The 288,358-nt window shown below is 39.9% G+C and overlaps 1 protein-coding gene across 2 annotated transcripts; it reads right to left on the bottom strand.

Annotated features, from left to right (window-relative positions):
- Positions 1 to 78,546: 78,546 nt before the first annotated feature.
- On the bottom strand, positions 78,547 to 284,170 carry DRD2 (dopamine receptor D2). 2 transcript variants are annotated; one of them, XM_072155858.1, is made up of 9 exons: positions 283,432 to 284,170; positions 182,742 to 182,786; positions 153,155 to 153,449; positions 131,582 to 131,691; positions 105,759 to 105,895; positions 97,851 to 98,032; positions 95,766 to 95,852; positions 83,171 to 83,504; positions 78,547 to 81,407 (listed from the first exon to the last, which is right to left on the bottom strand). In XM_072155858.1, the coding sequence occupies exons 3-9, from the start codon at positions 153,416 to 153,418 to the stop codon at positions 81,214 to 81,216; spliced, it is 1,308 nt and encodes a 435-aa protein (XP_072011959.1). In that variant the 5' UTR covers positions 153,419 to 153,449; positions 182,742 to 182,786; positions 283,432 to 284,170; the 3' UTR covers positions 78,547 to 81,213. The 2 variants fall into 2 exon arrangements, with proteins under 2 accessions (XP_072011959.1, XP_072011960.1); XM_072155859.1 differs by lacking the exons at positions 182,742 to 182,786; positions 283,432 to 284,170 and adding an exon at positions 169,555 to 169,688.
- Positions 284,171 to 288,358: the final 4,188 nt, after the last annotated feature.

Genomic DNA, 288,358 nt, shown 5'->3' with positions numbered 1-288,358 from the left:
CTTTTAATGCCACATTTTTCCTGGAGTAACCTTTGACTCTTCCTTATCCTTCAAGACCCACATTTAGGGCGACACTGCAACCTGTTGCATTAATCTCAAGAACATATTTTGCCTAAGATCCCACTGCAACCCCGAGCCTACAAAATTTCTAATTTCTAAATTTCCATGCCCTCATTATTCTTAATTGCAACATTCTTCTTTGTGATTTTTTAATGAAATTTGGTTTGTAATTATAGCTACACTTTGAGAACCGAAAAAAATAATATTGCTAAGTGTAGGGATATACTAATGTTTAAAAACATATCCAGTATCTTTCTTTGTTTTGAGGGTCATCATTGGTTTTAACATTTTTTCCATTAATAATGGGGAAATTTTTACTATTTTTGCCTTATCGTTTGAACTTTGAACTCTGCTTTGGATTTCTATTACCACACACTTACTACAGGGGTAGCAGCCATAGCAGCAGCTATTGGTTGTATATATTCTGAATGTGTGTGTGTATATGCTCTATATCTTTGTGAATATGTGATGTGAATCTGATGTATGTCTGTATGGGTGTTTAACCCCTACGGGACTCAGCCTATTTTGGCCTTAAGGACGTGGTCCCATTTTTCAAATCTGCCCTGTGTAACTATAAGTGCTTATAGCTTAGGGATGCTATAAGATATCCAGGGGATTTTGAGATTGTTTTCTTGAGACACATTGTACTTAGATTAATTAATTAGATTACAAATTTGGATGATATCCTTTGTGTTTAGTTATGAAAAATACCTACATTTGGAAAAAATTTAGAAAAATTCTTTATTTTCAAAGTTCTAAATTCTCTACTTTTGATGCAGATAGTCATAGCACCCAAACAAATTCATAAATTACATTTCCCAAAGCATTTTGTTGGCATGTTTGTTTAAGATTCCACATATTTTACTAGAATGTTCTGAGGCTCAGAATTTAGGTGCCATTAGGTGCCATCAGCAAAACCCGTATTTAGATGAACCTGCTCAACTTTTAATTGACTGTGAGAGGCCTAAATAATAGCTAGACTTGTAATTTACCCCATTATGGAAACTACACCCCTCAACATATGAAAAAGCACTTTTAAGAAGTTTGTTAACCCTTTAGATGTTTTATAGGGATTAAAACAAAATGAGGTGCGGTTTACAAATTGAAATATTTTTGACAATACATTCATTTTGTATGGAAAATTAAAAGACTGCAATGGATTAAATGAAAAAAGGCTCCACATAGTTTTATACCCAACTACTCCCGAGTACACTGATACCCCATATGTGGTGGTAACCTGCTGTATGGGCGCTTGGACAGGCACAGAATGTAAGGAGGCGCCATCCAGAGCAGATTTGCATTGTCACATTGTACTTGCTATAATTTTTTTTTTTTTTATGTGGACCAATAAGAGCTTATTTTTTATTTTTTTGCCTCGTGAGATGCAATTTTCTGGTATGTAATTTTGGGGCATCTATAGCTAATTGATGAGATTTTATTAACTCTTTGTTGGTGGAGGAAATGTAAATCATCAATTTTTAGGGAGATTGTTTTTGTGGTTTTTTTTGTCCGTAACCATACCATAAGAATAGTATGTTATTTTTATTCTATGGGTCTCCCCGTTTATGAAAAGACCTCATTTATATAGATTTTTTATTTATTTTTCCCATTTTTACTGAATAAAAAGTTATTTGGCGAAAATGTTAATTTTAGCATCATCGACTTTCATATGCATAACTTTTTTATTTTTTGGCTGACAAATCTGATTAGGGGCTTATTTTTTGTGAGAAGGTCTCATGTTAGAGTGTGTAACATTTTTTTTCACTTTTAGAGCATTTTTTTAAAGGTATTAATTAAAAATGATCTTTTTTCGGAACGTTTTTGCGTTTTTTTTCCCTGGCGTTTCCAGTGACAATTCTGTTTTGTTATACAGATTGTTACAGATGCGGCAATATCAAATATGAGGCAGTTTTTAGTGTGTTTGTGTTTTTTATACTTTATTTATTATGTATTTATTTTTTATTTGTTCTAATGTTTAAACTTTTATGTTTTGAAGTTTTTTTTACTTATACATACTTGAACTTGAACCAGGGATACTCAGATCACTGGTTCAAGTCCAATACACAGCTCTACAATACTTCTTTGCGCATACTCAGACAGTTTACAGTCAGACCTGGAAGGGGTCTGACTGCTGCGAGTCTCGGGCAGTCCCGGAGCACTCGGCAGTCCTCGGGGCTTCCTAGAAGAGGATCGGATCCCCTGGTAAGCGGCACGGAGGAAACGATCCATAGCGGGAAGTCCTTTACACGCCTCAGTCTTGCTTGACCGCGGTGTGTAAGGGGTTAACACTCGCGATCGGAGATGGCTCCGATCGGGGTGTTACAGCATGGTGTCAGCTGTACTAGACAGCTGACAGCCGTTGCTTCTGGTGCCGGGTCCGTTCGTGAGCTGGTGCCAGAAGCGGGACGTTATAGTGCATCCTGGTGCGCTAATACAGCACTCACCAGGATGTACTATAATGTATATGTGCATCTAGGGGTTAAGATAGTGTATGTATTGTGTAAATGCTATGTATGTATGTATATATGGTGTTTATGTACTATATGTATGATTATGCTGTACCTATGTATATGGAATGCATATGCTGTATGCACAGTATATAAGTATATACATTTTAAAATATTTGAGTGTATAAATGTACATATATGTATATGTTTTTAGAGAGAAAAGAGTCAATTTAGAAATCTGCCTCTCCTTATTACACCCTACATACTTAATATACTCCAACATGTCATTGTACAATTTCCTACAATATCACAAAATGCAAAACTCTGAAAAAGAAACCCTGATCAATGTCAATCATCTCACTCAATTTGCCTGGTAATGTACTTAACTGTGTTTATAGTAGCCATTTCATCAACAGAACTGTCCTAAGACAGAATGGAGCCTTATTAGTCAGGCCTAAAACATAACTTTTATTTTACTTGTAAAAGATTCAATCATAAATTTGTGACACACTTAGTTAAAAACCGCAAGTGTGAGGCTGTAGACTGTCCTAGTCTAATAAGTAATGCTGGGTGTGAACTCAGCCTATAAGTATCTATCTCTGGGTCCCTGCAGCGGCCCATTGATTAAACAGCCTCAGTCTGAGGCTGTTTAATCAACGGGCCGCTGCAGGGACCCAGAGATAGATACTTATAGGCTGAGTTGACACCCAGCATTACTTATTAGACTAGGACAGTCTACAGCCTCACACTTGCGGTTTTTAACTAAGTGTGTCACAAATTTATGATTGAATCTTTTACAAGTAAAATAAAAGTTATGTTTTAGGCCTGACTAATAAGGCTCCATTCTGTCTTAGGACAGTTCTGTTGATGAATTGTTATTGCCTTGGCAGTCCTAAAAGGGCTCCCTTTCTGTAAATAGTATAGTAGCCATTTGAGCCATATCATATGGATCATTCACTTTTGAATATAAAAAGGTTGACTATATATTAATTAGTAAAACTTTATATAAACCTCTGGTATCTTACATTCTGAAAATAACTAAGGTCACCTAGTGTTAACAATTCTTTAATAGCATTTAAGGGCTTAGTAAAGTCAAAGGCTACAATCATACAACATCCAACGTTGTTTTCCCAGTCACTGCTTGTGGAACATTTTTTAATGAGACTTGTACTAAAGCCCTTTAGGGAAGAATTATCTGATTTCAACACTCCATCTCTTCCTAGGAAGTCATGGTGTGTTGTTACATGGTAACCTTTTACCACCTTTAGCACCATAGTAGCCCAAAGCTGGAAAATGGTACATTTCTAATCACACACAGAGTGACACATTGGGACTCATTATGAGAATTCACAAGAGTGAAGAGAAGGGGCTACAGAGAAATAACCGATGACCCACTTTAGCCAACGTGCGCATAGAACATGTTCTTTACTGACATGTCCTGAATAGGCGCCAACACATGATAAAATACTGGTAAACATTACATATAAATTTACTGTCTTTGGAATTCTTATAACTATCCAATCTTACTGTTTTGAATGCATCAAATAATTTCTTTCCAATGAGCAGTCAAGGAAAGCAGGAAGCTGGGTCACAATGGGTCAAGTTCGATTCGCAAATAGCAGCAGAAAACCATAACAAAAACCTGAAAACTAGCGTGGCCCATACTTGTGACACTGAAGTCAATGAAGAGATTTTTAACTTCAGGGTACCGACTGAGAAGAGTCAAGCTGACCTGCTAGGTCAATGGCAGCTTGTGGGTGTCCATATCCTTATGACATGTATTCTTCAGGATTAAATAAACTTTAATTCACATAAAATACGTACTTCCTAGAGCAACCATTTTGGCAATATTAGGAATTTTCAGGACCCTCTAGCAAATCAAATACAGTATTACTTGCTGGCTGTTTAGAAAAATGATCATCCATTTTATACATATATCTATAAGGAGTCGCTCTAGCTTATGGAAGTCAATGTCACTTAGATAAAGGGGTCTTCAAAAAGGCCATAATTACTAGGTTACTGTTGGAATGTGACCTATGGGGTCAGTACCTAGCAATAGCAGACAATAGGCAGGTAATTTATACTTCATAGACTAGTGTTTCCTTTACAGTGAGTGTAATGAGGAAGAGAGCACAGCACAACACATGATCAAGTGAAACTCAATGGAGTGACCTAGTTCACCAACGCAATGTTTCAACTGCCTCGCAGTCTTTTTAGAGCAAAACAAGACAGTTCAAATGTTGCGTTGGTGAATAACAACGCTCCAATGTGTTTCGCTTAAAGGGAATCTGTCAGCAGAAATTGACCTAATAAACCATTACCAGTATGTTGTCAGGCAGCTGAATACCTTCTAGATCACGTTTCTTTCATGATCTAGTCTGGTGGCACCATTCATAATATCTTCCAAAAACGTGGAAGTAAGTATAAATTGGTTGTATAAAGTCAAGGAGGCAGAGATTTTAACACTAAATTCAAGCTCTCTCTTCCTCAGTATGCTGCTTTCATTGTAACTGATGGCCATGCACCTAGAGAAATCACAAACCAGATCTCCAGAAGTCCTGTGCATGATGTCAATCACAGGGAGGAGGCGTTCTGAGGCAGGGAGAGCTTGACTTCCATGTTAAACTATCCACCTGCTGGACTTTATACAACCAATTTACATCCCACTTCAAAGTTGATTTTGTGAATGATGGAACCATGGTGGGCCATGAAAGAAACATGATCTGTAAGATGTAAAGCTGCTAGACAACATGCTGGTAATCGTTTATTAGACCAATTTCTGATGACAGGTTCCCTTTAATCCTGTGTTGTGCTGGGGTCTTCTCTACTTTATTGGAACATATTGGGGGCATGTATCATAGTTTTGTCTCTCTGTAGTGAATTTTTGAGACATTTGGCAGCTCTTTTTTGCGCCTTATGTATGATCCTGTATTTTTACTTCTGATTAGAGATGAGCGAGCACTAAAATGCTCTGGTGCTCGTTATTCGAGACAAACTGCATACACCCTGCATACTTAATATACTCCAACATGTCATTGTACAATTTCCTACAATATCACAAAATGCAAAACTCTGAAAAAGAAACCCTGATCAATGTCAATCATCTCACTCAATTTGCCTGGTAAAGTACTTAACTGTGTTTATAGTAGCCATTTGAGCCATATCATATGCATCATTCACTTTTGAATATAAAAAGGTTGATTATATATTAATTAGTAAAACTTTATATAAACCTCTGGTATCTTACATTCTGAAAATGACTAAGGTCACCTAGTGTTAACAATTCTTTAATAGCATTTAAGGGCTTAGTAATGTCAAAGGCTACAATCATACAACATCCAACGTTGTTTTCCCAGTGGGACCTCATCACTGCTTGTGGAACATTTTTAATGAGACTTGTACTAAAGCCCTTTAGGGAAGAATTATCTGATTTCAACGCTCCATCTCTTCCTAGGAAGTCATGGTGTGTTGTTACATGGTAACCTTTTACCACCTTTAGCACCATAGTAGCCCAAAGCCGGAAAATGGTACATTTCTAATCACACACATCTGCAAAGTGAAGAATTGAATTAAAACATTAAAAACAGTGAACACAGGACCATTTAAGTGCAGAACACATTGAAAGAACACTATTCTTCACATTCCAGATGTTCCGAACATCTCCTAACTTAGCGGGAGACACGCGTGAACACCTGCAAAGTGAAGAATAGTGTTAGTTCAATGTGTTCTTACAAGTAAAACATCTGGAAACAAGTGTAATATTTTTTTTTTTTTACAATAAAAATACTTTTATTCAATTTTTTTTATTAATTTACTGCTCAATCTCGAGCCGGCGAGATACTCGTCCGAGTAACGAGCCGGTTCGAGTATGCTAATACTCGACCGAGCAGTATACTCGGACGAGTATACTTACTCATCTCTACTTCTGATACATGTTCAGCTTTTACTATCCTGGCAAGCGCAAATTTTGGCTTCTTTTTGAGACTTTTTGGGGCAGATTTACTTAACCAGCGGAGCGTTCTCTACAGTGGATTCGGGTCTTCCGGCGATTCACTAAGGCAGTTCCTCCAGCGTCCACCAGGTGTCACTGCTGCACTGAAGAGCATCGGAACGCACTGGAGTTCACGATCCTATTCTGGGTGAAGGTAAGCAACACTTTTTTTTTTTTTCAATGCAGCGCTTTCTCAGAATCCGTCGGGTTATCGTTTGGTCACACCCCCCAATTTCCGCCGCGTGCATGCCAGCGCCGTTGCGCCACAATCCGATCGCGTGCACCAAAATCCCGGGGCAATTCAGAAAAAATCAGCGCAAATCGGAAATATTCGGCTAACACGTCGGGAAAACGCGAATTGGGCCCTTAGTAAATGACCCCCTTTGTTGCAAATGTCTCAAATCCGCATGGACACAAGCCACGTGAGGGGGTTATATACAGGAGAAGACACAAGCCACGTGAGGGGGTTATATACAAGAGTGGACACTACTGTTTTGAAGCTGTGTCCTGCATTTTTAAACACTCTAGTCACACCCCGGGAAGATGAGAACATATGAGGTTGCGGTCACACGTGGTGTTAAGGGTGTTGTCACATGTTGCGTTTTGATTGCATTTTTTTAAAACCAATTACAACAGCTGAGGGGAGGTGATTTGCCTAATTACATTACTGTTAATATTTGCATCTACAAAACACATAGTAAACGCGATGTGAACACATGCGTTAATGTCACATTTATATTGCGTATTGTAAACGCAAATGTTAACAGTAATGTAATAAGGCAAATCACCTCTCCTCAGCTGTTGGTTTCAAAATGCAATTAAAGCGCAAGTAAAACACTACATGTGACCTTACCCTCTGAAGTAACAAAAAAAATTTTAAAAAATTTCAGAATTAAAAAAAAATGGTTACTGGGCAAAATTTTAAACATTCAAAGCATGTGAAATAATTCCAATTTACATGTTAAAATGGGGTCCATGAAAAAAATCCTTCCTTTGCACCTGCCCTATACCTAAAAAGTTGCAAAAATAAGCCAAAAAAAGTGATACATAAGTGAAAAGTCGCATGGAACATCTGGGAAACAATGATACATAAGGCGCTGCACAAGGTGCAGCCAAGGTGCACTTGAAAAAGTAAAAAGAGTAAAAAGTTGCAAAAAGTCACAAAAACGACAAAAGTCACAAAAATTAGACAATTTGACTAGCAGAAATAATGATACATGTCCCTCATTGGATGCTGCTTCTATTTATTTTCTTTAAGACTTCTCTAGTCCCTTCTCCATTCTTTGGTGAATATAACTTATTATTTATTTTAGAGCATTCACATATTCGTTTTATTTAAGAAAAAATCACAGACCTGACCAATTAAGAACTGACCAATCAGCAGACTCACTCATTAAAGAAACCTTAAACCTAATTACTGAAAAATATCACTCATCAGTTTGGGTATTTCTTGGTTGCAGTCATTAAGGTTTAAAGTAAATGTAAGGAATTCATCTTCATCTGACATTGTAAACAGGGCCGTGAATATGGATTTAACAATTAAAGAGTAATTGTATTTGCTATTCCGAGTCAGTTGGCAGGATGTTTATAAATGAATGCAAATGTAATGTAAAAAGTAACTTCCAATGAACTTGAGACAAATTAGAGAAACATACTTTGTAAAGTTTGGACATTAAGGATGGTTTGCTTATTAAAGTTGATGATTAAAGTTGACCATTTTGTTAATTTTTGCTTAGTTAAGAAGTCAAGAATAATGCTGAATATTGCACTGAAACAGAAATTCTAATTTGGATTTTATCCAAGAAACTCGAACAAACTGCAAAAGAAATATCTTAGTGGAAATAATTCTACAGATTAAAGGTAAAGTCCATCTAAAAAATACTTTGAACCCTGATGAGACTGATAGTCAAAAGTGAAAATTCGATTTGACTAGTTTTAGTTGATCACTTCTGTGATTGGCAGGAAATTGGTGAACTGAGTATGGATTATTTTTTATTGTATTCTGATGCTATATAAAGAAATAATAACAATAATTATTATAATTGCCTATTTAAAATAACTTTATCAAACAGATATTCATCCAATGGTATATTTGATTATTTGCATAATCCATTGACTGTTTGTATAGATATGTAGGAGGATTTTGTTATGGCTGTAGATATACTTCATATAAAAAAGCATAACAGCAAAATCAAAGTGAATTACAGTATCGGCAGTATCATGTACAGGTTACTTTGGGCTTTTGGTTGATACCAGACTCCACTTTTCAGTTTACATCGATTTTAACATTTTTTTGGACTTTCAACATATGTAATTTGTATGGGTTTTTCCTTACATACACAACTTTGTCTTTGATTTTATAAATATATTAAGTGATTTTTACATTATTACATTTTTGTTTGCGAAACATAAAAAGTAAGGCTCATTATTATTTAGCCCCCAGGTATACTTCCATTAACCTTTTTCATCGCACTGGACCATCAATTATTGGACATTAACTCATTTACCAGGGATACAAACATTAAACGTACCAATATCCTAGATTATCAGAAATATTAAAATTAACCTTTATTGTTTGTTAGATAACTAAAGCATTCATACTTTATGGCCATCAACTTAGGTAAACATGTTTTTTTTTTTTTCGCGAAGGCCCGCGGCGGGTGTTGACGCGATGTGATTTCTGCCCAGTGCTCTGAATGTCAAAGTGAAGAAATTCAATGAAGCGCGGGTAAACGGCGGGAGTAACTATGACTCTCTTAGGTAAACATGTATTGTCTCCAAGAATTCTTGCATTATCCCATTTGTTGCATAGTCTATAAGGAAGACCTGAGTGTCGTTCAACATTATTTACCTAGGGTGATATGTTATTTAGTATTTACGACTACTTCATAGGCAACTGTACATCAACATTTAGTTAATGTAATTCTGTATTGCCTGGCTTAAAAGGAACAACATCTGTGGAAGTTTATTAAGACTGGCATTTTAAATGGCAGTCTTAATTCCCCACTTTCCCTGCCAGCACTCTGCAACCTACATACACTCACCGGCCACTTTATTAGGTACACCTGTCCAACTGCTCGTTAACACTTAATTTCTAATCAGCCAAGCACATGGCGGCAACTCAGTGCATTTAGGCATGTAGACATGGTCAAGACAATCTCCTGCAGTTCACACCGAGCATCAGTATGGGGAAGAAAGGTGATTTGAGTGCCTTTGAACGTGGCATGGTTGTTGGTGCCAGAAGGGCTGGTCTGAGTATTTCAGAAACTGCTGATCTACTGGGATTTTCACGCACAACCATCTCTAGGGTTTACAGAGAATGGTCCGAAAAAGAAAAAACATCCAGTGAGCGGCAGTTCTGTGGGTGGAAATGCCTTGTTGATGCCAGAGGTCAGTGGAGAATGGGCAGACTGGTTCGAGCTGATAGAAAGGCAACAGTGACTCAAATCTCCACCCGTTACAACCAAGGTAGGCAGAAGAGCATCTCTGAAGGCACAGTACGTCGAACTTTGAGGCAGATGGGCTACAGCAGCAGAAGACCACACCGGGTGCCACTCCTTTCAGCTAAGAACAGGAAACTGAGGCTACAATTTGCACAAGCTCATCGAAATTGGACAGTAGAAGATTGGAAAACGTTGCCTGGTCTGATGAGTCTCGATTTCTGCTGCGACATTCGGATGGTAGGGTCAGAATTTGGCGTCAACAACATGAATGCATGGATCCATCCTGCCTTGTATCAACGGTTCAGGCTGGTGGTGGTGGTGTCATGGTGTGGGGAATATTTTCTTGGCACTCTTTGGGCCCCTTGGTACCAATTGAGCATCATTGCAACGCCACAGCCTACCTGAGTATTGTTGCTGACCATGTCCATCCCTTTATGACCAGAATGTACCCAACATCTGATGGCTACTTTCAGCAGGATAATGCGCCATGTCATAAAGCTGGAATCATCTCAGACTGGTTTCTTGAACATGACAATGAGTTCACTATACTCAAATGGCCTCCACAGTCACCAGATCTCAATCCAATAGAGCATCTTTGGGATGTGGTGGAACGGGAGATTCGCATCATGGATGTGCAGCCGACAAATCTGCGGCAACTGTGTGATGCCATCATGTCAATATGGACCAAAATCTCAGAGGAATGCTTCCAGCTCCTTGTTGAATCTATGCCACAAAGAATTGAGGCAGTTCTGAAGGCAAAAGGGGGTCCAACCCGTTACTAGCATGGTGTACCTAATAAAGTGGCTGGTGAGTGTATATTAAGAGGTTCCAGATCTAAAAGATCAGATCTGGTGGACCAATTTTCCAACGGTCAAAATATCAAATGCGATAGGGCTGCTCGCCCTTCCTGCCGACCAGCTTCCCACCCTGTCACATCGAAAGTACCATGCAGGGGAGAATTTTAAGAAAACTGTCGGGTCCACCACTAAATTTCCTCCATAGTGTCCATAACTTCCCTCTTCATATGCTAAAAATCCTTTCAGGGGACATTGCCATTAACTTTTAGAAAAAAAAAAAAAAGTTTCCTGAATATGTAATGTGTTTGTCATTTTCAACTTTGAGTTTTCAACGTAACCATTTTACTAACAGCTTTGGAAATGGAATTCAACACTAAAATTGGCACATGATGGGGTAGGTATTGTGGGTGAAGTATTGTTCAAACAGAAATCAGCAAAGTCTGCTTGTCTTTTGCTAATGGCATTTTTGATAGCCCCCCTGTCCATATATTATGATTAGCCGGCTCCATTGACTAGGAAATAAGTATTGTTTTCCGATAAGTGTGGAACGCATAAAAGTTCAGCCGAGGTAATTCTTCTATTTAACCATGGAAAACTGTCAAGACAATGAATAAGGAAGAATGTTTAGCCTAATTAGCATTTTAGTCATTGATTGTTTTAGAATCAAATCCAATAAAATAATTCATTCTCTTCTTTTGAAAAGAAAGGAACATTAAAATGTCACAGCCTCTTTTCTGCACAAATACAAATCCAATCGAAAGTGAAAAATGAGCGTTGTGCTTGCCAAACACGCACACAGTCCTAATCATCATCAACCTTTATACAATAATTTCAAGGATAATTAGTGGATATCCGCAAAGTAAGAATGTTAAGAGGCAAATATATAATTTTAGTTATAGATAATTTAGCAGATGGTAGCAGATTTGATGTTTAAAGGGTTGGACACCTATAGGAAGGTTTATAAAGGTAAGTGGACTGTAATAGGGTCACCCCCCCCAAAAAAAAAAAAATACAGGGTATATAATTCCCTCTAGCACTCTAAAAAAAACATGGACATTTTAAGAAAATCTAATTTTGTAAAATTTTTAAAGCCTTTTAATTTACCTCCATCATACCCTTTCCCTTTTTGGAGTAACGATCCTCCTCAAATTGGTGATGACCAGAACTCCTGGCATGTTAGTGCTGGTGCTCACAGCCGTGGGTGACTTGGTGGGGGGTCAAAATTTGAACATGGTCTTGAAATGCGGGTTTGGCACCTGGCTGCCAGGCACCCCCTCTTGGCCAGCAGTATTTGGAAGCACTCAGTTATCTTTGCCTCACCTATTGATTCTCACATGCAGTTTTCGTCAGGACCTAACAGGTCATGTGTATCTCACCTGTGGGTTATACAAAACCTAGGACCACCATTTTTCCAGATTTCTTATTAAAAAGGAACACCAGGCAAATACACATATATATAAGGAAAATTTATTTTAATCCAAAAGCAAAGTAGAAAACCTTGGAAATTGTGGACACGGTCGGTAGATTTCCTCAATCTGTATTCAAAGTTTTTGCGTAATAACTCTTTGAAAAAAAAGAAAGACCTTTTGGACCATAAGTTGAACTAAATGTGTCACATTTACAAGCAAAACTGAAGAAAGAATGTACTTTCCCTTAGAAGTGACAACTCTTGATATGCCCTGCAATTATCCAGAAAGGAGAATTTCATTTTTCAGCCGCAATCACGATACCGCAAAAGAACGAAAAGAATTCAGACTTCACTGAATAAAAAAGTTACTTTGCTAACTGTTTTATTTATATTATATATATTGTAAATTAAATGCATTAAAAATACATGTATTTATTCATTTTAAAATGTGTTAGGAACTTTGACATAAAGGTTTAGGGTTTAGTTTATGATCTATTTATATATATATAAAAAAATAAGAATATAAAAAATTGAATCACCACTTTAACATAAGGAAGCACTGCATTTATCTAGTAACATTAAAAAAATATTATCCCAAATTGTGAAGCCATGTTTAAATCAGTAAATGTTATCAATGTGATTTATAAATTCTTATAATACATTTATCTACTTGTGGTTTTGCAAATTTTGTTTCTGCAAAACATAGCAACTGTCTGTGGAGATAATGTGGTCCATATCCATGTATTGTGGGTTCAAACACTCTCTTGTGTTTTTACCCATTAATGCCATGGGTCATATTTTGTCATAGGGTCATGAGGAGAGTATGGATAGTGATCACAGGTGTTAACAATTTAAATGTCCCCATTCTGTCATCTTATATTTAATCGTCACCCACTGTGACATCACTGGGGGTGGTGATCGGTTGCTATGACAACTGAAAGTTTCTAAATAGATTCCGACACGATTTAATAAAGCACAATCTTTAATATTAAAGTTGCCATATTCTGCCATACTACTCTATTGCCGTTTATGGTAGGAATGATCAGACTCTCTAGGGCCAAAGTACCCTAGGAAGTCTAAATAATAGTGAATTTGAATAAAAAAGGTTTATAAAAACTCATAAAAACCTACAAGTCAAAAAGTCAAAAGTTAGTTATCGCCACATCTGTCAATATATAAAAACGTCTGCAGCACCACCTGCAGCAAGATGGGGAGGCGGCATCAGGGGCACAGTTATCTTGTAATTTAAAAATAGTGGGGCTCATTTACTAACGATCCACGGACCGCATTTTCGTAAGGTTTCCCCGATGATTTCTGTGTTGCGCCGCATTTAACAGGGGTTTTTGGCGCACGCAATCGGATATTGGTGCCTAGGCGCTGGCTTTCATGTGACACAAAATGGGGGGCGAGCCGTCGGACGATCCGACGAATTTAGGACAACGCACAGGATTTAACATCGCAAATTGTGTCGCAAGACGTGCACTCACATACACCGGGAAGAAGAAGGTGAACTCCGGCGGACCTCAGCGGGGAAGCAACACATGCAGGATCTCGGGCGCACGATGTTGGTGAATCGCGCCAAAGACTTCATCTTCGTCAGGGATCGCGACAGGACCGGGTAAGTAAATGTGCCCCAGTGTCTCTTCTTGCCCAATATCTGCATAGTGAACCCACTTACAAAAAAATTATCTGACATGTTACTATCGGATACGGCAGAGGGCGCTCCATTCTAGAGCTCGCCTCAGGCAGCAGAGAGTTTGAACATCAACTAAACATCAGGACATCTTAAAAAATGTCCAGGAAAGTGAAGATCTGCAGAAATGTAGAAATGGTCGGAAGAAAGTACGTATATATATATATTTACTAGGCAGAGTTGTTTATTTGTTTAGTGATCAGGGATTCTCATCTATAAATCTATAGTGCACAGGCATTATACATATAGAACATTACCTTTAGTAAAACAACCAAGAAAATGTCCACAAAAAAGATCAAAGACACTCATCATAATTACTACAGTATGTAGAAATTTCTTGGAATTGAAGATAATTTTATTAAAATCTTCTGTTTCTGTAAAATTCAAAATTCATCAAAGCTTCCTGTGTCCTCTGAAGAGATCAAACATTTCTTTGGTTCTCTTCAGCATTTTTTGGTATGTGAACCACATTTTTCTATTTTTTTAAAGTTACATGCAGTTACCTTGTCCTGGTCCAGCAATGTATTATGCTTGAAGAATATAAAAAAGCAAATGAAAAAAAAATGCAGGTAAACTTTACAATACATGTGAAGTAACTTGTACGGAGTGTTATCTGTGTGGCTGGAAAACATAAGATCTGATATAATGTCATGAAAACAGAGAGGTGGTGAAAGCTATACCTACTGAGCAGTGTATCTGCAAATCACTGTTATTTGGGAATGTCTCCTAGGGAAGACTATTAGAAATACTAGAAGATGGAAAATGAGGGAACCATTCCACATTTTACATTTTGTTTCTGAAACTTTACCTCTGAAATGTAATAAACATTGCAATGTCTTAATCAAGAATTTATTATTGATTTGGGACACAAACGATAATGACTCGATATACGGAATGGGCCGATATATCATCAAAATGTTTTATGGGAGTTGAAAAATAATTTTTTAGCAGTCTCGGAGTAACATTAAAAAACTTACCACACCAAACTAGCCAGATCACCCAAGCTCATTTATCAACATAGTATTAGTTAAAGGGGTTTGCCCATGAATGAAAAGTCTCAAATTTCAATAAACTAGTGATGTTTAAATAATAAAGTTCATTTTTAACCCCTTATTTTACAATTTTACTCAGTTTTATTGCTCTTTTAGTGCCTATCACGCCCTAGGCTGGTCGGTGCAAAATTCCAGGGTATGGGCGGGGCCTCTCTAAGCAAAAACTTCAGGAAGTCTCAGAGTGAGGTTGTCTTGAAATGGGGGCTAGAGGTAGAGAGGAGCTCAGTACAGCGTCAGACAGGAGAACAAAATGTTCTGCCTTAGACTACTTATATAGGGTCAGGTCACCAGGCAACCAAAATTGTGTACACCATGACTGATAGAGACAGGTGAAATGCTGTATTTATTTAATAACTGTTAATAAAAGAATGTGTTTTTTTTGTTATCTTGAGTACATTTAGGAATCTTGTCTTCGTAGGAATACCTGTCTAAGAAGCCAACCGGTAGCACCTATTTTTTGATGCTTAGAACGTCTTTATTATACCTTGTATGGTTTCAACAAAAAAATTTTGGCAAATAAATTTGTAATTTGTATTGAATATGCTTCTTTCAAAGAACTGCAGCAAAATTGGTACCGCCATATTTTTTGTGGCAAAACTTAGGACATGCCTGTGTTCTCATAAGCCACACCTTTTCACACAAAGCCACACCTTTAACACTAAGCCACACCTTAAGATAAGCCAGTAGCTAAAACTGGCCAAAACACATGGTAAATGTAGCTCAAGATATTTTGTTGCACATAACACCAAGCTAAAGTAATAATTTTTGATATATTTAATATATGCAGATTTTGATGATTCCGCACATTTGCTTATTCCTTTAGATTAATAACCCATCGGTAAACATATTGTGCTTCTACATCGGCAGCATTTTTCTTACAGATTACAGTACAGAGCAAGATTTGGCAAAATAAATATGAAGCCAGCCAGTGATGGACTGTTACTCATAGTAAATGGTCTTTTAGAGCCAATCTATTTCTGGTGTGGAAGGTCTGATGCTTAAACGTCTAGACAATGTATGCAATATGATAATGAGACCATCTGCAAGAGAACAGACATGTGGTGAGAGAGAATGGAAGTTAAAAAAAAAACGCTGATGAGCGTAATGGAATTATAATTTTTTTTCTAAATGATGTGCATAAAAAGACTGGTGTGATTTCTGTATGGACATGAAATATTTCTAATTCAACCCATTATATTATGTTTAATAGAATAGTGTTACAAATCAGTTAAAAGTAAAAGCAAAATGTTGAATTTGGTAATAAGGCTGCACAACTAATGAGATATGGACAAAAAAGTGTCACCATTATCGTAAGTAACTTGTGATTTAGTTCTCCGGATCTAATGGTAGGTCATCAATGTCGGATTGGTAGGAATAAAAAACCCAGAACCCTCCAACAGATCAGCTGTTCTCAGCATCTGAAAACAGAATGAAACAGGAAAAAAACAGCCTGGTTCTCAGTGTACTGGTGAGATCACATTCCTATATTTTCTTTATTTTCTTTTTCATCTCTAAAAACAAGCATGGTGAGTTGTCTCTGAAGCTGGATGATGCTTTCAGAAGGTGCCTTCCAAGTACAAACAAGAAAGGAATGTCCAAGCCATCATAAAGGACACGGGTTCTGTATCCCTGAAATATAAGTTCTTTGGTCCAAAATGTGCATATCAACCCAAGAATAAAAGCAAAAGACTCTGGCTCAAGCTGGTCATAGTGTGAGATAGTAAGACAAGTTCTGTATGGACATGGGCTGAAAGACCACTCTGCAAGGAAGACGCCAGTCCTTCAAAAGAAACAAGTAGACAGATAAATGTTTATAGATGCACACAGGAACAAAGACGTTAATATTTTGAGACATGTCATGTGGTCTGATGGAACAAAAGTGTAACTGTTTGGCAACAACCTTGTGGTGCTCAAATACCTTCATGCGCATTGTATGCCTGTTACATTACACAAGCACAGGAAGGTGAGAGCCCAACTTGTACTATTTGAATTCTATTTGTCTCATCAAGATTTACTACACTATAGTTTTTTTGTGCTTGTTTGGTTTTCTTTCCACACTTTTTGTCTTCTTCATAATGACTATTGTTACATGTAGAGGAAAAAGGGAGACGCTTGCAAGCTTGAGAAAAACGGGAGGCAGCAAGTTGTGGGATTGTTTTGCTGCAGGTGGGACTTTACAAAATAGATGTTATCATTGGAAAAGAACATTGGGGCACATTCACTGAGAGAACATACTTTATGAATCTTGCGCTCCCTGCACTGCCCCGTCACAGTGCACCACTTTTTTTTGGTGTACCTTTAAAATAGAGCTTGTGACACAATTCTGTTAAACTTTGCGTGTAAAATCTCACGCACTGTCCGACTGTGCACCGGAAAACCCCCTAATTTGTGTTACATGAAGACTAGTGCAGCTGCGCCACAAAAGGTTGCATGCGACACAAAAATGGTGCAGACACTTCTTAAATACCTGTGCAAGCAGTTTGCACCTAAAAGAGTATGTAATGTCTGACAGAAAACTGGTGCAAAGCCCTTAATAAATGTGCCCCATTATGTTGCACTACTGGAGTAACATCTCAAGATATCATTCAGGAATTCAAAGCTTGGGTACAGATGGGACTTCCAAATAGACAATGACCCGAAGCTACTGCCAAACTGGTTACAAAGTCGCTTAAGGACAACAACGTCAATGTTTTGGAGTGGCCATTATAGAGCTCTGACCTCAATCCTACTGAAAAGTATGCTGAAAAAGTAACTGAGCAAGGCGGCTACAAACAACAGTTTTGTCAGGCGGAATGGGCCCAAATTCCTACCAATTATTGTGAGATGCTTGTGGAAGGAGATCCAAAACCTTTGACCCAAGTCAAATCGTTTAAGGGCAATGGTACCAAATACTTTCCCTATCCCAATGTTTTGGCAAATATAAATAATTTTGTTAATCCTAATTAAACTAAAATAGGATTCTGATTTTACATGAGATAGTGAGAAACACAAGCATAAGTGTCTTTTTCTATAGTGTATGTAAACTTCTGTACAGTTGTAAACAACTGTATATTGAGCATTTAATATATAAAAATTATCCCCATGAAATTCTAGATTTCAGATGTTATCAATATGAGCTCACAGTATATCTGCACAATATCAAAACTTAACCACTTGGATTTTGTTCTCTATTTTCCCAGGCATTATTTCATTCTTTTGTAAAATAATGTAAAAGCTGAGAATGATTTTAATTGCAATGATCTAACATAAAACCTTGATAGAGTGGTTGGCTGAGTGGTAGATCGATAGATCGATAGTAGATTTATTAATACAAAAACCTTTAACGAACATATTTCTGCGATGTACTAGGTAGCAAATGTTTGCATTCTTTTAGAAAGTTAATTAAAAAAAAAAATTAACAATTCTTTTCAAACTGATTTCCCGATATTTACTTAAAGAGATATTCCAGAAATAACCAAAAGTAATATTCAAATGAACCATTTAAATATAAAGTAATGAGTAATAAGTTGTTTCCTGTAGCAAAATGCTGTGGAAATAAAATATAATGATGAAGCAAAATATCTACTGTCGCTTTCATTCATCCTGTGCCTTTGTTCTAGTGTTGTCGGAACAGGACAGAAGATGGCTGCCCTCTGAGCTGGTCACATGCTCTGTCCCTGCCTGGTGATCATCACTAGTTTTAGCTGTAGCTGGTTACTCTTACTAGGTTTTATGTCACAGAGGGGGTTTGGCCTCTCATGATTTGTGGGTGGAACTAACAAAAAGTGCAGAGAAGCCGCAGATTTTTCTCTGCAGGTCAATTTATGGAAGAGAGAAACGAAGATGTATGGAGGGACATGTAGTTGAAATTTCCTGGTTGACCTAAAGGACCTGTGATAATGTCCACACCCCATGATCAGCAACAATATCGCGGGTCCTTCAGCCACCAATAAAATCTATCTAAAATAGTATAATGGACATGGCAGGAGGTCATGAACATGTGATCAGACTGTGAAGCAACTCTGCAGGATACCATGTAAATCCAATACAGATGAAATTTTTTTCTAGCTCTCACATTCACAAGCAATTATTTCTATTAGTTCCAGCACATAATGGGGCACATTTACTTACCCGGACCCTCTGAGTTCCCGAAAGTGTATTGTCCGTCCAGAATGCACTCTGTCGCGATTCACTTAGATCATGCGCCCGGTTTCCTGCATCTGTCGCTTCCCTGCCTGAGGTCCGCCGGAGTTCACCATCTAATTTTGAAGTTAAATACCGCAGTTTGCCACGCCCCCTGATTTGTGCTGCATGAAAGCCGGCGTGATTGCGCCAAAATACGATCACGTGCACCAAAAACCCCTTTCAAATCCCTGTCCCAGCGACGCTAAATGGAAAACGTCGTGATGTCCGATAAAAGTTCAGAATGTGGAGCCCCAATAATATGTGAAATCTATGGGCACCTTAGCGCAAGAGAAAATCCTGAAGTAAAATAAGATGCAATTAGCTGTTGTCTTCCACTGAGCTTTCATAAATTATCATTTCCTTCTCCTTTCTTATCTGACTAAGTGATGGCTTTGTGGCAGTGGTCACATGTTATCTACTGTCTGTTTGTGTCTCACATGAACAAGCACAGCTCCTGCTCCGCTCCATTCACACTGCATACATAGAATGCCAGTAGATGCCAGTCTCCTTTGCCTTATTTCTGATATTCAGAGACTTTTATAAGAAATGTTCATTTATCTTTTCACAGACTTGCAAGAGGAAAAACTGGGCAGTGAGTGAGTGTTATACACTGATGGGGGTATTTAAGAGAGGGGGCTTAGCTGAGGAAAGGAGGATTTAGACCTGTGCTCGATCAATGCTGTGAGATTGGAGGCGAATGGGCATGGTTTTAAATACAATTAAAATTGTCAAAGATTCACATGACTTGTATGCTCACTACTGTGAGATGGCTGGTCCTGGGCTGGAGAAGATGGTCCATTACTGCCCTCCTAACAATAAAAAGCCTAATTTGCATTTTATATATACAACAGCACTGGTTTATTGGGAACAATGGTTGCTAGAAAAATATTCCATCTGCAGTTGAAATAAAAGAATAATCCCAGTGATACATTACCTGAAATTTATCTCATGCAGAACTGCAAACTTAACCATCTAGAAGAAATATAAGTAGATAAGACTCTAGACGGGTAAACTAAATTTTTAAAAAAAACATACCGGTCAAAAGAAGTTTAATGGGCCATAAAAAGGTGAAGGCACAAATATTGGTATTGTTTATAAAGATTGAACAGAAGCCTAATCTTTGAAAATTGTTAAAAGGGAATCTTTGACCATACAAAGATTTGAGTATGCTTATACAGGTGTGTGTTGTGCAAAATGGATTTATATTTCAGGATTGTAGCTGAAAGGACAAAAAAAGTGGAAAAAACTGCTGATGACCTATATAGAAATACACAAACAAAAACAATTATGGTATCCCTACCTCAGGCCCGGCGCCAGCACCCGGCCAACCCGGGCAAGTGCCGGGGCCCCGGGGTACTGGAGGGGCCCACTCGGGCCCCCGGATCAATTGTACCAGTGTCGCTATAAGACCCGGGTGTGTCCGCAGGGGGAGGGGACGCAGTGTGGCCACTGGAGGGCGGTCCAAGGAGGGGCCCACTAAAACCTGGAGCCGGCCCTGCCCTACCTCCCAAAAAAGCTGATCTATCAAAACAAAAATAATTATCTTGTACAGTGAAAAAAAACATCCAATTACCCAATTTTTCCCCATTTTCACACTAACAATTGTATAAAATAAAAATCTAAATGGTTATCCAATTTTTAAAATGTTATAAACCAAAAGGTAGTCAAAAGATTTTGTTCTGCAAAGTAGTTTAATGTTTTTTTTAAGACAAAAAACAAAACTATATAAATCTGAAATCTGGAAAAAGAGTTGGCGCTCTGCAATTTTTGTCAGTTCAATAGAGATTAATGGAGCAGAACGGTCATGCATGGCCATCTGCTCCATTAGACTGATGGATCGACAAGGGGTACGACTAGAGATGAGCGAACATGCTCGTCCGAGCTTGATGCTCGGTCGAGCATTAGGGTACTCGAAACTGCTCGTTGCTCGGACGAATACTTCGCCCGCTCGAGAAAATGGCAGCTCCCGCCGTTTTGCTTTTTGGCGGCCAGAAACAGAGCCAATCACAAGCCAGGAGACTCTGCACTCCACCCAGCATGACGTGGTACCCTTACACGTCGATAGCAGTGGTTGGCTGGCCAGATCAGGTGACCCTGGGATAGACTAGCCGCTGCCCGCGCTGCTCGGATCATTCTGTGTCTGGATGCCGCTAGGGAGAGAGCTGCTGCTGGTCAGGGAAAGCGTTAGGGTGTTCTATTAGCTTACTGTTAGGCAGGAGTGATTCTCAAAGAACCCAACAGCCCTTCTTAGGGCTACAATAACGTTCTACTTTTTTTATTTTAATTTGCATCTAGTACCATTTTGTGAGGAATTAGCAGGGGGACTTGCTACCGTTGTGTTTAGCTCTTAGTGGCACACATATCCATAGCAAAGACCGAAGTGGGAAAATTTAGTAGGGGTTGGATTTCAATTAGGCACTAACTCAGTGTCATCTCATCTGGCATAGTAGTGTGCTTTGATACTTGGCTAGAAAATAGCCATAGGAGAATACAAAGAGCTTACTTACGCATACAGTAGCGTTCTATATATTTGATTTCTGGTTGATCTGCTGGTGGCTGTACTTTCTGCAGTGCATGTACTAGCCAATTCTGAGCAATTTGTAGTGAGACTTGCGACCGCTGTGTTCTGCGCTTAGTGACGCACATATCCATAGCAAAGACCGAAGTGGGAAAATTTAGTAGGGGTTGGATTTCAATTAGGCACTAACTCAGTGTCATCTCATCTGGCATAGTAGTGTGCTTTGATACTTGGCTAGAAAATAGCCATAGGAGAATACAAAGAGCTTACTTACGCATACAGTAGCGTTCTATATATTTGATTTCTGGTTGATCTGCTGGTGGCTGTACTTTCTGCAGTGCATGTACTAGCCAATTCTGAGCAATTTGTAGTGAGACTTGCGACCGCTGTGTTCTGCGCTTAGTGACGCACATATCCATAGCAAAGACCGAAGTGGGAAAATTTAGTAGGGGTTGGATTTCAATTAGGCACTAACTCAGTGTCATCTCATCTGGCATAGTAGTGTGCTTTGATACTTGGCTAGAAAATAGCCATAGGAGAATACAAAGAGCTTACTTACGCATACAGTAGCGTTCTATATATTTGATTTCTGGTTGATCTGCTGGTGGCTGTACTTTCTGCAGTGCATGTACTAGCCAATTCTGAGCAATTTGTAGTGAGACTTGCGACCGCTGTGTTCTGCGCTTAGTGACGCACATATCCATAGCAAAGACCGAAGTGGGAAAATTTAGTAGGGGTTGGATTTCAATTAGGCACTAACTCAGTGTCATCTCATCTGGCATAGTAGTGTGCTTTGATACTTGGCTAGAAAATAGCCATAGGAGAATACAAAGAGCTTACTTACGCATACAGTAGCGTTCTATATATTTGATTTCTGGTTGATCTGCTGGTGGCTGTACTTTCTGCAGTGCATGTACTAGCCAATTCTGAGCAATTTGTAGTGAGACTTGCGACCGCTGTGTTCTGCGCTTAGTGACGCACATATCCATAGCAAAGACCGAAGTGGGAAAATTTAGTAGGGGTTGGATTTCAATTAGGCACTAACTCAGTGTCATCTCATCTGGCATAGTAGTGTGCTTTGATACTTGGCTAGAAAATAGCCATAGGAGAATACAAAGAGCTTACTTACGCATACAGTAGCGTTCTATATATTTGATTTCTGGTTGATCTGCTGGTGGCTGTACTTTCTGCAGTGCATGTACTAGCCAATTCTGAGCAATTTGTAGTGAGACTTGCGACCGCTGTGTTCTGCGCTTAGTGACGCACATATCCATAGCAAAGACCGAAGTGGGAAAATTTAGTAGGGGTTGGATTTCAATTAGGCACTAACTCAGTGTCATCTCATCTGGCATAGTAGTGTGCTTTGATACTTGGCTAGAAAATAGCCATAGCAATAGGATAGCATTGTTTGGTTTTAAAAACTCAAAAAAAAACAAAAAACACAAAAAAAAACACAAAAAAAAACAAAAAAAAGTTAAAAAAAAAATAAAGTTATAACTCTCATTTTAAAAATGTTTAACCCGAGGGCTAGGGGTAGAGGACGAGGGCGGGGACGTGGGCGTCCAACTACTGCAGGGGTCAGAGGCCGTGGTCCTGGGCGGGGTGAGACACCACCTGCTGATGAGGGAGCAGGGGAACGCCGCAGAGCTACACTCCCTAGGTTCATGTCTGAAGTTACTGGGACTCGTGGTAGAGCACTGTTGAGGCCAGAACAGTGCGAACAGGTGATGTCGTGGATTGCTGACAATGCTTCGAGCAATTTGTCCACCACCAGTCAGTCTTCCACGCAGTCCACCCATGTCACCGAAATCGCCACTCCTCCAGCTCCTGCACCTCAGCCTCCTCCCCCCCAGTCTGCCCCCTCCCAGGAAAATTTGGCATTTGAACCGGCATACTCTGAGGAACTGTTTTCTGGACCCTTCCCACAGTCACAAACCACTTGTCCGGTTGCTGCTGAGCAATTTTCCGATGCCCAGGTTTTCCACCAGTCACAGTCTGTGGGTGATGATGACCTTCTTGACGTAGTGGAAGTGTGTAAAGAGGTGTCCGACGATGAGGAGACACGGTTGTCAGACAGTGGGGAAGTTGTTGTCAGGGCAGGAAGTCCGAGGGGGGAGCAGACTGAGGGATCGGAGGATGATGAGGTGACAGACCCAAGCTGGGTTGAGAGGCCGGGTGAACACAGTGCTTCTGAGACGGAGGAGAGTCCTCGACCAGAACAGGTTGGAAGAGGCAGTGGTGGGGCCAGACGGAGAGGCAGGGCCAGAGCTGGTGCATCAGCGCCAAATGTGTCAACTAGTGAAGCTCCCGTGGCGAGGGCTCTTGCGGCGAGGGCTAGATCTTCAGAAGTCTGGAGGTTCTTTAAGGAAACACCGGATGACCGACGGACTGTGGTGTGCAACATTTGCCAAACCAGGCTCAGCAGGGGTTCCACCACTACTAGCTTAACTACCACCAGTATGCGCAGGCATATGAATGCTAAACACCCCACTCAGTGGCAACAAGCCCGTTCACCTCCGGCCGTGCACACCACTGCTCCTTCCCCTGTGTCAGCTGATAGTCAGCCCCCTGCCCAGGACCCTGCCACAAAAACCCCATCGTCGCCTCCACGATCCTCCACAGCATCCACCAGCGTTCAGCTCTCCATACCCCAGACGCTGGAGCGGAAACGCAAATATAGTGCAACCCACCCGCACGCCCAAGCCCTTAATGTGCACATTTCCAGATTGCTAAGCCTGGAGATGCTGCCCTATAGGCTAGTAGAGACCGAGGCCTTTCGCAGCCTCATGGCGGCGGCCGCCCCTCGGTATTCGGTCCCCAGCCGCCACTACTTTTCCCGATGTGCCGTCCCAGCCCTGCACCAGCACGTGTCAGACAACATAATCCGTGCCCTGACCAACGCCGTTTCTGACAAGGTCCACCTGACCACGGACACGTGGACGAGTGCTGCCGGGCAGGGCCACTATATATCTCTGACGGCACATTGGGTTAACTTGGTGGAGGCTGGGACCGAGTCTGACCCTGGGGCTGCTCATATACTGCCGACGCCGAGGATTGCGGGGCCTACCTCGGTCCAGGTGTTTCAGGCCTACTATGCCTCCTCCTCCACCTCCTCCTCCGAACTACCATCCGTGGGCACGGCGCCATCAGTCGGTAGCTCTAGGCACAGTAGCAGTGCCGTCGCTAAGCGACAGCAGGCGGTGCTCAAACTGCTGAGCCTAGGCGACAAAAGGCACACCGCCCAAGAGCTATTACAGGGCATCACGGCGCAGACTGATCTGTGGCTGGCACCGCTGAACCTCAAGCCGGGAATGGTTGTGTGTGACAACGGCCGTAACCTGGTGGCGGCTCTGCAACTCGGCAGACTGACACATGTGCCATGCCTGGCCCATGTGTTAAATCTGATAGTTCAGCGTTTCCTCAAGACATACCCCAATCTGTCTGATTTGCTCACGAAGGTGCGCCGCATCTGTGCGCATTTCAGGAAGTCCAGCCCAGATGCTGCCACTCTCAGGGCAGCGCAGCGCCGCCTCCAACTGCCCGCTCACCGACTGTTGTGCGACGTGCCCACGAGGTGGAATTCAACACTGACCATGTTATCCAGAGTTTACCAGCAGCGCAGAGCGATTGTAGACTGCCAGATGTCAACTTCCACCAGAACTGGTAGTCAGGTCAGTCAGCTTCCTCAAGTCTACAATGAGGAGTGGACGTGGATGTCTGATATCTGTCAGGTGCTGAGTAACTTTGAGGAGTCAACACAGATGGTCAGTGGCGATGCCGCCATCATCAGCCTCACCATCCCGCTGCTTGGCCTGTTGAAAAACTCTCTGGTCAGCATGAAGTCGGAAGCTTTGCGCTCGTCACAAGAGACAGGGGAAGAATATTCCCTTGTTGATAGCCAAAGCACCCTCAGGTCTGTTTCTCAGCGCATATCGGAGGAGGTGGAGGTGGAGGAGGATGAGGAGGAAGAGGAGGAGAATGTTGGCGAGACACAAGAGGGGACCATTGTTGAGTCCTTTACTGTTCAGCGTGTATGGGCAGAAGAAGAGGAGTTGGAGGAGTTGGAGGAGGAGGAAATGGACAGTCAGGCCAGTGAGGGGAGTGAATTCTTACGCGTTGGTACTCTGGCGCATATGGCAGATTTCATGCTAGGCTGCCTATCCCGTGACCCTCGCGTTCAAAGAATTTATTCCAGCACCGATTACTGGGTGTTCACTCTCCTGGACCCACGGTACAAGCAAAATCTTTCCACTCTCATCCCTGCAGAGGAAAGGAGTGTGAGAATGCATGAATACCAGCAGGCCCTGGTGCACAAGCTGAAACAGTATTTCCCTTCTGACAGCGCTAGCGGCAGAGTGCGTAGTTCTGCGGGACAAGTAGCGAGGGAGAGTAGGCGAGCAGGCAGCTTGTCCAGCACTGGCAAGGGTACGCTTTACAAGGCTTTTGCCAGCTTTATGTCACCCCAGCAAGACACTGTCACCTGTCCCCAGTCTCGGCAGAGTAGGGCTGATCTTTACAGAAAGATGGTGAGGGAGTACGTAGCTGACCATACCATCGTCCTAAATGATCACACAGCTCCCTACAACTACTGGGTTTCAAAGCTGGACATGTGGCACGAACTGGCGCTGTACGCCTTGGAGGTTCTTGCCTGCCCTGCCGCTAGCGTCTTGTCCGAGCGGGTTTTCAGTGCAGCTGGTGGCATCATCACCGATAAGCGTACACGCCTGTCGACTGACAGCGCTGACAGGCTGACGCTTATTAAAATGAATAAAGGCTGGATTTCTCAGAATTTCCAATCTCCACCAGGTGAAGGAAGCTCAACCTGAATAATTGATCCACTCCTCCTCCTCCTCATTTTCCTCCTTCTCCTCCTCTTTGTACAGTAAAGCAGAGGAAAATGGCTATTTTTTGACAGGGCCCACTGGCTCTTGCTATAGTACTTCATGCATTTAATTTTTCTGGAGGGCCACCTACCCGGTCCTCTGTTTGAAACAATTTTTGTGAGTGCCACATACAGGCACTCAATCTATTCCATTTTACTGCAGGGCCACCTACCTGCTCCTCTGGTTTGAAACATTTTTGGGACTGCCACATACAGGCACTCAATCTATTCCATTTTACTGGAGGGCCACCTACCTGCTCCTCTGGTTTGAAAATTTTTGGGACTGCCACATATAGGCACTCAATCTATTCCATTTTACTGCAGGGCCACCTACCTGCTCCTCTGGTTTGAAACATTTTTGGGACTGCCACATACAGGCACTCAATCTATTCCATTTTACTGGAGGGCCACCTACCTGCTCCTCTGGTTTGAAAAATTTTTGGGACTGCCACATACAGGCACTCAATCTATTCCATTTTACTGCAGGGCCACCTACCTGCTCCTCTGGTTTGAAACATTTTTGGGACTGCCACATACAGGCACTCAATCTATTCCATTTTACTGCAGGGCCACCTACCTGCTCCTCTGGTTTGAAAAATGTTTGGGACTGCCACATACAGGCACTATCCAAATTAAATTGTCTCCATAGCAGCCTCCACACGTTGTCTCCATTGCTACCTCCAAAAGTCGTCCATATAGCTGCCTCCATACATCGTCCCTTTATCAAACGAGGTGTGTCAGGCAGAAATTTGGGTTGTTTTCATGGATTCCACATCAAAGTTGTTAACTTTGTCGCCACCCTGCTGTGTTATCCACAAAATATACTGGCAAACTTTTACCATTTAGGGATATTATTTCAGCGCTTCTTGCGCATCTGTTTACATTCCCCTCACCCGGCATATCCTAAACTTATAAGAACGCTACTACACTTGATCTTATACAAAAGGTTCTTAGAAGTGCTGTTTGGGGAGTAGCCTAGAGACAGGGGCTTGAATTGGCGAAAGCTCGCCTGGCAGCGGAGCGCCAGCTCCATGCGCATCATGCGCTTCTTGCGCATCTGTTTACATTCCCCTCACCCGCCATATCCCAAACTTATAAGAACGCTACTACACTTAACTTGGTGCAGGCTGGGACCGAGTCTGACCCTGGGGCTGGTCATATACTGCCGACGCAGAGAATTGCGGGGCCTACCTCGGTCCAGGTCTCAAAGGCCTACTATACCTCCTCCCACCCCTCCTCCACCTCCTCCTCCTCCGAATTACCATCCGTGGGCATGGCGCCATCAGTCGGTAGCTCTAGGCACAGCAGCAGTGCCGTCGCTAAGCGACAGCAGGCGGTGCTGAAACTGCTGAGCCTAGGCGATAAAAGGCACACCGCCCAAGAGCTATTACAGGGCATTCCACATCAAAGTTGTTAACTTTGTCGCCACCCTGCTGTGTAATCCACAAAATATACTTGCAAACTTTTACCATTTAGGGATATTATTTCAGCGCTTCTTGCGCATCTGTTTACATTCCCCTCACCCGCCATATCCTAAACTTATAAGAACGCTACTACACTTGATCTTATACAAAAGGTTCTTAGAAGTGCTGTTTGGGGAGTAGCCTAGAGACAGGGGCTTGGATTGGCAAAAGCTCGCCTGGCTGCAGAGCGCCAGCTCCATCCCAAGATCCAACTAACATAGTTGCAGCACCTTTAATCTACTACTAGTTCACTGCCTCCATAATAATAATAATAATAATCTTTATTTATATAGCGTCATCATATTCTGTAGCGCTTTACAAATCATAGGAAACAAATACAAATGTAATGTAACAGAGCACAACATTTGTATGGAACAACAGGAGTGAGGTCCCTGCTCGCCAGAGCTTACGGTTTATGAAGATGATGGGGTAACACGAGGTAAAAGAATATTTAATGGTCAAGCCATTCTTCTTAGGGAATAGAAAAAAATATAATAAATGGAATTGCTGTCGCTTGAACCACTCAGCCGTCATCTTATATACCAGGTCCAGGGTGAATGGGACTGCAGAGAAGTCTGGTGCCTGTTGGTTGCTGGATAACAGATGGGAGGACGACACAGGACGGGTTAGTAGAAGAGTTAAAACTTCATGCAGTTAATGAGTGTTATAGGCTTGCCTAAAGAAATGGGTTTTAAGAGCACGTTTGAAACTTTGGAGGTTAGGTATTAGTCTGATAGTCCAGGGCAGAGCATTCCATAGAATTGGTGCAGCTCTAGAGAAGTCTTGGAGACGCGAGTGGGAGGTCCGCACTAGGGTAGAGGTTAATCTAAGATCACTGGCGGATCTAAGAGCACGGGTTGGGCGATAGACTGAGATAAGAGAGGAGAGGTAGGGGGGTGCAGCATTATACAGAGCTTTATGGATGAGGGTTATTATTATTTTAAACTGTATTCGAAAGGAGACTGGCAGCCAGTGCAGCGACTGGCATGAACTGTAAGCATACATGGTCCCCTTATCAAACGAGCTGTGTCAGGCAGAATTTTGGGTTGTTTTCATGGCTTCCATGTTAACTTTGTCGCCACCCTGCTGTGTAATCCACAAAATATACTGGCAAACTTTTATCATGTACCGATATTATTTGAGCGCTTCTTGCTCACCTCCTTTGGTTCCTCTCTGACACCCATTGGTTTGAAGCCTGAGTCCAATTAGGGTATGTCGCCATGCCACTCTCTAGCCTGCTGCCGCTGCCTCTGCCTCTGCATGCCGTCCCCTATAGTGTCAGGGTCAATTATTGGATGTTTTACATGCTATCTAGCTTCATTCTGTCACTCTGTCATGGCCATGCTGTTGCCCATAATTTTGGCATAATGGTGCGATTAAGCAGCCTCAGAGGCATCCATGCATGCTGCCCCTGCTGTTTCCTGTCCATTTCCGTGGTGTTTCCATCCTTTTCTGAGGTTCCCAGGTGTTTGGCCAAGCTTCCCTGTGCAGAGCCTTGGTCCCCTTGAAAAATGCTCGAGTCTCCCATTGACTTCAATGGGGTTCGTTATTCGAGACGAGCACTCGAGCATCGGGAAAAGTTCGTCTCGAATAACGAGTACCCGAGCATTTTAGTGTTCGCTCATCTCTAGGTACGACATGTAGGACCCCATCAGACCCCTTGTTTTTGTGATCTGTGGGGGTCTCATCACTGAGACCCCCACTGATCAGCAAGTTAGGCATAGGGGCTAACTTGCATTCCTGGAAAAACCCCTTTAAGGCAGTACACATATGACTGAATAACATATAAACTACACGGAAACAGGAAAAATCAGGGAACTCAAGGACTCAGAAATGTAAATAAAAGAAACACATATAAAGACAGGGGGGGGGGGGTACTTACCAAGACTTTATCAGCCACGTTTGTGCCGCAGAAGCCCTTTAATAAGCACATGATTATTTTCCCCTTTCCGCCACTACCACACCAGGAGAGTATGGAGGGGTGTAAATGGGTGTGTGTGGTCGTCGGGGGAGTAGGGTGGTGAGGGGTGTTCCTGTCCCCCAGCAAAAGCAATTGCTGCAGCTAGCGACTTCTCAAAAGTGTATCGGTCACCCAATACATCAAGATGACAGTCAGAATTTTTTGTACTTTTCCTGACCTTTTAAATATAAATAAAACTTGTATTTGGGCACAGCAAATAAAATATTTTTTAATAATGCAGATTTCTATTTTGAATGATGTAATCAGATTGAGAGGAGTATGCTAATGGATTCACTGTTCTTTAACACAAGCAAATGGAAAAGTAGATGTTTTGTATTTAGCACTTACCAGGAAAATGTTTGTTTGTCCTAAAAGCAATGATTAGTCATACTTATTTCAAATGGAGTTCACATTGAAATCAAGGCAAGGCAGCTAATAGACATTGTTAGAGAAAGTGCATAATGCTGTGTTCACTATATTAAATACTGTGGATCAAGCTAATTTAAAAAACATTTTTAACTTTTTTAAAGTGATAAAATAAATACAAAACCATCAATGGATGCATCACACTATTTCTATTCACCAGTTTTTTTGAGGCAAATGGTTTTTAATTAATCAGAATAGTTGAGCTGCTACTGTAGGGACCATCCAGCCATTCAAATGATTTAACAAGGGTTACTACAGTTTGTAGACTTACTTCAGAAAGTAGGCCAATAAAATTGTAACCCCTTGCAGATCACTAAAGAAGAGCAGTGCAGTGAGGATGTAGTTTTTTTGTTTTTATCAACACTTTAACTTTATTTGTCTTTTAGTTTCATGTATGCTGTGGACTACTTCAGATTCACTGGGCCACGTCTATGACTAGGATAATTTTATTTTTTTTAAATGTGTGACATGGGTGTGTTAAGGAGAGAGACCATTACTTATCAAACTCCTAGCTCTAGGTGCAGAACAGGTACATCCATCAGAGCATAAGACATTATAATAAAAATGTTATTATTTTTCGATACACTTCAGAAACAATATTATGCAGAACAGTATGTCTACTGGTCATCCTACCAGCAAGTAAGTTAATCAACAATCCAAAGTTGTGTGAGTAACTGGAAAACATATTAATTACTGCAAGCTTAATAAATGGAGGGAGTATTTATTTTTCACCTCCCATGGGCATAAACATGTAGCAAAAGTCAAAATGTTGCCTGAGTTTCCCATCTGCGGATCACTGAGGCAGAAATTATACCCGGTAAGCAGACTCATAATAATGTTCTCTTACTTTCGAGTAAGCTCAGAACAGAATCCGCACAGATGCCTGCAGAGCAATATGAACATTATGTAAAGTTATTTTACCATGAATATTTAGTGATGATTTTAATGGTTTTACAAGGCGCATTTCTTAACTGCAAACAACAGAAAATTTTGTGATTTGTGACCAGACACTGACTCTTTACTTCTTCAACATAAACCAGGAAGAAATAAATGTAGTAGCATCAATAATATTTGTCCATATCTGCTTGGTTCTTAAAGGAAATCTACCATTTGTTTTTATGCAGTGTGAACCAAACATACCTTGAGAATGCTGTAGCTACACCGATGCAGAAACATATCTTGTTTAAGCCCTTTCCGAGTGGTTTTGCTCAAAAAACAATTATAAAATCCTTGGAAAAGCATGGTTGCCGTTCATAAACACATTACATGGAGCTTCCTGAACTGTCCAGACATGACTAATCAACCCTGAGCTGGATGACTTATACACAGCAGCTGGGGAATGGTGCAGTGATTGATTACTTTCTGCCTGTCAGGGACAACACAGTGAATATATCATTCTCTAAAGTAGTGCATAACTAGGATAAGAAGAAAAGTGCTGAGGAACTACAGGAGCATCAGGGCCTCATTATCATAATTTTATAATTGTTTTTTTCAACAAAACCACTCAATTCAGGGATTAAATAAGATATGTTTCTGCATCAGTGTAACTACAGCATTCTCAAGGTATGTTTGGTCCATAATGGATTAAAGTAAATTTCCTTTAAGGGGAATTAATCCAGAAGTTATTGAATCTATGGCCTGGAAACATCAAAATAAAATTAAAAAAACTGAATGGTTCTTATCCAACTGGTAATAAGAATAGGAATTTAAATTGTTTATGTTTAAGGCTCCTGAAAATTAATAGAAAAAACTCAGTCCACTGGGTTCACTGGGATATGTCTACAGTATAAGTAAATAGGAGTTGCCCATAGACATGAAGGACACAAGGTGCCTGAAGGACACAAAATGCATAACAATCTTGTAAGAACATATTGTGAGCTCTTTCAGACATATTGTGTTGCTCTTTCACTATGTCCCCACTTCTGTGAGGTTACAATATTACAATTCTTTGACCAAAGCCATAACTTTAGAGAAAACCACAATTTTGGTCCAACAGCTAACTTTCCTGTTCTCCTTCTCCCCCAAATACATGCAACCTCATTTAGAAAAGACCTTGCAACTTACTTTGGGTTCCATAACCCAAATACTAGTAGATTTTTCTCACTAGCACCAGGGTCTGCATGATAAAAGTTGAGTAAATAGGTAATCAGCTCATGTTATGTTGGCTCTGTCTACTAATTCAATATAAAAAAAAAAATTCCTTAGTGCTACTTGGGGAACAATTTAGATCTATGTGTTAATCTTCTACAAATATGTATAAAGTCCTGGATGTAAGTGAAAAACAAACCTGACCTTTATGCTTCACTTCTTGCTGATAACAGTCAGCTAACTCTGTACCCGACACAGATAAGGCTAAGTATGCGATAAAAATAGAAGTGTGGTAAACAGTCAAACCATGGGGGTCACATTTTTATTAGTAACATTAGGGATCCCAAGGGGCCCCATCTTCCATACTTTCATTACCTAAGTCTACAGCGCTTCATTTCACCACTGGAAGATTTTTTAGAAGACACAAAATGAGTTACAGGGTTTAGAAGAAGACAGTCTCATTTGCAGGGTCAGCTCCAGGTTTCACCAGGCCCCTGGGCAACAGAGCCTCAGTGGGCACCTCTGCAGTGAACTCACATGGCGGCATTAAAAATTGAGAAACTAAAACAACCTTCTGTTCCCTAAAATATTCCCTAGTTTTCATCCCAAACACCCGCCTCATGGTTATTTTATATACAGCCCTCTCATGGTTATTTTGTATACAGCCCTCTCATGGTTATTTTATATACAGCCCTCTCATGGTTATTTTATACACATCCCCCTCATGGTTATTATTAGAGATGAGCGAGCACTAAAATGCTCGGGTACTCGTTATTCGAGACGAACTTTTCCCGATGCTCGAGTGCTCGTTTCGAGTAACGAGCCCCATTGAAGTCAATGGGAGACTCGAGCATTTTTCAAGGGGACCAAGGCTCTGCACAGGGAAGCTTGGCCAAACACCTGGGAACCTCAGAAAAGGATGGAAACACCACGGAAATGGACAGGAAACAGCAGGGGCAGCATGCATGGATGCCTCTGAGGCTGCTTAATCGCACCATTATGCCAAAATTATGGGCAACAGCATGGCCATGACAGAGTGACAGAATGAAGCTAGATAGCATCTAAAACATCCAATAATTGACCCTGACACTATAGGGGACGGCATGCAGAGGCAGCGGCAGCAGCGGCAGGCTAGAGAGTGGCATGGCGACATACCCTAAATGGACTCAGGCTTCCAACCAATGGGTGGCAGAGAGGAACCAAAGGAGGTGAGCAAGAAGCGCTCAAATAATATCGGTACATGATAAAAGTTTGCCAGTATATTTTGTGGATTACACAGCAGGGTGGCGACAAAGTTAACAAGTTTGATGTGGAAGCCATGAAAACAACCCAAAATTCTGCCTGACACAGCTCGTTTGATAAGGGGACCATGTATGGAGGCAGTGAACTAGTAGTAGATTAAAGGTGCTGCAGTTAAAACTATGTTAGTTGGATCTTGGCATGGAGCTGGCGCTCCGCTGCCAGGCGAGCTTTCGCCAATCCAAGCCCCTGTCTCTAGGCTACTCCCCAAACAGCACTTCTAAGAACCTTTTGTATAAGATCAAGTGTAGTAGCGTTCTTATAAGTTTGGGATATGGCGGGTGAGGGGAATGTAAACATCTGCGCAAGAAGCGCTGAAATAATATCCGTAAATGAAAAAAGTTTGCCAGTATATTTTGTGGCTTACACAGCACGGTGGCGACAAAGTTAACAAGTTTGATGTGGAATGCCCTGTAATAGCTTTTGGGCGGTGTGCCTTTTATCAACTAGGCTCAGCAGTTTGAGCACCGCCTGCTGTCGCTTAGCGACGGCATTGCTGCTGTGCCTAGAGCTACCGACTGATGGCGCCATGCCCACGGATGGTAATTCGGAGGAGGAGGAGGTGGAGGAGGGGTGGGAGGAGGAGGAGGCATAGTAGGCCTGAAACACCTGGACCGAGGTAGGCCCCGCAATCCTCTGCGTCGGCAGTATATGACCAGCCCCAGGGTCAGACTCGGTCCCAGCCTGCACCAAGTTAAGTGTAGTAGCGTTCTTATAAGTTTGGAATATGGCGGGTGAGGGGAATGTAAACAGATGCGCAAGAAGCGCTGAAATAATATCCGTAAATGGTAAAAGTTTGCCAGTATATTTTGAGGATTACACAGCAGGGTGGCGACAAAGTTAACATGGAAGCCATGAAAACAATCCAAAATTCTGCCTGACACAGCTCGTTTGATAAGGGGACCATGTATGGAGGCAGTGAACTAGTAGTAGATTAAAGGTGCTGCAGTTAAAACTATGTTAGTTGGATCTTGGCATGGAGCTGGCGCTCCGCTGCCAGGCGAGCTTTCGCCAATCCAAGCCCGTGTCTCTAGGCTACTCCCCAAACAGCACTTCTAAGAACCTTTTGTATAAGATCAAGTGTAGTAGCGTTCTTATAAGTTTAGGATATGGCGGGTGAGGGGAATGTAAACAGATGCGCAAGAAGCGCTGAAATAATATCCGTAAATGGTAAAAGTTTGCCAGTGTATTTTGTGGATAACACAGCAGGGTGGCGACAAAGTTAACAACTTTGATGTGGAATCCATGAAAACAACCCAAATTTCGGCCTGACACACCTCGTTTGATAAAGGGACGATGTATGGAGGCAGCTATATGGACGACTTTTGGAGGTAGCAATGGAGACAACGTGTGGAGGCTGCTATGGAGACAATTCAATTTGGATAGTGCCTGTATGTGGCAGTCCAAAAAAGTTTTCAAACCAGAGGAGCAGGTAGGTGGCCCTCCATAAAAATGGAATAGATTGAGTGCCTGTATGTGGCAGTCCAAAAAAGTTTTCAAACCAGAGGAGCAGGTAGGTGGCCCTCCATAAAAATGGAATAGATTGAGTGCCTGTATGTGGCAGTCCAAAAAAGTTTTCAAACCAGAGGAGCAGGTAGGTGGCCCTCCATAAAAATGGAATAGATTGAGTGCCTGTATGTGGCAGTCCAAAAAAGTTTTCAAACCAGAGGAGCAGGTAGGTGGCCCTCCATAAAAATGGAATAGATTGAGTGCCTGTATGTGGCAGTCCAAAAAAGTTTTCAAACCAGAGGAGCAGGTAGGTGGCCCTCCATAAAAATGGAATAGATTGAGTGCCTGTATGTGGCACTCCCAAAAAAGTTTTCAAACCAGAGGAGCAGGTAGGTGGCCCTCCATAAAAATGGAATAGATTGAGTGCCTGTATGTGGCACTCCCAAAAATTGTTTAGAACAGAGGACCGGGTCGGTGGCCCTCCATAAAAATTAAATGCATAAAGTACTATAGCTAGAGCCAGTGGGCCCTGTCAAAAAATAGCCAGTTTCCTCTGCTTTACTGTACAAAGAGGAGGAGAAGGAGGAAAATGAGGAGGAGGAGGAGTGGATAAATTATTCAGGTTGAGCTTCCTTCACCTGGTGGAGATTGGAAATTAGGAGAAATCCAGGCTTTATTCATCTTGATAAGCATCAGCCTGTCAGCGCTGTCAGTCGACAGGCGTGTACGCTTATCGGTGATGATGCCACCAGCTGCACTGAAAACCCGCTCGGACAAGACGCTAGCGGCAGGGCAGGCAAGAACCTCCAAGGCGTACAGCGCCAGTTCGTGCCACATGTCCAGCTTTGAAACCCAGTAGTTGTAGGGAGCTGTGTGATCATTTAGGACGATGGTATGGTCAGCTACGTACTCCCTCACCATCTTTCTGTAAAGATCAGGCCTACTCTGCCGAGACTGGGGACAGGTGACAGTGTCTTGCTGGGGTGACATAAAGCTGGCAAAAGCCTTGTAAAGCGTACCCTTGCCAGTGCTGGACAAGCTGCCTGCTCACCTACTCTCCCTCGCTACTTGTCCCGCAGAACTACGCACTCTGCCGCTAGCGCTGTCAGAAGGGAAATACTGTTTCAGCTTGTGCACCAGGGCCTGCTGGTATTCATGCATTCTCACACTCCTTTCCTCTCCAGGGATGAGAGTGGAAAGATTTTGCTTGTACCGTGGGTCCAGGAGAGTGAACACCCAGTAATCGGTGCTGGAATAAATTCTTTGAACGCGAGGGTCACGGGATAGGCAGCCTAGCATGAAATCTGCCATATGCGCCAGAGTACCAACGCGTAAGAATTCACTCCCCTCACTGGCCTGACTGTCCATTTCCTCCTCCTCCAACTCCTCCAACTCCTCTTCTTCTGCCCATACACGCTCAACAGTGAAGGACTCAACAATGGTCCCCTCTTGTGTCTCGCCAACATTCTCCTCCTCCTCATCCTCCTCCACCTCCTCCGATATGCGCTGAGAAACAGACCTAAGGGTGCTTTGGCTATCAACAAGGGAATCTTCTTCCCCCGTCTCTTGTGAGGAGCGCAAAGCTTCCGACTTCATGCTGACCAGAGAGTTTTTCAACAGGCCAAGCAGCGGGATGGTGAGGCTGATGATGGCGGCATCGCCACTGACCATCTGTGTTGACTCCTCAAAGTTACTCAGCACCTGACAGATATCAGACATCCACGTCCACTCCTCATTGTAGACTTGAGGAAGCTGACTGACCTGACTACCAGTTCTGGTGGAAGTTGACATCTGGCAATCTACAATCGCTCGGCGCTGCTGGTAAACTCTGGATAACATGGTCAGTGTTTAATTCCACCTTGTGGGCACGTCGCACAACAGTCGGTGAGCGGGCAGTTGGAGGCGGCGCTGCGCTGCCCTGAGAGTGGCAGCATCTGTGCTGGACTTCCTGAAATGCGCACAGATGCGGCGCACCTTCGTGAGCAAATCAGACAGATTGGGGTATGTCTTGAGGAAACGCTGAACTATCAGATTTAACACATGGGCCAGGCATGGCACATGTGTCAGTCTGCCGAGTTGCAGAGCCGCCACCAGGTTACGGCCGTTGTCACACACAACCATGCCTGGCTTCAGGTTCAGCGGTGCCAGCCACAGATCAGGACCATGGCCTCTGACCCCTGCAGTAGTTGGACGCCCACGTCCCCGCCCTCGTCCTCTACCCCTAGCCCTCGGGTTAAACATTTTGAAAATGAGAGTTATAACTTTAATTTTTTTTTTAACTTTTTTTTGTGTTTTTTTTTTTTTGTGTGTTTTTTAGTTTTTAAAACCAAACGATGCTATCCTATTGCTATGGCTATTTTCTAGCCAAGTATGAAAGCACACTACTATGCCAGATGAGATGACGCTGAGTTATGAAAAAAATAAACGTAAAATAAAAAAGGAAATGGCAGACTGTGCCTAATTGAAATCCAACCCTGGGCCCTAATAAATTTTCCCACTTCGGTCTTTGCGATGGATATGTGCGTCACTAAGCGCAAAACACAGTGGTCGCAAGTCTCACTACAAATTGCTCACAATTTGCTAGTAGATGCACTGCAGCAACTACAGCCACCAGCAGATCAACCAGAAATCAAATATATATAACGCTACTGTAGGCGTAAGTAAGACGTTTGGATTCTCCTATGGCTATTTTCTAGCCAAGTATGAAAGCACACTGCTATGCCAGATGAGATGACGCTGAGTTATGAAAAAAATAAACGTAAAATAAAAAAGGAAATGGCAGACTGTGCCTAATTGAAATACAACCCTGGGCCCTAATAAATTTTCCCACTTCGGTCTTTGCGATGGATATGTGCGTCACTAAGCGCAAAACACAGTGGTCGCAAGTCTCACTACAAATTGCTCACAATTTGCTAGTAGATGCACTGCAGCAACTACAGCCACCAGCAGATCAACCAGAAATCAAATATATATAACGCTACTGTAGGCGTAAGTAAGCCGTTTTTATTCTCCTATGGCTATTTTCTAGCCAAGTATTACAGCACACTACTATGCCAGATGAGATGACGCTGAGTTATGAAAAAAATAAATGTAAAATCAAAAAGGAAATGGCAGACTGTGCCTAATTGAAATACAACCCTGGGCCCTAATAAATTTTCCCACTTCGGTCTTTGCGATGGATATGTGCGTCACTAAGCGCAAAACACAGTGGTCGCAAGTCTCACTACAAATTGCTCCCAATTTGCTAGTAGATGCACTGCAGCAACTACAGCCACCAGCAGATCAACCAGAAATCAAATATATATAACGCTACTGTAGGCGTAAGTAAGACGTTTGGATTCTCCTATGGCTATTTTCTAGCCAAGTATTAAAGCACACTGCTATGCCAGATGAGATGACGCTGAGTTATGAAAAAAATAAACGTAAAATAAAAAAGGAAATGGCAGACTGTGCCTAATTGAAATACAACCCCGGGCCCTAATAAATTTTCCCACTTCGGTCTTTGCGATGGATATGTGCGTCACTAAGCGCAAAACACAGTGGTCGCAAGTCTCACTACAAATTGCTCACAATTTCCTAGTAGATGCACTGCAGCAACTACAGCCACCAGCAGATCAACCAGAAATCAAATATATATAACGCTACTGTAGGCGTAAGTAAGACATTTGGATTCTCCTATGGCTATTTTCTAGCCAAGTATGAAAGCACACTACTATGCAAGATGAGATGACACTGAGTTATTAAAAAAATAAACGTAAAATAAAAAGAAACTGGCAGACTGTGCCTAATTGAAATCAAACCCCTAATAAATTGTCCCACTTTGGTGTTTGAGGTGGATATGTGTGTCACTAAGAGCTAAACACAACGGTAGCAAGTCCCCCTGCTAATTCCTCACAATATGGTACTAGCTGCACTACTAGTGCCAGCAAGCCCAGCCACAAGCAAATAAAAAAAAAAAGTATAACGTTATTGTAGCCCTAAGAAGGGCTGTTGGGTTGTTGTAGAATCACTCCTGCCTAACAGTAAGCTAATAGAACACCCTAACGCTTTCCCTGACCAGCAGCAGCTCTCTCCCTAGCGGCATCCAGACAGAGAATGATCCGAGCAGCGCGGGCAGCGGCTAGTCTATCCCAGGGTCACCTGATCTGGCCAGCCAACCACTGCTATCTACGTGTAAGGGTACCACGTCATGCTGGGTGGAGTGCAGAGTCTCCTGGCTTGTGATTGGCTCTGTTTCTGGCCGCCAAAAAGCAAAACGGCGGGAGCTGCCATTTTCTCGAGCGGGCGAAATACTCGTCCGAGCAACGAGTAGTTACGAGTACGCTAATGCTTGATCGAGCATCAAGCTCGGACGAGTATATTCGCTCATCTCTAGTTATTATATATACAGCCCCCATTATAGTTATTTTATATACAGCCCTCTCATGGTTATTTTATATACAGCCCTCTCATGGTTATTTTATATACAGCCCTCTCATGGTTATTTTATATACAGCCCCTCTCATGGTTATTTTTTATACAGCCCTCTCATGGTTATTTTATACACATCCCCCTCATGGTTATTATATATATAGCCCCCATTATAGTTATTTTATATACAGCCCTCTCATGGTTATTTTATATACAGCCCTCTCATGGTTATTTTATATACAGCCCCTCTCATGGTTATTTTATATACAGGCCCCTCATGGTTATTATATATACAGCCCCCATTATAGTTATTTTATATACAGCCCTCTCATGGTTATTTTATATACATCCCCCTCATGGTTATTTTATATACAGCCCTCTCATGGTTATTTTATATACAGCTCCTCTCATGGTTATTTTATATACAGCCCCTCTCATGGTTATTTTATACACTGACCCCTCATGGTTATTATATATACAGCCCCCATTATAGTTTTTTTATATACAGCCCTCTCATGGTTATTTTATTTACAGCTCCTCTCATGGTTATTATATATACAGCCCTCTCATGGTTATTTTATATACAGCCCCCTCATTGTTATTTACAGCCCCACACACACCCTATGGGTTCATTAGACATGCCCCCCACCCCCTTGATTCCTTAAGTACAGGCATATGTGGGCTCCCCAGCAGCCCAGGGCTTTGGCATTTGCCCAGGTATGCCCGATGCTGAGGCTGGCTCTGCATGGGAACCTTAAATATGCCACTCGGGTCTTTGTTCTTGTGTGGTCCTAGATAAATAGCCTATAATACCTGATTATTATATAGCTATTTACAAGATTTTATTTTAAAAAAATGTACATGTGCTTTATAGATGGATAGTTTCTTAAAACAAAAGAGACATTCAGAGATGTGAAAAGAAGAAAAAAATGCCACCATTATCGCTGTAAGTGCTTTTGCAGAAGAACTGCTGTTTCAAAAGATGTCTTCCTGAATAATGTTCACATAAATTAAATAACTAAATATGCAGTTATGCTTGAAAATGCAAGACCCATTCAGTTAGCAATGAGATGGCCAACACATCATAAAATCCTTGAAAGATCCCTAAGAATGTGCATTTTCATTTGTTTTGTATTTCAGAAATAAAAAATGATAAAGATATATGTTTATGCACCCACAGCAAGAGGAGAAAGCTAGGATATGAAGAAAAAATATATTCCATTGTATGGGTAATGTGAAATAGGTAAAAAGTTAGTTTAGACAAACCTGCAAAAGATCAAACCAAGAAACATCAAAGGCACAACTTGTATGGAGCTGACGATACAAATAAGTCCATATACATTCACCATACACATCTGTATGGTCTCAAAACTGAGGACTCACTTGGCCCCAGGGAAAAAGTTAAAGGGGTGAATGTTAGTGTTTATATTACAAAAAGTTATGCAATATTCCAAAACATTTTCTGTATCAATTCCTCACAGTTTTCTAGATCTCTGCTTGCTTTAATTCTACAGTAATGTTTAATTCCAGTGGACAGAAATCTGACCATGGCCACATAGATGCACGGCTCGTTATAACACACAGCTCTGATTACTGTCTGTAATACTAATAAGCCGTGCACCTGTGTGACCATGGTCAGATTTCTGTTCACTGGAATTAAACATTACTGTAGAATTAAAGCAAGCAGAGATCTAGAAAACTGTGAGGAATTGATACTTAAAGTATATTGGAAAAATGTGTAACTTTTTATAATACAGACAATAACATTTGCTTGCTGAAACAGGAATACCCCTTTAACCTTGGGACCCCTGCACAACTTTTTCTTATGCCCAATAGTATCTTTCAGCAGATCCATTGATGCAGAAATTCCTGCCCATTCTTCTATGCCGTTTAACTCAAACATAGATTGGTTGAACTGAATCGGTTGATTTGTTAACAGAAAAATTATAGTTAGACATTTGGGATTTAGGTCTACACTGGGCCATTTTGACAAATAAATATGCTTTGACGTAAACCATCCCAGTGCAACTGTTACTAATTGTTAGAGTTGATGTCATACTGGAAGATGAATCTACACCTTATCCTAGGAGTATGCAACCTCTTACATGTTCACCTCTAGTATTGTTCTGTATTTAGCTCCATCTATCTCCCCATAAAGTTTTTAGAAGCTCCTCAGTCCCTATTGGAACAAGGCATACACACCACAATGCTTTACGATAGGGATGTTGTGTTCAGTGTTGACTTTCTTCCACACATAGCAGTTGGCATTGAGGCAAAAAAAATCTATGCAGGTTTCATCTGACCAAAGCATTTTTAGAAGGCATGTTGTAGATTTGTGGAGTGCATGACTAATAGTATTGGTGGACAGATTTGTAGATCTCTGCACCTCCGCTGGAGTGAGCTAGGCCTCATGGCTGCTTTCCTTGAGTAGTTTATCAGTTTAGATGGATGACCATGTCTAATGGACGTTTAGAAAACCCTTGAAAAATTGGCTGTGTGAATGTAGCCTAAGGTCTAATTCACACGGATATACGTATATATGTCCCCCTTAGGCCATCAATGAGCGCATGATACCGTATGGAGTGGTTCCATGCAGCACATATGCGGCACCGTACCATTCCTTAGCTGGGAGAAAAATAAGACATATCCTATCTTTCCCCGGAATTTGGCAACGTGCCCCATGTTTCTCTATGGAGAAGGGCGGTGTGAGCGCTGTTCATCCACTCCTCCTCTCCCCAGCGCCGACCTTTGTCCGCCGTTCTACGGTACGGAGGGTACACGTTAGTGTGAATTCCGCCTAAGAGTGATGTTAATTTTGTGAAATACATTTATACTTCTTATCTATTAATTGAATAATTACTAAAGATAATAATTCTCTAAACATGACTTAGGGGAAGTTGTTTGTGACTTTTTGTGGTCATTGGGATCTGTTCAATAAGCACATAGAGTTTCTGCTTGCATATTAGTTTGGGAAAATAGAAAAAAAACATGTGCTTCCTTTCCTTCCTTTAATAACTGTGACACTTGATCCATCTTGTCATTTCCAAGTTAAATTTACTAAGTCCTTTTGTTATGAGAAGAGGTGTAAAATATTATACTGAAGACTTTGTGACATGCATTCTTCCTCTTTGTTTTTCCTTCATTCTTTCATGGGATTGGATTCTGTCAGCTGTAAATAAGTATCTGCCATGTATTGTGCTCTTCCTTGTCAAGCGACTAATTAGGGTAATTCATTTCAGGGTCTAGATAGATTATATCTGCTGAGTGACAAGATGGGAAGGATGATATTGTGTAGTCTTGGGTTGTCATATTGATGGCTATGTCTTTACAGATATAGTAGCTAAAACAGCATGTCCAAGAAATTATTCATGATGGATAGAATTTACCAAGTATAATTACGCATCTCCCGGAATGGAGAAACAGCTTTAATGTCATACCAGGTGTTACATATAAGTAAATTTTAGATGACAATGAAAACCATTGTGGTAGCATAGTGTAGTATAGTAGACGTACTCGGAATCCTATTTCTAAATCTTTTTACTGTCTACCTTGGTTTTGCTGCCAACAAGCTTCCTTTAAGGGTGACATCTGTAAAACTTTAGACATGTTTCATGATACAGTCATTCAGGGCCAGATCTATGTTGGTGAAGGTCCCTGGGTAAAATAATCTGGTGGGGAAGCCCACAGGGCTCATCCCAAAAATAAGTTAAAGGCTACAATGGCCTCCCCAATGATCTAGAGTTTGTAGAGGATCTAATCATTAGCACACAAGCTGTAATTTAAGTCACAACTTCTTCTAATTTGGTGATCCAGCAAACAGGACAGTGACACCCATACACTTTTTCAAGTTAAAATTTCTTCTTGTTTTATTTTAGGACCATATCCAAAGTTACAAAATCCACGTAACAGCTTGATAAAAAAACCATATCACAGCAACGCGTTTCAAATGCACAATGCGTCCTTCCTCATGGCTGTATGATTGAAAGTGTTGAGACACACACTATAGGGTCTGTTAGGCGTTAACCTAATCACTACACCTGTTGTCAACTATAACCCTCCTCTCCTAGGTGTGCACGTACAAACTATTTAAAAACAATATCATTCTATACACTAACACTTAAAAACAAATGTATACCACTTGTATCACTAACCCACAGGATATATGTGAATTATCTTCAAATTCATGGTAGCCCATGCATGCCATCATTGTGCCGTCTGCATCATTAGACTATGTTCACATTACCCCCGTATTTAATATGCATGCATGATTTTAAGAGAATTCTATCATTTCACCTGCGTGTGTGTGAACTTTGTCCTATTAACAATGTTACGTGGTTAACATTACCTTAACACGTTACTGATGTTGGAGGATGGAAAACACCACACATGCGCCTGTCCTGCGTCTGCCATGCGTCCCAATCAATGTGTTGCCCGGGGGATAGAGACGCCACATATGCACTTCCTCTTCCCGAATTGAAATACTTTGGGGAAATGACATATTGTGTTCCAGGAGAAAAAAGGAGAAAAAGGAGAGGAAAATCAAGCACCAATCCTATACAATATTACAGGGGAACTTCCCTAAGTGATTGTACATCTATCCACATGTAAATTTCAAATACATTGTTACTCAGCTTTCTCCATAAGTTTGCAGGCTATCGTAATGAGATAAAATAAATGTGTAATAGGTACGAATGTAAATTCTGCTGTAATCCACTGGTGAGTAGAACCCTCAATAATGAAACATAATCTCATTCTTGTAGTTCAATCCCACTGGAAATCTCGTATTGAGATGGAAGATCCAAAAGGCTTCCCAATCTCTTAGTATCTTTTCTCTATCACCACCACTCTTATTCATGCAGATTTGTTCTACAGCATAAACCTGCAATCCCTCCGTGCTGCCCTCATGTTCCTCATAAAAGTGCTTGGCTACATTGGAGATATTTTCTTGCCATTATAGTTTGTGTCTTCCCCGCTATTAGGTCTCTTAAGAAAACCAATTTCATTCAAATGCTCAAGAAATCTCTTTTTAAGTTGTCTTATCGTGCTACATATATAATTTCTGGCATTTTGTACACTTGATAATGTAGATTACAACCATGCTGCTGCAATTAATGTAGCGTTTGATATTGTACGTACGTGTACTTTCAGTATTGCTATATGTTTGAATCTGTTTCACAAATCTACAGGTTTTACATCTTTGACGCCCACATTTGAAAAAACCTTTATGTTTTAACCAGGTGTTTTTTTTTTTTTATTTTTTTTTTTATTAGAGATGTGAAAACATGGGGAGATTTTATTACCTATCGTGGCAGAACGTCGGGACACAATGCGGTATCCAGAGGCCAAAATTTCCCCTATCTTCTCATCCTCCAACAATATAGGAAGAAATCTCTGCACCAAGTTTTTAATTTCCATTAATTGGTTGCTATAATCCAATACCAAAAAAGGACATTCCATTACCCCTCTTCTTATTCCTTTTTCTGACTCTGAGCATATCTTGTCTATTTTTCCTATCTACAATATTTCTGGCCCGATCCAACATCCATTTAGGATAACCCCTAGCAGTTAATCTCTGCATAATTTGCGTGGCTTCCTTCCTGTACTCCTCTACCTGTGAGCAATTTCTTTTTGTTCTAGTTAATTCCCTCACTGGTATAGCCTGTATTGTGTGTTTGGGATGGTAGCTTTTTCGCGTGGAGAATAGTATTGCCAGCTGTGCTTTTCCTGTGTGTTATAGTACTAATTGGCTTTCCCTCCTCTGCTCGCAATACCAGGTCCAAGTAAACAATACTGTCTCTATACACTGCATAAGTAAATTTTAGATTTATGTCGTTATTATTTAGATAGGAGACAAATTCCGGTACAGCAGGCACACCCCCTGACCACATAATTAGTATGTCGTCGATGTACCTGCCGTACCAGAAGATGTCTCCCCTGAATGGATTATCCACAGTGTAGATGGTGAGTTCTTCCCTCCATACCATGACCAAGTTGGACAGGGATGGTGAGAATTTTGCCCCCATCGGTACTCCTGCTATTTGTAGGTAGCATTTGTTTTCGAAAAGGAAGTAATTGTGGTTAAGTAGGTACCACAGAACCTCCTTTATGTACAATTTTCTATTGTTTTCACATCCACTGTATTTATCTAAATGATGACAGATTGCTTCCATAGCTACATGGTGGGGGATGGAAGTATACAAGGAGGTTACATCACATGTCAACCACGAAAAGCCCTCCATCCATGAAATGTTCTCCATATTCCTTAAGACATCACTGGTGTCTTGTAAATAGCCTGGAATGCGTCTTACTAATGGTTGCAGTTGTAAATCAAGCCAATCACATAAGCCTTCATTAAGGGAGGCTATTCCAGAGACTATGGGTTGCGGGGAGGTACAATACATTTGTGTACTTTAGGGAGTGCATGCAGAATTGGTTTGACGGGGTTATGTCTGGTGAGGTACTGTACCTGTTTCTCTGAAAAAATACCTATGGCTTTACCCTCATTAATCAAAATCTCTATTTTCTTTTTAAAGATATCTGTTGGATCACCCAGGAGGAGTCTATATGTGTCTGTGTCATCTAAGAGTGTTTGGAAATGACTGTTGTAAGCTCTCTACCGCTTACGCTTGAACACCCACCCTAGAGTCAATAGGGTAAAAGTCTGGATTATTAAGATTCCACACCAATTGTTCCCCAATAAGCGCAGGACTCTCATCCAAACTCTGTAACATCAAAAGTGTCATTTGATCATTGAAGTGTAAACCCTCAAAATAATTAATCTGTACACAATCGTCAGTATAATCTACTTGGTCTTAAGTTGAAACATGTTCCGCACCAAGGAAATGTCTCTTAACTGTGAGACCTCTCACAAATTTATTAATATGCTTAAAGGGGTTGTGTCATCATAGCAAATGGCTGTAATTGGGTCCAATGCATTGTGACAAGTACTTTCACCATTTATACTTATTACAAAATATGCAGCCTTACTGAGATAACTCCTCTTGTTCTGGTTGCTGGCGCCCCCTGGTGGTAGCTGTGTCCCGTCCTGAGAAACAGCTGATCTGGCCGAGTCTGCACACAGGGAGTCAGCAGCTGCTCTGCACTACAGATCACTCCATGGGCTGACAGCTCCTCTCCACACTGAGAGATCAGCTGACACACTGCAGCCAATAGGAAGTGAGACAGGGGGCAGAGATCTCAGCCGTCTACACCAGTGAATGAGGTGATTTCCACTGCTCCACAGTTGCTTCCAGCAGCAGATACAAGGTAACTGGAGACATACATGACTATCTGCTGCCCAGAGGAGTCCTCCCCTAACATGGATCATAGCAATGTAGCAGCCCTCTCCTCCCTCCACCATTAGTCAGGTCACACAGGAGCCTACAGCAGCAGATACAAGGTAACTGCAGCCAGACATGGCTATCTGCTGCCCAGAGGAGTCCTCCCCTAACATGGATCATAGCAATGTAGCAGCCCTCTCCTCCCTCCACCATTAGTCAGGTCACACAGGTGCCTACAGCAGCAGATACAAGGTAACTGCAGCCAGACATGTCTGCTCAGAGGAGTCCTCCCCTAACATGGATCATAGCAATGTAGCAGCCCTCTCCTCCCTCCACCATTAGTCAGGTCACACAGGAGCCTACAGCAGCAGATACAAGGTAACTGCAGCCAGACATGACTATCTGCTGCCCAGAGGAGTCCTCCCTTAACATGGATCATATCAATGTAGCAGCCCTCTCCTCCCTCCACCATTAGTCAGGTCACACAGGAGCCTACAGCAGCAGATACAAGGTAACTGCAGCCAGACATGGCTATCTGCAGCTCAGAGGAGTCCTCCTCCAACATGGATCATAGCAATGTAGCAGCCCTTTCCTCCCTCCACCATTTGTCAGGTCACACAGGAGGCTGCAGAGATAAGACAAGTAACAGGCTGAGCTCTGACCTCTCCTGATGCAGTCCTCCTCCTGTATTCTCCACCATTCACTGTCCCTCCATGCTACCCTGCTGTCCTGCAGTCCTCCTCCTGTACTCTCCACCATTCACTGTCCCTCCATGCTACATTGCTGTCCTGCAAAGGGTCCCCTGTCCCTGACTAGCAGGGAAGTAGCTAAAGATCAGTAACATGTGAGAAGCTGTCACCTATTTATCTATGCATCCATGCATGTCAGCCTGACCGACCATAATGCTGTGAGAATACATAGTACATGTGTACTATGTGCAGTGTCCTGTGTAGTGTGCAGGGGGTGCCAGATTCAGGATTTCTGGCGCACGTTCTTCATGAATTTGGTGCCCCCTGCACTGCTTTGACAGACTGCACCAACTTTTTTTGGTGCACTTTTAACACGGGGCGTATGACACATTTCTATTGGACTTCTATTGGATCAGTAAATGCAGGGACTATTTGAGCACAGCAGGTGGAAGGAGACTCTGAAGGCTGAGCGCTCTGTAGCGCTGAGGTGTGGAATAACTGCCGCTGTCAGTGCTGTGCATGTGCCTGGCCCCTCCCACATCTGCTTCTATGTGGAGCAGAATAGAGGCTGAACAAGCATCATAATAACAAATAGAAAGGTATCTTTACTTCCAGTTTGAGTTTCCTGTTTGGTGCCCCCTCGTTGTCCGTTTGTCTTACTTTTTCTCCTCCCGCGTCTTGTGCGTTTGCATTGTGGCTGCGGGAGTACACCAATAGAGTACAGCGGAATTTACATTCATACCTATTACACATTTATTTTATCTCATTACGATAGCCTGCATACTTACCTTGTTATGCTTATGGAGAAAACTGAGTAATAATGTATTGGAAACTTACATGTGGATAGATGTACAATCACTTAGGGAAGTTCCCCTGTAATATTGTATAGGATTGGTGCTTACTTGATTTTCTTCTCCTTTTTCTCCTTTTTTCTCCTGGAACACAATGGGGCAGATTTACTTACCCGGTTCGTTCGCGATCCAGCGGCGCGTTCTCTGCGGTGGATTCGGGTCCGGCCGGGATTCACTAAGGTAGTTCCTCCGCCGTCCACCAGGTGGCGCTGCTGCGCTGAAGTTCTCCAGAGGCGCGCTGGAATGCCCTGAAATTCACCGGCCTATACCTGGTGAAGGTAAGTGTAATTTTCGCGACACATTTTTTTTCTTAAATGCGCCGGTTTTTCCAAATCCGTCGGGTTTTCGTTCGGCCATGCCCCCCGATTTCTGTCGCGTGCATGCCAGTGCCGATGCGACAAACAATCCGATCGCGTGCGCCAAAATCCTGGGGCAATTCAGGTACAATCGGCGCAAATCGGAAATATTCGGGTAACACGTCGGGAAAACGCAAATCGGGCCCTTAGTAAATGACCCCCAATATGTCATTTCCCCAAAGTATTTCAATTCGGGAAGAGGAAGCGCATATGTGGCGTCTCTATCCCCCGGGCAACGCATTGATTGGGATGCATGCGCTGTAGTCCATGCAGACGCAGGACAGGCGCATGCGTGGTGTTTTCCATCCTCCAACATTCTCGGGTGAAACACAGTTCAGTGACGTGTTAAGGTAATGTTAACCACGTAACATTGTTAATAGGACAATGTTCACACACATCCAGGTGAAATGATAGAATTCTGTTAAAATCATGTGTGCATATTAAATACGGGGGGTAATGTGAACATAGTCTAATGATGCAGACGAGACAATGATGGCATGCATGGGCTACCATAAATTTGAAGATAATTCACATATATCCTGTGGGTTAGTGATACAAGCGGTATACATTTTTTTTAAGTGTTAGTGTATAGAATGATATTGTTTTTAAATAGTTTGCACGAGAAGAGGGTTATAGTTGACAACAGGTGTAGTGATTAGGTTAACGCCTAACAGACCCTATAGTGTGTGCCTCAACACTTTCAATCATACAGCCATGAGGAAGGATGCATTGTGCGTTTGAAACTCGTTGCTGTGATATGGTTTTTTATCAAGCTGTTACGTGGATTTTGGACCTTGGGATATGGTCCTTAAATAAAACAAGAAGAAATTTTAACTTGAAAAAGTGTATGGGTGTCACTGTCCTGTTTGCTGGATCACCAAATTAGAAGAAGTTGTGCCTCTTTCTCCGGTCCAGGAGAGATCTACAGCACGGACCTCGACCCACCTTGCTGTGAACCGGTGAGCAGATTATCTTTTTACTTTTTGCTTGACGTAATAGTAATTTAAGTCACTTATAGAAAGTATAGAAACATAGCTTAAACATATTACTTTTCTCTTACCCCCTAAGATTACTATTATGCCCCCAAATGTATTGTTTTGAGTATAGGCCTGGGGTGGTAAATGCATTAGTCACAGCCTTCCCCCAGTATAAAGATATCCAGCACACCGTCCCCAATATATATGTATTCAGCACACTTCCCCCATTATATAGGTATCCAACTCACTGCCCCCCCAGTATATAGGTATCCAGCACACTGCCCCAATATATATGTATTCAGCACACTTTCCTCAGTATATAGGTATCCAACGCACTGCCCCTGCCAAGTATATAGGTATACAGCACACTGCCCCCCTAATATATAGGTAGCCAGCACACTGCCGCAACCACTCAGTGTATAGATAGCCCAGAACATTTCCCTCCAGAGCTGCCAATCATGTTGAGAAACAGAGGTGAATCTGAGGGAGATGATGAGAGAGAAGGGAATGATGATGATCCTGATGTAAAAGTCAGACAAGACTGAAGTAAAGTAAACATATTCTCAACAATTAATAAGAGACAAAGGTTTCAGCCAACACTGATATAGATATCAGGGAGATAATTTCCATTAATGAGAGATGCCATGGGGCACATTTTCTTCCCCATCCTGTCGCGATTCCCCCGGTATGTTTTCCGATGTGGATTCGGAGCCGCCGCGGTTCACTAAGATTGTGCGTCCAATTTCCTGCATTTCTTGCTTCCCGCCCAGGTCTGCCGGAATTCACCATCTTCTTCCTGGTGTATGTGAGTTGTAGCAATCATTTTCAGTGACCAAGACAGTAAAATAAAAGAAAAAATATTATAACATCCTGTGACTTATTATTGGTAAACTAAAGTCTGCAAAGAGAACTTGATTGAACTTGAGTAGCAACCAATGATTATGCTGCTGGTAATTTATTAGGGTGTTTCCCAGAGTGAAGTGACTGTCCTTATGGCTATTGCTATTGTCAGCGGAGACCGGGGAAGGGCTGCAATATGTTTCAACTAAAATCCAATGGCCTCTGCCAAATGGATACATTCCTCAATGGGAGAGAGTAGGATAGAAAGGTGCAGCTTGCTGAGTCTTCTTATCCTGTGTTTTCCACAGTATTCGATGTATGCTGTCCAGACAGTGGGAACATGGATGCCTCATATACAGCAGGAGCTTTCCTGGCATGTGAGCTTTGCATATACAAAATTTGTAATGTGAATCTAGCCTAGATGTGATTTGGGTACTCATATCAATCAAGTTTATATTGCAGTGGAGGGAGACAGAGAGAGAAATTAGGTGGGCTGTGGTTCTCTTTCAGGTGCAATCTGTGGGTGGCATTAAGAGAAAGGAATTTCAAAGATGGGCTCGTGGCTAGGTGCGAGATACTGGTTGTCTGCTGTCCGTATGGTAAATGTTGTGTGAAAAATCATCTTCTAGGACTCTGTGAACCCGTCCCAACACACCCCACAATCACTGACCTGTAGAGGAGCTGCCTCTCTAATATTTCTAGGCATATGGGGGGTCTGAATATTTATACCTTCTCCTGCTATATATACTCAGCATTTTAGGAATATATGGACTAAACAAAGAGTAGAACTGCTGTTTTGAAAAGTTAGAGACATTTTGAAAACTTCACAACAATAAAGGGCTGTAGCAGAAAATGGTGTAACATCACATGACACACAAAGACCCACCATATGCATCAAAAAGAAATACTTGGCACATCTTTAGTTAACCAAAAAGTAATCAAAAACGTAATTGAAAATAAATTACCCAAGTATATGGAAAAGAAAGTAAACAGGTATGTAGCTGACTTGTCTGGGTTGTTGCAGCTCAGCTCTCACTTAAGTGAACATACTACATGGTGTATAGAGCTGACGAAGGATCAGTTTTCAACATACTACATGGTGCATAGAGCTGAAGAAGGATCTGTTTTCAACATACTACATGGTGCATAGAGCTGAAGAAGGATCTGTTTTCAACATAATACATGGTGTATGGAGCTGATGAAGGACCTGTGTTAAACATACTGCTCGGAGCTACTGATGGGTTTGTTGTGGAGCATCAGACCAGTACATGTTTCAAAAGCGACCTCTTGAAACATGTTAATACAGAGATCACAATTAATAAATCTAGCATTGACTTCTCTGAGCCTTTGAGTCATGTGCCCTATTTAGGCAGGTTTCTTAACTGTCTATCGTAGACGCAAGACATCTGTACCAGCTCTTTGGTGCCACCTCATTTCTTCTGTCTATTACAACTCACCTATAACTTCTTATACAAACTTCTCAAATGTCCCGATATACACCATTCTATTGTATACAGCCAGAGAATACATTACGGCTCACTTCAGACCGTGCATTTGTTGTTCTGATTAGAATATATTGTTTCTGTGTTGGCTTCAGGAAAAAAGACAATAACTGATTAAATGCTACAAAACTGGATTTCTTTCAGAAGTCAGTAATGTTCTGCTATTCTTCTCTGTCATATTATAATGTTTTTTTATTCTGGTTATGAGGGAGAATACATTTCAAAGGCTTAGCACAGAGCGAACACAGATTCCAGCAATTTACACAATTTATCAGCATAAGCACATCCTATGACTTATTCATTGGCAGCCACTGCAAGGAAACAGCTGGGGATGTCTCTTCATTTTAATTGCGCAGGATTTTATCCTTAGTTTGTTTGTTTTTAATCCCAGAAGTTTCGCTAGAAAAATAATTAACGGCTTTTCATCTAAGTTTCATTAGTGGAAAAAAGATTGACGTACAAGTTACTTACTGTAAGTCCTAATAAACATGACTGTATTGTAGCTAAAATTTGGCAGCAGGACCATAATGTGTCACTCATAAAAGTGCAGTTGTGTTCTTCCTTAACTTTCTTCTCAAATATCAATTTGTGTTACTCTGTTGGTAAATGTTTACGCTAAATAGGGTCGATTTATTAAGTCTGTCAAAAAGCTAGATGGTACAAAATTAGATTAGTTTCATAGTTTCATAGTTTATACGGTTGAAAAAAGACACTTGTCCATCAAGTTCAACCAAGGAAGGGAAGGGATAGGATGAGGAAGGGATTAGAAAGTCTTAAAAGGAACCTGCCAGTAGAGACCTCTTTTTCACTAAAGACAGGTTGCAGAAGCCCACCATACCTGCATTGCAAATACACTTTTCTGCTTTCTCTAAGCATTTGCATTACAATATAATTGTGTTATAACTTACCCTGCACCCTGACAGAATCCCCTATGTAGTCCCAGGGCTAGGGCCTTGGTTTGGATGTATTTCAAAAAACAACATATGACTTGTCTGTGCTACAACTCCTCAGCTCTTGGCCCCCACTTTTGTGCTCCTGTTGAGCTCCTCCCTCCCCCTCTGATGTCATCTGACCAGGCTGTGAGCTCTGTTCCTGTGAAAAAGCACAATGGTGGGGGCTGAGAGCTGAGGAGTGAACCAAGACCAAACTTGGACTTGGAACTGAAGTCCGGGTTCGTGTTCTATGGACCGGAACCCTAATGATTGGTATGAAACTATACATTGCATTTCTTGTCTGGAATAGACATTTCTTATCATGCCTTAGGAGGCATCGGCCAGGTTCAAGATTGTGTGCTATGGCCAGAGGACGCTGATGAACATAACAAGCATTGGGAACAGCAAAAGCAGCAACAGGGCAGTGGCCATGGCAGATGACATGGTATTAGTGTAATACCTCTGGTCATAGTTCACATTAGTTCATTTTGTTTCTAAAACCACAGAAAAATAATGAATAAAATGGAGCCAAAGGTAGACTAGTGTAGCAACTTTTTCTTCACATGAAATTCACATCAACATTTTAAACTTTATAACTATGCAAAGTTATAATTACAATTGTATAACTATTTTCATAGCTCTCAGTCATGATGGCTATCTTTGCCGTAAAGAAATCATAAATAGAATTTTACAGTATTAAATATGGATTGGAACGGTTCTATAAATCTTCTTGGAACTTCATCAACAAATCGTGCAAGCCCTTTATTTTGTTGTCTTTTATTTCAGGGTCTTTAGCTTCGTATCACAGTGCAATTTTGCTGTGTGAATAGAACTACCCAGCAAAATGTCTTTGAAGATTAAATTGTGGAGAAAAAAATTCTAAGTACTATTGTTCACATTTTTTTGTTGTGTACGAATTGCAAAAACAAAGGACACCAGCAGTCATTTACTGTGAAACAAAGGTGTAAAGATGCGCTGGAAGAGAATGGATTTGTGAAGTGGACTGTGAAAAAAGCATTCAATGCAAGCACAGTAAATACGTGGCTGAGCTTGCTAGTAGAGTCAGTATGTGTGTGAATTAATGCTATCTTAGTGCTACAAATTTTATTGTAAGATTATACCAGATTGTACAGCAGGCACTAATACTACCCAAGAGATTATTCATGCTATAGGTAATGTAACAATTATGTATGAGCACTAAAAGGGGAAGTGTCAGATAAAATTGTTATGAATAGGATGAGGTTTCAAACTTCTGTGCTTGAAAACCACACCTTATCTGCCTGTGTGTGGTTGACATCCCCATTTCTGATTTTTCCATGGGAAAGCTGAGTGTTTGTTTGGGCTCGTTTTGTCTGCAGCTGCGGTTTGAGTGATGGACGGCTGAGCCAGTTAGTGCTGGTGGCGATGTCCATTACTCCATTATATTCTGTAAGTTTCTTCAGAGGGAGCTGGTTATTCAGTCTTTTGTGTTTTCTTGTGCTCTTGCTATTGTGTTGTTTGCTATCCTTTGACTTCTGCTTTGCCTACCAACCATTAATTTTGCTACACGATTCTGTACCTTTGGTGCTATCTTGGTTTTAACCCAGTCTGTCCAAATTAGTTTTTCTGTCTGTATCCTTTGTTTGTCCCTCAGTGTCTTGTATCTCCCAGTGTGACCTGCTTTCCCTGTGTCAGACTTGTGTTGGTTTTCTGTGTACCAATATGAACACTGGTCTATATCCAAATTTCTGTTACCTGTCCGCTCCACCATCCAGCAGCTGCCAGACAAAGTAAGTCTTCTCTGTCACCTTGTAGTTAGATTCCTGAAAGTGGGTTAGCCCTTACCAGGGCGGTTTATCTGCTTTAGGCAGGGCCTTAGCCCATAGGGACGTCACAGGGTGAGTTCGCCACCACTTACCTAGTCTGACAGCTAGTGCCAAGCCTGGTTGTGGTTGCATGAATGTTAAAACTGTATGGCTCTCATAAAGCAGATAGGCCAGGTTCTAAGCAGGAATCCATGGCTCCCAAGTTCAACCAGGAGGTGTAGAACCAGAGCTGCAGTTCCCATGGCGGATCTGTCGGATTGCACTCTTCCTAGTAGTCGATTAACTGGAGGACCTAGTTTCCCCAGTAGGATTTGTGCATCTTGTGCATTGTACAGATAAACAAGGCACCTTCAGCTTTCTGTAATTAACTCAGATGTTGCCAATAAATCAGGATCTTTCAAAGACATGACATCATCATATGGAATGTCCAAAATTGTTTATATCTACCAACAAGGTGAAAGATTGTTAACCAAGCACACTTACCTGCTGGTGTATGCCCCCTCTGGCAGGATCCGCTCTTTTAGCTTCTAATGCCCTTGCTTATACAAAAAAAGGCTTTACATTATGTAAAAGACCCTAAGGGGCTCTGGGCTCCATTGATGTTAATTGAGCCTAGATCCCCTCAGCCTTATTTGCATAATTTTTAAAGCTATTTTTTTAAAAAACAAGCGCGTAAGAAGCTAATAAAGCTGATCCTGCCAGTGGGGGCACACACCAGATTGTAAGTGTACTTTGTGTACAATACATCATCCTAGAGGTAGATTTCCTTCAAAGACATAGTCATATTCAGTGTGTGTAAATATTTAACTGTGCAGTCATAAAAATGGCTAAAAATGTTTCTCTCTCATTTTTCTGCCATATGGAAATGATAAATAACTTTGGTGATCCTAATTGACAACAGGAGACATTTATTCTGATGTACCTGTGTCTATTGTGTATGTAAACTTTTGGGTACATACTGTAGCATGTTTTAACACATAGGAAAATTAAATATTTCTACAATGACATACAGTACATGTAATTACATGGGGCTTCCATTCTTATACAGTTTGCATTTAGTGAAATTCAACATTTCTAATGAAACCCACCATATTGTAAGCACGTGATACAACAAAAGAAAACATAGATTTAGATTTAACTAGCCATGTGATAAGTTGAAAGCGACAGTAAAAAGCCCTTGGGAATAATAAAAGGAGAAGATTGAAAGAGCAAATTCTGGAGAAAAATGATGAACGGTGACAATTTCATGTCAGGGTTGTGAAACAAACAGATTACACATTGAGCTATATCTTGTTTTCTCACGTAGCTAAAGGGAAACTTTGCTCTCAAAACATCATTTTTTAGGTCTGTCTAGTGTTTTCATATTATAAAATAATGGGAAGCACTAGAATATATATTGTTATCAAATACAAGTTTTTGAAGAAGGGCTGTAACAGCCTTAGGGCACATTTACACTGATGTATGCACGCCCGGCTACAGCTGGGGGGGGGGGGCATAGGTCCGGCGCCACGGAGAGTGGCTATGGTATCTGCTTTTCCCATCAGTTATTTCTTATTTTATTTATATGAAGAATGCTCAAAAAAAAATTAGACTTGACAATTAGACCTATAGTGACAAAAATCCATGGATACCACCAGACGCTCACAAAACATCCTTTCTCCATAGAGGAGCCAGGTTTGTGCCACCAATTGTAAAAGAATTGGGTATCATTTTGAAGAAGGGTTGTAACAGCCTTAGGGCGCATTTACACTTATGTATTACTTTTATATTACTTTTATATTACTTTCATATTACTTTATGAATAGGAATATGATCGCCAACATGGATGCTTCTATCTACTAACACATTGGGGAACATTTACTTAGCCGTCCTCTTGAGTTCACCGAAAGTGCATTGTCTGACAACAATGCACTGTGCCGCGATTCATTAAGATCGTGCGCTCGATATCCTGCATGTGTCACCTCCCCGCTCAGGTCCGACATAGTTCACCATCTTTAAAGTGGTGCATGTTAGTGCATTGGATTGCGACACAATTTGAAAGTTAAATCCCATACTGAATCAGTTATGACCCTAAATTGTGTCGCATGGAAGCGCAGCTGTGCCAAAAAACGATTGTGTGCGACACAATCCGAGTGCAGGCACCTGTTAAATGCCTGTCCAAGCCTTGCAAGGCTTTAAAAGGATGAAGAGTTTGACAAAAGTTCAATTTGTGACCTTTAGTAAATGATCCCCGTTATGTTATGTTTATGGATTTTTCTTTAAGCAGATTTGTCCTTCTTCTAATGTCAAAAGTATATGGTATCTTGCTGACAAACTATTGATCTTTTGATCCTTCCCTGATCTTCATGTTTCTGTTTTTTTTCTTTTGAACCAATTTTTTCAAGAAAGTTATTGTCTCAGTTTATATTAGTTTCATGTTCCGAAAGTCTTCCATGAACAAATTAATATTGTAATTTGAGCGAGCGCTGTGCCCAAAAACAGATTGCTACTTTCATGGTACAGCAATCCCTCACGATACAATATTAATTCATTCTGGGACTATCACTCGAAGTTAAAAATATTGTAACTTCAGACTATGACTCTGTAGAAATATAGTAATTGGTTCAGAAGTATCTACTCAAGGTAATAAAAAATTCTAATTCATGAACATTACACAACCAAATAATTCAGATAAAGCAAGTCTCTTTTTTAAGAGCAGCTGGAGGCTGTTAACTTCTATCTTCAAATGTGTTCACAATAAAATGATCTCAAGTTTTTGAAGAAAGCTATTTGCCATCTCACAAAATAATAATAATAGCATTTATTTTCCTATGTGACCCCAGTATATAACCTGCCGGCCCATGCCACATTATATAGCCAAACCAATGCCCATCCTGCCACTTTCACCTGCCCATAAAAAAAATTACTACTCACCTTTCTGATGCCCCCCACAAGTCCTTTTGTTTCATCAAGCTGCAAGTCCGTGAGTCGTCTTATACTACGTATATAGTATATAGTAAGTAACATCTTGCATGTGAAATAATACGGTGCATGATTTTGTAAAGGGCAATGTAATTTTTAACTCATTTTCTATAGATTGATACAACTGAACACTAGAATGCTAATGGCCTCCATTTGTCCTGTAGAGTGTGCACTTCATGAATTGTTTTGACAGAATGCACCAACTTATTTTGGTACACCTTTAATATAGAGCAGTGATGGCGAAACTTTTAGAGACAGAGTGCCCAAAATCCACTTATTTACTGTGAAGTGCCAACGTGGCAGTAACTTATTGCTACCTGTCCTTCGACATCTTTCAATTGTATCAGTCGCCTAAGGACATCAGTACAGTTGAAAGAAGGTGGGCAAATTCAGATTATCATTGTAGCTTCTCTTCAGGGCCTCTCTGTACCGGAAGAACGGCGGATCCAGCAGGAGGACCTCCAAAGATAATGGGGCAGATTTACTTACCCGGCACATTCGCGATCCAGCGGCGCGTTCTCTGCAGTGGATTAGAGTCCGGCCGGGATTCACTAAGGTAGTTCCTCCGACGTTCACCAGGTGGCGCTGCTGTGCTGAAGTTCCCCGGAATGCACTGATCTTCACCAAGCCGGACCAAGTGAAGGTAAGCGCGAGTTCCACGTAATTTTTTTTTTTAAAATGCGGCGGTTTTTCCGAATCCGTCGGGTTTTCGTTAAGCCGCGCCCCTCGATTTCCGTCACTTGCATGCCAGCGCCGATGCGCCACAATCCGATCGCGTGCGCCAAAATCCCTGGGCAATTCAAGGAAAATCGGCGCAAATAGGAAATATTCAGGTAACACGTTGGGAAAACGCGAATCGGGACCTTAGTAAATGACCCCCAATGTTCCAAACAGTCAATGAAGTGTCGCTGTAAAATAGCACTGAGAGCAGCATCTAAGTTGCCTGGGACTGCAGGAAGATTTGGTGGATGTGGTCCTGTTTGGTGAACTCTGTCATAGGGCGATGGCAGTGAGTGCCACCTCTGGCACCCGTGCCATAGGTTCGCCACCACTGATATAGAGCATGCAACATAATTCTATCGGACACTGCATGATAAATGTGGGGCACAGTCCAACTGTGCAGCGGAACGGGCATAGCGCATCCGCTACACAAATATGTTACAGGCACTTCCTAAGTACATGTCTAAGTAGTTTATCTAGCCATTGAACAGCTAGCACTTTTTTGAATAAAGATGGAATATAATATAGACCGATGTATTTTGAAAATGTAATCCCATTGTTCTATTCTATTGGCTAGAAGTATCCACATGCCCGTAAAAAGAGCCTTAACCCCTTAAGGACGCAGGGTTTTTGTGCTCATTTCTTGCTCTCCACCTTCAAAAAGCCATAACTTTTTCATTTTTATTTGTACAGACCTGTGTAAGGGCTTATTTTGTGCGTAACAAATTTTACTTTTCCGTAATGTTATTTAGTTTAACATGCCGAGTACTGCGAAGCTGGAAAAAATTCCAAATGTGGAAAAATTGAAAAAAAAAATGCACGTCACGTTCTTGTGGGCTCAGTTTTTACGACTCTGTGCTCTCCAAATAACACTTCAGCTTTATTCTTTGGTTCGTTACGATCACGGTGATACCAAATTTATACAGGTTTTATTGTGTTTTAATACATTTAAAAAAAAAAAAACGAATGTGTACAAAAAAGAAAATTTTTTTTTTGCCATATTCTGACGCTAATAACTTTTTCATACTTTGGGGTACAGAGCTGTGTGATGTGTAATTTTTTTGTAAAATGAGCCATTGCTACCATTTTGAGGTCTGTGCGACATTTTGATAACTTTTTATTCCATTTTTATGTGATGTATAATGGTGTAAAAGTCGCATTTCGCCATTTTCCCTATTGAAAGTCACCGCCGGCCGTAACCATTTTTATATTTTGATAGATCGGGCATTTTGGGATGCGGTGATACCTAATATGTTTGTGATTTTTACTGTTTATTATGTTTTATATCAGTTATAGGGAAAGGGGGGTGATTTGAATTTTTAATATTTTATAAATTTTTTAAATTTTTAAACTTTTTTTTTCTTTTTTTTCACTATTTCTAAAACCATCTAGGGTACATTAACCCTAGATGGTCAGATCGTTCCTACCATATACTGCAATACATCTGTATTGCAATATATGGCATTTTTGCATGTTGTTCGTTACAATGAGCCACTGGCGTCCTTTAAATGCCACCGGTGACTTTGCAGGCTGCAACGGAAGGATTAATAGCTGCGATCAGTGCAAGCACTGACTGCGGTTATTAGCGGTGGGGGTTTGCTGCAATATGCAACAACTCCCACCATTGTATGAAGAGGGCTCAGCCCATGAGCCCTCTTCATACATTTCCTGCACCTCTGCGCCGTAGAGCTACGACGCAGAGCGTTAAGGGGTTAAAGGAAACTTAATTGCATATTCACAGGCTGTTGGACTGTTGGACAGTGGGTGGGGGAAAGTGCTCCTTGCACACTGTAACAGCACATGGAATTTGCAGCATCGAGGGGCTCTGGGAACCACATCAGTAGCCTTTCAGGCTAATTAACATAATTTTAGAAGTTCATTTTAGAGGGCAGAATCTTCTATTTTTTTAGCTCACAAGATTTTTAAAGAAAGTTCTAATAGCTAAATTCTATCAGTAGGATTGAATTCCCGGATTGGTGAACTACAGGTTAGAGAGAAAATCCCTCATTATGGTTCAATCCAGATACTTTTAAATATCATTATTTGACATTTATTGATATTGAGTGTAAAGAGACAAGTGAATAGTTAGTGAAGTGAAGTTAAAGGTTTAGAACTGGACATTGGGGCTCATTTACTTACCTGGTCCAGTCGCGATCCCGCGACGCGTTGTCCGACGAGGATTTGGGTCTGCCGGCATTCACTAATATCGTGCAACCGATATCCAGCAGGTGTCGCTGCTGTAACAAGGTCAGCCGGAGTTCATCTTCTTCTTCCTGGTGCATGTAAGTGCTTGATCTTGCGACACAAATCACTTTTTTAATTCCACGGTTGTCCAACGGCCACGGCCCCCGATTTCTGTCACGTGAAAGTCTGCACCAATGCGCCACAATCCGATCGTGTGCGCCAAAATCCCAGGGCAATTCGGCGCAAATCGGAAATATTCGGGAAACCCAACGAAAGTGCGCGTTCGGACCCTTAGCAAATGAGCCCCATTATGATGTCATCTGCATAAAGATTTATAACCAATTCTTTGGAATTAAATCCAATAACCATGGTTTTGTAATTCATAATAATGATAATTTGCGATAATAAGTGATAATTTGTTTCTTACACATACAAGGGTTTACATATTTTACATGTCTGAAATTGTTTTACATTCCTTTAAATAAAGTTCAGTCCTTTTTGGAATGTAATCATTGTTAGGTTGCACCTAAGTTTGAGGACACATAGTGAGTGTTAATGACTTATTCTTCACTGCTTGTTACTTGTTAATGACTGCACGTTTTAAATAGTTAACAAATAGTGTAGTGGAAGAAGTGTTACAATGACTATGTGGTCATCATGTTTATCTTTTATTGCCATGGGGGAATGACAAAAGCTTCCACATTATAAATCTGCATCTGAGAATCTAATATGCAGAAAAATCTTCATTAATAGCCTTCAGATTACAAAAAAAAAAAAACATTAAAGGGAACCTCAAATCGACCTAAAAACTATTTACCAGTATGTTGTCATCCAGCTGGACACCTTCTTTGTCATGTTGCTTTTATGACCCAGCTTGGTGGCATCATTAAGAAAACCAACTTGGAAGTCAGGTGTTAACTGGCTGTATAAAGTCAGGAAGGCAGAGGTTTCCTACTGAAGTCAAGCTCTCCCCACCTCTGAACACCCCCTCTTCTGTGATTGACATCATGTGCCAAACTTCAGAAGATCTAGTCAATAATGTCCCTGGATGCAAGACCACCAATGACATTGAAGGGGGAAATCTGAGGCAGGGAAAGCTTGACTTCAGTGTTAAACTATCCACCTTCTTCACTAACCACAAGTACTTATTCCTTGGAACCAATGGGTCCAACTGAGACCACTGAAAGTCGCTGTTGTGTGTGAATACACACCAAACGAACCTGCTCAAAACTCCAGGTGCACGGTCCTCTGAGAGTACTTCTCTTCTCCCAAGCAAACATAAACTTCAGAACAGATGAGGTCGGCACTTTTTGTTTCACCGGAAATCTTGAAACCTTTATTCAAACATGGTGACACAGCAAGTTACAGGTATTAACACATAAGTGCAGAAAAAAGCATTAGCACTTATGTGTTAATACCTGTAACTTGCTGTGTCACCATGTTTGAATAAAGGTTTCAAGATTTCCGGTGAAACAAAAAGTGCCGACCTCATCTGTTCTGAAGTTTATGAGACCACTGAAAGGCTACAGCCTAAAGAAGCCATAGGAGAGATGCTGAAGGAACATTTTTATCTCATCTCTGCCCCAGCCACCATGGGGTTTTTCAGAATTCCTAGATGACCCTAGTAACTTTTTAAAAGGGGTATTCTCATCTGGGAATTTACATTTAATTAATATGCTATACATAAACTTTCTTCAATTATTAAGAAGTATGTTCCTATGTGAAGATAATTTCCCATAAATGTAGCCATATTGCCATTAGAAAGGAGAAAGTTGTCTTTGGATATATCCACCTCGACACTCTGGCAGGGGTGGCCATGCATGCACTACTGAGGAGCCCGACCACCTGGATTTATTACTATGGGACAGCTGTGGTACATCCAGAAACTCTTGGCTATTTTATATGTAAAGACAATTAGTTTCTTTGTGCAATCACTCAAGCAGTGGTGGTTGTATCCAATGTCAACTATCTCATTTCTTAGGAACCATATGACTATATATAGTGGAAATTATCTTCACACAGGTTATTTTTTTAAAATATGAAATATGCATATTGGAATACCCCTTTTAGGATCTAAATTGTAGTTATTACAGACTGAATGGTTTCTTTAACGAAAGCTTTTGTAAATTTATGGCATGATACCTTCAAGGTTTTATAATGGGGGCTCACGGCTAATCCCTTTTCAAACAAGTTAGGAGTCTGCTGTATTATATATCAGGTGCATGATATTAACTGCCATGTTCAGTGCAGGTCAAAAAAGTTAATCTGTTGGGTTTAATGGTGGAATTCGAGTGTGGCCTCTAAACAGTGGGGGTTGCAATGACAGCTAGGAAACTTTCAGAATCATACAGCTCTGTACACAGAAAAATACAATACTTATGGGAGAGAAAAACGGAAATGCAAAAACTGTAATGGACCTGTTCCTTAACCAGGTAAAGCAACGGTCTATAATTATCTAAAATTCATATTAAATCTACATTCACATTATCTTTCCCCAGAGATCATACTGTACCCCCAATATCATACATTTTGCAAACGCACCAAGACAGACACAAAAGTTTGTTCGTTCATTGATGTTTATTATCGTACTACACGTGGCTTTTCATCATTTTTGGTGAAGTAATAAAGTAACAACATTCATAAAGGAAATCTTTAAGCTATAAGCTGTTTTTTCCATCCATCATTGTGTTTAGTTTCTGTAGATAGTTCCTGTAAAATGTCTTAAGTGATACACAAAAGTCTGGAAAGTCATCCTTGTCTGTTATTGACAAAAATATCCCAATTATCTTTATGGAATTAACAGGTAGTTAGCTCCATGGTATCATGAATCCATGGGTTATGGTCTACAATGCTTCGGGCATGATGTCCAGCACTCCAGGCTGTTGATTATTCTTGCCTCTCGTGCGACGTTATCTCCAGCTTGGGAGTTGGAGGTATCTATCACGCAGGAGGTATGAGTAATTAACAACCCGGAGCGTCAAAGTTATTCCTTGGAACCAATAAAGTCCTTGGGTCCAAATGTGGCCACTGAAAGGCCACAGCCAAAAGAAGCCATAGGAGAGATGCTGGAAGGACATTTTTATCTCATTTCTGCCCCAGAATTTTTCAGAATTCCTAGATGACCCTGGTACTTCTTAACGGGGTATTCACATCCGGGAATTTAGATTTAATTAATCTGCTATACATAAACTTCTTCAATCGCATGTTATTAAGAAATTTGTTTCTGTGTGAAGATAATTTCCCATAAATGTAGCCATATGGCCCTTAGAAAGGTGAAAGTTGTCCTTGGATATCCTTGAATATCTACCTCAACACTCTGGCAGGGGTAGCCACGCAAACACTATTGAGGAGCCTGACCACCTGGATTTATTACCATGGGATGGCTGTGATACATTAAGTAGCTCATGTAGCATGACTTAGGCACTTTAGGCAGATGACTTCATCTCTCAACATCTTGCTAACCATGAGCAGTATGCTACTCCTGGTTTCTGATAATCACAATCACGCTGCTAAAAAAGGGTCTAGTTACCTTGTACTTACTAGCCCCTTACAGTCATGTGACTTGGATCTTAAACTAAGAATGGAGAAGGAAATATTTACCAATCCCCTTACATTCATGTGTTTTCACCTGGATGGAGAGTGGCTGAAGGCAGAGATGCAGGTCTGACCGAAGACATTGAGAGACAGCCATGTCATGAGCTATCTCTTCAACTACTCAGATGTTTGGCATGGGCAAAAACAGAAATAGGCTTGCTAAATGAGCAGACATAGAATAAATCCTACTCCACACACAACTATGTATCATTACTGCAGGCACCTTGCTTACCATGCCATTCCTAACCCATTTCAGTCATGTGTCTAGATATGGATAAGGAGTGGCAGGAGGCTGTAATGCTTGTCTGACCCAAGGTGGAGAGAGAGATAACGGTGTGGTGAGCAATCTCTCCAACTGCCTGGAATTTGGAAGTGACATCTGGGCTCTCAGTTCTTCTGCTGCACAAATACTGTATATACTGGAGTATAAACTGACCCAAATATAATCCAAAGCTCATAATTTAACCACAAAAAATTGGGAAAAACTATTGACTCGAGTATAAGCTCGGGGAGACGCATTGTTTACAGTCTGCCAGCCCTCTGCCCCTGGTGTATAGCCAGCCAAGCCCTTTACCCCAATACATAGCCAGACAGCCCTCTTGCCTCCAGTATATAGCCAGCCAATCAACCCTCATTATATAGCCAGGCAGCCAGCCCCCAGTATATAGCCAGCCACCCTTTCCCCAGTATATAGCCAGCCTGCCCCTAGTTTATAGCCAGCCCCCAGTTTATAGCCAGCCAGCCCCCAGTATATATCCTGCCTCATAGTATATAGCCTGCAGACCTGAGTATATAGCCAGCCCCATAAAATATAGCATGTCAGCCCCCAGTATATAGCCAGCCAGCCCATGTATTTAGCTTGCCCCTTGCCCTACTATATATCCAGCCAGCCACCACTTTAAAGCCACCCAACCTGCCCCTATTGTACAGCCAGCCTGTCCCAAGTATGTAGCCTGCCAGCTTCTAGTATATAGCTAGCCAGCTCCCTGCAGTTTATAGCCAGCCCCCTGTCCCAGTAAATAGCCAGCACCAGTATGCCCAACAGATAAAAAAAGAAAGTCAATACTCACCTTTCCAATACACCCGCAGGTATTCCCTTTTTCCAACCAGCAGCAGCTGGTCCGTGCAACGTTTTTCCAGCCGACACACACTATGATGTGTCTTATACTAGAGTATATACAGTAGGTCATCTCTGTTCAACCTTACTAAAGAGTCAGATGACTCCTTCAAGCTTTTACACCCCTCCCTCCAATAAGTAACACCCATTTGTCAATTTACAAAGCAAATAGAATTATAAGAAAAAATTTTATTGCTTTACATTATAAATTTCAGTTATTTAGTAAAATAAGTTAATACATGGCTTTTATGTATTTTCTATGAATATTTATTAATCCAGCAGGCTCTATCAATCTCTGAAGATCTTATTAAATGAATAACGGTAGATAAAATCATATAATAATATTCTCTTCTCTGTTGGTAGCAAATAGCAAAAGTCAATAGTTACCAATTTTTTTTTTTGTAACTATCAATTCACCAAATCATGAGAAGCAACTTTTCCAGCAAGGAAGGATTTAATGAAGCTTTGTGAGAACACAGGCTGTCAGTCATTTTCTCCTTCATGATGCCAAGCTGCCAATCTCCAAGCAGCGGTAAAATAATTAACTCTACTACTTGCCGCGACATTCTGCTTCAACCGCTGTTTTTCAGCTACTTAAGTCTTTTCCCATTTTCAATCTGAAATTGCAGCTCCGTCTTTTTTTTTTTTTTTTTTACAATCATCTATACTGAAAGTTTAAACAGCATGTTTGCTTTCTAAACTGGCACGGTGCTGATACGCAATATATTTGGGAAAAGATTGGCCCCATTCTATGCTGCATTAGAACGAATAAAGCAGAGTACACATCCTATAATAGTCTTACACCCAGACTTCAAATAGATAAAGCACTCAGTCAATAATAATATATCATCAAGGTGGCTGAGTCTTACCAGGTACCCTTGTCGGAGTGGCTACAGTTTATAGGTAATACTGTCATTTCCAGCAGATAAAGTGTTAACTAATCTCGGGTTGCTGAATTTAAGCTGCTTTGTGGGAGTGCTAACTAGAACCTTTCTCCTTTGTATTTATAGTACAGGCAGTCCCCAAGTTACATACAGGATAGGTTCTGTAGGTTTGTTCTTAAGTTGAATTTGTATGTAAGTCGAAACTGTATATGTTATAATTGTAGATCCAGACAAATTTTTTTGGTCTCTTTGACAATTGGATTTTAAAAATGTTGGATTGTCATAAGAACCAGTATTAACAATAAATCTTAATTACAGACACCTTTAATAACAAGTATAGCTGTTTAGTGTAGCCTAGGTCTAAAGTACAGGCGGTCCCCTACTTAAGGACACCCGACTTACAGACGACCCATAGTTACAGACGGACCCCTCTGCCCACTGTGACCTCTGGTGAAGCTTTCTGGATGCTTTATTATAGTCCCAGTCTGCAATAATCAGCTGTAAGTTGTCTGTAATGAAGCTTTATTGATAATCCTTGGTCCAATTACAGCAAAAAAATTTGAAACTCCAATTGTCACAGGGGCAAGAAAAAAATTTGTCTGGAACTACAATTATAAAATATACAGTTTCGTCTTACATACAAATTCAACTTAAGAACAAACCTCCAGACCCTATCTTGTACGTAACCCGGGGACTGCCTGTATAGTAAATTACCAATTACCAGAGCTCCCTTTGTAACTAGGGTATCATCTGTAAGTCGGGTGTTCTGTAAGTAGGGGACCGCCTGTATGTGCACAACTTGGGCCAGTGTGAAGTTAGAGGAAATCTACCATCAAAATCCATCATGATAAACCAGGGACACTTACTCATAGATCCAAGCACCATGACTGTGGTAATCTTCTTACATTTATTATTCAAGTGTCTAAAATCATTGATAAATGTGGCTCAGCTAGTTTTTAGTGCACATTTTCAACAGAATTCTATTGTAAACAGCTGAATAAATATGCCTCATAATTTACTACAGAAAAATGTAGGCAACCTGCTGAGTGATTTATTTCCCCTCTAAATAACAAAAGGTCTAAAGGAACCTGATATTCCATACTAATAAAAAGACTACTCTTGGCTGCCATCTTGGTGCCTCATCACAATCTTGGTGCCTCAAGATGGTACAATGTACTACACTTTCACTTTTTCAATGTATGGCTATGTTATTTAGGTCGAGGAGGCTGAAGTGTAGTGTACAGTATCTGGTACTTTTATATAAAAATATTTCAATACAATATGGCACTTTTATTTCTTTTGTACTATAGTCGTATTAGTTAGTAATAAGAATTCATGCAGATTTATGTAGGTTTAGTTGTAAAGTAAGACTTTGCTCAAGAGATTTATTAAGTATAGGGGAGTATATGGAGTACTAATAACAGTATTCTATAAAAAAGTAATAATAATAATAATAATTATCTGCAATCTGTTTGTAGTTGGATTTTATGGCATTCAACTATTTCTTATGTTACTGGATACATTTGTTTTAATACTTTAAAACTTTTTCTATGGAACCCTGTCATCTCTAGTTACATGGAGGCTTGTAAGTTGGATGATTGTCTCACTTGGGATTCTCAACCACATTGAGCTCATTTTCTATCCAAAGATTCAGTATTTAGATGTAGCTCTCCTGTGCTCTTACCTGAAACTAAGCATCTGGTTAGAAAAATAAATGTTTCATAAATTTAAAAATCCATCATACTTAATATGCAAAATGGTCATCACTCAAAAATAATAACCTTAATTTAGATATGTCATTAAAAAGCTAAAAACTTATTCTTTGATACATCTACAGCAATGGACTTGATGGGGCTCATTTACTTACCCAGTCCAGTCGCGATCCCGCGGCGCGTTCTCCTGTGAGGATTTGGGTTCTCCCGGGATTCACTAAGGTCGTGCGCCCGATATCCAGTAGGTGTCACTGCTGCGCTGTGGTCTGCCGGAGTTCACCCTCTTCTTCCCGGTGCACGTAAGTGCTGATCTTGCGACACTTTTTGTTTTTTAAATTTTGCGTTTTTTCCGAAACCGACGGGTTGTCCAACGCCCACACCCCTGATTTGTGTCGCGTGAAAGCCAGCACGATTGCACCGAAATCCAATAGCTTGGGCCAAAATCCCGGGGCAATTAGGTGCAAAACGGAAAACTTCGGGAAAACCCGACTAAAGTGCGGCCGCGGAGCCCTTAGTAAATGAGCCCCGATGTCTTGTCAAGTTCACTATATGAAACTTGGTCCATGTCTCAGCCAGATTAACTAGTCTGAATCTCACTTACCCTAACTAAACGGAAAAGCTTCAATTTGAGTGTTGTTCTGACTTATAAATCCTGACAGCACACGATCAGAGATTCAACAAGACATTGAAACTAAGTGAAATTATATACATGTGCATAGTATAATAGTATATAAGGCCAGAAAAAGACGCAAGTCCAACCTTTAAGAATTAAATAAATGTTTACCCCATAACTCGTGATATTTTTTCTCCAGAAAGTCATCCAGGCCTCTCTTGAACATGTACATAGAGTCCGCCATAACAACCTCCTGCGGCAGAGAGTTCCATAGTCTCATTGCTCTTACATTAAAGAAACTTTGTGTTCTTTTGCATCCGATAGATGGGTGCTTTTTTCTCCTCCAATTCAGAACGCTAAAAAATAGAGCTGGCTTCCTCGTGTTTAAAACTAAAAACGTCTTTGTATTTTTGAATAAACAATCGTGCTACATAAAAAAGGTTTTAAAACAAAACAACGTGTTTTGTGCTTGTGCCAAGCGCTTCATCAGATTGAATCTGATGAAGCGCTTGGCACAACCGCGAAGCGTGTTATTTTGTTTTAAAACCTTTTTTATGGAACCTTTTTTTATGAAGTTTTGTATCACGCAAACACGAGGAAGCCAGCACCATTTTTTAGCGTTCTGAATTGGGGGAGAAAAAACGCACCCAAAAGAACACAAAATTGGATAACTGCTTCTCCATTAAGAAGGGGATATCAGTGGAACGGCAGCGGCACCGAGTCTTCAGAAAAGTTCTACGAGGAGTTGTGCCCTTGTTGCACAACTCCACCAGGTGAGTGTAACATTACACAATCAAAAATGAATATTTCCACCTAGGGTATTACACGATAGGAGCGCTTTCTCTTTCTTTTGTCTTCCATCTATTCTTCATCTCTAGATCTCCAGATTAAAGAAACTTTGTCTATGTTGATGATAGGACCGCCTCTCCTCTAGGCATAGAGGATGCCCCCTTGTCCTGGCCACATGCCTAGGTATAAAAAAAGATTGCTGGATGAATCCTTGTTCCGCCCGTTCAGGTATTTTTACATTGTTATGAGGTCTCCCCTCAGTCATCTTTTTTCTAAACTGAATAATCCCAAATTTTGTAATTTGTCATTGAATTCTAGTCCCCCCATTCCCCTAACAATCATGGTTGCTCTCCTCTGCACCCGTTCCAGATCTACTATGTCCTTTTTATACACTGGTACCCAAAACTGTACACAATATTCCATGTGTGGTCTGACCAGGGATTTGTATAAGGGCAAAACTATGGGGCACATTTACTTACCCGGTCCTGTTGCGATCCAGCGGCGCGTTCTCAGTCGAGGATTCGGGTCTTCCGGCGATTCACTAAGGTCGTGCGCCCGATGTCCACTAGGTGTCGCTGCTGCGCTGAATTCCGCCGGAGTTCACTATCCTATTCCTGGTGCAGGTAAGGGCGTGTCAAGCGACACATTTTTTTAAAAAGAATTCTGCGTTTTTTCCGAATCCGTCGGGTTTTCCAAAGGCCACGCCCCCCCCATCTCTGATGCGCCACAATCCGATAACATGCGCCAGAAACCCGGGGCAATTCAGGGAAAGACGGCGCAAATCGGAAATATTCGGGAAACCTAAGTATTAATTACTTTACACAGCTTAGTATCATATGCAAAAATTGAAACTTGACTGTGTTTCAGGGTCAATACAAGGTCATTAATAAATTATTAAAAAGAAGTGGCCCCAATACTGACCCCAGTGGCACTCCACTGGTAACATTAACCCAATCTGAGAATGTGCCATTAATAATGACCCTCTGTTTTTTATCACTAAGCCAAATACTTACCCAAATACACAGATTTTCCCTAGTCCCAGCAGTCTCATTTTATGTACCAACTAGAGATGAACGAGCACTAAAATGCTCGAGTGCTCGTTACTCGAGTCAAACGTTTCCCGATGCTCGAGTGCTCGTATTGAATAACGAACCCCATTGAAGTCAATGGGAGACTCAAGCATTTTTCAAAGGGACCAAGGCTCTGCAATAAAATGTGTCATTTTATTGAGAAATAAGGAAGTCAGTCCTGTTTGGTTTTTTTTATTCAATGGAATATTTGTGGAACTTCAAAAGGAGAATGGCCCGTGTTAAACTTCACACATATTGTTCTTCACATACTATTGTGAAGAACACCGTTCTGCACTCGTGTCTTTGGATAAGTTAGCAGATGTATGGAAACATCTGCAATGTGTTCTTTACTTTGTTCTTCACTGTGTTCTTTACTTAAATGATCCTGTGTTCACTGTTTTCATTGTATATTTCACTGTTCTTCACTGTGTTTCCTTAAGTGAAAGCTCGTTATCGAGCAGGCGAAATACATGTCCGAGCATTGAGCCGTTTCGAGTACGCTAATACTCGAACGAGCATCAAGCTCGGATGAGTATACTTGCTCATCTCTAGTACCAAACTTTTATGTGGCACTGTGTGAAATGAATTTGAAAAATCCAGATATACAACATTCACAGCGTCCCCCAGATCCAGTCTGGAACTTACTTCCTCGTTGAAGCCAATCTGATTAGTCTGACAGGAACGATCTCTCATGAACCCATGCTGATACTGGGTTATAAGGTCATGAACAGTGAGATACTCCAGGATAGCATCGGTAACAAACCCCTCAAATATTTTTCCCACCACAGAATTTAGACTCACAGTAGTTTCCAGGATCACTTTTTGATCCTTTTTTCGTATATTGGAACCAGATTTGCTATACGCCAGTCCTGTGGAACATAACCAGTCTGCAGGGAATCTGGCCCCGGTGATTTATCTATCTTAGTGGTTGTGAGGCGGCGCAATAACTCTTCATGGGTTAAACTGTTGACATTCCAAAGAAAATTTACATCATTCTTCATCGTGTCTTCCACCAGGGAATCTTCCTGAATAAAGACAGTTGAGGAGGCGACATTCAGTAGATTGTCGCCTCATTTCCTTTCACCATGTACCCCATGTTACTCCTCAGAGGGCCCACACTCCCTGTTTTTAGTTTCTTATCATTTGTATACTTGAAAAATAATTTGGGATTATTTTTGCTCTCCCTGGCAATATTTCTCTCGGTCTCTATTTTTATGACCTTTATCTGCTTTTTACAGGATTTATTTTTCTCTCTTTAATCCTGTAAGGAGTAGTTTTGCTCAAAAAACAATTGTATAATTCAGGACCTTGGGAAGCTGGGTGCAGACATAAAAAAGCTGTCCAGACAGGGCTAACCAACCTGAGCTGGATGACTCATACACAGAAGCTAGGGGATGGTGCAGAGATTGATTAATTTTGATGACGTGTTCTCGCTTATGCTGGGCAGGACAAGGCTGAAGCATTGCATAATTAGGATAAGAGGAGAGCGCCGGGGCAGCCACAGGAACGACAGATCCTCTTTCTGATAATTTTTTAATTTTTTTTCAGCAAAACCATTATTGTAGCTTCAGCATTCTCAAGGTATAAAACTTTCTATAATAGTGTGTTGCACTCTTCACTTTTAAGGAGTTTCAAACAGCCCAGGACTGACAGGCTGGAGACCCATATATGCTTTTATATGCGCATTTTTACAAAGTGTTTGTGAGTAGATTTTATATTATTAAATTCCAATTTAACAGACATAGTATGCGTTTTCTGTGCATATTTTTTCCAGAAGTCCACTATAGATACGCTATAGATATCATATGGGGCCATAATTATTTTATAGTAGGGGGGGGGGTGCTATATATATTATTTGGGCCCGTAATTATTTTATACTAGGGGGAGGGGATGCTATATTTTATTTGGGGATTTGGGGCCATAATTATTTTATACTAGGGGAAGGGGATGCTATATATATTATTTGGGGCCATAATTATTTTATACTAGGGGGAGGGGATGCTATATATATTATTTGGGGCCATAATTATTTTATACCAGGGGGGCGGAATGCTATATATATTATTTGGGTCCATAATTATTTTATACCAGGGGGGGGGATGCTATATATATTATTTGGGGCCATAATTATTTTATACTAGGGGGAGGGGATGCTATATATATTATTTTGGGCCATAATTATTTTATACTAGAGGGAGGGGATGCTATATTTTATTTGGGGATTTGGGGCCATAATTATTTTATACTAGGGGGAGGAGATGCTATATATATTATTTGGGGCCATAATTATTTTATACTAGAAGGAGGGGATGCTATATTTTATTTGGGGATTTGGGGCTACAATTATTTTATACTAGGGGGGGGATGCTATATGTATTATTTGGGGCCATAATTATTTTATACTAGAGGGGGGGATGCTATATGTATTATTTGGGGCCATAATTATTTTAAACTAGGGGGGGGATGCTATATGTATTATTTGGGGCCATAATTATTTTATACTAGGGGGGGGATGATATATGTATTATATGGGGCCATAATTATTTTATACTAGGGGGGGGGGGTGCTATATATATTATTTGGGGCCATAATTATTTTATACGAGGGGGAGGGGATGCTATATTTTATTTGGGGATTTGGGGCTATAATTATTTTATACTAGGGGGAGGGGATGCTATATTTTATTTGGGGATTTGGGGCTATAATTATTTTATACTGGGGTGATGCTATATATATTATATGGGGCCATAATTATTTTATACTGGGGGGGATGCTATATATTATATATCACTAAGCTGGGGGCTGTATATGGGATACAGTATATTACTAAGCTGGGGGGATGTATATGGGATACAGTATATTACTAAGCTGGGGGCTGTATATGGGATACAGTATATTACTAAGCTGGGCGGGGATGTATATGGGATACAGTATATTACTAAGCTGGGGGGCTGTATATGGGGTACAGTATATTACTAAGCTGGGGGGCTGTATATGGGGTACAGTATATTACTAAGCTGGGGGATGTATATGGGATACAGTATATTACTAAGTTGGGGGGATGTATATGGGATACAGTATATTACTAAGCTGGGGGGATGTATATGGGATACAGTATATAACTAAGCTGGGGGGGCTGTATGTGGGATACAGTATATTACTAAGCTGGGGGGCTGTATATGGGGTACAGTATATTACTAAGCTGGGGGGTGTATATGGGATACAGTATATTACTAAGCTGGGGGGATGTATATGGGATACAGTATATTACTAAGCTGGGGGGATGTATATGGGATACAGTATATTACTAAGCTGGGGGGGCTGTATGTGGGATACAGTATATTACTAAGCTGGGGGGTTGTATATGGGATACAGTATATTACTAAGCTGGGGGGATGTATGTGGGATACAGTATATTACTAAGCTGGGGGGGCTGTATGTGGGATACAGTATATTACTAAGCTGGGGGGTTGTATATGGGATACAGTATATTACTAAGCTGGGGGGATGTATGTGGGATACAGTATATTACTAAGCTGGGGGGCTGTATATGGGATACAGTATATTACTAAGCTGGGGGCTGTATATGGGATACAGTATATTACTAAGCTGGGGGGATGTATATGGGATACACTATATTACTAAGCTGGGAGGGGGCTGTATATGGGATACAGTATATTACTAAGCTGTGGGCTGTATATGGGGTACAGTATATTACTAAGCTGGGGGGCTGTATATGGGATACAGTATATTACTAAGCTTGAGGGCTGTATATGGGATACAGTATATTACTAAGCTGGGGATATATATGGGATACAGTATATTAATAAGCTGGGGGATGTATATGGGATACAGTATATTACTAAGCTGGGGGGCTGTATATGGGATACAGTATATTACTAAGCTGGGGGGATGTATATGGGATACAGTATATTACTAAGCTGGGGGATGTATATGGGATACAGTATATTACTAAGCTGGGGATATATATGGGATACAGTATATTACTAAGCTGGGGGATGTATATGGGATACAGTATATTACTAAGCTGGGGGGCTGTATATGGGATACAGTATATTACTAAGCTGGGGCGCTGTATATGTGGGGCAAGATTTTATTTAAGCTGTAGGGGATCTGTATATGGGAGCTGTATATAATTTAATTGGGTGGTGAATAACGAGGCCTTTAAATATATGAGAGCAGGGATAATGAAGGGATGTGTTATATGTGGGGAGAGTGCGGTCAGTTGTGTTGTGAGGGGTATATATTATTTAGGAGCACAATGTTGTTATCCAGGAGACTTTATACTGTAAGTGACTGTGGTATTTTTAGGGACGCCGGGTGGAGATGCTGCACGGAGCTGAAGATATCCGGCCGTGAATTCAGCAGTGATACGTCATGGATTGGAGAACCCGGAATAAAGTCCTCCTGATGGAAGAGATTGTCATCTATAAGGTACTAGATGTCACTAATGCCTCTCAGATCCTGTAGTCAGTCACACAGTGTCAGGGAGCTGTCTGTAGGGTTGTTAATTGTTAGTAAAGTTTAAGGATTTACTTAACAGGGAGCGGGGGGGGGGGCAGCATTTTAATATTCGCCTCAGGCAGCAAATATGCAAGAATTGGCCCTGTGACACCCTGCACCCATTGATCTCCTCAGAAGGGGCTTCTCCTGGACGGGATCCCCCAGTGCTGATCTCCTGCTGCCCCCTGTAATTCTGGCCAGTATCCCCCTCAGACACCTGTGTGGTCATTCTGCTACACGGGGACACTTCTCTGTCCTATCTGCAGCTCCCATACACGTATCTTCTATCCTGCTACACGGGGCACACTTCTCTGTAGTATCTGCAAAATCCTGCAAACTTCTCTCCTCTCCTGCTCTGAGCTGAGGCTTCTGCAGATTGTTTAGTAAATAGAAGGTCATGAACTGTAAATAAAGGCTGCACTAGTACCTGTTATGTCTGTACTAGTATCTGCTGGGGATGAGCTGCTCTGCACAGGGGCTCAGTGCTTACTTCTTAGTTAACGCCACCTTCGGGCTGGAGTGTTTTTCGCACCGGTTTTTGTGCCTGAATGAAAAGTTGCAAATTATGAATATTATTAGGAGCAGCAAAACATCTGGATTGGTAGGATAAATGAGGGAAACATGATTATTTTTGCTGCGTTGCTAGTTTGGTGTTTAGTCGCAAAAATGGTGCAAAAACTGTGCGCCAGTATGAAAAGGCACAAAAACACCTGAAAAAATGAGGGATACATCTGACTCTTTATTTTTTATTCTCAGGGTATGTTTGCTTCATAATGCATAAAAGCAAATGGTAGATTGGTAGATTTCTTTTTAGTACAGGTTTTGGAGCAAATTGATGGCAGTCCCCACCCTGGTCTTTGTTCTGTGACTTTTGATGGTTTTGTGTGACTTTTCATGCCACTATCGCAAGCAACCCACGCAGCATAAGATGCTAGCAGCAGATTTATCGAGGGTGAAAGCCACTTTAATCAATCTGACTGCAGCAGAACTCCAAAGATAGACATAGAACTGTCATAAGGAACCGGTCTAATGATAAATTACCCCCATTGTGTTCAAAAGTGATTAAAAAGCCTTGGGACAGATTTATTGAAAGTGTTATAAGGTAAGACTAAGGTAAGTCTTATGCTGCACAAGATTCATATAAGTGTCTGTTTCTGGATAATAAATCTGGTGCAGTATTATACTTTTTAGTTGTTATTTGCACCTCCTATTAGTTCAAATTCTGTTGGGTTGGCATTATTTTTGGCTCATGGACATTTTGTCGCCAAACTAAACCTCTTTTCAATAGGCGACACCCCTTTTGTCCTACTAGTCATAGAAAGGCCTGAAAACTAAAACTTGTGATAAATGTGGCACAGACAGTGTTTTTTGTGCAAATTACCACAGAATTATGTTGTAGACAGATTAATAAATCTCCCCTATGATCAAAAGTAAAAATAAAAAAATAAAAAGCAGCACGTCTACAATAATGTGGAATTGAAAGATTTCACATGTCTGAAAAAAAAATCCTTGACACTGATTGATAGCCGTCCTGTGTGAATATGTTATGTAAAAAGGTTGCAATAACTTCTATTGTAATGATCTCTTCCATTGTTATCGTGGAACGAAATACAGATAGGCACAGCAAAGAACTTTTCTGCAAACCTTAAACAGGAGCAGAAAAAAAAAAGACTGGACCAATTTCACTCTATAAACAGTACAAATATTGGATTTACAAACTAGGTGTTGCATTACTCCTATAGCCGCAGTATGCACAGTGGCCTCAAACTGATTTAGCAAGGATCCTGGAAAAACTTTTGGTGGCCAGGGCAGAGATCGTAAGACTGGTACAGTGAGGGAATAGAGTAAGTACACTTTTTTGTCATTTGCTGTCCCTACTCCAAGTGATTTTTCAGTATTTAATGCCTTTAATTAACCTTTTGATCAAAATGTGACATCACATTTAAAAGGACAAAGAAAATTGTTCAAGGTTGGCCTTTGGGAAGACAGCTTTCCTTGAACACTGCCTATGAAAGTTAACAAAGGGTAGGAATGATTCAGCTATATTATGTTCTCTGATCTATCCTGTGCTGCATACACCTATTAGACAGAGGCCCAGAGGAAGAATGCCTTGCTAGTACAGATGAGCAGACCTGATGTTCCAGTTGAGGTTCAGCCACGCAAACATCGGATTGGCTTATCTCTACTTGATAGTGTCTTCAGCTGCCACGTGAATTTAAGATTTGATGTTGCATTTTTTGTGTTTGTTCATATTTAGAGATGAGTGAGTATACTCGTCCGAGCTCGATGCTCGTTCGAGTATTAGTGTACTCGAAATGGCTCGTTGCTCGGACGAGTATTTCGCCCGCTCAAGATCGAGCATTTACTTAAGAAAACACAGTGAAGAACAGTGAAGAATACAATGAAAACAGTGAACACAGGATCATTTAAGTGAAGAATACAGTGAAGGACACAGTGAAGAACACATTGCAGATGTTCCGTACATCTGCTAACCTATCCGAAGACATGCGTGCCAAACTGTGTTCTTCACAATAGTATGTGAAGAACAATATGTGTGAAGAACACATTGCTGATGCATGGAAACATCTGCAATGTGTTCTTCACACATATTGTTCTTCACATACTATTGTGAAGAACATCGTTCGGCACGCATGTCTTTCGATAAGTTAGGAGATGTACGGAACATCTGCAATGTGTTCTCCACTGTGTTCTTTCAATGTGTTCTTTCAGTGAAAACATCTGCAAACATCTGCAATGTGTCCTTCAGTGTTCTTTCAATGTGTTCTTTCAGTGAAAAATGCTCGAGTCTCCCATTGACTTCAATGGGGTTTGTTATTCGATACGAGCACTCGAGCATCGGGAAAAGCTTGTCTCGAATAACGAGCAATCGAACATTTTAGTGCTCGCTCATCTCTATTCATACTCCATCCACATCAGTCTGTACCTGTACTCATAAATTTTTTTTTTTTTACTTTGTTTAATTTTATTCAGAGAATTTCCAATATAAATTATTGACCACAATACTGTTGTGTGACATTGACCTTCCCAGGCATTCCTTTACAGGTGTGACCCCTCCTGCTTGTACTTACTGTACCGTTAAAAAAAACCTTCTGTTATGTGGGGTTTTTTTGGGAGTCAAATGAAAAGTAGCAAAATACTATCAAAAGTTGCATCACATAGAACTAGGGTAGGGACTGGCATCAATTTGCTCTGCAACCTGCACTTAAATGAAATGTACAACAGTATTTCTTTTTGGTTGCTATGTCATGAATAGGCTATAAAAATATAGCAAAAATATTCCTTTTCCCAGTGCTGCCCATTGTATGAAGCTCTTTCAGGATATTCTGAAACAAACAAACAGTATAGAACGCCTCTCTCTCATTTACCATAAGTTCTAAATTCGTTATAAATTATCATATAAAGCTACCACTTCTAATGTGTATTGACCTCAAGTGATGTGTCATTGGTGAAAGTGTTTCTTTACTGTATTTTGACTGCAGAAATGTGGATAAGCAGTAATCACTTACCATTCCCCATTTTTCTTGGTAAATTATTTATTATTTCTTAAAGCAGAATATAAATTAACCACCACTTGGCTCATTAAACAATTTGTTTAATGTGTAATACAATCGATCATTTATAGGAGTGCACATGAAGTCATTCTGCAATGGTTTAAGCAATTTATGGCCACCCTGATCACATGAGTTTTCAAAGGGTTGAGTTGTCTGAGAGCTCCACAAAAACTAAAAAAGGCAGAGCATGCACTAAAAAAATAAATAAACAAAATCAGTATTCATCGGTTTGATGCTTTGCCAATCTGAGGCAATCCACTTGCCTTTAATTTCCAACTGTTTCAAGAGGACCTCTACTGAATTGGTGTTGTAAAAGATGTATACATATTTATTTATTTTAGTACATTTGCTGCCTCTTTTTTAAAAATTTGAGAATTCCCAGACAACTAGCTTGAGTTAAGGTTCAACAAACATCATTATCAGATTTCATATGCAGCAATTCCTTAAAAGAGATGAATGATAAAAGAATATTGGTTCAGCTTTTTCCAGTATCAGCACCTCTCTTAATTACAGACTAAGATTGGCATTGCAGTTCTGCCCTTATTGACTTAACATTTAGAGACATTGGGGCTCATTTTCTTAGGATCCTGCGGACCGTGCTTTTGTCGGATATTCCAACGTTTTCGGATTTGCGCCACTGTGACAGGGATCTAGAAAGGGATTTTGGTGCACGAGATCAGATTTTGGCAAAGCAGCGCTGGCTTTCATGCGATACATATCAAGGGACGACCCATCGGATGATCCGACTGACAAACAGCGGGATTTAACTTAAAAATCGTGTCACAAGACATACACTTACATACACCGGGAGGAAGATGGTGAACTCCGGCAGACCTGATCATGGAAACGACACATTCAGAAAATCAGGGCACAGTGCATTGTCATCGGACAATGCACTTTCGGGAACTCCTCCGGACCGTGTAAGTAAATGTGCCCCTTTATTTATTTTTCATCATACTGAAATACTAGTAGAGATGAGCGGACCTTTCAGCTGCGCCCCGCATTACCCGGACATATTGCCGGATTGGCTGCTGAATAGTCAATGGGGCTAAGTAATGCTCCTAGCAACTAACTATGGCTATGATTGGCCAGGGCTGTTTCCTTGGCCAATCACAGCCATGGCTAGCAGCTAGGAGCAAATTTGCCATTCTGGCAATATGTCTGCATCACCCCGAAGCCGAGTGGAAAGTTTGGGTCTTCTCGTCTCTACTTCTAGGTATACGTAAGGTGATATACAGGAATGGAAAATAGTATATCCTTAATGTTGTTAATCCTGGTCCGAGGAAGAAGTCTGAATCAGAATTCAGAAGTCCTCCTCATCGATGTTACCCTACATTAAGACCAAATAATGATTTTCATAAATAGTGGCTATGCAGAGATGTTTTCCCCAAGCCTTTGAACTAATTTATAGCGCTGCTATTTGAGGAAAAGATTCCTTATCTAAGTCTTCTGGGCTCAGTTTTAACTGCACTTTCTCCAACAAACCATGTTACACCCCTGCACATATGTTCTGGTGATGCCACTGGAGAGAGCAATTTAAAGAGAATAAATGTTCATCTCTTCATCGAGAAATCACCCGAATTGCTACCATTTGTTGAGGTTGCAATTCAAAAACAGTATATTAGGGAAGCATTGTATATTTATCAACCTATTGTAGAAATATAACATTAGCTTCATCTCTTTACCATAAAGGACGGCACCACGCTTGATGCAATTCTTCTTTGAAACTCATTAAATTTACAAGGCAATGGAAAAGTAATCCTCAAATTATCTGGATGAAGTGATGCAGTTTCACGATGCATTAGGTTATTCAGCAACTGGCGCACAGAAAGACATTTTAACCAGTTCTACTGGCAACAAGCACAAGCCAAAGGCATAATATTATTTGCACTGATATCTTAGATACTCACAATGTTGTACATTTGTTGTATTTTTTATTACTATGCGGATCTGTGTGAAATTTGTTGGACTTCCAGTATGAGAAGGACCACATACAATTGCTAAATGTCAAGTTCATTGTTTTTCTTTCATTGGGTCATGGTGTGATATAATGTTATACTCTATATGAAACACACACCATGCAAGAAGACAGGTTGTATATTTATATTCTTATTTTTTGGCTTGGGCTTCTTTCAAATGATTCTTTATGTACAGATTTGTTTCCACAATGCAATACTTGCATGTTACATTGATCACCAAATTACCCAGATAGCTGGAAATGGGCACCACAAGAGATAGTCCATAGACCTAACATTCCATTTATAGTCCTTAATGTGTTCCATGTATTGTCTTAGCTTTCTTCTATTGCAAAGATTTAACAAAATAACAATGTCTTTGGTGAGACTGCAATGACATCTGTATATGGCCTGATACTTTGATTCTGTTATCGTTAATGGCTGAATTTGTCACATCTTCTATATCTTGACGGCAGTCATGAAGGCAATGTCTTAAGGCTCATCTTGCCCCTTTCCAGAGCTGATGTCTACAAAGTAATCCATCATTCGCTACCATTGTCAAAAAGCCAGTGCTCTTCTTCAGAAGGAGAACGATTTCCAGGTTTCCATTCAAAAAACTGTTCATATCACAAGGGCTTGTGAGTTGGGTTGTCGACTCCCACCAATGAGAAGCAAGGTCTCCCTAGAGTTCCCACTTCAGGAATTGTTGCCTATGGTAAAATGTCCGACATGTCTTCTAGCAGTGAAGTATTTTTATAAAGGCTTTTCTGAATTCCACATTAAATGTGGTATAAATAATAGGGTTAACCGCACTGTTGACATACCCAAGCCATGTGAATGCACTGTACAAGGCTGGTGGTATTTTGCAGTTGCAATGCATATTTAGGATGTGGGTGATGAAAAAGGGAAACCAACAGACAATGAAGACTCCTGAGGAAACATAACATATTGCATGATTAGGAATTATGCTTATCATGGAAGTCTGACTTTTATACTGGTATCATGGAAGTCTACTTCAATATTGTAGGAAATCTTAATAGTAGTAACATGGTGGAGGGCAGAATATCAGAATATATGATTTCTCAGCATGTGTTTCCTGTTCCTAAGAAATAAATAATTTTGGAGAAAATAACATATACAAATGAATGTATTGGTGCACCAAAAACATGTCCGAACCTGCTTTGAACCCCTTTTAAAAACTATGTTTAAAAAGAATCACCCTTTTCCCAAAATGGTTCCTTTCCATGGCTGCAATGTTACAAAAATCAGTTTGTAAACTTATATGCAACTCACCTGATGTGAGTCATTTACACTTATTGAGTTATGCATGTTAAAATTTACTTGCACTGTTCTGCCTCCTCGTTCCTGATTGACAGAGCTCATTCGGCACCTAAAGTAATGTGATCAGGGTGTCATAATCTTGGGTCTACCTCCGATTTGTATCTGATCACATGAAATCACAGGAGCCTCCATGGAGGAATTTCATGTTGGATAAGGGGAGAGTTGAAGCCCATGTAGGCTACTGTGATTTTATGTGATCAGATATATTAGTTGTGTGCAGTTTGCTAATGTTAGTAGGCTTGATGACCTGTGATGTTGTCAATCCTGGTGGCATGACATACTGAGAAAAGTAGAATAAGCCTTCTTTGTTGGCAAGACGGGCTGAGTCCTCTTCATACAGAGGTGGGGGTTTTTGCATTTTGCACAAAACCCCCACCGCTAATAACCGCGGTCGGTGCTTGCAACGATCGCGGCTATTAACCCTCTAAACGCCGAGCAGCGTTTAAAAGACGGCGGCGCGCGGGCGCCGCCATCTTTTTTCCGATCGCCACGCCCCCGAACGTCATCGGGGGGTGGCGATCGGTTACCATGGTAGCATTGGGTCTTTTTTTGACACGAGGCTACATGGCTTATGCAGGTTCGTTACAATGAGCCAGTGGCTCATTGTAATGTATGACCTGCAAAAATGCCATATATTGCAATACTGTAGTATTGCAGTATATGGTAGGAGCGATCTGACCATCTAGGGTTAATGTACCCTAGATGGTCTAAAAAATAGTGAAAAAAAAAAGAAAAAAAAAAGTTTAAAAAATAAAAAAAATTAATTAAATATTAAAAGTTCAAATCACCCCCCTTTCCCTAGAACGGATATAAAACACGTAAAAATGAAAAAGTTATGGATTTTTGAAGTTGGAGAGCGAGAAATCAGCCGAAAAACCCTGCGTCCTTAAGGGGTTAATGGAGGCTGTCACCAGCTGTATATATAAAAATATGGTGACATGTTCTCTTTAACTACCCTTTAAAATATAGTCTAAAAAGAAGAAAAAGGATTAATCAATAGGCTTGATCATGCCAACGTTGAACCACAAAGCTAATTTGTATATAATTAAAAACAAAATTTGGCGGGAGGGGTCCTCTTTAATAACACCATTTTAGTGCAGTTTTAGTGAGAGGAGGAGTGAAGAGAAAGTGGCACTGTTCCTGATATTTGAGTCATACCATTATTTAAAGAATTACATGAGTAGGACCTTTTTTTTGTATGTACCACCCAACATATGTGGTCATCTCAAAAAACTGCTAATTTCATGTCTAGAAGAAAGAGGAAGAAGCAAATGTATGTACATGTTCAGTATCAAAATGTATTATTCCATTATATTGCCAGCCCCTTACTATTAGAAAGGTGTAATACTCACCGAGAACAATGGCTAACATTTGTGTAGCTTTCTTCTCCTTTTGTTGGGAAATCTTCCTTTTGCTCATGGTTTTAAGTGAGGTCCTTGTTTTGCCATTGGGCATTGTCTGAGTCTCAAAAGCTTTTGTAGGTCTTGCACTGTCTGTATGACCATTCTTTTCAGCCTTACATGGACTATCTGCTGGAGAAGGGACAGTTGTGTTAAACTGGTTTGAGGTTGCTGGCACAGCCAGCTGTTGGTGGTTCGGGGAAGCTGACTTGTGCTTTGTCTTTTCTGGGGGTGAAGTGCTTGACATCATCTCCATCTCCATTTCTTCTGGATGGCTCTCTGCCTCCTACATAATAATGAAATAAACAATAGCGAAAAGTAAACACAAGTAAAAACAAAAAGTATATGAATAATTTAGAAGTCCTTGGGGTTAATAGAAGAGAATTGCATGTGTCTTTAAGTGTTATGTATTGCACCCCTCGCAGATTTCTGAACATCCCATTTTTGGTATTGTTATTCTTACCACTATTTTCTTTCAGTTTATTGATTTTATGGTTTTCTTAAAGTTCTCCGTTTACTAACATCCGATTACCTTACAATTTCTACAGTAATGAGTCTGCAGAAAACTGTATTTGTGTTTACTAAGGTTCCCTTTGCGAAGTAGCAATTCTGTCAGCAGTTTCACCTCTCAAAACCGCTGACAGCCCGAGATAGGTGACAGGGAAAGAAGTTAAAGTAAGTCAAAGTAGTCAAATAAGGAAATACTGGAAGCTTCTATACTGTGTCCCAGACTTGCAGGTGACATGTAGGTGTTTCTTTTGTTTGCACTGCCCCTTTTGCATTGAAGGTTCATTAAGCAAGCATCTCAGAAAACTACATATTTATGGTTTATGTGGCTAGGATGAATATCATCAATATTTTGGGACTAGGAGAAGTCCATACCAATGGAAAATAATTAATTGCATGGAGAATTACAAATCCTGTCTAACTGTTCAAAAGCATTAACATAGACTACAAAGTCAAAATGTGCTCCACATTGATCTCAGTGGTTGATGCTGAAAAATACATTGGTGCTCTTTAAGACCACCTTGTTCAGTGATGGTGCACTTTTGAAAGTCTGAGTGCCCAACCTACAACCTAGAACCCACTTACTTGTAGTAAAGTGGCAAGATGACAACTTTAGCATAAGTTCTTGCTCCAAACACTGACACAGATTTCAATGGTATTGCTGTCCCTCCACACTTTTCCCCCAACAGGAAGAATTCAAATCTTGCTGTAGTCCCAAGCAACCCAGAATGTATCATTTAAAAATAACAATTATCAATTAAATATTAAATTGGATCAAATGGATATATGACAATGGATATTGAATGTAATTGTTTTTACACTTTTCAGGACTTTCCCTGCCCTCTTTGACCTCTAGTGAATCTCTCTGGATACTGGTAGTTTATAGTAATGTAGGCTCCAACAAATCAACAATGTGGGTTGTGATAGTGTAAGACGTAGAACATTGCAGTCACTTCTAGAAAGCTTCACTGGGTGGTTCACATATGTAGAGTAGTGGTGACCAGAGAACTCACATGGTCTGAGTTCTCAAGCAGTAAAAAAAAAAGATTTTACAGGTTTGTCCACAATTGTCCACAAACTACAAAATATAATTGTTGTGAATTTACATAAAAAATGCAAATTAAGAACAAACCTATTTATTATACACTGACTGCTGCCTCCTGATGTATCTGGCAGGCGCTATACCCATTACTCAATTCTATGCAAGCCCTTCAACCCACCCACAGACTTACTTGGATTGGGGATGGCAGAACAAAGGGAATAATAGCAATTCCTGGCGTGGCACCAGGATTGTAATTATTTCAGGGCTTGTATATCAAAACAAATTGTTGTACAAACCCTGGTAAATGACCCCTACAAAACCTATCTTGTTTGTAACCTGGGGACTACCTATACGTTATGTTTATTATATTTTCCTCCTGGTCTTCTTGTTCATAAAGACATTTCTTATTATTGTATTTTTATTAGTTTTTATACTATATGTACTTGAGTATAAACTCACCATAGTAAAAGCCATGGTACCTAATTTTACCACAAAAAGCTGAGGAAACTATTTACTCAAGTATAAGCCTAGGTTGGGAAATGCATTGGTCACAGCTTCCACCCAGTATATAGCTATTTAGCATCCTACCACCCAGTATATAGCTAGAGAACCCTCTACCCCCAGTAAATAGCTAGCCTTTGCCCCAGTTTTTAGCTAGCCCTTGCCCTAGTATATGACCAGCCACAGGACCAGTATATAGCCAGCCAGCTCCTGCTCCATTAAAAAGAATGCCACCAGTATATAGACAGCCAGCCAAAAGTATATAGCCCACCTAGGTATATAACTAGCCAGCCCTCAGTGTAAAGCCAGCCAGAAGCCCCCAGTACATAGCCAACCAGTCTACCCTCAGTATATAGCCAGACAGCTAGACCCCAGTATACAGCCAGACAGCAATACTCCAGTATATAGCCAGCAAGCTCCCAGTATAAAGCGATCCTTCTGCCCCAGTTTACAAAAACTAAACTCAATACTCATCTTTCTGATGTGCCCCTGCAGGTCAGGCAGGTCTGTGCATGCTGGCGGTGCACACTATGACACCAGCTGCTTGCTGACATTACAGTATGTGCGCGACAGTGACATCTCTTGTACTACATACACACACACTGATGTCAATGGGGGCTGACAGACCTGCCACTGCTGAAAGAAAGAAGATGACCTGCAGGGGGCATCAGAAAGGTAAGTAATGGATATAAACGGTATGTACATAAATGTATATGTGCATTTCTAACCAACTCAAAAGTTTTATCTCCACTAGTTTTTGAGTTGAACAGTGAATAATTTTTTCAAAATGGACATTCTTGAACAGATCTCCTCACTGAGCCTCATTGTGACAACCCACATAGTGTGCATTGTTTGTGCTTATTTATTGTGTTTTAAACTTGTATTTGTGATTTCTGAAGTTATGTGTTTTATATTGATATCTAAACTTCTGGGAGGCATATCTTCTAAACAGGTGGATGGATGTTAAAAAAAAAAACATAACATAAGCAAAAAACATCGAACTGATCAGTTGGCCAGTGGCAATGAAATAAGTTATGTACATCAGCATTTAGCTATTGATGACAAGGCTTCAAAATGTTTGCTGCTCCCTAAGTTATTGCACTTTGTACTGTATTAAACTGGAAATTAATAAGACTTTTTTTTCCAAATTTCCACATTTACATGTGTGATTTTTTTTTGTTCCTAGCTGCTCTACCCTTTAGTGTATTTTATATACTGTATATATTCTATATTATGTGAATACACCTTCTCTGATAATACTAGAAGAACTGTGTGTAAAATTCATGAGAATGTGTCAAATTTTATTATTTTGGCAACGTCTTTACAGTTCCTATAATGTATTTCTAATTTTAATTAAAAGACCATTTTATCTTTGAAAATATATATTAACATTGCAAACTAAATTGAGGTTAAGCTGTTATCCATTATGACATAATTAAGTCTCATTTGATGAAGAATTAAACTTTATAGCAAATTGCTAAATTATTTTTGTGTTCATTTGACATAGCATGGAAATTGTCTTTGCTATCAGCTTTACTAAGTCTTTGATTAAATCAGCTTTAATAAAGACCAAAGCTTTAATTGTAAGGGCCTAATAAATATAAATTTCCCATATTATAAAATAAGAAAAGGCTATATGCTTTTAGTTGACCTATAATTCCAAATTTAAATAAGTTGTATAAAGTTATTTATTTATACACAAATTCATGGAAAAAATTAATAATTATAGAGATATCCAAATAAAGGGGAGAACAATCTTTCCCACAAATAAACTAAACAGTTGGCCCTTTTGTCCAGGAATATATATATATATCTAGTAAACTACATTTTTTAACATTATATTAATGATAATTTGCAAATGTAAAATGTATTAACCATGAATGACAATAAAACTGTAAATGTAAGACTATGCTCAAAACTGCTTTCAGCTCTTTCTATTGCTCATTCCACTCTTAATAGCAGGACAAAAATTTGAAGTGGCCTCAGTTTTTTGTATTTTTTTTTTCTTGCAAGAGACAATGAAAGTATAATCGAAGGTAACTTTCTATACCTTAACATCTATGGGGAAAGGAAAGTGAAGATGTTGTGTACATTTTGTACATTAAATTCTCCTAAAAACAGAGTCTGAAGGAAAACTTTACTGAAGCGGTGAACTGTATCGATTGTAAAGCATGTCCTAACTCTTATCCGTCTACCCATAATTCCCTAACTTATTGCCTCCCAAACCCTAGTGGTAAAAACAAGTGGTTGACATTCCCTTACTACACCAAAGTGCAAAACACAAAGACACAGACAAGTGCAAACAGAGTAGTCGCCAGAGCCAGGCCACAACAAAAGTGGGAAAATGCTGTACAAAATCACAAAATAGTAGAATACCGGGGTGCTGTGGTGGTGGTCCTGTATTACTGGTTTTGTAAATTTAGGTATCATGCAACACCCGGGTGGGTAATATGATTGTTTAGAGCCAAAATTGGTTACTTAGATCATTGTTAACTTGTGCATTGTGAAATGCCTATTAAGCATTTAAATACTGGTGACCATCGCCACATCTCTGTTCTTGTGGATTTTATTGTATGTTTTTAACTTGATATTTTTTGATGGCCATATTTTGTGTTTATAAATTTTGTATAATTATTTCATTGAAGTTAGTTGTAATGAGTATGATTTATTGATTATGAATACTTAGGTCCTATATACTTATATTGGTATTTGATGTTTTGATTAATAGGAGTTTAGGAGCTTAGGTAATAGGAGCTTTCACCTAGTATTGGGTTTTCTTTTTTGGTATTTAAAATAGTAGAATAGTCTGACCACAAGCCAACAGTCTAATTACCAGGACATAGAGATCACAAGAGTAGCATAAAACTAAGAACTTCCATAACCAGGACGCTAGCAAAGGTGGGTACAATACAGAAAGCAAGGGATACATTTGAGTTGTGCTAGCAGCTGTCAATCACAGCATATTAATTAACAGTGAAACAGAGCCAAACGGCAGGATGGGTTTGGTATTAGCAATTCAAATATTGTAGCAAACTGAAACCCATGTTCACATTACAGTGTTCAAAAAAGATACAGAGACACGTGTTTCTTATACATCGTGACACATTTACTAAGGGCTTTGCACCAGTTTTCTGTCGGACTTTGCACGTTTTTTCTAGTGTAAACTGCTTGCACAGGTATTTTAAAAATGTCTGCACCAGAAATGTGTCGTAGCCAACTGTTTTGTGGCGCAGCTGATAGAGGCACCATGCGAGACAAATTAGGGGGACCGTGCGCCAGATTTAACATGCAATTTGTGTCACATGCCCTATGTTAAAGGCGAGCCGCAGAAAAGTTGGTGAACTCTGTAGGGCAAGTGCCAAGAAGAGAAAGATTCATGATTTCAGGTGCATGTTCTTAATGAATCTGGCACACCCAGCATTATACACAGCCAGAGCACTTTTTGTGCAGTTTCCCACATTCTTAGTAAATGTGCGCCAGTATATTCCGCTGTTAGCATAGTATAATGAAATGATTAAAGCTTTACACATGGCATATATATTATGGCAATAAACCAACACTGTTACATTCCATATGCACAGAACACAAACCTAAACCTTCATAATGAATTGGTGGCAATTCTGGCGGTGTGACAAATTCCTCCATAATGAGGTTCATGACTGAGAGAGATGAGTGCATGAAATGAATACAGATTAGCCACATAGCTTTGCTCTTGGCACAAAAGTTTCAGTTCATAGAATATGACCCATTTTATTGATGTGTATTCCTACTGAAAGTAATTCGGAGAGAAATATTAGTTGAACAATTTGAATGTAAAAATGCTTATTATTAAGTACTCAGTTTTCTGTTTTCTATTATCTCCAAAAAATGTTTTAACTACTTGTATATTATATGCATATATAACATATATATATATATATATATATATATATATATATATATAGTTTTTAAGATTAGAGATTCTAGAAAGGCCTTCTCAGAAATCCAACGAGGTAATATAAGAGTTAAAAAAACAGTTTAACGTGTATAATGCTACGCACAGCAATTTATTAAGATTGTGAGCCAGAAATCATGAAAGTGTTGCTTCCTCGCTCAGGTCCAACAGATTTCACCATCTTTTAAATTAAGTTAAATACGGCGCTTGATCCAAATCAGTCAGATCGTCCACAAGCACGCCCCCTTATTTCTGTTGCATGGAAGCCAGCGCAGCTAAGCCACAAAAAGGGTCATGTGCGACACAATCCCAGTTCATACACTTCTTAAATACCTGTGCAAGCAGTTTTAGCCATGGAGAATGCGAACAGTCCGACTAAAGTGCATCACAAAGCCCTTAGAAAATGTGCGCTTATGAGTTGAAATGATAGAAGCTAACTCAAAGTACGAATAATCACGTAAAGGAACATCAATGGAACACATCAATGTATTACCAGGGAGTAGACAGATACATCACCTGTACTAAGCGTTTACAACAGTAAAGTATTATGAAACACCACAAACTACTGGCGAAAAAGTTGAACAATTCATGCCAGTAGACAGGGCCTAACTTGCTGATTGGGGATTCTCAGTGGTAAGGCTGCGACAGATCACGAGAATGGGGGGTCTGATGTACCCCAGTTGGACCCCTCGTCGCTCCCTGAGATGACGAAGCAGCAGGAGATGCATGGCTGGGCTGCCCCATTCATTAATATGGAGTTGGCGAAGATTGCCAAGTGCCGTACCCAGCAATCTCTGTCAGCTCCATAGATATGAACAGTGCAGGCCGGCCATGCACGTCCTACTACTCCACTCATCTCGGGGATCGACGAAGGGTCCAACTGGGGTACATTGGACCCAAAGCTCTAGTGATCTTTATTGGACAACTTTAATTAGCCTGAGAATACCCCTATAGAATGTCATTAGAACAGAATGGACAACAATAACACAGTAGAGTTCCACCTTCTGCTCCTGTGAGACCTGACTCATTCCTCCTTCTTTCCATTTTTTTCCCAAAGTCTGTTTCAGCTCATTTCTCTTGTGGAACTAGATGACTATTAGCTATTCCTGACTGAGTTGTTGTGTTCACCCAGCTCTTGCCCTCCTAGACTGTATCCTTATGCTGTGACAGTTCCTCCATCTCTTAGTGCTGTAAACACACACCTTGTTGTGACCACACTCCTGTGCGGTGACCACACTCACGCCTGTGCTATAACAATACTCTTTCCTGTGTTGTTGATTCCAGTTCATGGTCCATTACTGGTGTCTTTGCCATGGTATGTTCATTGATGTGAGGGAGAGCACTTATTCCCCACAAAATAATCGTGTGCAGTACAATGGCACATTAGCACCTTCACACAAGCGCCGCTTTTATTTAAATGCCATTGATTACTTTGCTGCCTGCACTTTCAGCAAATAATTGATATTGCTTGTGAAATTTAAAGTTATACTACTTTCCAAAATACTTTCTTTATCAGTTTTATAGATCTCCTTCCTGTCCTGCTATAGAAAACTTCTATGTTTACTTTAATTGAATAGAAATCTGTCCATGGTCATGTGACACAGGTGCACTAGCTGTTAGTATCACATGGCTCTGATTACTCTCTGTGATAATAATGGCTCATGCACCTGAGTGACATCACATTACCATGGAAGTAAACATAGAAGCTTTCTACAGAAGGACAGCAAGCAGAGATCTAGATAACCATAACCGGAATTGATACAGAAAGTATATTGGAAAATTGTATAACTTTTCCTTTGCTTAAAGGGGACGACCGCTTTAACACCCAGCCCATCAATGCCAGCATCGATCACAGGTTTTTTTGGGGACATGGTCCTGGTCCAGGCTTAGTATCAGAAACAGGATTTTTAAGTTCAGAAACTTAAGTTGGTAATTCCTCCTGTAACCCTTCTGTTCTACAGAATAGATGGAGCAGCTTTCTTCTACTTTGTGTGTGCCTCCGGCTATTATTAGCTAGCGGGGTAGCCAGATGTCATACTCGTATTGATGATCTATGGGAAGGTTGGATCATTAATATGTATGGCCCATAAAAAACACATAAAAATCATTAAAAACAGCAGGAGTCCAGATGAAATCAAAATGATAGCAACTATTATACAGATATGAGATTCTAATTGGGTCTATCAGAGAAGCCACGATGAAGAGAAAATCTTTGGAAAAATCTTGCTTTTCTATGGGGAATTCATTTCTACGCATTAAGAGTTTGCAACAGATTGATCTGTTTTTGCCTCTCGGAGACTCAATGAGTAAGACAACTTTTCAGCATTCGTCCTTCTTATATGCCGTATTTAGCATTCCATGCATGCAGTACAACTTTGTTCACCGGGAAGAAAATTCTGATCACTTATTCAAAATTATAGAAGTAAAATGTCAACGTTGTGATTAAGTCTCCAAACATTTTCCCGAAGGCAGAATTATTCACTGTTGGCTTAAAATATGTTAAATTGATTAAGAAATAGGAGAAAAAGTTGTAGATGAGATAAGGCAGTCTCGCTAAAGAAATTACATGAAATAAGACTTTTCCAAGACAGGAAAATTCATTTTGAACGGGATGATGTAAAATTATTTACACTGCAACAACCGGAAAAGTAATTGAAAGGATTGTTTTTACGTTTGCTAATAAAGGTAACATTAAATATTAAGTAGCTGTGGTTGTGTAGACCTTACCTTATATTTAACAGACATTGCTAAATATGACTTGATTTTTTTTAGAAAAACACTTAATTTAATTTTTGCATGTTCCGTTAAATAAAAGCTGGATAAGTTCACACTTTCCTGTCCCCCCTTCTATTATCTAATAGCAGAAACATGTGCAGAAGTGTACATAATAGGATGTTACAGAAGGTAACTGTCCATGCATTGGAGAATGGAAGGTCAATGGAAGACTTTTTGTTCCCTTTTTTGTTTCCATAAAACTCCTAAAATGTAGTCTAAAGTAGAACCCCGACCAAGACGTGAAACCAACCCCAATAATTGTGCACTAAGCACTAATTTCACTTCCCATAAGGCATAATGCATTGTTTCTTGCAGCCCAGCCAATCACAATAATCTCCTAAGTATTGCTGCTATACAACACAGATGTGACCCAAACCTAAATTTCTAACCCTAAATTCTATGTCGGTTTTTATATCCTCAGATCCATACTTACATGCATTGCAGTTACAGTGACTTATACACATAGGGAGTTATTTATCATTTGGCTAGCTCCTTGCGATAGATGTATGCCTGATTTTGGAGTGGCCTTGGCCCTTCAACCCCTTACCGACATGTGACGTACAACTATGTCACATGCCACTTGCGGGAGTATGTAGAGGGTCATGGGCTCCATACAAGGTGGGCATTATATTACCCACTGGTAACACCAGCGGTCCGTGCTGGCACCGATTGCAGGTGCTAACCCTATAAATGCCTCCGGTAAAATTACTGGAGGCATTTAAATCCTGGCGGTATGTGGACACTGCCATCTTGGATCTTGGATTAGATCACCGCCCCCTGTGATGTCATCTAGGGGGGGGGCAGTGATCGGTTGCAATGACAGCCTCAGGTCTTCCTGCAAGTTCTGCTTTTTGCAAGTCCCAAGTCATGAATCTGTCTTTGTTTTGTGTTGCAAAAGCAGTTGCTGTATGTTTCCACAAGATTAATGAAGAGGTGGAAATAGCCTTGTTAAGACTTTTTAGCAGTGAGACTTTTTAATGCCAAAAATGTCCAGCAAAACCAATGATAAATAACCCCCATAGGCTATTACACACAGTTGCATATACATTTATGCACTGTTACACAGATAGACCTATAATCTATTACATCTTTCTGATGTGCCAACCGTTCAGCAGTTCAGCAGATGCTATCTTAGTTTTGGTTATTCAAGTAATTATCCATTAGTGTTCTATAATGTAAAATTCAGATTTTGCGTATTATCTGTACCAAGAATGCATGCCCTGAGAGGTAGATGTGCTTTGTATTCATATTACACCTCTCAGTACTGAATGTTGTGCAGTTATCCAATATTTTTCCAATATATGTGGATTTTCATGTTGTTTTTTTTTTGCTACAATGAAAAAGTCTCCGCAAAATTTTCTTTTGTTCAGCCTGATTTATGAACCGGATCCAGATATTTGTGTCTGATCTGAGCCATTCGACAATTTAAAAATTCATAATTCTTTGTAGCAAAACAACTTTGCACCCCTGCTAGAGTAGAAACAATCATTTGCAACTCTTTTGTTTTACATTTATTTTTAAATAATACAGACTCATGAGTCTGATTAAACAAGACAAACCCACTACCATAAATCCGATGAGCAGAAAACCACCAGAAAAAAAACAAAAAAAAAAAAAAAACAGGCTGGTGTACAATAATGATCCCCACTATGTACATTTGCTATAAAAATAGTTTATAAAAATAGTTTTAAAAAAGCAAAACAGGCTAAATAATCCCAACACAAACTGAATTTTAGGGGTTAATGGATACAATTTACAAGTTTCTAAATTAGAAATACAGTATGAGGTTGAAAATTCTTCATTATGTATTAAGTCTTCTGTACATTCTTTAGTATAGGTTTTAATAATCGTCGGTTTTCCCAAAAGCTTTTCAATCTTTAAGTAATTTATTTGTCAGAAATAGATTACACTTTTTGATACAGTCTAATACATGTAATGCCACTGAGAGGCCACTGCATGGCTCACAATCACTTTATGAACTATGTTTAGTGGCCAGTGCTGAAAGGGGATCATTATGGTTATTGCTGTGTCCATTATATTTACCATTTTCATGTATTTTCTTTATTTTTGTTTCAGAAAATGAGTGTCTTAATAGCCAAGTGAAGTAAATTACTATGTTCAGCGCTGTAATAATTGTTATAGAATTCAGCGGTTGCTATGATGGTTACTCAGGTTACACAGTACCTTAATCGACTCATACTGCTATAAGCACACCATTACATATAAGGTGCCCTACTTTGTCAAATTAAGCAAAAATACTGTATATATTCCGACCCAAGAATAAGCTGAGGCACCTAATTTTAACACAAAAAACTGGGAAAACCTATTGACTCGAGTATAAGCCTAGAGTGGAAAATGCAATGGTCACAGCCTCCTCAGTATAAAGCCAGCAAGCACATGCCCCCAGTATATAGTCAGCTCCTGCCCCCTATTATATATCCAGCCTGGGCCCCCTAGTATATAGTCAGTGCCTTCCCCCTTGTATATAGACAGCAGCCCCTTTGTATATAGCCAAGAGCCCCTGCACAAAGTATATAGCCAGTGCCTGCCCCCTTGTATATATAGTCAGTGTCTGCCCCAGTATATAGCCAGTGCGTGCCCCCAGTATATAGTCAGTGTTTGTCCCATCGTATATAGCCAGTGCCTGTCCCATGATATATAGCCAGTGCCTGCCCCCCAGTATATAGCCAGTGCATGCCCCCTTAGTATATAGCCAGCAGTCTCAAAAAAGAAAAGTCTGTACTCACCTTTCTGACACCCCCTGCAGGTACTCTTCTGTCTTCAGTTCCGGCTCCATCTTCGGCTCCCTGTGCAGTCCCATCGCATACACCATGATGTCATATCCATCACAGGTTGAGATGAGGTGACTGACTTTCAAGTATATTCCACTTCTTTGCTTTAACAAACTCCTTGGTTTCTTTGGCTTTATGTACATCCCCATAGAAGGCAATAGCGGCACGGCGCAGATACGGTGCCACACATGTGTGGCACCAATCCAGGCCGCACACCGCAAAAAGATAGAGCATGCTCTATCTTTCGGTGTGTGTTCAGCCGTGAGACGCTGTTTTCTATGGGTGTATACAGATGATTTGGTTTGCTGTGAAACATGAGCTGTACCACCCCTTTGCCATACTTTTTTATTTCATCATTCTAGTAGATCTTGTTTTCATCTGTCCAAAGAATGTTCTTCCATAACTGTGGTGGCATTTTTAGATGTTTTTTTAGCGAGTCCAATTTAGTCTTTTTATTCTTGAGGCTTACACCATTAACTTAAACTGAACATTAATACTGAATTCCATATTTTGTTTTGGTCATTTTAATATGATAATATGTATAGTCTCGGCCAAACAGGGCAACTATGGCAATGTTTTTTGTAGTGTTTTTTTATTATTATAATGGGAAATGTGAATGTATTTTTCTGAATGTTTATTTACCTGATACATATTTTCTTATGAAAAAATAAAATATGTAGAATCATAAAGCTACAGAGTTTTACTGTAATTATGGAACCATATCCACCATTCCCCATAATGGAACACTATAACTTTATGAAATTTATAAAATAATATCATTCTTTATTTCAGCCATTGTGTTTCAACAATATCCTCCGATAACATGATAATTTCTTACAATTACTACCTGTGACTTTCCTTCGGATTCAAATACCTCTCTCTTTTACCTCCATTTCTCCATTCTAGAAGCTTGGTGTTGAACTCTCTGTAGTAATACAGCAATTTATGCTTTGAAAGGACTTCATTCTAAACATAGTTCTTTGTTATAATACTTACCACTTTCTTTTTATTAGCCGGGAAGCTCCCGTTGGATTTAACAAAGACAGCACACAGCTTCACATCTTCTGGATGAGTACATTTGTCCTGGAAAACAAAGCACAAGTGCTTAATGGGGAAAGCACTACATGTACTTACCTTGAAAAAGTGTTTCTTTAAGAACATTTGATCAACTAAATAACTGTTATTAATGTAGAGTTTCTTTTTTTCCAATTCTAGTATAGTATGTAAAGAAATGTATACTTAATTATGCTGTGGGTGTATTTACAAAGGTCTTTGTGTACCCAAAAGCACCTCAAAACGATCTAAAAATGTTCTTAAATCAAGTAATTTTTGTTTGCTTTTCTTACACTCTAATTACTCCTACAGTAAGAATTTAAGGTAAAAAGGACACTACTGTGTAGCCTACTGCATATTTTGATGGTCATCAGCAGATGTGGACATCTTGGCTACTCATGCACATGGTTTTCTGGATCTGTGGATGATAGACAGCCAACAAAATATTTGTAAAACTTAACTAGAGATCCATTTTCCAATCTGAAAGTCGACATACCATATATACTTGAGTATAAGCCAACCCAAGTATAAGCCAAGGTTACTAATTATACCACAAAAAACTGGGAAAATCTATTGACTTGAGTATAAGCCTAGGGTGTTAAATGCATAGGTCACAGTCTCCCTCCAGTATATAGCCAGCCCCCTGACCCCCAGTATATAGCTAGCCAGCCCCCTGCCTCCCAGTATGTAGCTTGCCCTCTCCAGTATATAGCCACCCCCCCAGCATACAGTCAGTCCCTACCCTAGTATATAGCCAGTGAATGCCCCAGTATATAGCCAGCCAGCCCATGCCACAATATATATCCAGTCCATAGAATAAAGCCTGCCCCAAGTATATAATAGCCCTTAGTATATAGCCAGCCAGCAGACCACCCCAGTATATATCCAGCCAACCCCAAGTATAAAGCCAGCCGACCCAGTATATAGCTAGCCAGCCCACAGTATACATCTAGCCAACCCTCAATATATAGCTAGACCGCCACAGTATATAGCCACCCAGCCTAAAGTATATAGCCAGCCAGTGCCGGCTGATGTCATAGCGTGTGCTCGGCCAGCACACATTGACCTGGCGCTCTCAGAAGAAAGCAAAGGACCTGCAGGTGTGCATCAGAAAAGTTTTTTTTGTCTCCAATGTAACCGAAGTAAAGGTTTTTCAGCACATTTTTGTGCCTTATATTCATGTGTATTCAGTATTTAAAATGGTCCTAAATTTATAGGTAGATCATCAACTTTCAGAGATGTTGCCTTATCTTGTCTGATTGATGAACTTCTCTCGAACCATTCCAATAATTACTGGCAGTTTGAACATACAATGCTGCAGGCAATCAATTATTAATTGTTATTATATTGTTATCAATTGGACCTGGAGATCTGTTTAACCATATCTATTTTTCTTTATATCTATTTGTCTTTTTTTGGCACAAATGTGAAAAAAATCCATATTTCAGCTTTGTAGAAGGACTTGGTACACTGGGGTACACTACTGTGTGAGATTTCACAACATAGCTCTCTATACTGTGGAACAGTTTGAATGAAGTGTGAGATTTCCTCCAAGTCTTACTACAATTCTTCAACATGAAAGCATATTTCACAGTCCTGTGGGTACTAACAGTACATACAAAGTATAACTGCAAAGATCTCTAGCGACAATACCTAACATTGTCTGCAACATCATATGGTCTAAACTGTCAGTAGACTCCCTTTAAAATAGGAGCATAGGTCAAAGACTACCAAAACTGACAAAGACAGTCAACAGTTGCTAATCTCAAAAATACTTTCTAGTGCAGCACCTCTTGGTTGGACATGTCAAGATATGTGTCCTTTCATTCACTTCAATGCACTTGTGTTTACTGGAAACCCATTTAATCCGGTCAGTCCCTTTAAGAAAAGTATGTGTGGCCACCCTGAGAAATTGCATTAGTTATCTAAGCTGGATATAAGTTATGTGATTTGAGGTCATAGTAGGCATACTCAGAATTAACAAGATGCTCCTCTTTAGAGTATAGTAGAGGTAGAGCTATAACTTACCTTGTGGGCCTCTGCATCCACACCTCGGCTGTTTCGCTTAGTGTTTACCCTTTTCCTCCTCTTTCTTAGAACTATATAAATCTGCACATACACCAGGAGTGTGACAATAAACGGGACATAGAAGGACACAACGGAGGAGTAGATGACAAATGCAGGGTTTTCAATGAGGCACTCATTAGAAGCTGGAATAGAAGAGATTGAAACAGAATAATTCTTCACATTTTACCAAATTTAAAGCCTATTCATTTAATCCAAAGAATAAAATAATTGATATGACTGATGATGTGCACATTACATATCCTTTGCTTATCATTAAAATGTATTCTTTACATTGGTTGATTTTATCTGTGAATAGACATTTTACAGAAAGGGAACGTCTCGGAGGTCGCTTTCACCTGTCTACCGACTACACGAAGTGTATTTAACTGTTAAAAGCAATATGGAGGCTATACTTTTTAATATATTCATTAGGAAACATAGGCAGAATAAAATTGATCTTCTTTAACACCATTTACACAAACTACAAATTTGGTATTTGATTGAAAGTATGGATAAATGAGGCTCTGCCCTTATATACATAATAAAGCCTAAATCACAAGATTGATTTTTAAATCACTACATTGTTTTGAAAGATTTGTTATCATTAGAGATGAGTTAAAGGTTTCATGTGACACTAATTTAGGCCCCAAATTTCCATACATTTGATATTCAGCACAACTGGAACACTCATTATCTGTTGTGGATGAATTAGCAAAGTGGTTGACACCATGTAAAGGTTGAGTGAATGGGTTCTTGAGGTGGTGGGCTAGTGGATTTCCCCATTATGCCTTGTAGGTATCTCTCCAGGTTTGATATCAGTTATGGTTCACAGACAGTATAATAGAGATAACACTGAGAAGCCATTTTTGTGGGGGAAAAAATGTGTGCAGCTCATTTTGCTGTTGAGCTCACCTCAGAAGAGTTACTTCTCGTTCCTGTTATGTCACGCAGAAGGCGTACATAATTATGTGCCGCAAGGTACCCAGTAATAGTTATACACGCCTCCTGTGTGATATGACCAGGATCCAGCAGGGAGGAGGAGGTGAGTATTGCACCGGAGCCATGCACAATTATTAGCCTGGAGCACCAGGGTGAGGTACACAGAGCGACCCCAGGCTAATTATCATATTTTTAGAAGTCTTTTTTTCAACAGGCACCCAGCATGATGTATAAAGATGCATCCTGACATTGGGAAAAAAATGCTGACAGGTAAGTATGGTTAGTGTAAATTACTAAATTGGTTTCTGTCAGGCTCAGAGGTTGTGGATCCTCCGAACCACTGCGGACGATGACACAAGCCACTACTTGGGACCGGAGTCTAAGTGGCACCTGGTTTTCACCAGAGCCCGCCACAAAGTGGTTTGGACTTGCTGCGGTGTGGTACCACCAGGCTGTTCCACACGCATGACTTGTCCACAGTGCCAGCCAAGGTTGAGGTACAGAAATGGCAGGCAATCTCGTAATTGGGGACAGGCAAGAGGTCAGGACGGGCAGCACAGGATCGGAGTCAGAGTCATAGCAACAGGTCTTGGCAGGCGGCAAAGAAGCAAAGTCAGAAATGGAACCTGGGTCACAACGGAAATTCTCAGGAACAGCGCAAGGCATCAAAACAGATTTCTCCAGGGCTCAAGGCACAAAAATCTGGCAAGGCAGGAAGGAAGGTGCTGGATTTTTAAAGGTGAAGGTGTTCAGCCAGCTCACCAATCAGCGGTGCGCTGGCCCTTTAAATTTCCTGAAGATGCTGCGCGCGCTAGGAGACGGGCGCGAGCTTGGCTGTGGATCCGGAATGGGGAGAAGTGAGTTGCGCTGGCACCGCGCCTGTGAGCTCTGACGTACGCAGGTGAGCCCACGACCTGCGATATGGGTCGTGGTAATTGATAGAAAGGTAGAATTGATAGAAAGGTAGGTAGATTAATATTGGGGGATGCAACTGTAATTCATTCTGTTCTGTTATTTGGAATGTGAAATGGACTGAAAAATGTAAGCAGATAAATATCAGGAAGAGAAATTAGAATTATCTAAGATGACTTCTTATTAATTTCATGTTTATACCAGCATATATCACACCCTTCCTAGTGTCTTCAACATGTCCCCATTGTTGCCTTACACTAATTAGCTAATATGGTTCTACATAGATAAAATATACATTGGGGGTAACAAATCACCACATTGGGAGTTATTTATCATTGGTTTTGCTGGGCTTTTTTGGCATAACAAAGTCTCTAAAAGCTCACATTGTGATTTTTCACAATTTTTCACTGCTAAAAAGTTGCACTGTGCTATTTCTGCCACACATTAAACATAGATTTGCAAAGCCAGATTCGTGACATCAAAGTCGCATAGTCACTTCAATGTACGAGGACTTCTTAGGATGTATGCAAATGAAGCCCCCTTAACATTAAGCATTTCTTTCAGGAAGCCTAATGATGTGATGTGGAATTCAAGCCAAACCAGTATATCTATACATAAGGAGGAGATTCCCAACTGTAGACAGCACTGTTTCGATGTGGTTGGATCTCCTCATTACAGTGAAGGTAACTGGTTTAGCCGAGTGAGAGGCTTTTCACTAGGGTAGGGAAGTAAGAGTTCTCTTTACGGAGACTTTTTGGTAAAGCTGCATATAAGTTTTCTAGGATGGGACAAGGAAAACCACACCTCTTTTGGTGCCTTGTAGGGAAGTCTCCTTACCATCAAGCATGACTTTAAGGAAGCCCAATGACATGATGTGAAATTAAAGTCAACCAGTATATCTATTCCAGAACTAACAGATTTGGCGCGGTTGTGTTTCTTTATTACAGTGTAGAGAACTGGCTTAGCTGAGTAAGAGGCTTTTGGCCATGGTTAGGGCATAAAAGGTTAAGAAACACACAAGCGGGCCAGCAGTGGACAACTTTGAAAAGAGGCAGCAGAAGTGCAATAAACACTTGTGCCGCATGTCCTTTTTCTTTTACTACTTTTGAGACATATTTGTTCCGGGTTGAGTTGTATTTGTCCCAGTTGAGATGTATTTGCCCCAGTTGAGACTTATTTCTTCCAACCTCTGCTGAGACAGATAGGTCTCAAAAAGTATTAAATTAAACCAGACAAGAGTGTAATTTTAGAGCTAGAGAGCTACAACTGTATCGTACTCCTAATATTTCATACATCACTTCTGGAATATGTCATAACATTATGATTATTGGAGACCCTGCTGATCATGAGATGAATGGACGGGAGTTTTTGGATTACCCCCTGCAGGGCAGCACTTTTTCTACCTGCTGTGCTAGAATATCGACTATTTCATGAAGGCTGGAAGCCTAAGAAATAATTTACCAACCGTCGACATATTCCTATCTTTCTGTGATATGTCCAATCTCTCTTCATTTTAAGACTTTTGAGTCTTCACAAGTAACATTTGATAGTCCACCATTTGATAATTTTCTCCTCAGTACTTTATCCAGATCGCTTCATCAATAAACCTGTCTTGGCATTTTATTTGTAGAGCAAGGATAATAATTTTATAGGAAGAGATAATAAGAACAGCCCTAAGGACTCATATTTATGCTACGCACTCTCCCGTTGTACAGACAAGCCGTTTTGCTAGTAAAAGCTGACATTTGTAAAAGGGAAAGATTTTGAATTTTTTTTAACAGAATTCAACACAAAATTAGAATTTATTAATCTGTCAACAAATAAACATTTGATCTTCTAATACTTTTCATCTGCAGTTTTAGACCAGACTGGAGCAGTCAGTTTCAACAGTCCATGTATTTGAAATATTTTATTTACTTTTTGCAAAAGAGAATTTTCGGATCTGCAGATATTTATGCTGAATACTAAACATCTGTGGCATACCAGTTTTCTTTTGAAGTCAGACTGTCATCTATTTATGATGTCTCAAGGTGCTGGATTTCGTGTTGCTCAGTTAGGTTATGAGCCAATGTACCCAAAACACTACGAAGCAAAACTACTAAAAGTTTGGGACTCTGCTTTCCAAAGCAGAGTTCAAGAAAAGATCGCTTTAGGACAAATCATTAGCTGATAACCTCTGCCATATCTAAAGATTATAAAAAGATTATAAAGAAACGGATGTATCCTCCTTAAAGGAGTTGGATACTTTATGCAGCACAGTGGCTTATTGGTTAGCACTACAGCATTGCAGCGCTGGAGTCCTGGGTTCAAGTCCCATCCAGGTCCACATCTGCAAAGAATTTGTGTTCCTCTGGGTCCTCCGGTTTCCTCCAAAATATACTGGTAGGATGATTAGATTGTGAGTCCCATGGGAACAGGGACTGATTTGGCAAGCTCTGTGTAGCAATGCAGAATGTGTTGGCACTATATATATAAAGGAATCATTATATGTTGTTTCTAAGTGTCTATTAAAAGTTGTGCATCACTTTCTTGATGTGTAAAATGGATCCTCCTGTCTTTTACCTCATCAGCCAGACATTCCTGACCATAAAATGGCAGCAGATGTAGGGTCATGTGATCTTATCTGTTCATGAATAATTGCGCTGCCAGGATCTTATGGTAGTATTCTTGAATTTAAGATGAAGGTCCTGGCAGGGTGATTGTTCATGGACAGATAGAGATCACATGATCCTCCATCTGCAGCCATTTTATGGACAGGAATGTCTGAGGGAAAAGACAAGAGGCTTCACTTTACTTATCAAGGAAACGGTGCAGAACTTCTTCTAGATGTATATAGGTAAATTACCTAATATCCTGCCCCCCATACTTACACACACATTAAAAATACATGAGGTAAAGGGGCCAACCACTTTTATCTTTCTCTCGACTGGACATTTTAGTCCAGTCCACAAACCGCCCATATTTTGTAGTGTCATACTATGTATGTCATATGATTTTATGCCTGGTTGTTATATCAAGCACTTCATGTGAAGAGTCTCCCTAGCATGTTATGATATTGTTTAAATGAATGGCATAAGAAATTGAACAACAATTAAAGGATAAACATATGTTTATGGGATATAGAATATATAATTTGAAGAATATATGACAGTAGAAAGCAAATTAAATCCAGACTGGGCTAACAGAAGAGACAGTAAGAGTCCTGAGACACAGTGATTCCCAGCTTTCCCTGTATTATTGTGTATATGCTCTGGGGCACAGCCATGGGTAATCCATGTGCACCAACTTATGCAAACTTGCTCCTGGGCTGGTGGGAGGCAACAGTAGTGTTTGGGGACAGCATGGCTCTGGCTATAAAAAAAATCTTTGTGATTTGTAAAGGGGGTGAGACTGAATTTGTGGGATTAATCATCAGTGGCTTAGGACTTTACCTATGAGAAAAATGCAGAGTTTCTCCCCTTTCTTGATGGGAGGATACAGAAATCGGAGAGGGGTGAATTGGTAACGGCAACTGGAACTAATTCCCTCTTTAGATTCAGACCAGGAATCAGGATGATAAAACTATACATATGATCACAACATTTGATAAGGGGGCTAAAGAGGACAGGGAGGTCCTTGAAGTTGCACTGTCATATATTGAAATTGGAACTAGATTTAGATGAGGTCCTGGGGTATTATCCCAGATTAAGTTCAGAAAAGGCAGATCATCATGCATCATGGTGGTAACAGAAGATGTGTCAAATTTACAGGAATAGACATGGTTAGCAAACTAGTAAGGGATGGAAATTGGACTAAATCATTAATATAAAGAGAGAGCTACTGGATATTTGTTATGTACACAATTGTTCCCGTGGTCTGAATGAGGAACTAGATTTTAGCTACTTCTTGTAACATTTAGAATTGATGATGGACGAGTCCTCTTTGCTGAATGAGTTCTGACTCAAAAATTTTGACCAACTTACTTTAATTCTAACTTTTAGCATGTCTATTTTTATTCTCATCTTATCTAAAACACCAGCATTATCAATGTTGATGATAGGGGGCAATATAGGTGGTCTTACTCTGGTCATTAGATGAATATTATAAACCTAATTAAATGGTATATTTGGCTTCACATTATGAATTAGTGTCCCCTGTTCAATCTCAGGTTAATGTTGATAATGACTGGGATACATGGTAGATTGGGGGGGGGGGGGTGTCATATAACATAAGACATGTATTTATTTAGAAGTAATCACTCTTAGGTGTGTGCATGAACTGAGACAAGAGTAGCAAAAGTGATGCTGCCAGTAACTTCTACACTGCATCTTTGGGTAGATCACATGACTGGAAGTGATGAGACACATGATCCGGATTGAACCTCCCTCCTCCTGGCATGCAGATGGGAGTACTGCGATACATCATCTGGTTAGAACCTACCCTTGTTTGGTATGAAGATGGGAGGAACCTGATAGGTCTAGTGATACGGGCTGAGGCACACCTACTGAATTGAGCTACGGAGTCCGGAGTTAATGCCCCAGCAACTATGCAATTGTTTGAAGGAGTGGTCTTACAATATAAAACCCAGATTAGTAGCCAAATTTGTGGCCCATGATCTACCCCTCCCCCCTTCTATCTTACATTGGACATGTTTGTTTGTCTCTGCTCCAAATCTTTTTTGTTTCTCCAACCAAGGCACCAAGTCTTTTTTGTTTCTCCAACCCTCTGTATGATATTTTGCCCTCCCTAGATCACCCTAGAAAAACAAATGCAAGAGAAGAGGGCAGGAGATGACTGAAGCTGACATTGCTCCCCAGTTCAGCGCTGAACTGGGTAAGGATTGGTCTGTTGTGATGAAGACAAACATCATTAATTTTGATGTGATGGGAAACATTATGTTGGTCAACCAAATCGGAAAAAGCCAGAATCCAAAGTGTGGGACAAAATCAGTGAAAGGTAGTGGAGGAAGTATCACGATTCGGGGAATGTTTTCTGCAGGAGGTGAACCTTTCATACAGCTGCATGGCTATGCTTTTTTAACAACACATGGACTGCTCATTTCATTCTTCACTCCACCAGTCAGCAATTTACATGCAGGACAATGCCCCCTGTCACACAGCAAAATTTGTAAAGCTGATCCTTAAAAAGGAAAACATAGAAACAGTGAAATGGCCAGCCCAGAGTCCTGATTTAATCCCAATAGAAAACCTCTGGAAAATCCTTAGTGATAAAGTTATTGCCAGGAAACCCACAACAGTCACAGAAGTGTGGAAGAGACTGGAATAAGAGTGGACAAAAATGCCACCAGATGCCACTTCCTACTGATTGGTGACTTTTGTAACCATCAAAAAATGCAATTATAATCTTTTTCTGTGCTAAAGTCATTGCTGTTCCCTGATTATGATCATCAATTTGTTTTTTTGGGTTTTTTTTTTGCAAAATAAGGTTTTTATGTTGATATACTTTGGTAATTTTTCAAAACTCTGTTCTAGTGGCATGGCGTACCCCTTACAAAATATCCATCAAATGTTGATCAATAGACATTACATTATTGATGAAAATGCAAGTGATTTATACATTGTTCTCTAATAATGATCTCCAGTGTTTATCACAAACCTCATCTTATATCCTGCTTTTTGATAGAGATGCAGAAATGAATGAAACAGGTATTTGAGTGATGAAATAGACTTGAATGGAGAGTGGTTGGTATATTCACCAAAATTTGTTGTTCAGCCCAGTCATGTGAAGGGGTTAAGCGGCACATTTTTCATGTATTTATGACATATCATGTGGACCTATCATAAATATAAAAGATCAGAAATCCCTATAATCAGTCCTTAAAGTTTTTTTTGTGTGACTTATAAGGTGGGTACCTAAATTTTCTTCTGGGTAGAACCAATTTTCACAGTGTTGGACAATTCACCATGATGATTTAAAAACAAGTTCTATTTTTGGATGGTGCTTATATTCTTTCAGTGATGCAAGGGGAGGAAATCTATACCATATTTATATCAATAATTTTTATGTTTTTATACTTACCAGTGTTATTTAGTCCAAAGAGAAGCGGACAAGAAATTGCAAAGGATAAGACCCAAACGACTGCAATCATGACAGTCACTCTGCGCTTGGAACTGTAACGCGTGTTGTAGAGCATCGGCATTGCCACTGCTGTGTACCTAAAACAAGTACACATTATAGACATACAGTCCACATACATTAACAACATCAACATCAGTAAAGGCAGTTTCAAGCAATTTTTATGGAGATAAATAAGGCATCACTTTTTCCTAACACATTTTTTTTTTACCTCCTCTGATATTTATGATTGAAACTCATCTTGTGTGAAGTGAATAGTTCGATGATATACAAAAACTGGGGACGGTTGTGACACTGTTTTTTTGTAAAAAAAAGATAAACTTCTGAAAAAATGTTTTGCAGCGCTGGGGACCTGGGTTCATGTCCCAGGGTCAACATCTGCAAAGAGTTTGTATGTTCTCTCCGTGTTTACGTGGGTTTCCTCCGGGTCCTCTGGTTTCCTCTCACACTCCAAAACATACAGGCAACTTGATTAGATTGTGAGCCCCATTGGGGATAGGGACTGATTTGGCAAGCTCTGTGCATTGCTGCGTAATCTGTGTATACTATATAAATGAATGTAATAACAAAATAAATAATAATGTGTATTGAGAGCAGGAACATACATATGTACAAGAATTCCATGGTATACTTTCAAGGTCCTTCTAAGTATAAAATTGCTTGGGTCCTGGGCTACCACCTGAACCTCATATGTTATTATCCACTATTGATTCAAAATTCCTTACAAATTAGATAGATAAGGAGGAGAGACTGAGACAAAATACCTTACACACCTAGAATATATTTTACTTCTAAGTGCAGAGTGTTCTAGCACTGCTGTGGTCTTATTTCTCTGCATATAGGTTCTTCATATTTCATCTGCTCGGAGGGCTGCTGTAGTACTCAACCAGAAGCCCGCTACAGCTATTGCTTAGAGCAAAGGGGAGAGGCTATGGAGCATATAAAAGAACATCTCTGTGAGGATTCTAATAGAAGCTACAATCCTGAAATATAAATTAATTCAACAAAATTACTCCCATAACTGAATGGCCATGATAAATTCACTAAAATCTGAAGCTTGACCTTGTTGTTAAGAATATATTGTACAACAGACTTTTCTTATTTGCCTAGAAACACAGAATATGTAGTATTTGAAGGATATTCACTCCTTTTATAATGCATGCTACACTATATAAATGATGAAAAAGAACTTTCTACAGATACAATGCAGAGATGCTTGTGCTTTTAACGCATTAGGTTCATTTTGATAATGCATTATACACAACCCCCCACCTGTATACCAGGTAACACAAGTTAGGATTTTTAACTTATATATGATAATTCATAAAGCAGCAGGCACAATCCCTTATGTGTGACATTTCCAAGGTATTAGGAGCTCCACTAGGGAAATCACATCCAAGCACCTGCAAGCAGAAAATCAATGTTCTCAAAGAGCATTAACTCATGCCGCACATGACACCAGCGTTATAAATATTTCCAGCCTACAGTAATAAGATGGAATTGTTCCAGACCCATTAACAGTAGCACAAAAGCTGCATTTACAGTAGAAATGGCCATTAGGAAAAAACATGCTGATCCAATTATTTTAGACATTCAAAATATATGTTTAATTGGAATTGTACTTTACCTATGGTAAGGGGACACCAACCTACTTACCTACTCCCCATAACTGATCTCCAAGGCTCATGTTTGTGGCCCTGAATGAGTAGATAATAAAAAATGCCCAGTTGGACTACCTCTAGTCACTAGGCAATGCAGTTTGTGAAGGTTGCAAACAAACAACTGCATATGGGCGAATAAACCCCAGACCAAAAAGAATGTTAATGTTAAATACTATCCCATAGGTGGACATATTACAGAGGAGTTTGGCTGCAGGAGGGATTAGACATTGGTGATATGAAAGGAAAAAAGACCCTGGAAAAGCAGCAAAGTTTGGGGTCTCTCGCACCCATCCTTGGGCTTTAGGTCAGGCCCTATTCCCCCACAGGTAACAACCGCGATCAATGTTGGGTGTGCACCGCCATTATATGGAGGATTGACATTTCCCAATGATATTATAGGGAGAACTACTCCTCTCTAAAAGGGTGACGTGTATTGTGCTAATACTGATGTGTAGCCCCCAAATCAATTAATATGCAGCCGGCAACTTGCTGGCACCATTTAAACAGTTGATACCAGTGATCAGTGCAAGCACCAATTGTGGGTGTTACTGGAGATATTGCCTTGGTCCATGTTTGTTTCCGGAAACTGGGCCCAAAGAGGATTTTTAAGTTTTGGTCTGGCGGAAATATTTGCTTGTTTGGAGGTTAATTTCTTCATAGTTCCCATAGGGGAAGTTGTTACCATCCTATAGGAAGAAGCTTAAATAAGCAGTTTTGGAGATTTGTATGTCCAATAGTTTTGAACATCCTCAGGAGGATGAAGTCAGGAACAGAGGCCATAAGCCTGTGATTAAACCCTAAGGGCTCATTTAGACAGGTGTCTATATTATATTAGTGTTTTGGGGGGGATAGAATACAGACCCATCTATGGGTGTGCTCGCAAATTCTTTTTTTTCACTGATGTGCAGACCATGAGAAAAAAATATTCACATACAGACCTCCGATAGAAGTCAATGGATCCGCAAAAAGAACTATGTCGTCCATACGTGGATTGTTTTTTTAAATATTGCTAGGAAACAAATTGGGCTGGGAATGAAGTAGGTTAGTGACCCATCCATTTTCATATAAAGAAAATGGATGACATGTGGACGTGTAAAATACAATTCCGCTTTTTTTGTGGACACGCAATGGAAATGCCCATTTGAATGAACCCTGAAGCTCAGGCAGCTTATAACGGATCAGTAGATGTTACAGTTGAATAACCTTTGCTTGTATATTCATTCCATGTTGTCTACTGTAAAGAAGTGGTTTACATTCACATCGTGTTGTCCTCTGAACATTTGTAGGGTGCTATTTTGTGTACTAAAACACCTGTGTACTAAAACACCTAAAACACACCTATGATGCACAAAATACCTTCTAAGGAGTGCTAAGCAAAAACCTCTGAGCATCTCATTTTATCTCCGAGAAGCGCCACATACCTTCAGTGAGCCACACACCTATACTTATATTATTCAGAACAGAAGTATCTACTAAATCAGATAAATCAGCAAATAGGGAGATCTGTTATTTGTCATCATGTACCATTATGCATGGCATCTGATCTTGTGGGGTCATGGAGCTTATGAGCTTATTTTCCAGGGTTGCTATAATTTTAAATGTATTTCTAAGTTTAATCACAAAACACTAGAAAAATAAGTGGTGCAAGCTGGGAACAGAAGTAACAAAAAGCCATTATTTTACATGGTAACATCTGGATTCTAAAAATATATATGGTGCACAGTGCCAAATTTTGACCGGCAGATGCAAAAATCTGCAAAAATAAAAATAAGTCATATATTTCCATAAATATCCTACCTTAAACATCATCTGTTATCCTAAAATCTAACTGCAGCTGCCCATATGGTAATGCCTCTATTGTCACTACTGTCCCGAAATGTCAAATGTGAATGGAAGCAACAATCAGCCTTTTAAAAACACTTTAAAGAAGATTATCTGTAGGATAGAATATCAGTATTGGATTAATTGTGGCCATCTTTAAGCTCTTAATTGATCATCTAGGTCAGTGATGGCCAACCTTTTGGAGACAGAGTGCCCAAAGTACACCCAAAACCCACTTGTATATTGCAAAGTGCCAACATGACAGTTTAGGCAGTAACCTATTGATCCCTGCTGTATCACAGGTTTCAATTGTATTAGCATCATGAGTTCACCTATACAATAGAAAGATCATAGAGAAATTTGGATTGTAGCTTCCCTCCAGGGTCTCCTGAAGAGGAAGAATCAGGGTTCCTAGAGCAGGAGATCCAACAATAATCTCTCTCTATCCACACCTTCTCGATCCTCCTGTAGTCCTGGCAGCCAAGGATGTGGCTTTAAAATGGCGCTGAACATGGCAAGTCCTGGGATGTATTGGACCGCAGGAGGAAGCACTGAGTGCTGTCTGGCAGACTCTGTGTTGGGGTGAAGGCCTGGGTGCCCACAGGAAGGGCCCCGAGTGCCACCTCTGGCACCCATGCCATAGGTTTGCCAACACTGATCTAGGTGAATGGAACTAATCTGTGAATAATAGTAGGTAAACATATTTAAAGGAGTTGTCCAAGACCTAAAAAAAAATGTTATTTGACCAGGATGGGGCTGATTAAAACAATAAACATGTACTTACCTCCGTGGCCCCTCCCGGTGTCTCACATCTCTCCAGGCTATGCTTCTGTTTGTTTACAGGGGCACGGAAGCCCAAAGTGGCTGTATACGCACATTGGGAGGGACTGCTGAGATAAGTACATGTTTATTGCTTTAATCTGCCCTATCCCAGCTGCATATTAGTTTTTTATGTCTTGGACAACTCCTTTAAACTAGACAGCTATGTCTGACAAACAATGAAGTGAAAGGAACTCTTCCTACAAATCCTTAGGACAGCTAATACAGGCAGTTAAGTACAAGATAGGTTCTTTAGGTTTGCTCTTGCTCTGAATTTGTATGTAAGTCGGAACTGTATATTTTATAATAATAGCTCCAGATAAAAATATTTTTTTCCCAGTGAAATTGGTTTACCAATAAAGCTTCTTTACAGACACTTTACGGCTCATCATTAAAGCCCGGGACTAAAGCAATAGCAGAGGTCACAGTGGGCAGAGAGGTCCGACTGTCGCTAGGGGTTGTCTCTGAGTCTGGTATTCCTAAGTAGGGGGCCACCTGTAGGTGGCTTTAAATAGATGTCCTAGATAATTATTACATCCCGGATGTTTAAAACAATTGTTAATAAAGTCACTTTCTTAAGACTTGACGGAGGTAGGGAAACCATTGACACTGCTGTCCGAATGTACCAGTTGACATTCAAAACTGCCCCTGGAATACTGCTTGAAATTCTGACTGATGATTTATGGTTGAAATAAAAATGACCCTTTTTGAGATGGAGCTGCTGAAAAAATATTCATATAAACCATCTTTGAAGCTTGTAGATGTACCCTGCAATTATAAAAACCAAAGAGTATCTGTGCTGCCCTCTGGCAAACATGAGTTTTTCAAGTTACAAACAGAAAACAAAATCTGTAAAGAAATCAGTCCTTGAAAACTTTTTGCAATTTTCACTCTGTTCCTGTGACGGGAAATTTGCTGTATTCCTAACAGATCTTGGCGTTAAAAGCAGCTAACAAATAAAAGTCATAGCCTATTACAGCCACCAGAATTTATGCCCAAACTAACTCGTGCTTATTCATCATTCATGATGATGTACAGTTTCTATGTCTTTCAGATGACCACAATACACGTGTCCGTGTCACAGCTTCAGTACTAAGACGTCGTATAATTCAAGCCGAACATAGATCCCTATCAAAACCTTCTTATTTTTTGGTAAAAGTCATAATTTTAAATCACAATTTGAAATAAGTATATATATACTACCTGATATACTATGATATACTACCATAAAACCGCCCTACTTGTCCTAAAATCCTTTGTGCTATATTTATGTATCTCAAAGTTATATTCATTCATATAACAGCACAACTGTAAAATTTGACTTGGTCTTTATGGTGTATTATGGCCTGGTCCTTATGGCATTAATGGGCTATTTAAGGTATGCTCACATTTTGTGTCTGAAATCCACGTTAAAAACTAGGTCAAAATCTGCTGTTGGGCTTATCAAAACCACTTATATTCCAAGTGGTGTTAGACAGGATTCTGCCCAGAATACAGGGCAAATTGAATGGTAAAAACTTGCCAAAATCCTTCTCGAGAACATTTAGCTTTATCCTTTTTCAATGGGTTTTCTGACTAACACTTGGCATACTTTCCTGTTTCCCTTGATATTATCTCCTATCTTATCCTGCTGTTTGCTTATACAGTGAAGCCCAAGGTAAATTCGGTTCATGGTAGTGTATTTTCTTGGTAGACAATAAGTACAATAAGGCCATTCTAGCTCTAGTACCAATGTTGCTTCATTTAAAGTTTTTTTTTTAATTTTTGCCAAATAAGCATTATCAAATCTGTCTTTACACTTAAGATGCATCAGCTAAAAAAAAACTTATCTAATGGTTATAAGTTGATTTAATGAGTTATTTTCCCCATTAGAGGCAGATGTTTTTAACCCAAAATACCCGACCAATGTGTTATCTTTAACCAAGCTTAGGATAATAGAAAGTAGCTCAGGCAGAAATAAAAAAAATCCTCTCATCAAAAAAGAGGGACCACCAAGGAACTTTTCAAAACCTAGTAAAATATTAAAACATATAAAAATGTACAAAATAGTTTAGAATTATCTTTTTTTTTAAAATGCAACATAGGGTCCTCTTGGAGCTTCAGTATAACATATGGCAGAAACCACTAGAGATACAGCCCCCGTACAAGTCTTATCATGTTAGCTGAAAGCTCTAAATTTCTGTTAGGAATCAAATGAATCCTCAAAAATAGCAGGCAGCATTTCCACCAGACACATTTGCCTTCCAATTAAGAGATAATTGCCGTCACCGGGAAGCAATCTATGTACTGATTACCATACAACTCCACATAACACTGTTTATAGCATTTGTAAAAACTTGTACCCACATATTTAATAATTCATGTGCCTGAATTAATCATAATTCACAGCAAGTTACTGGCTGAGCGGCATAACTACAGTACTATAGGTAAGGGAAGGCAAAGTGCATGATTATATAAACATTATCGTCAGGAGTAAAATTGTAATGAAAATTGTATAGCCTGGATGCCGTGTTTGTGATTTATTATATAAATAAAACAGACATCATTTGTAGAATGGAAGGCAAAAAAGTGGTTGTACTGTGGTGATGGTGTATCATGATGTTGACTTCAAGTATTTCTGTTTTATCTAAACATCACACCACCACTCACTTTTACATTATGCTCTAGGAAGAGATGTACAGAAGGTTTCACATTCAGTTTTGTGGTAGTCAAAAGTGAAAAGAGTTGACACTCACTACAGATCTAAAATGTCTTTGTCTTTACTTTTTCTTTAAAATCCAAGCCACGCAGGGAGGGATATGCATAGCAGGACAAAGTGTGAAGGACCATTCGTTTCATGCTACTAGAAGTGCTACATCTTGTCTTCAACACTTAACGTTAGGGCCGCAACTGCCATGAGGTGAAGTGATGTGTCGTTCGCGAACGTTGGCTCACTTAACCCCACCTGTAACTGGCTCACCACGCCCCCTTCAACTCCATACAATCGGGTTAAAAGGGGAGTGGTGTGGGGTGACTGATATTTATTTAATAGGGAGCCGCTCAGGAGCCAGAAGAGCCGGCTGTTCTTATTGAGCTGAGCTTAATGAGCCAGCTCACAAAGCAACGGCAGATGACTGAGCCCTGAAGGGGACAGCAGATTTTCCATTAGTAATGTGGGTGATTCAAGCACCAGCCCAAATCACCCAGCATCAGTACCGACCTACTGCATGAAGGGACACATATTCATGTGTTGAAATGGTGGTGCCAGTGAGCGTTACTACGCAACATATATACACTTATATAATTAAAAACATCTGATTAAGGTTAAGAGCAGGATGTAGGCGAGGCTTGTGTGGCCACGTCTGCTATAGCAAGAATTTTGGTCGGACCTGAGAGTAAAATACATTCCCTTGTTTGTCACATTCAGTTTCCTTTGGGATACGCTGTATGTATGGAATACACTCTAATTGTAATGGAGAAAAATAAGCTACAGAGTGGATGTCTTTATTGTGAATTCCGCAATGGGAGGCAGTTGGTGGAGGTGTGAACTGAGCTTTAGGGTATGGGTGTCATCCTTTGCAATGTTTATAAAGTATGTAAAGCATTACAACTTCCAGTCTGCGTTACAACTTTCAAGCTGCTTTGTTGCCCCTTGTTGCCGGTCAGGTGCAAATTTGCCCTTTACCCCTTTACCCCTTAACGACCTGGCCCTTTTTTGTTTTTTCGTTTCCATTTTTCACTCCCCACATTCAAAAATGTATAACTTTTTTTATTTTTACATTTAAAAAGCTTTGTGATGGCTTGTTTTCTGCTTAACAAATTGCACTTCATATTGATGGTATTTAATATTACATGCCATGTACTGGGAAGCCAGAAAAAAATGTAAATACAGTGAAAATGGTAAAGAAACATTTTTTGCGCCTTTTATGTGGGCTTGGATTTTATGGATTTCACTCTGCACCCCAAATGACATATCTACTTTATGCTGTGGGACAGTCCGATCATGGGGGCAACAAACTTAAATTGGTTTAATAATGTTTTCATAAATTTACAAAAATTAAAACCCCCTGTAGAAAATTTTTGGGGGGATTTTGCCATCTTCTGGTGGTAAAACCTTTTTTATACTTTGGTGTACGGAGCTGTGGGTGGTTTAAATTTTTGTGACTTTTGATTACGTTTTCCATGCTACCATTTTTAGGACTTTACAACCTTTTGATCGCTTTTTATAGAATATTTTATATTTTTTCAAAATGTCAAAAAAGTGGCATTTTCAACTCTGGGCGCTATTTTCCGTAACGGAATTAAAAACAGTGCAAAACAAAATATTATATTTTGATAGATCGGGCATTTTTGGACACGACAATACCTAATTTGTTTATGATTTTTTACTGGGTTTTTTTTATATTTATATGGCTTCTAGGGAAAGGGGCATGATTTGAATTTTTAGATTTTTGTTTATTATAATTGGATAGTGGCAATATATAGGGATTTTCCTCCTCATTATTACAATTTGCAAATCGCACATTGTAATGAAGGGGTTAAAATGAGACAGACTTGAGTCTTCAGAAGACCCAAGGCTGTCATGTAAACTGATCGGTGCCCCCCGATGATGTCAACATGAGCAACGATCTTCACCCAGCTAGCGCATGGGCACCACTATCTTTTTGAAGCCGCCGCTGCCAGCAAAGCTGCAGGATAACACCCGCGAACCCGCTAGCACCGGTCACTGGTGTTACTGGTAAGTCTTTCCTGCAATATGCGACAAAGATTTACCAGCCAGGGAGAAAGCTCAGAGCAGGTAGTAATAAACTCCTTTTTCTTCCATTCAAAGCAGAGGCATTAATTGTGCCGGAAGAAAAACTTTGCTAGGGTCCCCAAAAACATGAAATCTACCCCTGTGATGAGATAATATATCTGGATAGAAGAAATTCTTTATTAATTCTAGGCATACTATTTTTAAAAAAATATGTCCACACCAGTGATGGCAAACCTATGGCATGGTTCCCAGAGATGGCACTCTCTATGGGCACTCAGACTGTCATCCCAACAAAAAGTTTGCCAGACAAGTTGAAAACCTCCAGGTATCCTCCTGAAGTCCGAGGTAACCCATTACGTGCTGCGTTCAGCATTATTTTAAAGAAACACTTCCTGGGATTGCAGGAGAAGCAATGAATTGTGGACAGGGCTGGAATATCATTGGAGATCCAATTCTAACTGTTCCAGAGGAACCCTGGAGAGATTCTACAATAATACGCCAATATGATTGACAGCTGTGCCAGAGCTGGAAGCAATAACTTGCTGATTAAATTGCTGTGTCAGCACTATGTAATGAATAAGTGGTTTTTGGTTGTATTTTGGGAACTAAAAGGTTTACTATCACTGTCCTACACTATGGACTGTTGCTTTCCCCTCTGGTACGTTTTAGTCTAGTCCACTTTCTGTAGGCATTATCTTTATTACTTAGATGATATAGATCCCTAATTTTTGGCTGTGTTTGTACAATGGTGAGAAAACACAACCAGATTCCTATTCTTTCACTGGTTTTGGACAGTGACAAACTGGGCAACTACCTAGCCCCCACATTTACAAAGGGAACCACTGAGGACAGGAAGGGTAGGAGTAAACTGTAAGATAAGATAATTGTGTACTAAATATAATGATGACCTTTTTATTTTGGAACTTATGTTCTTTAAAGTATCATTATTTGATTACTGCATATAATTTCAGCTCTATAGTATAAAGTTATGTCTTATTAGTAGCATTTCTTTCACTGTATGACAATAATTATATATTATGGGACCACTACTAGTACAGTACCTGAGTTGTATGGAAGCATGCAGTCCTTGTAGATTTTCTCTAATTCTTTCCAACATAAACCTCCTGAGGTCTGACTGCAATATCTCACAAAGATAAGCAGAATTTGCTGATTCCAGTATATTTGGGAATTAACGATTGTTCTCCTTTTAGCTAATGGAGCAGTTTTTACAATGTCTGATTCCCCAAATAGAGAAGAGGTAATAGATCGCATAGTAACTCCCATAAGGGTTATCAAAAAACCTCTCATATTTCTACATGACTAGTATGTGGTGTTATTATCCTGAACAAAACTATTGCTTACTTAATGCGCCTGCCCCAAATATATCAGCCATATTCTAGTGTTGAAAATATTTATACCTGCCATAATTGTTCACTGGGAAGAAATGCTACCAAAATTTTAGCTTCCAGTCTATCAATCAATCATGATGAACAAGTTAAAAGACATCTACCAACAGATTGCTGGTGGAAGAGTGTTATAATAGGACCATGTTTCAGATGTATTTCAGCCTCTTTATTGCCGAAATATTAACTTTGTAAAAGTGTAGCTCGGCTCCCACGGATGTTAATATATTTACGCCCCTCCTGAAAGCCTCCTCCTGCCGACGGCCAGGGAACTAGGAGAGAGCAAACTCTAGATGAAACTGTACTTAAGGTAAACTTGGAAAATGGAAAGAAAGGACTTGAGTAATTTGTGGAACATTTTTGAGACACATTTTGTAAAATATGTCTCAAAAAAAGAAATCTGATTGATAAATTACCAAAGTAGCAGATGGAAAAAAAGACAGGCAAAAACTAGTCAAAGGAAGTGTTTGTGTTGGAAAAGTCTCAAATAAACCCAGACACAAGCCGTGTGTGTGTGTTTTTTTTTTTGGGGGGGGGGGGGTTGTTAAATACAGGAGTGGACACTAGTGCAAATTTTGGATTTGAGGTCATGGCCTGCATTTTTAAACACCCCAGGAAGAGGATGAGAAATGAAGGAATGGTCCCACGTGGCATTACGGGATGCAAAATGCATTTAAAAACTTAATGTAAACACCACATGTGAACGCAGCCTTAAAGCATGTCAAGTAATTTCAATTTATATGTTAAAATAAGGTCCAAGAAAACAAGTCGCACATAACATCTGGAAAATAAAGATACATAAGCCACACTGCACAAGGTGCAGACAAAGGTATATTTGAGAAACAACAGCAAAAGTTGTAGTCAAAGTTGCAAAAACACAAAAAGTCACATAAAAAGAAAGATACAAAAGAAAGATACATGTCCACCTTTGTGTTAAGGTGCCTAATTAAAGTAATGATTCATTGGAAATCGCTCCGAAATGGCATTATCAACATAAATATTAAATATATGTTGGAATAACCGTATGTTACTCTAAAACATTCTGCCAGCATATTAAAACACCTTGTAGAGGTGGTAAGAGTCCATTTAAAGAGTGACTGTAAAGTTTTTTCCTTGCTATGGGCCGCAGATTATCTCAGTGCTGCACGAGCTGCTTTCCTGTGCTGACAAGCCCTGGAATCCGTAGTATATACAAATTTACAAAATCAACAAACTCCATGGAAGGGTTGGGCTGCTACTCACTGCTGAGAGAGGAGAAGATCATGTAGCAGAGCTGGATGAGTTCAGAGCTGTGGATTCAGATGTCTACTGCACAGAATAGTGAGGTACAAGATCTCCCCTGTTCCCTGTTGGTCCTTTCATCCCAGTCCCAGATTTTACAGAACTTTCTCTGTCCATCTCTGCACCTCATGCTGCTTCCCTCCACCACCTTGTCATAAGCAGTATTAGGTCTGTGAAGATAGACGATTAACCTTTATTACTCTCTCAGTAAAGGCTATTGACTTTATGTAACTGGTTTACCTATGATTTCTACCACTTAATACATGTTTATGCTCCTCATTGTCACGGAAGCTGCCAGGCTGTCACCATATACACTCACCGGCCACTTTATTAGGTACACCGTGCTAGTAACGGGTTGGACCCCCTTTTGCCTTCAGAACTGCCTCAATTCTTCGTGGCATAGATTCAACAAGGTGCTGGAAGCATTCCTCAGAGATTTTGGTCCATATTGACATGATGGCATCACACAGTTGCCGCAGATTTGTCGGCTGCACATCCATGTTGCGAATCTCCCGTTCCACCACATCCCAAAGATGCTCTATTGGATTGAGATCTGGTGACTGTGGAGGCCATTTGAGTACAGTGAACTCATTGTCATGTTCAAGAAACCAGTCTGAGATGATTCCAGCTTTATGACATGGCGCATTATCCTGCTGAAAGTAGCCATCAGATGTTGGGTACATTGTGGTCATAAAGGGATGGACATGGTCAGCAACAATACTCAGGTAGGCTGTGGCGTTGCAACAATGCTCAATTAGTACCAAGGTTCCCAAAGAGTGCCAAGAAAATATTCTCCACACCATGACACCACCACCACCAGCCTGAACCGTTGATACAAGGCAGGATGGATCCATGCTTTCATGTTGTTGACGCCAAATTCTGACCCTACCATCCAAATGTCGCAGCAGAAATCGAGACTCATCAGACCAGGCAATGTTTTTCCAATCCTCTACTGTCCAATTTCGATGGGCTTATGCAAATTGTAGCCTCAGTTTCCTGTTCTTAGCTGAAAGGAGTGGCACCCGGTGTGCTCTTCTGCTGCTGTATCCCATCTGCCTCAAAGTTCGACGTACTGTGCGTTCAGAGATGCTCTTCTGCCTACCTTAGTTGTAACGGGTGGCGATTTGAGTCACTGTTGCCTTTCTATCAGCTCGAACCAGTCTGCCCATTCTCCTCTGATCTCTGGTAACAACAAGGCATTTCCGCCCACAGAACTGCCGCTCATATACTGTCACCATATACACTCACCGGCCACTTTATTAGGTACACCGTGCTAGTAACAGGTTGGACCACCTTTTGCCTTCAGAACTGCCTCAATTCTTCGTGGCATAGATTCAACAAGGTGCTGGAAGCATTCCTCAGAGATTTTGGTCCATATTGACATGATGGCATCACACAGTTGCTGCAGATTTGTCGGCTGCACATCCATGTTGCGAATCTCCCGTTCCACCACATCCCAAAGATGCTCTATTGGATTGAGATCTGGTGACTGTGGAGGCCATTTGAGTACAGTGAACTCATTGTCATGTTCAAGAAACCAGTCTGAGATGATTCCAGCTTTATGACATGGCGCATTATCCTGCTGAAAGTAGCCATCAGATGTTGGGTACATTGTGGTCATAAAGGGATGGACATGGTCAGCAACAATACTCAGGTAGGCTGTGGCGTTGCAACGATGCTCAATTGGTACCAAGGGTCCCAAAGAGTGCCAAGAAAATATTCTCCACACCATGACACCACCACCACCAGCCTGAACCGTTGATACAAGGCAGGATGGATCCATGCTTTCATGTTGTTGATGCCAAATTCTGTCCCTACCATCCAAATGTCGCAGCAGAAATCGAGACTCATCAGACCAGGCAATGTTTTTCCAATCCTCTACTGTCCAATTTCGATGGGCTTATGCAAATTGTAGCCTCAGTTTCCTGTTCTTAGCTGAAAGGAGTGGCACCCGGTGTGCTCTTCTGCTGCTGTAGCCCATCTGCCTCAAAGTTCGACGTACTGTGCGTTCAGAGATGCTCTTCTGCCTACCTTAGTTGTAACGGGTGGCGATTTGAGTCACTGTTGCCTTTCTATCAGCTCGAACCAGTCTGCCCATTCTCCTCTGATCGCTGGTATCAACAAGGCATTTCCGCCCACAGAACTGCCGCTCACTGGATGTTTTTTTCTTTTTCGGACCATTCTCTGTAAACCCTAGAGATGGTTGTGCGTGAAAATCCCAGTAGATCAGCAGTTTCTGAAATACTCAGACCAGCCCTTCTGGCACCAACAACCATGCCACGTTCAAAGGCACTCAAATCACCTTTCTTCCCCATACTGATGCTCGGTTTGAACTGCAGGAGATTGTGTTGACCATGTCTACATGCCTAAATGCACTGAGTTGCCGCCATGTGATTGGCTGATTAGAAATTAAGTGTTAACGAGCAGTTGGACAGGTGTACCTAATAAAGTGGCCGGTGAGTGTATATCCTGTATGTGCACTGTGTAGAGTTCAGTGGATTAACTTGTTGGAAACTAAATGATTTTAATGCTAAATTACTTTGAGAGAGACCACAAGGCATCATGGGATTTGTGGGAAAGGTAACTGGCCTCAGCTTAAGGGCATAGACAGACAGTAGTGTCCCCCTACTTGACTTCTGGTGAGAAGGATTTTTGTCACACACTTGCAGAACAAAAAATAGCATAACTTTGGAAAGAAAAGGGCGAGGAGCATGAACTAGGTGCAGTTCTGTTTGTTTTTAAAGAGGGAATCACATTTAATAGTTTGGTAAATCACACAGTTACACTTTAAGGTAACGTTGTCTGAGAATACAGTGATTTAGAAGTCTAAGATGCCTCAGGGTTGCATTTCCTTTGTAAATCTTCACTGCGCTGCAGAACACCCGACCATCCAATAACACCCCCCATTCTGAAGTTCGCTGCACAGAGGCAGCACTATATAGGGGGGAAAACTTTTGTCGATGCAGTGTGGGGCAAGTATTTTGGCTCTGTCATTCTCAGGATTGGCAGAAACCCCACCATTTATGTAGTGACTGTCCTAGTGATATGCCATTATCTACATGATACAATGTCAGTACCTATTTACAAATTAAAAAAAAAATATTTATCAGCTTTAATTATAAAATAATGCAATATACACATCAGTGTACCACTATAGGCAGTCCCCAAATTCCAGCGATCCAAGTTACAGATGACCCCTAAATACAAACAGGGTCCTCAGCCATGCATGCAGGGGGATGAAGATGAACAAGTCGCTGGTATCAAATGTCCTTAGTAACCTGCACACTCCGTTAACAGTGGCTTCTACTTCTTCCTGTGCTTCAGGGCACAGGAAGACGTACAAGCAACTGGTATTGTAAGGGAACATCCTAAGTTATCTGCAACCTTTGGTACCTGCAGATTGTACTTTTTCAAGTTATCCAGATGACAATGGCTAATACTGTACAATACCACTTCCTGTGCACAGAAGTACAAGCCAGAGGTTGTAGGTTACTGAAGGAGCAAACTCACCAGTGGGTTCTTCTACTGCACTTCCTGTGCATGAAAGTGCATCTGTTAGCAGGACGGGAATCCAGGGTAGGCAACATCATATTTTGTTAGATCGGACTTACATACAAATTTGACTCAAGTTAAAACCTAGAGCCCCTACAAGTTAAAACCTAGAGCCCCTACAGTACATACATGGTTGGCTCCAGGTTTCAGTAGACCCATCTATGACAGAGCCTCAATAGGACCGTTTGCAGTGAACTTACATGGCAGCATTAAAAAGTCCAAAACTAAAACAGTCTCCTGTTCCCTAAAATAATCCTTAGTTTATCAACCCAAACAGCCCCCTCATTGTTATTTTATATAAAGCCCCCTTCAACTCCAGCCTTATGTGGTCCCTCCCGGCAGCTCAGGGCCCAGTTATGCCCAGTGCTGGCGCCGACCCTTTGTACAAAACCCGGAGATTGCCTATACAGTGGTGTAAAATATGTAAACAAATTGGGATGCATATTGTGAAGTGGCCAACTAGTGACTTGCTTACAAGATGGACTTGGTCCCACCTTAAAAGTAATACATTTAAAGGAAACCTACCATTTAGAATGGGAGGGGTAAGCTGTAAGTACCGAGCACCAGCTCAGGGTGAGCTGGTGCCGGTACTTACTTTCGTTAGTGTTATAAACCACGGTAACGCGGTTTTAACACTTTTTAAACTTTAGAGCAGGAGAGGCTTTGGCCCTGCGCACGACCGTGCGCGCGCAACATCTCCGCTATTTCCTATGTAGGCGCGCGCACGATCGTGCGCACGCAGCGCCGAAGCCTGTTCTGGTCTAGAGTTTAAAAAGTGTTAAAACCGCGATACCGCGGTTTATAGCACTAACGAAAGTAAGTACCGGCACCAGCTCACCCTGAGCTGGTGCTCGGTACTTACAGCTTACCCCTGCCATTCTAAATGGTAGGTTTCCTTTAACACTTGGCGTAGCTAAGTTCCTAAACTATTAGCAATGTGTGTTATGCAGCCTTAATAATTTGAATGTGAATCTGTACTGTATATAATGTTACAAAATGCATTTTACATTTTTCCCAATGACCTATTTTTTGGGTTTTTACTAAGTAAGGAGCTCTCTCTATTACAATATTGCTGTGTATTTCTTTTCTGTATAAGTCTTTAGAAATCTTCCTTCACCAACCGCCCCTACAGTATGTCAGCAGTACTCTATACATGTAGTCTGTTAATACATGTAATTTCTAGGTTACATTGTATATCCAGTTTCACATGGATTTATATGAAATAGCCGAATGCATACAGTACAGCATGAGTCCTGATTTGAATGCCACAAATCACTGGGTATAAATGTGATGCAATCACATTCACCATGAGCCATACAATTACATGTGTTATTTTTATCTACGGGTGTCATTGCCATGTTAGAATAATATTCTAGAAAATATAGAAAATGTTTAGAACAAAATAAATCTTCTGTTGGCGCTTGGCTCTGCAGTGGTAAAAAATGGCTTGTTCCTTATGCATTCTAATCTAAACTTAGGTAAAAAAGTGTTTCCATTACACTGATTATATTTAAAGGAAACCTACCAAGAGGAATCTACTTTTAGAAGAAGAACTGACTGTAGATTCCTCCTGTCTGCCTCTGCCTGGAACCTTTAACTAACCTTATTAACTAACTTTATTTTAGCAATATGTAAAACAACTAAAGTGGCTACCGGGGTGTGTACTAGCCTTAGCTCTCAGTGCCCAGCGGCGCTATTAAACGCCCCAGTAGTCTCTGCAGTTAATTTACATATTGCTAAAATATAGGTATTTTTTAACAAGTTAGGTTAGGTTCCACAATGATTAAGTTACAGGGCAGAGGAAGGCAGGATATCTATTTCTTATTGTATATTCCTTTCTTTTAAAGATATATTAATTACAAAAATTAGATAATTTTCAAAAATTGTTACAGTGTTGATGAGTTATTCCTGTTACTTCCTGTTTCTAGCCATCCATTTTTGCTTTTATCAGACATTGGGACAAATGTACCTTTTTGGCTTTTTCGTATTTTTTTGTGGCTTTTCATGGTGCGTGTGCATTTATGAGACTTCTTTTGCCCCATAGATAACCTCCCTTCAAAGTTTACCATGGGCCCATTTTCTACAGTTTTTCCCAAGTTATCACCCGATTCCAGATATAAAAATTTGGGGAAAAAAGTTCCCAGGCGCAGGAAATTTTTGATCTTTTTGCTACTTTCTGGAGACTTTTTTGTGACTTTTGTTAAAAAAGTTTCATATTCATTTAAGACCTTTATTCGGATTCTTAACAAAGAAAAAGACACATCTGACTAGCAGAAAATTAGAAAAAAAAGGCAGGAGCACAAGGCCAATCTTAAGATACATGTACCCCAGTGTAAAAATGAGGAAAGTAAAAGTTGCATTTTAAATTCCAAAATTTTTTCTGCAATTCTTACTCCTCAATAACAACACAGGATTGACAATCCTTGGGGAAATTCTGGCATTTAAATCACAATAGTGGCTTTGTTGGTATTACGATAGGGTGAGCGTAAGAGTTCGGTTCCCGATAAACCCTGAAAGGATTCACTCCACCTTAATTACCACTTCTGTCGCTACACAGTCATTTTAACTTCCAAACACCCTCAATCTTAAAATTTTGCTATGCGTTTCATTTGTATTGTATCTACTACAGTATTCTCTCATTTGGATGTACCATTTACACTTTTTGTTTATGTTCATACATTGGTATATTTTGTAGTCGTTTTTTAATAGTTTGTTTTATCCTAACTTCAATTAATTTGTATAAATAATTACACATTTTATCACATTACATGCTGTGTACTGTATTTTATTACAATCTTTATGCTGCATTTTATCACTGTTCCGTAAAACATTTGCACCTGCAGACAAGAGCCATCTGCCCCAAAACCGTGTTTTCCATCAATTCAGAAAAGTGTTATCTATATGTCCTGTATGTTCATTTCCAGTGTATCAAGACTCAAAACCTGTGATTTTTCTCCTAAATCGGCTGCCTTTATCTGGTAGAAATTCAATAAAAACAGTATCTGCGAGAATTATGCCATCTGTATACTATAAACTATTGTGAGGATGTAATCTTAGAATGATACAACTACTTAATGAGAAAAAAATGACACATACTGTAACATAAAATCACCTAATAGGAGTCTCTACTACCAAGATGCTTCAGTCTTCTTCTATTATACTACAAGTATCAATGCTGCTATATATTAGGCCCAGGCTTTTCAATCTTATTGTTACATGTGGGTCAGGTTCTTCCATAGTTTGTAGGTTGAGAAGACCCTGAATTCCATCTGTTTTATTTCAGTCGGCAGTTTGAACAGTACTGTAGTGGTTGACTGTTGATTGAAACTATCTCAACCGATTCTTTTCAAACTTTGCTCTGAACAAGCAAGGGTTAAGATTAGAGATGAGCGAACATGCTCGTCCGAGCTTGATGCTCGGTCGAGCATTAGGGTACTCGAAACTGCTCGTTACTCGGACGAATACTTCGCCCGCTCGAGAAAATGGCAGCTCCCGCCGTTTTGCTTTTTGGCGGCCAGAAACAGAGCCAATCACAAGCCAGGAGACTCTGCACTCCACCCAGCATGACGTGGTACCCTTACACGTCGATAGCAGTGGTTGGCTGGCCAGATCAGGTGACCCTGGGATAGACTAGCCGCTGGCCGCGCTGCTCGGATCATTCTGTCTCTGGATGCCGCTAGGGAGAGAGCTGCTGCTGGTCAGGGAAAGCGTTAGGGTGTTCTATTAGCTTACTGTTAGGCAGGAGTGATTCTCAAAGAACCCAACAGCCCTTCTTAGGGCTACAATAACGTTCTACTTTTTTTATTTTAATTTGCATCTTTTACCATTTTGTGAGGAATTAGCAGGGGGACTTGCTACCGTTGTGTTTAGCTCTTAGTGGCACACATATCCATAGCAAAGGCCGAAGTGGCAAAATTCAGTAGGGGTTGGATTTCTATTAGGCAATAACTCAGTGTCATCTCATCTGGCATAGTAGTGTGCTTCCTTTGATACTTGGCTAGAAAATAGCCATAGGAGAATACAAACAGCTTCTTGAAGCCTACAGTAGCGTTCTATATATTTGATTTCTGGTTGATCTGCTGGTGGCTGTAGTTTCTGCAGTGCATGTACTTGCCAATTCTGAGCAATTTGTAGTGAGACTTGCGACCGCTGTGTTCTGCGCTTAGTGGCGCACATATCCATAGCAAAGGCCGAAGTGGCAAAATTCAGTAGGGGTTGGATTTCTATTAGGCAATAACTCAGTGTCATCTCATCTGGCATAGTAGTGTGCTTCCTTTGATACTTGGCTAGAAAATAGCCATAGCAATAGGATAGGATTGTTTGGTTTTAAAAACTCAAAAAAAAACAAAAAACACAAAAAAAAAAAAAAACACAAAAAAACACCAAAAAAAACAAAAAGAAGTAAAAAAAAAAAAAAAGTTATAACTCTCATTTTAAAAATGTTTAACCCGAGGGCTAGGGGTAGAGGACGAGGGCGGGGACGTGGGCGTCCAACTACTGCAGGGGTCAGAGGCCGTGGTCCTGGGCGGGGTGAGACACCACCTGCTGATGAGGGAGCAGGGGAACGCCGCAGAGCTACACTCCCTAGGTTCATGTCTGAAGTTACTGGGACTCGTGGTAGAGCACTGTTGAGGCCAGAACAGTGCGAACAGGTGATGTCGTGGATTGCTGACAATGCTTCGAGCAATTTGTCCACCACCAGTCAGTCTTCCACGCAGTCCACCCATGTCACCGAAATCCCCACTCCTCCAGCTCCTGCACCTCAGCCTCCTCCCCCCCAGTCTGCCCCCTCCCAGGAAAATTTGGCATTTGAACCGGCATACTCTGAGGAACTGTTTTCTGGACCCTTCCCACAGTCACAAACCACTTGTCCGGTTGCTGCTGAGCAATTTTCCGATGCCCAGGTTTTCCACCAGTCACAGTCTGTGGGTGATGATGACCTTCTTGACGTAGTGGAAGTGTGTAAAGAGGTGTCCGACGATGAGGAGACACGGTTGTCAGACAGTGGGGAAGTTGTTGTCAGGGCAGGAAGTCCGAGGGGGGAGCAGACTGAGGGATCGGAGGATGATGAGGTGACAGACCCAAGCTGGGTTGAGAGGCCGGGTGAAGAAGAATATTCCCTTGTTGATAGCCAAAGCACCCTGAGGTCTGTTTCTCAGCGCATATCGGAGGAGGTGGAGGAGGATGAGGAGGAAGAGGAGGAGAATGTTGGCGAGACACAAGAGGGGACCATTGTTGAGTCCTTCACTGTTCAGCGTGTATGGGCAGAAGAAGAGGAGTTGGAGGAGTTGGAGGAGGAGGAAATGGACAGTCAGGCCAGTGAGGGGAGTGAATTCTTACGCGTTGGTACTCTGGCGCATATGGCAGATTTCATGCTAGGCTGCCTATCCCGTGACCCTCGCGTTCAAAGAATTTATTCCAGCACCGATTACTGGGTGTTCACTCTCCTGGACCCACGGTACAAGCAAAATCTTCCCACTCTCATCCCTGGAGAGGAAAGGAGTGTGAGAATGCATGAATACCAGCAGGCCCTGGTGCACAAGCTGAAACAGTATTTCCCTTCTGACAGCGCTAGCGGCAGAGTGCGTAGTTCTGCGGGACAAGTAGCGAGGGAGAGTAGGCGAGCAGGCAGCTTGTCCAGCACTGGCAAGGGTACGCTTTACAAGGCTTTTGCCAGCTTTATGTCACCCCAGCAAGACACTGTCACCTGTCCCCAGTCTCGGCAGAGTAGGGCTGATCTTTACAGAAAGATGGTGAGGGAGTACGTAGCTGACCATACCATCGTCCTAAATGATCACACAGCTCCCTACAACTACTGGGTTTCAAAGCTGGACATGTGGCACGAACTGGCGCTGTACGCCTTGGAGGTTCTTGCCTGCCCTGCCGCTAGCGTCTTGTCCGAGCGGGTTTTCAGTGCAGCTGGTGGCATCATCACCGATAAGCGTACACGCCTGTCGACTGACAGCGCTGACAGGCTGACGCTTATTAAAATGAATAAAGGCTGGATTTCTCAGAATTTCCAATCTCCACCAGGTGAAGGAAGCTCAACCTGAATAATTGATCCACTCCTCCTCCTCATTTTCCTCCTTCTCCTCCTCTTTGTACAGTAAAGCAGAGGAAAATGGCTATTTTTTGACAGGGCCCACTGGCTCTTGCTATAGTACTTCATGCATTTAATTTTTCTGGAGGGCCACCTACCCGGTCCTCTGTTTGAAACAATTTTTGTGAGTGCCACATACAGGCACTCAATCTATTCCATTTTTCTGGAGGGCCACCTACCCGGTCCTCTGTTTTAAAAAATTTTTGGGACTGCCACATACAGGCACTCAATCTATTCCATTTTACTGCAGGGCCACCTACCTGCTCCTCTGGTTTGAACAATTTTTGGGACTGCCACATACAGGCACTCAATCTATTCCATTTTACTGGAGGGCCACCTACCTGCTCCTCTGGTTTGAAACATTTTTGGGACTGCCACATACAGGCACTCAATCTATTCCATTTTACTGCAGGGCCACCTACCTGCTCCTCTGGTTTGAACAATTTTTGGGACTGCCACATACAGGCACTCAATCTATTCCATTTTACTGCAGGGCCACCTACCTGCTCCTCTGGTTTGAACAATTTTTGGGACTGCCACATACAGGCACTCAATGTATTCCATTTTACTGGAGGGCCACCTACCTGCTCCTCTGGTTTGAAACATTTTTGGGACTGCCACATACAGGCACTCAATCTATCCCATTTTACTGGAGGGCCACCTACCTGCTCCTCTGGTTTGAAAAATGTTTGGGACTGCCACATACAGGCACTATCCAAATTAAATTGTCTCCATAGCAGCCTCCACACGTTGTCTCCATTGCTACCTCCAAAAGTCGTCCATATAGCTGCCTCCATACATCGTCCCTTTATCAAACGAGGTGTGTCAGGCAGAAATTTGGGTTGTTTTCATGGATTCCACATCAAAGTTGTTAACTTTGTCGCCACCCTGCTGTGTTATCCACAAAATATACTGGCAAACTTTTACCATTTAGGGATATTATTTCAGCGCTTCTTGCGCATCTGTTTACATTCCCCTCACCCGGCATATCCTAAACTTATAAGAACGCTACTACACTTGATCTTATACAAAAGGTTCTTAGAAGTGCTGTTTGGGGAGTAGCCTAGAGACAGGGGCTTGGATTGGCGAAAGCTCGCCTGGCAGCGGAACGCCAGCTCCATGCGCATCATGCGCTTCTTGCGCATCTGTTTACATTCCCCTCACCCGCCATATCCCAAACTTATAAGAACGCTACTACACTTAACTTGGTGCAGGCTGGGACCGAGTCTGACCCTGGGGCTGGTCATATACTGCCGACGCAGAGAATTGCGGGGCCTACCTCGGTCCAGGTCTCAAAGGCCTACTATACCTCCTCCCACCCCTCCTCCACCTCCTCCTCCTCCGAATTACCATCCGTGGGCATGGCGCCATCAGTCGGTAGCTCTAGGCACAGCAGCAGTGCCGTCGCTAAGCGACAGCAGGCGGTGCTGAAACTGCTGAACCTAGGCGATAAAAGGCACACCGCCCAAGAGCTATTACAGGGCATTCCACATCAAAGTTGTTAACTTTGTCGCCACCCTGCTGTGTAATCCCCAAAATATACTTGCAAACTTTTACCATTTAGGGATATTATTTCAGCGCTTCTTGCGCATCTGTTTACATTCCCCTCACCCGCCATATCCTAAACTTATAAGAACGCTACTACACTTGATCTTATACAAAAGGTTCTTAGAAGTGCTGTTTGGGGAGTAGCCTATAGACAGGGGCTTGGATTGGCGAAAGCTCGCCTGGCAGCGGAGCGCCAGCTCCATGCCAAGATCCAACTAACATAGTTTTAACTGCAGCACCTTTAATCTACTACTAGTTCACTGCCTCCATACATGGTCCCCTTATCAAACGAGCTGTGTCAGGCAGAATTTTGGGTTGTTTTCATGGCTTCCATGTTAACTTTGTCGCCACCCTGCTGTGTAATCCACAAAATATACTGGCAAACTTTTATCATGTACCGATATTATTTGAGCGCTTCTTGCTCACCTCCTTTGGTTCCTCTCTGCCACCCATTGGTTTGAAGCCTGAGTCCATTTAGGGTATGTCGCCATGACACTCTCTAGCCTGCTGCCGCTGCCTCTGCATGCCGTCCCCTATAGTGTCAGGGTCAATTATTGGATGTTTTAGATGCTATCTAGCTTCATTCTGTCACTCTGTCATGGCCATGCTGTTGCCCATAATTTTGGCATAATGGTGCGATTATGCAGCCTCAGAGGCATCCATGCATGCTGCCCCTGCTGTTTCCTGTCCATTTCCGTGGTGTTTCCATCCTTTTCTGAGGTTCCCAGGTGTTTGGCCAAGCTTCCCTGTGCAGAGCCTTGGTCCCCTTGAAAAATGCTCGAGTCTCCCATTGACTTCAATGGGGTTCGTTATTCGAGACGAGCACTCGAGCATCGGGAAAAGTTCGTCTCGAATAACGAGTACCCGAGCATTTTAGTGTTCGCTCATCTCTAGTTAAGATGCTCACACTTTCTGAGCTCTGCCCGTCTCACCTGGAGAATACATCATACTCTGATAAAAGCTCAATGTGTACCATTGGCTTTCTCTCTTTTTTCGGCTTCTGATATTTAGCTTTTGTAGTTGAAATAAAAGGAACTTGCATTGTCAAGGCTAAGGATTACCAAATCATGTTCATTAAAGGTCATGGAAAGTGTACAAATATGTTTTCCAAGGTGTTAAATGGAAAACAATGCCTCCTTTGCTACCTTGTAAGGCAGCCCCCTTAACACCAAGTATGACCTACAAGAAGTCTAATAACATGATGTGGGATTAAGCCAAACCAGTACATCTATTCCACAAGGAACAGACTCCCAACTGTAGACAGCACTGTTTCAACCTGGTTGGGTCTCCTCAGTACTTGTAAGGTCATGTAAGTATAGCAAGGGGCTCAGGTAGCACAAAACAACTCTTTATGTTACATTTGAACAGTAGAAAATTGATTGTCTTACAGTAAGTCTCAATGTTACCATATACATTATTAACTAATAGTGACAGGATACATATAAATATTAGATAGTTGTGTTTTTAAAACTTTAGAATATAGTCAAAGGGTCCTTTTGCTCTGCTCTTTCCACATTTACTATAGACCTCAATGGAGAAGCTACTTCTCTATTGTAGTCTATGGGGAGTGTTGACTTTGTATATTAGAAACAGTCCTAAATGTGTGACCTACACGTACAATGAGGCTCTGGTTTGCAAGTGTAGTAAGATGCCATTAGTAGTCACACTCCTGATGACTTTACCATTTTAATCAATTTTTCTTAAAGTTGGAAGGTTCTCTGTTCAGTAGTATAGTCTTATGAAGTGGCAAGACTATTTATAGAATCACATATGGAATTCTCTGTCAACCAACTTGTAGGTGAACATGTTGGGCTAATTTCTTATGGATTCTCACATCAGGAGGACGTAAAATAGCCTCATTGTGTAACTAATATTTATTTTTTATTATACCCCATACAGTTTCATACATGATTCCATCACATAATATTTGGCCTCCACACTCATCTTTTATAAATATATCCATAATGTTGATTAACTTCAATAATGAAGACTAGGCCTATAAGTAAAACAAAGTAAAACTCTAGATAGGCTTCAGTGGGGGTTCATGGAGGGACCAACTGCCAAATGAATAGTAAGGGCAATTAGTGTTGTGCTATAAATCTAGGGTAATAAACCATAAAAATGATTAGAGATGAGGGAATCGTCCAAAATTCTTTTTGATGAAGCTTTGCAACATTTTTATAAAGATTTCATTTGCGTCCAGATGTATGTGGTCTGAACCAATTGTCATGGAAATTGGTATATTTCCCACTCTAGTCCTTAGATTTGTTGTGATCAGATTCTTGTTTCATTACATTTCTACAATTATTTTTTTTATTTTTCCTCATCTGTTGCTCATCCCCAATCTCCGGGATAAATGAGGACAGCAGCTATCTGCCCTTTTAGAAATTTTTTATGCATTGAAACATAAATTATTATATTTTGGCACCTGAAAAATGTCCCGATTCTGAGAACCATCTCTAAACAGAATGTAATAAAGATAAGGTCTTTGAACCAAATAATAATTCTAATAGTTCTCCGATTTACATCTATATTGCACAGGGGAAAAACCCTGGTTTTGGTACAAACAGACAGAAATAATGAAATTTACTAAAGGATGTAATATAAATGTCAATATACAGTATGTCAATCATTTGGAGACATTTAATTTGCTTCAAGGATTTCTGAGGGTCACAGCTCATTTATATATAAAGCCATATCTGTACTCTAAATATATCTAACATGAAAAAACGCTCTTTATCTGTACCTTGCACGTGTCATGATCATCGTAATAAGTGTTCCTTTTCAATGACCATGCTCGTCATACAGAGTCACCATTGTCAAACCAGAAGAGCAATGTCTCTTACCTGTCAATGCTGATGGCACAGAGATTAAGGATACTTGCTGTACACATCATAACATCAAGGGTGACAAAGATATCACAGTGGATACGACTAAACCTCCACTCGCCAACCACCTAAGCAGTAGAAAGACGAAGAACAGAAAATCAATAGTGCAGATGTTTATCTCATGCTCGAGAATTAAGCTTACAAGACTATGAAAACCTGTAAAAACTGTAAGAGGCTTACACAGAACATTCATACCAGCAGCAGATGTATGTGGAGATAACAAAGAAGATAGCCTGCTATAAATAGACTATTATTATAAGAAATAAAAATAACTTGATATAGGAAAGAGAGTATAAAGGTAAAGGTTACATGTTCTTATGAAATCTTGAGACAAACTGAATTTTTTTCAAATTCACTTTAAAAGATGAGTAGAGCAGAGTTACAGAGTTAGGTTTCTAAAGCAAAGACTTATTTAAGTTAATAGGGTCAACTGTACCAACATTAGGATTACACAATGGGGGATATTTATTAACCTGTCCATTACATTCATTAAGGGTTTTAGATAGTTTTCTGTCTCTCCTAAGACTATCTCAACAAAAGGGGCACGGCCTGTGAAAAGGGGACGTGGCTTTGCGCCAAAAAGGTCAGTGCATCAAAAATACTCCGGACTTGGATGAATGTTGTTCTAACTTTCTGTTGTACAGAAAGCCAACTAATAGGATGTGCAGAGTACGACTGGACAGTTTTATACTGCACCAGCACCAGACATTTATATGAATCTGGTGCAGACTAAGACTATCCAGCCTAATTCTGCACTGAAAATAACAGAACAACACAACAACGATTAACAGTACTAGCAGTAACAGAGGTCACTTAAGACCTAATCATAAAGGTAACTCCACTAGGCCAGAGTGGTCAGAGGTGGCCCTCACAATTATTGAATAAATCCCAAAAACTAGACGAAAAGAGGGAAATCCATGCCAATAATGAACTTGTAAAATAGAGAAACTTTATTGATAACAAATTAATTCTTTAAAATGTACTAAAAAATTCCAGGAGAGACATTGCATGAACAAACCAGGTAAAGGGTACACAGCTGTATATAGAGTATTGCAAAGGGAGCGCTGCTCCTAATGGCAGTAATGTGTACTGCACCACATAACAAAAACTCATGCCCAAACCCTGAAGTTAAGTAGATAAATACTACAAATAAACATGCAGTTATTTGAAAAAATATCAGACCCAAACAAGGATGAAAATCTGTGAAAGGGAGATCCCGTGGACCACAGTACCTGGTGTTCAGCCCCCGATGCGCGTTTCAACCCGCTGATCTTTCTCAGGGGGCATCAAAAATACTCCGGACTTGGATGAATGTTGTCCTAACTTTCTGTTGTACAGAAAGCCAACTAATAGGAGGTGCAGAGTACGACTGGACAGTTTTATACTGCACCAGCACCAGACACTTATATGAATCTGGTGCAGACTAAGACTATCTAGCCTAATTCTGCACTGTCTAACCTAAGGATGCATTTTATAAATCTGCCCCATTGATCCTTAAAAAATCCCCCTCTTTTGAACCACATCAACTTCGATTTTGCATTTATTTTTTTTTACTTGACATCTTCCAAAATCAATATATTTTTCCATTTACAGTATGTATTCTGTGGGAAATATCATTAGTTCTAGAGTCACCATTTAATATGTGCAGTACACTTGTAAGCTGGAAACATTTTTTAAAAGTGGTGAAAATGACAAAAAAAAAATCAAAATGGCAGAATTACCCTTTCTAAAGATATGATGTAACATATTCCAGTGGACACCACTGATGAAAAGTTCAACTTGTCATTCAAAAACAAAACCCCACACAGCTAAAATAGGACAAATAACAGTGGATATTGGCATAGAAAATACTAAATTGGTTAAATATATTAAAAAATGCAACCATACTCTCTTGTGACTGGCTAAAACTGATATTAGTTTTTTTTTTTTTTAATCGGATCATTTTTACTGTCACGGGTGCTCCCGCGATCCATGATGCGGATCACAGGTTCATCCGTGCCTTGCTGTGTCCCCGTTCCCCTATTGGACTTACATATCCTGGTTCCTGGCTGTGCTTTGGGTCCCAGCGTGCAGGCCGCACGCTTCCTGCCTCCCAGGCCACGCACTCCCGCTGCTACGGCGCGCGTACTAACTTCTCTGAACTTAAAGAGCCAGTGTCCTTCCTATTGGCGCTGGTCACTTTGGGGGTTCCCTATATAACCCGGCGGCTCCTTTCACTCCCCGACGGATCTTCAAGTCTTCCCTCTGAAGTGAAAGCCTCCTGTGTGCATCCCGAGGTCCATTCCTGTTTGTATCTCGAGGTCCCGTTCCTGTGTGTATTCTGAGGTTCTGTTCCAGTGTGTATTCCGAGGTCCCAATCCTGTGGTCCATGTCTGGTGGTCCGTATCCTGTGGTCCGTATCCTGTGGTCCGTGTCTGGTGGTCCGTATCCTTTGGTCCGTATCCTGTGGTCTTTATCCCGTGGTCCGTATCCTGTGGTCCATTTCCTGTGGTCCGTATCATGTGGTCCGATCCCGTACGACTGCTCCTGGTGTGCTGTCCAGGGTTCACCAGAGGTGACCTCCTGCCTTCCTGTGTTTCTGCCGTGCCTTCTAGGGTTCCAGCCCAGCGGTGTTTTCACTCCGTACCAGCATTACCGGTGTTCATCTGTATTACTGCTGTCATCTCAGGTTGTGACTGTTTCCTGCACTTGTTACGTTGGCTGCCACCGCGGGTCTCATACCATGCCCGCGGTGGTACAGAGACTCTTCCCAATGAGACTCTCAGATGGTTCGTCTTTTACCCAAAAATAATTTGCCGTTATAAAGTGTACACATAGGAAGATGACTCCTGACAAAAATAATAGAGATACACTAACAGAATAATGAAATAGAAAACAAAGTAATATGAAACACATTAATACAATGCTCTAGAACTCACAACTCCCACTCCCAACACCTCACAGACTACCTCAAACCAGGCTAAGAGAAACTTAGGATCATACAATTACGGTAGGCTCAGCAGTGTCAAAGTCTCACTACTACTAGAACATGAAATCAGGTACAGGCTGTACGAAAGGGACAGGCTTCCATTCAATAGAAGCCTGTTATATTTGAATATTAAAGTATATACTGAGATTCATATAATATGGACACTCACATAGCTTGCCACCAGATGGTCATTGTCTGAAGCCTTGGAGTGGTGCCATAAAAGACTTGGTGATTGATCATGGGTCACCTATGTGCCCTTTCTCAAGGAATATTCTGTGCAATCTCCACGGGAAGGGTTTATCCATTAACTTGGGGCATAGATCAAAGGCATCAATTTCCTGGTGCTCAGGAGAGCTGTTGCAGGCCCAAATCTATTAACTCTGGAGGGCAATAAACAAACTGTTGTGAAAAGGTGATACAAGGACACTTTCCAATGGCAGCCTTATTGCTTCAGGTGGGCAATAAATACCATCCCTGGGAGGTCACCCAAGCCATTTAGGACAAAGGCCTGAGTAAAAGATACCAATTCCAAGTACGAGAGCGCCATCCTGAGGAAGGAGTAAATGACGACACCAAGGAGGCCAATATCCTATTTCCGGAAGCTGATTGGCGACAAGTCATAATGAAGGCCGGAAGATATCCAAGTAGGGGTGGAGTCATGGGCATCTGTGGGTGTGATTGTGATAACAGTTGAGATATATATGTATAGTCAAGGAGTAGTCTAGTGCTAACTTACTAATGATGAACTAATTATATAGTCTTGTGTCTGTTAGTCATGTAGTCTTGAGTGTAGTCAGATACTGTGTGTATCTGTAAATCCCATGATAGGACATTGAGGAGGCATTTTATATTGTATTATTTTTTTTTTTATACTTTGTCATCTATTATACCTTTTTAATTAAACAAGCCTTTCTCCAAGTTTGGACTCTGCATTTCCACGGAACAATTCTTAGTTAGAGCAGGTAGAAGGAAAAACCCACATATTACAAAGCCCCAGAAAGCAAAATGCAAAAAAGCTAAGTATATTTGACAAGATCACTATTCCTCTCTCTCAGATATGCATCTCCTAGCAAGGTTCCAGGAGGAAGCCACTTAGGTGGTATCAAACCGCAACAGATACCATAAAACTTCCATAGTAAGCCTTGTTTTTAATACACCGCCAGTACAACCAGTAAGTGTAAGGAAATATTTAAACCCTGAGACTGGTAGGGGCCCCTAACCTTACACAACTCAAGGTCCATGTACAGTAGCCTTAATCCATACTTTGTACATCATATGCAAAGTCAACCTTAAATCATTCTAAAGAGACTGTAATAATCTTATAAAAATACATTTTAATTCTAAATTGGATAAATCTATGACCTAGTTTTTATATAGTCATGGCTATTTATATATATATTATGCCTCTGCACCATTATTTATCAGTTTCAGTTTATTTGTAGCTTGGTATTGTAAGGGATGTAATCAGTTTGTGTGATCTATAGCGGCACATATTCCTGCCAGATGCCTTATCTGTATTCACTGTTACAGTATGTTTGATCTGATTAAGCATTTATCTATTGATTGTAGCTCGGATCCAGTTATGAGCAGATGAAATGCTTGACTAGGGTCAGTAATGAACACCGGGGCCTTGGCACACTAAGGTATGATGCAGAATGAATTAAAGCCGCTTTCTTATCTTGGTAAAAAAAAAAGGTATAGTTGAGATTACAAACAGCACACACCACAAAAGTTCAGTGGAGCCCCAACCAAGAAAAAAATTATCTAAGAAACACATAGTAAATGTTTAGCTACAAACTGGGGATGAGATTTTATCTTTACAGGCCATCTCTACAAGTATCCAGTCTTAAAGATCTTAAATATTCACTTGGGATTCCAGGAAATGGTTATGAAAATAAGCTTTCCAGGGTTTGCAAAATGAAAAAAATGCTTCATTTCTAAATAAAGACAGTTCCCAATGTTGGGCGGCCTTAATTGCCAAAGTCTCCGTAAGGAGAACTCTTACTTCCCAACCCTAGTCAATAGCCTCTCACTCAGCCAAACCAGTTCCCTACACCTAACTGAATGTTGAAATAGTGCTGTCTATAGCTGGGAATCTGCTCCTTCTGGAATAGATAAAATGGTTTAGTTTTTATCCCATATCATGTCATTAGGCTTGCTGAGAGTCCTGTATGATGTTAAGGGGGCTGCTTTTCAAGGTGGCAAAGAGAGCACCCTGAAAAATGCATTTTCAAATTTCTATATCAATGTGTGATTTTCAAGAAACCTACTGACATAATGTGAGATAATAGCCAAACCAAGAGGACCAAGTCCAGGAAGTTTTTGTCAGTCAGGAGGGGTTAATATAAAACAACAGACAAGCCTATACTCACCTTTCTCTGATCCACTGCTGAATTCTGTTTGCTAGCCGAGGATTCAATGTTTGGGAACAGAGACAGCCGGTGACAGGAGGCACCAAACTAGGGAAAAGCAAAGGATGTTTTTTTTGTTGACTGACAGAAATTTTAGAATTTTGGACAATCTTCCAAAAAGAAAGGGAATCTGTTATCAGGAAGGTCAGTTTAAAAATAATTTTAAAAATACCTTTGATAGCATTCTGACTACAGTCAATTGTTTTTAAAATTTTATTCACATTATCTGACTCTCTGCCAGCAGCATCAAGAGAGTCAAGGAAGAGTGATTTCAGTCCAAAGACCCAAGTCTCCATCCAAGTGTGCACAGTATCCTCTCCTCCTCCACACTCATACCCCTCCCTCAAAATCTCAGCAGAACATGAACCTGAACTTCAGTCAGAAGTCTAGGTTCCTTTCACCCCCCCCCAGGTAACAGCCAAGATCGTTGTTTTCCTATACTTGCTTCAGTCACAGCTGCCCATGGCAGCAACACGATCATTGCCAATTACTTGCAGCTTTGCCTGTAGCCTTTGTAGTACCAAGTGGGCCACAATTGACCCTTTTAAAGGGTGAACAACCGCAATAGGTGATTGAATTCATGTCCGGATTTGGCTCAACCTGCTGGATGCAAATACTGATGAGTCCACTCATCACTACTCAGTAGCCATCCAGTTTTTACTATTCCACTATTTTGGTTTTACAAAAATGACATAATATAACACAAATATGCAAAAGGCAACAAGTATACAAATCTCTGTGTACAGCAAAACGCACTAACCCTATCAATAAAGATGTACTATCTTTTGATAAATACAGACTGTTTTTCTAAAGTGATCCTTGCAGTATAAGACATCAATAATCTATCTCTTCTCCAACAACAGCACCAGACTCAATAATTTAATAATAGTTCTTATAAATGCAGTGTATTGACCATGGTGACTGAAATAGGGGAATCATTTGAAGAATGAGAGTAAAGTAATTTGTAAAAAGTGGAAGACCCAAGATACCAGCACTGTCAACTTCCAAGTGAATAATAAGTGTAATATTCCTCTGAAACTCCCAAAGTACAAGCAGGTGCACAGTACTGTACATCAATCGCAATGTATTGTCACATTACTTTCTTCATTTAAATGTGGGTTTTTGTTAAATTTAGACAAGATAATGATTTGCAAGAAAGTCTCATTCAGTCACTCATCTTACAGTGCTGCTAAGTCTTAGTAAGAAAAATAATATTTCTCCAAGTTGTCTCTCCTTTATTGCTTAGATGGCTTCAACGAAAAAAGACGTTCAACCCTTGAAGAGAGTTAAAACAAAAAGCAGCTTTTTAGTGGGGATGAGCTGATCAGAATGTAAAAAATTCTGAACTTAAGAAATTTATGGTTCCCTTTATGGTTGAGTGTTCGAGTCCCATAACTTTGTAACTGGACTTCAGGAAGAAGTTCCACTTCAACATGCGGGCTCACCCGGAAAAGCTGGGTGATGGGCTGCTGAGCCTGTATGAGACCTGTCAGAACAGAACAGTATCCGGTTCATCATAAACTGCAATACGGTAGTATATGATATAAGCAAACAGACACTACACTAAACTTTTGTTCAAAGTGTGGACAAAATCGACAAATCCCGAAGGAGTCAGCTCAATACTATTTATGAGTCAAACAAGAGTAAGCCATTTGTAGTCAGGGCAGCTTCAGGGTTGTGGGCCCTCAACAGTTAAGAGTACTTACCTTTCCTTTTTGCTTGACATCACAAATGTGTTGTAAGAGATGACCAGCTTTGCAAAACATGATTTAATAATACACCGTTGTGAGATATTCAATCCAAATGTGTCTATAAGAGGTGTTTTTTTTCATTATTACAATTTAAATGCCATAGCTTTTTGTTTATCTTTCGATGTATACTATAACATACTGTATATACTACAGGATAAGTTGAAGTTTTTAATGCTACTTGGGATACTGATAACCTTTTGACAATCTTTTTTGGTAAGATGGGGAAAATACGAATTTTCTTCCATTTTTAATTGCTGCACCCTTTAACATTTTGGTTTTCATATGTTAAAACTATTAAAAAACTAGTTAAAACTAGGCAACATATAGTATTATTACAAATTTATATCGCTTTAAATGTATTACTACCTTTGCATAGTTTTTGAAAATAAAACACATTTTTGAAAATAATTATTTGGTTGAGTCTAGAGATGAGCGAGCACTAAAATGCTCGAGTGCTCGTTATTCGAGACGAACTTTTCCTGATGCTCGAGTGCTCGTCTCGAATAACGAGCCCCATTGAAGTCAATGGGAGACTCGAGCATTTTTCAAAGGGACCATGGTTCGGGAATAAAATGTGTTAATTAATTGAAAAAGAATGTCTTCTGATAAGTTAGCAGATGTATGCAAACATCTGCAATCTATTCTTCACTGTTCCGCGCGTATATTATCTCCCGACAAGTTAGCAGATGTGAAGAACAGTGAAGAATAGAATAAAAACAGTGACCACAGGATCATTTAAGTGAAAAATACAGTGAAGAATAGATTGCAGATGTTCGGCACATCTGCTTACTTGTCGGGAGATACGCTGTCCCGGGATCCGCTGCTCTTCTTCCACTGAAGTCTCCCCGATGTCTCCGTGCCCCTATGTCTCCGTGCCCCTATGTCTCCGTGCCCCGATGTCTCCGTGCCCCGATGTCTCCGTGCCCCGATGTCTCCGTGCCCCGATGTCTCCGTGCCCCGATGTCTCCGTGCCCCTATGTCTCCGTGCCCCTATGTCTCCGTGCCCCTATGTCTCCGTGCCCCGATGTCTCCGTGCCCCGATGTCTCCGTGCCCCGATGTCTCCGTGCCCCGATGTCACCGTGCCCCGATGTCACCGTGCCCCTATGTCTCCGTGCCGCTGCCCGATGTCTCCGTGCCGCTGCCCGATGTCTCTGTGCCGCTCCCCGGTGTCTCTGTGCCGCTCCCCGGTGTCTCTGTCCTGCTCACCGTGTTCTTCAATGTGTTCTTCACACATATATATTGTTCTTCGCATACTATTTTGTTCGCACCATTCCGCGCGTATCTTCCGACAAGTAAGCAGATGTGCCGAACATCTGTAATCTATTCTTCACTGTGTTCTTTACTGTGTTTTTCACTTAAATGATCCTGTGTTCACAGTGTTCACTGTTTTTATTCTATTCTTCATTGTTCTTCACTGTGTTTTTTTAATTAAATGCTCCATCTCGAGCAGGGGAAATACTCGTCCGAGCAACGAGCCGTTTCGAGTACCTTAATACTCGAACGAACATCAAGCTCGGACGAGTATACTCGCTCATCTCTAGTTGAGTCTCATTGTATTTAGAAAACTTTGACATTGTTTTTTTGTTTGCTAAACGATCTTGGTTTTTCTGGGCACTCTTAAGTTTGTATTAGTATTACTTTGAGGTCCATGTTGAGGACCTGTTTTAATTTTTAAAACTTTTGGAGGTGAGATGCCTCCATCTGCCCCCCCCCCCCCCCATTCAAGGGTATGTAAGAGCTTCTTTTTTTAAAATATTTTTTAACTTTAAGACTTTCATTTGGTTTCTGAATGCAATCAAAACCTATCAGATCCCCTAAATGAAGCAAATAAATTGTGAAAATACAGTCTGCTACTCCTGTGGTAGCTACATTTTAATGCAACTACTCCAGGGAGTTAGAGGTCACATATCTAGATACAATGTGAGCCTCTTATTAACAATTTTCTTTAGGGACTTATTGAGATCCTGATTTACTGATTTTCTGTGATTATTAAGTGTCTGTTTAGACTTATAATAAAATATGCCTGAGTTTTTAATTAAAGCTTCTATAAGAGCACTTCAGAATCTGGTTATTCCTCCTGAAGGATGCACTTACATTTACTTGTGAATTTTATCATTGTATTCAAGATCACACTGCAAATAATTCCATCATGTCTGAGGATTAACATTATAACCTTTCTGCGATGAGTCAATCATTTTCATAGGTCTTTCCCGAGGACTTAATAAGAATGAAATAATCCTGCTAAGTTTTTGGTTTTGTTGCTTTTATGGTAGTACCAAGAGATTGGGGCAGATTTATCAAGCTGTCTGAAAGTCAGACTATTTCTAGTTGCCCATGGCAACCAATCACAGCTCAGCTTTCATTTTACCAGTGCTCATGAATATTTTAAAGGGGAGCTGTGATTGGTTGCCATGGGGAACTAGAAATATTCTGACTTTCAGGCAGCTTGATAAATCTGTCCCATTATGTGGGATAAATGGAAACACTTTGATTTATTGATTAAAAAAAATCCACTTGCCACTCGTTGCTCCTAAGTAACATTCAACAATTATAATCATGCTGATAAGTTTAAGCACCAAGTAACTATTCTCAAGTTAATTTCAAAACTGCATTTAGTAGTAACAAAAAGTAGAACTTATCATTGAGTCAGTATATAGAACAGAATACTGGGGCATATTTACAAAAGGTCCGAATCACGTTTTTCCACCGGGTTTCCCAAATTTTGGCGGATTTTGGCGCACGCGACCGGTTTGAGGTGCATCGTGCTGGCTTTCATGTGACAGAAATCAGGGGGGGGGGCGTTGCCGTCGGAAAGCCCGACGGATTCTGAAAAACCACGGAATTTTAAAAAAAATTTGTGTCGCAAAAATAGCACTCACATACACCGAGACGGAGAAGGTGAACTCCAGAGGACTTCAGCGCAGCTGCGACACCTAGTGCACATCGGGCGCACGACCTTAGTGTATCCCGGCAGAACCCGAATCAGTGTTGGAGAACGCGCTGTTGGATCGCGGCTGGACCAGGTTAGTAAATCTGCCCCACTATGTTAATAGGGAAAAGGGAAATACCCAGAGATACAAATAATAAAATAATAAGTTTCTGCAGAAAATATTAAAATGTTGAAACTATTAAAATAAACCTCCCAAATGGCTGCCATTCAAGCAGAGTAGAATCTGGTTCTTATTTACCTCAAGCAATGCTGTCACCTTAGCAGTCATATTGTGGCACTCAGCTGACTGAGTCTTGGTCTTTGTCTTCTAGAACAGCTGTCCCCAACCCCCGGGCTGCGGCCCAAGGCTGGTTCACGCGCCGCGGTCAAAGAACCCTGAAAAAAAACCTGATACTCAACTGCCCGCTCCCTAGAAACTGCAGCAGCCTTCTATGTGTGGTGGATGTACTTTGGGCTGAAACTGGCATGAGAGGTAATGCTTCAGAGCAGAGTACAGCATGCAGAGATAAGGGGAGCAAGGAAATGTGTTAATATATATATATATATATATATATATATATATATATATATATAATTCTAAGGAGGGTTTTTTCCAGGGACTATAGGGGTGTGCACCCAACCGGTCCCTTACAAAATTTTTGGGGACCACTCTTCTAGAGTTTTTGATTGCTGTATTCTAGTGGTGTTTTACTTATTAATTTTATCTCTATTTAAGAAGATTTGCAGATATCAAAGATTATCATCCCAGCACTGCAATTTAAAACGTATTATTCTTTATTGATTCATATCAAAAGTATGTAGATCACACAAAAGTCTCTGAAGTGTTCGGGGCAAAAGTTGGTTGTACCCTACTGGTATACAATAGAGTTAAAGTAGTAGATACCGTGTGGGTATCCTCATGGTTGTGTTGATTATCTAAGGAAAGGGTAGAGCTCACCTTCCAAACACAATGCCATGTGTGATGGAAAAAGGCACAGATCACCTCGCTGCTGAGGCATCAAGCTTCAAAGTGGAAGAAATATTCACGATCCAGCCAGTATCCGATACACACTGCTTTATTGGGTAAATCACCGATACAAAAAGAGTTGAAAAGTCAACAAGTTTCCAGCGGATCAACCGCTCTTAATCATGACTTAATCATGACTGATTATACAACAGTCATGACTAAGAGCGGTTGATCCGCTGGAAACGCGTTGACTTTTCAACTCTTTTTGTATCGGTGATTTACCCAATAAAGCAGTGTGTATCGGATACTGGCTGGATCGTGAATATTTCTTCCACTTTGAAGCTTGATGCCTCAGCAGCGAGGTGATCCGTGCCTTTTTCCATCACACATGGCATTGTGTTTGGAAGGTGAGCTCTACCCTTTCCTTAGATAATCAACACAACCATGAGGATACCCACACGGTATCTGCTACTTTAACTCTATTGTTTGCTCTAAACCCTTTTGTAATATAATAAAGATAATTCCCTTGTTTAGAGGGCCATTGAGCAGAGATCTCTTTTAGATTAGCTTATCTAAAAGAGATCTCCACTTGGTGTTTACATTCCTCCACACAACTTGTGTGTAAATAGGTAATGTAAAAGCTGAATGGAGGTATGTAAAGATTACCATTTACTAGAGAATTTTATGGAGAAGATGTGAACGGAGCACTGATGTGTAGCAACCAATGATTACCACATGCATAATTTGTATATAATACTAATATAATCTTCTTAAAGCTAAGCAATAATTTTAAGCCGGTAAATCCTCCGGCTTAGGTACGGGCATATTTGGTCGATTTAAAATTCTGTAAAAGGCCATGCCAAGGAAATCATAGTGGTCATCTCTCATTTCTCACTAATGCAAATCTAAATGTGAGAGACAGAACCCATTATTTCTTCTTTGGGCAAATTATAGAAATATTATGACAATTTTTTTCAAATAAAAGTGCTAAATTAAAGTTTTACATTACGTTAGTTTTCTATCAAGGAGAAAAATAATAGCTCTCCTTTGATGGAAAGTTATAATCAAGTGAAATATCTTATTATGTTGAGGATTAAGACAATATTAGAATGAAAGAAAATGATTCAAGAGAGAGGACGCCGTGGGCTCTTGTCATGCCTGGAGTGTATGGCCATCTACAGTACTTGAACATGATAATCTCACTGTTGTGTGCAGAAAGCAAACTTTACCCATGATGATTTTTATGGGAGATTAGCTGAATAACCTACACTGAGAGATATGAAAGGGAAGCGCAGCAAGAACTTCAAAGTTTTCTAAGATGTGCTAGAAATGTGAATTTGGCTTGTTATTTATGTCCTCACTTTCTAACAGTTGGATTCTACTGCCCAACGGAGAGTCTAACTGTATCTAATTTGTTATTTAAGGATTAGAGCTAAGATAAAATGCCCCGATAATTGCTCATGGTAACTAGTTGCTGAATTTCAAACCCAGTGGGAGAGGAATCAATAATAATAAAACCCAGTGGTGTTCCTACTTCAGAAAAGATACAAATATGTAATGTAAATGTACTGTACAATTACTGTCAGAAGCTAAAGAGGGTTGGTATGGGAAAATATTCTTTCTATTGGCCCAAGGTGGTGTTATAATATAACACATTTGTAATCAGCTCCGTCTTTGTCTCCATTTCAGTTCTGTTAGCAAACAAAGGCTCAGCGGTGACATCACACCGATATTGCACACCAGCTACAGCCCAATACAAGCCACAACCACAGTCTTTAGCAGGTGCACACCATCAATACAATGTCATTGCTGAACATCTATACAGCGATAGAGAACAGTGGTGATGGAAGGAGCCATGCAGGATCAGAGGCAAGGACCTGTATAAGTAAGTATAACCTTCAAAAAGAAAAAAAAATTCCCATTCCAGACAACCAAGAAACTTTAACGTTTTATATTTCTAATAAAAAGGAAAGAATATTTTGTATGTTTATAAATATATATAGTAAAAAAGTGGCAGCACCCCAAAATATGTGCGAAAAAATGGTACTCTTTTATTCCAACATATGTCAAACAGCTACGTTTCAGCTCCTATGGCCTGGAGCCTTGTTTGAGGAAGGCTCCAAGCCATAGGAGCCGAAACTTAGCTGTTTGGCACATGTTGGAATAAAAGAGTGCCCTTTTTTTCACACATCTTTCAGAGTGCTGCCATTTTTTTAAATTTTGTATCTTGGGGGGAGCTACGTTTTAGCTCCTATGGCGTGGAGCCTTGCTTGAAGAAGGCTCCAGGCCATAGGAGCCGAAAGTAGCTGTTTGGCACATGTTGGAATAAAAGAGTACCCTTTTTTTCACACATCTTTCGGAGTGCTGCCATTCTTTTGAATTTTGTATCTTGGAGGGTCCTATTGTCTGTGTTCTGGGACGTGCACCCGACCTTTCTTATTTATAGCACAAAAACACAGTTGTTAGTGGTGCACAGTTTGCCCCTTAAGGAACTACTCACGGTATAAGACCGGTCCACACAGTCTTTGAAAAAGTCCACAAAAAATAGAGAAAAAATATTTTCACTATGACCGGTGCTCCAAGGATTCTTCTTCTCCCTCTTATTTTATCTTAAAACTTCGATGAATAGCACCAATCTTCAATTTCTCCTGCTGAAAGTATGTCACCATTCAGACTAGCACCATCGCATTCTCATTCTCCTCTTTTAATTGTATTGTAACTGGAAGAAAATATGCAGGCAGATGGTGTGGTACGTTCCAATAAGGTTAAAATTAATTCCAATTCATCATACTCACAAAAATCCATTAAAAATGCGCATATCACAAATTCACATAACGGGACCCAGGGTTTCGCCGGCAAGGCTTCTTCCGGGGCGTCAGCAACAATAATAATTCAGCAATAATTCTGCTGCTGTGAATTACTGAAGTGGTCTAGGCAATTTAAACTCAAGCATTAAAGAAAGATTTAGAATAAATTAAAGATCAAATATTGGAATTTGTTTATTGGTTTAGATTGCAATAAATTCATTTCGGTAACTTTGGTTGTCCAATAATTCTTGATGTTATGCAAATAAATATGGGTTTATGGCTTTTTTTTAAAGTAAATATTGCTGTAGACTAGGTTGAATTCCAATATAAAATAATGAACCTTAACATTTTATTTTCTCCTCATTTATGAAAAATTCACATTCCTTGAATAAATGTCAGTTACTGAAATGCAATGAAAATAGGACTTTTTATGTAATAACTGTTAAAAAATTCCATTGGGTAGAATCCAAAATGAAATAATTTAGAAACGGTATGCTATGATTCTTTGTTAAAGTTACTGGAAATATAAAGATACTGGTTATATAAAGATGAAAGCAGTAATAGACATTGGTTTTGCAGACGAATGGCAAACTAATATTTTCATCAGGCAGGCCTTGGAAAACAGATTTAACTGGCCTTTAAGTGCCTCATTGTTGTCAAATAAATTTTTATGATAGAATGTTAAAGTCTGATGGAATATTATGGCACAAGTTCACATAACTTATAACTATTAATAACTTTTATAACTATCCTTGTTCTTTTCATCAAGTAAAGATCGTGGGGCAGATTTATCAAGCAGTCTGAAAGTCAGAATATTTCCAGTTGCCCATGGCAACCAATCACAGCTCCCCTTTAAAATATTCATGAGCACTGGTGAAATGAAAGCTGAGCTGTGATTGGTTGCCATGGGCAACTGGAAATATTCTGACTTTCAGACTGCTTGATAAATCTGCCCCCATGTGTTCATGATAAGTGAAATATCAGCATATAACATACATTTCTTGACTGTGATATCATACAATACAGTAGATTGTAGACTTCATTATAAGTTAATGTCATACAATGGGGCAGATTTACTTACCCGGTCCAGTCACGATCCAGCGGCGCATTCTCCGACGCTGATTTGGGTTCTGCCTGGATTCACTAAGGTCCACTAGGTGTCGCTGCTGCGCTGAAGTCCACCGGAATTCACCACCTCCGTCTTGGTGTATGTGAGTGCTATTTTTGCAACACCAATTTTTTTCTAAATTCTGCGTTTTTTCCGAATCTGTCAGGTTTTCCGACAGCCACGCCCCTCGATTTCTGTCGCGTGAAAGCCGGTGTGCCACAATCTGATCGCGTCCGCCAAAATCCCATGGCAATTCGGAAAAATTCGGGAAACCCGGTGGAAAAACGCGATTCGGACCCTTAGTAAATGTGCCCCAATAATGTGCAACAGCATGGTATCTAGTGGAAGCCTTTCTGACATTCAGTGAAAATGGTAGAGATCCCCGCATGTAATTAAGGGGACATCCGCTCCTCCTCTACCCCAATATTAGTTAGGTACCATGTATAATATAATGCCTCATCCCATATTACTTCTGGTTACTTCTGATTTCTTACTCTTCTTATAGTGAACAAGAGATCAACCAAGCCAATGCAAGGTAGCTTCATCTACCAACTTATATATGTCCAGCTTGGTTCATCTTCCTCCTAAGGTCTGGAGTTGTAATTTCATCCTACCTCACATTCTCTCTCACAAATATTGATCCGAGGTCAATTATATCCCAGGTATGTTATATAGCGCTGGTTTTAGATTTTAAGCTACAGCAAATAGTTTATTTTACTTAAGGGGAAATTATTTCCAAACTTTATGCCTTATACGTTTTAGTAAATTTATTATAAAAGTATCACTAGTTCTGATCTACAAAACATAACTTTGTTGTACAGTAGCATTATTTAAATTATGAGTGGGATAGGTACATATAGTGAGTATATGGAATAGTGTCTCCACAGACCTACTATAAGTTTTCAACCCAAGATCATAGGTTGTTAGGTGACCCAGAACTACATATGCACTTTTTCTCAGAGTTTCCTCTGTGACACATGAATGATGCATCTAATCAACCAGTTAAGTAGATTCATATGTTATTAACCAGGTTCCTTAGGATGCAATGTAACAGTAGGTAGATAATTCTAACAATTGGGCTGCCCACTGGGGGCACTGAATTTTTTACAGCAACAAGAGAAAATAATTCAGGCGGTAGGTGTTCTGAATGTTAATATACAGTGTGTGTGGCAGATATTTTCTATAAATGCTGTAAATTAATTCTGTGAGCTGGAATATAAAAAGGGAGGTTTGTTTTATTGCATGAGGAGACTAAACTAGTAATTGTCTGATCCCTAAAATATTTCACTGCAACTCTTATCTGACACAGAAATGTGCTGGTTCAGACGGGACAAATAGGGTGGAGGGTATTTAAAAACAACCCCTAATATAATGTGGTCACCTGATACTATGGCATCTTACAGGTCAGTGATGGCGAACCATTTAGGGACCGAGTGCCCAAACTGCAACCCCAAAGCCCCCTCATGTATCGCGAGGTGCCAACCAAAAATAAAGCAGTAACTTATTGCTCTCTGTTCTTCAACAATGCTCAATCATACTGGCCTCCTGAGGACACCAACATAGTAGAAAAAAAAGATGGAAAATTTGTGTCATTTTATTTTTTATTTTTTATTCTAGTGTCCCTCTGTACACAGAGAATCATGGGGCCAGCAGGAGGTCCTCTAAAGATAATTTGGCCTTGTCTACACATTCCCCTCTTCCAACAGTCCCATGTGTGCATCACTTTAAAATATTGCTGAAAGCAGCATCTTTTAAGTTGTTTGGAACTGCAGGAAAATTCTTTGACTCCTGTCTGGGGTGCTTGGGCAATGGCCCGGGTGCCTACAGAAAGAGCTTGGAGTGCTGCCTCTGGCACCCATGCCATAGGTTTGCCACCACTCCAATCCTGTGTGCTACCTCCCTGTACCCTCATGCACGTATAGTGCTGAGCAGAAATATGGGTTGAAGCTCCTATGACCCAATTCAAAATCTTTTATAGCTTCTCTATTAGAGGTACTACTACACTACTGCACTCTTTCACTAGCCCCACATTCCCAAGTAAATTGTGTCATAAGATCGGGGTCTATGCTGTCAGGTGGGAAGAACCAGGCTATTTGCTGTCCTTCCGACAGTAAAAAGACTAATTTCCATTGTTTCATGATAGTTACAGTACCAGTTGTAGTTGTAAGGTCTCACTGATTGGGATTGGGGGTGGGGAGAAAATTCCTACTACACTGAAATCGGCACCTATCAAAAGGCATAAAAAGATGAGCTTGGTGAAAATTTTACTACAACAAGCACAACAAACATATTTTGGTTGCTATTTTTAATTTTTTTTTACAACATTAAGATCTTTTAGGTCAGGGGTAGGGAACCTATGGCTCGGGAGCCAGATGTGGCTCTTTAGTTGGCTGCATCTGGCAGATCTTTAATAAATAGCAATGGCTGCTGTGTGTGTCTTAGAATGATGATTGGACCCAGGCACCATTGCCGCCATCGTCTAAGCCTGGGTCAAAGAGAAGAGCATGAGAGTGATGAGGAGCTGGCTACAGGGAGCGCAGTTTTCCCTATTAATTTTTTTTTCTGTGGCTAGCTATCTACCGGGGGCCTTGTGCTGTGGCTACCTATCTACTGGGGGGCATGTACTGTGTATAGCTATCTACTGGGGGTATGTGCTGGAGCTACCTGTCTACTGGGAGGCATGTGCTGTGGCTACCTATCTACTTGGGGCATGTGTAGGGCTCTTACAGAATAACATTTTAAAATATGTGGCATTCACGGCTCTCTCAGCCAAAAAGGTTCCTGGCCCTTGCTTTAGGTAGATTTCCCTTAAAAGAATTGCTTTATTCCTTAAGATGCTCCTACTCTTGAAGGAAATTCCACATATACTAAACAGATTTACAAATGTCTGGAGGAAAGGAGAATCTCACCACAGCAGAGTTGCATCAGTTAACCTATGTGGCTTTGCTGTACTGGCTTATTACTCTGTATCTCCTCAAATGTCAAACACACAAAGATTAGCCACTTCTATTTTTACTCAACGCCTTTTGCTCTTTGGGTCCAAGTTATTGATTTAAAATAGATCTGAAAATCTAAAAGGTAAAGCGAATTCTGTGTTATCATTTCACACAAGAAAAGTTGGACGATTGGATGATGTATATTATTATTCCTCTATATGTAGTATGTACAACAAGCTGTTACTTTCTGGGATGATCTTATGTACATTATCTTTGTTTTGGGCTTAGAAATCTTAGAATTATCATTTTTAAGTCCTTATGCATACCACCATGTTCTTCCCCAAAGCCAGAAGCAGACGGCTTCCCCTACTGCAAATTGGTCAAACAATAGGACCTGCTCTATATTTCTCTGGCTCAGTCATTTTGTAATGAGACAATGGGCCATATTTATTTAAGTTTTTGGCCTGTTTTATTTTGCGCCATTTATTACTGATGCGCTCAACAATTCTGTCTGGACCGTAATTCTGCTGCATGAACAAAGTGCACCAAAAATAAAAGGTGCACACTTCCCGCCAGATTATTGAAGAATATGCGGTAGTTTTGATTAATTGGACGCACTCTACACACTCATTGACACGTAGGGGGACATTCATTTTTTTGGCTTGTAATTTATGTTATTTGGTGTTTTGCCTTATTAAATGTGTTTTTGAATTTTCCCATAAGCGATTCATTTGCGCCTAATTTTGCGCCAAATTTGTCTCAAGTTATTACCCTACAAAGTAGATCTCATTTGTGACCAATAATGAAACAAGATTGGAAAAAGGTGACAGAACATTCAGGGCTTTATTTTTGCGCAAAAAACTAAGAGACTGAAAGTCACAGATATGTAAAAAAATTCTTCCTCAAATGAGTCTTTGCCTTTTTTATTATAATGTACAGGAAATGGAGACAATAACATTTTCAGATCTGCGCATTAAAATTGACAATAATCCCACTCAAAGAGATGATCCTTTAGAAAATGATGAATGCGTTACTCAAGAAATTTTACATTTTGAGACTGAACTGAAGTATTTTTTCATGTTGCATAGAGTTAATCTTTCATTTGGGAAGTGAAAACCTTTGTTTCCAGTAATGAAAAGGGATTTTTTTTTTCAAGTGCACCTGCTCAGATCAGGTCCATTTTTGCGACAGTTAGGGGCGAAATTGTGATAGATGCCATGTTAACATCTGCAGAACAGCCACTCACTGTGTCAGATAAGGTGCAGACACTCAAAACCAATAAGTGCCGGACTTTTGCTTGCACCCAAAAAAGTAGCAAATTAGAGCCAAATTTAATAACTGCACCAAAAAAATCAATGTGACTATGCAGTAGATAAAAAAGACAAGGGAGCAGAGAGGAACTGTGCTAGTTTATGTGAGATACATGCATACACAAGATATTTGGCCCTTTAAAAAATGTCTCACAGACAAAACTGTGAAAGTAGAAAGAGCTGCAATTTGGAAATGATGATTTATGAATGATAAGAAAAGGTCAAAAGATTCTAAATGCATCTTATCGTCCATAGCCTGTAAACTTAGATTTATTTAATTAACTTTCCTTTTCCTTTATTACTACAAGAAAGGCTAAGTATTAAATAAGTTGTTAGTATTTTTTATTTTGGAACAATTCTAATAATAACTCCAGTTTTCGATAGTTTTCCTGAATTTATCATATGCTAGCTTTAAAAGTCAATATAAATCTTTGATCTCTGCTAAATTCAACCCAAAGAGGATGCAAAGCCTATTGCTTGTCTCATTATGGTTGTTAAGGTTAATTCTGCTGTAATCACCATTCAGGTTGTATTGATGATTGCTTCTTCCCTGCTGCTCTAAATGACCCTCTAAAATGTTATTTTCTTTGATGTAAGTTTGCGCCTCATAGAACTTTCTTCTTATTTTAAAGCTACATATTCTTAACTTTCCAAACATATTTTAACCCCTTACGACCAGAGCCTTTTTTGATTTTGCGTTTTAATTTTTCACTCCAAACATTCCAAAATCTATCATTTTTTTTTATTTTTTCATGCGTAGAACTGTGTGAGGGTTTTCTGCGCACCAAATTTCGCTTTGCAGTGGCAGTATTTAATATTACATGCAGTGTCCTAGGAATCGGGGAAAAAATCCAAATAAAGCGAAATTGGTAAAAGACTTTCTTGTGGGCTTGGTTATTAGAGCTTTCAATGTGCACCCTAATTGAGATGATCAGGAGCATAATAAACTTATTTAGGTTTTAATGTGTTTCATTACACAGAAAAAAAAATTCACTTCACCATTTTCTGACGCTAATAACTTTTTCATTTGGTGTACAGTGCTGCGTTTCACAAAATGAAATTATGTTTTCATTGCTACCATTTTAAGGACTGCACAGGCTTTTGATCACTTTTTATTAATGTTTTTTTTTTTGCACCACTTTCTTGTGGGCTTGGTTTTTAAATCTTTTAGTGTGGCTTTTAATGTGCCTCCCAAGTGAAATGTCTCCTTTATTTTTTGGGTCGGTATGATCACAAGGACAATACATTTATATAGGTTTTAATGTGCTTTAATACATTTAAAAAATTAAAAACTTCTGTACAAAAATAAATGTTTCACTATGACTGGCACTATAACTTTTCATACTTCAGTGAACAGTGCTGTGTGAGGTGTAATTTTTCATACGATGAGACAATTTCATTGCTACCATTTTGAGAAATGAGGACTATACAGCCTTTTGATCACTTTTATTAATTTTTTAATGGCTGTATGGCAGTACTGTAAATGGGGATTTTACTGATCACAAATGGCCACATAACATACATTTACGTCATGGCTTCAGATCATCATGTCCCAATAATGTCACAGAGAGCGAGGATGTGAGCCCTCTTCATACACCTGTAGCCAACGTGTTACATACCAATACGTCACATGTCAATAAGTCACACTTCACTTGACTTAAAATATGAAAATTGAGAGAAAATATAGAATTGCAACATTACTGGCCATTTGTGGACATTCTGTACACACAAAAATGGTTCCAAATTTTTTTGTACATTTTTTCTCTATTTCCCTTTTGACGCACAGTCCTTTCTTAACTAGGGCTCCCCAACTGGATAAAGTGCAGTTTTTAATAATATTTCTACAGTACTTTGGACATTGTAGGACCCTGAAAACCTTGAAATATTATTGCTTTGTACCCAACAATGTGCCATGAATCACTAACCTCGTAGTTTATATTTCTTTAGCTCTTTCCTCTAATTCATCCTAACTATTTAAATGACATAGCAGTGGAAAAGACGTAGGTTTTACAACAACTATCTAAGGACCCTGCCTGGACCTGTGTAGGCTTTGCACCCCTCCTTAACATAGGAGTGTTTTTTCACTGAGCGGACTTGTAACTTTCTATCCATATGTACGTGACATGCTATGGCCAGGCAACCTGTGTTGTTTTGGGACAATTACTCTGCATTTTTAAATACTGTATCTGGATAGGTTTTATGCAAAACTAAAGCACTTATACTTAACAAAATTAACCCCCTAATGACATGTGATATAACAGTAGGTGATTGTGCCTTTAAAAGTGCAATAAAAGACATGAGATGCATTTTAATGACCAATTACATTTTAATAAACCTTCTTACCTCAAGATAAACTACCCAGGGCATCACCAGTGTTGCCACCAAGAGATCAGCCACTGCCAAGCTGACAATTAGGTAATTGGTGGTGGTTTGTAGAGCCTTTTCCCTAGATACTGCCATGCACACCAAGACATTGCCGAACACAATGACAAATATGAGGAGCGTAAGCAGCATGGCATAGTAGTTGTAGTGAGTCTTCTGATCAATGGCTGTGTCATTGGTGCCATTATTGTATTCATTGTACATGGACAGATTCCTTAGATCCATGAAGGTGAGAAGATACCTCTTCAAATTAGCCCTGTGGAATATCAAAGAAAGGTTTATTTATTAATGCTCTTTTTTTTTATTTACACATTTTATGCATAGTATGCTTAACCTGTTATCAATATTAACCACAAAAAAATGCACAAACATAAAATTTTAAGTACTTCTTTCTGTTACCTCCTCTTTTCCTTTGATTATCAATAGTGTCTCATTAGCAAAAGGATATATGAGAGACTGTTAGATTGCTTCATTAAACGTTATGTTCTGTGTATTATACAATTTTCATGAAAGCTAATCAACAATGAATAAATGTAGAATAGAAGAAGGATGCAACAGAGAAACAGGGAATCAGGAACTTCTGGTTGGAGGTAACCAGAAGGAATCCAACAAAGTTTTAGGTAAGACATCAGTGAGTATAGGGTTTTATATTTCAACTCTAGATGACATCCTCTTTAGGCTACAATGTAAGGCTACATTCACACAACCGTGAGGGGGACATATGTATGGCTGCAAGCCATAGACGGCAATAGGCACACGGAATGGCTACACGGAATAGTGTAGTAAAACTAATTGTGGTGGACTATATGTTCATATGTCTCGCAGCAGGTATAACTATTACAGGATTTGGAATCTACTACATTTCAATGCTTCCAGAAAAAAATATGGTTTCCTGTAACAATCTCTTGGGTCATTCCAAACAATAAAGAGCTGTCTTTTTTTGAGTTTCAATAAAACATCCCTTTAAGTTCTGTTTGATGGGGTTATAAAAAAGAAAAATGTAAAAGTGAAACATTACCACTAGAGGGTCTATAAAAGAAGACATTTGATTCACTAAATATAAACTAGAAGTGGATTTGCACCAGAACTATTTTTGACTTGTGAAACTTTTAACTCAATAAACAGATTTAGGAAATGTTTTAATAAGCAGAATGACATGTAATATTGTACATTTTTACTCAAAACCAAGTAAGGAACACAACGGTGTCTGATATGTCAAGCTCAATGTGCCAAATCCTTCAGACCAAGTGAGCAACTCTGATAAAGGTAAGTCATAACCTCCCTCTTCAAAGACATCACCATTGGACTAAATTTTACTGCACTCCATGGGATGGTGGTCCCTCCTAAACATGGATGATTATGCTTTTCTCTTCTTTCTTTTTCTTTGTACATGCCTCATGTTTAATGTAGATGTTTGACAGAACATAGGAGTAGAAGGAAAGTGACATAGTGAAAATAGGACATTGCTATGAAGGAAACCCCAGGAGACATTATCATGTTATATTATACTGTTATAGCAGGAAACTCAGGCCATTTTATATTCCATATCTTAATATACAACACCAACCTAATGTAATACCTTACACTAATTTGTTAGCAGTACAATTCAGTAGCTCAAGTCCTCTCTACTCTACTCTTACCTATGGACCCAATACAGCTAGTGTATGTCTGCCCCCAGCCTTTATATGTGCTAGTGTAACCTTTAGAACTCAATGAGTGGGTTAGACTTGAGTGAGCACTGTATTTCTCTTATGTGTAATGCTTTTAGGATTTACGTACCAAACTTCTAAATACTGGACTGAACTGAGCTTATCCGAGTTTGCATGGAATTTTGCAAACAAACAGAGCAAGTTTCTCGAACCAAAGGTATCCTTGTCAACTGGCCTTAGGCTTCAAAACATGGTTATAGACTGCTACCTCTACACCACCTATGGCTATGCCAGCTATACATTAAAAGGTACTCTTGCCAGCTGGCCTTAGGCTTAAAAACATGGTTATAGACTGCTACCTCTGCACCGCCAATGGTTATGCCAGCTATTCATTGAGAGGTGTCCTTGTCAACCGGCCATAGATTTCAAAACATGGTTATAGACTGCTACCTCTGCACCACCGGTGGCTATGCCACCAATGCCCACACAAATCTACAATGTAAATAATCCATTTCAGTTTGTGTTATATATTTAATTTACCATGAAATGTTTGCATGTGAACACTGTCAGTCATGAATTTCCCCAAAATGACATATTTTTTAAAGAATTTATTTTTTATATTTAAAGACATAACAACCCACAAAGAACATATTTAATAATTGATAATTCCTAGAGAGCAACAATAGGTGTTTCCACCTATTCTAAACAAAATAAAACCATACTTTGTTACATTGATCAAACTCTTAATAATTCCACTCAACATTGATTCTGGAAATGTAATTCACTGTGAATCATTGTGAGAGTTGAAACCTTGGAATCAATTTTACTGTCTCTAATTACGGATCTATTTGCTAGTTCCTTTGATGATGATGACTTTAATTAAAGGGCTTTAATTTAACAGGTTAAATTTCAAAGCAAAGGTATATAATAAAAGCAAAAGGTTGGTTGCAGGCGCCTGTCGAATATTGGTCATTGGAATGATCACTAGAGGACCAAAGGAACGAGTCCTGGACTAGTGTGGAGTTGTGGTACAAGAATGGTTATTAAAGGATTGTTAGATGGTTACTACCTCATGGATGCAGTAAACCCCCCTGTGGTCGACTAAGGAGACCCAAAAGGGATGCGAGTGATTATGATTGGTACAAACAGGGATCACAGTGTGCTTCCAGGTAGATTGGGAATAGACATAAAACCATAGGGTTTGGAATTTATGAATTGTTTTATTATTATAACAACAGACTATGCGTTTCAACGCTGAACTGGCGTCTTTATTAGGTCAAAGAACACTAGAAACAACAAGAATAGACAGTACAAAGAAAATTATTAGTATTTTTAGCTGGATAACTTTTTGTATTACACTGCTGACACCTACCCTTAACTGCCACAGTCTGTGCTGGCACCACACGGGACAGTTAACATTCTAAGCTCTGCTGGTGGGCGCAATCATTTTGGATGGTGGACTAGCGCCCCTGTCGTAATCAGAGAGCGTGGATTGGTTGCCATTATAGGATACAGTCTCATAGAAACTAATAGGCATGTCATGGATACTGATCTCTAAGAGATTAGAGATCAGCAGTAAAATTACAATACACTGCAATACAAATGAAGTCTTTTTTGCTGTAACAGTCAGAGCCCTCCTGTCTATTATATCAGGACAATTTAGACTGTTTACATATTTTAGGGAAGTTCACAATTTTAAAATTCAGATTCATGTGTTTAATATATGATGAGACATGTACATGTATTTAGAGAAAAGCTCCCTGGATCATGAAAATGCCTTTCTACATATATACCCCTTCAATGTCTACTAGACTAATGGAAATAGCTCATATATGACCATTTCTTTACCCAACTCCTACCTGAGCAGATAGCTTTCATAATAATATCCTACTAAGTGTAGGATCTTTAACAGGGGGTTACCAAGAAATCTTATATATAACATTTAATGTGAGCCCTTTAAAGGGAACCTGTCACAGTGAAAGTTCATTGTGAGGTGCATCAAGATGCTGAGCAGCTCATTGCGCAGCCGTAAGTTTGCCTGTGCGGTGAGCCGAGTCAGATAGGGAGGGTTAGTCTCAGAGAGGATGTGGGAAGGAAATTGAATATCAACAAGGGGGCCGGACTGAGTGTTATGTTAATTACCCAGCGAGCCTTGTGTTTTTAATAGCGGCATCTCTCCAGGACTTGAGCAGAGCTTCTTGGCAGGGAACCAGGTCTACTAACCGAAGGGAACTCAGTTGTGAAAGTAAGAGTCAATAATAATTAATAATTCCTTTACATATATATCGCACACAGATTATGCAGTGGTGCACAGAGCTTGCAAAATTGTCCCTGTCCCAATTGGGCTCACAATCTAATCAACCTATTGGCATGTTTTGGGGTGTGGGAGAAAACCGAAGGACCAGAAGAAAACTCATGCAAACATGGAGAAAACAGACAAACTATGGAATGTACTATGCAGTGTCTATTGGGATCTGTTACCAGTGAAATTCAGCCTTCCTTAAGATCCCTTTAAGATCAGAAACTACCTTTCTACAATGGTTATTATTATTGATGGATACAAAAATCACAGCTTTTTGTATCTGTAGTGTCTATTTTAATAGACAGGATGATGTTGGAAGGGTAATTACCCTGTATTCAATGACTGTCCAGCAGGCTATTCTCCAGCTATATCAATAGATATTGCTGAAGCAGCAAGTACTACAAATTTGAGCTCTCTACAATGAAAAGCCAAATTGCTACAGTAATATGCACAATATGTCAGTCAATCTACCGCCACAAAGCATTGGAATAATGTATTGTATAACGTATAATAGATTATGCATTAACTAGAATGGCAGTCGTCTAATGACTTACACAAAGTCTTTGGCTCAGGACCCCAACGGAGTAAAGGTTTAGCGCAGAATCTGGATGGCTGAGGAATGTATTCTTTTTGTTCAGGTCTCGCCCTTCGTATTCTGTTAGAAACAGATTGTTCTATGAACGCTTTGAAGTAGGTTCTGTATTGTGGATAAGAAGTGAATGGCAGTAGGGGTCTGCTGTGCAAAATATCATATGATGCTTCAAGTAAAATAAATTGGATTATGCTTCAGCGAAAAAGGCAAAACAAATTCTTTACAGCGTTGCCAGTAAAAGGAAGTCTAAAACTTGCTTAGGTGTTATAATTGCCATTCATTAAAATATTACATAAACAACAAGAAAACTGACAAACTGACAAACAAAAATCACAAAGTACTGAGACATTCAACAACTGGCCATAGACGTGACATTGCTGTCAGCCAAATTATTTTTTTAGCTAACAGCTATGCCTCGTGATTCCCGAAAATAGATTCATTGTCAGACAACTTTGCACAAGTTTTCATTGGGGAGATGGGGAAAGAGGAACTTTCCACCATCCCAATCAACATCACCTCCTTATATCCTTCAATTGTTTCAACTATCTACTGATCTACTTACTCCTTAACTCCAAATATTTCCAAACTGTTGGTACCGATGGTTTTAGGAACTTGTATTCTATTTAGAATCTTGACAGTCATTGGGGGGGGGGGGGGAAGGGTTGTTATTGGAGTTCTACCTACCTAAGCATAGAAAGCATACAGTAATTGGCAAAACTAATGACACTAATTGGTTTGGAATGGTGAACACCAGAGGAAAAACTCCAACTGAGGTGGAATCTGTGGAGAGAGATCTACAACAGGATACAAAGGGGTCATTTATCTTCATTTTTCTTCCTGCTTTTTCTGTCTTTTTTGAGACATTGTTTGCCGCATTGCAATTTTTGCACCTTTTTGGGGACATTTTGAAATGTCTGCTGAACATTTGTTTTTCATCAGTTTATCTTCTATTCCAGATGTGCTAAATGTCGCAAATGACATTTATCATTTCAAATTGTCTAAAATTTGTGACATTTTTTGGCGCAACAAACTCCAGACCAAACTATACTTAAGGAAAACTTAGAAAATGGAAAGAAATGACTTGACACACTTGTGCGACATTTGTAACAAATGTCTCAAAAAGAGATCTGAAAAAAAACCTCATTCAACACAAGAAAAAAGTAAGATTGATATATTATCAAAGAAGGAAGAGAGACTAGCCAAAACAGAGATAAGATAAATGACCCACATAGAGTTGAAATAGATGGTGGAAGGAGATGAGGAAAGGGCCAATCTACTGAATGTCGCCTTCTCAACTGTCTTTACCCAGGAAAATCCCCTGGTGGAAGACACAATGTGAAATAATGTAAATTCTTTTTGGAATGTCAACAGTTTAACCCAGGAAGAGGTATGGCGCCGCCTCGCAACCACTAAGATAGATAAATCACCGGGGCCACCCCCGGGTTCTGCATAAACTATGTACGGTGATAGACAGACAGTTATTTTTAATATTTGAAGATTCACTGAGGACTGGTTATGTTCCACAGGACTGGCGCATAGCAAATGTGGTACCAATATACAAAAAATGATCAAATAGCAATCCGGGAAACTACAGACCTGTGAGTCTAACTGCTGTGGTGGGGAAAATATTTGAGGGGTTTGTTAGAGATGCTATCCTGGAGTATCTCACTGTGCACAACCTTATAACCCAGCGTCAGCATGGGTTTATGAGAGATCGGTCCTGTCAGTCTAATCTGATTGGTTTCTACGAGGAGGTAAGTTCAAGACTGGATCTGGGGGACGATGTGGATGTTGTATATCTGGACTTTTCAAAGGCATTTGACACCGTGCCACATAAAAGGTTGGTATATAAAATGAGACTGCTGGGAATAGGAGAAAATCTGTGTATTTGGGTAAGTAATTGGCTTAGTGATAGAAAACAGAGGGTCGTCATTAATGGCACATTCTCAGATTGGGTTGACGTTACCAGTGCAGTGCCACAGGGGTCAGTATTGAGGCCACCTCTTTTTAATATTTTTATTAATGACCTTGTAGTGGGTTTACACAGTCAAGTTTCAATATTTGCAGATTATACTAAGCTGTGTAAAGTAATAGATACTGAGTTCGATAGTTTAGCATTACAGAGGGATTTGTGGAAGCTTGAGGAGTGGGCAGAGAAATGGTTGATGAGGTTTAATGTAGTTGATGAGGTTTAATGTAGATAAATGTAAAGTTATGCACTGGGGCCATGGAAACAAAAAGTATAAATATGTTCTAAACGGTCAATTACTTGGTAAAACTGGAGCTGAAAAGGACTTGGGGTTATTGGTGGATGGTAAACTTAATTTTAGTGACCAGAGCCAGGCGGCTGCTGCTAAAGCAAACAAAATTATGGGATGTATCAAGAGAGGAATAGAGTCTCATGATAAAGACATAGTTTTGCCCTTATACAAATCGCTGGTCAGACCACACCTGGAATATTGTGTACAGTTTTGGGCACCAGTGTATAAAAAGGATATAGTAGAGCTGGAACGGGTACAGAGAAGAGCAACCAGGATTATTAGGGGAATGGAGGGATTAGAATACACTGACAGATTACAAAATTTGGGATTATTCAGTTTAGAAAAAAGACGACTGAGGGGAGACCTCATTACAATGTATAAATACCTGAATGGACAGTACAAGGATCTCTCCAAAGATCTTTTTATACCTAGGCCTGTGACCAGGACAAGGGGGCATCCTCTACGCCTAGAGAAGAGGCGATTTTACTATCAACATAGACAAGGGTTCTTTACTGTACGAGCAGGGAGACTATGGAACTCTCTGCCGCAGGAGGTTGTTATGGCGAACTCTATGTACATGTTCAAGAGAGGCCTGGATGCCTTTCTGGAGAGAAAAAATATCACGGGTTATGGGGATAAAACATTTATTTAATTCTTAAAGGTTGGACTTGATGGACTTGCGTCTTTTTCCAGCCTTATATACTATAATACTATGGTGTTGGGTAAAGAGAACCTTTTCTTTAAGTGAGATTGAAGGATTGGATGCTATAGGGCTAACTGTATCCTCTTTTTCTCAACATTTAGAATTGACAAAAAGTCAAAAACACATTCAATGTCTAACCGCTGCAAAAGTCAGTAGGTTCACCCTACGTTTATCGAATGTGCATGGGTATTTTAGGAAAATAGAAATGTATTGCTTAATAAATAACTACCTATAACATTCCCTAAAAGCACAACTCCAATTTTTCCCCCCACAAATTAATAGCTCTTGACATTTAGAATGTCTTTGCCAATTACTTCCATTATCTATATCCAGTAGTTTCTTTGTTATTCTTCACAGTTTAGCAGAAGCCAATGATTCTTATCCCCTCTCTCTGTGCTAAATATCTCTGTAAATCTCTAGAGTATTTACACAAAAGATAAAGGTCAGTTTCACAGAGAGGAGGGACTGGTGATCCCTACTGACTCTGAAGCACTGTGTGTAGCTAGCAGAAAAGCCTGCAGCATTGTTGAGACAATTCTATGGTTCTCCACAACTTTTTGCCTCTTTCTGCACCTCAGACTTTATCATAGACTCCTCTCCCCAGACCCAGCTAATCCTGGCTACTAATCCTTGGTGATCACACAGCAAAGACTACAATTTACTTACTTACAATATCTCTCTTACTGCTCGTTTCAACTACTTATTCCATGCACCATGTTCCTCTATGTGATGAAAGGTACCAGACCTGCCATTACTAGTTTTGCTGATTAGTTATTTTAAAGGGAACAAAAAGCACCATGGGAATGTACCATAAGTCTGGAGCGAAAAATCTGAGCAATGTGGCAATTTGATTAAAACCACAAGAAATTGCAGTTAGGACTCATTCAGATGGGTGCTTTTGAGGTTTGTATGCTATACATATTTTTGTGGATGGCATACTGATTTATAAATTCTTATGTGCGTCTGTCAACACCCAATGTATGCTGTTTTTTCTCTCCAGTAAAGAACACTAAAAAATGGCGCTGGCTTGGTCAAATTGGTGTTGATAAAAGTTTTTTTTATTTGTATAGAACAATCAATCAGAATAAAAAATATATACAAAAAGAATTAAGAATAACGCGTTTGGCGCTTGTGCTAAGCGCTTCATCATATTTATGTGTATTCAAGTGTATTCATGTGTACACAAGTACACATGAATCTGATGAAGCGCTTCGCACAAGTGCGAAACGCGTTAGTCTTAATTCTTTCTTATATATTTTTTTTATTCTGATTGAATGTTCTTTACAAATAAAAAAACTTTTAGCAACACCAATTCGAACAAGCCAGTGCCATTTTATAGCTCTTTACCGGAGAGAAAAAACACCAAACATTGGGTGTTAAAAGATGCCCATTTTGGAAACAGCATATCCGTCACAGGGGAAGAAGCAGTGGAACGCAGGTCTTCATATAAACTCTACGAGGAGTTGTGCCCTTCATGTACAACTCCATCAGATGAGTGTATTAATACACCATCTTATCAATAACCACATAAAAAAGAAACTGTGTTTCTGTCTCTCCTTGTCTCCCCATCCTCTTTTTGCACTATTTCCTCTATTGATTCCTATGGGTCTGTTCACAGGTTTTTTTTCAGACAGTGAGAATAAAATAGCAGAATGTAATATTTTTTTCTCACTTGCAGACCACGGACCTCTATAGAAGTCAAAAGAAACAACAGCATACGGAAGGCATCCATACATGGTACATTTTTTCTCAACTGCTGCTAGACAACCAACTAGGCAGGGCAAAAAGTATATTTGAAACTCATCCTTTTTTTGCAGGGAGAAAAACAGATGACATACGGAAGTAAAAGAAAAAAAAACGCAGATACAATATGGACTGAACATTTGCATTTTTTGCAGATAAACAGCGGATATCTGTATAAGCCTTTAAACTTTAAAGGAAAAACATTAGAGTGTTAGATTTCTACTACTTTTCCCTGTGCTTTGTAATTAAAAAATTAGACAAACTTGCAAATTTTCTAATAAAGTGGTTTTAATGACACATAATGGAGACAAGTTTGTTGGGATGATTAGAGTAACCAGTGATCATTAGAGCAGGAACCCACAAGTGCCCTTTAGAAATAGAGGTCTTTTATGCAGGGGTGGATTTGTTATTTCTTGGGTGTCAAGTAAAGTTATAGAGTATAAGCGGCATTAGCCCTTTAAATGTGAAAGTATTGAACTGTACCTTTAATGTAAGGTTATTGATCACATGGTTGCTCATTACTAAATCTCCTATCAATCATTAGTACCCTGTCTAGGGAACCATTAGTCACCAATGCCTCATATAATCCAAAACAATGAATTTTAAAAAGGCTAATTTCTTGAAAATATGGGCTGCACAACACAATATAGACAGTGATCAGATGCTGTCACATAATGAAACTAACATTAAATAGGAGACATTCAAATCTATACTGGGTCATAATGTATTACTATAGGTTATAAGTATAGATGGAAGTGATTACACCCTGCGTGGCTTACTGCTACAGTAAAAATGGCAATTAATAATAAAAACAGGGCATTCAAAAAATATAAATCTGACGAGTTCCCTGATGCATTCAATAATCACAAAACACTTAGCAAAATCTATATGAAGGAAATTAAATCAGCCAAATTACAAAATGAAAGCTGCCTCTAAAGCCAGCAAGATCTTGTCATGTATCAAAAGTAGTATGGACTCTCGGGGTAGGGATGTAATATTACCAATGTACATGGCATTGGTTTGGCCTCACCTGGAGTATTCTGTCCAGTTCTGGGCACCGGTCCTTAAAAAGGATGCCCTGGGGCTGCAGAGGGTACAACGAAGAACCACAAAAATGATAAAACAACTAGATATATTTAGTCTGGAAAAGAGATGACTATGAGGGGATACAATCAATATATATAAATATATGAATGGTCCATACAAAAAATATGGTGGAAAGATGTTCCAGATTAAATCAAATCAAAAGACAAGGGGGCACTGTCTCCATCTGAAGAAAACAAGGTTTAATCACCAGAGGCAACAGGGCTTTTTTACTATGAGAACTGTCACTTTGTGGAATCTGTGGAATAGGGACAGCGGAGAGCTTCAAGAAGGGACTAGATGCCTTTTTCCACCTAAATAACATTGATGGTTATATTATATAGAATTGTTTCCCCTACATCCCTTCCTTATCCAATCCCTTTCCTTCCTTGGTTGAACTTGATGAACATGTGTCTTTTTTCACCCATATAAACTATGATATAAAGACAGGTGGCCAAAGATAGCAAAAAAAATCCTAAGACATTTTCAAAGTATATCAATACTAAGAAAAAATTGGTCAGAGCAGATTGGAACTCTATATTCTTAAAATGGGGGATTGGTGACCAGAGACCAAGAGAAGAAAGAACTTCTGAGAGAAGTGCCAGTGTGGGTCATGCATCCTGTAATATACTAGACTGACTGAATGTAGACATGATTGAATCTAAGCTTAATAAAATTAAAGGGAACCTGTCACCAGGAGACCCATTTTTAGCACTTCCCTCAGTCCCCACAGAGCATAGTACATACACTGCCAAAGTGTTTTTGTATTAAAACTTGGTTTTACAGAAAAAAAAAGATATGTTATATAGTACCTTTCATTAGCATGTGCTGTGTGACTAGGCAGTTTCCAAATGGGAGGGTCTGGAAAGGAGCAGTTTCCCCCCCACCCTTGGGGAACAGCTACTCCATGTGACCTTTTCAAATACATGAAAACACCCACCACTTGGTTTAGCGATGCACCCTGCTCCTCTACAGCCAATCCCGAGTGTGGGGAGTTGTTCATATATTTGAAAAGATCACATGTTTCCCAAGGGTGGGGGGGAACTTCTCCTTTCCAGACCCTCCCATTAGGCAACTGCCTAGTCACACAGCAGATGCTAATGAAAGGTACAATATAACATATCTTTTTTTCTGTAAAACTAATTTTTTTTATACAAAAACACTTTGGCAGTGTATGTACTATGCTCTGTGGGGACTGGGGGAGTACTAAAAATGGCTCTCCTGGTGACAGGTTCCCTTTAATGTGTACAAGGCTCCTGGACCAGATGGGTTACATCCCAGAGTACTTAAAGAAAAGTTCTGTTATTGCTGTACCGCCGTCTAAAATCTTCAGAGATTCCCTAATAACTGGCGCAGTGTCAAGTGACTGGCACAAGGCGAATATTGTGCCAATATTTAAAAAACGCTCTAGAACTTCTCCAAAGGATTATATACCTGTAAGTATAACTTCTGTTGTGGTGAAAATATTGGAAGGGTGGAGAAAAGAGTACATATTGGAGTATGTGAGATCAAGTAGTAGAAATATTGACAGCCATCATGGGCTTACTAAGAATAGTTGTCAGACCAACCTGATCTGCTTCTATGAAGAGCTGAGCAGATGCCTGGACAGAGGAGCTGCTGTGGATATTGTGTTCTTGTGTTCATACTGTCCCACATAAATGCCTGAAGGGTAATATTTGGTGCAAAGTTGTACCAGGTTAAATCAAACCAAAAGACAAGGGCACTGTCTTCATCTGGAGAAAACAAGGTTTAAGCAACAGAGGCGACAAGGCTTCTTTACTGTAAGAAGGTCAATCTGTGGAATAGCCTGCCTCACGAGCTGGTCACAGTAGGGACAGAAGAGAGCTTCAAGAATGGTCTAGATGCCTTTTTACATCAAAACAACATTGATAGCTATATTATATAGAATTGTTTCTCCTAAATCCCTTCCTCATCCAATCCCTTCCTAGGTTGAACTTGACATGCATCTTTTTCAATCGTATGCAACATTGTAACTATGTAATATAAAATTACACCTTTCTCATAGAAAACAATTACATTTCTTCATGTGATGTACAGACGTGGTATCTCCTTCTGTATCTATATATTTACAATCCATAAACTGACCATTTATAGCGTTGTCATTCATAACCAGCTGAGTAGAAATGGGCATCCTCAGTTATTGGGCCCTAGAGAATCTCCATATGCCTTTCCTGGTACAACCATATGGTTACCACCATACTTCTATAAAATTATCTTTACGTCACTATTACAATAGGTAATTGTAAGGTAAATAACTAAATTAAGGTTTTTTTTAACAAAACTGAAATAGTTTTCAAAAGCGCAACCACCTTGTACAATATAAATGCTGTCTGTAAACAATTGACAGCATCTTCTCTTTTGCGAAACATGGTGTTTTTGTTAGCAAATTGCATATTTGTGACATTATCTACCAGTCAGATATTTTTATATACTACAAATGTCTTGGCTTTTACTTCAATTAACTTGCACCTTTTATGAAAAATTGTGAGAATGTAGTCATGAAGTCATGCGAAGTGTAGAATTTTCACAGCTTACAATGACACAATGAAATCAATAAAACATGATATCACTACACAAAAAGCAGACAATTAAAGAGAACAATAACCTTAAAAGAAAAGGCAAATTGAAAGCGAAGGTCGTAAGTAAAAAAAATAAACCAGAGAAATCATACAAACTACTACTACTGTGTTAAAGAATATTAGGTCAAAGTAGATAGAATAAAAAGGAAAGCATCTGTGGGTGTTTTTGAGCATTATTATAACATCAGAATTGAATCAGAACATTTATACAGGTTCGAAGTGAAAACCAAGATGAGTAAGAAAGAAGGAATGTAGCCCCAATCCCTAATTTTTTCATCTCTTTAAAATCAATACCTGGTGTTAACTTAAAATCTCATCAAAGCTTGAACCTGACCAAGAATGACCACTTAAAGGTGAATACATGGTGGGGCAGATTTACTTACCCGGTCCTGTCGCGATCCAGCGGCGCATTCTGTGTGGAGGATTCGGGTCTTCCGGCAATTCACTAAGGTAGTTCCCCCGATGTCCACCAGGTGTCACTGCTGTGCTGAAGTTCGTCGGAATGCTCTGAAGTTCACCAAGCCAGGCCGAGTGCACTTTTTTTTAAAAATCCATCGGGTTTTCATACGGCCATGCCCCCGATTTCCGTTGCATGCATGCTGGTGCCGATGCACCACAATCCGATCGCCATAGACCCGGGGCAATTCAGGCAAAATCGTCGCAAACCGGAAAAATTCGGGTAACCCGCCGTAAAAACGCGTTTCGGGCCCTTAGTAAATGACCCCCAGTATCTTGCAGCTCAAAATGCTTCAGAAGAAGGCATTTTGTAATACTTTTTGGTTTTAAATAACCATCTTTTTTCATTGTAGGACTGTTTTTATTCTTTAAATACAGAAACTCCAAACAAACAGAAGCCCAGTGAGGGTAGACAATGTGCTGGTCAAGAATTTAGTCAATGGGGTATTTTTTTGCATTGTTGGACTTTGATTTTTTAACTGTTCTGCTATTTTAATAGAGAAGGAAAATGGAAGCCCCGCATTGATATATGAACATACAGTGGTCTTAAAGGAAACCTACCATGAGGAAGTTTTCAGAAGTAGATCTGATTGTAGATTCCTCCTGCCTGCCTCTTCCCTAATTTGTAATTTAATAATCCTGGAATCTAACATAACTTGTTAAAAACTTTATTTTAGTAATATGTAAATTAACTGCAGAGGCTACTGGGGTGTGTACTAGGCTGGCCCGTGCACTGGTAGCTAAGGATACCCCTGCTCTCTCCCTCCTCCCTCTGCCTGTAAAACCTAACAGAAACATAACCTGTGAAAAAGGTATCCAGAGGGCTGTCGAAACACTCCGCAAGAGTCCCAAGACGCATCAGCATTATTTTAAAAGTTTATTTTAGAAGGTAGGTAGCCATGGATAGCAAATATAATATGATTATTACACTCATGGTGCCTGGATCTATGATTAAGGCTGCTTTTACATTGCCATTCTATTTTTTCCCGGTTTTATGCTTACCATACCGTACTGTTTCAGTATGAGTAGCAAACAGCCACATGCATTTCAATGGGCAATATATCCATCCATTTAAATCCCGTACCATACAGGGAAAACGATAGAGCTGCACAAGACTTCTCCCTATTCAGAGGGGAGGAGTGTGAAGCACTTCTCTCTCCAGCCCATGGCTATGGCGAGCATACGTCAGTGTGAAAGTGGCTTCAGTGTCCCTGGTTTATCATGATGCACTTTGATGGTTGATTTTCATTAACTAAATACTTTTGATACGCTTAACCTCTTGCCACTCTGTGCCATACTAATACAGCGCAGAGTCCACCCATTATTGCTCCATGCCGCCATAGTATGATGTAAAACCAATGCCGATTCAGCTCTGCACTGGAGCTGAGCTGGGTTCAAGATCAAGGGGTGTCAGTGGTAATCTACAGCTGAGATCCCTCTGTAAAAGGGTTAACCATTTAAATGCTGTAGTCAGCGCTACAAAGACATTTAAATGGCTGAAGGGAGATTCACTGAAAAATGCATTTCATCTCACAAATAATAAGCCTTCACATGGCAACATTAATGAAAAAAAAAAACATTTTATAGCTCAAAAAAGTTCTACATGAGTCAACTAAAATCTTTAAGGCTAATGCATGGCCCTCATTCCTTTCTGCGCCTTACTGTGCGCACCTTTGACAAGAAAATTCCACATGTGGGGTGTCTCCGCACTCAGGTAATTTGCATAGCAAATTTTAAGATGTGTTTTCTCTTTTTATCTTTTGTGAACATGTAAATATTTGGGCTTAATAAACGTATTACTATTTAAACCATCCTAAATTTCACCTCCATTAATTTAAGTTAACTTCCTAAAAGATGTTTCTGATAATTTGAGGGGTGCAGATTTGAAAATGGATTGATATTTATGGGGATTATATAGGTCAAATTTTATTAAAAACAAAAACGGACCGCTAAAAAGTTAATTCTGATATCTCCTTGAAATTACGGAAAACGGAAATCTCAAAATCGTTTTGATAAGAAAAAGTGTTCAAAAGTTATAACCATTTGAAGCGACACATGTCACTAAAAAAACACAATATTTTTGAGCAAATTACAATAGCCAGTGCAATACGTTTAACTTTTTTATTATATGTGCTGTTCCTCAATTTCCCATCATGCTCTCTTGCCAGTCCTCAGACTAATCTCAGTTTTCAATATCTGCCCACAAGTAAGTGGAGGTGTCTTGGATTACCAGAGCTAAATAAATTCTTGCCTAATTTACCAGGATGATTTATTCAGGCACTTAATTTCTTGATTTTCACTGCCCTTATGCAAATAATCCTCTTCTATGCTGGTTTGACATAACTTCTACCATCTAGATGATGCCACCATGTTCAGAAATGTGTGAGGTAGAGATCTCTTTATACTGAGTATTTTTGTGTATAGTATGTAGTATAGTGTATAGTTATTACACTAGTTATTGGGTCACTCCACTTGCTACTAAAATAACTCTTTTTAGTCATCTTTTGTGTATAGAAATCCACCCTGTTCATCTACACTAAGCACAAGCTAAACAATTTGATGACTTTCATAGACCCAGTTGTCAAAATCTTCATATAGTACTTCATACACTTTCAGACTAGTAAACTGATGTAAAAAATATCCCTTATAAAATTCCCAGCAAATCAACTAACCCTCTGTTACACATCTTGCATAAAAACTCTGGTAGATTTGAACAAGTTTGCAAGTTGGTGTTGGTCGACGGTGTCACCAACCAGCAACTTGCACCTAGGTCTGATATTTGTAGTTGATTTAATTGGATGAAACCGTAAAATAATAATGAAGTCAATAATCAGTGATCAACAAAAGGGAGAAACGAAAGTTATAAAACAACACACACATCTTCAATCTATCGTCTCTGTGACATGTTCATGGTAACAGATATTAAAAACAACACAGTTTTTGAAATGTTTCAGTGCTCAATAAGAACCTACCTTGTCTGGACTTAACAGCATCAGTACATGCAACTCACACAAGAAAACCCACTCAACTACTGCAAAAAAAAACCTCTTCTGTTTTTGAGGACACTAAGCAAACATTCCAAAAGTAAAATATAAGACCTTTCTTTAAAAACAAGTGTAAGGGAATGAAATCCGAGGTATTCTGTGAGGTAGTAGGAACGGAAATAAGCCTGTTTCTACTAATGTTTTGGAGGGTTAATTAGACACAGATATGAGTTTTTTTAAGGATTAGAACAAGGTGGAGTTCAGAAGAAGTTCAAGGTTATTTTTAGAACATCTCATGTGGATCTTTCAGTGTGATGTGAAGGCAATGAAATACAGGTAAAAATTATATGTGACGGTGAAGTGCCGGTGAAGAATGGAAGGGTTCTTCTATATAGCATTGTAAAGTTTATTTCTCTCCAAATATATTATTTAAAGTTATTAGTTGTTTTCAAATAGGATCCTCATCATCTTCATCGTTTTCTGATTGATAGGGGCCTGACAAACTAAATTTGGTCTGGTCACCATAGTCCCATGCAATGCATCTGACCTCCATGGCTTCTAACTTTTGGTTTGTAATGGAAGCTATTAGAGTTAGAAACCCTTCATTTTTGTGGTGTTAATGAAGAGTCTTTGGTGTGCGAAAGTGGGACAAAGGAGTCCATAATATCCTCCATTTTTTAGAAAGAGCACATGGAAATACCAACATGAAAATTATTTCCAGGAAGCAATAAAACAGGTACGATCTAAAGATCTAACTGCAAATCAAATCAAAACTGTGGTAATAAAAGTTTTAAGCCACATGGGGAGAAGTTTCCACTTGAATGCTTCAATTTATTAATTAAATATGAAATCAATGGGGCTATTTACTAAGTGTCCGAATGCCGCACTTTTGCCGGGTTTTGCGATGAATTGCCCCGGGTTTTTGGCGCACGTGATCGGATTGTGGTGCCTCGGCACTGGCTTTCACGCAAAAGAAATCGGGGGGCGGACAACTCAGCGGATTCGGAAAAAAACACAGAATTTAAAAAACCATTTGTGTCGCAAGATCAATATCAGGCGCACGACCTTACTGAATCCCGGCAGACCTGAATCCTCGTCGGACACCGAGCTGTGGGATTGCGACTGGACCGGGTAAGTAAATGTGCCCCAATATTTCAATACGAAACCACAGTAAGTACCTTGCATGTGTGCTGAACATGGCTTTATGAATTGAGACCAGAGCCTGCAGCTGGAAAAATTAACTTATATTCATGGTCCGTTTCCAGTCAGGGGAGTGGGGCCTGGGCACAGCAGTCGCCCGGCCGCATCTTTACATAATCACGCCTCCTTATCTCCTCGTAGGTGCAGCAGGCCCTGCCTTGTGGTATTGTGTCCTCTCCTTGGCCTGCCAGGGTCTCGTCTCAATTCTCACACCTGAGCAATTCATCTTTCTTCCTCTGTGCACATGTAGGGTCAGAGCAGAGATGATTAGGGCATGCACAAGAATTGAGACAAGACAGAGATAACAGCGAGATAAGGAGGAGCGATTATGTAAAGATGCAGCCTGGCGCCTTCTTGATTGCTTTGCCCAGAACCCCTTCCTTATGACTGGAAGCGTGCCATGAACATAAGTTCATTTTTCCGGCTACAGGCATCGGTCTCAATTTATAAAGAGGGGGGCAGCAAGCAGGGTATTTGCCCACCGCCCAATGTTCTAAAGGGGCCCCCTCTATGTGGACTTTTGTTGGCAGAGAATGTATTGCTCCTTTAATGCCCCTTGGTTGAATGCCTGGGGGAAGATGCTTATCATCTATATCCTGTCTATATATCTATCATCTATCTCAGTCCAGTTATCTATCTCCTATGGTTTGTCTATTTTATTGTCCATATATATGTCTATCTAACCATTTATCTATCTAGCTTTATGTCTATTTATCTATATATTATATATATTATATCCTATCTATTATCTATCCATCTCCTCCTATCTAGTATCTATCCTTCTATTAATCAACCGATCTTATATCTCTCTTCTACTCTATCCATCTCTCAAATCTATCTATCTTCTGTCACCTATCTATATATAATCTACGTTATACAGTATTCATGCATCTATGAATCTCTATCATCAATATACCTATTGTCTGTCTATCGCCAATAACATTCTCCTACAGTCCCATATTACAAATTGCCTTACTGTACTACTGTGTGTAACTACAGAGTAATATTATTGTGCAGGCTAAAGGAGCCTTTTACTGATTGTGTTCAAAAAAATAGTTTTATTTTTTTTTATTTTGGGGGCCCTCTTTTAGTTCTGCCTAGAGGGCCCCCAACTGGGTCTAAAAAACAGCCCAGTTTTTAGCTGTAGCATTATGTAGAATTTTTGAACTACAGGACAATTGGCATTCTTTGATGTCCCTGCAACTTTTATGAAATCCTGGAGTTCTAACAGCTTGATAAACTCTGACCTGAAGACTGGTCTGCAAAAACACATGGTTATCCCCATCTCCTCCTCCTGCATCAGAACTTGAAAACAAAGAAACTGTTTAAATGTTCCTGGACTCTCCCCTCATTAATACTTTGTCCAATCATGAGAAACTATTTTAACTAATAAATTAATGGGAGGTTCTAAAACGTTAACCGAATAGAAAATGTATAAAACATTGTGATATGCAGGTAAACAGGGTTCACTCTATGGAGGCTGCCGGAAAAAGCTGGGGTCTCCCAAATTTCTACCACCTCCAGGAAGTCAGCAATCACTTTAATTTGTAAGTTTCTGTTATTTTCCTCCCTTTTTATTTTGTAACTGTTTTGTCGTGTTGTGTGTAATTTTTTTTAACATCTTTTTAAAAGCACTGAACTCCCTTTTGTATTAAAGCTTTTCACTTCAATTTTGGTTCCTGTATGCTCTACAAACTCATAGCCTGGTAAAGTATAATTAGCTGTGTGACTACTAGAGAGCTGTGCGTACATGTCCAGTGGTGTAACAAGGTGTCTACTTGAGAGGCAAGAGCAGATGTAGAGTGGGATACTTATTGGTCCCAGTGTATATGCAATAAGTGGTGGCAGCAAATATTCATTAGTGGAGTGCTGGAACTGTATTAGGTGTGATTTATGCTATTGCAATTTGTGCTCTGAGTGTAAGGTGAGCAAAAGGTTGGGCTAAATAAATTAACCTGTACAGTCGCACCACATGACTTTTGCAGTGCAATAATGTCCTAGCACCACCTCTAATTCACTTTTTATGTTTGAGGCATCAAGAGGCTTTCCTGCATGAAATTACGTCCATGACTTTTAACATGTCACAATTTGCTTATTTTTTCTTGCCAAACATAAAGAGAAGTCTGCAAACAGATCATTCGCAGCCCTTTGAAAGAACTGAGATACTTTCTGCAGATAGGAATTTCTTCTTCTACTCCCACACATTAGGAACAATGGAGCCACATCACTTGTCATAGAGACTCTTTATAGAGAACATTGTAGTGGATAACAATTATGGGTGCGTTATAAATCCCACTATACATTTTATACATGTATAACAGATAAGTAAAGACAGATTGACCTTTATAAGGAGCTGATTCACTTGACCTGAAATTATAGCACTATAAGTTAACACTTCAGTCTTCATGCTGTGCAAACCTTGACTAGTGGATATATTAAACCACGGAATATTGCCTCGGAATTGATTTCCCTAGAGAAGACAGCAAGTTGAATGAAACAGAAGTGATTTAACTCCTTACCTTCTACATTTAACATGTTCTATAAATTCCCACATAAAGGAGTATACATTAAATTTAGTGACTTCATGCGTAACCTATTTTTAAAACTCAAAGAAGGATCAGTCTTATTGAAAAACTGTTGGTGGTTTGCTCCAAAAAATTAAGTAAGATACTGATATTTATAGGCAGCTTAAGATCTATATACTTGAAAGACCTTATGTAAGTGAATGATGTTCCACCCCTGTGTTATATCTGCTCCAGCATCATCCTCTCTCTGTAGGGTATGACTGAGGATGCGCTGATTGTGATATTGTATTTTACACTGACATTCCTGGGGCAAATTTTTATGTTGTTGTTTATGCTTGCTGGCTGTCTTGATTGATTCTGCGCCACACCCAGCAATCTCCTGCAGCTATGTTCTGATTCTTTAGTAGTTAACCGAAAGTAATTGACAGTGTTCTTTTCCATTTGCCTTCCGGACTGGGAAATTAATTCTGTTTTAAGTTCCTCCTGGTTAATACTCTGTGCCTATCATAGAATCTAGGTACAAGTTAATTGTTTCCTCGATATCATGTTTTCTTTCATCTCTGTAATCTGGTCTTCTGACCTTCTGACCAAATTTAAGTTACAATAGAACCTGCTTGTTCTTTTATGTTACTCTTTGTACCCCCTGATGTATCTGTCCCCTGTTATTTCTAAAACCAGAACCTATTCAACTGGGAACTACAGATGCTAATACAAGGAGAGAATATCATTTCAAGAATCCCTTGTGTCTGTATTGTGGTAAAGCGAGCCACGTCCTGCAGAACTGCTCCACCAGATCTGAAAACTCAAGTCCTCGGGTTGGCTAAAGTCATTCAGAGATTTTTTGTCATGTAAAAATTGTCTTGAATTGTGGACAGGGGATTGGTTAAATTAGGTCAAAATGGTTACTTCCACTATATTTCATCGTTTTTTTTTTCTGAGTGTCAAATGGTGGTGGATAACTTTTATGTATATATCTCGGATTTTAAAGATCCGATAATAGACAATATTTTCCCCTTTCTTCTTCCACCTGTGTTATTGATTCTCCCCCAAGATCTAAATACACCAAGAGAGGGGTCTACAGTTGGTTTTATCCAGTGCATGAGGCTATGGGAGAGAATACTCAAGACAGTTCTTAGAGGGGACATATTGTTAGAAGGCACTTCAAATCCGCCTGTGGGACAGATGTCTCCTTAATAGAAAAGAAGGAAGGTGGTGTCAGACTTTATATTAAATATGGTCTTGACAATAAAAGAGTTAATACAGATTCTCATTCTCATTGCCTTTTAACTGCAATATCTGTAAGGGTACTCCAAAAAAATATTTTCCCCTGATCGAAGGATAGTGTTCTTAGAACATGCATTGAGTGCTTGCTAACTTAAATTCTGATCTTCCATTGCTACCACACAGAAACAGTCGTGTGAAAAATTTGTTTGCACCCCTTAATCTTCACCTTTAGGATGGAGATCTACATGGGCATGTGATGACATGATTCTCTAACATCAAAGGTTGGTGAACTTGAATTTGAGGTGAAAAAATTCTGGATGCCCATTTTGTCCAGTACTTTGAGTGGACATGCATCTTTAGAAAGGACAACCATGTAAAAATATGTAAAATATAGATTTTTAAAGAATCATTAATAAAAGTAGAATTTTTTCAAATAAGGTGTTATTTATGTTGGTATTTAAATATGGTTTCAGTTGTTAACCTGCAATGACTGACAGTTTTTCTCTCCATCCACCTTCTGGAGCAGGACCATGCTTTGGTTTAAAGCTCCTCCTGGTTAATACTTTACTTTTGCTAAAGTCTCAAGTATTAGAAAGCTCCTGGTATCTAGATATTGGGGCTCATTTACAAAGGGTCCGTGGAGAGCATTTTCGTCGGGATTCCCGGCGGTTTCCATGGGGATTGTTTCACACGCAATCAGATTTTGGCGCATCAGCGCCGGCTTGCACTCGACAGAAATTGGGGAGCAGGTTGTCGGATTTAACATTTGGAATTGTGTCACAAAACACGCACTTACAAGGGCCAGGAAGAATAAGGTTAACTCCGGCGGACCTCAGCAGGGAAGCGACGGATGCAGGAACTCAGGCGGACGATCTTCATGACTCCTCGTCAGACCGTCCGAATCGGGGATCGCTACTGGACCAGGTAAGTAAATTTGCCCCATTGTGTTTCCGCTGATCCCTGTATTCTGGTTTTCTGACCTTATGTCTCTATTTCCACTACCCTTGCCTTTGGCACAGGAATGAACATTAGACAGTTGTCCCTGACCACTAGGGTTTGCAAGGCAATCAGGTAGGGAAAGCTGGGTTTGAACAGTCAGACCTATTATATGTGTCAACAGTTTGTATCTGTTTCCAGAGGATGCATTATACTCTATTGGAATAAACATAATCAGGTCTCTCGGACCAATATTGTACAAAAATAGTAATTGCTTCAAAAGACCAACTGACCCCTCTTATCAATATTAATGTATTGAATTGAGCTGTGGTAGCAGAATATTGTAGATGGAAAGAAACAGAGCGCTGTGACACAATATATAGAACTTCAGGTCAACCCCCAACACCAGTAACTCTGATTGCAGGCGTAAACTATTTAAATGCTGCGCCTCGCAACCCTCCCCAAAAGCAAGAATGGTATAACTGCCGTGCATGGCCACTGTGATGTGGATGCCACTTGAGACATTGACGGCGGCATTCAAACAGTTAACACCAGTGAAAGGTGCCAAGCACTGATGGTGGGTATTACTGGTGGATATATCCTAACCCAAACTCTGTCCACACACAATAATTTTCAGTGAGACTCTTGATTAACCCACCCACAACGCACACACAGTGATTGGAAATGAGAGTCCTGAATACTCTGCCCACAACCATTGACTTGCAGTGAGTATTATAAAATATTCCATGGAATGCAATTTGAAGCTGATTTTTTCATTAGGAGCTGTACACTTTTTGTTCAAACTATTGTGGGTGGCAAAAAAGAAGAAATTTGGACAATTTAAAGTTTTTCTATTTACTGGGTTCACTGTATAGGAAATTATTTTAAATTAAACAAGCAATGATACTTAACATGTTAATGATTTTTTTTTTTAATATTTATTTTTTTACAGTTTTTTTTAGGCCCTCTAAAATGTTTGGACAAAAAAATGAAATAAAACCTCCTGCATTCAAAATTAAACAGCTGGGATCCCACCTGACAGCTTTTACTGTACCATTGCAACTATGTCCTGATGCAGCTAAAGGTATGAGGATTCTTGTGTACACAAACTGATACAGGGAGAGCTGTCAAGTACTGTGGGGGTGGGTAGGGTTTTCTGGACTCCTAATGTCTCTTCGAGGAGTCCAGGATATACTTTTGGCTTTTTCTGCTATTCTCTTTAAAAAGTGATATAAACCTTTGTATGTTCAGGTACCCTTCAAAGCAATTGAAAAAGCTTGGTTTCTACATGGCTTCGACAGTCAACAAAGCAGCTTGACGCTTTTTACCAAACACAGATCCAGATCCCAAACAACAGCACTAATTCGGTTTCTGCCTCAGTGGGTATGATCTGAACTTTGGGGGTCACAATATAAGATATATAGCATTTCAACTCAACAACTAGCCTGTTTCTCCTAAAATAAGACATCCTCTGAAAATAAGACCTAGTAGAATTTTGCTAAAGCTTAGAAATATAAGGCCTCCCCTGAAAATAAGACCTAGCGGCAGTCATTGCTGCTGCTCCCCCCATGTTGTACATTAGTAATAGTAGATCATTTAGATAGCACAAGAGGTTGTGACATGTGGGAAGGAATCATGGGATAGAATCTCTGACTGTTGTGCTGCAAATGTGATACAAGCATCTACCCGGACAAGAATTGCTGACAAGAAGGGGATCATTTAAGGAAAGTGATATTGCTAAACATGAGAAATTGAGGCCAATGTTTCCAATAGAAATGGAGTCACAAGAAATTCTGCATGAAATAAGTTTGGAGAGTTATAAGGATGTTAGAGAAGTTGTTAGAGAAGTTGATTTTTATGTCCAACAATAAATGTGAATTATTTTTCATGGAAATATAAGACACCCCCTAAAAATAAGAACTAGCGCCTGTTTAGGAGCAAAAATGAATATAAGACACTGTCTAATTTTCAGGGAAACAGGGTAGCATTTTGATGGATTTGCTGTACAAGATAATGTTTGTTGACAGTTCTCTTTGGTGTTACTTAAAAGGAACTCCTGAGTGCACAATCTACCTATCTAGCTCTGCCTTTCCTATACCCTAGTAGAGGGCATAGAAAATACAACTTCATTAAAGAAGACCTATTGTTACCACAAATTTACCCACCCCAAACCAACAAAGCATGCCAGTAAAAGTTTACAAGTCCTCCCCATATCACCTAAATTAGCTGCCAGTGAGGCACGGTACCTTTATAACAGCTGTTTAACTGATATGAAATTTCTGATAGCACACTTGACTCTTTTATTCCAAATACGACTCTTGGTATCTCCAAAGTTGCTAATAAACCACACCCCCTTATTTTGACTGACACTGTTGTGTCTCTTCAAATTTTTGGCACTGCCATTCTTGTTCCTGATTTGCAAGTGTCACTGCTAGGACGTGCTGCTGTATGGAACTAGGGACGCTCTGTCAATATTAAACTATAGACATATAAATCTCTGTGTACTTATAGGAAGTACTGTGTCAATTTTTTTACACTGCGCCCTGCGTTACATTCATGTCATTTGAACAGGTTGATGTTATCTAAAGTCCTTTCCCCCCAAACTTTGCCATATCTACTTCATGAATGTGAATAATCACATAAAATCACAGCATGCTTCCATAGGGGATGGGGAGCACTAGAGGTCTATGGAGGCATGCTGTGATTTCATGTGATCAGATACATATATGGGATAGTTATGTCAAATTTTAGATGATTTTTAGCTTAGATGACATCACCGTGGTCACATGACATGAAGTGCTGTAAAGTGAGGAGCCATAAGGCCCTGGGGTGGAGTAAATGCGAGGGGCCGAGCAGGACACGCCCCTTCTGATGCCATATAATCCCATATAATATAATTACATAAAGTTGATTTTATGTAGTTGTGAGGGAAACAATTTTTAGCTAACATAAGTGTATCATTTAATTAATAGGGCTCTCTGGGAACCGGTCACTGGCTTTATTTGAGAAAATGTGGTGAAAGGCTCCCTTTAAATTAAAATTAGAGTGAAAGTGAATTAGAATATTGTTTACATCTTAATTTGTTAAAGATTTTACAATTAAAAAATTTAATGAACAGCCATCCGTGCTCGCCAGTTATTGTTCATGATGATTATAACCTATTAGGAAGGATCATAAAAATTCCGCAAAATGATGATTCTATTGTTTAAGCCAAGTTTATTAGGCATCTTTAGAGAACTGATAATGAGGGAAGGATGTGTGTTAAATAATGATGCTATAGCAACATTTTAATTGAAAGCTCCCACAGGGAAACAGTTCTGTACGAGAATTGAGCGTAGTGGCCAAAAAACAAATCTTTATGTGTATCAATGGATCCCTGTGAATTGGAGTGTTCAGCATTTGGAGGTAAATTTGTCCATATAATTTAATTTTCCTTCATTATTTAAATCTATGGCATTGTTTGCTAAATAAATAATTGAAATTCCTAACAGAAAGTTATGCTTATAGGTATTTCATTAACTTAAAAAATTAATTTTCTTAAAGGGGCTCTCTCAGACCCTGTGTTACATACAAATAAATGTAAGCAAGCCTTTCTTGAGAAAAACTGTAGCCAGAATGCAGAGATATTTTTATTTGAATTCACATTTAGATTACTATTTTGCTGCACAATGGACAATGTGGTCTTTCTCAGATGACTGCCTTATGCATTCTTGTAATGTAACATATGTGCTAGTGTCATCCTTTCTCCACAGAGTATGGTGAGGATACACTAATTGGGTTGCTATGTTTCCCATATTAGTTTGCTGAATACCTTGATTGATTTGCACCACACCCAGCACTCTCCTGCAGCTCGGCTCTGTTATTTATGATGTCTGCATTCTGTTATTTTGACCTTCTGCCTGTATTATGACTTTCCTTCTGCCTTGCATTTTTGTACTGCATTTGTCCTCTTTCTCGTGATGTGGCTCTTGAAGACTATTCTTCTATTTTTGTTTTGTCTTCATGTTTTGCACTTTGACACAGGGAGGGAACATCTCCTAGTTGGCCCTTACCACCTAATGAAACATGTTGTTCATCTCAGGGCCAACTGTTTCTGTCCTAATCTTTAGTCTAATCTTTGCCAGACCCTGCATTACACCTTGGCTGTAATTCAGAGTGCTCTGCTTCTCCTTTGATGCTGGGATGGAGTAGGTGAAATAGACTTTCTACCTATATCAATTTTGCCCTAAAATACTAATTTGCATATTTGAAGCAAATATGAAGGCTGAGAGAAGGTGATGGGTGGTTGTAATGGAGCATTGTTATTCCTGTGGAAGTGAAGCATTGAAGCCCCCTCATACACCAAAAATCTCTAGCCTCATTTACATATTTCTAAAGTGAAGTCACAGAAAGAGCAGTGAGACAATAAAAATGATGCTATGGGTGAGTAAAGCTCTACTTAACATAGCAGTTAGTTCGGGTACATAAATCATGGTGACTGATTCCCTAATGTGGCTCAGTGTCATTTAAAAAAAAAAAATACAATTCTGTGTAAAACATTTTTAGTAGCTGTTTCTTCCATTTTTGTGTAAAGCTTGTTACCAGTTTCCACTAAAGAACTCAGATGAGCCCAATTTTTATTGATTTTATTTTTATTTTAAAACGTCTGCATGGCAGTCTTTGGTTGTACTACAATTACAGATCAAAGGGCTATTTTTGAGTGCATATGTTGCAACATGTACATAGTGGTGGGCAGAGGCCCTCTACAGTACTGCTATTTTACCCATTTTGAGCAATATCTAAAAAAAAAATCCTTCTCCCTCCCTCAAAAATACCCTTAAAGTGAACATCTCACTAAGTGAATTGCTTAGAAACCACCAAATGTTCCTAATATGGGCTGTTTAATGATATTCACGCCCGACTAGCAGGTACGCAGTGCTGAAGAGGATTGAAAGCAGTGCATGCGCAGTGTGCATGTGCAGTGTGCCGTGTGCATGCGCAGTGTGCAGAACCGGAGCGGAGATGACAGACAAGCTGTGAATGTGCATGATTTGAAAAAAGACAAAATGAAGAAGAGCTAGGAGGCAGAGCAGATAGCACCTCCACTGCGGTAAGGAGGGGGGTGTTACCTGACGAGGTGGCCTTAAGAGTGGCTGCTTGCTTGGCTGTTCTTCCCCAAACCCCACCCCTCCTAACTGGTAGCAGTCTGTGAATATAACTTTATTTTTCTGGATAAAAGAAGGCCCTGTATAAGACATGTGCATATGTCCACAGTCCATATAAGGTACATTTGGTGATTTATAAGCAATTTGCATGGTGACAGTTTCCCTTTAAGTCAAATAAAAGCCACATAACATTTTCATTTTACTTTGAACCATCCAGTGAACAAAGTGTTGCAATTCCATAAAAATAACAAAGACATAAACTTTTAAACTTCCTATACAAATGGACTTGAAAGTGTTGAACTTTTTGAACCCTTCCCTTGAGATTTTACCTTGTGTATAACATAGGTTCCAATTTACATTTAAGTAAAGCAGTAAATCACGACTGCGGCTCAGGAGTCCATAAAGTAATAGAATTCCACTGGGATGAATCCTTATACCAGTGTATTTTTCTCTGACTGTGCATCCAATATGCCAAAAGTACATACTCAGGGGCTTTGGGGATAGCTTTGTTTTATCATGTAATATGCTGACATTGTATCCTTTACCTGAACGCATCTAGTAGCAGCTGTTAGAAACGTCAGCAGTCACAATGATTTACATCAACAGCATGGCTTTTATTTTGTACTGCACAGTTCTCCATCAATGAGTCACAAAACTATTCTGAAAGATTCAGCATGTTGAGGCTAAAATGTATTCATTTCAATAATTTCATACCATGTGGCTTATTTACTGCGCTTGCTATCATGCAACAGAAATCGCGGGGGGGGGGGGGAGAGGGGGAGGTCGTACCGTCGGACGATCTGCCCATCAATAAATGGACTAATAATTACTTGTAAATAGACATAACATAATTGTTATATAGTGTTTGATTTGTAACATAATGTAAGTAAATGTAACAGGGCCTATCCACTAATGGAGATGACAATATCATTTAAAGCTGACCAATGAGCTCTATTTATATTTTGTACCATTTTAATTGGGTTTTTACAAAATTTTAAAAATTGTATTTAATATAAATATATCAACTGGGCTTTTGTGTGGGCATACATTGTAAATAAATATCTACCAACCCCTTCTTTATACACAGAAACAGCAAGCTTTAATGTTTTTTTTAAAGAGGTATCACTGTTATTAACAAAAATACAGCATTTCACAGATATAATTCTAACCTGTCTTTATCAGTCCTGCTGTTTCCAATTTTAGTTGTCCCTGGATCCGACTGTAAATCTTCTGACTTAAATCTTCTGACTACGGTCGGATTCTTCTCAAAAATAGCTTCTCTTTGTCTGCACACTGCTCTATGCCTCCTCTCCCTCTTTCATGCATTACAAAACAAGCTCAGACACAGGCACTTCCTGCCGCCAAGCAGCTGTGTGCAGAGGCTTACTCTACATGCTACAGACAGATAAGGTCTTTATAACAGAACTGACTTTGCTTTTTTTATAAGGTGAGTTAGCAGAGCTGAGAGTGTCATTGTCATCTTTCTTTTTTCTATATGTCACATACTAGTAGAGTGTTGAGAAACTAAATAAAAATGTAGATAAACCCTGGATTCTGATCATCTAAGCACATTGTAAGCACACAGCATCTCATACCAGAGAGGAATCATGAAGTGTCTACTTACAGACACAATGGTATTTTACACTGACCATCACTGAGTTATAGGAGCTAAAACAGCAATAACACTGAGTAAAATTGTAAAGGAAGAGGTTAAAAATGATCTTTGTTGCGTAAACATCCCTAGGGGATTAAAATTTGAGAATTTTCTTTCATAGGCAAACCCATTTAAATGGGAAAGGTGGCGATATTAGTGGTAGTCGCTCATCTAAACTCCTTTAATTACACCTAGACATAGGTCTAAAGTTTAAAAGAACACACAACAAAATACTTGTCGTTATATGTCTATTTATCCCCTAGTTTCCCCTACCTTCGACTAGAGAAAAATGAAAAAAATAAATATAAATGTACTACATTATACAACACATACATGAATAGGCTTACATGGAGCTGCAGGAGATAAAAAAAGGTGTCCGCCCAAAGAATTGGTGGAAATCAAATAAATGACCCCCATTGTTTTAGGACAACTTCTTCCAAATATTACAAAAATTATATTATAGATCATTCAATGTCTTCAGAAATTACTGACCTTGCTACTGTGGAAATTCAAGTCTCTCCATTGTTTTCATGACTCCTGCAAATTAAGAAATAGAAAAAAAAATCTTTAAAATAAAAATCATAATTGCTTTGATTCAGTAAAATTAGAAATTCTGGAACAACTCTTAGAATATACCCTATGGGGGATATTTATCATGATAGGCCCGCCGCCGCATTTTTCACAGTGCGATACATTAAGCTGGTGAAAAGTTGCCGGCAGGATCAAGAGTGCAGATGAGGGCACAGTAACGCCCCATTCCGGCCTACTCTCAGCCAGCCATGCCCTCTGCTCGGCCAGCCACATGCCCCCCTTCCTAGGGATTGGGGCAAATAATCACAATAAGGGCCCTGATAAATATGCCCCTCACAGTGACTGGTACTTATAAATCAGTTTCATATTTTAACTTTCTATTCTATTAGTTAGTTTAGTTTATACAAAATAACGAAAAGATGGCAACATTTTTTTGGATCATTTTTAATCATTAGTTGTACCAGAATTCTGACGCGTTAGCTTTGATGGAGTTTTGAAGGAAGAAGTTGTGTTTTTTAAAGACTGTTTAACATTTTTTTCTTCCTCTTCTTTAACATAGTGTTCTTTAGGTAACAGTTGCACAAATCTCCACCATTGTTTGTGTCATATTTTTACCTACTGCTATGCAGGGATTGAAGATTCCTTCCAGCATAGAAGCTACTGACATTTTGCTACAAGCAACCCTTAGGTATAAACACACTTCTTTAGTTTAATAAAGTTAATAAAGTTCTATGAAACGGCAATGAGTTTGCATTTTGAACCACTACTGTCTTTCATTCTGGTAAATTAACTTGAGACCTAGAAAGTTAGTAAAAAAAGAAATAAAAATGTTCACAAAATCACTTTGTATAGCAGACAGTCCTAGATAAATGCAAGTAACCCAGGGCTGTCTGACCTTATACCCTATAATCTAGCTGACTGTCATATATTTGCACATATCTGGAATAGTTATAGCAGTAAACAGTAGAAAACATATTTCAGAAAATAAAGTTGCAATTCTTTTTTCCTGACAAATAAAATGTGTACAAAAACATTGACATTTGTTTCATGAAATAGCCCCTACCAAGTGTAACGTTTATATTTCAACACATGTTAAAAGGGTTGACCAAGAATTAGTATCGATGGCTTATTAAATTTCCCAATACATTTTTATTTTATATTTAAATTAGTTTAAATATATGAACAATATAAAAAAAATTATTTATGTTCTCAAGACCAAATATGTCTTGGGCATCAAAGAGCTAAGTAACTCTTTATGTTGCAAGAGTTTGGTCTTAGTTTTTTTGTTGACATCGTTCATGTTCATATTATCTAATGTCACAATTTACTGTGGTTAACCGATCATAGCTTCTAGTGCCTAATAGGATTTAGAATGTTTTAATACAATTAAAATGAAACAAAAAAATAAATATTTATTAAAAATGAAAGTCCATTGCTTCACTCGTTTCAGGTCCTCCTATACCACAAGATAATGAATTGCATTTTCCTTGGATTTCCTCTTCCATTAAATACCTAGGTTTTAGCATTTCCTCCACCCAATTATCATGGTATGACCTAAACTATGTCCCAACCATAATTTAATTTCCCTACGCAGTAAAAAAAATGGAGAGTACCATACATTTCCATGAGCTATGCCCATGAACTTCATCTTCAGACTCTCTTACTTGTAAACCTTCTTGCAGGCTTCCGCTCCCTTCTCCACTCCCCAATCCCCTGAGAGATTTAGCATGGTTTGAGAAGTTAATAATAATAATATAATAATAATCTTTATTTATATAGCGTCATCAAATTCCGTAGCGCTTTGCAAATCATAGGGGACATCTACAACTATATTACATTACAAAGAACAAACAGTCATATGGAACAATAGGAGTGAGGGCCCTGCTCACAAGAGCTTACAGTCTATGAGGATGAGGGGGTGACACAAGAGGTTGTATACTGGTTCAGCCATTCTTTATAAGAGAACAATATAAAATAATTTAATAAATAATTTACTAAACAACGATGTTGCTGCTTGAACCAGCCATCAGCTGCCATCTTATTTACAGGGTCCTAGGTGAAAACGACTGCAGAGAAGCTTGTAACTTGGTATATATCTGCTGTTTGGCAGATAGATAACAGATGGGAGATAGGACATAGGATGGATTAGTAAAGGGAGAGTTGACATTTCAAGCAGTTAGCGAGTGTAATAGGCTTGCCTAAAGAGATGGGTTTTAAGAGCACGTTTGAAGCTTTGGAGGGTGGGTATTAGTCTTAGAGCCCGGGGAAGGGCATTCCAGAGAATTGGAGCAACTCGGGAGAAGTCCTGGAGACTTGCATGAGAGGTTCGAAATATGGGAGAGATTAATCTAATATCACTGTCAGATCGAAGAGTACGGGAAGGGTGATAGACTGAGAGGAGAGAAGAGAGATAAGGAGGTGCAGCATTATTCACAGCTTTGTGGATAAGGGTTATTATTTTAAAGTGAATACGGAAGGAGACAGGTAGCCAGTGCAGTGATTAGCACAAACTGGAGGCATCCGTGTAGCGTTTGGCCTGAAAGACGAGCCTGACTGCTGCATTAAGAATAGATTGAAGAGGAGAGAGTTTAGTGAGTAGAAGGCCGATTAATAGGGAGTTACAGTAGTCTAGTCGAGAGTGAATAAGTGCAACAATTAGCATTTTAGAAGTTTCAAATGTCAGAAACGGATGGATTCTGGAGATGTTTCTGAGATGCATACAGCATAAGCAAGCAAGAGATTGAATATATGGTAAAAAGGAGAGGTCAGAGTCCAGCACAACCCCAAGACAGCGGGCCTGCTGCCTTAGTGCTATAGTGATCCCACAGACCGAGATGGAGAAGTCAGGGTTGGGTTGGTTAGTAGATGATGGAAAGACAAGAAGTTCAGTCTTAGAAAGATTAAGTTTCAAGAAGAGAGAGGACATGATGTTAGAGACAGCAGAGAGACATTCACTAGTGTTCTGGATTAAGGCAGGGGTGATGTTACGTGCAGAAGTATATAGCTGGGTGTCATCAGCATAAAGATTATACTGGAAACCAAATCTGCTGATGGTTTGTCCAATGGGGGCAGTATAGAGAGAGAAGAGAAGAGGACCTAGGACTGAGCCCTGAGGAACCCCGACACTGAGAGGAAGATGAGAAGAGAAAGATCCAGAAAAGGAGACACTGAAAGTGCGGTCAGAGAGATAGGAAGAAAATCAAGAGAGTGCAGTGTCCTTTAGGCCAATGGAGTGAAGCATCCTGAGGAGGAGCTGGTGGTCCACAGTAACAAACGCTTCTTATAGATCCAGGAGAATGAGGAGAGAATAGTCACCTTTGGATTTTGCAGTGAGGAGATCATTGGAGACTTTAGAAAGAACAGTTTCAGTGGAATACATAGAGCAGAAACCACCACGTCCAACAGCCACCTCGCACAATGATCTCCAAACTTCACAAATTCTTGATCAATAACACAGCCAACAAACTTCCCAGCTATATTAACACATGGGAGAAATTAACTTCTAAGAAACTAGCTACAAACTGGTTAGTAAGTAGTATATAACTTCAGTAGTACTACACAAATACTGTCCTACCATTCCTGACACCCTTCTGGTGCTGCATTACACCACATGGCACATATGAGCATAAGTGGCTAAGATGCAACAAGATACGCCCCTACTGGCCAAAAGTTGAAAAAGCATGAAGAAGGTTTACCCTGACTCGCCTTAACTAATGGCCAATTTCATATTCCTAAACTTAAATCAAACCCTCCATAAAACTTACTTTAATCGACAGCTCTGGGTATAACTACACCTATCCTAATTTCTCTCCACTGGCCATCAGAACAATCACTCATTTGTTAAATGGAAAAACAAAGCCTTCCAAATCTGCTGACGCAAAGAACTATCATCTCTATATCTACCTAATCATCGTAAGCACATAAAGGTTTGTTCCTTATGGTCTTCTTGTGCCTCCCTCCAGCAAAACCTTAATCTTTATAGTTGTTTTAATCTTTATAGCTGCTTTCTCACTCTACTTTATCCTGTTCTTTCATGCAATTTTGCCCTACCATCCACCGACTAACTTTAGAATACATCTAAAAATAAACTATCCCCCTCTTTCCCCTTCCCCACATCAAGTCATTTGCCTAAACACCTGCTATCCCCTGCCACAAATACACTCTATCCTAAAAGATTTTTGTTCTGCCACATAGTCACGATCTGTAATTTTTAAAGTATATTCACATTGGTGCTATTTTTCAGATTAGTGATTTTTTACTGGACCCATTTTGGCTAATGGACACATACAGATTGGTTATCTCTTCCTTACTTAAGGGATTTTTAATCCAACATTGGATTAGTGGAAAAAAAATTTGAAGTTTGAAATGACTCATTGACTTCTATATTTTGGATTACTTGACCTTTGGTTGTTTTCTGAACATCTGTTTCCATTGTGTACTGCATCCTCTTCTTGGTTCTGACCCGAATTTGTTGACTACTCTTCTATATTTGTGTTCTCCAGTATTTGTCTCTGTCATTGTCCTTGTCTATCCTTCCAGACAATCCAATCCTGTATGTAGTTCCTTGGAACACCTTTACCTCTAAAAGCCATACTTCAAACTCTATAATCATGAAAAGTTTCAAGTAACATACTTTGCAGCTCTTTTTTTAATAACATTGATCCCTCTAAATCTTTATATTTATTAGATACTAATTGAATATATGAATTTAAATTAGTCAAAGATGTTGTCCTCAAAGACATAATGTTACAGGGATTTTACCATAGCAATTCACTATAATTTAAACTGACTGAAATAAATTAAATTAGTAAGCTAATCAATGTTGTGGAGAAGGACAGAGATTTTAGCAGACTTAGAAGTTGCACTCCATGTTCTAGGGGTTGTTTAAGGTCATCTTCTCAACACTTACTCTATAGCATCTGCTAACACTGTAAAGAGTACCAACTTTTACGGTTCAGGTCCTCTGGACCTGACCCGGTGCTTTATCAGAAGGTCGTGTCTGGCTCAACGCAGAGCCAGCAACACCTGTGATTGGCGCTGGGCTGATTTCAGGCATTAAAGGGGTATTCTCATCTGGGCACTCACATTCAGTTTCATTAATCTGCCATATGTAAACATTTCTTTAATTGGATGTTATTAAAAATAAAGTTCCTGTGTAATAATAATTTCTCAGAAATTTAGTGATATGGTCCCTTAGAAACGAGATAGCTTCCTCGGATACGGCCACCTATGATGGATTGAGTGCACAAAGAAACAAAAGGTTATTGTATATAAAATGTCCGGGAGTTACATATCCCACATCCGTCCTGTGGTAATGATTGCTGAAGCCTGGTGGTCCGGCAGGACTCTATAGCGCAAGTCTGGCCACCGCTGCCAGAGTGTGACGGGGTCGTATCCGAGGAAGCAGATCTGGTTTCTAAGGGACAACATAACTACATTTATGAGAAATTATCTTCACACGGGAACATTTTTTTATTTAACATCCAATTGAAGAAATGTTTACATATGGCAAATGAATTTAATTAAATGTAAATGCCTTGATGGGAATACCCCTTTAAGTCTTTAAATGCCACTTGGAAAGCTACAGCGGATTAATGCAAGAATCTAAGTAATCCATTTACTTTTAAGATATTCTTTTCATCAATAAAATCTAATTTCTGCTGTTCACATTTCTTTTTTTTAAGAGGCATCAAAAAGAGGGCTCTAGCAGCCTAGTGGTTCCTCTAAGAATGTCCATACCTGGTTGTGAAAATTAAGTCTAAGGAACAAGCCTACATTAACTTTTTCCTTCTTTTCAGTTTGGATACTTGGCATACCAACGGGAAGCCTTTTTTTCTATTGTCATGGGGTTTTCTTTCCTATAAATATTACATTCTTTAGGTATTTGAAGACTCCTATTTTGCTTGAGACGCTGTATATATAGTATTGTATATAAGCTTAATTGTATTTAATTACCATATTATGTATGGCTATTTCGACACATGCCACTAATAAATTTGCTCATATTTTCCTACTGTTCTTTTCCTGTTAAAAATGTTGCTAATTTATGCAAATTAGGCTGAAGTGCTTTGGGGGGCAATAGCAGAGTTCCTCAGGGTTCCAGCTCCACAGCAGTAACAGTGACCCCTACTACTCTTCCACTGCCCAGAGCTTTCTCTCATTCTCTTCCTTCAGCTATGTCACTCTGAAGTTCAGAAAGATCTGGAATTGGAGCTCTGTGATTCTTTGTCAAAGAACTTTGGCCTATTTTGCATATTTCTATGGTGAAGCTTTGACATGGGAGGAGCATCTGGATAAAACTATGGGTGGCATGTGTGGGTATAGCCCCAGATAAATGTATAAAGTACAAACAAAAACACATATCACATACAAGCAGATAAAAACACTTAAAATGACACCAAACGGTGTAAAACACAGCCCGGGGCTAAAGAGTAAGTAGCCGTAACAGCGGTCTGCTACCAAACATAAATCGGTTGTATCAAAGTGAAATTTCAGGACATATATATACATACATATATATATAGCAATGACCAGTATACAAATATGATAGTATCTAACACACGCCTACATGGTGAAGCCAGATACAATACCCAAATTGTATCCACACAAGAACCAAAGAGATGAAGGCATGAGCCGAACCAGGGGACAGGGGATTCAGACTCAAGATGATGGATTCCCTTTAAGACTGAAATTTATACAAGCAGTTAGTAGATTTGTCCTAAATTTTATTTGCGTATAAATACTCCTAGCAAGGAAGTATCAGTGAGAATTCGTTGTCCACAACTCGAAGTAGTGGAGAAAGGTTAAATGGTTTACAAAGCATTTCAGTTCTGTTCTGGCTGCCTATGTGGTTGTCTTGGATTTCCAGCTAGCGAACATGCAAGCTGTCTTTTATAACTGTAATTTCATGCTGAGAGACTCTTTGCTCTTGATTTTCATGAATTTTTAATCAACAAAACAGGCAGGAAATTCAAGCGGACTTGAAATCTCTGTGTCTCCGCTTTCATTTCTCGGATGTAATGCAGTGTATGACGGAGCGCAAGATAACAGCTTTACCATTGAATTTCTCCTTGACTGCACCTGCATGTCAGTGCTCGGTGGGGTATATTTTCTGCACCATATTTACTATAAAATTATTACTTTCTGTTGTGGCTCCTGCCTCCCCGTTAACAGTATATAATGTTATCATATTATAAAGATGATAAAGAATTTTGAAATTGCTTACATTTAAAGGAAACCTGTCAACACATTTCCACAATTACAGCTAGCAACAGGTTTTCATAGAGCGCTATTAACTAGCTGACACCCTTCTGTTAGCTAAAAATTGCTTCCCTTATGTCCACATAAATCAACTTTATTATATTTTATATTTACTTTATATTTGTTATATTACCTGGCATAAGTGGGGGCATTTCCTGCTAAGCAGGCCCCTCCCATCTGCTCCTCCCCATGTCTCATGCCTCTGCTCGGCATGTCATGTGATCAGAGTGATGTAATCAAACGTCCTTTACCCCGTTACATTTTCAACGTCTACCCCATGTATGTATGTGATCATAGAAATATTTATTTTAGGTGGGTTGCATGGCAGGTTCTCTTTAACACTCCAAAAATGGTATTTGGTAACATATTGGGGAAAATTTATTAAGACTGGTTTTACAATTATCCCACTGGATCAATGGCAGCATTATCTATTAAGAGGCTCTGCCCCCTTATTACATCAGCCCCAAACTCTGCCAGTTTGGACATATTTATAACTAATATCCAAATAAATTTTAAATGAGGAGTATTCGGTAAGGAAGGTTTAACCCACTATGAAAAATACAGAAAGACTACAAATCGTGGTTAAAACTTAGCTTTTACTGAAATCGTTTAAAAATGAACAAACAGTAATCTGGCTTCAAAGGAATTGTGAGGACGCACGGTACCCATCTGAAAAAATTAGAGGAAACAAAGCAAGTGTGAGCCTGGTGGTCTCCTTTTACATTTCAGGAGTATTAATGCAGCTTGTACTGAAAGAAGAAGAAAGCTCACCTCTGTGGGCTACACATCTTGATATGTAACTAATTGTAATTACACAATGCATTTCTCCCTTCTAGACTTCCATATTTATATATGGGTCTTTAGCGCACCCCAGTCTTACTTACCTTATCCGCCGGGTACCTTGTCCCCAGAGACGTCCACTACATGTCCGGTGAGGGCATTTCTTGCCCTTTCCGTCTGACCTCAGTGGACGCCTCTGCGCGTGCGCGAACCGCTTACCCGGAGTTCCTGCGGGCAATGTCTTTATTGACATGCGCGCTGGAGCCTCCGGGCGGGCATTAGCATGAGGGCGCTTTCCCTGCCCTCATCGCTTTTCAGGTGCACGCGCACGCCGCACCCGCTGCCGGTCACACTCCCACAACATAGAGTGTGACGCATTGGTAGGGGCGTGGCGTTGGGGGCGGTACTTTTTGACACGCGGTGCGCTTAAATACGAGTCGCACGCCGGATCTGACAGTACCCACTGGTCACTCACTGCGAACGGGGCCGTGTGCACCTGCACCCCCGCAGCATTGCATCGTGTAACTAGCCTTTTTTCCAGGTAATACTGCTACCTATTTGGGTCATTATACTCACACTCCAGTCCTCCGGATGGATATCATTTTTGAGTCTCACCTACTTACCCCTTTTTTCCCCCACTAGGGAAATCTGCACTATTCCTACACACTATGGCTATAGTGTAAGGGATATCTTTACTACCCTAGCACTATTTACCAATGTAGTGTAAGGTAAGAACATATTTTTTGTTACAGGATTTTTATGTTACAGTATATCAGCAATTCTTTCTTTGTTTAACACCTGAATATACATAAGTTACATTGTTTGTCATATTTTCTCCACTAGGGTTTTCCCAACGCTGACCTAATTATCCCCTGATGAGCCCAAAAGGGTGAAACAGGCCCTGTCGGGATTTGGTTGCGCAATTACCCTTAGGACATACTCTTTGCTTTTTGTCTTTAAAGACCATTCAACATACCACTTGTACAAACGTACAATTGACTGGGACGTTACCTCTAGACTAGGTCCATTTATAGGGCTAGATATCTAGGGTAAGGTTCTGGTCGGGGTTCGTGGTCAATTAGGGCCACAACCCCGAGGTTAGGTTTTTAGGGTGTTCTAGAACTTTGACCTAGGGCATTAACAGGGAGAGTGTTAGTCATGTCTGACGCTTGCCTCCTATGCCTCTAGTCACAGCACCCTATTTTTTCCTCCTTTTTCTTTCTACACTCTCTATGGACATAGGGTGCCCGTATTTACCTTATTGACCATTTGTTTGTGGCACCTCTACGGAGTCACATCCGGAAACCTGAGTGTAGATACGAACCTTCCACATATCAAGATGTGTAGCCCACAGAGGTGAGCTTTCTTCTTCTTTCAGTACAAGCTGCATTAATACTCCTGAAATGTAAAAGGAGACCACCAGGCTCACACTTGCTTTGTTTCCTCTAATTTTTTCAGATGGGTACCGTGCGTCCTCACAATTCCTTTGAAGCCAGATTACTGTTCATTCCATATTTATAACTAGTCTGAACTGGCACTGTTTTCTTCCAATGTACGCTGGTTTTCTGGCAGAGACTATAGTAAAACTAGTAGACAGTCACAATAACTAGAAGAAACTCTGTACACTCTGTGGGTAAAGTTCAGTATTTCTATATCTGTGACCAGTTATAGATAAATCTGAAAAAGCAATTTAATATACAGCAGTTTACGGCTGTAATTGACAGTCTCCCGCTGTGGTTATTTCTACAATATCTATTATTTCACACTTGGAGTTGAACCTTCCCCATGACCCTAAGATCCACAGTGGGATTTAGTCAAATGTTAAGAGAACTGAAGCAGTGAATGTTTGCACAGATGTTGCTAGGGTATTTTATCTATCTGAACACTGGCCTCAAAGCAAATGTCAACCCTATACACAGTCACTAAATAATGTGATGGAATAATACCACAACGCCAAAACTACATAAAGTGCTTAACGGAAATCTACCACCAGGATTAAGTATTGTAAACCGGGTACACTTACATGAATGTGTGTGCCCCCTCTGGCAGGATCTGCTCTTCTTTTAGGTTGTTATGTCCTGGTTTTAAAAAAAAGCCTTTTAAAATTTAACAAATGAGCCTGAAGGGCTCTGGGTTCCATAGGTGTTAATGAGTCTGATAGCCCCTCAGACTCATCTGCTTAGTTTACAATAATATATATATACTGTGGTGGATGTAATTTAACTAGTGATGAGCGAGTATACTCGTCCGAACTTGATGCTCGGTCGAGTATTAGCATACTCGGACCGGCTCGTTGCTCGGACGAGTATTTGCCCTGCTCGATAACGAGCATTTAATTAAAAAAAAAGAAGTGAAGAACAATAAAAAAATACAATTAAAACATTTAATTTAATCGTTTAATTGAAGAAAAGAGTGAAATAACACAGTGCAGAATAGATTGCAGATGTTCGGGAACATCTGCGATCTGTTCCGGAGACACGCGTGCAGAACGGTGTTCTCCGCAATAGTATTTGAAGAACAATATGTGTGAAGAACAGCTTGCAGATGTTTCCAAACATCTGCAAGTTGTTCTCTACACATATTGTTCTTCAAATACTATTGTGGAGAACACCGTTCTGCACGCGTGTCTCCGGAACAGATCGCAGATGTTCCCGAACATCTGCAATCTGTTCTGCACTGTGTTATTTCACTGTGCTCGGTCAGTTTGTAATTTTACTGAAAAATGCTCGGGTCTCCCATTGATTTAAATGGGGCTCGTTACTCGAAACGAGCACTCGAGCATTGGGAAATGTTCGGTTCGAGTAACGAGCACCCGAGCATTTTAGTGCTCGCTCATCTCTAAATTTAACCCTTTCACGACTGCCAAACATCCTCATGCACATACACTGTGCCGATAGGACATGCATAGACCCCATGACAGTGGCGTATTAAAACAGCTATCTTCCACACCGCTGCACCGGGGAACAGTTCTGTGTCACATTAAAGATGTCAAACTCGCCTTTAATACTGCACCAAGACTGTGTTTCGGGTTGCCAGGGGATCAGAGAGATCCATTTTTAAAATTACTGTCAGAAATGCATTTTTTATATTCAGTTCCCAATCCCAAGTGTAACTTGTAGTGGAAGAAAAAACATTTCATTAAATGTTGACATATACCAATAGCCAATCTCTAAAGAAACTAGAGTTCTTCTCGCAAAAAGTCCTTGTATCTATAGAAATATTGTTATAGAAATAAATGTATGTAAAAAAAAGAACTGGATTGTGGTAAAAAAGGACATTTGGTACATGCATCCTACATAGCACCGTATAGGGTATAATTACATGGAGAAAACACTAGTCCGAAAAACCAGATGAATTTCATGGCTTTGGAATGAATTGCAAATAGCCGAGGCTACGCAACGAGGTCATAGCAGTTGGTCGTAAAGCTCAACAGGTCCTCAACGGGTCTTCCAACACCAAAATCATGACAATTAGAATATAAGGATTTTTTTCTACATATACAAGAGGTATCAGTTGATTGACCAGGCAGATTTGAGAAGTATTTCCACAATGATCCTGACAAATTTTCTGTGATAGCACCAGAAATAAAAAGTTTTTAAAAACTTTTAAACTTAAAAAAACTTTTAAAAGTGGATTTTCCTAGTATAGGCCATATTCAGTATTGGGAAAAAAAATGTACATATGAATGTAAAATTATGGACTTCTAGATATAAATGAATGAAATAATATAAAGCAGAACCTGGTACAGATGGTTTCTAATAAAACTGACTCGATTAAGATCACAGCCTGCAGAATCCATCTTTTCTCCTCTCTGTACTTATTTGTTGACTGACAACATTGTAATAAAGAGTGTCAGATGTGGGAAGAACAATAACTTTCTATGTGGGCTGATTTCTCATTTGCTATTGTGTTTTCTTCTATGGAGTTTTTATACTGCAGTTTACAGTTTTCCGTTCTGTTCTTTATTATCTGTGTGATGAATGCTTCGGTTTGATGTGTTAGGATGTTAGTACTAATGGATTGTTTTATCACCTAATGTGCATTTTACACGGTGCTTAGGGCCTTCAGACTCTCCTGGAATTGTACATGAATTATAGAAATTTATCAGTGAGCAAAGTATAGGTAACAAGAGAATCTAAGTACTTTGTGCCCCTGTGATATTTTAGGGTGGTTATATATGTGGCCAAAACGTACAAAATACCATTTTGGTAATTGGCATCTAATGTGAAATTTTATTTTATAGTTCATTAATACTAAGTGTCCTATCTGCAGGTATTTATTTTTATTAAGCAAGAGCAGTGTGCATAATGTTATATCTGCAGGCAGTATGTCATACACCAAGAAAAGATGAGTAGATTGCATATAATTGCCTGCATGCAGGCAACATATTATAGAGCAGGAAGAGCTGAGCAGATTATGCATGGTCTCTTATCCGTCATTATCTAACAGCATGTACATTGTCCTATCTGCAGACAGCGTATCTTAGAGAAGAAAAAGCTATGCAGATTGTGTATAGTGCAATATCTGCAGACAGCATGTTATAGATAGAGCAGAAAGAGCTAAGTAGATCATACATAATGCCCTAAATGCAAACAGCATGTTATAGACCAGGAGGCGTTGAGTAGATTACGCATAGTGTCCTATATGACAGCAATGGGGCAGATTTACTTACCCGCGTTGTCCGATGAGGTTTCTGGTCTGCCGGCATTCACTAAGATCGTGCGCCCGATATCCAGCAGGTGTCGCTGCTGCACCGAGGTCCGCCGGAGTTCACCTTCTTCTTCCCGGTGCATGTGAGTGCTTGATCTTGCGGCACAAATCGTTTTTTAACTTCTGCGGTTTTTCAGAATCCTTCGGGTTGTCCAATTTCTGTTGCGTGAAAGCTGGCACCGATGCACCACAATCCGATCGCGTGCACCAAAATCCCGGAGCCATTCGGCGCAAAATGGAAATATTTGGGAAACCCGACGAAAGTGCGGTGTTCGGACCCTTAGTAAATGAGCCCCAATATGTTATAGAACAGGAGGAGCTGAGCAGAATGTACAGAATGTCCTGTGTGCAGGCAGCATGTTATAGAGCAAGAAGAGCAGATTGTACATAGGGTTCTATCTGCAAAGAGCATGTTATAGAGCAGGAAGGGCTGGGCAGATTGTACAGGAATCGTGCTATACAGCATTAGGAGCTGAACAGAATTGGTTGGTTTTTTTTTACTACACAGGCTTCTTGCTCCAGTTTTTTGAAGATTTTCATGTCAGAATTATTATTGGCTTAGACAGCTTGATAAATGCGGCATATGATGTCTGCATGATGACTTTTTGTTGAAAGCTGCAACAAAGAAAAAGTTGCCATGTTTTGTGTAAATCAAAAGTTAAGAAAATTGTGAGACATTTATACACCAGAAAACTGATGTACCTACAATGATCTATTCCCCCCATGTTGTGTGTTGATGAATGAGTTGGAACTGATCAAATCAATCATGATAGGTAATTGTCAACTACTGTAACTCTACTTATCCTGAAAAGGCTGGCAATCACTGGGTAGTCCCGCCCACTGGACACCTAATCATAGAAAAAGCTGGTGTTTTAAGAAATAAAATAATATTTACTCTGAATATGTTTTACCAAACTGCAGGCAGACCACTGGTGATATACAAGATACATTTTATGTTTGTTCTTAAGTTGAATTAGTATGTAAGTCAGGACAGGTTTGTTTTGTAAGTGTGAATTATGCTTCATTAGAGACACCTTTGATAACTCTAAGGGCTCTTTCAAATTGGCTTTGCTTCTCATGTCTATGGTTCAGTAATTTCTTTGGATGTGTCATAAAGCCATTGATTTCTATTGGTGTTTTCACATTGTCCTGTATTTTCACTGATCCCATGTCCTATTTTTTTTCACGGATGAAAAATTATGAAACTGAGTTTTTTTTTTCATTGCTGAGGCTTACAAAAAAGGTGTGATGTTTTCAAAGCAATGTTAAGCCTTTGGGTCTTTTTGGCAGACACTGAGACAAAACAGAAGAAAAACAGAGACACAATAGAGCCAAAATGAAGACAAAATGGAGACACAACGGAGACACAACACAGACAAAACAGAGCCAAAATGAAGACAAAACGGAGACACAATTGAGACAAAATGGAGACAAAACGAAGACACAACAGAGACAAAATGGAGACAAAATGGAGACCAATTGAAGAAAAAATGGAGACACAACGGAGACAAAACGGAGACAAGGCGGAGACACAACGGAAACACAACGAAAACACAGTGGAGACACAACGGAGACAAAACGGATACACTATGGAGACACAATGGAAATAAAACAGAGACAAAATGAAGACAAAACGAAGACACAACTGAGACAACTCGGAGATAAAATGAAAACAAAGCGGAAGTGAGAACGGAGATAAAACTGATCAGTTGTAAAACACATACACAGCACCAACACCGGTGTGAGAGAGCCCTCATATTTGATCATTGCAGCCTGTGACGAAAATTCTATAATCATCAGAGGTCACAGTGGGCACAGATGTTCGTCTGTAACTAGGGGTCGTCTGTAAGTTTGTATTCTTAAATCGCTGTATACTGTCTGTGTACGTCCATCTGCTGTAATATAACATGATACCAATACAGTACTAACAAAGTTCTAATAAGACAGATAAAACAGGCCTTCTCCGGCTTAACAACATAAGTCAATGGTATTACAAAGGTTTCCATAGTACATCATGAAATTGAAACAAACTTGTCATCCTTATAATTAACCTATTGCCCAGGTGACAAGAGATCCCTCGAAATGGTTACATTGTATCTACAGTGACGAGTCCACAGGACTAGAATAATAGGACCAACTTGTTTATTTATAAATTCATATGTGCCATACGGCTTCACTGCCTCCTCTTCTCTTCAATGAATATTTGCATTGTAAGGGACATTGAAATTCATTACTTATGAGCCCTAATAACAGCTAATTGAAAGCAGCCCTGACAGGCCTGTGAAGTTTAGTTGATTATTCTATGTATTTTTGCTTGCTAGCTGTCAAGGTGTCACAATTTAATTAAATGTTAGGAGCGAATGACTCAAAAGCTGAGATTGTTCGAGGGGGAGGAGGTTTTTTTTTATTTTTTTGCTAAACAAAGAAACATTTTCTCATTTTTTACCTCCTTACTTAATGCAGACAGACATAGAACGACGCATCGAGCTTGTTTATGTCACCACAGGTTGCTGCAAGCGAGAGATGAAATCTAATCTGCTTTTAGATTAAGGATTTGGGATGTGTGCGGGTAATTCTTTTTACGGCGCCTAATCAATGGTGAATGGTTAATGGATAGCGGAAAGATTTTATTAAAATTTTCCATTATCATTCATGGAAAAGGATTTCTATGTTTTGCTTCTTTTTGAGCTTAACGCAACGTTTTTAAAAAATTAAAGTGCCACAAAAATACGAAACTTCAAAAAGAGATGAGTTCTTAAAAAAAAAAATATCCAGAAAAGAATGGCACTGAAATAGTTAATGATTAGTGGTCCCCAATTAGAGGACTTTTATTGGGGAATCCAACTCTTTTCATTCTTTAGTATGTGTTACTCAACTGATTTCTTATAGGATTTTTTTTCTCTCTAGCCCCCACAATTTCCAAAAAAAATGGTGCCATTACTAAGACCTTCTAGATTCTGTTGAATGGTCTAGGGCTGCAGAAGTCAACTTGGGACCATCCATTAAACAGTATAATTACCAAACCTGGATAGAATACTTTGTGCTTCAACTAATGGGATAGGAAATGTTATAATTGCATTATAATTCTTAAAGTGAACCTGTTACAAATGTTTTTCATAAAATCAGGTATTGACAGGTTCCCATAGAGCACTAACAGCACAAGGGCACCCTTCCTTTTCCCTAGAAAAACCTCACCTCAAAATCTGGTAAAATGAACTTTTGTTATCTACCAGGTATCCAGGCAAACAAGCCAGTGAGTCCGATGGGCAATCTTCTCCTCCTGTGAGCACTACAGAGTTTGTGTATCACTCACTGCTTAGCAGTTGTGGGTGATTGGAAAGGGTTCATGGGATGAGCCCTCTCTATAGCCAGGGAACATTTTCTGTATATTGCAGCAAACACCCACTGGTAACACCGGCGATTGGTACTAGCATCGGTCACTGCTGTTAACCCTTCGATCGCCAATGGCAAAGCTTTATCACAAGAGATTTTAATTTTTATAAATCTATGAAACTACTACAAAATCTAAATAAAATCCAAGCTCACAAAAAAATGGGGCAAATGTATTTTCACCAATTTCATTGCATTTGGAATTTTTTTCCAGCTTCCCAGTACATGGCCCTGGAATATGAAGTGCAATTTGTTGCACGGAAAATAAGCCCTCACACAGCTCTTTACATGGAAAAATAAAAAAGGTTATGGATTTTTGAAGGTGGGCAGTAAAAAATAAAAAAATGCAAAAACAAAAAAGAGCCTGGTCGTCAAGGGGCTAAAATTATTCAAATGAGAGTTAGGGGCTCCTGTTTGCATCACAGGAGCCCCTGCTAGCTCCATAGTCTGATAATTATTCACGCCTCAATTCGCCCTTTGTAGAAGGGGAGGGAGGAGGCAGGTAGAAACGTTGAATGGAGGCTCATCTGCATAATATTAAAAGATGTTTTTCTCACAAACTAAGCTATTAGACGTAAAAAGAAGAATGGATCCGGTTTCTGGAGGCACGTGTCAGCTTAGAAGCACTACATCCATGTAGTAGAATTCCTTTAAAGTTCTATTCAAATAGAAGCCTAAACAAAATGGGCTTCAAGCACAAATAAAGAATTTATTGCATTTCATCCAGTTCTGGAATACATCTCTTGGTCTTGTAACAAAAATTCTCAGGTCAAGATATGATTCAGCTTTACAGCTGCAACTGTGACCCCAGAAACTGGTGAGCCGACATTTCGCTAGTTTCAAAAAGAAACATCAAGAGCATCTTATAACCTTATAGTGCTGGCCCAGAGGAAAGCAAAATAGATCAATGATAAAGATGCCATTAGGTCAATAATAGGGAGGAATGTATTCCTTCTTATCTCCAGATGTGGCAATCAGATACCTTTAGATCAATGTAAAATCGAGTTCCCATAACTTGAGTTGTTGATGCCTTATATGAAAGTAAAGAGTCTCATTTGTGCTCTGAATTTATTGATAGTATTTAGAGATGAGCGAGTATACTCGTCCGAGTATACTTCTCGGTCGAGTATTAGCATACTCCGACCGGCTCGTTACTCGGACGAGTATCTCGCCGGCTCCAGATTGAGCATTAAATTAAGTGAAGAACAGTATTTTTATTACATAATAAAAAATTCCAGATGTTTACTGATGTTTGCTTGTAAGAACACATTGAAATAACACTATTCTTCACTTTGCAGGTGTGCGCGCGTGTGTCTCCCGCTAAGTTAGGAGATGTTCGGAACATCTGGAATGTGAAGAATAGTGTTCTTTCAATGTGTTCTGCACTTAAATGGTCCTCTATTCACTGTTTTTAATGTTTTAATTCTATTCTTCACTTTGCAGCTGTGCGCGCGTATCTCCGAACCTATCGGGAGACACGCGTGCACACCTGCAATGTGAAGAATAGAATTAAAACATTAAAAACAGTGAATAAAGGACCATTTAAGTGCAGAACACATTGAAAGAACATCATTCTTCACATTCCAGATGTTCTGAACATCTCCTAACTTAGCGGGAGACACGGGAGAACACCTGCAAAGTGAAGAATAGTGTTATTTCAATGTGTTCTTACAAGCAAAACATCAGTAAACATCTGGAATATTTTATTATGCACTGTTCTTTTAATGTTCTCTTTTACTAAAAAAATGCTCGGGTCTCCCATTGACTTTAATGGGGTTCGTTATTCGATACGAGCACCCGAGCATCGGGAAAAGCTTGTATTGAATAACGAGCACCCAAGCATTTTAGTGCTCGCTCGTGTCTAATAGTATTATATAAAAATGCTCCCTGCGGGTAAGGCAATGTATAGAATTTTATAGAATGTCCTCATGATCTTATGTCATACTGCTGGCATATAGGACATTGTACAACCTGCACAGCTCCTACTTTGTACATAGTGTCCTATCTGAAGGCAACATATTATAATCTGCTCAGCTCCTTCTACTTTATAAAATGTTGCCTGAAGGTAGGACAATATGTACAATCTGCTCAGCTCCTTCTACTTTATAAAATGTTTCCTGCATATAGGACACTGTACAATCTACTCAGCTCCTTCTTCTTTATAATATGCTGCATGCAGATAGGACAATATGTACAATCTGTTCAGCTCCTTCTACTTTATAACATGTTTCCTGCAGATAGGACACTATGTACAATCTGCTCAGCTCCTTCTTCTTTATAACATGTTGCCTGCAGATAGGACACTATATACAATCTGCTCAGCTCCTCCTGCTCTATGAGATGCTGCCTGGAAATAAAGCACTGTGCAGTCTGCTCAGCTCCTCCTGCTGTAACATTCTAACATTCTGTTTGTACATAAGAAAGTATGATCTTATCAAGCCCAAGCTTTTCAAGTCCCACAGAGCTACATTATATTGGTCCTCTCAATTCAAATTCTAACCCCAGCACAATCTTCACATATTTTTCTTGCACCCCTCTCCTGTACTCCTCTAACCAACCAACACAATGGGGGTCATTTACTAAGGGCGATTCGCGTTTTCCCGACGCGTTACCTGAATATTTCTGATTTGCGCCGATTTTCCCTGAATTGGCCCGGGTTTTTGGTGCACACGAATGGATTGTGGTGCATCGGCGTCGGCATGCACGCGACGGAAATGGGGGGGGGGGGGCGTTTTTTTTTTTTTTTTTAAAGTGTCGCTGGACACGCGCTTACCTTCACCAAGTATAGCATTGTGAACTCCAGAAGGCCTCAGCGGACTTCAGCGCAGCAGCAACACCTGGTGAACATCAGAGGAACTACCTTAGTGAATCGCCGGAAGACCTGAATCCACCGCAGAAAACGTGCTGGATCGCGAATGGACCCGGTAAATAAATCTGCCCCTATATCTTAATGTCTTGCAAATATCCCTATTGTTTTGTCCAATCCTATCCCCTACTCTGTTGTGAAATTTTTGGATTCTTTGTCCATTCCCATCCACACTACATGTAAATGTATTATTTCACAGTAGTCTCCCAGATATGGCCATATTAATTGGAACTTGCCATCAAGGAGGTAATTTTTACCTGAAGACATGTTCCAATAGCCTATGGCATGTTAATTTCAAAGATAAATCCAATGCTTTTTAGTTTATTATTTTGCATTATTTTGCTCCCTGCCAGCAGCATCTGGTGAGTCCCGGGAAAGGGGGGGGCATTCAAATTCACAAGTCATCTTCTCCTCAATCCCTTATCACAAAGGAGCAGAGGCAAGGCTGTGGGAGGTCGAGGTAGGGCCATGAGTTAGGAGGAGGGGGACTTAAGGAGAAGTGCTATTTAAAATGATTCCGCCTCCCCTCTGGGATTCACCACACGGTGCTTGAAGGGAGCCAGATAATGTTAATTGTTAATAAGTTAATTGATTAAAATTCACTGGATTTATTCATATTGTTGACAAAAACATGTCATTAGCTATTGTAATCAGTCTTCACGTAAAAATGACATCCTTGATGATAGATTCCCTTTAAAAATGGATTTAACAGAACATTTTACATTGGAAATTAGGAAATATAATGCAGAACAGAAGATACAATTAGATTAAGGCATAATTACATTGAGAAATTACCATTTGTAAATGTTTATGCTTTTAAATGAGCTCAGAAAAGATAAAAGACAATAAATCAGTCAAAGGAAAGCATGATTAATTAAATGCTTCAAAAAAGAGACAAAGCGAGTCGTGTGTTAAGAAAAGATGCACAAAAGAATTAGTAAAAAACAAAAAGTTCATACAGATCTCAGGCAACAAGATTCCCCGTATGTTTGTTTTATTGAAATACAATTAAATTGTGTTGTGATTAAACGTTTTATTAAAAAAGCATAAACCTTGCAGATATCATTTGTCATTACATTTTTTAATGTAAAATTTAAGTTTAAAAAACAGGATAAAGATAGTGTGTTTAATTTACAATCTTTTATTCTGCTGGTAGATGTCTTTAATTGGGTTTGCCCATGAAAGAAAATTCTCAAATTTCAATCTTCTAGTGATGTTTACAAAAGAAAGATATTTTTTAACCCTTACTTTACAGTTTTATTTCTGTTTTAGCTACTATAATTCAGTTATGGTCACTGTAAAATTCCAGAGTGTGGGCGAGAACTCTCTAAGAAGACACTTCATAATTCCTCTAGTTTTGTGTGCTGTGTGCTAACAATGTGTTTAGATTATTAAGGTCCAGGTTTATGTACACTTTCATTTAGCTTCTGAACATGGTACTAGTATCTGACACATAGAAAGAGAGATGAGACAGATCAGAGATGAGGAGATCCATGAGATGTATATAAAATTCTCAGCTACACATACACACTGTCAGAACTGATGTGCCTCCCTCTCCCCTTGATAAAGATCTTATCTGCCTGTAGCTTGTAGCTTGTAGCTTTACTCTCCTCATGATGCTGCTGCTGTTTGCCAGCAGGTAGGCAGTGTGTGTGTGAGCTCATCCTGGTATGCAGGAGTGGGGGCTAGAGGCAGAGATGAGCTCAGTGAACCGTCAGATAGAAGAACAAGATGGCTGCCAACCCTAAACTTAGAAGACACAGGGTCAGTTCGGTAGGGATCCACCAAAATAGTGTACACCAGGACTGATAGAGTCAGGTTGGAATTAAATCAGTGAAATACTATATTTTTTTGTTAATAACAGTGAGTTAAAGACATCAGAGTCCTACTTCTCTTTGCAGTATAACCAATGCTGAAAAAGCTATAGAAATCTATAATTATCTCTAACAGAAGCCTCAAATTTTCCTATCCATGTAACCCAAAATTCAGGGAAGAAATGTGAGCTCTGTACTTCACTGGTCCTCTGGTGGGCACAGGTTCCAACTGAATACTGAAGAACATATACAGCAAAATACAACATATATTGGGGGCTTATAGGTTATATGATGAAGGGAGGGTTCCAGAATAATAGTCACCATGAAAGTGGTGTCTGAAAGGATTTTAAGGTGCCCTACACAATACCTGCTTTAGCCTGCGGGGGATTTAGGAGGTGGAAGACTCCCTTTAAATGACTGCGGATTAAGGATGAACAAACTTACATCTACAACTCCAACTTTTTCAAGTAAAATTGGTAAAGATAAAAGATTATAATATCTTATTTTAAGTTCTAGTGTCTAAAATTGTGTTATGCTCTGGGGCAAAGTGTTTACCTGGTTTGTAATAAGCCAGATGGTTGTGCCTAGAGCACACGGAAAGTGAGTATTTAACTACTACAGTAACGTATTAGTTGTCGTTGTGTATTCTTGTCATACAGTTCATCGTTAGAATCCTCTGAGGGATATTAAGTGAGAGCTGGTTAATCTGACAGCACTAATAGGAATCCACAGACAATATTTATTCTCTACAGATCTTGGCTCAAGCCCCTATATGAGCTTATTAGGATTCCATCGCAGACAGTGCCCGGGCAGTAACTGTCATTGGCATCGCAACACAGCAGTTACATTAACTTTTAATAGAGTCCATGCTGTCACCGTGATGTATGAGTGCACTGTAAGGGAAGCGACACCTGATTTTATGTAGATAATTTTACTAAGGCCATACGCATCCAAAATAGAACTATGTAAAACAGGCATTATTAAATGCAAATGTAAAATAACTTTATAGTTTAAGAGGACATGAAAGCGACAAAAAAGTGATAAAACCTGTTGTTGGGAGATGAGGATAACACCTAAAATTGCTTTGGTAATTGCACCCTGTCAAGAGAAGTTTGTTACAGCAAATTGTTGAAGAGGAAGTAGGGCTCACTACAATGACCATATTTGCCCCATACAGCTGATTTGTTGGGTGTTTGATGCTAGACCCTCGCTCATCTGATATTTCTCCCCTCTCCTAAGAATCAGTTAATAACACTGAAATACCATTTTAAGAATTGAGGCTCAATACCTGATTCTACCATCTAAGGCACACATGATAAACCAGGGGCACTTACTCATATATCCACGCACTGTAACTGTGTTAATCTTCTTATAATGGTTATCCATGGCCTCCTTTCTTCAAAAACTGTGCTATTATTGGGGCTCTGTAAGGCATTGCCAGAGCCCCTTTTTGATGAAGCTTCACTGATTGTTACAGTTTGCAAGGCACACTTCCACCTCCCACTGTGTGAGATCAAATCAGGCTTAGTGAGGGTCAAAGTGAGGGAGTAGGGGGAAGAAAGCGTGAAAACCTGTGAAGCTACAGCAAAAAGGAGCTCTGGTAACATCCCCAAGAGCCCCTCAGGCTCATTAGCATAGTTTTAAATGTTGATTTTATAAGAAAGAAGGCCATGGATAACAAATATAAGAAGATGACAACATACATGGTTGTCTGGGTGTATGAGTAAGTCTATCTGGTTTATAAAGTTTGTTTTTCATGATAGATTTCCTTTAAGTAGTTTTTTTTAGGTATTGAGCCCCAATTCTTAAACTGGTATTTCAGTATTATTAACTGATTCTTAAGAGAGGTGAGCAATATCAGACAAGCAAGGGTCTGGCACCAGACACCCAATGAATGAGCTGTATGGAGCACTGGTTATTACAGTGACCCCTACTTTGTCTTCGACCCATGTTGTCAAGTTGATTCGTCACATAACCTTATTCTATATATAGTATATGGTACTTTGCTCTACATGTAGTGAACAGAATGTACCCTGTGTATTAATGCAGAAGTCTCTTGATCAGTAGGAGTACTTGGTATAGGTTACTCATCAGATTTCGAGCATGTTAAGTAACTATATAGACAAACACACCATTTTTTTCTACTTTTCCATGCTATATTTCAGTTCTAGCACATTGACTGTGGTAATTATCACATTAATCAAAAATGGGGGATACATTTCTGATCATTGCGATGACAAAAGCATGGGTCCAAAAGTGTCATCTAGTGTCCTAAATAAATGGAGCAATACTCTCATAGGTGTGTATCAAGCACTGGTCAGCAATACTTAGCAGTGATCTATTCACATGGAGCACTTCGGACAATGCTATGCCCCTTTCTTGATTGCAATAGGTTCCAGCTGCCAGATCCTCAGTGATCAAACATTTTACTCTCAGTGTCAATAGAGGCATGAGCCCTTTAATTATGGAAAAATATATTCTATACAATAATTTGGCTTCATGGGTAAAATTCCCTTGCTCTGTTCTCTCCCAGACTAGCTTTGACTCATTTTAAGACTAGACCTAGAGAACGAGGAGGCGATGTTATATGGTTGTCATCATATGTAACATACAGAAAGGATCTATGTTAACACAAAGAAATAAGAGTACCAAAGAGTCAGTAATCAGAACTTTTACCATTAATGTCAATAGAGGCATGAGCCCTTTAATTATGGAAAAGTATCTGCTATACATCTGCTATGCAGAATCTGAACCAGTGGAGAACTTCGGGGCAACTCGGCAGTATGTGAAAGCTGGGTTCCTGCAGTAACAGCTAGGATTGCGACTATCAACAATAGTATTTCAACGGTATTGGTGTCCAATATTGTTAAGAAATGTAGGGTGAATTATGGATTATTATTGTATCTCCCCTACAGGAGGTATTGTGGGGCCTACAGCATGAGCTCTCATAGTTGTCATGCCACCACTGGTCTAGGATAGTGCATCCAAGAGAACTGGTGCAGCTCGTTAAAGTTCTTAGAGACAGGAATGAGGGGTTGAAATTATAATGTATGGAAGACCTTTAAAAAATGTAGACAATAGGAAGCAGGAATGAAGAATGAACTATTGAAACATGTAGTCCTGTGGAGAGCTTTGTGGTTGAGAAAGAGAAGGCCAGATAATATTCTACAGTGAACAGGCAACCAATGGAAAGTCAACTAGAGCAAAGTCCTGAGAGTAGCAGGATACAACCTGTAGCTCTATTGAAATCAATCCAATAGGTTTTTCTCCACATTATCATCTTCAAAAACATCTATAGATATCTCCACACAATCCTGAGCTATATGGGTGATTTCTAGTAGCGTGATCTTAAAACTGAAATGTCTCCTCGCCATTACAGCGTCCTAGGAGTTTAATTACACTCGGTGGGTAACTTATGATTGCATTATAATTTGGAGCAGTATGCTACATTTTGCAATCAAGAATACAGCAGGTGGTATGACATAGAGTATAATAATGTCCAGAATTGAAATTCATCAGTATTGATTTTTTGTTATGTGATCATACTATTAGTAATTACCTATGTAGCTCCAGGCTTAAAGGTAAAGTATAGTCATTACATTTTCCCTCCTTGCGCTCTTATTTGTAAGAGAAGACAATCACAGAGCAAATGATATTGCAACAGATGAGCTCTTAGAGAAAAAATTCACATGGCAAAAAATACTGATAATTATCTCTTTAGGAGTAGCAACAATTTATGATAGGTACAAGGGCCCAATTTCTATAATGCTGAAACTGATTTATAGAATTTAGTGGTTCCACCTGGACCCAGACTATATCACATCCATCCCCCTACACCTATCAAGAATCAGTTTTTGTTCAAAATAGCCTTCAATTCAAGTTCTCTACATTTTAGTTGAGTTTAGTTGAGTTGAGACCACTCACTCATATAGAAATTGTGACGCAGTTGTTACACTGAGCATTAGAGATGAGTGGACCCAAACTTGGTCTTTGATGCAAGTATTAATCTCATTTCACCCCATGAAGATCCTTAGTAGAGATGAGCAGAATTGCTTTTTAAGTTTGGGTCTGGAGTTCGGATGCATTCTTTGCAACCCGGACATAGAGTCCGTTTGGTGGCTGGATATTGCCAGATTGCAGCCAATCTGGCAAATTGACTCCCCTAACTACTAGCGATGGGTGCCCCTTCCAATCTGGCAATTCACCCTGGTGGCGGAGAACGCACCAAAACCATGGACCCAAACTTAGAAAAAGCAATTCCGCTCATCTCTTCATGTGGTGAACATCCCCAGTTGGGTCCACTCATCTCTAATCCTCAGTGTAACAACTGCCTCATAATTTCGATATGAGTGAGGAAGACATGACGGTGGTCTGGGTGTTCTCAGAAAAAAATACTTGCATCAAAAAACATATGGAAAATCTGCACAAGACTGTGTGGATTATTAATACGGACCATAAGCAGATTTCAGTGTAGACTTCAAAGTCATTATTGACTAACTGAAAATCGATCTCATTTTTGCTGCAGAAAATTGATTAAAGACAAATAACAAATCCATACCAAATATTAATTTCTGTGTCATTGGCACCATGTTCATGAGATTTTGTAAACCCTATAGAGATTAATGGTTCTTCAGTGTGATGTGTATTGTCTACGTTATCAGCATCATTTGCAGACAGCCAAAGGAAGTGTCTTCACCAGAGACCGCTCACCTCTCCACGGGTGATGTGTTGTCTTGAAGCTCAACTCATTGACAGGTCTAATAATGTTTATTGAAGTCAATTTTTTATCGAGCTGTGATTTCAGGAGTTGGGAATAATTTAGCGTTTTTCTTATTTTTCTTAATTTTGGTCCCAAGAGGTTTTTTTTCCTTATTTTACTTGTGGTTGCTTTAGTTTTGCTCCTCTTTATTTGAACTTGTAAACCGCATTCCAAATGTAACGTTTGGCTAAAGTACAGAAACTTTATGCGCAACCCTTTATCACTGGGATACAATGAAACAGGAAGCTGCAATTGCTGGGAAAATAATAGTAAAAAAACTAAATGTGCAAAAGGAATGTAAACAAATGAACTCTGGATGGCTGTAGCTTCCTTCATATCCATCATCAGTCCATTAGATGCTCTCCTACATACCTCCGCTGCATCCATACATGTGCAGACCATTAATTCATAATGTTCTCAAAACTCATGGGCATTGCTGAATGTAGCAAATAAAAGAAGAGAATACTAAAAAGGTCAAGTTGTGGCCATGTATAATCAAAATTGCTGGAACAAATTGTCCATTAAAGTTGAATATCTAATTTTCCTGACAGATCTGCTAACAAAAATAAGACACGGCATGAAATTAGTCATCTGACCAACACAAACTCTATAACAATTATGGGATAGTGGAAAATTAAATCTCCCTTCCTCTCCCTGACAAGGTTATGATAAATAGTGAATGAGGAATTGATTAAGGAACTGCTAGAATCCTATTTATTTTTAACAACATCATATTTGTATCTATGTGATTTCTATATAGATTTTTAGTTTTTTTGGGGAACAGTATAATTGGTCTATAATTTCTTCAAAAAATTGATTATTTTATTATTGAAATTGTGGACTTTTTAGTTCACAGGTCTAGCAGACTACAAAAGAAAAGGTATATGTGTCAGATTATGGAATTATACCACTATAATATGTCCTTAACCACTTCCTTACCAGGTTCGTTTCCATTTTTCCATTTCCGCTTTTTACTCTCCTGTTTTCACCATATTTGTTTTTTATTTTTCCATTTACAGAGATACATTTAACAGGGCAGACACCTGTTAAATACCTGTCAACACTTCGACGAAAATGCGATCCATTGTACTTTTTAGTTGCACCATTTTAGATTTTGGTCATTGTACAAGGAAGCTGGAAAAAAATTCCAAACATAGTAGAATTGATAAAAGAACACACTTGTGCCATATTCCTATGTGCTTTGTTCTTTATTTTTTTCCAGTGCAGTCCAAATAAAATCTCCTCTTTATTAATCGGATCAGTAAGATCAAGGAGATATCAAATATATATAGGTTTTATTATGTATTCATTTTAAAATATAATTCTGTGTAAGGTGTCATTTTTTGCAGAACAAGCAGATGTTTTTAATTAATACAATTTAGGGGATTCCACCACTTTTTAAACACGTTTAGTTCAAATTTGATGGTTTGCAAAATGGCATAAAAGTGATAATTCAGACGTTTGGGCGCTATTTTATATTTTGAAAGATTGAAAATTATGATTTCTTTTATTTATTTATTTATTTTTGTATGTGTTCTAGGGATAGGGAGATGTGATTTGAATTTTTTTTATTACTGGCATTTAATGATGGTGTTGCCAAGGTAAACCACTGTTAGGTGCTCCTGTCGGGTGCGACTGTGGCACCTAACAGGTTAACTGCCATAATCAGTGCCAGCACGGGCCACATCAGTTACTGACACTCACAGCATATGGAGAGGGATCCATACTTTAGCCAAATACATTTAGCCCTTACTGCTGTACTATGTATATAGTTGTACAGCAGTAAGGAAGTGATTAATTTACCTGCCATATGTATGTTAGAAAGACATTGATTTAATTTCTAGTCTGTTACCATAGAGATCTGCATAGAGGGCATGAATATATATATATATATATATATATATATATATATATACACTCAACAGCCACTTTATTAGGTACACCTGTCCAACAGTAAAAGATTGGAAAAACGTCTGATGAGTCTCGATTTCTGCTGCGACATTTGGATGGTAGGGTCAGAATTTGGCGTCAACAACATGAAAGCATGGATCCATCCTGCCTTGTATCAACGGTTCAGGCTGGTGGTGGTGGTGTCATGGTGTGGGGAATATTTTCTTGGCACTCTTTGGGCCCCTTGGTACCAATTGAGCATCGTTGCAACGCTACAGCCTACCTGAGTATTGTTGCTGACCATGTCCATCCCTTAATGACCACAATGTACCCAACATCTGATGGCTACTTTCAGCAGGATAATGCGCCATGTCATAAAGCTGGAATCATCTCAGACTGGTTTCTTGAACATGACAATGAGGTCCCTGTACTCAAATGGCCTCCACAGTCACCAGATCTCAATCCAATAGAGCATCTTTGGGATGTGGTGGAACGGGAGTTTCGCATCATGGATGTGCAGCCGACAAATCTGCGGCAACTGTGTGATGCCATCATGTCAATATGGACCAAAATCTCTGAGGAATGCTTCCAGCACCTTGTTGAATCTATGCCACGAAGAATTGAGGCAGTTCTGAAGGCAAAAGGGGGTCCAACCCGTTACTAGCATGGTGTACATAATAAAGTGGCCGGTGAGTATATATATATATATATATATATATATATATATATATATATATATATATTTTTTTTTTTTTTTTTAACTTTGACTTATTGGAGATATAATAGAATGTAGTTGCAAATCATTAATTGCATCATTAAAAAAATATAAAATTTAACTATTGCTCCCTGAGAGCTGCTGGTAAATTCTAATCCTCAACTTTCATTCTGTAAGGTTTGCCAAAATTATAGAGGAGCCTAAAGTTGCCCGAATACATTCACTCAGCCTTGACTGAACTTTTAAGCAGCACTACAGCAGGTCACACTCTAGAAACTTAAAAATGTGCCATACAATATGTAACCAATGGTCATCTTATAAATTTTCCATTTACTGAGGGCCCGAATCCCGTTTTTCCGTTTTTGCGACGATTTTCTCTGAATTGGCCTGGGTTTTTGGCGCACGCGATCGGATCGTGGCGCATCGGTGCCGGCGTGCACGCGACGGAAATTGGGGGCGTCGCCGAACAAAAACCTGACGGATTCAGAGAAGCCGCCACATTAAAAAAAAAAGTGTCGCTGGACACGCACTTACCTGCACTCGACCCGACTTGGTGAAGTCCAGTGAACTCCGATGAACTTCAGCGCAGCAGCGACACCAAGTGGACGTCAGAGGAACTGCCTTAGTGAATCGCCGAAAGACCCGAATCCTCCACACAGAACGCGCCGCTGGATCGTGACAGGACCGGGTAAGTAAATCTGCCCCACTATGATGCAAAATGGAAACTGCAAGCTCCATGATAATATATATATATATATATAGATATATATATATATATATATATATATATTCTTCACTTATTTGTTTGCTTCTCCCCTTGCTGTGTATATCCAGGATGCGAGTCTTTTAAAAACATACGTGTCAAAATTTCCATTTCTTAAAATGACTTGAGATGTTTACACCTGCCATTGCAGCCTTGAAGAGAAGGATCTGTCTTTTCAAAGACGACAGGCTTTGCTTCCATCTCTGCACTTCTAAGTTGAAGCATAGACATTGCAAACACAAAATGCTTTCTTCCTGCCAGTAAGGAATGTAAAGCTACCGTGCTGGGGTTGGGGTGAGAGAACTCAGTTGTAGAAAAAAAATTATATGTTAAAATAGTAATTATATGTTTGCAGATATAACACATTGGGGCTTATTTACTAAGGGTCACACTTTCATCAGAATGTTTGCGAGTTTTGGGATTTGAGCAGCTTTGACAGGTATTTAACAGGGGTTTGTTTGCGCTGGGATTGTGTTGCACGCAATCGGACTGTGGAGCAGCTGGGCTGGCTTTCATGTGACAGATATTGGAGGGGGGGGCTACCGCCAAATGATCCAACTGATTCGGACTGAGCGCGGGATTTAGCTTTCAAATTGTGTTGAAAGACAATGCACTTACTTGCACCAGGAGGAGGAAGGTGTCTCTGGTGGACTTGAGTGGGGAAGCGACACATGCAGGATATCGGACAAGTGATCTTAGTGAATTGGCGGACAATGCACTTTAGGTGAAGTCCAAGGAACAGGCAAGTAGATCTCCACCATTGCCTTGAAATTCAAAATCACAGAGTATTTTATTCCAATATATGTGTTTTCGGAATCATAGCTGTGAGGTTCATATGGATACTATAGAAGGCCTCCTCTTCTGGGGCTCTCTACCAGCCAGAGTGAAGAACTACTACCTTAGTGCTGTTCCCACTCCTTCAAATTCAGCCTTTCCATGTAACTTTAGAAAAGGTTCCATGTATTAGTATATGTCAAACTAATAGATGAATAAGTTCCATGCCACCATACAAATCTACCTACATCCAATCAAAATACTGTAAAATCTTGATACAGATGAGTCTTTCTTTACCATCATTCTTGGCTGGACACAAATGTATCACAAGTTAATTGAAGGTTTTCCCAACACAAAGACACAATCTCACAAGACATTAAGACAAATATATACACTAATTGGGAGTGGTTATGGTAAATATAGTAAAGGGCTCCAGTGCCAGTTTACCAGTGCTGGGTGGCACCACCCTTTCCCAGTCCAGTGTGTGGCCTTGTACGGCCAACTCGTGGAGGTGGCATAATGAGGGAAATTGTAGAAGTTCCTATGCCATTACAAAGCTTTTCTGTTGTGTCTATCTTTGACCACCAGGTAGTGGGGGTGGTTATGTATGCATTGACAGCCTTTGAATGTTTTTATAAGCATGTGTTGGTTTTATGGGAAATTGAAGACAAAGTGGAGATCACTATGGATATAAAGCTGTTATTTACTAATTGAAATAACATTTCACTGTTATGAGTCCAGTAGGTTGTCCTGCACAGTCATTGGTGGACATTAAACATGACGTTTCCGCCAGCTTCATGGCGCACTCAACACATGTTTTGCTTTCCAACCTATTTATTAACTGGCGGTGCCAGAAAAAGTTACTTTTTCCACCTGCTCCGACCCGTCTCTGAAAAGGGCCGACACAATTTATATGTGTTGTAGCCATTTTTGGGTGCTGTACACTGGTGGAAAGTAGACCAAAAGAAATTTGGTTTAGCAGGGACATAAAACCTCAGCTTACACTAGTGTACCCAGACTACAGCGAACTTGCTTTTGAAAAGTGGAGTTTAAATCAAATTACGTTGCACTGCAATTGTTATAATAGATTTTGGATTAATTGTACATGAGTCTATAAAATGAAGAGGGCTGTTAAAAACACTCATCCATTAGGATCTCTGCTGCCTGTCTTTCTGGTGTCCAATTCCGACTGGGCAAGCTGTTGGATGAGGTCAGCCACTGATGCATTGCCACAGCAGCCATTGCTTCACTCTAGGGCAGCGCTCTCAGGCGGTTCTCCGACTGCTAGACACATTTCTGGTACTGGGGACAGATTTTTGTAAAAATGGACTTGGCGCCAGAAATATATCTGCACAGCAACACAATATTTAATATGTATCTCCTTTCCAAGAGCAAGTCGTTAGCCAAGCCATTGCAGACACCAACACACTGGGTCAGATTTATCAAGTGTCTGAAAGTCAGAATATTTCTAGTTCACCATGGCAACCAATCACAGCTCAGCTTTCATTTTACCAGTGCTCATGAATATTTTAAAGGGGAGCTGTGATTGGTTGCATGGGCAACTAGAAATATTCTTGATAAATCTGCCCCTTTATGTCCCAGATTGACTATTTCTGTAGGACTACACACTGGTCTCTGTAGCTCATATTAAGTCAGAACTTAAATCTGCAAATTAAAAGTTATATTTAAGGGGGGGGGGCGTGGCTAGCAACCAACATGGCCGGACGTGCTTGAACGAGCTCTGTGCGGACCCCGGATAATCCTGTCAGCATCCTGAGGTACCGGTAACCCAGAGGCGTCACAACCATCCTGTGCACCCCAGAGCCCACCTGCGACTTACCGGTGGAGTCGGCGAGAGATACGGAGCGACGGGAGAGAAATACCCCGACACAGCGGGCTGCGACACGAGGGAAGTCCTTGCCGGAAGTGGCACTCCGGACCCGGCTGCTCCCACGCGCGGACATCTTTGGAAGGTGGGCGGCAAGAGCCCGAAGTGGAGGTCCAGCATCTAGGCGCGGGAGGCCGCGAATACTGACCCCCGGGTAAGCAGAGGAGCGGGGAGCACAGCACCGGCAGGCAGGACCTGCTATCCTGGGGTGCCCGTGAGTTGCGCCAGAGCGGCCACCTCGTGCTGGCAGCAGCAGCTGCAGTGCCTCTGATCCGGCCATTATCCCCCAGGCCTCTGTTAGAAGAGGGAAGACCCCCTGTTAGCCCAGACACCCGCAGGGCAGCATATATCTAGTGACACTCCGGAATCCACAGGGCTGCAACCCTGTGCACCTTCCAGAATGGGCCCCACTAAGGCAAATGCGGCGGAGAGACTGCGGGAATTTGCCCGCACGGAAAAAGGGGAAACGTCCTGCACACCGCAACCACAACGCTCAACCCAGTCCAGGGCAAAGCAAAGTTCCAGTGGCCCTGTAGCGTCTGAGGAGGAAGCAGAAGAACCCACCCTGAAGCAAGTCACCTCTCAGGTACTAGCTGCAATAGATGCATGTAAGAGCTCTCTGACTGGGAAGCTGGATGAAGTCAGGGTGGATGTTAGCCTACTTAGGCAAGATCTCCAGAGCCTGAGGGACAGAGTGCATAATGCAGAGGAGAGGATATCACAAATGGAAGATAGAAATGCCAATATACCCATAAAAGTTACCACCTTGAAATCAGACTCTGAAGCTCTGAAACAAAAGGTGGACGACATGGAGAATCGCCTGAGGCGTAATAACATAACAATCATTGGCCTTCCAGAATGTACTGAAGGTCGTGCGCCAGAGGACTATGTAGAAAGATGGATAAAAGGCTTATTTCCAGACGCGCATTTCTCTGCAGCTTACGCAGTCGAAAGAGCCCACAGGGTACCATCCAGAACTCCACCTCCAGGAGCCACACCAAGACCGCTGTTAGCCAGATTCCTGAACAGCAGGGATCGTGATCTCATCCTGCAACAGGCCCGCAGAAAGGCTGACATCAGAGTAGACAACGCAAAGGTATCGTGGACGGGGACAAAGTCCTATTCTTCGTGACCCCAAGCGAAGCCAACGACTAGTTGGCGCAGCATAGAAGATCTCCTCCTCGCTAGAAAAAAACGGGTCCACATAGGAGGCTTCTGGTATCCTTTTCATAGCTATAATTTACCGCACGGACATACTTGCAGCCCCGGTTGTCCGTTATGTGTTATGCGAGAACTGGGCCTGAATCACGTGGGGACTATAGGGGTGTCCTAATACTTGTGATACTTTTCATCAGATGTGACACCCGGGTACCGGGAATATGGTTAAATGTTAGGGGTTCGTGGAAAGGAGTGCATACTACATGCCTATGTTACATTTTACGAGGCATGAGTATCTCATAACGCTAGACAGTTATGCCCTGATTCACCCTACGTGGAGAGACCAGCTGTTTGGCCTTTGCCAAAACGAGGGGGGATCGGGAGCATTTATGTTACAATGTTATTGTTATTACAGGTATCTTGTTACAGTCTGTAGATGTCGTGGCAGCCCCACACAAGGTCATGGTGTCGAAAAGGTGGAGACATTTTTCTTTCCCCCCGAAACAATTTACTTGCGCATCAGTATGTCAATGAATCGTCATGTCAGAACTTAGATTCCTTACGTGGAACGTTCGAGGCCTTGGTAGTCCTAATAAGCGCCTGATGGTAGCTACTCACTTAAAACAACTGAACCCACACATAATTTGTTTGCAGGAGACACATCTTGTTCCTTCCAAGGTACAGTTCTTGCATAAGCCCTGGGTCCAATGGGGAGTACACTCCTGCTACAACACTTTGTCGAGAGGGGTCTCGATACTGATACATAAAGAGGTGCGCTGGGAGGAGAAATCACAGTTAACCGATCCAGAGGGCAGGTTTGTGTTTGTGCACGCTCACATAAATGGCGTCCCTTATAATGTGATGGCAATATATATACCGCCACCTGCATCCATGCAGGTTTTACGCCAAGCAGCCCTGTTTGCAACGTCACACCCACAGGCGAGGACTATATGTCTGTGGGATTTCAACATGTTTTTAGACCAGTCATTAGACCGATTTCATAATGCTCACACCCCTCCAACAAATGCGCAACAGAGCAGCCTATCATTTTTTTTTGCAGAAATGGGATGGACAGATTTTTGGAGGCAAAGACACCCGTCGGCCAAGACCTTTTCATGCTATAGTGCTTCCCACAAGTCCTTATCCCGCATAGATTACATTGCAGGATCCATAAGCACAATTCCACACATACAAGATATACAATATCACTCCAGAGGCATATGTGACCATTCACCGGTGACCTGTGTCATAGGCAAAGGTTCCACCTCCCCAATGCATAAAGTCATGACCCATCCTTTTTGGTTAGAGTTAATAGGGCCATCAGACAGGATGCCTGAACAATTAAATGCATTCTTCCAGGCCCACAACCCAGAGACTGCCTACACATCCCTCTGGGAGGCAACAAAAGCATACATGCGCACCTGTTTACAGTCCGCAATCTCATTTATTAAACGGGAATCAGTGAAGAAGGAGGTAGAACTGGCGACACAAAGCCAGGCCCTGGAGCAGCAATATATCGCAGACCCCACTGAGGCAAAAAGGGTCAAATGGTTACATGTGGGTCGTCTATATCTTCATGCCCTAAAAGAGAAAGCTGATAATAAGATGTTCTTTTATAAGCAGACGGCCTTTGAACTGGGCAAAAAGTCAGCAAAGTTATTAGCCCACTTAGCAAGACAGCACACCATGTCCCCGTCCATATTAGAGATCAAAGATGAGCATGGATCACTTTTAAAAACTCACTCGGAAATTGTAAATAGATTCACTGAATTCTATACAGACCTATACGATACTAAATTAGAGAAGACAGATAATGACATCAACACATATCTAGAGGAGGTACACTTCCCGACACTAACCCCGGAACAGCGCATCCAATTGGATGGCCCCATAACCTCAGAGGAGATTGAAGATGCGATAGATAGTCTGAACGATAACAAGGCATCAGGTCCTGACGGACTCCCCAAGGAGGTGTACGCCAAGTACAAAGAGCTCCTCGTACCCCGATTGCAAAAAATGTACTCCTCTTCCTTTGAGGCCGGGGCTTTGCCCCCATCCCTTTATGAGGCCACGGTAGTATTAATCCTTTAGCAGGGAAAGGATCCAGCTGATTGCGGGTCTTACCGCCCCATAGCATTACTCAATATTGACTACAAAATCCTTACTAGGATTTTTGCGACTAGACTGAATACCGTGATTCTCTCCCTGGTCCATCCAGACCAATGTGGCTTCATGCCAGGCAAATCCACATCGGATAACATCAGAATGGTACAGGTGGCGGCACAGATGGGGCAGGTGACGGGGGGGGGGGGAGGCAGGCCTTGGCCTCCCTAGACACGGCTAAGGCGTTCGACTCTATTGAGTGGGCCTTCATCAAACAATGCATACAGAAGTTTGGATCTGAGCCAAGATTCTCCACTTGGATAGATATCCTATATGCCTCCCCAATTAGCAAACTTTTGATCAATGGAGAGCTATCAGTCCAGTTTGAACTACACAGGGGAACCCGGCAGGGATGTCCTCTTTCCCCGCTTCTCTTTGCCCTGGCAATTGAGGCTTTGGCTTTGAAACTTAGACAGGATAATCTCTACCACGGCATAAAAGTGGGTGAAAGAGAAGATCGAGTCGGCTTATACGCCGATGACATGGTGCTGTTCATGTCCGATGCAGAGACCACCTTGCCACATGCGATCTCCCTAATTAGTGAGTTTGGGAAATACTCCGGACTACTGGTGAATTGGTCCAAGTCGGTGTTCATGCTGCTAGGTACATCCCCTTGGCAGGGATCTGAGGTGGTAGAGGGGCTGAAAGTGGTCACAGAGTTTGTATATTTGGGGATTACCATCTTTAAGACATACCACAAAACAAGTAAAAGGGTAACGGACCCACTGTTGTCTTTCGCTAGAAACAAAAGCAAGGCGTGGAGAACCCTTCCGCTCTCTACTGTGGGTAGAATAAATTTAGTGAAATTAATTATACTGCCCAAATGCCTATATGTACTACAACATGCAGCGCTGCCGATTCCAAAAAGGTTCTTTAAAACACTACACTCCCTTATAGGAACCTTCATATGGAACACATCCAGAGCTAAGCTAAGTCTAGCAACATTACAACGCCCCAAAGAAGAGGCGGGAATGGCCCTACCAGACTTTTACCTCCATTACATGGCAGGTCAGCTCAAATATCTTAGACACTGGGTCACAGAACAACCATTGCCAAATGCAGAGCATCATCTCATGCATCACTTGGGCGTTCCTAGCCTTTGGCCGGTTTTGGTACCAAATCCGGACTTAGAACTTCCCTTACTCCCCCTACATAGACTTGCTAGACAGGTGTGGCAGGCAACAGTTAAAGTGACAGGGTTCACGGGTACCATAGCAGAGACACCACTTTGGAACAATCCATCACTACCACAGCTACAACAGCTGGAGGGGGCTCCTTATGGGAAAGTAAAGGTATACGCACCCTGGCCGATGTATATAATGCGAATGTCCTCCACTCCTTTCAGGAACTCCAACAAAAGTTTGAATTAGAGAAAAGTTTCTTTTACAGATTCCTACAATTACGACATGCCTCGGAATTCCAGTTTCCTCCCCCCAGGACACCCATTTCCTCCTACCCGTTAATAGGGATATGCAAAACACAAGGGACTGGAGGCATTATCTCGGCACTGTATACCCACCTCACTCAGGGAAAGCTAGCCAGCAACAAACTCCCGATGCTAGACAAGTGGAGGACTCTCATCCCTACATTAGAGGATGAATCGATGGACGAATTACTTGCTGCACATACCAAAGTGTCCCCCTCAATAAACAACAGAATGACTCAATTATATTTCACCCACCAGGCCTACCTAACACCCGTATGCATGGCAAGGATGGGACGAGTTCCGTCGACCGCCTGTCCAAGATGTGGTGAGCTTGGGGCAGATTTCTGGCACATGAGCTGGACCTGTTCCCCGATCCAGAAGTTCTGGAAGGACATCACTAGCTTTTTGTCCTCTCTATTACACGTTCCCATCCCCATGTCCCCTGAGGCATGTCTTTTGGGTCTTCTTTCTGAAGAAGATTGGTCTCATTACCAAATTATTTTCATGAGGGAAACTCTATTCATGGCCCGAAAGAGCATAGCACTCAGATGGTATGATCCTAATACCCCAAATGTAAACATGTGGAAAGCACAAATTAACCAAATTTTACCATACGAAAAACTGATGTATAAACATCGCAAATGTCCTGACAAGTTTGAACGTGTGTGGGGGAGCTGGTGCGAGTCGAGAGACACAAATTATTCAACGTGTAGACTAAGACAGGAATTGAGGGACCTAACTTCGACAGTATAAAGCAGCAGAACACCGGGAAAGACAGATCATACCCTATCATTGGTGGGGACACCCCCCCGGACATGGTGGCGTGTAGACCCTGGGTGGAATGGTGGATGGTGAAAGGTATAGGAGCTGAGGGTGCAACAGGGATATTGAGTGGAGGATTTAGGAATGGAAAAAGGGGCTGACACATCAAGTACCTGTAATGTTTCATAGTTGAGACTAGAAGAGTTGAGTTCAGACTCTAGTCTGTTGCGTATTATGTTATGTTTTTCTTTTTATGTCTATTTTATTATGATTATTATCATATGTCATGGCACAATTGTACAGCCGAACAAAAGAGACACGGTAGAAAAGATTCCTTTTTCTTTAAAAAGTGATATGATTTATTCATTGTCATATATAAGCTTGCTATGCTCTCCATCACTGTATTCACACAACCTTGTATTATTGTGTACAGATGTTAATGTCTCAATGTACTGAACGATTGCTGTGAACATGTTTAATAATAAAAACAGTTTAAAAAAAAAGTTATATTTAATGTTAACCTACAAAACTACAAATAAATCTGTTTAGCAACTCCTTTCTGTAATCTTATGAAAGAAGTTCTCAAATTTTTAATTCTCTAGTGATGTTTACACAATAAAGATAATTTTAACCCCTTACTTTACAATTGTACTCAGTTTTATTGCTGTTTTTAGCTCCTATCACTTAGTGATGGTCAGTATAAGATTCCACGGTGTGAACAGGGATTCTCTAAGCAAATACTTCATGATCCCTCTGTGCTATGAGCTATTGTGTTATGTGCTTCAAGTATCAGAGTACAAGGTTTATCTACACCTTTATTTACCTTTTGAAACTAGCATGAGACAGATAAAAAGAGATCCATGATGATGGATATAAAACACAATGACACTATCACTTCTGCTAACTCACCTATAACACATATACACGGTCAGCTCTGTTATATGTATCCACCACCCTCCCCTGGATAAACACTTTATCTGTCTGTAGCTTGTACAGTAAGTCTCTTCACACTGCTGCTTGCCATCAGGAAGTGCCTGTGTCTTATCTGGTCTTGTATTGCTTGGGGGAGGGGAAGGAGGCAGAGAGCACTGTATCGTGCAGACAGGAGAAGCTATTCATGGGAAGAGTCCTACCATAGAAGACTCATGTTGGATCCAGGGGCAACCAAATTGGAAACAGCAAGACTCAAAGGAACAGGTTGGAATTATATCTGTGAAGTGCTGTATTTTTTATTTAATTGAATTAGAGAATGTGTTATTTTGTCATCCTAAGTATTTTTAACAATATTGTCTTTGAGGAGATAAGACCTTTAAGCCCACTGATAAAAATGTATGCTTGAGGTGTCAGGATCTCGTAATAAAACAAGAAACATATCAATTTACACAGTGTCAGATTGGAATACATTAGACCCCTGAGGAAGCCCGTGGAGGCGTAACGCGTGGGGCACAACCTTCCATCCCCCAACGTTAACACGGTGATATCATTTTTATGCTGTTTGGACTTCATGTGTTTGACTGCTTATGGTATAAGATGCACATTCATCACTTTATAGGCACTTGCCACTTTATTTGTTGGATTGATTTGCATTGTATACATAACTAGTCCCAGCAGATTAGGAATTCTAGAGCCACACCAGTGTTAGTCCATACCGGACCTATTGGGGGTTGTCAGCATATTGCACATATTGTACGCATTCATGCATTGTACTATGGCACATGTGGCCATATGTTTTTAAATATTTTTATGTTAGTGCTATTACATTACAATAAAGTAAGGAGTTTATGGATATATATTTGATATTCATTTTTTTGTGGCCAGTTTTCATGCACATCCCCGCTATTTAGCTCATGTTATACATTGTCCATAGGGATGTGAGGCTAGTTAGTCCATACATCAGTAATTATACCTTGGGCTCATGAGAGATTTTTTTGGGGGCCCACCCTTCAACCAACTAGAAAGAATACTATACTACTAACTGAGCTGTTAAACACACAAATGATGTGTTATATTATACACAATGAACACACGAATTATAATCTTTGTTAGTACACTTAGAAAGTTAGTACACAGTAAGTTAGGAGAGTTGTGCACAGAATTTAATACTGTATTTTGGTGTGGCAGACCAATATGAGAACTTATCTGCCCTACATAAATGCAACACCTGAGCCAGACTCAGTATATAAATGCAGCATCAGAGCCAAGCTTTATGCATATATACAGCACCATAACCAAGCTCACTATATAATAAAGTACCATATCCAAGCTCTCTGTATAATGAGTTTGGATAATAATCCCTGAGTGACCCTACAACAGGACAGGGGACACGTCGTCTGGCAGCTGCTGGATGGTGGAGCGGACAGGTAACGGAAATACAGGTATAGACCAGTGTTCACACTGGTGCACAGAAACCAAACGCAGGACTGAACAGGAAACCGGAATACAGGAAAAAAACAGTGTTCACACAGGAGCACAGAATACAAACACAGGACTGAACAGGAAACCGGAATACAGGAATAGACCAGTGTTCACACTGGCGCACACAGAATACAAACACAGGACTGAGACAGGGACAGATATATACAGGTCTTCAGGCAGATAATCACAGGTCAGATACAGATACAGGCAGGGTATACACAGGTCAGGTCAAGATCAACCGGGTTATATACAGGTCAGGTACAGATCAAGCAGATATACACAGATCAGGAACAGATACAGGCAGACAAATGGAGACAGAAAAACTGAACTAGAAACACAGGGAAGACAAGACTTAAAATAACCAGCAAGCCTGATGGATACAGGTACAGGCGGGATATACACAGGTCAGACTCAAAATAACCAGCAAGCCTGATGGATACAGGTACAGGCGGGATATACACAGGTCAGACTCAAAATAACCAGCAAGCCTGATGGATACAGGTACAGGCGGGATATACACAGGTCAGACTCAAAATAACCAGCAAGCCTGATGGATACAGGTACAGGCGGGATATACACAGGTCTGGTCAAGATCAAGCAAGTTATACACAGGTCAGACTCAAATTAACCAGCAAGCTAAGATGGGAATGGGCAGGTATATAAAGCCGATCCCGGACACGCCTCCAGCAGCACACTGGGGGAACTGTCCATCAGGCTAGTAACCCTTGCTGGGCAGGACAGAAATGCAAGGAGCTGGGTGTGGTTCAGTTAATCCAAACACAAGAATTAAGCCACAGTTCACACACAAATAAACGCCTCTATTCCACCAACTGCGGATAGAGCGACATTCAGGCACGGACGTTACAAAAGCTCTATAAAATACAATAGCATATAAATACAATTCGGAAAAACAAAGGTGACACTGTTGTAATGCATGTCCAGGCTGGGAAACATGGAGTTGGTGTATTCATCAACCTACTAAAATGAGGGAAGGACCCAAGGAAATAAATCTAGAAGGAGCAGTGACTAGTGTCAGATGACAGGTCTACAATTTCTACAAAGTGTCCCAGACTCTATAACACTACAGACTATACATGAGGATGCTGCCCTCATCAGAAATAGTCACAGAGAAAGAATATAGACCAGGAATCATTCCTGATATGTCTGATACTTGTATTCTCTAAGAAGTAACAATTCTAAACCCCTCTTTTCTGCTTATCCTCGTTGGCCTTCTGTTATTCCTCTGTATATTTGAATACATTGACAACTGGTTGTTACTTTTTCACTTGTCTCAGGTTTACACCCAATAAACACTGAGAGTCAGTGTCAACAGTGTGGACACATCATTTGGACATGGAGAATGGTAACCATGGTTGACAATTAGTATTATAATATTGGGCAACATAGAAACTTTTTCTAGCGTCGCTGATATATCATACCTATTTAGTGCCATTGGTCCACAGGATCCTATGGAACTTCATATATGGCTGTGCACTGCCATTGTAGTTCTATAGGTGAAATGAATTACATAGGGGATGTTGCAGAATTGTGAACTCATGGGTAATAACAGCACTTGCTATAAATCTGGTGATTTGCAGATAACATCTTTAATAGGATGGGCCTTTTTCATCTTCTCCATACACCTGGCCACCATGTCAGCTTCTCCAAGACATGATTCATCTGCAGAGTTAGCAAAATAAAACGTTAGGTTCTTCTCTTGTTCTCCTGCTCCTCTAGGAATCCCTATTATGCCCCCACAGCAGCCAATATAAACAAAGGGCCCCCCCCCACAGTAGCATAAATGGTCTTAGGCCCCGTAGCAACCAGTATTGTCCCAGGTTCCACAGCTGCAAATAAAATAATGTCCCCCCAGAAGTAATTGAGCCCCTGCAGTTAACAATAATGTAAAAGTGCCCCTACAGTAGGCCGTATAGTAACAGGTCCCCCACATTAACCAATAAATTAAAAGTCCCCCCCAAGGTTGCCAACATAGTACAGGAACCCCAGAGTTGCCAGAATAGTACAGGGTGCTGCATAGTACAGGACCTTCAGTACAGAATCCCCCAGAATTTTCACAATAGTAAAGGAGCTCCAAGAGTAGCCAAAATAGTACAGGCCCCCAGCATAGCCATAATACTACAACCTTCCCCAAAAGTAGCCAAAATTATAGGGCCTCTCCTAGAGTAGACACAAAAGTACAGCCACGTCCCCCAACAGTAGCCAAGGCCCATCAGAGTAGCCACAATAGTACAGTCCCCACAGAGTAGCCAAAATAGTACAGAGCCTCCCCCAGAATAGCCACAATGGTACAGCCCTTTTCCCCTAATTGTCAAAATTGTACAGGATCCCTCATAATGTAGCTATAATAGTATTGCCCCCCCCCCAAGTAGACACAATTGTACAGACACACCCCAGAGTAGTCAAAATAATACAGGGCCCCCCAGAGTAGCCAACATAGTACAAGGCCTCTACAGAGAAGACACAGTAGTACAGAGCCCCCTCCTAGAATATCCACAATAGTACAGGGTCCCCCAGTTTACCCAAATTAATAAAGGGTTCCCCAGAGTAGCCACAAACATATTGGGGCCTCCCATACCCTAAGGAGAAAAAAAAGAATATTGTACTCACCTCCTGCTAAAGTTTTTGCCATGTGAGGAGTTGCCGATGGAAGTTCAAGTGATTAAATAATTGTTGCCGCCGGTGCTATGTGAGTGTATCCTGGTACAGATGAAAGTGACGTTGCTGCCCCAGAACACAGTCCCAAGACACACGCTGCAACAATGATGTCATCACTTTTTCCCGTACCTGGAACACTGTATTCTCAGGACAGAGACCTAGTCTTTTGTTGTGACTCGGCTGTGTTCTCATGTGGACTGAACTGCCCACGCCAGAATACAGCTGATTCAGGGCACAAGACTGTCTCAGCCTCTGACCCATGTATTGACCAAGTTCTGGGGGCTAGGGCCCACCAGAGGATTCTTCGATCCTTTGGTGGGCAGATCCACTGCTGAGTTTGAATATTCACATAACACTTAAATAATTGAGGAGAGCTCAATTGATTTCAGATATGTAGTTGTGCTTCAACATTTCTTTTTAAAGGGTGTCCTAAAGAGAGTAAGACTTAAGAAGGGATACAATTAATTTTTAATACATAACAAAGTCTTCAGTGACCATGACAGAGAATTGAAACCACAGGCCCCTCCACAGCTAGAATCCTTTGAGCTGCCGATGCTACGGTTTTCAAACTATCTTTACATCTTAAAAAAATAATGCTACAATCAAGATTTTTGCCACTCAGGTTAAGAAACCTAATAACATCAAATAGTTGAAGACAATGTACTGAATATTCTGAAAAACTGCTTGAACTTTAATAAAATAATGACGGAATTCAATATTATCTCTGAAGAGTTTGAATTCCAGTTGTAAGAGTAATTATTCTATAAAAGGTTACATTAACATGAAATGTATAATTTAAGCCTCAGCTACAAGAACCTCTTTCTTAACACGCTAACACATGTTTCTGCAAGATAATCTGACTTGGCAGTTACAAGGATTTAGATAGGAAATGTTTAATGGCATTACAGAAATTTAACATTTTGTATTTTTAATATCTTTAATATCTTTTGTTTGATTGACATTTTGGAGAATGGAAATATTATTCCCCTTTGGTTTCTCAGTCACTTTTTTACTTTCTGTGATGATGTACCTATATGCAATAAATGTGTCTGCCTTCTATCAGAAGGAAACGGAAATCCTGATCACCCCCACAACAAACTTGTCTTCCAAAATACCCTCCAGTGTACAGCGAAGTAGAAGACCACGGTACTCAAGAAATAATTTGAAAAAGGTCTGTGATCATTAGGTTTTTAATTACTAAATATTCACCAGTGGTCAAAAATAAAGTTTTGTTCCATCGACACAAAAGCAACAGTAGAACAGTCTCAACTGAGAAAAAAAGAGTCTCAACTGAGACAAATAAGTCTCACTTGAGACAAATCTGTCTCAAAAAGTTTTAAAATGTTGTAGAAAAAAACATACAAAGTTGTGAAAAATCCCCCCACTATTTCCTATGTTTCCTTACTGTGGCCAAGGTTAAGGCTCCGCTTACACAGGGCCCCAACCGACCATGGCCATTTGAAGAAGAAAAGTAAAAAATCTCACAGTGGAAATAACCTCATTAAGGAAAAAAATCTGTGTAGTGTCGGTGTCCACATCTATCAAGCATGTGGGGCATAGCCTACAGAATAATGAAAGGTGATGTGCGAATACTCAGTTAAGACTGACGTATGAAACAAGGATCTTCATAAATCTGCTCCTTGATTTCGAGACCCATAGCTACATTATATATATTATTAATATGTTCTCACCAGCATATGTCCATTAAAAATATTTTCAATGGACAAAACAGTGTAAGAGCTAGTACAAATAATGAGGAGAACATTGTGCTGAAGGTATATTAAGAACATGCATCATGCCGAGCTGTTCCATACATGAGGCCATTAAATCACATCCACACAGGAATCATTAAATAACACAAATGAGAGCAAAAACACATTTTATTCATGCAAGTAGAAATTAAAAATGCACCATATAGATACTATACCAATTATAATGCATACTGATCTGCATGAAAGACTGCATTGGTGGATGAAAGAGAGCGTAGAAGCATTTACATAACCAATCAGAGAGGTCTATTGGCACTCAAGGCAGAACAGTCAGTGAATCCTCCACCACCCCAGATCTTTAGTTTTTCATTACAGCTGATTTCAACTATCAATAAATTTAGCACCAAATTATATAATACATTTTCAATGTTCGCCCCAAACATGAGTAGTCTGAAGTGTAGTCATATGTGATGGTTATCTCAAATAGGCGAAAGTTTTGCTGTATACATTTTTCTTTTAGATATACGTAGAACTTCTTTGCCCATATATACGCCTTTAACCACACTAGTATTTGTATATGGTAAAACATATATTTGCTCATTCCGGCAAAACAATGGCTTGGAGAATATTTATTTATCTATAGGGGATACAATGGAAACCACAGCTGTCAGCTAAGTGTCGAATTATGTTTCTAATAAGCAGAGAATTAGGAATCTAATGTTATTATAACTGCAAAACCCGATAAGCTTTAAACAACATTTCCTTCATTTTGAGGTTAAAACTACCATGGAAAAATAATATTCCTTCCATGCTTGAATCATAGAAATGTGACCGTGATTGATTTTTATTGTCATGCCAATGTAATACCAGTGTCAGGGATGACACATAGACTCCATATGATTCTTCCAGATCTGCAACTCTGTTATGCAGACAATAAAACACATATCACTACAAGGAGATTAAATAAAGCAATGTAAAAATTGAGAGCTTATGTTGCTATGGTGAATGTAATTTCAAATAACAAATGTTCCGCGACAGCTCACTCTGTCTTACAAGATACAAAGATCAATCACTATTATACAAGTCACATTTCTTGGGTAAACAAAGAGAGATTTCAATTCCCATAAGGCTGTCATTGGGACAATTGGTGTAAATCGTATTAGGTATCTAATGTAGGAGTCGGTAAAGCTATGAAGAATGGTAAGTTTCAAATAGGGTAGAAGACATTGAAGTCACTTGGGTGTTCATAATAAAGGCATTTGGACCTTAAGTAGACAAACAAGATAATGTATTAATCCAGGCATCATGACGCTTGGCTTTCTACTGGTAAAGTATGTGAAAACGGTATAATACACGTTTCACTCAGTGGGGGATGGAGATCTTGTGTTTTATGATGAATGTTAATGAGAAGGTTTCTCAAAAATATGTGAACTGCTTGACCTGACCTTGACTATGCAATTCCCTTGAGAAAGTTGTATAGTACCAATAGGTTTGGAGTACATTAGGAATGCTCATCAAGTACTTGTTTAACTAAATTTAGTACTCACCTATCTTACACTTTCAAAATGTAATCTGAAAAGCAAAGTCACACCATTATCTTTGTCCTTCATCGTCTACCTACTCTAATCTTGGACTTCCAGTTATGAAGATGTACTGTCAAGGTGGCTCTGTTGTAGGTGGCTGCCTGTGCTGTGCCTGTGCCAAGGCTCCACTGGTAGTCAGCACCAGGCTGCCTAAGCGCTGGTACTTGGTAAAAGTGGACCTACAGAAATGGTCACTTCTGTCAAATCAACAGCAGCTCACCACTGTATCACCATATTCATCGTTAGCACCACACTGGCACTTCCACTGTAGTAACCCATGTAGTAACCCATATGCATGTCTGTCTAGCCTGTGTCTATTTGTTATGTAATGTAATGTATGTAATATAATGTGGTCATGTCAACCAGCGTTGTGCTTTATCCCAATGTCCTGTAACTATGATTGTATGCAACAAAGGAACTAGCAATGTGCCTCCTGTAGTGTATGTATGTAACTTTAATGTTAAGCTTATCTCTTATTGTGTGTAACAATTGCTGGCACATTTTATACAAAAGAATTTCCTCCCAGGGGATCATTAAAGACTATTGTATCCTAATGTAGGCACACGTCTAAACTTTGCAGGTAACATGTTAGAAGATGCAACTTCACCAGGCGAAATCCTTGGACAAAAGTTTCCACACACATCAGGATCAGGAAAAGGTAATGACAAGGCACAAAGCATCATACAATTTAAACAAACAAAAATTATTTGTAATTATTGTGGTCTATTAAAATGTCGGTTTTTGAGGTGCTTTATTGTGAAAATAATATTCTGTGGTATTATTTGGTGGTTTACCCCTTGCCATGATCTTCCTATAAATGTTTAAGAATAAATACGAGGTGATCATAAAATTTAAAATAGCTCAAATATGTTACTAGTTAAACTTTAAAGCCTTAAACAACTTAACGGCAGATATCTGTTTGACATACTCTAGGTACATTCTTCTTGACTCCCTTCCAGATCTATCGACATTATTTAACATTCTCTAAGCAGATATGGCACCATTTTGATCCTAAATATTCTGCTTGAAGCCACCACCATTTACAAGAGCCAGTAGAGAGATTTTTTGCAAAATGCACCAATTAAGCTCTGTTTTTGATTATTAGAACCTAAACATTCTTTACACAGAACATCATAACATACCAAACATAACATAACAAACAGGTGAGTTTTTTTCCCAGACTGAGCTTAAATTTTCTAGTACTGTAAATTAAGCAGAATTCTGGTTGGTAAGTTGTAGTTACATCTTTAATGCAATGGATATCAGCACATTGAGGTAATGAAGCAAATCACTGAAGGCAATAGTAAAAGGCATCTTCTCACATGTCAATAAGACATAACATAAGGTCGTAACACTGAAGACTTTCATACTCCCAGCTAGACCAGCCACAGCACCAATTCTCATTAAAGATGAAGTTAAAGATGACTACAAGACACCATCGAAGACCTTCATTCCCAGAGCACAGCTAATTATGGTATAAATGTATAATGTGGATGTTGCTGCCATGTTTAAGGATGATGTATCAGTGTCAACCTTTTACCACTATGGCATTTGTAAGACTAGCATGATGATACGTTTCTGAAAAATTTATTGTGGTTGTTTAGTAGCTCACGTTTTATATTCCCTACCGATGTAGATATTGCATTGAATGATAGAATTCTGAATGCATATAGCCACTATGGAGGAAGGGTAGCTAAGGAGCTTAAAGGAAATTGACCACTACTACATTGGTTCTAAGCACCACTCACTTTTATACTACTGCGATGCTGCCTGTGAAGAATCCATAAAGCTTTAGTCTGGGAATGGTGTGTTTGTAGAAAATAAGAGTTTTAAAATCCATGGACACGCCAGCCTTGGAGCCCCCGATGGAGGCAGAGAGCACTTCGCTATGCATAATTATAGATGCCTCTTGCTGCTCATTCTTGCTTTCCAACTTGGGGAAGGGAGAAGTGAGAAGCATCCTCTTCAGCTGTGAGTGGCGTGCATAAATATGCATATAGGGAGCTCCAGGGTTGCCGTGTCCAAGGATTTTAAAAGTCTTTTCCTCAACAAATGGACCATTCCCAGGCTATAGCTTTACAGATCCTTCGTCGGCAGCACCGCAGCAGTATGTAAGTGAGCGGTGCTCAGAATCACTGTGCAGCAGTGGTTGATTTCCTTAAATGTATGCTGTTGTCTCCAGTGTTGAATAAAGATAATGAAGCACTTATTCTACTACAAGGATTTGTCGTCCTGTATCAGAAAATATAATTCCAACAAAGAATGGGTCTTTACTGAAATTTGTCAGTAGATGTCAATGTCCAGTCTCTGGAACATGAGGTTTTCCACACTGCTAATCCAGTTTCTTGACAAAAATGTAATTGCCCTGTACAAAATAACTACTTAACCCCAAAAATAATAGAGGAACTAATAGAGGGGGTGGGGGGAGATTGACTAAAAATTGAAAAATTAATCTTATGTGGATGAGAACATTATTATCCTTCTTGCAACAGACCTCCTGAGAACATGGACTCTACTCCAAGCAAGTGATGTCATCTCCAAAATTACAACAAAAATTGTACTCATATAAACTCTACTCATAAAAATAACAGTTGTTAAATTTTCTGCAGGGTTAAGAAGTAAGAGAATATGCTCAAAATGATGTAGAACATCCAAAGTAAACTGAATAAATCCATTAAGATTTATACACTGCGCATGCGCGGACCCCATCCACTAGCTGCACAGTTGGCTTAGACTTTTGTGTGCTCCAAGTAGGTATAAAAATCACTGCCATAGGGAACCTTCCTCTAGATGTATTTCAGTAACTAGATTCCAGTTGTTAGATTTCCTTTGCACATTGAGATCTTTCGGGCTATAAAAATAAAAACCATTGCCTTTTTGAGATTACCGATTTTTCATCCAATCAGGTGCCACTTTTACGGTGAACTTCCATTTCTGGCATTTCAACCTTTATCTTTTATCCACCTTATGGTTTTGAAGACATTTTCTTAATTATTCTAATCAACTCAAGTAGAAGTACAGTACTTATATGAAATATTCATAAACCACAGTCCATGCATGTATTATCTTGTAATATCTCATTATTCTTGGTGTAATATTATGTTTTAATGAAGACTGCATAAATACATACTGCATAGCAATATCATTGATATTAATGTACATTGTGCAGCATATGTAACAGGTTAATGTTCAATCTTTTGGGCCAGATATTTCCCTAAGTGTCCTGATCTGTGAGCCAAGCCAACATTATTCATAAACACCTAGGTCTAGGCAACTGACCAAAATGTCATTAGTAGAAATTAGATTTTAGGCTCAGAAGCAGTCAGTTATGCAGAAAGAGCTCTCGTAAGAAACATGCTTAGAAGCTAATTGCTATTGTACCCGCTCTGGATCCTGCTTGTTATTGTGATTCAAGGTCGCTTACCATATGTCAGCGAAATATATGTATCCCCTGATGAGAAAACTAAAGGCAGACTGCTTACCAAAATTACATTCACAACGAATACCTCAAGAATTTCTAACAAGACATTTCATTCCCAAGTCATCATTTATTTATTGTAATAAGACAATTTTAAAATAAGCTTGTAGCAATTTCTTTCAAATAAAATCCTGAAAAATCTGATTTATGAACAGATTTTTTTTTATAAAACAATAAAGAAAGTTAATTAGAATTTTGAGGATTTACCTTCTATTAAACCACAATATTCTACTGTGCAAGCCAATGCCTCTATAGGGGGTACAGCACATCCTGATGTTTCTATTGAACACAATTCAAGTTCTATGCAACTAATAATTAAGTAAAAGGACGGAAATAACCGACACCTTGACCTTACAACTGTCAACAGTTTGTAGCCAACTAAAGGAATTTACACTGAGTCTATGTTCCTGTTGTGACTTCAAGGTCTATCTGCAGCCGTAGCTCCCATTCACTTTTAAAAGGAGTTGCAGCTTCAGGGGTGGCCACAATGGGAAAACAGAGGCCAACTCCTCCAGGCTCCATATTCCTGTTTTTTTTTTTTAAACTGCTTTATTGAACAGAATCATAAAATAAATATACAGCTGCATTATACACAATTATTTGGTACAAAAAAAAATTATAACAGTATTGGAAACACTTTCTTCCAGTAGTTGCTCAATCATTCTACCAGCTGCCTCCCCTACATCATATGTCTCCATAGCTGTGGTTTATTGTGTTACAGTTGTATCATAGGCGTACACCATGTCATAGTACAATGCAGCCAGATAAACATTATTTGCAGGGGATTCTGGTAACTCTGGATCTGTAGGTGCCGTTAAAATATCCTTATCTTATGACTGTTTAGTTAATAAGGTTTGAGCCCCTTCAGTGAGCTGTAGCCTGAGTGCCCCTGATCTATCCCCTAGGGTCCGGGGTGTAGAGGGCCCACACCTTTCACTCCATGCCCAAGTAACTTATCAGTGAAGGGATAGACATTGTCAACATGCAGATTGTTTTTCCGCAAGTATTGCCCTGAGTCTATGCGGTGTATAGTGTGTCTCATCTTAATCACACCAAGTGCCCCAGATTCGTCCAGACTTATCTGGACAATTCCTGTGTTTGTATAAGACTGCCTCATAGGGAATCATTTGATTGATTTGTGCTTTCCACATTCATATTGCTGGCATGTTGGGGTCATATCACCGGAGCGCTATACATTTTCTTGCTATGAATAATGTTTCCCGCAGGAAAATGCGGTGATAATGAGTCCAGTCTTCTTCTGATAAGACATATCCCTGTGTTTACATTGTGCCCAACACCCGATCAGTGCCAAAGTCTTGTGTTGGCCCCCACTTCTTTTTTTTTTTTTAACAAGTAAATTTTTATTAAACATTTTGAATACAATAACAAAGGATATGTACGGTCAATCATACAAATATCAGTATAATACAAGACTTATGGTAGGATGTTTATACAAAGGGTAATCATCATGTTTTATCTCACATCTGTAGATGATCTATAACCTGAATGATTTCCAGCAACTCTGACTGTTCATTAAAGGATCATGGCTAGACTTAAACTCTACTTTTTGCTTATAATCCCGCTAATATGAATTCTTAGACTTATAACATTCGTTTCATGACCCGTTTCTTTAGTATCGTTTTTAATATGACTGTACCGTGTTAATTAAATAAAGAAAAGAACAACAGTAAACCGGTAACACTTTGGGCCTTTTTTAGTGTCCTCCTCCTTCCTGAGGGAGGGGGAAATGGTATGATGACTAGGGAAGGGAGAGAAGTTCACTAGCTGAACCTGAATAGCAGTGGTATAAATTCTCATGGTTCTAGAAAACAAAAGGAAAACACATAAAAGTATCGGTGGTACTATATATATCGGACTAATTCCTCTGACTCCTCTTATTCTGAGAGCCCTTTAATTCCGGGATCAAGATTGGGGAAAGATATCAACCATGGGTTCCATATGTTGGCCCCCACTTCTTAACCATTATGAATATAACTATTTCTGAGGCCTACATTGGTCTTTCCTGCCAACCCATTCAAGATTGGGACATCTTCTGTTCTCTGAATTAATATTTTAATTCATTATATGCAGTGAAACTAAATTAAAAAGATTGAATGTTAAATATATCAACCATTGGTTGGCCACCTATACAGGTTAGCAGGTATATATACAGTTGTTAGGTCATCAGACAGTTTAATACTTTTGGAATCTGAAAAATGTTTGTGCCATAGTGAAATGACCATCAAAATAATACATCTTTTAGGGTGTATGTCAAAGTGAACTGTCCTTAGATCATTTGGCGCATTGGAAATTCGCAAAACAGCATTTGTATCACAACTGCTCCAAAACAACGCCAAACATAAACAAAGAAAATTATGATAAATTACACCCTTACATAACTACTTCATTTTTTATACATGCAAAATACATTGAAAGGTTAGAAAACAAAACAAAGAGAAAAAATTGCATATCAATTAATTTTCAGACCTTTGCCAAACATTGAAAAATATTTTTCAGCAAAGTGCTTCATTTCAAACCATTCATGCCTAGGGGCAAAGTTTGCAATCTTTGTTATCAATAGTCAAGTATGGCCATACATTACTATCACTATCGGTCTTCATGATTTATAGCTATTACAAGACACAGTAGATATTTTTTTTGCACAAATACATATATTTACAAAGTGAAAAGACACTTCTTGTGATTTATTATATTAAAACAGATGTAGATATTCCCGAAGGGATAAGTAGATCAAAAAAAGTTAAATAAAAAGAACTGACAGCCCTAAAACCCAAGCAAGTGTGACAAGTGGAATGAGAAAATCAATGGTTGTAATCATCGCTTTATACTATTTTAAAGACATTGCATTAGCGCCTTGCTGAGATCCAGCTGTGACTACAACAACAGAAGCATCTGTATGATGAGATTTGGTCTGGCCCATTTGACATGGCGGAAAAAACATGGAAAGTGATGAGTTATTGTAACGTTATGAGTATTGTTGAGAGGACCCGACAGTTCAAGTTCTGACCAAACTTTGTGCACCTATCATTCACTTATTCATTGTAGTCTTCATCTGTCATTTAGGCAATGAAATTCAGTAAAAAATTGATAACTGAGTGTCATCAATTTGAGGTATGTCCTATCAATGCTTGTACCCTCTACATTTCAACACACCCCTTTGGAAAGGCAAATATAGATGTATTGCTTGTAGAACTTTAAAAAGGAGAATGACCCGTGTTAAACATCTGCAATGTATTCTTCACACATATTGTTCTTCACATACTATTGTGAAGAACACCTTTCTGTACTCATGTCTTCTTCACTGAAGAACACATTGCAGAGGTTTCCCTACATCTGCTAACTTATCAGAAGACATAAGTGCAGAACGGTGTTCTCCACAATAGTATGTGAAGAACAATATGTGTGAAGATTCTTCACACATATTGTTCATCACATACTATTGCGAAGAACACCTTTCGGCGCTAATGTCTTCTCAAAAGTTAACAGATGTACGGAAACATCTGCAATGTGTTCTTGACTGTGTTTACTGTGTTCTTCACTGTGTATTTCACTTAAATGATCCTTAATGATTTTTAAATGATCTTGTGTTCACTGTATTCACTGTGTCCTTCACTGTTCTTCACTGTGTTTCCTTAAGTGAAAGCTTGTTCTCGAACAGGTGAAATACTCGTCCAAGCAACAAGCCGGTTTGAGTACGCTAATAATCGAACAAGCATCAAGCTCGGACGAGTATGCTCGCTCATCTCTAATTGCTTGTTATCATAACTGCATTAATGCATTAACCTAAATTATGACTCGAGTCTGTAGTATAAGCTAATATAGGGTACAGTCAATTTAAAAGTAATGTGGCTCTATACATCTATGTCTCATAAAATTGAGTAATAAACAGTTATATATCCCTTCATGAAGGCAATCACTTGGGTAGAGCAGCTTGCATGGTAAAGGTCCTGATATGGTTTTTGTGTACATCTGTATTGAGAGCAGGAACAGAAGTATAAGGATTCCTCGGGTGAAGGTCCTTCTAGGTATAAAATTTGTTAGGCTTGGGCCCTGGACTACTGCCCAAACTGCTTATATTATCATCCACTACTGTCTCCAGGTTCTACAACCCAGTCTCAAAGAAAATACATTGTCTTATAGACCGAATCCAATACCAAAAAATAGAATAAAATAAAATAAGGAAAACACACATAAAATATAAGGCTTGCATAAAGTCATGACGTATACTAGCGCAATATATGTGGTGACTATGCTACCACTATGCTGGCTACTAAAGCATAAATAATCCCCTAAACTATGATGGCATACTAGGCAAATCAATCAGGACAATCAATTCAAGAGGACAACTGCAGAACATAATGGGGCACATTTACTTACCCGGTCCAGTCGCGATCCAGCGGCGCGTTCTCTGCTCTGGATTCGGGTCCGGCCGGGATTTATGAATGTAGTTCTTCCGCCGTCCACCAGGTGGCGCTGCTGCGCTGAAAGTCATCTCATCGCGCCGGAATGCACCACCTCAGACCAGGTGAAGGTAAGTGCTCCCCAAGCGACACTTTTTCGGTTTTTAAATGCGGCGGTTTTTCCGAATACGTCGGGTTTTCGTTCGGCCACGCCCCCCGATTTCCGTCGCGCGCATGCCGGCGCCGATGCGCCACAATCCGATCGGGTGCGCCACAATCCCGGGGCAATTCAGGTACAATCGGCGCAAATCGGAAATATTCGGGTAACACGTCGGGAAAATGCGAATCGGCCCTTAGTAAATGACCCCCAATGTATACAGACCTTAAAAGCCGATCCTCTACACTTGTTTAACGTAGGACGCTTTGTCAATCCACTACTGTCTCCAGAAGTTACAACTTAGTTTCAGATAAAACACATTGCATGTTACTGTTTTTTTTATTATAGGATTCCCTGAAACCCAGAGAATCACCAAAGATCAATCGGGTGCTGGAATAAGGTCCTGATCAAAATATTTATAACAACTCTTCATTTTCCACGATAAAATTATTTGTATTTTATGTGTGTATGTACTTTAGTTACGTAGGAAAATAAACTTTTTTTTGACCACTTTCTTAGATCAGGAAGGTCAAGCTATGGATGAAGTTGCTTAGGGTATAAACTTGCACCTTAAAACGCATTTATGATTCCTTTGATTCTGGTTAATGGTTTCCTGGAAGGTAAGACCTTAAATATTTTCTATGAGAATTCCAACCAGATATTAATGTACAATGTTATCTGCTGGCTAATCCAGTATCTTCTATTAAATATTGCTTTGTTCACTGTGCTCAGGATCACTTTGAGTTTATAAATATAAACAGAGGAATTTGATGGTCGTAGGTCCTTCCTTAATCCACTATGTAACTATGCTATAGATTTACACCTGCTCTGAGATCCTTGCAATGAGGCAGGCATAGCAGACATCAAATCTCAATCTGAATTCAGAATCAATGGCCTTACCTCAACCTTCTTTGTGTCGAGAATGAAAATAAGGTCTGCCTTAGGGTGGATATATTCTTCAAAGATCTCTCCATGTTAAGAAGGTCTAAAATAAGTTATTAAAATGCAAAAATATTCTGTTGTTATCAGAAACATGATTAAAGTATGTTTGGGATGATAGAGTAAAGAGAGATGGACTTTTTATATTTCCTTTACATATCTTCTAGTAATACTAAGCAAAGCTATGTCTACCTTCATCTTTTACTGGTCCTTTCCTTTAAATAATCATTTACCAAACTAAAAGTTATAATAAGGCCATTGGGTACCATGCAAACCTGCTTACGACTTCTAAAAAATTGGTAGGCACTACCGAAGAATAATGTAAAATGGAGGTAAGTCCAATAAATGTAACGACAGTGAACACACAAAATCACACAAGGAATTGTATATGTGTATGCAATTATCTTTAATGCTTTAAAAGCAATTAAAAGTACAGCAAGAAAACTAATGCTAGTTTGACAAGGTAACCCAAACAGTTTACTCTCAAATACCACTGATAACAAGCACAAGTCTATACTTACTAGGTAAAACACAGACTGGTAAGCAGATGTTGGGCATGAAACAAAGAACAAAATATAAGTCCAACCAAAGCATCAATACAACATGATAACTCCCTTAAAATGTTTTTGTCCGGATGGGCAGTAAAGTGTTAGGGAGTTCCAGAAGTACCCCTCGTGTTCCAGCAACTTTCTCAGGGGTCTGATCATGTCTATACATGAAGATATGTTTACCATGCACATCATAATAGAAGGTATAATTGTTATAGGAATGTGTTATATCTAATATATAAAGCTGAGTGTATGTATGTATGGCCACCAAAGGAATCTGCACCATCATGTTTACAATCACCAAATTTTGCACAGCCGCTCTCTGTGACTTAAGGAACGTCAAAGACTAGGTTTTCAGATGAATTTTTCATCCTGTGCTTTCCAAACTACACTTATTAACCACCTTATACAGGAGCAATTGGGGGTCATTTACTAAGAATCGTGTTTTTCCGTCGCGTTACCCGAATATTTCCAATTTGTGCCTATTTTCCCTGAATTGCCTCTGGTTTTTGGCACACGCAATTGGATTGTGGCGCATCAACGCCGGCATGCACGCAATGGAAATCGGGGGACATGGCCGTAAGAAAACCTGACGGATTCGGAATAACCACCATATTTTAAAAAAAAAGTGTCGCTTGACATGCAGTTACCTGCACCCAGCGTAGCTTGTTGAACTTCAGTGAACTCCGATGGAATTCAGCGCAGCAGCGACACCTAGTGGACATTGGGCGCTCTACCTTAGTGAATCGCCGGAAGACCCGAATCCTCCACAGAGAACGCGCCGCTGGATCGTGAATGGACCAGGTAAGTAAATCTGCCCCATTGTCTGCTTCTGATGCTGTGGCAGCTGAGCCATGATTGGCTACCGTTCTGCCACAGGTCATTAATATGAGCTTTGAGCTTTCATTGGTTACTAAAGGCAATTAGTATATGTGTGAGGTAATATGGATATACAGACATGTTCCAGTTGCCCATGGAAAGAAATAAGAGATCAGCTGTAATTTTATAAACAGCTGTGGAAAAATGAAACTTGAGCTCTGATTAGTTGCCATGGGCAACTAGAGCAGCTCTGTTTTCAGACACTTCTGATAAATCTCCCCATAGACAAAGTGACAGTTAGAGACAGCCACTGAAAGTGACGGGCAGAGACAGTAACTGAAGGAGACGGCCATAAACAGTCACTGAGCGAGATGGACAAAGACAGTCACTGAAAGAGACAGCCAGAGACAGTCACTGAAAGAGACAGCCAGAGAAAGTCACTGAAAGAGATGGTCAGAGAAAGTCACTGAAAGAGATGGTCAGAGACAGTCACTGAAAGAGACAAACAGAGAAAGTCACTGAAAGAGAGGGTCAGAGACAGTCGCTGCACTGAACAGTTAGAGAGTGACAGTCAGACAGGGAGATAGATACATATAAAATATTATTTACCCATTCTATTTTGTTATAGCTAAGAGCAGTTATTTCATATCTAGGGCAATGTCAAGATCTACAGCTAGTTGTTTATGGAAAATGGTCAACGCATGACAGATCTGTGCATTGCCAGCCAAGTGGAAGGTTATAGGAGATACACCTCTGTGTCTGTCCAACCCAAACAGCCTCACTCCTTCTGTATCTATATTCTACCTGAAATAAACAACCCAATTTTCTTTTGCATTTTTTCCTACAAAGGCAATGAATGGTTCTGCCTCTATAACAATACACCTAACTAGATGTTAGGCGCAATACTGATTGTTTTATTTTCCACTTATCCATGTTTTCGACTTTGCTTCCGTTTGACTTTTAATGTGTTGTGGTACGATTATTCGGATCGATATTAGGCGCCACTCTTCAGAGCTTAGACCGGCTAGACAAGGCGGGGGTAATTATAAAGTCTGTGTGTATCCAACATGAGATTAAAAGAGATTACTGAGTCCGGGTGAGTCTGTCGCTGTTACTCATATGAGATATACTCCATTTAGACCAAATTGTGACAAAAAGAGTAATGTGCAATCTAAGATCAATAACAGAGCCTTCAGAGACATCATTCCTATTGTCTTACTGAATGTGGGCTGCAAGAATAATGCGTGTGTATAACAAGCCACTTGAGATGCAATAGAAGATTTACATCTTCTATTAAAGTTCATAGATCTTAAAGCCGTACTCTGAAGAATTGCCCATTGTCAGCACATAATTCATCTAATGTCTGCATATTCTGGAAGCTCTATCATTTGTAGTACTATAATAAAATAAATACTAAGGCTCTTATCGTTAGGAATATTGCAGATCCTATTGAAATCTTTTATTATGTTTTGTGTATGAGAGATGAAAGCGGATTAATTGTTTTCTCTGAACAAGGTAAAACCTGTACAGATTGGTAGATTTTTCCTTTTTGGGCATTTCAGTAGTATCCAGAATTGTCATCTATGTGAGCAATCATTGTTTGATTTTTTTTTAAATTAACACTTTAGGGATATATGCTGATTGGTGATGTTTGAATTGTTTTACTATACATAGGTTGGAGATTTATTATTTGATTCCTATCAATAGTCTTATCACCTCCCGGACCTGCATAGATCAGCAGAACCTGGTTGCTGACATGCCTAGGCCTCATAAAGGCAGCACTTAGACTATATACTTATGCAAACTATTGAGCTCACATTGAGCAATCAATGTAGCCCAGCGACTAGCTATCCACCAATTCATAGAATCGGAACAAATCTGCTTATTCTCCAGCACCAAATCTGATTAAATTTTTTCAGATTTACCTCAGACTAGTGGTAATCAAACCTTTTCAACTTCTTGTTGAATTAGCTGGACCCAAATTTTTAAAACTCTTTTGGGTCTGGGTTTGGTTACTGAACCCGAACCAAATCCCCACCAGAAAGAAACGCGATATGTGTACACTTACTTTGCCAGTGGCATTTACAAATCAGTGGGGTACAGTGATTTTGGGGAGGGCTGTTGCTCCCGATGACATTAAGTTAGTGCCGGCGTGCTCACGCTCCATTGGTTTAGTTAATGTCTGTGATTAGTGCCACAGATGGGAATAGCTGAACTTCTAATGAAATTGAGGGTAAGGTACAGGGAACCTGAAGTGTCAGTATAAAGTTTAGTATAATACTGGACTTTGCAATTCCTGTCCATTCAGGACAAACTGATATTGTTCCAATTGTCCTGAAATCGGCCTACCACCCTCTGTAGTCCGCAACTAATTTTTTCATTGGGGTTAGTGTTATGGTGATGGTTAAATTAAGTCTGAGGATTAGAATTGAAGTTAACACGAGCCTTAATGCTATACCTAACATTAATGCTAACCCTCTAAGACTAATTTTATTACCACAATGAAAAAAATTGTAGAAAATGAGAAAGGAACTTCTGTGTTTTAGAGGAATAGACTGGGTTCTATAATAAACTTCTATACCTTTATTGAAGCAAAATGAAACTGAATCTTTTGAAAAATCGTGAAGCTTGAATAATTTGCAATAATCTCTACAAGTGAAATGCATTACTATATTTACCCAAGTATAAGCAGATGCCCCTAATTTTACCACAAATAACTGGGAAAGATTATTTACTTGAGTATAAGCCTAGGGTAGGAAATGCATGTGTCACAACCTTCCCGAGTAGTGAAATGCCCAGCAGCCTTCCCCAGTAAAGAAATGCTATGTAGCCCCCCTAGTAATGGAATGCCCTGCAGCAGACCCCATATTAATGAAATGTTCTGCAGTCCCCATATTAATGAAATGCTCTGCAGTTCCCAGTGTTAATGAAATTCCCTGCAGACCACCTAATAAAATGCCCTATCTAGCCCCCCTAGTAAAAAATCCCCTCCAGCAGACCCCATATTATTCAAATGCCCTGCAGTACCCCTGTTAATTAAATGCCCTGCAGCAGACTTTATATTAATGAAATGCTCTACAGCCCCCATGTTAATGAAATGCCCTGCAGGACCCCTGTTAATGAAATGGCCTGCAGACCCCCTGATGAAATGCCCTGCAGACCCCCTAATGAAATGCCCTACAGTACCACTGTTAATTAAATGCCCTGCAAACCCCCTAATGAATGCCCTACAGTACCGCTGTTAATGAAATGCCCTGCAGACCCCCTAATGAAATGTCCTGCAGTACCGCTGTTAATGAAATGCTCTGCACTCCCAATTAGTGAAATGCCCTGCAGCCCCTATAACAATAAAATATCCTGCATAGTGTGTGCCCGTGAGCAGAGTGAATGGACACGTTTCTACCCACTCTGTTACATGTGAAGAGAAAAAGGATGGGGAGCCACGAGGAGCGTTGTGGAGCATCGCAAGGTGAGTATTTAAGTTTATTTTTTTTTTATACACTGGGCTTACACGATATTATATAAGGTATATTGTTACTGAACTTGATATTGCTTTTTATTCCATTTCCTTGAAGGTCATGTGACATCTTAGGCCTGTGAAGTGCATGCAGGGTATTTATTTGCAATGCTTACAAAGAAACGTTATATTGCTTCTGCTATTCCCATGACATTTACTTTCTATTTGCTGAAATAAGCTCTACCTGTTTTCCTGATATTAACTATACTTCAAAATCATCAATTTTCAGTATGCGACATTAATGTGTACTGGACAGAACATTAAAGGAAACCAGATGTGACCTTAACAGAAAGGGCTGATATCAATTTGGAGTTTATTAGTATTCAGGTCAAGAGCAAGAAAATAGATAGTGGACTGCTCTGTGGATAATACGGGAAACAATTTGCTATGCTGTGATCACACACCAGATTGTATGTGTCTGACATGTCGAATATCGTCTAAACCAATTTTATACATATACAAATGTGGCCATTGTGTGTGAAGCCATTGGTGGCTTTTGTGATAGTTAGCACAAAACTCCCTATCCCACTTGTGTATGTTATTGGGTTGTCAATGATTAGTTTTCTATTTTTGTCATCATGTTGAGATAATTAATGTGCCAGGGAAAGGGTAGATATGTCTGTATGTAACCATAGTAAATTATGTGATGTTTCAGTCAACTCAGTGACCTTCTTCAGTTACTATGGAACAGTGTTCGTTAGTGCCTGAAGAAGGTCACTTTGTTGACCAAAAAGTCACACAATTTACTGTGGATTGCATACTTTTCAAATAAAATAACCCAAGTTGCTTTTTTAATTGTATATCTGGAGTGGTATTCTACTTGGGCACCTCTCAAACTTGGAGTGAAGTGTATTTTACATAAATTGTATGTAACCACAGTTGACCATTTGTCTCCATTATTTGTGACTAACGAGGAGGCAATAGATTAAATACAAAATATTTGCTTGAGACAAAAAAAATATGAAGGCAAGTTTCTAATTATCAAAGTATCTGATATGTGTCCTATATTATTTAAAGTTCCAGTTAAAATATACATCAAGCTAATGGACTTGTAGGTGTTGTTTCCTGGATCATAAGCATTTCTTTATTTAAAAAAATATTGGTCCAGAACTAGAGAAATCTTCACCTATATTTGTATGCAAATTGACATTTTGTGCACCATGGTCTTCACAAGGAAGTCTGGTGCACTTTTTCTTGCCCAGTTTCACAGTAGAGTAGGGGGCTGTGAATCAAGGCCTACTGGGAAGTGTTTTCAGGTGAAACTCCCGTCCCATGCTTAATTCGGCCAAACTTTACTTATTATCTGAATAGGTTGAAAAGAGAAACTACTGGCTATGGATTTTTTTCATATTGTCCAATAACATTTAATATGAAATGCTGTATAATCTTAGAGTCAGATGGTCAACCAATCCACCTGAGATACTAAATCCATTGGGTATGTCCACCTTAATTATTTGCCTGATAAATGAAAATCCAAACTTGCATCTATGCTCTGTAATACCACTAAGTATGAAGACACTCCACAAGATTGGAGAATTCTGCTTTGAGACAGACCTTCAAAGAAGCAATTTTATTAAGTTGGACTCTATAGGATTTCTACGTGGCTTACTGAAGCTTGACTAACTCAATATCTAAAATATCATACTAAAAGCCAAAAGTTATAAATCATCGGTTCCATTAAGTGTAAGCGTCCATTGTTTTCATAAGTCATGAGATATTCACATATTGTTCAATCTCAAGAGAGACACCTTGAGAGGCTGCTTAAGTTCAGGAAAAATAGAATATTACTTACTTGCTAGGTGTAGCTGGACATGAATTTTGTTAAGCTGGGAAAGTGAGATTTATTGAATTATTAAGGGGCTGAAAATATCCCTGAAGACTTCCTTCAGATTTAATTGAGCATACTGTCATGAAAACACATAAGAAAAGTAATAGCCAAACTGCTCGGAACATGTGTATGACAGTGTATGTCTTTATATGGGGCACAAAACCATGTTCTGTAGTTTTAATCAGTTAAGACCCAACTGTGCACATGGTCCCTGGTGCTTTGGCTAAAAGCTAGTTTAGTTCCATGCAGTTATACAGTCATAGAGTCGCATATTGAGTAAGTTAGTTCCATCCAGTCTCCCATGTAAATCCCTAGAGATGCTGGCACCAATCACAGGTAACAATTATTTAAATGATCCTAGCAAAGTCATCAGCAGACATGCACATTATCACCAACCTGCCGCAGGATGCCTCCGTTCTGGGCAGGATTGTTCGGCCAGCAAGTTGACCGATTGGTGTTACTGGTTTGTGATATAGTTTTTTTTTAATTCATCTGAATCCAAATTTCAATGGGTCAGCTCATCACTAGAAGTTAGCAATCCAAGCCAAAACTGGGAAGCTACCGCAGAATGTCACCAACCAGAGAAAAGTCAAGGGTACCAACTAAGGTGACAATCAGAAGGCATTGCAATTCAGAAGCCAAGAGCCAAGGATTTGTCAGGAAACTAGAAACTTGGTCAGACAGATTAAACGAGTTATGGTATATAATCCAAAAGGAAGGAAGTTCTGACCCTAGAAGGTGTCATAGAGGCCTATGGAGCCAGCTGAGAAAGCCACTGAAGCTTTAATCTCTCTCAGGCTAGTACTACCAATGGAACAAGGAACATTACTCTACATTTTCAAGACTTGAGATTATTCTCTTTTACTTGGAGGTCTTCTAATTCTTCCAAACCTCTCTATCTAAAACACAAAAACTATTACCGGAACATGATTATTTTTTGTGAATTGACTATTTCGCACTTTTCAATATAGGGTCTAGACATGTAAGTTTAAATAAAGCAAAGATGAACAACTGGGAACTGTAAAGAGGTGATATTTTTCATATATGACAGGTAAGAAATAGACTTGCAGCAGAAATACTGTAATATCAGACCCAGAAAAAGAAAATTACTTGGAAAATGGAAAACAGGAATATGTTTGAAGAGAAGACTTTGTCCCCTTGTCTTGTGTTAAAACGACCAGAGTTAGGCGTTCAGACATTTCTTTTTTTTAAAGTTCAACATACAACTAACATCAAAGCTTGTCACTTTATTATACTGCTATAGAACAAATATGGGTATTTACATCTGTCCTTTTATATTTTACCTCTTAGTTTTACATGTTCAGATTATTTCATTTCTGTTTGACAAGAGTAAAAGCTTTTTGAGATAATTTGGTCATATTTCAAATGTCTTATTAATGGATGTCCATTATGTTTTGATGAGCAATTCAATTCTCCAGCAACAAATAAGCTATAATAATTTTATAGCCAATAATTTCAAAACATCAAAAAGCCATTCCAGAGTCTTCTAATGGAAGTAGATGAAGAGACTGAAAATAGTTGTCCCATATTGACATTGTATTAAATATCTGATCACTTGAAGCTTAAAGCTTAAATGGGGGCAAGAAGAGACAATTTTTTTTTTCTCTGAATGGCCATAAATAGCCATAGAGGACCATAGAGGATTTGGAATGGTGTTCATGGTCAGTGTGTCTAAGCTTTGTCTGTGGAGCAGCGACATACGTACTTGACCTCCTCTCTTATCAAACTTAGTTATCTGGGGGATCTGGTAACATCCCCAGAAGTCCTTCACGCTCATTAGCATATTTTTAGGAATTGATTTTAGAAGGGAGGAGGCCATGGATAACAAATATAAGAATATTACCACAGTCACAGTGCCTGTATCTATGAGTAATTGACCCTGGTTTATCATGCTGTATTTTGATGGTGGATTACCTTTAAAGGTGGTTTGTCATCTTGTGATTTTATGACATACTCTTTTCCCATCTCGGACACTCACACTTATCTCAAACATAGGGATCTGCTGACTCCCTTCCCACAGCTAAGACACATTAAGTGTTTGCCATGCATGGGCTGCCACTCTCCACTCGAGTTTTGGGGAGAACCAAAAATTGCCTAGTCTATAGGCTTTTCTGGTGCATAATAAACATGAATAAAGAGTGGCATCTGTTCAAGGGAGTCAGCTAACCTCAGATCAAGAAGTTGGTCCCAGAGGTGAGGCGTACCAGTTCTTTATGACCTATCCAGTAGTAATCTCAATTATTCACAAGATGGTAAACCCCTTTACCTTTGGGTTTTTTCTATATTGCACTCATTTATTTATTCAATAGATAAGTGACATCAGACAAATGAGATCAGACAAATTCCTATTCTGGAGTACTTATCTCTACTTATTAAAATTCATATCTGTGACAATATTCATTGAGCAAAACAAAATTTTACATTAACGAACATTCGCTTAGAAGTAGCTCAATAAAGAAATTTACAGTTAAATTTTATAAGAACAATTTTATGAAGTTTCTGCTGCCGTTTCTTCATCGCCTTATTGCAAAAATTAATACTGACTTGTAAAGTAATGCACTGTTCTCATTTTACATTCTCCACATGAAGATTAATAATAAGAATAATAGACTGCCGTGTTTCATTTGGGCTTCTTATGATTTCTCCATTGGACAGGATGTACATGTCTATTTGTGATTTATCTGAAATGAGGATGACAGTAAAAAGCACCTAGATTAGGAAAAGGAAAAAGTTCCCAGTCCTAGTGGTGCACAGTTTGTCTATACAACTTTAAGAAGCTATACAAGATTTGGAACCCAGGCTCCCTTTACCCCTTACTTTACAATTTTACAATTTTACAGTTTTATTGCTGTTTTAGTTCCTATAACAGATGGTCGGCGTAAAATTCCAGATTGTGGGCGGGGACTCTAAACAGATACATCATGATTCCTCTGTGCTATGAGGTGCTTTATGCTGACAATGTGGTTAGATTGTCAAGGTACAAGGTTCATATAAACTTTCATTTAGCTTCTGAGCATTTTACCGTTATCTCCCACATAGAAAAGGACAGATGAAACAGATCAGATATGAAAGATGATGAGTTCCATGAGATGGATATAACACACAATGACACTCTGCCAACTCTGCTAAAACACATATTGTTATATGTGTCCTCTTATCCTATCTGTAGCTTGTAGAGTAAGTCTGCGCACGCTGCCTGTTTAAAGAACATAAGACATGTTTTCCACAGTTGTCAAACTGCCTAATGAATTTCTATGTAGTCATGCTAATGTCTGTAGTTTCCTCATCCCCTTGGCTGAGACATTTTTCTTAGATGAAGTCTATGGAAAAATACTGATGCTAATCAGGTTTCATCTGCATGTGATACCTATTTATGTATCAGTTGCTAGGTCTCACAATCATGTGACCCTTTAAGGGGTTGGAATAAGCTAGTACATTGAATTTATATGATTATATATGGGTTGGATTAGATAACTAACATTCCCTTGACAAACCAGAAAGGTGGAATTTGAGTTGGGTGTGAATTTGTTGCTCTATGCACTTCCAAAGGATATTTTACACAATATTATGAATCTTCATGTTTAATTAATTTCATTTTTAGAAATATGTTGTTGGTGTAGATACCTTTTTATCTCAAGTACCTCAGTAAGATAATGCCACCACTGGAAGGAAATGTAGGTTAAAAAATCAGGAGACTGCATTGAAACTAAGACAAAGGATACCTCTAGCATTCAGAGGAATTAAACTTCTACCGCTGTGAATGGAGGTCAAAGATGGAGAGACTTGCTACATTGCAGGGAGTGAATTTTTAATCAAATCTTCTACGTGATTGGTGGGATTTAGTGACTGTGTTGTTTTATGAAGCTAAAAGAAACACATGAACTGAAAAAAAAGTAATTATTTGTAGACTCATTGAAAGTCATTTAAATGCACCAGGGGTTTTCATATTCCTGAACATCTTTTAATTAGTCGACTCCATGATTAGTGTTCAACAGATCTGAATCGCAAAGTGTGGATACTTACCAAACTTTGCAGCACCTGGCCCTGAATTTCATTAGAGGTTTGGGTTTGTCTTGGATTGTCAATAAGTCATTAACACCCGGTGCTGGAACCCTGTGTTAGCTCTTCAAACGCTAGTGGAATGTAACCTGTCGGCGGTGCAGGACACTTGCATTTTGGGGAGGATCGTTGCTCCCCATTGCTGTCATGGCAGGTTAGTGGCGGCGTGACCGCAACTGTGGATCATTCGAAAATGCCTTTACCAGGGGCATTTAAACACTTAAGACCCATGATGCCAGTACTGATCACAGGTGTTACTGATTGGTGTTCTAGATTGGCACCCAAGTCTGGACCAGGAAAGCATTTTGTAATGTGCCAGTACTAATTGGTACCAGCACTGATAGGAACAGTATATTGTAATTCTGGTTTACCAAACTCAGCTGAACCCGAATTTTAACGGGTCTGTTCATCAGAGTGAAAGAGTGCTAGAGTGAAAGAGCCTAGAGAATTTGTTTCTCCTTGGCTTTCAGCTACAACAACCTTCCTCCTTTTGCAATCTTTAAAAAGAAAATGAGCCAAGTTTTTGTTGTGACACAATACCATCAATGAATAAATATGTCTCTAATGTATTACACACATTTCAAATCCTTTTTAATCTTTTTTCAGATAACTATGTTTATATCTAATCACGAAAGAGATTGAAGAAAGCCAAGAGATTGAAAGGTTTTATAAACCTAAAATTGCTACAAAATTCCCCAAGAACATAACACTGCATAGAACATCATGTACATCTCACAATACAAAGACTAATGCCTTAGATTGTCAAACAATGAAAAGCAAATATCTCGTCCTCCAATCCCCTTTTCAAGAAGCCTGTGCTGAATATAAAAAGGCTTTAATAGAAATGTTGCCATCTAGAATTTTGAAAATATTATACCCAATAAATAAAAAAGTTTGTGCCAGACACTGATTACAAAGTATGGTTTATAGTAGTGACCTTCTCATATGAAAAATTATAGAGAAAACAAATCAAAATTATTCAGTTTTTGGTTATTTCTAAGATATTTTACAAGGTGCAACTGCATTTCTTTGAAGCAAAGCATGGCAGCAGAGCTAGAGAGTCTTTGCACTGGCCTCACACAACCAGTTCACAGATTATACTATTGTCAGAAATCTCTGAAATGACACTTTTTGTAATTTCTCTGTTTCTTGAATTTTACTGGACAACGGTTCTACAGCCTTTCTTTGCAGGGAATTTTTGTGCACATAGCAGGTTCCTGCTACTGACTTTTCTTTCTGTCTCCCTTGTGATATTCTAGGTTGGTTTCTTTTGTGTTTTGCTGCAATCATGTCCTTTTTCCTGAGCCTTGACTATTCTTCTGCTTTAAGATTTTGTATCTTGACTTGATCTTGGTTTTGACTGACTTTGCCTATTTGTCTGTCTTGTATCTATTTGTTTTTCTTTTATAATAGTGTGTGCACTTATAAAGGGTTGGAGAAAACTTCCCAGTTGTTGCCAACAGTTTCGCCAGAGCCAGCGATTAGTTGGAGTTTTCAAGAAGTGGAGGACTTATACTTCTTCCCTCTCTTAACACCTATGCCCTACATGCTTTGCATATGCCAGTTTTCTACATGTAGTATAGACATTGAAATTTTATAAATGTACCAGTAGTCAGTTCTGTGCATGAACAGTATACACCATGCAATGGTCTCAAACGTTTAATGTAAATGTGCTTCAAGTGTCATCAGTGCATAGGGAACAGAGGTATTGCTGGAAATTCTACCTTTATGAATCGAGGTACAGAAGGAAGCAGTATCTGGTGCACTTGTTAGGAATTGGAGCACATTTGTTGATAAGCCAGCTGAAAATTTAATCTATCAATAAAATGGAAAAGAATACAGTATTTTTACCGGAGTATAAAGCGCACCATCAATAAATACTTGCTAAAATGTCTGGGTTCATATATAAGGTGTACTGGATTATAAGGTGCACCTGATTATAAGGATGAATGACCAGCAGGTGGCAGACCTGTGCACAGTTCAAGGCAGCTGTTGTCTGTAAGTGATATATAACGTGCACTGGACTATAAGGCGCATCTTTGAATTCTGAGAAAATCAAAGGATTTTTTGTGCGTCTTATAGTCCGAAAAATATGGTATTGAGAACAGATATCTAAACCCAGTACATGCATGTTTTTTCCTTTCAGTTCTAAAGACAAACAGTTTTTTCTCAATAATTTCAGATCTGATTGTTTAATCTTTTTTCAATTTCCCAATGCAGGAAAAATGCATGTAAATGTGATCCTTTAGCTTTGTACTTTTGAGTTGTATTGTCCACATCGCACGGCATAGCAGTTTACAAAAGGAAAAGCCCTGGGATATGATTTGTGGTTATACTGTAGATTCCAGCGAGTGACACTCTGCAAACATTGTGGTCCGCAGCATATTTATTTCTTATAAAAATAACCTTGGGCAATAATAACCTCATTGCATAGCAAAGAGAATAAAAGTATAACGGTAAATAGTAAAAGAATGACTAGGGCTGTTATCAGGGGACCCATAACCTACATCATGTCTATCAAAATCTGATGGAGACACAAAGAAATATCATGGAAGGGGCAATACCTTTTATTTCATCTTCAAGATACATATCAAAGTCTATGTTTACAGCTCTAATAAGAAAATGTTTTCATAGCTCTGATGCTCTAATGGCTTTAAACAATAGAAAATACAATGTCAGTGTGAATACATCCTATGTTTTAGAAGCAACAACATATTCATTTGCCCCAGTCCTTTATTAACAGAAAGATTTTACAGACTTTAATGACTAAACCATACAATAGGTCCTGACACCCTGTGACCCCACAAGCCACGTTAATGCAGACCAACACCCACTAATTGGTTGGTGAACTGCTCTGCTGTAGTGACTCAGTTCAACCACTAAACAGAATATGGAGCTGTCTGCTTCCTGTCCAATTCTATTTTTATTAGTTAATTTTAGTGGTAATGGGTGTAGGGCTCCACTAATCTGGTATTTATGGCCTCTCCTTAGTATAGATCATGAATATTTTTAGTCCAGAAAATCCTTTGAGGCTTTGATGCAGTATAAAACTTCCTTAACCCCTTTGTGTCTATGCCATTTTAGACCTTTAGGACCAGGCCTGTGTCATTATAGGTGGTTATAACTTTGTGACGCTTTAACTTAACCAGGGGATTTTGAGATTGTTTTTCCGTCACACATTGTACTTCAAAGTAATAGAAAAACTTTGATGAATTCTTTTGTGTTTAGTTATGAAAAAAAAATGAAATTTGGCAAAAATTTCTTAAAATTATTCATTTTCAAAGTTCAAAATTTTCTGCTTTTCAGGCAGATAGTCATAGCACCCAAGTAACTTCATAACTAACATTTCCGGAATGAATGTCTGCTTTATATTGGCACAGGTTTTATGCATCCTCTCTCTTTTCTAGGTTGTCAGGAGGTTCAGAATTTTGAGTGCAATTTTTCTCATTTTTATGAAAATCGCCAAAACCCTTATTTAGAGGCACCTGCTCAGCTTTAACTGACTTTGGGAGGCCTAAACAGCAGTAAAACCCCATAAATCACGCCTTTTTAGAAACTAAACCCCTCAATGTGTAAAAAATCAACTTTAAGAAGTATGTTAACCCTTTAGATGCTTCACATGGGTTAAAACAAAATGGAGGTGTAATTTACAAGCTGTAATTTTTTTTAGACAATATATTAATTTTTGCCAAAGATTGAACAGTTACAAAGTATTAAATGACAAAAAACTCCACAAAGTTTGATACCCAATTTCTCCCGAGTATAAGGATGCCCCATATGTGGTGGTGACTGCTGTATGGGCGCACGGCCGGGCATAGAACAGAAGCTGCGCCATTCAGAGCAGATCTGCAATGTCACATTTTACAGGCTATTAAATGTTTATTTTTTGTAATTTGGACATACGGGAGATTGTTTTTTGTGGATGAGATCCACTTTTCAGGTACATCATTTACGGGGGGGCTCAATAGCTAATAATCAGATTTTATTAACTCTTTCTTGGTGGAGGTTAAAAAAATCATTCATTCTTGTTTATGGTTTTTAGCATTTTTTTCGCCAGACGTTCACCATACCATAAAAATAATGTGTTATCTTTTTTCTATGGGTCATCACGATTACGGCGATACCCCATTTATATGGCTTTTTTATGGTTAACTTGTTTTGCAGAATATAGAACTCATTTTGTGAGAAATTTGCTTGTTTTTGTATCACCATGTAACAATGGGCAGAACGTTTATATTTTTTTGTTTACAGAGGTTGTTTAGAGCTTATTTTTTGCGGGACAAGCTGCACTTTTTCTTGGTATCATGTCGGGGTAAATGTTAGAAAGTTATTCACTGCTTTCTTCATATGCAAAGCCTCCTGTGTTTTACCTCATCAGCCAGACATTCCTATCTATAAAATGGCCGCATATAGATGATCATGTGATCTCTTTTTTTAAAAAAGAAAATCAAATGGTCTTTATTCAAGCATATACGTTAATATCCATTTTGAAACATACATCAGTATTTACATGAATACAGCAATTACAGAGTATTACCATAACATTATATAAATAACCCCCCTCCCCATGAAAAAGAAACCTCCCAAAACATAAAGGGAAATAGGTTTCCCCTTCCCAGCGGTCCGGTCCCACCTATGCAAAATCTTTAACCCTCATTTGCTGTACCTCATCATTGCCATTGCACTATCCTGACTCCTACCTCACCCCTGCCAATCCCTGTGGATTCACTTGCATCCACCTTCTGAGCAATGCCTCTGTCCCTAGTCCTGGGCAATCCAGCCATTTACGCCATTGTTTTTCAAACTTCCCGTCTTTCAAAATGCCGGCAATCCAGCATTTCGCTTTAGGTATACCCCTAGTTCCATTTGAGAATGTATCATTTAATATTTTTTTAACTACTGGAATGCCAGGAGAGACCGTATCCAGCCAATGTGTAGCTATTGTTTTCCACTCCTGATATAGAATTTTGGCTATCACCAGACTATCTGCCCTGGTAACCTCCAATTTCCCTAAACAACCCAACATGCACACCTTCGGATCAGTCCCCACTGCCACACCGTACCACTCTTTCAATCAATCCACTAGCCCTGTCCCATAAGTCTGTTATCGCCGGGCATGACCAGAACAAATACATAATGTTGGCTTCGTCCAACGAACACTGTGGATGGAGCAGACCTTTTAATAGATGTATATTGGTAACTTGACTAATATCCTGCCCCCACACACACACTTATACACACATTACAAAAAACATGAGGTAAAGTGGCAAACCCCTTTAACTTTTGCCTTTTCAGTATCAAATTGGCATGAAAAAGGCTTTAAGCACTCTATATAAGTGATAACCAGGAATGGCAGGCATCACAAATACTTATACTCCTATAGTTATATACTTTCTTTTGCTCCCTTAGCCTGTATATGGGCCTCCATACTTTATGAAACCTTTATATTTTTGAATAACCAGATGACTTACTGATTCTTGATGATGTGGGCAAATAAAAGTTGACCTTTTTGCATCTTTATGGTATATAAATCACCATTGAAGGGTACTGACTTGCCACTTCCAATTCAGAACAATCTACTGAGCTGATTATCTTTATTATGGTGTAGGTTCGGAGGGATATTTTGGATATCTTGATGGTTAATAATCAGTCCCATCTTATCCATGTAAGAATCATGGTGAACAGTAACTTCATTTGTAAAACTGAGGGTGACATATGTCCATCCAGGACAGGCTGTTCTACTACAATGTTGATTTAGAATAGCAAGAAAAACTGGATGTCAGGTTCGCTAGGGAGAATGCTGGGACTTCTGGTTCTTCTGCTGGTGCCAGCAGCGTTCTCCGACCCCCGGCACGTATCCGCACAAACTCCACCTCTCGTCCCGGGCAGCGGCTGCTAAGATCTCGCGCTGTCTAGGAGTTGTGTTCGGAACTGCTGGGACTTGTGGTACCTCTGCATGATGCCTGGTTGTTCTGCACCATGAGGGGTTAATTCCCAGAAGCTGTCCAGCTCCTATCAGGTTCTGGAGGTGGGGTTCTGGCTGCATAAATTGCAGCTTCACTAGTCACCTGTGCCAGTGTTTGAAATCCCTTCATCACTCGGTTGCTGCATTAGGTTGTATTGCTCTGTATCTGTATCGTTGTGACCTCGGCTAGTCTTTGACATTGACTCTTTGCTTACTGATTTTGCTCTTGACGTACCCTCTCGTTGTGACTCCGGCTAGTTTACCATTCTTTTGTGTTTTATGTTTGTCAGTCTGTTTGTGTTTCCCTTTCCACACTTACCCAGTGTATTTCGAGGCTTCAAGTAGTCACCCCACGGGTTAGCGTGGGGGGGGCTATAGGAAGGGACAGAGGTTGGGACAAGCTCAGGGCACACTATCCCCTGTCTTCTGTGTTACCCAACCCTAACACTGGAAGCCAATTTCCTCATCTTTGGTTGGAGTATTTGTTGATTTTTGCTGTTTTTTGAGCCAGATCATGTAGTATATTCGAAAGGAATGAGAGTTACAGCATAAATGAAGAACTATATGGGATAGATTTATCTTCAAAGCGCTTTAGAAGTACACAAGTGGCCTAGACAACTTGACAAATGGGGTTTAATTTCGGTGCATGAGCTGCTAATGTCTGTATTGGGTTTATCGCCTTTTGACTAAGCCATCAGAAACATTTCCTAGATTTTTCTTTCTAGATTTCAATTTGTATAATGCACTCCAGTGACACTTCTTGGGGATATTTCTGTGTATTAAGTATTACCTAAATTTAAAAAATTGATAGTGAAAACATGTTTCTGAATTTATGGAGAACAAAGGTTAGAGGTGCAGTTTCCATGACAACGTTTGACGACCGCTTGACGCTGACCCCTTTTAATGTTTCTGATTAATAAATTATCACTGTAAGTGAGTTAATTAGATCCGTTGCGAATAAAGGTTAGAGCACGGGAGCAGAGTAGGGTCACATTAATTAGCAATACGAGGAGTTTGTAGAGGATTATGGACACCTTGTTCTATTGTATGTAATTGTAGGATATATAACAATGTGCTTTGCGAATGATCAGAGTTCATAAACAGCTGTGTATGTTTCCTATGAGAAAGAAAATCCATTCCCTCTAATGTGTCGGGAAAAATAACCAAATCAATCAACATTCTATCTTACATAGAAAATATTGTCAATACAAATTCTGATGCAGTTCCTCTGGTTTAGCTTTTCTCACTCCAAGTATCCCCTACCTTGATTTCTGAAAATAACCACCAATCTCCTAGACTTTATGCACATGGAAGTCTGAGACACTCCCTGCTCTCGGATGCGAGTAGAAGTAGAGTTTTATATAAACAAAGTACAGCACACGTAATGTAGTCCTAGATAGAAAGAAAAATTTCAAACACCCTTTGGTAAGGTGATCATTAAATTATAAATTTATGTATAGTAGTACATTGATACAGCGATCCAAAGCAGTAACATTTCGGGCTCTGTAGGGACCTTCCTCAGACACGGATTGCAAGGCAGAGTAGATAATCATAAGAGCGGAATTCATCATTATCCAAGATGAGAAAAGTAGGAAGCAGCGTCATCTTCGATAACGGTGAATACCACTCTTATTCTGTGCTTTGCAATCCATGTCTGAGGGAGGTCCCTACTTGGACCAAAACTTTACTGTTTTGGATTGACTTATTGATTGATGACTATGAGTAAATAAATATTTAATGAGCATCTAACAAAAGGCTGTGCCAAATTTTTCTTTGCTATAAAGAGCGGAGTAATATCCTATTTGTGCACCCTTTGTTTCTACCGAGTAACTTTCATGATTTTCCATTACATAGTCCAAAAATCTAGTAGGCATGTGACCAAAACCAAGAGGAAACTCAGAGCATGAAATGTCAATTAGCTACCCCTGAAGCCAGCCAGATCATGTGTTACTAAGCATCCCATGATTGGAGTCTTTAATTACACTAAGTTAAAATAATGGTGAGCACATTTCCACTTCATGCCTTCTAATGTATCTCATAGACTTATACCAAATCATAGACTATGAATGGTCACACGTATTCTTAAATAATAAGTCAAACCAATAACAGTGCTTTTTGTTTTCAGAAGCAATCTACTGTGAATGAATTCAATGAATGCTAAAATTCTCTACACCATTTTTTTCTCTTTAGCACCAGATGGTGTTTGTTCATTGACTAAACAATGTAATGCTACCGGAAGTTTAAACAGCGTGAAACACCTGCGTGTCTAGAGACGCAAGCTTAATTTAAGCAATTAAGAAAGAATGCTCTCAATGCTAGGTGATTCAGAAGGTTAAAATGAGAATGAAGAAGTGTTTTATTTGGGGCATCCAAAGTGCACATTTCGGTTCAAAAAGTAATCTAAATAAAAAGTAGTTCAATGGTCACCCAGGATTAAAATTTTTAGGTTGGATAACTTTCCTCAACACACAGATCCTGTTAACAGTATGCATTTGATATTGCAGTTCAGTCTCATAGCGGTTAACTGTAATATAACACATAAATCATTGACAAGAGGGGACTATGTTTCTCGTACAAAACGGTCATGTCTTTCTCAACCCGGACAATCCATCTAACTCCTTAATGTCTTCATATTTTTTTTACGATTCCAATTTTTAAGTCACTACCACAAAATAAGCAGAAACTTTTTAATTCTGTCCAATTACATAGCTGTGTGAGGGCTTCTTTTTTGCAGGACTGGTTGTACTTCCCAGTGCATCATGTGAATCCAACTGCAGAGCAACAAAAGAATACATAGTTCCATCATTTCTTCATCACGTTTTTATTGTGACAAACTTTCCAAAAAGCAGTGATTCATATATCTTGGTGTTTTTCTGGATGAATTTATTATTGTGACACCACCTCTTTCACTTTTGCAGTGCAAAGTACAGCTCTTTAAGGGTACCTGTCAACATATTTTCACTAATAAGCCTAATAACAAGTTCCCATTGCATTATACTAACTTATTCCCACACTATGCTAAAAAGATGCGTAGTTCCTATCCCCAGAAAGTTTGTGAGCCTACCTGAAGGAGAAAGCTGTCCCAATGAAGTGTTCTTTTCATGCAAGGCAGTGTTTCTCTCACTTCATGTCTCCCCCCCCCTCCCCCTTCTGCAGGGCTGAGCAGAGGACAATTCATCATCTCAAGCAAGGGGAAAAAGGTACTTGCCAGCAGACATGAGGTGAGAGAAAACTGTCTTCCAAAATAAATTTTTTGGGATAGAAACTATCCATTTTTTAGCTAAGAATAGTGTGGACACAAGTTAGTATAATGCTATGGGCTTTCTTCCAGGTCCATTTGTCCCTTATCAGATAGTAATTTCCATTCCCCCAAAACTCCTATTAATAGAGATGGCTTCGTAGTCTCAGTTTGGGTTCTGCCCCACAATTCAGACGTTTAACTGGATTGGTTGCTGAACATTCAATATAGCAAATTGATGCCATTTGCTACTAGACATGGGGATGATTGGCCAAGGTGACACCCAAACATATACTGAAATTACAGGTCAGCTCATCTCTAATGTCAAATCCTATGGATAGGTCATTCAAATATTTTCGCACAAACTAAAATAAGACCCTTATCCACGTGATAGGGCCAAACTTGCCGATCAGTGGGGGTCTCAGTGCTGAGACTCCCACAAAAAGAACGCTACGCTCGGTAATCTTCATCAGCTCCATAGAGAATAATGCAGTAGAACGGTCATGCACGGCCATCGAACCCCGCATTCTCACGATTTGTGCGGATCTCAGTACTGAGACCCCTGATCAGAAAATTAGGCTTTAGTTAGTGGGAAAACTTTAATAGGGCTGAGCTGCCATCCTACATACAACCTGTGGGAAGGTGTTGTTTCTTTAAAACCATGTAAAACTCATTGAACTGCTGTGAAACAGTTAAGATGCAATAGTACTTTACTAATCCCCTGGGGATAATTGTTTTGTACATAGTGTTCTGGTATTTGTTATACACAGAGACAGGCTTAGTGTTGCAGTTACATACATACACTGCAAGAGACGTCTTCGTAGATTTTGCTATGTCCTTTGTTGCAAACAAACAGTAACAGGACATTACAGGTTAACAAGACCACAGTGCATTACATAAGATGACAGTAAAAAATACACAAGTGACAATTACAGAGAGACATAGGCTTGATAGACTTGCATAGGGGGTACTACAGAAGCGGTGCCAGTGCCGTGCTAACAGTGATTTGGGTGAAAGTGGTGTGATGCTATTGGTTTATGTATGTCATGTATGTTAAGTTATGTAAGTCAGCAACTACATCCTATTTCTGCATTTCTTGGAAGGCAGTTACTTCTGTAGTAAATAAATCTTGAGATCATTGCTTTCTAGTTGCATTAGGGATTTGGCAATTGAAAACAAAACAAGAAAAAAATAAGAAAAACATGCATAAGTGGAGTTTTTAGGAGGGTGAGTAGATTATTGTGCTGTGTTTTATATTGACAATCCCGAGGAATATATAGCCATGTCATACCCTTTGCTGACACTTATATACAGAATGTTTCCGGCTACCTAGAATTTAATACATTATAGTCTGGTGTTGCTGCAAGCTGTCAACATGTTAAATAGTTGTTATTGAGGTGATGGAGCAGGAGCCGCATAGTCTGGCAATAAAGCTCACAGCAAGGGATAAAGTAGGCTCGTGATAGCCGGTGGATATTACAGAATAATAGATTGGCCACTTCCAGAGATGTTGGTTCTTTTTACAATGTTGGTAAATTAGAAATTTTACTTTTACCGGGCCATTATATACAGTAAAACACCATACAAAAGTACAAGTGAACCTATACCTGCATGTATCAGGAAACAGGCAAATATTCCCCAACACAAGAACAAAGTAAAAGAGGTTCCTTGAGTCCTACAAATATGTACCAGGTGGGTGCCAAAAAACACTCTGCGTTGGCACCCCAACATGGACCCTACTTTTGAAATCCAATCATGTGAGGGTCGACCAAGTGATCCATAATTTTCCATACAGTAACATGGCTTCCAAATTAAACTATTTCTCCCTACACTAGCGGAAGAATGTATCCAGGAAATAACTAGGAGTGTATTGACACAATGGGGCTCCATGTGGCTACTAAGGCAGCATAAAACATAAAACAGCTTGCGCAGATATCTAAAAAATATGTGTGCTGGGATTTTGTCGCTCGTGACACTTTTTGAGGTGCACCTGCGCTGGCTTCCATGTGGCACAAATTAAGGAGCGTGCCGTCAGATGATCCAACTGATTCGGACTGAGCGCAGGATTTAACTTTTAAATTGTGTCGCAAGCACTATGTTTAAAATGCACCACAAAAACGATGGTGAACTCTGTTGGACCTGAGCGGAGAAGCAACACATTCATAATTTCTGACAAACGATCTGTGAATAGCCACATGCTGCATTATAGACAGACAAAGAACTTTCCGTGAAATCCGATGTCCCTGTAAATAAATGTTCCCCAATGTGTAGATCAATCAAAGCTGTATTAAAGGAAATCTACAATCACAATACATCATGATAAGACATTTACTCAAAGATCAAGGCACCTCTTATATTTGTTATTCATGGCCTCAAGCCTTCTAAAATCAACTTTCAAAATTATGCTAATGAGTCTGTATTGAGGAGGCCATGGATAACAAATATTACATGTTTACCACAGTAAAGGTGCATGGATATTTGAGTGAGTGTTGTTGGTAATTTTCAGGTAGAGTCTGATCAATTTTAGAAAAAGTCAAGACTTCTACAAACTTCACAAATAACAAATATAGAATCATTGAATTCCCTAAGTGCCAGTGGCAACACCAGTCAAAAACTGGGCCTTATGTCTTGGATTTGTGAACCAATGAACCCTTGTTGAATCCATCTGCTTTGAATGCCACAGGCTAGTTAAGACCTACACTATGACCTACAATTCATTGGGGTCTTCTGGTGATGTAATTTGACCAATACAATGATATTTCTGCATTGTAACGATTGCACAATTGTATAACTTTTCATTATACAAACAATAACATTAATTTGACAATATGCGAATGCCCCTTAAAGTCTCCCAATCGACCTTTCATGTTTTCCAGCAGGTCACTTTCTGAGTTGAAATTTTCTCAAAAATGCAACTATTTCTTCTCTTGTGAAATGATGAGTTATAAACCTGCACTAAGATTTTTCCCCCTTGAAATCTATTTTCCTCTTTTTCCATTCTATCGTAGAACAGATAATTCTTGACCTGACTAACCAGGGTTTCGATCGTTCTATTTTTCTGTAAACATTGTTTAGCAGCAACTAGGATAATATGTATCAAAGGAGGTAGAACACTTTGGGGCAGATTTACTTACCCGGTCCATTCGCGATCCAGCGGCGCGTTCTCTGCGGTGGATTCAGGTCCGGCCGGGATTCACTAAGGTAGTTCCTCCGACGTCCACCAGGTGGCGCTGCTGCGCTGAAGTTCCCCGAGGCCTGCCGTAATGCACTCAAGTTCACCGGCCTTTACCTGGTGAAGGTAAGTGCAAGTCTTGCGACACTTTTTTTAAAAGAAAATGCAGTGTTTTTTCCGAATCCGTCAGGTTTTCGTTCTGCCACACCCCCTATTTCCGTCGCGTGTATGCCAGCGCCGATGCACCACAATCCGATCGCGAGCGCCAAAATGCTGTGGTATTTCAGGGGAAATCGGCGCAAATTGGAAATATTCGGGTAACACGTCGGGAAAACACGAATCGGGCCCTTAGTAAAACACCCGTTCAGTGCAAGTTTGTGGTTCCTGCTGGTTTGGGTCTTTCAAGGGTGGCAAAAAGCGGAATAATAGTGGAAGAGGCACCATTTTCATGGATCCCTCCCATAATACTTGAGGACCATGACTATATGAGGCCCACTATAGGCACTACAGATTTGTGTCATGAATTAACATTTAGTTTTTAGAAAATGTACATGGGAATTGTCAAACTCATTAAATTAGTGCACAATAATATTTTATTACGGTTGAATTAATAATCCTTGTGTGCACATGGACTTGATATACCCAAACGGGAAGCAATAAGGTTGGGATGCAAAACTCCTTAGATATATTAAAGGCCAGATGCAAATTCTCATGATAAAATGCCAGCAGCATAAAAATTTCTAAAAGATACATAAAAGAAACCGTGAGACATGCTTCCCGCTTACCATAGGGAATAAAAGGCTAAATGCAGTTTATAATTATGTAAACTGAACACGCAAACAGCTGCTGGGTGGATGTGGTAAGAATCTTTCCTAGAGCGTAATATACTTAAACATAAATTCACACTTCCAAATATCACTTAGAGTAATGTGACAAATCCATAGTTCAAAGTGATTCTGAGGCAACTCGTTGAGAGCACATTTAGTTAATATACATAATATAAATAATTCAACAGAACCAATAAAAAAGCCAAATTGGTGCAATAAAAAGCATCTGTTTCTACACGGTCCGAGGGCCGCTTTATTTATAGGTTAATATAGAAGTGGATTGCTCATAATGAAATTAACATTTATGACTTTTGGACTATTTTAGAGCAGTTGTTGAAAAGTTAAGAACCATTTTACCCTCAAGAACCTCAAGGCCACCATCTTGTAGCTATGCCACACTAGACAGAGCATGGTGATGCTTACCTTTACCTCTTATCATAGTCCATGTCTACATTTTTTTAACTTTTTATTTTAAGTGAGTGGGGTATATTTATCAGGACCTCTGCACCACTCGCTGCGGCTGGCAACTTTTAAGCCGGCTGCATTTTTTTCTACGCCAGGCTTTCACCTCTTGATGTATCCCGTTGCGGCTATGCAGCGGTGGGCTATCATACGCTGGCGCACAAGTTCAATCTTGATAAACTTGAATGAACAGAGTAAAGGTCTGGCATGCACAGCTGCACTTTACTCTTATGGAGAACTTTTGGGGACTAATGGCTGGTCAGTCTAGTGATCACTGGGGATTGAGTGTCTACTGTATGATGGAACCCCATATAGATCACTAGAGCTTTGGTCATTCACTTCAACCTAGCTAAACTTAAAATCTTAAAAACAGTTCACCATAGCTCATCATATATCATATGGCTCCTAGAATCCCTATTCAATAAAATTTGCTCCTATAAGATATAATACGCCAATAAATTTGAGGTGGATATATTGGGCCAACTACTACCACCCTTATATACCCTATATAAACAATTAGACCTATCAAGTATACCTAAATTCAATACATAAAACCACTGTGGTTGAAATAAGCAATTTTATTATTTAATTAGAATCTAAAAATTGACAAATTCATAGGAGCAACAAACAGACAAAAATTACACATAACCGGGGTGTAAACAGATGAGCGCTAATGAACCCTTACAATAGTAAAGTGCAGAGTAGCAGTATGACCAGATTAAGTCCAAAATACAATATACCATGAGCAAAAGTGCAAGTAAGGTACTAATATTCTGTATACCCATGTAGTGAACAGGGGAAATAGTGGATAATGCAATGATACCTATAAAAGAGCAAGGGCGCAAAAATAAGAGCATATACCGACCACGAGCTTAGAGAACCGACCCCGACACGTGTTTCGCCCACAATGGCTTCTTCTGGGGGGATGCCAGACAAACGGAAATGCACCTATTTAAATTCTCATCACCCAATTATTAAACAGTGTTGAATTAAACTAATAAGTGACCGCTGGTGTGGTATTAGATACCTCCAAAAAGGAGTAGACCAAATCGGTACTAACTTCAGCCTTTAGTCGTGTGACCGCAAGAGGTCACATGATTTACCGAACCTTGTGGATTCTCTTGCATTGTTAGACTACAACCTTAGTTCCCACCTATCGCAAGACCATTCATGTATAGAGCGAAATCTCAGGACACAGGGAGATTGTGCAACACTCGGAGCAAGGAGTCTTGCGGATCCCAATATCACTTGCAGATAGGATAATCTATGTGGCTGCAGAACGATCACACAACTTACAAAGGAAAGATAGCGTGAACGGTCTCCAAGGCGACCCAACTGGATGTAAGTATAAGGTGAAGTTTAGTAGCCTAAAAATAAGGATTTGAGTTATTGCCCGTATCATTCTCTGACTTTTGAGGCTTAGGCAGTTGGCTCATGTCAAACGGGGTGTGAAAACCACAACAAGTTACTGGGGACATGTCCTAGCTTTTGAAATCAAGGAATAGCAAATGTCCAAAATTTATTTTTGTGTGGGCTAGAGGTTTAGCCTGAAGAAGTCATGTAATCATGAACTCTTTTGACAAGCCAATTCATGATTGTGAGAGCCCATGAACCCTACAATGAAGGTTTAAAAGGTCTCAGTCAAGCACTACACAAATCCTGTGCCTGCTCTATAGCATCTGTGACCCTGCATCTCCAAGAAGAGCCTAATATAACCAAGGAAGCACAACAAGCCTTATCACCCAGACATCAACTGTTCAAAACTTTTAACACATCCCTATGATACATAAGTGATATGAATGTTAAGTTTCTCATAAATTAGCATATTTTGCTGAACCAAATATTCTCCCTGATTGCCAATTAACTTGTGTCTTTGTCTAAGTTTAATTGAGTGGTTAAGCAAAGTTTCCAAAAGAGATCACAACAATAGTACATTGTGTAGGATACTTGATTGTTGCAGTTCCTTGCGTAGTTTATGTTCTCTAATCCTTCATTAACACAATTCTAAAAGACTTGTTAAACTCCAAATAACAAGCTCTAATTGAACAATCAGTGCAGTAATTGCACAAAAACAATGATAATATTGTCATGCACAAGCATAAAATGATAACACTGTTTTTCTAAGTCTCAACTTTTACTGCCATTATGTATGAGGATATAATTGCTACATAATAAAGTAAGATGGAACAGAAGGGGGGATTTATCTAGACTTTCGTGTTCCTCACCAATCTTGGTTTCTACTGAGCTGCAGTTGACCAGTGCCTGCTGTATGTGGCTGATCTGCTGGAGTAATATCAAGAGGATCCCTCAAAAAACAGCTTCATTTAATTTTGTTCCAACTTCTACATTTAGTGTTATTGTCATTAAAAATTTTGGCTCAAATTAGGGTCCAACTTCTTAGACTTCAGGAATTATGCTGTTCAATACAATGCCTTGGGGACTACTGTAGATAGCCAAGCACTGGTTGTTTTTGGATACCATTGTCCTAGCTTCCAGGGTTTTTCCATATTTAACACATAAGTTAGTTTATGGCACTCTATTTGTGTCTGCGTGTATATTTTTATTAATGTGCACTGGCAATAGGTTTCCTTACGTAAATACATTTCTAGCGGGAATGATTGACAGGATGAATCCAATGATTGTTAAAGGTTACTCCAAGGTCTGGTTTTATGTAACAATACAAATAAATTCACAACATTTTTCATTGGTCAATTTTTTTAAGGTTCTTTTTAGCTTCAGTTTCCATTTCTTAGCTGATAGTTATGGATCGTGACAAAAGGCTTCTGCAGCCAATGCACTTCGATAACCTGTTGATTATCTTTGTAATAGTCAATTCAGTGACTCACTATATAAAATTAATTGTACAAAAAGAAAAAAAGAGTACCATGGCGATTTCTACATTTTGTTGATTTCAGCACTCCTTTGGGGATCCATGACCTGGACGATACCATAGACAATCTTGTCTTCTACATTGTGTCATTGGGGCATATTTATCAGGACCTCTGTGCCACGCCAGAGGCTGGCTGGCTGCATATTTTTCTACGCCAGGCCCTGCCAAGTGAGATACAACTTCCCAGGGAAGGGGGTTATGGAATCTGGTAGTGTGAAAGCATAACTGGCTGTACTGGTTGCTGATGTGACTGTGTTGTTGGAGAATCATCAAGGACAGGGGGAGGTGTTTGTTCAGGGAGATCAATTTGTGCAAGCATCTTTCTTTAAGTCCTGTGGCAAATGGACATGGCACCATTCAACTCAAAAGCATTTAAAGAGAAGGGATTTTAATCTCTACATTACAATAGATTCTGAACCATTTCCCACAGTAAGATCCTTCAGTTCTATAAGATGATACCAGAAGAATACATTTCTAATGTAACAGGTACCTTTTAAATACATAGGGTTATGAGAGTAAAGTTTGGGCTTCGGACCAAAATTTGCAGGTTCGGATCGACCCCAAACTTCATTAGAAGTCCTAAGACCCCCTTGGTTATCTTACAGGGCACAGACACCCAGCAATAACCTGACATCATTTGGAGCGACAACCCTCCATGAAATGACACAGGCATGCTAGCACCGGTGTGCAGGTCTGCAGTAATTTTAATGCAGCTTGCAACTTTGCCGGGTTTTCAAATTAGAATTTTAATGGTTCCGCTCATCACTAGTTATATGGTTGGCTGATTACATATTTTAAAGTTAGTGCGAAACATCGAATATCTAGATAACTCAATCCAAATAAAGCTCCATGCAGTGATTCAACAGGATTTATCTACTTTATTCCTACAGACTGATAATGAGGCATCTAATTGAGCCAGCAGCCAAGCTGGAATCAATGAATGAATTGCTTCTCGGGTCTTGTACTTCCTTAAGCTGGCACGGCTGCAGGTGGAGTGTAATGAAGCTGGTGGCAGCAACTGGGCTTAAACTGCCAAAATCCAAATCGGACTTAAGATAAAACTGGAAGTATTTGCAAAAGTCTTAGACAGAATATATCCAATTGTATTATAGAGAAAAATAATTGAAAGCTGGAACACTAGAAAAAAGAAATTCACAGGAGATCCATTATTGATGAAAGTATTGTGCAAAAAATATTTCAATTATTTTGTTTGTATCATGGCTGTATGTACGTATTTGTTCACATCATGTTCTGTATGATAGATGCACACTGTCTCCCATATTCTAACAAAGATAACACACATACACATTACAAAACGAAATCATCTGTGATGTGTTATTGAATACTGCATGCCCCAGCAATTTAAGATCTCACATCTCCTCAAGTAAATCCAAATATATTTTTATAAAACACATTGGCAAGTTACTTATCAGATGCTTTCCAAAGAGTATCATGGCCACTGCCCCTAGATTATGGGATTGGATCAACATGACCCACCACAATCAAAGAGTCATGGAACTTTAAGGGAAAATGACCATCAAAACTAATCATGAAAACCGGGGACACTTAGGCCCGTTCCACACTTCCAATTGTGATGTGATGAACACGGAACTCAGCATGTCAGTTCAGTTCCAGTTTACAGCGTTCGGGACGGCAGCACGTGTTGGGAATGTTATGCGAGTTCATCGCATCACACTCACAGGTGTGGAACGGGCCTTACTCATAGATCCAGGCACTATGGCTGTGGTAATCTTCTGATATTTGTGAGGGGAGGGGGGGGGGGGGCACCTGCACAGTGTCCAAGCCAGGTGGGGCTTTAGCACGACCCCACAGAACCCTTTTTACTCATTAGCATCATTTTAAAAGCTTTAATTACTCAAATTTGTAAAAAAAAAAACTATTACAACCTTCACCAACTCTAACTCTTTGCTTTTAGATCTTAACTGCAGGTCAGGGTGGGCAGCCCAGCACCTCCCCCTCCTAGTAAATATTATAATTAGCATATTGGTTGATGAAACTAACAGACATAACTACAATGCATTAGTGAACAGAGTAAAAAATTGAACTGTGGCAAAATTAGAAGAGTATCAGTTGTACAAAGGATGTAAAGAGTAGGGTTGGCGTAGGTGGTGAAAGGGATGAGCCAAGATAGTATGAGTCTATCAATCTGCCTGGAGAAGGCTCAGAGGCTGAGGCACATGCACGCCACTATCTTGTCACTATAATAGTATGTATTTGACTCTGTATGAAGAGTGCTTACAGGATCGGCCATGTACATGCAATACGGGTGTCTGCTATATCATGCAGCAGTTAACTTGTCAATTACCACAGTTGAACCCAACTATGGTACTTAAATGGTGGAGATGTATCGGTTGTTATGACAGCAAGAACATAAGGATTGCCATGTATTGTATGATTGTAGGATTGGATTTTGTAGAGAGTTGCGATCCTGTGCACCGTCCATCAACTCCACTGTAGGTCTATGTGGCAGAAGAGCTTCTGGAGCCCTTAAGATCTGGTTGAGATTGCTACCATGCAACCTGTGATGGCACAACCTGGCAGAAACTATAGAGAGGAAGGCTATCCTAACACAGGAGAGCTGGTTGAGAGTCGTACAGGGTTTAGTAGGGCTCTTTAATTCAGTTAAAGGTTCAAAAGAAAAAAAGCAACAAGAATAGCTTGTCAATAGATTGCTAGCAGAATCAGGATAGTGTCAGGCATTGATTTCTCTTATAATGACAATGGTGACAATGGTTCAGACTCACAGGGAAGATTATCAGGTCAATTCAATTGTGCTCTTTTTTGGAAGTTGTAAGTAAGAGAAGAAGTGCTGCAATAATTCTACAAATAGATCATATCTTCTGTCTCTTTTATATCGATTGTCATCACTTTTCTTATATTTTTTATACATTGTTGAAGCACCCCCCACCCCCTACTCCAAGAATAGAATCCTTGGATTACAATATTAAAAATGTTACGACTCTAAAGAAGTAAAATGGTCATCAACAAATATATGTTAAACTCTCCAAAACACTGCAATGTTTCATGTGTCATGTACTGTACACAGGCTGAAGATGCCACCTACTGGTTTCTATGTGATTTATGTGTTACTTATTGAATGCCCTGTGTAGCCAATTCTTCATGAAACAACAGCAAATTCCCTGACATTACATACGTAGATTCATGGATAGATATATAGAAGGAAAAATAGAAAAAACAGCCAGCGCTGCCAGATTTCAGTGAAAATTCAGGTAAAAATATATTTCAAGATGGTGACATTTATTAGCTTTATGTATAAAAAAATAATTCATATATTAAAACCCCAGTGTGAGTCATTTGGGCATTTTTAACCTCACATTAACCCACTATGCATCACATAACTTTCATACTGAGATTTAAATAGCCAAATTCACATTGCGGTTTTAATAGAATTAACTTGAAAAAAATAAATACATTTAAAAAAAAAATAGACAGATAATTACATAATAGCAGTAGAAGAATTGCAGTAGTAAAAGCAATTTCTCCTTCCCGCTATGTACTTGAGCTTTTTTCCTTTAAGCCACACGTTGTGACTGGTGAAGCTGCTCCCAGTTGACATCGATGACAGTGTGCACCGTACCAAGTGACAACTCTCTATATTACGTGTCTTCTGCAGCTTAACAGGGGTTAATGGACCAGGCAAACAGGCCACTTAAACAACATTGCTTAATATAGCATTTCAGCAGACAAAGTGAAATGCTGTCTGTACCTCATTACACCTGGTTTCTCTGCTTATTGCTTGTGTAAATCAAATAATTTCCTATGTTTAGAGAATTCAAAGCTGAACAAGTCAGGAACTCTTACCCCTTTGAATATAAATATAAAAAGAAATCTGCCAGAGGCAGAGAATTTCTAATAGGCTGGAAAGGAGGTGAGCTTGTCTAAGACTTAAAGGGGTTGTCCACTATAAGCATGTTCCAGCAAATAAATGTGATATGAAAAGTTATACATTTTTACAATAGACTTATTGGGGCATATTTATCAGGGCCTCTTGACTTTTCATTTGTGAAAAGTCGCCGGCTATGTTTATATCTACGCCAACCAGGGCCTGGCATAGCATAAACCCTGCACACCAGCCTGCCCAATACATCAAGGGGCTGAAGCCTCTTGATGTATCATGCTAAAAAAATGCAGCGGCGGACCCATAATATGCTGGCGCACAAGTGCCGGTGTACAATAAATATCCCCCATTGTATCAATTTTTCACAGTTTCCAAGATCTCTGCTTGCTGTTTTCTTGCTGTTGTGCAACAGGAAGCTTCTATGTTTACTTCCTGTAAATCAACACCATTCCATGGTCATGTGATCTCACACAGGTTCACGGCTCATTAAAACACAAAATGTAATAAAAACTGTGTGATGCTAACGTGCATCTGTGTGACATCACATGACCATGGTCCAGTGTTTATCTACAGGAAGTAAACATAGAAGCTTCCTATAGAAAGACAGCAAGCAGAGATCTAGAAAACTGCTAGGAATTGATACATAAAGTATATTGGGAAATAAAATAACTTTTCATTACACAAACAATATTAATTATTTGCTGTAATGGGGTTAAAGCGGACAACACCTTTAACCCATTAACCCCTTGCTCTGCAAGGTTTGATTTGACATCTGCATTTAGAAAGAAGTAGAAAGCTAGACAAAACAAATATTTACTTGACATCTAACGTGTTATGTGCCAGGAGGAGGAAGCAGACACCTCTGTTCTTTGTGTAGGGATCTAAATAGGCTACAACTAGAGATGAGCGAGTATACTCGTCCGAGCTTGATGCTCGTTCGAGTATTAAGGTACTCGAAACGGCTTGTTGCTCGGACGAGTATTTCCCCTGCTCGAGATCGAGCATTTAATTGAAAATACACAGTGAAGAACAGTGAGGAATAGAATAAAAACAGTGAACACAGGATCATTTAAGTGAAAAACACAGTGAAAAACACAGTGAAGAATAGATTACAGATGTTCGGCACATCTGCTTACCTGTCGGAAGATACGCGCGGAACAAAATAGTATGTGAAGAACAATATATATGTGTGAAAAACACATTGAAGAACACGGGGAGCAGCACCATGGAGACATCGGCGGAACGGGCAGCAGCATGGAGACATCGGGGGACCGGGCGGCAGCATGAAGACATCGGGGGACCGGGCGGCAGCATGGAGACATCGGGGGACCGGGCAGCAGCATGGAGACATCGGGGGACCAGGCAGCAGCAGCATGGAGAAATCGGGGGACCGGGCAGCAGCATGGAGACATCGGGGGAACGGGCAGCAGCAGCATGGAGAAATCGGGGGAACGGCAGCAGCATGGAGACATCGGGGGAACGGGCAGCAGCAGCATGGAGACATCGGGGGACCGGGCAGCAGCATGGAGACATCGGGGGACCGGGCAGCAGCATGGAGACATCGGGGGACCGGGCAGCAGCATGGAGACATCGGGGGACCGGGCAGCAGCATGGAGACATCGGGGGACCGGGCAGCACCATGGAGACATCAGCGGAACGGGCAGCAGCATGGAGACATCGGGGGACCGGGCAGCAGCATGGAGACATCGGGGGACCGGGCAGCACCAGCATGGAGACATCGGGGGACCGGGCAGCAGCAGCATGGAGACATCGGGGGACCGGGCAGCAGCAGCATGGAGACATCGGGGGACCGGGCAGCAGCATGGAGACATCGGGGGACCGGGCAGCAGCATGGAGACATCGGGGGACCGGGCAGCAGCATGGAGACATCGGGGGAACGGGCAGCAGCATGGAGACATCGGGGGACCGGGCAGCAGCATGAAGACATCGGGGGACCGGGCGGCAGCATGGAGACATCGGGGGACCGGGCAGCAGCATGGAGACATCGGGGGACCAGGCAGCAGCAGCATGGAGAAATCGGGGGACCGGGCAGCAGCATGGAGACATCGGGGGAACGGGCAGCAGCAGCATGGAGAAATCGGGGGAACGGCAGCAGCATGGAGACATCGGGGGAATGGGCAGCAGCAGCATGGAGACATCGGGGGACCGGGCAGCAGCATGGAGACATCGGGGGACCGGGCAGCAGCATGAAGACATCGGGGGACCGGGCGGCAGCATGGAGACATCGGGGGACCGGGCAGCAGCATGGAGACATCGGGGGACCAGGCAGCAGCAGCATGGAGAAATCGGGGGACCGGGCAGCAGCATGGAGACATCGGGGGAACGGGCAGCAGCAGCATGGAGAAATCGGGGGAACGGCAGCAGCATGGAGACATCGGGGGAACGGGCAGCAGCAGCATGGAGACATCGGGGGACCGGGCAGCAGCAGCATGGAGACATCGGGGGACCGGGCAGCAGCAGCATGGAGACATCGGGGGACCGGGCAGCAGCAGCATGGAGACATCGGGGGACCGGGCAGCAGCATGGAGACATCGGGGGACCGGGCAGCAGCATGGAGACATCGGGGGACCGGGCAGCAGCATGGAGACATCGGGGGAACGGGCAGCAGCAGCATGGAGACATCGGGGGACCAGGCAGCAGCAGCATGGAGACATCGGGGGACCGGGCAGCAGCAGCATGGAGACATCGGGGGAACGGGCAGCAGCAGCATGGAGACATCGGGGGACCGGGCAGCAGCATGGAGACATCGGGGGACCGGGCAGCAGCAGCATGGAGACATCGGGGGAATGGGCAGCAGCAGCATGGAGACATCGGGGGAACGGGCAGCGCAGAGACATCGGGGCTGGGGCAGCGCGGAGACATTGGGGCTGGGGCAGTGCAGAGACATCGGGGCTGGGGCAGCGTGGATACATGGGGCTGGGGCAGCGCGGATACATCGGGGCAGCACAGAGACACTCGGGGAGGGGCAGCATGGAGACACCGGGGAGCGGCAGCACGGATCCCGACAAGTAAGCAGATGTGCCGAACATCTGCAATCTATTCTTCACTATATTTTTCACAGCGTTTTTCATTTAAATGATCCTGTGGTCACTGTTTTTATTCTATTCTTCACTGTTCTTCACATCTGATAACTTGTCGGGAGATAATATACGCGCGGAACAGTGAAGAATAGATTGCAGATGTTTGCATACATCTGCTAACTTATGAGAAGACATTCTTTTTCAATTAAATAACACATTTTATTCCCGAACCATGGTCCCTTTGAAAAATGCTCGAGTCTCCCATTGACTTCAATGGGGCTCGTTATTCGAGACGAGCACTCGAGCATCAGGAAAAGTTCGTCTCGAATAACGAGCACTCGAGCATTTTAGTGCTCGCTCATCTCTAGCTACAACAAATAAGCTCATATTCATTAAATGGGAGTTACATTGCAATGATTTGGATCAACCACTACACAGAGAATAGAGCTGTGTGCATACTGCTGGGAACAGCTGATCTGCTATGAGAGTTTGACCTATTGAGGAATAGGATATATCCTTAGGACAATCTCTATCTACTAAATATTATCCACTGGAGAAGGATGTCAAGTTGATATTGCATTGAATGGGTTGACTTAGGAGATCAGGAGATCAGTTAGTGGAATTTTCCCAATGTACTTTTTACACAATAGCTTATTGAAGGGAATTTAATGAACTACTAATGACCTGTCCATTAAATAGGTCATTGGTTGTTCATGGGTGATGGCATGAAAAATGTCACTCCAACTTATCACCTCAGTACGCAGGTACCACCCTGAAGCTACAATTTGGTGAATGAGAGCTGAATCTGAAGTTTTCTATCTCCTACTCAGTCCTAGTATAACATTGGTGGTCAACATGGGTGCTGGCTTTTTACACTTTCGGCTGGAGAGACTGGTGTTGTAGAGACAATTCACTTATTAATGACATATCCTATTCAAAGATATTTCATAGTTTGGACCTTGAAAAACACCTTTAAGTTAACATATCTTTATTTTATTTTCCCTCAAAATTTTCACCTTGATTTTCATTCAACGGAGACATGGACAGGAACGTAATATTCAATATAGTTTCTGAAGATTTGGCTAGCTAGAAGCAGAGTGATGGAATATGACACTGCAGTTACTATGGGGCATGTGGGACTTCAACCATTATGTTTTGAGCAGTGTGTTTATATGGCAGATTCAAGGACAGGATTGAATACCTCAATTATACAAGAAGTAGCAAAGGCTACATAATTTTAATAGACCTTGTACATTTAGTACTAAAGAAACATTATAAAAAGCCCTACATTAGAGTATAGCTTGAAACTGCACTAAAAGGATTCTCTACTTGATAAAAACTCTTTGAACCCTCACAGTAATGCAGACACATTGTATATAACATATACTGTACAGCATATAGTCCATGACCCTATATGAAGCTTTCCCACTATTGTATCTTCCTGGTTACACAACATTTCAGCACATTGCCCTTCTACCATCTCTCATCTCCTCAAAGCCTCCGATATTCAGCTGCCCATGATTAATGAACTGGCGGCTGCATCGGATGAAACAATTTTATGGCGCGGTAACTTCCTCCATACTTAAAGCAAATTACAAAAACAAAACATTCATGCTTTGCTACATACAGTATATTTAGAGCAAAACCAATCATTTAAAGAAAAGCAACATTTGTTCAAGGTTAGCATGAGGGGTAACCAGTAATGGATTATAATACGGGCGGTTAGGGCAGTAGCCCAGAGACCAAGCCTTCTAGAGGGTGCATGGCCACCCAAACTACCCTCCAGTTCACTAATGAAATCCATGTAATCTGTTCCTGCTCTTAATACATGAGTACACAAGTTCATCTTTGAAGCTCCTCCAAAGGTCCTGAAAGCGCAGAGTGAAAGCAGACAGAAGTCACTGCAGGAGGATATTGAAGATTGACACACTGCAAAAAAACAGGGGTGTACAAAAAAGAGGGGAGAATCTGTTGCCCCAGTAGATACAATAGTGAAACTAGATGGAGTTCCCTCCATCGGAATATACCGAGAGACTACAGCCTCTTATATCCAGCAAAAAAACAACCAGATAAATGCAAGGTCCTGTCAGGAACCCCACGTCTTGACCTGGCACACTCCACTCCATAAATATGGTATGAAGTTGAGGTAATGGGGGGAAGTGTCACAATGCTGGGTCTTTTTTTTTGCTGTACCCCCTCCCAGTGGCTCTAATCCATTTGAAGTAAGTGACATTCTTATGCTCCCGACTGCCAAAGGCACCTGCTGCAATTATGTAATCCTGCAATGGGACAATAGTAGGGCCATTATGGCAACCATTATTAATGGCCACTTACATGCTACAATCTGCACTAATCTTGTCAGATGAATGATTCAGGATCAGAGATTTTTGTTATTGGTAAAGAGAATGTAACATACCTCATATCTGTTCCATGCCACAATCCTGAAATCAGCTTTACAAGGTGACCTGACCACAAACGTTTGTCTGACATGGCCCATAATTGTTTTTGTGGTTTATATGTCATCATTTTTTATTCCATATGTCCACAGAGATAGACAGGTTGTCTTCCGTATGTCACCCTTTTTTGTAGATCCACAAATAAAAAACAGAGGTCTAGCAGCTTAAAGGGGTTTATCCATCCAAAAAAATTCTCAAATTTCAAACTCCTAGTGATGTTTACACAATAAAGATAATTTTAACCCCTTACTTTACAATTGTACTCAGTTTTATTGCTGTTTTAGCTCAAATCACTCATTGATGGTCAGTGTAAGATTCCAGAGTGTTGGCCGGGATTCTCTAAGCAGACACTTCATGATCCCTCTAGTGCTATTAGATGTGTGTGCTGACAATGTGCTTAGATTAATCAGGGTCCTGGTTTAAATACACTTTCATGCACTGTCAGATCTGCTGTTCCTCCCTCTCCTGGATAATGACCTTATGTTGCCTGTAATTGTAGAGTGAGTCTCCTCGCACTGTTGCTTGCCAACTGGAAGTGTGTGTGAGCTAGTCCTGGAATGCAGGGGGGATTATTTATGCAGATAGGAGCTCAGTGCAGCATCAGACAGGAGAAGAATCTGTACTGCTGACCCTAGACTTCTGTTTTATGATTTATGGTGGGACCCTGGGGCAACTGAAATGTCTTCATGAGAATACCCCTTTAAGTCACTAGTTTGTCCAATATCTTGAAGGCTCACATGATTTTCTTGACCTATAAATGGATGTGCAACTGAAAATGGATAATACCCATGTGGAATTTGTATGTTTCACATTCCCAAAGACTTCTACGGAAAAGCCAGGGCTACAAATACAGGCAGGCAAAAAACCCATTCATGTACGTCTGCCAAAAGAAATCTAAAACTAGAACACATTCAAATACTATGTTTGTGTGCAAGTAACCTAAGGATCAGGATAACAGCTCTTAAGATCAGTGTCTCTGGTGGAACTTGTAGCAAACCTACATTCACCAAACAATGAGCAAACCACAAATCCAATGAGTAGCAAATTTTACTTTCTGCTTGGTCTGGAGGAATATCAGCTGTTTGTGTATTTGCAGAACTACATATGTGGTAGTAGGAGATCACCAAAAAAGCAATTTCTTAAGGAAGCCCTCTGGTGTGAATGCCTTGTGATTAGATCCAACAGTCCTACAATGGATGATGGAAGTTTTTATATTTGTGTATAGCAGATGGTGACTCCTATGGATATAATATGATCTTTAAATTCAGTACTTCTTTAATAGTACCAGGTAACATGCCTAGTGCAAGGCCAAAAATGATGAGTTGTCACAAAACTTATTTCAGTACTAATCCCTGTGGATTTGTTATGCACTGCCAATAAAAGGTCTTAGCAATGGGGTTAAAGGCATTATATGGAATATAGATTTTGCACAGAATGTCCCTTTATATGTTTCTAGTAAAATCAATCATTTCTGACCTCTTTGTTCCCTTGACACTTGAAGCAAACACTTAAAGGAACCTAAACAAATTTTATGGTATGATGAAAATGTACAGTAATAGTTTCCCTATGTCTCTATAGGAATATCTTATATATAGGAATATCTATAGGAATATCTATAGCACGTTATCACATTCAAGTTACAGATGGTTGGTCTGTATCATACATTAATGACGATTATCAGGCAAACACAGTCTCAAGTGCATGAAAAATCTATTTTACACATAAATATTAAAGAGTAACTTCCAGAAAGTAAGAAATAATGATAGACGGGATGATAATAATGGAGGAATAAACAGGAAACCACATTATAAAAAGCCATTAAAACCTGTAGAATTCTTCTCCTGGGACAATGTATAAATCAGTCATTATGAGACATATCGCAGCAAGTCACTGATGGGGTAAAGTGACAGGAAACAACATTTCATTGTGGTGACAACGTTGTGTCACTAGATTTCTAATTATAATCCACAAGTGACATATATTATCCAGGATTTGCAATCATTTTAACATTATGAGAAAACAATGAAAATTTAGTGTGAATGCATTTATTGTTTTTGGAGAAGAAGTACAGTAGGCAAAATATTTTTACATTTTTATGCAAGAACACTTTATAAAGTGTATTTCCTTTTTTTTAAACTAGCTCTAATTGAGTAACTGGAAGTGGATTGAAGATTTCTGATTATTCTGTACTTTTAATTATTGACCCTTGCCTTAGCCTTGACTTCTCTACTGAAATAACCATTGGATTGTCTCCCCCATGTCTGACCGTGACTCTGTCTCTGATTCTGCCCCTGGCTTTGTCACTTACCTTATTGATTGCCCAGATGTGTAATAATGCTGCATTCACTAATTGGCACCAAACCCTTAAACACAACCTGCCAGAAACATAGGGCGTTAAAAGGTGAAAATCTCATATCCCTTTGATTTACAAAGTAGAAAAGCTTTTTTTAAAGGAAATCTACCATAAAAATGAAGTATAATAAACCAGGGACACTTACTCGGAGATCAAGGCACTGTGACTGTGGTAATCTTCTTATTTTTCTAATCCTTAGCCTCATTCCTTTTAAAATCAACTTTTTAAATTATGCAAATGAGCCAGCAGGGCTCTAAAGGGTGGTGCCAGAGCCCCTCTGTGCTACAGATTCACAGATTATTACAGAGTGCATAAGAAAAATAAAACTTTAAAACTTCAATATTCTTTATTAAAAATCCATTAAAAATCCATACAGGATGCTAGAATTCCCTCATTTTTCTTAAGTTGTCCATCCAGTAATCGGTCATATACTCCAATCACACATGACAGACTATGATTGATGTTTGATATTAAAGGGGAATTCTCATCTTGGCGTACACATTCAATTTAATGAATGAATATTATGAATATACATTTCTCCAATTGTATTTAATCAATAATTCCTGTGTGATGATAATTTCCCATTTAGTCATGTTTTTCATTTGAAACAAGACAGATGTCCTTGGATACAACCACTCCTGGGCTCATTACCACAGGACAGATGTGAGACATATAATATGCAAAAACAATTTGTTTCTCTGCACAATCACTGCAGCAAAGGTGGTCATATCCATTATTTCTAAGGGACAATGTGGCTACATTTATGGGAAGTTATCTTCACACTATTAAATTTCTTAGAAAAAATTGAAGAAATGCATGTATATGGCAGATGTTTTTAATTAAGTGTCAGATGAGAATACCCCTTTAAGATAAGCATGCTGCCCTTTTTTTACTTTGGTGTATTTTTTTTTCCATTGTTACACCACCGCGGGCGATGCTACTAGCCGACCTGGGACCGGAGTCTAAGTGGCACCCGGTTTTCACCAGAGCCCACTGCAAAGCAGGACCACAGGAGTGGACTGGCACACAGGAACACAGGGACCACAGGAATGGACTGGAACACAGGAACACAGGAATCACAGGAACGGACTGGCACATAGGAACGCAGGAATGACAGGAACGCAGGAATGACAGGAACGCAGGAATGACAGGAGAGCTTTCTCTTCAGGGGAAGGTTTGGAGATCCGGCAAGGGTCACACGTAGGGGCAGGAATTTATATCAGGCCAGTGCCAATCATCGGTGCGCTGGCCCTTTAAATTTTAGCAAGCCGGTGCGCACACACCTTTGGAGACGGGGACACGCACGTCGAGCCGCGGGAGCAGCAGAGATCGCCGTTGGAGCAAGAGAAGGTAAGAGGCGCCATGCTCTGGGGCACACGAAGAGACACGGGTGCGCCCACGATCCGAGACAGGGATCGCGGTAGCACCCGTGACACACTGTGTGCTGCAACTTCCAGCACTGTAGTGAGATTACATGAGGCAGAGGTAGGGGGAATTGCAGAGGCAGTAGTGGGGAGGGGGAGACAGTAAAACAGCCAGTGAAGCTGCAGCACGGAGGGGCCTCTGGTACCCAGTAGGTGTCCCTGGTTTTTCATGTTTGATTTTCTTGGTAAATCTCCTTTAAAATAATGTACCACTGAAGTAAACAAGTGAAAACAGCAGTTTATAGAGTGCTTAATAAAGTTTTCAGACAGACCTTGACTGTATATCAATGAAATAACTGCCAGCAATGCATCGGTAATAAAAGCAAAATATGACCTTTTAGTGAATGTTTCTACCATTTTATTTTTTTTTACCTTTATGCAAATAAATTTATCTGCTTACTAAACTCAACATCAAATCTGCTATGTCACAATTTTTTTTCTATCTACTCTGCATTTCTATGGGTCAATCATTGTGAACAAGGGTGTTAGCAGAAAAAAGAAAACAGGTCACCTCCAAGTGAAATCTAATTGACTGAATTTTCTCATAAATGATGGATCACTGGCAAACATCAAAGATACTGGTTTTACTGGTGGGGTGATTTGGGAACTGGTAGACTCCCTAACTAACAATATACAGTACTTAATGGGGTATTCCCACTCAATCATAGTTTCAATCCTTCAATTCATAGTTCGTTTGTTTTTTTTTTAAATACCTACATGCCCATAATATACTGTAAATGGGGCTAACCTGCCCCCTTGCAAAGGCCCTGTGTTTACACTAGGTGCATGGAAAGAGGCTTCATGGCCTCCGAACCCGCCAGTAAATTGTGAAGGTGCATAGCTAGTGCATGCGCAGTTCAAAAATGCTGGCCACCTCGCTTACTAGAACAGAATGGCTTCTAGGTATGCGCAGTACCAAGCCAGCACTGCTCAGTCCTCTTCATATAAAGCAACAGGGAAGCTACTGTGCATGTTCGTCAGCCGTCCTGTTGTAGCGAGCAAGGTGTCCGGGATATGTGAACTGTGCATGCGCTAGCTATGCACATTCACATTTTCCAGGCCAGGAAGACTCTTTCCATGAGCCCGTGTGGCCAATGCGGGTGACGGGTGGTGGTGGCCTTATCTAATGTAAACACAGGGCTGTTGGTAGGGGACAATTAAGTCCTATTTATAGTGTATTATGGGCATGTTGGTCATTTTATAAAAAAAACAAAGCACTGAATAAATATTTTTGTTGTGTCAACCCCTTAGAACTGTAATTTGAACTGTAATGGGGCACATTTATTAATGGTTTTGTGCATGTTTTTTTGTCAGGCAACCCCAGGGATTTTTCTTTTGCTCCTGTTCTGAAAGATTTACAGAGTGTTGGTACCCTTAAAACCTAATTTTTCTGACATGTCCTTTTTTAATAAAAAGTTTTGGTGCATAATCGGACCCACAAAAAGAATGTCTACAAACTTCAAACCCTTCAAGATTGTGGATTGTCATTTCTCAATTGTCATTGATTATTTGTTTATCTTACAGTGCACCAGATACATAAAGATGCACTTGCGCCACAGCATAAAATCACAGTGCAAATCACAGCTAAAATCGGGGGCCGAAAAACAACACGTAGCACCAAAATTGATAAATGCCCCACCATGAATGTCGGATTTAGGGTTTTTATGGATTGTGACACCTTTGTGTAAGGACCCAATGAAATCCATGGTCTTTCATAGATTTCACTGGACAGACCTCACTGGACAGCCGAGGAACTATGATTGACACCCCTGTCAGTTTTAGCCAATAAAGGAAGGTCTAAATGAAAGGGTTCCTTAAACATCCTGGATGTAACAGGTCATTTAATAAGTCTGGAGCTGTCCAGAGGAGACAAGCATTTAACTAGTTTTCTTCTAGGAGAGTGACAAGTAGTAAGTCATCCTGACAAGGAGCCCTTTGTGTTACCTGCAGGAAATATTGATGTTCGCAATTAGACTGTTGCTAAGTTTGACAAAAATCGTGACCAATGAAATTGTCTGGGTCTGACACCTGTTCTGGCTACACTCTGCTTACATATTGCAGGCCTGTGGTTGACACATTCATCAGTCATGTGGTCATGTGTAGCTCAGTCCCAAGTGAATGGGGACAAGCTGTAATACCAAGCACAACCACTATAGGGCAGTGTGCTTTGCAGGAAGTGAACTGACTTCAATGCTTAATTTTTATGAATGTTTTTTTTTATATACATCAATATAATAAAGTCTCGGGTTTTCTTGGCAAACATTTGATTTAATATAAGGAGATTTTATGAATCAATATTCTTTTAATGCCAAAATGTCCCAGAACACTGTTTAAAGGATGAATTCTCAATCCTCAATGGATTCATCGAAATCACTTTCACAGGAACACATGCTAGGGTTAACTTAGCCATAGGCACAGATAGATGATATAAGCAAAGGAGGCTGACAAAATCCACACAGATTTTGTCTTTGGTCAGATTTGAACCCATGACCATAGCGTTTCAAGGTACTGAGACACCCTGCTGATCCTATTAGTGATAATGATCGCCTAATATATTCTTATTATAGGAGTTCTCTTTACAAGGTGAGCAATTTGCAAAACAGCAGGGAAGCCAGATTATTTCCAATGTAATGTGAACTCATGAAAACCTTTCATAGATACCAGTGTAGAGGGTTTGGAGTATCTCTGCAAGTAGACCACGGGAAAAATACTACAATGGGAGTACAGGCGATCCCCTACTTAAGGACAATTATAAAATATACAGTTACGACTTACATGCAAATTCAACTTAAGAACAAACCTAAAGAATCTATCTCGTACTAAACCCGGGGACCACCTGTCTATACAAAAATATTGAATTATAACAACAACTATTATCCATATTTTTATTATAAAAAGGAAGACGCATACAATTTGGGAGAAATCTGGTCAGAAAGGTTACTCAGTAGATGGAAAGAGTCCCCTGGTTAAGATAACCCAAATTTTGTTACAGAAATCTCAAACCTAAACAATTATCTGATGATATAATGCAGCAGAATATATCACATGAAAAGCCATTGAAAATCTTTCAAAAAAGTTTAAGGAAACGTGTCAGTGGTGATTTGGGACACTTAAAGACCCACATGACCTTATGGACTGATTGTTTAGTGTCACAAATCGCCCTGTCTGATTTTAAGGCATACAGGGGTGAAAAAAAACGTTATACTCACCTCATCACTTATTCCCCCGATGCCGTGCGTTCCAAAAAGTAAAGACTGAGTATTAGACCCCCACTTCATTGCGCAAGCGCCGTAGATGCAGTGCATGCACAGTAAAGCCAGGATACCATCCAAACTTCACTTTCCACATCGCAAGAAGAAGTGACGGGAATCTTCTGATGTGAGTCCGACGATGTGCCTCAGATTCATAAGGATCTGTAGTTGGATTAAGATCCCAAATCTACCTGATAGGTCTTCTTTAAAGTCTGTAGCAACATTTTATTTTATTATGTATAGTGTAATGTTACTCTTAAATGCACATCAGCCAGCAAATTGTAAGGACCCATTTCTATTTTTCAAAGGAAAAATAGCTCCTCTCACTTGAGTCTCCAACATATGCACAGGACCCAGTCCAGAGATCAGAGATGATAGTGGAACATGTGAAGGAATGACCTGAGACCTGACATTCCGTGAGTGCCGGACAGTCTCTTCACATGTACCACATATATATATATATATATATATATATATATATATATATATATAATTACCTTTTATGTATTATTATTTTTATCATTATCTATTTTTAACAGGCAGTCCCCTACTTAAGAACACTCGACTTACATACGACCCCTAGTTACAAATGGACCTCTGGATATTGGTAATTTATTGTACTTTAGTCTTAGGCTACAATGATCAGCTGTAACAGTTATCAAATGTCTCTGTAATGAAGCTTTAGTGTTAATCCTGATTCTTATGACAACTCAACATTTTTAAAATCCAATTGTCACAGAGACCAAAAAAGTTCTGGCTGGGGTTACAATGATAAAATATACAATTCCGACTTACATACAAACTCAACTTAAGAACAAACCTACAGACCCTAACTTGTATGTAACCCGAGGACTGCCTGTATAGATTCAAAGATTATGGCTTCCTATTTAGGACCATAATTTGGGTTTAATCCTAGCAACATTCTGAATATTCTGAAGGATTCATCTAATGCATGGAATAGGCATTGAAGCTAATACTAATAGTGTAATGATTCATGTTCCCTATGGTGGTGCTGTAAGGGAATTGAGCATTTGCATATCTAGTGCTACCACAGTTTACAACAGTTTATTGAGAGTCCCAGAAGTAGGAGAGCCTATGATCTGATGATGGTTTAGTAATCCCTCACACCAAAGGGGATTATGTAAAGCATGAAAACACCTCTTTAAACCCTTTATCTTATAGATGACTATGGGTAGGTTTAAGTGCATTGATCATTGACACTCTAGTGACACTCAGTGATCTAGAATTTAAACAAATAAAACAGAAACTACATTTATCATATGCATATACACAGAAGTTTTCAACCTGATGTGGATGAGAACTTCTCAAACCAATTGAATACAATATCATGAGATAATATCATCACAAGATTGCAAATAGCACAATGGATGACCAGACATAGAGCGCTATAGTATAGAGAGCATATTACATTGTCTTATCATCTCATACATATGTGATAGCATACAGTGCTGCTTTCATGACACACATATCTGGACATGTTCAGCCAAGAGGAAAGGTGAAGAAGGACACATCTGTATATTTGCTCTGATAATCAGAGGCAGAACTTGCATTGTGTGTATAAGTGTATCCAATAAACCTCATTCTTGTGTGGTACTTTCTATTAATAGCAATATAAGCATATTGTAACAGTAATATTAGCATTGCGGGGATACAATCCAAATAGACTCAAATTCAGAGTCAAGTAACTGGAAGAACCACTAATATGGAACTATAAATCTTCATCCTATGTACATGAATATGGTTTAGCAGTCTCCTCCTCTTGTCAGTTCCCTACCCTTTCCTGTACTATAAAAAATAATTGACCTATATAAGGTGCCATCCATCAATGTCATGTACCATTTAATTGTAATGAGATAATATCCTACTACCAGGACAACAACATGACTTCTCTCTGAGATACATGTAGCATCTACACAATATGGATACCATCCATCTGAAGAGTTAATTGATGCCTCTAATTAAATGTCTACATGCTGCATGGGGGACTGTACACAACACATGTATTTTCATGCCCAGGTTAACTCTTTACTGTCTGCATCACATTGTGGCTACAGTTTGAGGACACATTGAGTCATAATATCCCTATGTTAAAGATCTTTCATTGCTTTATAATACTTGGGAATAAAGATCTTGCACTAAGTCTCATGAAGGCTGGATTACAAGACCACAACCATCTAGTAACAGGTCAATACAATATTGTATGAAGCACATGGCTACAGCACTCTATACACCATTAAATAGACTCCTTTATACGGAGCCATCTGTCATAAGTAGCAAAGGTTCTTCATGCATTCAAAAGCCTTAAGCAATCATTTTACAGTCTAAGTGCTATGTATTAAAAAGGCTCCATACACATGTGCCTGGGGTATTAAACAAATCTTACCTTCAAGCCATAAGACTCAGCAAGAATGATGCTTCAAAACCCTGGTGACTGTTAGATCCACCTTACTCTCTGGTTCTTGAAGTTCTAGGGTGTTTCCATAATCAAGGAGATCAAGACCAAGTTCAACTAAGGTCCATCTAGGAGCATCAAGTTAGTCGTGATACCTAGAGTGCATTAATTATTAATCAAACCAGCAAACTTTGTCTCTGGATTCAGAAATGATTCTTCATCTTGACTATGGACTTGGACTTCAAGAGCTAACACTTGTATGCAACTGAATGAATCTTCATGAAGCTTGTTTATTTTAGCATTTTTGGTCAAGAAAACTTTTTGTCCATATATTGACCGTATAATATGTCTCAACAAACTTTCCTTAGCTTATATCCAAAGTCAAAAGTTCCCCAATTATTAGAAATCCAACTGTACTGAATGGGTCCTCAATCTGATCTTGAGGGTAGGTCTCGTTCTTGGTGTAGATAGACTCAGATGTTCCAGAGAAGCAGCTCAGTGAGCAGATGTGAAGAGCTTATGCTACAAGCAGCGGAGCAGACATTCAGCACTGAGATGTGGAGAGCTCCTGTGAGCTCAGGACTGGATGAGGCTACAAGCAGAGAAATAGACATTCAGCACTAAGGTCTGGACAGCTCCCTTGAGCTCTCAGGTATAGAGGAGGAGCCCAGCTCCCACTCCAGACCCCACACTTATCTTATACATTTCCTTCTCTAGTCCCTCCTTTTATATCATTCCTGCATGGATGCTGCACACCATTCCCATCCCTTTCCAAGCACAGTTCCCACTTCCGATGAATTCACTCTTTGCAATAATTTAATGAGAAAACAACAACAATAAATCCTTGCAATTGTTCCTCTCTTCCAGGAGCTCTCCTCCCCTCCCTGCTCTTTGCCTGCTATAGTCCTACATTTACATCTCCTATGTGGGTGATTATTTTATATTCTTGCTTCTATACTTCCTATTATTTATATATATGAGTTGTATACTGTATGTGTTATAGTATCAGTGTGACAATGTACTGCTGCCTCCTCTGCAGCAGATCACAGGTTATAAAGCCAATGCAATGCCTCAGCCTTCATTAGCTGGATGCTATAGCCCCATGGATAAAATCAGAGAGAGGGGGATGTCAGACTTATACACCATCATAAGATCAGACCAGATTACTCTTGAGGCTAAACAGAGAAAACTGGTTAAAATCAAGTCAGTAACAGCCCTGCTCAATGCTAAACTCAGCATAGAAGGAGACGGGAGATGTGGTGAGTTACATGTGTCTTTGTATCATACAATATTTGTTTTTTTGTTATCAGTTTTGTTCTTGTGATATTTTTTTCTCTTAGTCTAAGTAGCTATGGTTTTATATTACAGTTCTATAAAGCATGTAATATTTTCCTACGGTGCAGTGAATGGATTATGGATAGTTTGTCATAGCATAAAATCAATGGTCTGTAGGAGAATGCATAATAATGCTATCATAGTAACATGTGACCACAGTGGACAGTCAATATCTGGTCTACATTTCATTGAAGTCGAGCAGCAAAAGGTTTATATCAAAGCCATGTCCTTCTGTATAGTGACTGAAGGTGAATACTTGACTACTAGACCATGTTATTTTAAGGACTCATATCTCCAGATGTGTAAATTCTTTATTATGAATATAGGTGAATCATAGAACAAATTTGGTAGAGCTCAATTTTGGCAGATCTGTCTGCTTTACAATTAAATGATGAAATAGTTTGTGGTTGCAGCAGGAACCTAGGAAATGATCAGATAAAAATGCAGAGCAGTCTGTAAGCAGCATGTTATAGAGCAGGAGGTTCTGAGCAGCTTGTACCTAGTATTCTCTCTACAGGCAGCTTGTTATAGAGCAGTTGGATCTGAGCAGAATGTATGTAGTGTTCTGTGTGCAGTCAACAAGTTAACGAGCAAGAGGAGATGAACAGAATGAACATAGTGTTCTTTCTGCATGTTATAGAGCAGAAAGGGATGACAAGATGTTACATAATGTTTTGTCTGCAGGCAGCATATTATAGAGCAGGAAGAGTTGAATATAGGGTACAAAGTAACCTCTCTACAGGCAGCAAGTTATAGAGAAGGAGGAGCTGTGCAGATTGTACTTAGTGTCCAATCTGTAGGCAGCATGTTATAGAGCAGGAGGCGCTGAGCAGACTGCACATAGTGTCCAATGTGCAGACAGCATGTTATAAAGCAGGAGGAGCTGAGTAGATTGTACACAGTGTCCTGTATGCAGGTAGCATGTTATACAGCAAGAGGAGATGAAAAGATAGTACATAGTATCTTATATGCAGGCAGCAAGTTATAGAGCAGGAGAAGATGACAAGATTGTACTTAGTGTCTGATCTGCAGGCAGCATGTTATAGAGCAGGAGGTGCTGAGCAGACTGTACATAGTGTCCTATCTGCAGACAGCATGTTATAGAGCAGGAGAAGATGACAAGATTGTACATAGTGTCTTACCTGCAAGTAGCCTGCTTTTCACCAAGAAGAACTACATAGTTTTCCATCTGGCAGTAGGCTACAGAGCAGGAGGAGCTCAGAGGATTGTACATTGTGTCCTCCAGTAGGTTATGGAGCTGGATGATTTGAGCAGTTTGTACATTATGTCCTTCAGACAGACATGTGTTATAGTACAGGAGGAGCTGAGTAAACAGTTTCCTATCTAAGACTTAGTAGGGTAAAATACAGTTTTGTGGGAAAAAAAATCTGATCTGCCATTCATATAGCTAAGCAGGTTGTACATTGTGCATGAATACAGCAGGTCATAGAGCAGGAGAAGCTGATAAGATTTTTATTACACTTTCCTATTTGCAGGCAGAATGTTGTGAAGAATAAACATTTGGGCAGATTGATGAAAAGTTCCCACTGGCAACAAGCTTCATGCAGTGGCGGGTCCAATCAAATACAGCAGAAGGAGTAGAGAAGATTATACATAGCGTCTTATCTGTGGGTAGCATTAATAGGGCTTCATAAGATTGGGAGAAATAGTGTATTATATAAAGGTAGAATGTTATAAAGCTAATAAAATTGTGCATTGTGGACTATTTGCAGGATTCAGGCTTGTTATAGAGCAGGAGGAACTGAGCAGATTGCACAAGGTGTCCTATCTGCAAGCAGCATGTCATAGAACAGGAGGAGCTGAACAGATTGTACATACTTTCCTATCTGCAGGCAACATGTTAAGGAGAAGGAGGAGCTGAGAAGATTGCACATGGTGTCCTATCTGCAGGCAGCATGTTATATAGTAGAAGGAGCCAAACCGATTACAAATGGCGTCCTATCTGCAGGTTACATGTCATACTGCAGAAAAAGCAGTGCTGATTGAGAAATGTGTAGATTTGTGGGAGAACATTCAGTATAATCCTTTTGTCCTTAATTTATATTAAGTACTACCTTTAGATATTATACTGTTTTACACTATGTACAACCGGCTCAGCTCATCCTGTTCTGTTGCTAAGCTACTTAACATGTTGCCTGTAGATAAAATACATTGCTTACTGTGGTTATATTATCTCTCTATAACATGCTACCTGGAGATAGGACATGCTTTACAATCTCCTCAGCTCCTCCTGATCTATAACATGCTGCCTGTATATAAAAAACTGCGCTAGAAACAGCTCAGCTCCAACTTCTATATAACACACCACTTGTAGATAGAGCCCAATTTACAATCTGATCAGTGTCTACTTTTCTATAACACAGTGGGGGGAGGGGGCATTGAGTAATACGGGTGCATGGTGGCGCTAGAAATGTGCTATCATTTTCTATGTGATTTAAATTTGTGGTGAGGGGATTAATGATTTGGCACATGAACAAAAAAATATTAAAACTGTCTCCACATTCATGAAGGTGAGTGAGAACTCCAGCTTTTAGCTTTTTTTAAATCTTTTTTGCACCAAAGTCTTTTGTGCCACAAAACCAGTCGGAAAAATAGAAGCGCAATAAAAGAGTTGAATTCACAAGCAACACAATTTTGCATGCAAAAACAGAAGTTGTGAGTTTCGGAAAATCCACCAACATTGTGACGCTGACACTTTTTAAGTAAGGCGCAAGAGGCGCAGCAGGAAAAAGAATAATAATTTCCTCCATTTGAAAATCAATAATAAATTCCACCCACTGTCTCAAGACAGGACACCACATGTTCAGTAGCATGATTCCAAGAGATAACACACTGGGGCTCATTTACTAAGGGGCGAATCGCCGGGATTCCCAAATATTATCGTTTTGTGCCGTTTTTCCCTGATTTCGGCGGATTGTGTCGGATCGATGCACGGCTTTCATGCAATGGAAATTGAGGCGTGGCCATCGGAAAATCCTCCCCAACAATGCTTGACACGCACTTACATGCACCAGGAAGAGGAGGGTGAACTCCGCCGGACCTCGGCGCAGCAGCGACACCTAGTGGATATCGGGCGCACGACCTTAGTGAATCCCGGCAAGCTCCGAATCAACGTCGGACAACGCGCCCCGGGATTGCGAATGGACCGGGTAAGTAAATGAGCCCCAATATGTACAATGTGCTCTGCTTCTCTTGCTCTATAACATGCTGCAAACTGAATGAATTAATCTGACACCCCCTGCACTGCCCCGACAGAGTGCACCACTTATTTTTTGTGCAGCTTTTAACTGCTTTTGGATACTGCAAGGTAAACATGTCTCACAGCCCGACTGTGCACCGGGACGGAAAGCTGCATTCAATGCAGAAATATGTGTTGCATTGGGCCCTTCTTCGGCACGGAATGCATTACTCCCTCCTCCAAATACGGCATGCACTACTCCCTCCTCCAACAATGGTGTGCACTACTCCCTCCTCCAAATTCAGCATGCACTACTTTGACCTCTAAAAATGGTGTGCACTACTCCCTTCTCCAAATACAATGTGCACTACTCCCTCCTCCAAA

The sequence above is a fragment of the Engystomops pustulosus genome, chromosome 6 (genome assembly GCF_040894005.1).
Source record: "Engystomops pustulosus chromosome 6, aEngPut4.maternal, whole genome shotgun sequence".
NCBI classification, from domain to species: domain Eukaryota; kingdom Metazoa; phylum Chordata; class Amphibia; order Anura; family Leptodactylidae; genus Engystomops; species Engystomops pustulosus.
The sequence above is the reverse complement of the archived record's forward strand: the minus strand, read 5'-3'. Positions and strand labels throughout refer to the sequence as shown.

Coding starts and splice junctions, on each gene's coding strand:
- DRD2 (XM_072155858.1), bottom strand. CDS start 153,418: ATGGATCTAAGGAATCTGTCCATGTACAATGAATACAATAATGGCACC. Junction 83,505..95,765: donor CGGCTAATAAAAAGAAAGTG/GTAAGTATTATA, acceptor ATTATTATGTAG/GAGGCAGAGAGCCATCCAGA. Junction 81,408..83,170: donor AATGTTAGCCATTGTTCTCG/GTGAGTATTACA, acceptor ATGTTTCCTCAG/GAGTCTTCATTGTCTGTTGG.